We start from the raw sequence: 227436 nt of genomic DNA, 5'->3' as shown, positions 1-227436 counted from the left end.
TCCATTCTAGAATAAGGCTGTAACGTAACAAAATGTGGAAAAAGTCAAGGGGTCTGAAAACTTTCCGAATGCACTGTAGCTAGGTCAGGTTTTGGTTGATGTGAAGACATTGTATTACTAACAAATTGTATTAGCTGCCATGAAACAGATTAGTTTTGTTTTTGTTCTCTTAAGCCATATCTTATGGAATGAGAGCCTTTCTTGTTTGACAAATAGCTCTTATTTCCTTGTTTGCAGGCTTGACAGTAGCAGGAAAATGCAGTCCCCTTTTACGAATGCTTCAATTATTTCGCTAGTTTATATTTCAAAGCATTTTTATGCAAATCTCAAAGAGGATATTTCTTCCAATCTAATTGACCATAGAAATTAAAGCCAGGGTTAGTTTTGAAACCTGTTGATTATATTGAACAATATTTTGTCATAACCTCATCATTATGTTCGTTCATCCCGACCTCGTCCACTTCTGGGTTTCCTGGTTCCTCTGTACTGATTCTCATGGACAACAGGGTTTATACCACTCGGTTTTGCTAAAATCATGGTAGACTTTAATCAGTTTAACATTGGTGTAGCATGGCAATTTGAGCTTGCTGTCAATGCTTGTACTACTAAAGCATGGAACTTTAATCCTATCAAATGCTGTTACCTCATCTCTGTCACAGAGGCAATTGTTGACAGGATATTGTTTGGATAAGTCACAGATAGTTTTGCTCTCAAACCTGTTTTAGGCTACATCCTAGAATACAGCTGTCCAGGTGACACCACCAAGCTAAAGATAAACAGTTTAAGCTTTCACAGGATCCGCTTGCATATTTATTATCCTCGATACAGCCTTTGACCTTATCTACATATTATATTCACATTTAAGCATAATGACTGGTGTGCATGTGGAAATGTCCATGCGTAAGAAACCCATTCCTATTTCATCTTCTTCTGTGTGTTGATGTTTACATTGGGGTAAAGTGCACTAAGGAAAATTATATTTTAACATGAATTTTCTAAACGATATAAGGAATAGGAAACAATGGAGGAGCACCCCATACCTTCAGTCAGAACCCAGGGCTTAGATATTAGGAACAGATGATAGTTTTATGTATTTGTACTTTACATGTATTTATGTATGTATTTTGATATCGGAGTCTGTTAATGCCATATGCATTATTATTATACTTAATATTATTATATTTTGGAGTACACCAACATACCAGTTGCACAAGCGATGTGAACAACAATAGCTGTAAAAATGTGCCTCTGATGACGCAAGGATGAAGCTTGTTGGGGAATCACATCAGTATTGCAATGCATATTGTACAATTAGTTATGCTGTGTTGAACACCGTCATTTTGGGCCTTTTTATACACTACAGTAGTTCTGAAGGTTGATATTGTGTCATTTTACTTGTTGTTCTGTAACCGTCTGTGTATATCAAAAGTGTGGGGGGGGATTATTTCGATGTCTCAACAAATCCTCGAAAGAGGACTATTTTCAGTTTTGATTAACTACTCAGAAGTCAGTAGTAGTGAAATGAAATTATAACCAAGATATGCTATCTCACAAAGCTGGTCAGAATTGTTTACAATGAATATGCTATTACAATTTCAACATGGTATTTTGTAATCCTGTATTTCTATGTACTGTGTAGGTATTGTATTGTAAGGTACTTGTATTACACAAGTACCTTTTGGAACTGTAAAACTTCCCAACTGTTCTATATGAATACTGTATGATGCATTTTCTCTTGTTTACGCCTCTGCTGGATGCATGCTGCATGAGACAAGGACACATAATACTTGATTGCGTGGTACTCTGGGATTATTTAGCCCATGCTGTGGTTTCTACTGTGTGTCTAATAGCATTGTGTGCACAAAGTCAACTTTGCACTTTCCTCTGACTCCTACTCATCATGCCCTGAACCACAAATAGACAAGTAGTCTGTTTTCCTAATAGTTTTAGCTATTTTTGTTTATCGACGCCTGTGTGTACTGGGATGAAATCTTCCGCTCTCGGGATGTGTATGTCTAATGCTTTTCACTTTCTCACCACTGCGCGGTGAATAATCTCTTTAGTCATCTGTCATAAGGGATGCATGTGGTTCATCAAGGGCTGGGAGTGAGCTTAGAAGGTTAGGCTGCACATAGTTAATTAGTCTACAATGATTTGTCTCTCTTGCATTTAACCCTAATTTTAACACATTTTCCATTTTGTCTGCTATCGAACACCTCTGCTGACTTAGTTCTGTACACATTGTCACACACTTACAGGGTCAAATGGACACATGCAAGAACATGTCCACATTCATTCTTTCCCTTTTGTTTAATTCTGTGATTTGGTTAGAAATACTGGAGGTACAGTGCTAATGTCCATTTTATGTGAATATGGATATACTGTATGGTGGTGTTCATATTTGTTTTATTTAAAGCCAGTTTTGTCTGACTAGTTTTTCTTTTTGTGGTTCTAACTGTATGGCCTAGCTCCCTATTCAAACAAAAGTCAATGTTGAGTAAATAGATGGCTAGGATGTGAATATGCCTATGGTTGGGTTGGACTATTGAATGTATTTGCCAATAAGTGCTTGTGTACATCTTTCATAATAGAGAAATTATGATAGCAGGTTTTAGATGGGAATCCTAACAATTTTGCAGGCTCATATCACTGCCTTGTTTGAACATCTGTCTGCTTTTGTTTGAGTAGGGATGCTTGCCGTCCTTGGTACAAGTTTCAAGATGTATCTATTTTGTGTTTTTACTTGCTGTTTCCAAACGGTTTTATAATAAATTGTTTCCGTATGGCATTTGATATTGAAGGCACACATTGTCCAATCTTTTGTTCAAGAAGATCTTTTGAACTAGTGCATGTTCAGCAAGCTTCATATAACACAAGTTTCGCTGGTATGACCAATAGTATCCAGCTGTGCCCCGCAGTAGCCTGTGACTAAACTAGCCTGTCACTAAAACTAGCTTGTCACTAAAACCAATACTATTGCCATCTACTGGCCGTGTTTAATCCCTACCACACGTGAACTCCTCCTTTTCTTTCCTAGATTCCTTTCCACCATTCCTTGCTTCCTTTTCTCCTTTCCTAGCTCCCTTTCTTACCTCATTTTCTCACTGGCCGTGGTTAATCCCTACCACATATGTGAACTCCTCCTTTTTGTGCCTAGATTCCTTTCCTTTCCTCATTTCCTAGCTCCCTTTTCCTCCTTTCCTAGCTTCCTTTCCTCCTTTTGTTAACTTCCTTTTTCCCTACCTCCTTTTCCTCTCCTCCTTCCCGATCTCTGTTTCCTTAATTCCTTTCCTATACCCTTTCCTCATTTCCTAGCTCCCTTTCCTAGCTTCCTTTCCTTTATTCATTTTCTTTCCTAGATTCCTTTCCTTATTTACTTTACGCCTTTTCTTTCCTCGCGCCCTTTCCTTTCCTCGCTTCCTTTCCTCCTTTCCTAGCTCATTTTCCTTTCCTCTCTACTGGCCATGGTTACATTTCACATTTGTGGAAGCTAAGAATTTATCCTACCATTTCTACGTGCCAGTTATGATTTTCATAGTTACAGTTTCATTTCAATAATAACGTTTTCGTTTCTCAATCATTGTCACATGGTTACAAAAATGACTGAGCAGCTTAGCTTGTTAGTAGTGGTGGTCAGAAATCAGACATCCCCAAATGGGGACTTTCCTACCGCACTCCATTACAGTTTTTTACAATCACTTTGGCACTAATTTCAGAACTTTGACGTCATTTTTCAAAACTCTAGACACAAAACTCAAAACGGTCATCACGCGTAACACAGGCTGTCCAATGTTCAAAACATTGCATTATGCATTCATATTTTAAAGAAATCTTGCACAATCATTGGTTCAAAAAACAAATGTATTGTGAAATACCAATGAAATTTAGATCACCCACACACAAGCAACCGATAGTTTCACTGTGTCATTGTTCGTACAATCATTAAATATTGTAGTACAAAAAAGGTGATACATGCATTATGCCATGAAATTCCGACCTCTCCTCCTTGTCTTGGCCAGGTTAAAGCCTGCCTCATCCAAATATATGAATTTGTGAAGGTTGTCATCAGCATCCAGATCCATCACCCTCTAAAAATACATTTTGGAAAGAGATTTACTGATTACTGTACAATGTAGAATTATTAGGGAATGTTATTACAACAACCATCTTGAAACTGAACATACAGTGGGGGAAAAAAAGTATTTAGTCAGCCACCAATTGTGCAAGTTCTCCCACTTAAAAAGATGAGAGAGGCCTGTAATTTTCATCATAGGTACACGCCAACTATGACAGACAAAATGAGAAAAAAAAATCCAGAAAATCACATTGTAGGATTTTTAATGAATTTATTTGCAAATTATGGTGGAAAATAAGTATTTGGTCAATAACAAAAGTATCTCAATACTTTGTTATATACCCTTTGTTGGCAATGACACAGGTCAAACGTTTTCTGTAAGTCACATACAAGTCATGCTCCAACAGCCTACCCGACGCACCAGGGACACATGCTCGGCTCGTGTAGCGGAGTATATTAGAATGTCATCAATATACGCAGTGATGTTTTGGGGCTGTCGCTGGGCAACACGGACTTTCAACTCCCTCCAAAGATTTTCTATGGGGTTGAGATCTGGAGACTGGCTACTCCAGGACCTTGAAATGCTTCTTACGAAGCCACTCCTTCGTTGCCCGGGCGGTGTGTTTGGGATCATTGTCATGCTGAAAGACCCAGCCACGTTTCATCTTCAATGCCCTTGCTGATGGAAGGAGGTTTTCACTCAAAATCTCACGATACATGGCCCCATTCATTCTTTCCTTTACACGGATCAGTCGTCCTGGTCCCTTTGCAGAAAAACAGCCCCAAAGCATGATGTTTCCACCCCCATGCTTCACAGTAGGTATGGTGTTCTTTGGATGCAACTCAGCATTCTTTGTCCTCCAAACACGACGAGTTGAGTTTTTACCAAAAAGTTATATTTTGGTTTCATCTGACCATATGACATTCTCCCAATCCTCTTCTGGATCATCCAAATGCACTCTAGCAAACTTCAGACGGGCCTGGACATGTACTGGCTTAAGCAGGGGTACACGTCTGGCACTGCAGGATTTGAGTCCCTGGCGGCGTAGTGTGTTACTGATGGTAGGCTCTGTCGTAGCCAGCCGCGACCGGGAGACCCATGCGACAGAGCACAATTGGCCCAGCGTCGTCCAGGGTAGGGGAGGGAATGGCCGGCAGGGATGTAGCTCAGTTGGTAGAGCATGGCGTTTGCAACGCCAGGGTTGTGGGTTCGATTCCCACGGGGGGCCAGTATGAAAAAAATATATTTTAAAAATAATGAATGCACTCACTAACTGTAAGTCGCTCTGGATAAGAGCGTCTGCTAAATGACTAAAATGTAAAATGTAAATGTTACTTTGGTCCCAGCTCTCTGCAGGTCATTCACTAGGTCCCCCCGTGTGCTTCTGGGATTTTTGCTCACTGTTCTTGTGATCATTTTGACCCCACGGGGTGAGATCTTGCGTGGAGCCCCAGATCGAGGGAGATTATCAGTGGTCTTGTATGTCTTCCATTTCCTAATAATTGCTCCCACAGTTGATTTCTTCAAACCAAGCTGCTTACCTATTGCAGATTCAGTCTTCCCAGCCTGGTGCAGCTCTACAATTGTGTTTCTGGTGTCCTTTGACAGCTCTTTGGTCTTGGCCATAGTGGAGTTTGGAGTGTGACTGTTTGAGGTTGTGGACAGGTGTCTTTTATACTGATAACAAGTTCAAACAGGTGCCATTAATACAGGTAACGAGTGGAGGACAGAGGAGCCTCTTAAAGAAGAAGTTACAGGTCTGTGAGAGCCAGAAATCTTGCTTGTTTGTAGGTGACCAAATACTTATTTTCCACCATAATTTGCAAATAAATTCATAAAAAATCCTAAAATGTGATCTTCTGGATTTTTTTTCTCATTTTGTCTGTCATAGTTGACGTGTACCTATGATGAAAATTACAGGCCTCTCATCTTTTTAAGTGGGAAAACTTGCACAATTGGTGGCTGACTAAATACTTTTTTTCACCACTGTACCTGAACATACTCAGTCCTCATTTGCTTCACTCTGTCTGCATTTCTTTGAAAAGGCACACGGTATAGTTGTTTTAAAGACACCTGGTGCCTTTTCAGCATGCGTGCAATAGTCGGCAAACTTATGGATTCCACATTGTTAAACATGTCTTCATTGTCCAAGATATGCTGGCGAATTTCTGTAAGGCGAATATCATTTCTGGCCCGAACCAAATCGACCACAGCCTGCTCTTGTTGGTCAGTGAGAATTTTGCCGCTGCCTCCCCTATTTGGCCTAGTCTCAATTCTACAGGGAACATTACAGTAAGAAGACAATTGGTCACATCACCTACTCTGTGATACACATTGGTATGCAGTCATTTGACAATTGAGAGTAGCATAATGTTTAGTGCATGCTGACGACTTACCAGTTCTCATTGCGGAAAGTTCTGATTATTGAGGCCACGGTTGACCTTTTGTGGTTTGGTTGTATCATTGTAGCCGCCTCAGTCATTGTCATGCCATGATTTATGACATGGTCTACAACTATTGCTCGGATTTCATTGGACACTCTTTGCTGTTGCTGCCGCTGTGTTGGTCCGTGGCCTTGTCCTCTACCACGTTCCCCCACACCTCTCAAACGAGGCCCACAGCCACCTCTCAGAAGGGGTGCTTGTCCCCTGCCATTCCTTTGACCAACATGTCTTCCTCCCACCACTGCTTGACCTCTATTGTGACCTGGATCACCTGCCAGCTCCATGTTACAGTACGTATCGCTATGTTGTTGCAAGTGGATCCCAATCAATTCTTTATATACTCATTCCACATTGTGAACTCAATCATCAGTAACGAGTTGGCAGAATTGAACAAGCAATTACAAGGGCCTGCATCCATACAGTGCAGTACTGTCAATACTGTAAATAGTCTGAAAAGGTGGTACATGGGACCATAGAAACAGTGTCTGATAAAGAATGATGATTAAATATTACATCCATAGATAATGTAGTCTAATTCGTTCATGCTCCACGCTAATTGGTGACAATGAATCTCGTTATCTTGAAACTTTCATGATCTAAACATGGAATATTGTTTGTCTGTTTCCATACAACTATGCATTAAGAGTAATGCAACAGTTACTTATCATTTTGAGCAGTTGTATCAATTGATAGTTGCATAATTGTAATGAAATGAACAGACACTCATCTGAAATGTAATGTGTGAATTGCCTTTTGAAATAGTACTACTTTGATGTTAAGTTGTGTCATATTGAACAGGTGATTTTTGTTAAATGAACAAATGATCTTAGTTTTATGTGTATTGTATCCAAGCAATTGAAAAAAGTGTTAAGAGTTTAGAAAAATGTGCATTTTGATCATTGGTTGTGAGTTTTGTGTCTAGAGTTTTGAAAAATGACGTCAAGGTTCTGAAATTAGTGCCAAAGGGATTGTAAAAAACTGTAACAGGACAGAGAAACGAACCAGACACATGCTCATTGCTCACATGGGGTGTGATTCTGGACAGAGTTAAGCATGTGTAAATGGAACGCAATTCCCTTTTTATGCACTTTTCTCTCAATATGCTTATTCTGACCTTGAACTTAAGCATGAGAATAGCATGCTGTTCACCTGCTATTTGTTTTGGGTGGAGATTGAATAAATGAAGGTGTGGCGGAGGTGAGTCTACAGATACGCCGCATTCTGACCTTGACTTAATTCCCTAATAATTCCACCACCTTTTCACTGAAAAGCAACTCAATAATCGGCCAGGCCTATTGCCAGACGTGCTGCCCAAATTGTGGACATCCCAACTAGGCATAGGCCTACAGCAATTTTTTTAAAGAAGCTAATGATCCTCTGTGGCTATGTCATGCTCTCTGGTGAAGTATTTTGAAGTATTTTATTTATTTCAGTAAAGAGGAGTAATTATATAATTTTGTCTAATTTATTTCAATTTACTTTAGGACTCGCTGCCTATGGTAGCTGATATTCTGAGCTTGAATTGCCAAAATGATTAGTCTTTGTCAGATATCAGGACTATAAATGCCTGTTTTACAAACGGTAGGCTACCACATGGATAGGCATTCATTAAAGTGCATTGTGGGCGGACACGGTATAGCCTAGGCTACAATTCTACTTTGCGGGGATAGGAGGAGTGCTGCAATTTTTTGGTCTCGCCTAGGGTGGCATATCGACCAGGACTGGGCCTGAGTTCACATGTATGTGGTAGGGATTAACCATGGCCAGTCGCGCGGTAAGGAAAGGAAGAAGGAAATTAAGTTAGGAAAGGAGGAAAGAAAAGGGAGAGCAGAAAGGAATCTAGGAAAGAAAAGGGTGAGTTCACATGTATGTGGTAAGGATTAACCATAGCCAGTAGAAGGCGATAGTATTGGTTTTAGTGACAGGCTAGTTTTAGTCACAGACTCACAGGCTGCTGCGCGGCTGCAGCTGGACGCATCTTGGTCTGACTACCTATCGATATCGTCTTCATGAACATGGCTGGGATCTTCGGTTTGTGATAGTTAAATAAGCTAATGAAACAAGCTGTAGTGTCGAGTCAATGTTGCTAATTATGCTGTTAAACAAAGGAGTCCGCTTATACTGAACTTTGATCATAAGTTTTATTCATATCACAAGATTTCAGCATAAGTTTACAGATGTCATGATCACCCGGAGAGCAGTGTCCGAAAAGAATATGTCTGCTGCTCTAATGTTCTTTGTTCAAACCCAGTACTTATAATCTTTCCCAAAATATGGGTGGCTCCCTCTACTGTCCAATCCCCTGTCTACAACACACAGACTCCCATCTGTTCTATGGGGCGTCACTCTAAAACAACTCCCTCTGAAACTGAATAAACATCCTCTCAGGTTCCACTTGAAAACATTAGCAAAGTCATAATCTCCATACACTACAAAGCAAAATATATTTTATGTGGAGAAAATTAGCCTCCGAGTCAGTGTAAATAGTTACCCAATCAAGGACATTTTACAGTTAGTATTTTTTATGTTTTAAAGCTTTTCGCTAAACTGGAAAATGGGGAAGGTGGCTCGAGCCCCAGTCATTGCTCGAGCCATAAGTGTACAACTCGCTTGTTTTCTGTAGCTAGCTATGTGACATAGTAATCCCTGCTAGTAACCTGCTATAACCAGTGTTGGGGAAGTTCATTCGAGTTTTACCAGCTACCAATTACCTCACACTGGAAGAAGTTAAACTACACTAAAGCTAGCTACCCTTAAGAAAAATATAGTTTACTTAACAAAAGTTACTTTGAAAAGGGAGTTCACTACATCCAAACTTCATCGTGATAAATTACTATATCTAAATCTGAAATGTGATAGACTACAAATTGCAAGACAGATCAGGTTGGGGTCATATGTTAACAGAATGTGTAATTTAGCCCATTAAACGTTTTCAGTCAGACATTCACGCTTGCCATACAGAGTTTAAATATCTAGCCAAGATTTTGAATTGAATAACATTGCTTGTGAACATCAGAGCTGTAACGATTTGACACTTTGGCTTTGGTTAAAGGCAAGTACAAACGCATATAGTAGTAATGGTGCCAGCTCGAGTCTACACATTCTGGGTGACGTAAAACAACATCATCTCACTGGATTCTTCTTTGGAGAGCTCTCACTGGCTATTGCTGTTCACCGTTGTGAAATGCTGGGGTTGCACATCTCACACTATAAGAGCATTGCAGATTTTGTGGCGATAAAATACAACATGTTTGAAAATTCAGGAAGTCTGGGACCAGTGGTGGTCGGTTCCGTTCAAGATGAGGGAGGACGATTTTATTTTAAATGAGAATGGCCTTATTTCTATTACAGCATATTGGATGACTGTCATTCATATTCCATTCACCCAGCTCAATTTAACATGGATAGGTTTAGGCTACTTACTACATGATACTCGAATTTTCCCTATATCCATCATGAGGTTGCTACAACCTAGCCTATGAATGAAAGTTTTCAACGTAGGTGCACAGGTGGAGAGAAATTTGAGTAATCAAGGTGACAGACATTGACATATTCAATACCGCCTTGCACAATCTTGCCTGCATTTAGCTGATCTAGGGTGTAATTGTTAGTCCAACAGTTGCAAACAAGAGTTTCTATTGGACAAATGACAGATATGTTTAGCCCCGTTTCATTACATTTGCTTCCGTTTAAGAAACGTTTTTCAACAGAATCGACAGAATGAATACACCACTGATCACACGCAAACAGAATTCACTTTCATAGCAGCCAGATCGTTGTATAATTCCTTCTTGCATCTGTAGCCGGCACGGTCTGCTCGTTGCCGACTACTGCGCTGTGTTCCGGTGCACTGAAGACAAGACACTGGCGTACTTGAAGGCACTTTATTGTGTACAACTCTCTCAATCTGTTCAACATCAAGGAGAGAAAATGTTCAAAACTCTACCCTCGACCAGAATCCGCCTCTCTCAGTCGAGTAGAATGCAGACTGCGTATAATCACATTCAAAATCCAAGAATAAAATACAACATAATTGGAAAATAAACATCGCATCTGGTGTATATCTTATGTATGTGTCATATTGCATGTTATCTCTGCCAAAAACTCTGAGCTTTTAGCCTTTACATTAATACTGTGCAACATGACATAAACCATCTTTCAAATAGGTAATACATACAGTAATATACACGAAGCAACATGTAATCCTTCACATTTGAGCTTTTCAGTGCCATTAAACACTAATCAATACATGAAAACATTTTAAATGAACACATATTTTTAACCTAATATAGGGAATACATACCTGTTCAACATCAAGGAGAGAAAATGTTCAAAACTCTACCCTCGACCAGAATCCGCCTAACATAAAAAAAACAACTGAAACGTGGGCTTCAACACAAGAGGATAGAATGACGATTGCTAACTTACAGCTAAACAAAACACGAGGTTAGCTAAGTTAGCAATTTCCCAAACTCTCAAAAATAGCTAAATTCACGACACAGCTTGATTAAATGTACGTACACTCATCATATAATATACATACAAGTTACTATGTGCACTGAAACGTTTTAGTTTTAACAGGTATATCAAGTTTATGTCACGCCGAAGTGAACACATACCTCTCTCAGTCGAGTAGAATGCAGACTGAGAAAAGCATGAGACAAATCCGCATATAACCAAACCAACACTCTAGAGGGCGCACTTACACAACTAACTCTCCCAATATCTGTAAACTACACGATATGCTGAACAATACAATATTTTGGTGAAATCAACTCACAAAATAAAATAAAAAATAGAAAATGAACGGTTGCAAAAATCTGTAATTCTTTGACCTGTTACATTCACCCCTCTTTAATTTCACCAAAATCCTTCGCACGTCGAGGGTGGAAAATAACCAAAAACATATAGAATAAAACTCTTGTCCACTTGGTCCAAGATAGCCCTGGGACTCCATTTCCCATATACAGCGCATAAAGCTACTTACAAAGTTAGTTAAAAGAAAACAGCAGTTGATCAGGCTACTGCCCCTTCTAGTGAATATGATGCCTTATACACCATATGAAATCTTGGAACACTTTCCCTCCAATATGAACATCTCATAACCCAGGTCATACTACTGGTAATAAAGAAAAATATCTTAATCTCAAAAATGTATCTAAAATAAAGAACGGAAAGACAGTGACCTTCTGACTCCTGTAACAAAACCCTTGGTGAGTGGTTTTTGCACCATGTTCTCTATCAAGCGATCGACTGCCTTAACAACCCTGCCAGTACGTGTTCTGACAACCTGACTTTCAAACCCTTGTACTTGGGAGGGTATCTGACTATCAATCAGTGTAACAGGTGAATTGACGTCCGAAGACCCTGTCTCATCTAAGTCAGGAACATCAATTGGGGCAACAGAGTCAGTGTCAGTCATGTGCAAATCAGGGGGTCACTGGAATCCGACAAGTCTCTCACAGGTGAGTATTCATTTTCCCCTTGGCCTCTGACCTCTTTAGACTGGGCTCTCGTGGGTGTCAGTTGAACAGACTTCCTGGACAGAGAGTGGGGCATCTCATTCTCCATCTCAGACTCATCAGCTTCTCCAATAGACTCAGAGTCAGAGGATGCGTTTAACCACGAACATGTACGGTCCTGAGAAGCATCTACTGCTAGGCCACTCAAAGCATCAACAGAAGGAGGCTGAAACTCACTGGCCACATCCGAGGCAGCTCCATTAATCTCTTCATCGCTTAGTTCTGGCATGGGCAAGAAGCTCACGTCCAACATCAAATTCCGATGAACAACTTTTGTTTTCCCACTTTCGTCTCTGACTTTGTAAACGTGAGTCTGAGGGTTCCGGTCTATGATGGTATACATAGTGGCTTCCCACTTATCCGCTAACTTCCTCTTCCCTCTCTCTGCTTTATTAGCTAACAAAACTCGGTCGCCAACGTTCAAGTGGGTTCCACGAACTCTCTTGTTGTAGCCATCAGCTTGATGTTGCTGTCCTTTCCTCGCATGCTGCTGAGCTATGTCGGCAGCCACATGGAGGTTCGCCATCAGTTTCTCTGCATAGGTCTTATAATTCACCACGACTGGATCCCTCAAGACTTGTTTGAAGACCATGTCTACTGGGAGTCTGGGGACTCGACCATACATCAAATAGAATGGAGGATATCCAGTTGTTTCATGAGTGGTGGCATTATACGCAAAAGTCAAAGTCTGTATCTGTTGGACCCAGTGTTGCTTAGCTGTCAGGGGTAGGGCACGCAACATACTGCCAAGTGTCCTATTGAACCTTTCGGTTTGCCCATTTCCCATGGGATGGTACGCTGTTGTGTGTGTTTTCATAATCCCTGTGAGGCTGAGGAGTTCAGCTATGAGTTTGCTTTCAAAATTGGCCCCTTGATCAGAATGTATTCGCTCTGGGAAACCGTAGATGCAGAATACGTTATCCCATAACTTCTTTGCTATTTGCTTTGCAGTTTGGTTTATGCAGGGAAAGGCATGAGCCAATTTTGTAAAGTGGTCTGTTATGACTAACACATCGACAGATCTTTGCTTACAGTCCTCAGCACTCCAAAATCAATGCACACCAGCTCCATGGGTGCCGAAGTGCGAATGCTCTCCAAGGGAGCTCGGGCAGCTGGTTCAGGGGTCTTTGCAAGGATACAGCGTTGGCAGCATTTCACATATTCCTTGATGTCTCTTCCCATTTGCGGCCAGAAGAAACGCTGTCGGGCGAGGTGTGCTGTTCTAGCCTGCCCTTGATGCCCAGCGAAATCATGCACACCAGCGAGAGCTTTGGCCTTCAAGCTAGCAGGCAGCACAAACTGATACCTCTTCTCTCTGCTTAATGGGTCTTTGGTTACCCTATATAGGACTCCGTCCTGGACTTTTAGATGATGCCACTGCTTGCACAGTGTCTGGGTCGTAAGAGCTAACCTCCTCCTCCCTCGCCTAGGTGGTGGCTCACCCCTCTGAATGAGTGGCAGGACTTCCCTGATAACTGGATCTATTTCCTGGCTGTGCCTCAGCTCGCCGATGGAGAGGGCTGGAAGTGTGTCTTGTTCTGAGGGCACCGCCTGGGGAAGAACATTGAGAAACTGTGTTGCTCTTATCTCTGCTCCCCTTTCCCACTCTACATGAGCTTCACAAGTAGATTTCACATGAGAGGGTTATTGACTGCCGGCCAGCCTGTCTTGAGTGGCATCCATAGTTACACAGCACCCTGCATCATGTGCCTGGAGACACTGGGTCTTACTCCGGAAGAGATCTTGGACTTTCTCCTCTTTGGTTCCCTCCGCCTCGGCCAAAAGACTTTCATAGGGCTCACTGATCAACCTTTGGCTCACTGATTTAGCAAACAGATCTCTACTCAGGGCATCTGCCACAATGTTCTTTACCCCAGGAATGTGTTTGATACTGAAGGTGTATGGGGAAAGCTTTGCCACCCACCTCTGTTCGCAAGCGTCAAGTTTTGGTTTGGTCATTATATAGGTCAAAGGATTATTGTCGGTCCACACTGTAAAAGTGTGGCCTTTCAACCAGTGGCTGAACTTTTCACAAACACTCCATTTGAGCGCCAAGAACTCCAGTCGGTGAGCAGGATACCTCTTTTGTGAGCCAGTGAGGGTCTTGCTGGCAAAGGCGATCGGGCGTGCCTTCGTTTCTCCTTCTGGTATCTGGGACAGAACTGCCCCAAGGCCATCAAGAGACGCATCAATGGACAGAACCAAGGGCTTAGAAAAGTCTGGATGGCTAAGGACCACACAATTCAGGAGCTTCCCCTTAAGGCCGGCGAAAGCGGAATCGCAGTCAAGGGTCCAATCCGCAGGTTTGAGCTTTCTGTAGACTCCCGCATTCTGACTGTACTTCCCGGCCTTTCCTCTCCGTTTCTGGCCAGCTGTGAGAGCAAACAGGGGTTTTGCGATGGAGGAGCAATTTGGTATGTAGTGTTGGTAATAAAATACCATCCCCAGGAACGACTTCACTCTGCGAACTGAAGGAGTGCAGCCATCATCTTCCATCAAGTCCCTCTTTGACATTTTGGTGATGACCTCAACCTTCTCTGGGTCAACAGCAACACCGTCACTGTCAACGATGTGTCCGAGAAACTTCACAGATCTCCGCAACAGATGGCATTTTTTTGGACTCAACTTTAGATTGTGCTCCCATAGCCTCTGGAAAACAACCTCTAATCTGCTGAGGGCCTGCTGTTCATTGGGGGCAAATATCAAGAGATCATCTAGGTAGCACAAGAGACTGCTGAAGTTAAGATCGCCAAAGATACTCAGCATCATCCTCATGAAGGACGCTGGACTGTTGCAAAGCCCCTGTGGCATTCTGTTATACTCGTGCAGGCCTAATGGTGTTGTGAAGGCGGTATACTTTTTGTCCTCCTCATGCATGGGCAAGTTATAAAATCCAGACGTGAGGTCCATGGTGCTGAAGACAGCATTACCGCCAAGGGCAGCCAAGCAGTCCGATTGATGGGGCAAAGGATGAGCATCCTTGATAGTTCTTGCATTCAGCCATCGAAAGTCTGTGCATATCCGGAGGTCGCCATTTTTCTTCCAAACCATCACGAGTGGAGAAGCATATTCACTCATTGATTTCCGTATGATTTCCTGTTCCTCCATCTCGGTGAGAACTTGGCGCAGCTTTTGATAGTGGGCTGGCGGCACTCTGCGATATGGAAGACGGAAGGGACGGTCGTCAGTGAGGCGGATCCTATGGGCAAAGCCCTTGGCTTCTCCACAGTCAAGATGATGCTTTGAAAATATATCCTGATATTTCTCCAGCAATGTCACAAGTTGGAGCTTGGTGGAAGGGCTCGCTTCACAATGATCAATGTCGACATTTCCTAGACCAGACTTCTGCAGTCTGTCTTTCAGGTCACCGTTGTCATCCTGTTTCACATGAGTCACTCTAACAGAGCCAGCATCACTCTGACAGGAACCCTGGAACAGTGTGAGATCTTCAGCTGCAACACAAGTAGAGACGTCCGCAAGCTTGCTGTTCCTTTTCAGTGTGAGTGGTTTGTCTGAGATATTAGTGATTTTCATGGGAGTCCAGCCGTCTCCCCATAGCGGTGTTACCACTCTCCCCACCATAATGCCCCGAGGCACACACCTGGAGGTTGTAGGCTCCACCATAACTGTACTCCCAGGTGACTTGGGCATATTACTTGGCAGTCTTCCCCACAGCAGGTACTCTTGTTTGGGAAGGAGAGTCACCGCCTGAGTTAGCTTCACTGTCCCTACTTTTCCTGGGACATCTTCACCCCTCCATCTTGTGAGACTGGTCATCATTTCTAGAAACTGTTCGCCATCTGGAGACCCTTTTGTGTTGCTCGAGATAAGTGTCCAATAACTGTTCTCGTTTTTCAGCTGATGCAGTACACGTTTCAACATGTTGGTGCCTACTATTATGTCGTCTTTCTGACCAGTGATCACCAGAACTGGGACCATGCACTTTACCCCATACAGACTTAGTTCCATGTCATACATGCACTCGGGGCGCACTTGTACTCCTCCACAGCCAACAAGGATGATATGCTGTGAGAGTTCTTGATGTGGGGTCAAGACGCTATCCGATAGTAGTCTCTGCTCTGCCTCTTCACTTATCGTGCAGGCCATTGAGCCTGTATCGAGGAGCCCTTGCAACTGAGCACAGCCATTAACTGTCACCGGTGCGTGAAATAACTCACTGAACCTCTCAACTCTGTGAATATTCTGAACAATTACCGTGCAATTATCAGACATTGCTTTACAGACATTGACATACATCTCCTTCAATTCTTCACTTTCTTCAAGGGTTGAATCTTCAACGCCACACATCCCCTTTCCGTATGTGAGCTATCTAGTTTAAACTGGCTCCACCTTGCTCAGAGTTAGGTGGTGTGTGCGCTAACTGTGGCTGAGCGTTAATTCTTGGCCGGGCGCTGTTGGCATTCTCTCTTCCAGTGGCCGGGCTTGTAACAGCCCATACAGAGGTTCGCCTGTCTACAGTGTGCAGTAGTTGAATGTTCGGCAGACTGACAGACTTTACATCTACTCTGAACAATGGCTGCTGGCCCCCTGCTTGGTGGCACGACTGCTGTTGTGTGTGCCGTCTGCTCTAGCACACGGTTCAGCAAGCCAATGAGAGACTGCATGCAGATGCTCTCTGTCTGAGGAGAGGATGGAAGCCCCATTGCCTTTGGGTAACCAGTAAGGTCTGTTGGGTTTTCAGCAGCGACTGTCTCTGTGGTTAATGCCTGAGCATGTGCACCAATGTTCTTTGGCCGATAAGATTTGGCTTGACACATTGTTCTAGCCTCTCTCTGATGTTCAACGAGGTGTTCCTGAATCTCATTTGCTGTCCACTTTTCAGCTGTTTTGCACTTTAGGACACTTGCAAGAGCGGGGACGGGACAGTGTTTCACCAGCATCATTGTGACTTCGTGAGAGGGGTCCTCAATGTTTCGCCCCTGCCTTCTCAGACACTCATCTGCGACATCCACAGCCTTGTTCAAGCGTATCCAATAGTCCATGGGACTTTCTCCGGCCAGAGGAAGTGTGTTATAGAAATCTGCTAAAGGCATAGAGGAGTAGGTTAACTCACTGAAATGTTGTTTCAGAATATCAAAGACGAGCTTGGAGTTCTCAGCTGGCTGCAGCGATGGCATACTGCGCAGGGTAACTTTAACAATGTCTCTAGCCTTTCCCATTAGTCTTGACATTATCTCCTGGGAGTGCTCTTGCGGGTGTACACCCTCTTATTCAGGTAAACGCTCATAATCTCTTCCCACTCATGCACTGTGTGTTTGTCTGTTCCATCACCCCTGAAGTACGGCGGCTCTTTGACATCTGTCTTCATGACTAACTTTACTCCTGTCATGTTCAAATCAGACTGTCCATATCCTAAGTTCAGGCTAGGCGTAGGAGTGGTTTGGTTATCTGCACTACCAACAAATCTCTGTAATTGGCTAGCAATGTTCTCTCCTATTTCATGAGCTAACTGTGTGATGAGACTCCCTAGGTCTGCAGAACTCACATGTGAACTAGACACTGGCTGACGTGGAGAATGTTCATCTGTTTGGGTGTGAGTGTATGAAAATGCAGGACGGGCCCACTGAACTAACGCTGCTTGCAATGTCTGGAGCATCTCTTAAGCTACGCATGTGTGGTGCGGGGGAATATTCATCAGTGCGTAAGCGTGTGGACGGAGTACAGGTCTGCCTAGTATACCAGCACCCCTAACCGGCGTGCTCTCCACCCTACTCATAAACCTGCCCCTCCCCAGGCTTACCCCTGCAGTATCTCCAACACTAAATGGTGTCTGCGCATCCTTACCATCAGTCTTTTTTTTTTTTAAATAGAAAGTTGTAATAGACTATGGTAATGATATGTGAATCACCAGAACATGTGAATATGAAAAAAAATTGTAAAATGATAGAAGTAGCTGAGGTAAGCAATTAAGAGCTACAATTTACACATTAATGTTTGCCCTTATACTTGTCAACGTTCCGAAGAGGTTCCTACTCGTCACAGCAACCACCGGCGATCACCCTGGCGATGATCTGAAGCGAAGATATCCGGGTCACGGCACCAATGTAGCCGGCGCGGTCTGCTCGTTGCCGACTACTGCGTTGTGTTCCGGTGCACTGAAGACAAGACACTGGCGTACTTGAAGGCACTTTATTGTGTACAACTCTCTCAATCTGTTCAACATCAAGGAGAGAAAATGTTCAAAACTCTACCCTCGACCAGAATCCGCCTCTCTCAGTCGAGTAGAATGCAGACTGCGTATAATCACATTCAAAAATCCAAGGAATAAAATACAACATAATTGGAAAATAAACATCGCATCTGGTGTATATCTTATGTATGTGTCATATTGCATGTTATCTCTGCCAAAAACTCTGAGCTTTTAGCCTTTACATTAATACTGTGCAACATGACATAAACCATCTTTCAAATAGGTAATACATACAGTAATATACACGAAGCAACATGTAATCCTTCACATTTGAGCTTTTCAGTGCCATTAAACACTAATCAATACATGAAAACATTTTAAATGAACACATATTTTTAACCTGATATAGGGAATACATACCTGTTCAACATCAAGGAGAGAAAATGTTCAAAACTCTACCCTCGACCAGAATCCGCCTAACATAAAAAAAAAAACTGAAACGTGGGCTTCAACACAAGAGGATAGAATGACGATTGCTAACTTACAGCTAAACAAAACACGAGGTTAGCTAAGTTAGCAATTTCTCAAACTCTCAAAAATAGCTAAATTCACGACACAGCTTGATTAAATGTACGTACACTCATCATATAATATACATACAAGTTACTATGTGCACTGAAACGTTTTAGTTTTAACAGGTATATCAAGTTTATGTCACGCCGAAGTGAACACATACCTCTCTCAGTCGAGTAGAATGCAGACTGAGAAAAGCATGAGACAAATCCGCATATAACCAAACCAACACTCTAGAGGGCGCACTTACACAACTAACTCTCCCAATATCTGTAAACTACACGATATGCTGAACAATACAATATTTTGGTGAAATCAACTCACAAAATAAAATAAAAAATAGAAAATGAACGGTTGCAAAAATCTGTAATTCTTTGACCTGTTACACATCTACGCGCTCCCCTCCTCTCACCTTTTCCCTTCGCTTGTGGACTTCAGTGCACAACACATCCGCTGTCTGTGACCAGGCGAAAAAACCTTTCCAAGCCAAACTTTCATTTCATAATTGCTAACCGCTACACACAGTTTACATCGTTGTCACCATATTAGCTAACGTCAAGTCAACAACATAGCTACTAGAACTAACGCGTTAGTAAAGCCGCTACAATCATGTAGTACAGTGTACAGTTAGCAAGCAGTTTAGCAGTTATACCAGTGGACCCCGGTGGCAATAAATTAATAAAACCAAAAGCTTACCTTGACTTGGAAGAGTTCCAGTGTTGGATAGCCATAGCCAGCTAGGTAAAATAGCATCCCTCTCTGTTTGAGCTGGGTGTTTGAAGTGAAAGTAAAAAAAAAATATATATATATATAGCTAACTCTCTCTTGCTCTCTCTCTTGCTTCTCCTTCATTTTTGAAGAAATTAATTTGTTCAAAACTGTTCAACTATTGTCTTTCTCTCTGACTCAGCTACTTACCACATTTGATGCACTGCAGTTGCTAGCTAGCTGTAGCTTATGCTTTCAGTACTAAATTCATTCTCTGATCCTTTGATTGGGTGGACAACATGTCAGTTCATGCTGCAAGAGCTCTGATAGGTTGGAGGATGTCCTCCGGAGGTTGTTATAATTACTGTGTAAGTGTATGGAAGGGGGTGAGAACCACAAGCCTCCTAGGTTTTGTATTGAAGTCAATGTACCCAGACGGGGGCGGAAACTATCTGTCCTCTGGCTACATCATGGTACTATCCTACAGAGTGCTGTTGAGGCTACTGTAGACCTACATTGAAAAACAGTGTTTTAATCAATTATTTGGTGGCGTGAATATATTTAGTATAGTTTTATCTAAAAAGGATCACTTTTTTAAATGTTTCACTATTTGATTTTTTTTTTTATTCACTGAGGGTGGGTCCAAAATAGGGGATGGTTGTCAAACTTTATTTTTTCTTTGGGTAAGGTTGTGTTTATTTGGCACAGGAGGGGAGTGCATTTTTTCCTTGGTTTACATTCGCTCGATCTATTTAATACCATCAAAAACCAAGTTAGGCATACCTATTTCAGAATAGGCCATCATCACTGTCAATCGTGAATGATAATTCTTCACGTTTTACCGGTGAAATGTCCAAACTGCATTTGCATGCCAATCAATTGTCCTCAATCAGTTTCATGGGAATATGCATTTAGATTTTCTTGAATTACTTTTTTTGTTAGCGAATTGGAGCTGTTGGTGTTAACAAACTATTAGCCTTTCTTGTATTTTGTTCCATCGAAGCATAAGTTATATCCTGCCTATTGGCGCTCGCTGTTGAGTTTTGGCCGCATTAGCTTTTTTGGGGGGGACTATTCAGCTTTAGTGAGCAGCCTAAAAGCTCATAAGAAATGACTGAGTCTATAAAAAACAGTTTTGAGGACAGCCGTTTTAGCAACCCCTCATATAGTTTTTTTTGTCTCTGGCTGTTCTTGTTAAGTCGGATTTGGCCTGCACAAAGTGAGGACAGAGCTTGTTGGACCAGGAAAGAGCTCTCCACTCAGCGCGTTCCCAATACGCACCCTACTTTTGCCGTTCCCAACAGCAGCGCACTCAGTGAGTTGGTTACCGCTAAGCTGCTATACATATTGATTTGGTTTGTCTATCGATTTTCATTTAATTTTAGTGGTAATTAAATATAATGTATTTAGAATTTATAAAAATTAATTTTCCAGAAATATTTTTTTACCAGCTCCGTATATTCTCAAATTGAAAAAAGTGAGGGAGCGCCTCTCCCTCTTGCTCCGGCAGCACTACAACCCTGACTACAGGTCAATATAGTCTACCAGTCTAACTGTATATCCTGCTGTCTATCCACCATTCATAGAGATAATAGTGGTAGGTAGATCGTTTGTCCAGATCTGTGATAGGCTAACTAGCAATCATACCACACATAAAAAGCATTCAAAGCTGCATCAATTTTCAATATGAATCCACAAGCACAAATAGGAATAGCTGATAGGCAGCGGAGAGGCCAGGAGCATCATTGCGCATGACAGAACAGTGAAGACAAGAGACGCGCAGCTCAAAAAACTCCATATTGATCTAGGGACAATACAATTATCCTACCTAGAATAGCCTACAACACCACAATGCATTGAATAATTGCATTATTGTTTTCAAGTGAGTACACAATTCTACACTAGGCTGGAGTGAAAATGTCATTTGAATAACGGCGCAAAAGCCCTGTGATTTTAATGTTTCATTCCATTTGGATCAATTGTGGGTCTACTCTAGACAGTTTATATGGTCTTGAAAGGCACAGTAGCAGGCCAGTGTGGCTGTATTTTTACTGATACTGAGATGCGCTGTCTGTTGCAGATCATCATTCTCCGAAGTCGTCCTATAATAATGTGGCCACATATGCTCCCCGCAGGCCCAGTTATTCAGGAAAGTTTAACACGCGCTCTGCCTCCCCTCCAATCCGAGCGGCTATTCCTATAGCCTACATATTTATCACTATTAAATGTATTATCTTTTATATGTGGCATAAACATAACCAGTCACAATGTTTTAATCTAATTAGGCTACTTCAAAAGTATCCTGTAGGCATGCGCACGTTCATCCAAAATATAATTCCAGCATCCTCAAAATGGCTTGACATTAACCAGGTTTCCACCCAACATTTTTATGCAAGTAAAGTACATGTCGGATATAAAATGTCACGATATCATGGGAAAGTATGCAGTTTATTAGGCTACAGATTAAATAAATTATGATGAACTTCACAGGGTGGTGAAAGTGCACAGTGATGAGCTTGATGCCCCTTTAAAAAATTATCTAGGATCTTCTTCTGGTGACATGATGATCGATGCTTGCTTGGCTGCCGTTTTGCAAAAAATAGGCTTGCACTTTAGTCCATAATAATCTCATCATGTAGGCCAGGGTTCTTCAATTCCGGTCCTGGAGGGCCGAAACACTTCTGTTTTTTATTTCTACCTGGTAGTTAATTGCACTCATCTGGTGTCCCAGGTCTGAATTAGCCCCTGATTAGAAAGAGAGGATGAAAAACAGAGGTGTTTCGGCCCTCCAGGACCGGAATTGAAGAACCCTGATGTAGGCTATACCCGCACTGTATTTGCGAGCTGTTGGCTGGAGCGCACGTGCCAATACCAGAGTGGGCACATTCGCTATACCTACGCAACATTTTTTTGTGACAAAACCAGTAGACCTAGAGTTCTGCAAAGTCCTGCCAGCTGGCACGAGTTTGCTTGATTACAATCATCATGCTTGCAACTGTAGCCACTAATGTCAAATGGCATCCCTTGCAATGATACTGTGTTTGTTTGTTCTTGAATTAGTTTGCTATATAACTAAATACATTTCTCCTATCATCAATGTCTCACCATTTTCCCCGACAAATCAGACCGTGGTCAAATAGCAAAATAGCTACATAAAATGGCCAAAACAGGTGTAACTAGGGATAAGGTGTAAGCAAATTAGCTACAGTATCTAGCTAAGCAAATACCAAGCACTGGAAATATATGTACACTAACCAAGTATTTCTAGTGAATAGGCCTTGCCCTGCGATGGTTGCAGTTGACTGTACTGCATTTATTTGTACTGATTAAAATTAAGGTAGGTCTAATACATAGGCTTAGGCCTACCTTGTATTGCAAATAGCTTCAATCAGGCATTACTAAAAGTATTATGGCTGGCTAACATAGGATAGGTTAATGGTTTTGGCCCATTTGATTTACTAACACCTACAAATCGTTTTTCAAATACAAATAGGCCTACTTACATGTTCATGTAAATCAGGTCTGGTCTCATTAGTCATTCTCAACGTTAATCCTGGGCACCCACTGCACTGTTTATAATAGTTTTGAGTCCAGCTGAGCATCAGTCAGCTATATCTGTTTGGTTAAAGGCTATTTATTAACAGTTGTTTTAGATACATTGTGTCAGAAATAAACATATGTGCCATTTTAAATAGTCAGTTACCTATAATACTGCACAGTACTGTGAATTTAGGCATATGCCTGAATCTTGACATATCTAGGCCAAGGCTATGTGACAAAAAAATGTAATATATAGTTTAATTGAAATATCAAAATTGCAAACATTTAACAATTAATCCCATTGGACTATGTGGGCTGAAATATAACATTTCTGCCTTCCGACCAATTTCAATTATTGCCTAATGAAGCTATGTGCACCTTTCTCAAAATTAAATGTTCAAGAATTTCCAAATGTAACATCTTTTTTACTCAAATGTTTGACTTGATAGGCTAATTCATTACATTAAGCTATAGAATGGTCTTTGTCTAGAAGATGATATTATAGACATTTTCCTCATTAAATATGCAATAAATGTAAATTATCTGATACTATACACCGCGTGGCCAAAAGTATGTGGACACCCATTCAAATTAGTGGATTCGGCTATTTGTATAAAATAGAGCACACAGCCATGCAATCTCTATAGACAAACATTGGCAGTAGAATGGCCTTACTGAAGAGCTCAGTGACATTCGGCGTGGCACCGTCATAGGATGCGACCTTTCCAACAAGTCAGTTCATCAAATTTCTGCCCTGCTAGAGCTGCCCCGGTCAACCGTAAGTGCTGTTATTGTGAAGTGGAAACGTCTAGAAGCAACAACGGCTCAGCCGTGAAGTGGTAGGCCACACAAGCTCACAGAACGGGACCGCCAAGTAATGAAGCACGTAAAAATCGTCTGTCCTTGGTTGCAACACTCACTACCGAGTTCCAAACTGCCTCTGGAAGCAACGTCAGCACAATAACTGTTTGTCGAGAGCTTTGTGAAATGGGTTTCCATGCCAGGAGAACGCTACCTGCCCGAATGCATACTGCCAACTGTAAAGTTTGGTGGAGGAGGAATAATGGTCTGGGGCTGTTTTTCATGGCTCGGGCTAGGCCCCTTAGTTCCAGTGAAGGGAAATATTAACACTACAGCATACAATGACTTTCTAGACGTTTCTGTGCTTCCAACTTTGTTGCAACAGTTTGGGGAAAGCCCTTTCCTGTTTCATGACAATGGCCCCGTGCACAAAGCGAGGTCCACATAGAAATGGTTTGTCGAGATCGGTGTGGAAGAACTTGACTGGCCTGCACAGAGCCCTGACCTCAACCCCATCGAACACCTTTGAGATGAATTGCAACGCCGACTGCGAACCAGGCCTAATCGGCCAACATCAGTGCCCGACCTCACTAATGCTCTTTTGGCTGAATGGAAGCAAGTCCTCGCAGCAATGTTCCAACATCTAGTGGGAAGCCTTCCCAGAAGAGTGGAGTCTGTTATAGCTGCAAAAGGGGGACCAACTCCATACCGGTACCAGGTTGAGTATCACGGTACTCAATAGCAAAACAATACCACAGCAAAAAAAGATAGCGGGCGGAAGGACTGTGAGGTCAGTTCTGGTGACTTTTTTGAAGGTTTTCGCTGTGAAAATCACACTTAAAAAAAAAAAAAAAAAAAAACTATATTGGATGTTCTAAGTCCACAACAATGTTTAAACCACATCAGGAGACCAGTTTTGAGGTCTCAGATTTTTTTGTGATTAGTTACCCTTTAATTCAATTGCTCATTCACCTAGAACTGTTGTTGGTTAGCAGTGTTTCTGTAGCTCACATGTGATGGAGTTTGCAAAACAAATGCACACTGGATTGATGCCAAATAAATCTTGATTCTGCCAGGTAGGCATAGGCTTCTTTGTAATTCACTTTTGATTGAGAAGGTTTTCGGAAAATCCTTTCCATCTACCTGAAGACGGTTATTATTAGCATCGCTAACAGCTACACAAAGTGTTAGACATAAGGGCACCGCGTACACACAGACAGGGGCATTCCTGTGCAGTTGCCTCTTCAGAAAGTTGCAGGGATACGAATCACTGATGCATTCTGTTCATGCCATGATATTCTTGGGTTTGTCATGTTATAGTATCATAAAAAGTACAGAAGTTCCACATGGAAGATGACCATATCCTCAGTTTTCTCTCAATGTGTTTGGATGTTAACAAATAGAATGAAAATAATGAGTGAGTTTTGAATGGCTACTCAGGCAGCACAAGGTATACACTAGACCTAATATATGTTAAATAACTTAACTGAGCTGTGTCCAGTATCGAATTGCAGGCTTTTTTACTGGCTTTTGAGTACATCTGCTGAGTTGCCAAGTAGCTTGTTGGCCTTAAAACCTTCTTGCTATAGATGTGCATTGTGGATGCACCACTGTAACATTTTGTGGGGAGAACATTGGCTGCTTTTACACAGGCAGCCCATTCTGGTCTTTTTTTTACTAATTGTTTTTTTGACCAATCAAATCAGCTCTGAAAAAGATCTGAAGTAGAAAGATCTGATGTGATTGGTCAAAGACCAATTAGTCGAAAAAAGACATTGGGCTGCCTGTGTAAACACAGCCTTATAGTTATCATATCCATAGGTAATTACTGCGATGTTTCCACATCATTTAAAGTCAGGGTAATATTTTGCAGATCAGGCAAAATTAACATGCAATTAAAGGCCCAGTGCAGTCAAAAACGTGATATTCCTGTGTTTTATATATATTTCCACACTATGAGGTTGGAATAGTACTGTGCAAATGATGATAATGCCCTTTTAGTGTAGGAGCTGTTTGAAAAGTACTCCTGAGTGGCGCAGTGGTCTAAGGCACTGCATCGCAGTGCTAACTGTGCCACTAGAGATCCTGGTTCGAATCCAGGCTCTGTCGCAGCCGGCCGCGACCGGGAGACTCATGGGCGGCGCACAGTCGTCCAGGGTAGGGGAGGGAATGGCCGGCAGGGATGTAGCTCAGTTGATAGAGCATGGCGTTTGCAACGCCAGGGTTGTGGGTATTCACTAACTGTAAGTCGCTCTGGATAAGAGCGTCTGCTAAATGACTAAAATGTAAATGTAAAAGACCACCTGAAACTACAGCCTGTTTTGGTGGGATGGAGTTTTGGCCTGCCTGGTGACATCACCAAGCGGTAAATTCGTTAATAGACCAATAAGCAAGAGCGTTCCAAACCTCTCTGCCAATAACAGCTAGTTTTTCATTTTCCCCTCCCTACTCAGACCACTCCCAGACAGACCTAGCAAAATTCTTGCTTGAGAAATTGTTCTTTGCTAAGCTATTTTTGTTTATTTTTGACACTTTAAATTGAAAACAATCACTCTAAGGTATTTAATTGTTACCCAGACATGATTTGATATTGAGATAAAAACACATGCATTGGACCTTTAAGATATTGTACTTTACTCAATGCAATAGTTCAAGTGCATCAGTCTATGAAGCATGATCGAAAATAGATGGCCTAACCTAAAATGGATTATGCCTTGATTTATTGACTATATCCTAATTAATTTCATTTAATCAGTGGCGTCATAAGATTTTAATTTGTTGCGTGTCAGTGATAATGGACTGAGATTAAGAACACTTGGTGCTTATTATTCGAGGGGAATGTAGGCTTAGGCTAGCCCCTTTAAATTTAAGTTGACAGTTTCATAGATTTATATCCATGGTATCCTTGGGCAAAACAAATGATGGGATAACGTTTGTTGGGTTTTAAGGTTTCTACTTTGGATGGAAGATACTCATTGATTTGGCCACATCTGCTTAATGTTATGCATTTTATTTTCTAAATCTGTCTTTTGTCTTCTGTAGATCTTTCCTCAAGAAAACTTGGAAGATTCATTACGAAGTGGTCAGAGTCACTGAAGAGGCAGCCCTACACCACTCATTCATACATTCTTACCAGGGCAAATCAGAACACTACTTTGGTTCAGCTCTGACCTGCAAGTCTCTGGTCTTTCCAAAGAGCATGTTGCCAATGCCGTTTCTCTGCTCCATTGTCTGGTTAAACTGGGGGATCAAGCTGAGGAAAGTGCTTTATTTCTCAAACACAGGCCAGCTCTGAGTTCTAACCATTAACACTAACACTCAGAGTTCAGCCATGCTTCTTAGTTTTAGGTGATAGTGCCTGAATAGTGTTGCCATCACAATAAACATCCTCAACACTCTGGCACGTCACTGCCCTGGTCAGTGTGTATCATAGTTGGACATCTTTGCACATGGCTGTAGAGGGCTTCCAATTCCGCACGCTTTATGTCTACAACAAAGACTGGGAGGAGGACCTTGACCTCCAGTCAGGGGACATACTGACCGTCAGCAAGACGTCACTGATGTCCCTTGCACTCAAGGATGGGGACGAGGAGCACCCGGAGCGCCTGGGATGGATCATTGGAGTCAACGAGCGCACCAAGCAGAGGGGAGACTTCCCTGGGACATATGTCCAGTATGTGGGGCCTGTGAAAATGTACGTGGCTTCCGACTAGCCTCGGCAGCAGAGACCCCTCCCAGCAGCCCCCAGGCCTCAGACTCCCCCAGCACAGCGAGGTAGGACTGCAGCTCTGCACTGTCTAGTACTACTTACAGTATACACTCCAAGCAAGGTCATAGATTCATTCAAAATAGTTTAATAACAAAAATTCAAATGATTAACTTCTGCATACAAGAGTACAGTAGTATAAAAAGGGCTACAAATCCTGTCTACTTTTTTAACGGTCCATATTATCCCCCTTTTTTTGCTCTTTAATATGTCACGTCCTCTTCTTATTTACTTTTCCCATTTACCCATGATTCTTGTCTTCACAGTATCTGCCCACCTTCCATTTCCCATTGTACCTCCATTTTCTGCCTGTTAGTCCTCTCCCCTTCCTTTCAGTCCTCCGTTCTGTAGGCAGTAAATTGTTTTGCTTGCTTTGGGAGCTTGGACAAAGCACCAGGCCAGTGTGAAAAGGGCACTTGTAGAACAGGTAGGGGAGCTTTCTACTGAAGCAGCACATTTCTCTGGGTTTGCCTTATATTCATTCCCTGTAGGGGGGCAGGTCAGCTCAGTTCCTCTCTAAATGGAGATGGTTCCCACAGCTGCCTTAGCTATTCCAACCTGTTAACCTGTTGGATACATTTAATCTTGCTCTCATAGAGTCACACATACCCTCTCTTTGCTGGATCCTAAAATCCTAACCCATGTAACTCTTCTATCTCTAAAATGCCACTGGTTGTAGTGTCGTTTTTCCTTTTCATTACTGACAATTTGCACTCAAGTGCATGTGAAAAAATGAATGACACAATTTGAGTTGGAGTTAAACCTAATTTATACCCAAAGTATGTATGCGACACAATTAGTTACGCAAAATGGCTTCCCTGCGTAGCTGCATCAATTTACAACTTTTGGGCTGTACACTTTTGGGTATTTTTGCGACGAATCTACACAGGACAGCTATTTTGCGTAGCTAAATTTGTTCTTGCATTGCATAATGTACGTTGGGTATAATAAATTAGGCTTTAGGCAAACCCTTGTCATCAGCGGTGCATATTGAATGAGAGATTGAGGAAAAGAGTTCATCAATGAGCTTGACGCCTTGATAAGTTCCTTTCCTGAGGATGGCTCACCCCTCACAGTTTTGGGGGATTTCAACCTCCCTATGTCCACATTTGACTCATTTCTCTCTGCCTCCTTCTTTCCACTCCTCTCCTCTTTTGACCTCACCCTCTCACCGTCCCCCCCTACTCACAAGGCAGGCAATACGCTTGACCTCATCTTCACTAGATGCTGCTCCTCTACTAATCTCACTGCAACTCCCCTCCATGTCTCCGACCACTACTTTGTTTCCTTTTTTCTCTCGCTCTCCTCCCACACTACTCACTCTGCCCCTACACAGATGGTAATGCGCCGCCGCAACCTTCGCTCTCTCTCTCTCCCACTACTCTCTCCTCTTCCATCCTATCATCTCTTCCCTCTGCTCAATCCTTCTCCCTCCAATCTCCTGATTCTGCCTCCTCAACCCTCCTCTCCTCCCTTTCTGCATCCTTTGACTCTCTGTGTCCCCTATCCTCCCGGCCGGCTCGGTCCTCCCCTCCAGCTCCGTGGCTTGATGACTCATTGCGAGCTCACAGAACAGAGCTCCTGGCAGCGGAGCGGAAATGGAAGAAAACTAAACTCCCTGCCGACCTGGCATCTTTTCACTCCCTCCTCTCTACATTTTCTTCATCTGTTTCTGCTGCTAAGGCCACCTTCTACCACTCTAAATTCCAAGCATCTGCCTCTAACCCTAGGAAGCTCTTTGCCACATTCCCCCCCCCCCTCCTCTCTCTCTGTGGATGACTTCGTCAACCACTTTGAAAAGAAGGTTGACGACATCCGAACCTCGTTTGTTAAGTCTAATGACACTGCTGGTCCTGCTCACACTGCCCTACCCTATGCTTTGACTTCTTTCTCCCTCTCTCTCCAGATAAAATCCTGCGACTTGTGACTGCAGGCCGCCCAACAACCTGCCCGCTTGACCCCATCCCCTCCTCTCTTCTCCAGACCATCTCCGGTGACCTTCTCCCCTACCTCACCTCGCTGATCAACTCATCCTTGACCGCTGGCCATGTCCCTTCCGTCTTCAAGAGAGCGAGAGTTGCTCCCCTTCTCAAAAAACCAACACTCGACCCCACTGATGTCAACAACTACAGACCAGTATCCCTTCTTTCTTTTCTTTCCAAAACTATTGAGCGTGCCGTCTTTAGCCAACTCTCTTGCTATCTCTCTCAGAATGACCTTCTTGATCCAAACCAATCAGGTTTCAGGACTGGTCATTCAACTGAGACTGCTCTTCTCTGTGTCACGGAGGCTCTCCGCACTGCTAAAGCTAACTCTCTCTCCTCTGCTCTTGTCCTTCTAGACCTGTCTGCTGCCTTTGATACTGTGAACCATCAGATCCTCCTCTCCACCCTCTCCGAGCTGGGCATCTCCGGCGCGGCTCACTCCTGGATTGCGTCCTACCTGACCGGTCGCTCCTACCAAGTGGCGTGGCGAGAAGCTGTCTCCGCACCACGTGCTCTCACCACTGGTGTCCCCCAGGGCTCAGTTCTAGGCCCTCTCCTTTTCTCCCTATACACCAAGTCACTTGGCTCTGTCATATCCTCACACGGCCTCTCCTATCATTGCTACGCTGACGATACACAACTAATCTTCTCCTTTCCCCCTTCTGATAACCAGGTGGCGAATCGCATCTCTGCATGTCTGGCAGACATATCAGTATGGATGACGGATCACCACCTCAAGCTGAACCCTGGCAAGACGGAGCTGCTCTTCCTCCCGGGAAGGACTGCCCGTTCCATGATCTCGCCATCACGGTTGACAACTCCGTTGTGTCCTCCTCCCAGAGTGCGAAGAGCCTTGGCGTGACCCTGGACAACACCCTGTCGTTCTCCGCTAACATCAAGGCGGTGACCCGCTCCTGCAGGTTCATGCTCTACAACATTCGGAGAGTACGACCCTGCCTTACACAGGAAGCGGCACAGGTCCTAATCCAGGCACTTGTCATCTCCCGTCTGGATTACTGCAACTCGCTGTTGGCTGGCCTCCCTGCATGTGCCATTAAACCCCTACAACTCATCCAGAATGCCGCAGCCCGTCTGGTGTTCAACCTTCCCAAGTTCTCTCACGTCACCCCCCTCCTCCGCACACTCCACTGGCTTCCAGTTGAAGCTCGCATCCGTTACAAGACCATGGTGCTTGCCTTTGGAGCAGCGAGGGGAACGGCACCTCTGTACCTTCGGGCTCTGATCAGTCCCTACACCCAAACGAGGGCATTGCGTTCATCCACCTCTGGCCTGCTGGCTCCCCTTCCTCTGCGGAAGCATAGTTCCCGCTCAGCCCAGTCAAAACTGTTCGCTGCTCTGGAACCCCAATGGTGGAACAAGCTCCCTCACGACGCCAGGACAGCGGAGTCACTCACCACCTTCCGGAGACATTTGAAACCCCACCTCTTTAAGGAATACCTGGGATAGGATAAAGTAATCCTTCTACCCCCCCCCCCACACACACAGCGGAGTCGCTCACCACCTTCCGGAGACATTTGAAACCCCACCTCTTTAAGGAATACCTGGGATAGGATAAAGTAATCCTTCTACCCCCCCACACACACAGCGGAGTCGCTCACCACCTTCCGGAGACATTTGAAACCCCACCTCTTTAAGGAATACCTGGGATAGGATAAAGTAATCCTTCTACCCCCCACACACACAGCGGAGTCGCTCACCACCTTCCGGAGACATTTGAAACCCCACCTCTTTAAGGAATACCTGGGATAGGATAAAGTAATCCTTCTACCCCCCAAAAAAATTGTAAAGTGGTTATCCCACTGGCTATAGGGTGAATGCATCAATTTGTGAGTCGCTCTGGACTAGAGCGTCTGCTAAATGACGTAAATGTGCCCTTGAGCAAGGCACTTAACCCTAATTGCTCCTGTAAGTCGCTCTGGATAAGAGCGTCTGCTAAATGACTAAAATGTAAATGTAATGTAAATGAAAAGTAAGGATAGTGGGTGATATTGTACAGGTGGATTGAGTGCAATATGAACTTGACATGCAATTTAGACTTTTTTATGTATTTATTTTTACAAACTACCTTCGTCCTTGGAGAAAAAGACTCTCCCATACTGTACGTTTTTTCAAGACATGCTCTACATTCTCATTATTTTAATTGGTGAACGTTAGGGGCTTATTTTAATGGTGGGACCTATGTTAGTTATATTTAGTCTGTCTGCACGAGGCACATGATTTAGTGTAGCCAATGGACTAGGAATGATACCCAGCCTTGGGACAGGGAGTGACCATGGTTCTACGATCTGGGTTGAGCAGGCAGTGTGTACAGGTTTTTTATTGATTTTCTCCACATTACTTCCATCAAACCAAACAGCTGGAGAAGAATGAAACTGCTTAGAAATGCCACCGTGAGGCCTGCAGAGACTTTGAAAGAGTTAAATTGCTGAAATGGGGAAAAAGCTGTTGCTTGCTCAACATCCCAGGAACTCCCAGGGTGGTATAGTCGTAGGCTTACTGCTTCGCAGGGCATTTTCAGAGGAAGGCTTTGCCAAGATTTCCTAGGCAAGCAATGATTAGTTGGTTCCTTTCCTTAAAACCCAGGGTTACAGCTGCTTTTCCAAAAAAAGCTATATTATTTTGCACGAAGCCCAAAACTCTGGGCAACTTTGCTTGTGTCTGTGTGTAGACACGTATGTGAGAGTTGAGGAAAAGAAATAGAACCTATTGGCTTTGAAAGACAGATGTACAGGATATGTATGTCATTACTGGGCTGAATAATTAATGTTCTGTACACACCATAATGCTGCTAAGTTTTTAAATCTAGGAAATCGTTCCTTTCCGATAATGTGTTGAATAGGGGGGCCAGTATGAAGAAAAAAATAAAATAATGTATGCACTCTGGATAAGAGCGTCTGCTAAATGACTAAAATGTAATAGGTGGCCTAATCTTGACTGTTTAGCTTGGCTCCATTCTGCCCTCTTGGGTTGAATTCTGGCAATATTTTGTGTAGTGGCCAACAGGTGTATTTTCAGATCGTAAATGCAGTCCCTAGGGTACTTCTTGAGTGGTGTTTTTTATTGAGTCCTCTTGTCTTTGATATTATTCTGTGAGTGATTTATATTATATTATTTGGCTTAGAAGTCCTCTGCTCACTTCTCGTTCCTGAGCTTTTCTCTCTCTCTCAACACACACACACACACACACACACACACACACACACACACACACACACACACACACACACACACACACACACAGTTCTTGAAAGCCATTTTGTATGCCAACACTATTTGCAACATAGCTTTATGTAGTCTAATGCACTGTTTATTGTACAGGGCAATATGCTTTCTTTATACATTTATTTTGATGTTAGGTAATTTCTACTTTATTGTACAGTAACAACTTGACAAGACCGAATCAAACATAGTTCACAGCAGTTAGGTTCCAGGGCATTTGAGAGAGGCGACCCTCGAAGAGTGAAGGCAGAAGAGAAGCAGGGGGATGGGGCGGACTTTATGCGGGAGGGAAAACGAGAGCCAGGGAGTTTCCATGTTTAACGTGCAACAGAGAGGGGGAATGTGCTGAGTTTTTTTTCTTCATTTTTTTGTTACTTTGTGTGAACTCCAGAATTATTAATCAGACCCCTGGTTTACTGTAGGCTTGCGCTGCCAGGAGGCAAAGGGTGCGAAGCGCCAAGCTTTTTGCGGTGGGCCCGAAAATGAGGCTCTGGTGCGCTGCCAACCGAGGTTTTGCCTGTTCAGGGTTTTTTATGAAATCCTTAATTGTACTGCACTGAGACGTTTGCATAACCCTTCTCGTGCAAAGGGCCATGGTGAAACAGGGCCTGCCATGGAGTGAAGGAGGCGAGAGTGAAATGCCTGAAAGAAAATTCAACTGGGTTTTGTTGTTGTGAATAGATGTAGTTATTTGACGGGCTGTTGTAGTTTTCATTGATTTGAAACATTATCAAGGCCTATCCTATTTGTCTTCCAGGGACTTCAGCTCATGAGTTTGTCCAGCCGTTTCCTCCCCCAGAAAATGTCCCCCCCCCACTTTGGTGAAGTTGGTAGAGGCCATTGAGAAAAAAGGTAAGATGGCTGTGTGATATCAGAACACTTTTGAATCTGAGGTGTTTAGTACAAGTAATTTGCCAAGATAGCCAGCAGCATTGACCTGAAAATATGCCACATAGTACTTTTGATTTGGCATGAATGTATCAGTTACCATACTTACATGTAAACCAATGCTTTGGTAGGGGATATTTTATGCATGACATGACATATGAATACATATATTTGGAAAATACCATAGAAATAAGAATGAATAGAACGGGCTTCAAACCTCTAACCCTGGCAATTAATTAACTGGTTAACTCATGGGTACACTCGCAATGGCTGCCATATATTGTGATGCAATAATTTCCATGGTATTTTGGAATGTTCATTCAAATGATGCTAACTGATGTGACTCATGGAATGTATTTTTTGTCATGTCAATTGAGTTGACTCAACAAATCACAGCACAGATTGAAGGTACACTTCCTGTTTTTACTTCCTGGCATGTGGTCCTCTGTAGCTCAATTGGTAGAGCATGGCGCTTGTAACGCCAGGGTAGTGGGTTCGATCCCCGGGACCACCCATACGTAAAAATGAATGCACACATGACTGTAAGTCGCCTTGGATAAAAGCGTCTGCTAAATGGCATATTATATTATAATATATTATATTTATTTAGATTTTTATCATGGTCCATTTCGATCCCTATGGTCTAGAAACAGTGACATTTGAAAGTGTTTATCGGCTAGGGGAGACGCATGGGATTTGATAGGAATTCACCTTTCCTCTCACACCTCTACTCCCGATCACCAATCAGACAACCTTTCCTCCCGCCATCTGGTCTTAGACCCTTCAGACTTAGCACTCCTAAAAGGGGCTCCTTGGCCTCTGGGTAGCATGTGAAAGGCCAGGTTAACGTTGAAACACGCCGTGTTCCAGTTAGCGTCTTGGCCATGTATTTTAAACTCTGGGTGCTGTATTTTGGATGTTTATATGTGTTACTGACCCACTAATCCAGGCATGCCATGAGAGAAGAGACTATTTCAGAAGGGTGAGTTAACTTGTGTGTGTGTGGGAAACTCTTGCAGGTTTGGCGTGTGAGACCCTTTATAGGCTACATGGCTCCTTGGCTGCTGGCGGTCAGAGACAGAGTCTCTTCCTCTCTTACACCTTATGTTTGTGCATGCATGCATTGTTCTTACATTCATCTCTTGCTGAGCTATACAAGTTGATATAGTTTGTTGCCATGGTCGGCTAGAGGCATCCATTCTAATGGGATAAAAAGGGATTTACTCCCAACCCTGTGACTTCAGTGATCTGTGGTGCTGTTCAGACTATAGCCTTGCCTATTGAGTTCAGTTAAATAGGTTAAATTCCATCTTAACTCGGGGGGTTATTAACATGCTGCGCTTGTGATTCCCACTCCTGGAGGATCCACTGCATGCTCTATTTGTCTTTGCTCTATTTCAACAGTGTGCCAATAACACAGCCTTTGTTTGTGTAGAGAAATAGGCCAGCCTGTTCAAACGGATCAAAGAAACCCGGCTCTGCTGTTCTCCCCCCTAAAGACAATCCAGGGATTTTTCTGCCATTGAAATACTTGGGTACTGCCATTTAAATACTTTCCAAACAGTGTAAAGAATTGTTGATATATACTGAACAAAACTATAAACGCAACATGTAAAGTGTTGGTCCCATGTTTCATGAGCTGAAATAAAAGATCCAGAAATATTCCATACGCACAAAAACCTTATTTCTCTAAAGAAAACCTGTTAGTGAGCATTTCTACTTTGCCAAGATAATCCCTCCACCTGACAGGTGTGGCATATCAAGAAGCTGATTAAACAGCATGATCATTACACAGGTGCACCTTGGGTTGGTGACAATAAAAGGCCACTCTAAAACGTGCAGTTTTGTCACACAACACAATGCCACAGATGTCTCAGGTTTTGAGGGAGCGTGCAATTGGCATTCTGACTGCAGGAATGTCCACCAGAGCTGTTGCCAGATCATTTTATATAAATGTTGCTACCATAAGCCACCTCCAACGTCGTTTTAGAAAATTTGGTAGTACATCCAACCGGCCCCACAACCGCAGACCAGGTGTAACCTTGCCAGCCCAGGACCTCCACATCTGGCTTCTTCACCTGCGGGATCGTCTTAAGACCAGCCACCCGGACAGCTGATGAAACTGTGGGTTTACACAACCAAATAATTTCTGCACAAACGGTCAGAAAGCTCATCTGCGTGCTCGTCGTCCTCACCAGGGTCTTGACCTGACTACAGTTCAGCGTCATAACCGGCCTCAGTGGGCAAATGCTCACCTTCGATGGCCACTGGCATACTGGAGAAGTGTGCTCTTCACGGATGAATCCCGGTTTCAACTGTACTGGACAGATGGCAGACAGCGTGTATGGCATCGTGTGGGCGAGCGGTTTGCTGATGTTAACGTTGTGAATAGAGTGCCCCATGGTGGTGGTGGGGTTATGGTATGGGCAGGCATAAGCTACGGACAACGAACACAATTGCATTTTATCGATGGCAATTTAAATGCACAGAGATACCTTCATGAGATCCTGAGGCCCATTGTCATGCCATTCATCTACCTCAATCAATTCATGTTTCAGCATGATAATGCACGGCTCCATGTCGCAAGGATCTGTACACAATTCCAGGAAGCTGAAAATGTCCCATGGCCTGCATGCTCACCAGACATGTCACCCATTGAGCATGTTTGGGATGCTCTGGATCGACGTGTACAACAGCGTGTTCCATTTCACGCCAATATCCAGCAACTTCACACAGCCAGTGAAGAGGAGTGGGACAACATTCCACAGGCCACAATCAACAGCCTGATCAACTCTATGCGAAGGAGATGTGTCGTGCTACATGAGGCAAATGGTGGTTAAACCAGATACTGATTGATTTTCTGATCTACCTTTAAAAAATAAGTAATCTGTGACCAACAGATGCATATCTGTATTCCCAGTCGTGAAATCCATAGATTAGGGTCTAATTCATTTATTTAAATTGACTGATTTCCTTATATGAACTGTAACTCAGTAAAATTGGTACGATTACATTAAATGCAATAGAATTGGCTCTACAAGTTAATGTTCCGCTTGTTATATGTGCATATCTATAATGTGACTGACCATATCCATGACACTGTTTGTTTCAACTGGAGAAAGTGAACACTGTGTGTTTTGTAGGATGTGTTTACTTGGAGAGGCTGTTCCTAGGGTTCATGTGACCTGGGACTTGCTGCATGTGGAGACGGAACGATGTAGGCTAGATCCCCCCCCACCCACACATACCTTTCACATGCCACAGACAGACAGAACAACCCAGATTCTCCCCTCCCTGTGCTCACACATGCCAGACACTCTCCCCACAGTCTATCTGCTCAGATAGAGAGCTGGGCCGAGCCAGGCAGGCCTTTTCAGACAGCTGTTGTTTGCTAGCTGAGGCGTGACGGAGCAGTAAGCAGCTCCCAGCCAGTCTGGCCTGCCTGCCTGTCGCAGCGGTGGAAGAGGAGTAGGACGTTATTTTAGGCACTCAGACACCGTCACCTGTCGTAGGACTATTCTGGACACTGTTTCCCAGACAGCACACTTAGCCACACCAGTAACGCTGGCCACACCACAACAACACTGTCTGGAGTCCTTACCACAGAACAGGAGAACCAGCGATGTACACAAATGGACTCTGCAGTGTCTGACTTAGCAACTAAAGTGATCCTGTGGTCTTTTACAGAGCTCTCTGGGCCTGAGATGCGCCAGTACGACACCCAGGCTCTCTCAGAAGCCCTGATGGGATTCCTGCAGGACCTGCCCTCCCCCGTCATCCCAGAGTCTATCTATCCCAGCCTGAAGACTGCCCTGCAAGAGGAAGCAGGTAACAGCGCCTTTAGCACTCACATGCTTCTTCATGTATCTCATTAAGAACTGATGCAAGGGATTCCAGGAGCATATTCTACTTGGTGGCGAACAAAGCTAAGGAAAATAATTTAAAGGCCGTCATTGAAGCACACTATCAGGACTGTCGAAAGAATTGTGTATATTTTGGAATCGCTTAGAAATGCAAAGCAAAATATGTTAATTTGGCATCGGATAGAAAATAATGTTGCCTACTTACCATTGTGTCTCACACCCAAGGCACTAAGATTGTCAACTTGCTCGCGCTTATATCCCAGAGCTGTCCATCGAGGAGACAGGCAGGCGTTTGCTGAAGGCACTGGAGCCCCCGGCCTTGACCCTGCCGAGCCTGCTCACCCTGCAGTACCTGCTCAGACACCTGGGCCGAGTGGGCCAGAGCTCGGCTTACAACGGCCTGGATCCCCACACCCTCGCATTCCACTTCAGCCCTCTTCTGCTCACCGCTGGGTCAGTCTCACATTTAAACAAATACTGTACCTATGTTGGTCATGAAACTTTCATCCAAAATATTAGTTTTTACCTAAACTCAAATTTAGACTAATCTTAAAGGGGGGATAAAAACCTCCCATCTTCATAAGTGCCACTTTTATAAGGGCTATGTTATGCCAGTGAGAGAGGGAGAGAGACACACTGGCCAGCCTACAGACACAGAGAGGAAGAGAATGCATTAACAGTGCCAGCATCCTCTTGAGCACATGCTGTTGTTAGTCTACAGAGTGTCTGGCTGTAGGACTGGACCCCAGGTTGAGCCAGATAGAGATTGAAGCCATAACACCTGTCTGTTTTCCTGGAAGGACACTATTCTTTGTAGTCAGCAGAATATACGTCCCCTCAGCACCTCTCCAATGTCCCACGTGTTAGTAACTGAGGTGTTATTATGGCACCCATCCATCTGGTACTATTGTAAAATATGACCCCGCCTCCTTATCCCATTGAACCACTCTCTCTACCTTATTTACTTGTAATAGCAAAGCTTTCCACCGTACTCTGAATGACTGACGTATGAGTGTATTTATTTGTGTCCAGGTCAGAAGAAGGTCATCAGGTTTCTGCCCAGTTGCTGGAGAGACTGCTGGTGGCGAGGGCCTGGGAGCTGGACCAAATGTCACCAGGTAAACACACAAGCTCACAACAATGTAGCACTAAAAACCCGTCTTTGCCTCCTGGGTAAATTTTGAATGGAAGTCCCACTGTATTGTAACACCACCACCAATTGGTTCCTTTGACAGCCCTACCTCCCAAGCCTTCCAAAACCAAAGCCATGGCATCTTCTGTCATCAATGGAGATGGCAGCAAGATGGCTGACGCAGAGTGGTACTGGGGAGACATTTCCAGGTAAAATGGATAAATAATGGATATCCACACTTGGTTATTTACAGTTGAAACCAAGATCTTCTGTTTCAATAAGAAAATATTGTCACTTGTCTTACTCACCCATCTTTAATTACATAATCATGATATATATTTGTATATATTTTTCCAGAGAGGAGGTGAATGAGAAGATGAGAGACACACCGGATGGCACTTTCTTGGTCCGAGATGCCTCAAGCAAGGTGCAAGGAGAATACACATTGACTCTCAGGTAAGGGTATTAATAATGAAGTCTGTCTAAAAGTGACTATTTTGTCCCTCTTAAAATACACTCCAAGTTCGCGCTCGCCTAGTAACTCATTTCAAATGCAATGGCATTTTACCACTTTGGATAGGTTCCAGAGTCTTTCACAGAACCTCAGTAACGTTGCACAACGTCTCCGGACTCTTCTAGGAAAGGAGGAAACAACAAGCTGATCAAGATCTTCCACCAAGGAGGCAAGTACGGCTTCTCTGAGCCGCTGACCTTTGCTTCTGTGGTAGAGCTCATCCTGTATTATCACCACGAGTCGCTGGCCCAGTACAACCCCAAGCTGGACTCACGGCTACTGTACCCCATCTCCAAATATCAGCAGGTAGGCTCATTCTGTTATTATTATTATAGTGTTCTGTATCCTGTTCTGAAGGGCCTCAATATTGGTTTGGCTTCTGGGCCTTATCTCAATGGGACTACTTGGTTTTTAAATAGAGATGATATAAGAGAAAAGGAATGCAGCCTTCGAACCCGATGCTTTCTGGAAGGCCCTACATTTCTTATGGCACATGCGTTAAGGAAAATAACCCATGGCATTCCCAAAGAGCACTTAAGCTTGTCTGAAATGTTAGCAAACAATTCTGTTTAGGCGAGAACAGTTTGCTTGCTGCCCTTCTCTATTTGAAATACACTGAGCCCACATTGAATGTACTGTATCTCAACATTGTGCTGTGGTCAGTTAATGACTTGTGCTCTTTGTTATTTCCAGGACCAGGTGGTGAAAGAGGACAATGTGGAAGCAGTAGGAGAGCAACTGAAGGTGTACCACGAACAATGCCAGGAGAAGAGCTGGGAATATGATGTATTGTATGAAGAGTATACTCGCACCTCTCAGGTACATATGTTTTCACTGTCACATTTTGGTCTGGGCTCCATAGCACTTGAAATTAGCACAATCTCGTCTGTTTTCCATGTACTTCAGGAGTTACAGATGAAGCACACGGCCATCGAGGCCTTCAACGAGACCATCAAGATCTTCGAGGAGCAGTGCGAGACCCAAGAGAGCTACAGCAAGGAGTACATTGACCAGTTCCACAGGGAGGGCAACAGGAAAGAGATTGAGAGGTATCCACAGTACATTGCTTGCTCTAGGATTTTCCTGATTGACTATGAAGCCGGTAGTGATCATGATTATAAAGTGGGGGAACTCCCAATGTTGTCGCTCCATCTTCCAGAATCCAAAGTAATTCAGATAAGCTGAAGTCGCGGGTGACTGAGATCCATGACAACAAGAGGAAGCTAGAGCAGGATCTGAAGGAGCATGCGGCGGACAACCGAGAGATCGATAAGAAGATGAACAGCCTAAAACCGGACCTCATGCAGCTGAGGAAGATCCGAGACCAGTCTCTGGTGTAAGTTTTACCCTTCTACCACACACACTGCACAATGCGAAACGACAATATTTAGGAACATGGCAGTCTAACAGCTTGCTTGTGTTAACGTCCCAGGTGGCTCAATCAGAAGGGCACCAGACAGAAGAAGATTAACGAGTGGCTGGGGATCAAGAACGACGTGGAAGAGTGAGTGAAACCAATGTAGCCATTTGCCAGTTGCAATGTATTACCATGTATTATCATGTCTTATGATGTATCGTATCGACAATGGTTTCATCCCCATGTCTGTCGTTCTTCCCCTCCTCTACCTCCCAGCCTGTATTCTCTGGTGGATGAGGAGGAAGACCTGCCGCACCACGACGAGCGCACCTGGTACGTGGGCGACATCAAGCGCGGCCAGGCCGAGGAGCTGCTGAGGGGCAAGGGTGATGGCACTTTCCTGATTCGAGACAGCCAGTCCCAGAAGGGCTCCTATGCCTGCTCTGTAGTGTGAGTCCCATTAGCCTGATCTGGGGTCTGTAAAGCCTTGTTCACACTGGCGGTTTGAAGTGACTCAAATCAAATGTATTTGCATATTAGGGCAGGGAATTTCCAGGGACCTCGCGATATGATATTATCATGATACCTAGGTGCCGATACAATATGTATTGCGATTCTCACAATTCTATTTGTATTGCGATTCGATACTGTGATTTTATTGCGATTCGATGTTCCAAAATATTGCTGCTGCAGAGTGGCAAGAGAGAGCCATGAGAAAACGAGTTTTGATCAGTCATGGAAATAAAAGTGCTGAAAACATATTTAAAAAGAAGATGGAGAACAAGCTATGAAGGAAAAATACTGGCATTTTGGTGCAGGTACAGAACTAGCGCAAACATAAAATTGCGATATTGTCAAAACGATACGATACGATATATCGTCAAAAATTATATCCGATATGTTAACTGTATCGAGTTTTTTCCGCCATCAGTATTGCATATCCGATTCTAATCTGTTTTTTTCCTGCAGTCTGAACAGCCAAAAATCACATGGAATATGATATTTCAAACCACATTTCAAACCACCTTTGTAGGTGGCATGGGAGGCATTGTTGTCACCTTAGCTTGCTACATAACTTCTGAGTGATAGGAAGCACGAGCACCACCACCAATCAGCCTACACCACCGCGCACACACCCCTCATTACTATGACAACTAGCGTAGCCATGTCAGCAAATGACTGCTGTCTGAACACACACAAATCCAGTTTGGTCATTTGTAACTTGCTGTTTGACAGTCAGTATTCCGAAACAGATTTGAAAAACAAAACTGATTTGAGCGTTAAGGCCTGCCGTGTGAACAAGGCTTTAGACAACACAGAATGATTTGGGGTGGAATATGGCTAGACAGTTTAGCCAGGTTTATCAGATGTTTTTCGGCCTCACCTGCCGAGATGCCCGAAAATCTCAAATGCATAGGAAATGTAGGGACCGTCTAAAAACATGGTTGGCCAATCTTATCTGCAAAGGGCCGTTATGGGTGCAGACTTTTGTTCCAGTAAGTAGTAACACAACTGATTCAGCTCGTCCAAACCTATGGGATTGAGGAACATTTAGGATTGAGGCATAAAGAATGTCGGTATTTATTTATTTTGATCCAAAGCCATGAATGAGTGAGTCACTCAGCTTTATGCTGACAAATATAGCTTTATGCTGCAAAATAGCCTACAAAATATGCCTAGCCTAAACTAATAAATTAAATTGCCTTAATAAACTAGTACAGTTCATAAATAAAACAAATAAATTAAATAGCTCAGGTCTTGAAAATATGGTTCAGAAACTCACTTTATATAGAGGGGCTCTCACTCTTTCCACACTGTGGTAAATAAAGTTTTTTTTTTTTTTTTTTCAGGGAGAGAAACCAAAAGCATAACCAGCGTTCTAACTCCCCCTTGCGATAGCAATGACGGAATGAGGCAATTTACCATAATCTGCCACCATCTACCACAAACGTGTCACGGCATAAGCTCTACACTTTTAATTGAGGAACCACTGTAGCAGGATCTTCAACATTTATGGTGTGTAGATCTTGATAGTAGTTCACTTTTGAGGTCTGAGGAAAACATTTGACAAACTGTGATTTTGGGGGTGAAATATCACCTCTACTGCTGGGTTTCGGCTAACCAAAGGTTCTGTTCTTGACTTCACATGTCTATACATGCAGTGTGGACGGGGACATCAAGCACTGTGTTATATTCAAGACCTCCACGGGCTATGGCTTCGCCGAGCCCTACAACCTGTACAGCTCACTGAGAGAGCTGGTGCTCCACCATAGACACACCTCCCTGGTCCAGCACAATGATTCGCTGAATGTAACTCTGGCATGTCCTGTCCTAACCCAGCAGCAACCCAGATGAGATGCAAGGTAACCCGGACAGGGCCTGGCACAGGGTGGAAAGGAAACACACAGAACTCATAGACCACTAACACTCATTATTCCCAACAAGAAAACAAAAAAGCAAAGCTCTTTCTGAGCGTTGGGTTTGAAAGGAGGGGAAGCAGCAGATATAATGGCGGAGTGGGTTTTGACATGGAAGAGCCCATTTACATGTTATATTTTTGTTAAATCTCTACAACACTACATAGTATTTGGAGAAACATATATACATCTCTCAAAGTAATTGCTGTAGATACTTTTGAAATCTGCCATTTTTCTTTATTTTTCTGTTGTTACTTTTTTTCTAGTTAAAGAGGGGCTTTTTGCAAGAGGGTTTGATATTCAAGACATAGAGAACAAAAATACTTAACAGGCCTTTTCTGTTTAGGTTAAGCCTTACACACATTGTCCACTGTGGTAAAAGGCTTAAAGAGATTCTCCATTACTCCATTGTTTTTAGCCAGTAGTTCTAAAAGTAGCGCTCACGAGCCAAAATTGCGTACTACGTCACATATGTGCACCATGTCATTGCTCTCTGTCTCGCTCTGCTGTGGGTGCAACGTGCATCTTTCTAGCTGTCACTGATATGGCGAGGAGCTGAAGCTCATTGGTTGAACTCGAATTACTAGGCGGCTGGCACAGGTGGGGGATAATGTAGTGAAAATGGCGCAGCACAGCTTCCAGAAACACAGTTGCTTTCAAACTAGGGATTTTGTGGCTAATTGAGGTAAAACACTAATTATGCTCATAGATGATGTATGTGTGAACTACACATTGACACACACATGCAGCCAAAGCACGAGGTTTAAAAAATACTTAGTAGTCGCCAAAGTCCTGGAGCATGTCTTTAACTGTCGGGTGTTTTATTCCTTTACTTCAAGTTCATATTAATACAAATAAATAATACACAGCACTGTGGGACATACAGCATTCTATCTGCTCTCTGTGTAACCTTTCATGCTATGTGCCCTTTCACATACAGTAGAGCATGGTGGAACACTTGGTGGTGAAAGTGCCTTCTGTTCTAATCCTCTGTCTTCCATTATTTCTCTGTAAATCAGATTCAGTGTGGATGCCTTGCCCAAATCAGATGCCAAGTGTTTTGTACAGCACTGTGTGTGAAACTGGAAATCCGAAATGGACCTCACTATTGATTGCCTTAGAGCAGGGATGGACAACTCCCTCAAGAGTTATGCCTGGCACTACTGCTACTGACTGCTCAGAGTGCACACATCTGGTTTCCCAGGTCTCAATCAGTTGCTGATTTAAAGGAAAGACACCATGAAGACCAAAGTTGCCCACCCCTGCATTAGTGTGTGTATGATGGTGGTGTTGGAATTGTCCATGTTGAAAATGGATTTACGTTCACATTTTCTACTTGAGTCGATCATTGGTAAATCTTGTGGGGGTTTAGTTGCTTGAGAAACTTGATTTAAGAAACATTGTCTTTTCACTTCATTTTGACATTGGGTTATGTATGCTATATGCACTGAGGTATTTGTCAGTCTGGGTATAAGTAGCCTAATTCAATAATTCAAAATGCATTTTCCTTCATTGGACCTTACCTGCCACACTTTATGAATGCACTTATTTCCCAGGACACAAGCTTCACAAGTTGTACTGTAATGCTAACATATGCACAAGATATTCTTGTTAGACTTAAAACAAACTACTTTGACAAACTGATTAGTACTATGCAGCGAGTTAGTAGACAACTTGATGACGGCTCATTATCGAAATTGATAACCATTACATTTGTCATGTATGAATCAGACATTTTTACAGTACTTGTAGTATCTGAGTAAAGACTAGAGGAGGTAGAAATCAAATGTCAGGGACATAGAAGGTCATAAATCATTAGCTTTTGCACACAATAATCTCACTTGATTTAGAGATCTTGTATAGTATTATTATCATGTTCTTAACCTTTAGCAGAAGCTGGGGTGGAGGGGTTTTTGGTGCTAGAGGTGGACGATTTGTGATATATTATGATGCCATTGCATTGGTGCATTTTATTGCTCACTATAAGGAGTGATTAGATTACCCAGCATGTTGGGATTGGTGAAAAGCTACGTTTTATAACTGTCAACATTGTTTGTTTTGTTAGTTATGTTAATCTAGTAAACCCGTTTCTTATGTTTGTATGGTAGTTAAGAGAAAAGGTATCCTTGGAGAGAGATGACACTTTAATAGTCTGTGGACTATTTACTGAACATAGCTTTCAGCTAGAGTCCTGCTCAGTTAGGCTGCCTTTCAGTTCAAAGGATCTTGGAAAACTGTGACAATCAGTTTTTTGGCATGTGAGAGAGTACCGTATGTAAAAAGAGAAAGCAATCAATAAAGGTTTATCAGTTTTATTTTGAAATTTCACTTGCAGTGTAAGACTATGCTTGTCCTCCACCAACATGACCAAAACCAGGTGTACACAAAAAAAATATGTATGCACGCATGACTGTAAGTCGCTTTGGATAAAAGCGTCTGCTAAATGGCATATTATTATTATTATATTTTAGACTGTCTTTCACAGTGCGCCAGGCTCAGATGAATTTATATCTTTCCCCTCAGCTTTTCTGTGGGTTTGGGCCTAAATTGGAGATTATGACAAAAGCTATGCTTGATTCCTGTCTCACAGACTGTTATGACGGTGCAACATAAAACAGCAAACGCTTCCTCAGCTTGTGAGAGAAAGTGTGTGTGGGTAAACATTTTAGGCTTGAGTAGGGATGTTGCCTTGCCAATGTTTAAATCTGCTACTGTAAATGCACTACAAAGACATGAATGGGGAGCTCATGTTTCAGGAGTTCTATTACAATTGGACTTGAACATGCTCATTTATTTACAATAACCGGCTATGATAGGTCAGAAACACTCCTCATAGTGGACATCTCACTGTAAGACAAGGATTGCATCATTAAAGTTTTTAAGGGTCTGTTTGAAATGGGTTTTTATGAAAGGCCGTTAAACCTGTCTGTGTTTCAGTGTTTTGTTACTTGTTCATCATAACCTGAACAGATTTAATTGAATAAGCTAATGTGAATTTTTTGGATCTACATTTATATTTAATTTACAATCTCTAAATAACCAAATCGATTAAAAAGACTGTTAGAAAACAAAATCTGTCTGCTCAAAAGCTTATCTAGAATGAAACTCTGTCGTAGTGTTTGTTGTGTCTTGACTTTCAATAGTTTTTAAGACTGCTTGGTTTTTAACTTTTGTATTTGTGAAACCGTAATTTATACAACCTTGACATAGGTTGGAGTTAAGTATTTTGAAACATGGAAACCCCCCCAAAACATTGCAAAGTGCACTTTCAAATTGACAGTAAGCAATTAGTCCAACTCTGTAAAATTGTTATTGCATTACTTTCTGGCTGCACATAAACAATGTTATATTTTCATGTTGTATTTGTTTGACTGGTAGTTTTATATAGCACTAAATAAAAAATAATTGTTTTATTAAAAAGAGTAAAGTTGTCAAAATACCTTTTTGTTGACGTTTTTCCAACAGTTTTCTGAGAAAAGTAACCCCTTGCTCAGAAGGCAATTGAGTGTAAACGTTGGGAGAATTGTGACATCTACTGTCAAAACATGGTCATACAGTCTATGACGTTCCTCACTGTTGTCTTGGCAACTTTCTGTGTAGTTAATCACTACGGATGATGGACTGCTTTATTTAGGTATTGCTTTGATGTTGTGACTGTATATATGTTATTAATTATCTATTAGATGTGAATTCAGTCAATTAATCAATCAATTAAGAAGGCTTCTACTCTGGCCTAAGTTTAAGTTTGTTCTTATACCTGTTTTGCCAACCAATTTGTCCTTATGTAAAGAAAAGTGGTTGAAGAGACGATATGGTTCTTGTAATTGTTGTGGGATGTCCAATGAGAGAGTTTGGCTTCCCAGGTGGTCACAAGAATCCAGCTCATTATCACAGCTGAGGATGATTGTAATCATTAGTGGGAGGAGCTCCAACCCACTGGCTTTTCAAATTGGTCACGGTGTTGTCCGAGATAAGTGTCAAGGAAGGCTTGAGTACCTGTAAGCAACATGAAGTTTGCATCTGTATTTGTCCTTTTCTTCTGCTCTACTTTCAAGAAATCCCAAGGAAAGTCGAAGCCCAAACCGGCCTGTGAATACCCCCCGTTGCAGTGGTGTAGGAGTTTGGAAATTGCAATACAATGTAGGGTACGTTTGGATCATCAACATTGAATAACTGCGCTGAGACATTATAATGACAATTGCTGGGCTCTGTTTTGGTTTCTTTTATCAAATCTATTTTCATGTTTTTTTATTCTGCCCTGTAGTAGTTTTTAATCTGTCGCATGCAAGCTATTGCAGGAGTTGTTCAGTTGAATTATTAAATTACTTGTCATTTTCTACAAATCAAATGTCCTATTTGTGTAATATCACCAAACATTAAGACATTCTCCTGCTATTTCCATGTTATAGGGCAATATGTAAATGTGAGTATATTCCCAAACATTGTTCTACAGGATTGTGGGTTCAGTCTAAATTGATGTTCAAAGAGTTCCTTGTCCATGATTGAATGAGTCATGCTTTTGAAATTGTGCACCAGAGGTCCTACATTTCGTGAGGGCATGTGACTGAAGCCAAACCTTGATGAGAATGTGACGCCGACAAGCTGTTTAGTTTCGGTTCAAGTTAAGACCTTAAATTTGTCTTGATGAATTAAAGCCCTCCATTTTACTATGATTTCTAAACATTCAAACTGTAACTGGGGGCTGCAAGTGGTGTGGTTCCCACAATATCCATGTACTCCGATGAATTCCAGGCAAGTAATTATTTGTCTAATTGAAACAAAGTAAGCCTGCGCGCTTTCTCTGAACATGTATCCTGTCTAGGTTCAGAAGCAGTGTCTAGAGCTCAATGCTACCAGGCCCAACTTGCCGGTACCCCGAGTGGAGGTGACCCTGTACTATGAGAGCCTGTGTCCAGACTGCAGGGCCTTCCTCACCCAGCAGCTCTTCCCCACCTGGGCCATGCTCCACGACATCATGGACGTCAAACTGGTGCCCTACGGCAATGCACAGGTAGGCCTCTTCTCGAAGTGAGGAGCACTGGGTCATGTTCAGTAGGGCACATTGTAAAAGTAGAGAAGTTCAGGTTGTACCTCAGTACAGACATTTTAATAGATCCATTCTCACTTCCAGACTATTGAATAAGAACATTAGAGAAATCAACAGTAATTACATAAGTAAATATTGTGTTGTGTTAATGCTGCAGCCTTTTTCCTGGTGTTCTTTCACAGGAGCTTCCCTCAGGGAATTCTCCGTTCACCTGTCAACATGGAGAACCAGAGTGTCATGGTAACATGATTGAGGTGCGCCTGCCAATAAAATGGCAAATGTCGGAACTGCTTGTAACATGAAATATCGTTGATTCATGAGTTCATACCTTCCGCTTAGGCATGTGTTCTACATTCAGTGGGTCTGTACTCAGCATTCCCGGTCATTTACTGCATGGAATCTGCAGCTAATGTTCTTGATGCTGCCCAACCTGTGAGTATTGTACTGGTTTTAACCTGTCTTTGCTGTTGCTATTCTCTTCATTCAAAATGCATTTGTGCACCTATGTTTACATCAAGGGCTCTGGTTGTATTGGTTCTAACAAGCATTCTGTTCTCCTCTAGTGCTTACAGCTGCACGTCCCTTCCATGATGTGGGACAGTGTCACATCCTGTGTGAAGGGAGAGCTTGGCTTCAAACTGATGCATGAGAACGCCCTGAAGACCAAAGCTCTCAGTCCGGCCAAAACACACGTCCCCTGGGTGACTATTAATGGGGTAAGAAGACCCTGCCGGGACTGAAACTAGGTGCACAATGTGGCTATAGTACAGCCAGTGGTGAGCATTTACTGATTATCCACAATGGGGGTAATGCTTTTTGAAAGGATACCCTGCTACTTAAAACACTTCAGTGTATAGTAGGTCATGCAATCAAACACTATGTGCCAGTGTCAAAATCCTCTACATGACATTCCAATTCCTCCTCCTTTGCAGGAATACACAGATGACTTTCAGGACAAAGCAATGTCATCGCTTTTCAACTTGGTCTGCAGAATGTACAAGGTGAGTTGAAGGGGACTGGTCCTTGTTTGAGGTTCAATATTAATTACATTTAAATTCTTAAACTGTGATCAACATGTACTTGGTCATGGGCTGAGCTAAAATGTAATCATCACCCATATTTGTCCACAGGGAGGCAAACCCCCTGCCTGTACTGGCGCGCAGAAGAAACTAGACAGGCGTTTGTTCTGAAACCAACAGTCATTCTGCATGCCATTCATGTTTTTGAAATATATTTTATGATATATGTACCAGTTTCCCCTCATGATCTGTGATGAACTTGCATGGTCTTTCAAAAACATCAGTTGCTAATTTGTTGCTGAACTGTATTTCATGAATTGTAAGACTATATTTTGTCAGTGTGATTCTACGATGTGTTAAATAACTCCCTATGTATTGATAATTAAACCTAATGCTAACCAGTTGAGGATCATTGTTTTGTATGAACAGTTTGTAAATATCTTTCAAGCCTTACGTGGCATCTTTCATCCACAAAGCGTAAACCTCAAGCTACCAACATATTTGACATGCATCGATTAACAACTGGGGTCATTTTGACCCCAAGAAGAAGCTATTGGGAAAAAGCAACAATCATGGAAGAACATCATCATTAGACATGTTACCTGGGGAAAAACTTTGACTTATTTTAGTACAGTTGCATATTCTGGAGAACGATGTTCCTTTGTGTAGCTTTTTTCAAAAGTACAGTTAACTGCTAACATAAAGGAAATGGCAACAGTGTCTAAATATGGCATTGGGCCGCCAGAACAGCTTCAATATGCCATGGCATAGATTCCACAAGTGTCTTGAACTCTTGGAGGGATGCGACACCATTCTTCCACAAGAACTGGAAAATGTTATCTCGGTGCTGCTCCAGAATCTCCAATAAGTGTTCAATTGCGTTGATCAGATGACTGACACGCACCCTTTAAACCCCCTATGGTCCTTTTGAGATCCCTCTTTCAAAGTCATTGTAATCTCTTTTTCTAGCCATGGTAACCAAAATAATGGGCAACAGGGCAATTTTTGACCCTAAGCGTCATGGAATGTTTTAATTGCTTAATTAACTCAGGAACCATACCTATGTGGAAGCACCTGCTTTCAATATACACAAATATAAACGCAACATGTAAATTGTTGGGCCAATGTTTCATGAGATGAAATAAAAGATCCCAGAAATGTTCCATATGCATAAAAACCTCTCATTCTTTTCATTTCTCCTTTGCCAAGATAATCCAACTACCTGACAGGTGTGGCATATTAAACAGCATGATCATTACACAGGTGGACCTTGTGCTGGGGACAAAAAAAGGCCACTCTAAAATGTGCAGTTTTGTCACAAAACACAATGCCACAGATGTCTCAAGTTTTGAGGAAGCATGCAATTGGCATGCTGACTGCACGAATGTCTACCAGAGCTGTTACCAGAGAATTTAATGTTAATTTCTCTACCATAAACCGCTTCCAAATTTGGCAGTACATCCAACCGGCCTCACAACTGCTGACCACCACATCTGTCTTCTTCACCTGCGGAATCGTGTGAGACCAGCCCCCCAGACAGCTAATAAAGTATTTCTGTCAAATAAAGCCCTTTTGTGGGGAATAACTCGTTCTGATTGGCTGGGCCTTGCTCCCCAGTGGGTGGGCCTATGCCTTTCCAGGCCCACCTATGGCTGCGCCCCTGCCCAGTCATGTGAAATCCATTGATTAGGGCCTAATGAATTTGTTTCAATTGACTGATTTCCTTATTTGAAATCTAACTCAGTAAAATCGTTAATTGTTTCGTTTATATTTTTGTTCAGTATAAGTGTTTCTAAAATCTCCTATGGGAAAAATGAATGGTGGAAGAACAATTGGAAACATTTCCTTGTTTGACTGCTAGGTTTTATGGGTATTATGACTCATACTGTTGTACTCTATAGCAGGGTTTCCTACACAGCTGATTCAATAAAATCAAAGCTTGATGATGAGTTGGTTATTTGAAACAGCTGTTTAGTGCTTGGGAAAACACCAAAACGTGCCCCATGATAGAGTTTGGGAAACCCTTCTCTATAGAGCCCTAAATCTAGGCCCAACCAAGATTTTCTATTATATTCACAAGATAGTCGAGTGACGGCTCTGACAATGTTAATGTATGTCCTCAAAGATGGAAGGCAGGCAGGAGGAGGCGAAATCAGGTGGGACCGTTCTAGCCAATGAGAGAGCAGGCACAACTCAGAGATAAAGTAGTTTTTTCAAAGTTGACGAAATGCCATGCGCGTCCACTTATATCAGTGCATTCGTAACAACCTAACCATTCCGAATCGTCTTTTCGATCAAAAAAGCCTCACGTAGCAAATTAGCAATTACATTTTTTGTAAACCAAATTCAACACTATCGTTGACCTCCATGCACAAATTCTTCACTTCGTGGTCTTATTTTCGTGGACAGATTTTAGGCAGAGTAAACCCTCTCGCTTCGCCTCTTCCTCTCCGTTTTTACTAATGCGACTTGGTGCATCTAATGGCAACGTCTGCGCTAGCTATAACGCCGAGAGACGCTTTTGGATTTGACAGCTCTGACATGGCTTAATTAAAAACAATGATCTGCTATGCAGTTGTTGGTTATCGCGGGTTAACGCTGAGCCGACACATGCAACGTTTATCGAGAATGATCTCTGCACACGCAGGAAAAGCTGCATTGCCTATAATAACCCGCGATCAAATTGACATGTAATATATTAACATGTAGAGTCATGCATGAATCAGAGATTAGGCTGTATTCAATCCAACACAGATTAATGATTTGCATAGAGACAGATTTAAGAATATGCACTAAAATGATAAATTTTTTATGGATACAGGTTTCCATATAATTTATTGGCATTTTCACTTTGAACAACTTGAACTCCAGAAACTTTGGCCTTTAAAAATGATAAACAAAATTAAGCAAATTCTCTAAACAAATATTGGAGCGGTAGATGTATACATTTTGAAAGGTATACTTGATTTTTTAGGCTCCAGAAAAATGTATTGAAAGCTAGAATCCTTAATTGAAACCACAAAGCGGTCACCCCTCTGTTTTGGTTAAAAACAAACTGAGGAATGGGCCTGGAGAAATTTACCCACTCTCTAATTCATAGACAGAGCTATGGATGCAAGGACAGACCAGCCATGATATCAAAATTATAGTTTGAACCATGTTTTGAGGCTATACAGTGTTTGTTTACATTTACATTGTTTACAAACAGAGTGAAACAAGCTAATATTTGGGTTCTGATGGGTATATATAATTAATTAGTAAGTCCAAAAATGTATGTCACAACTACGGATTCTATCGTTAAGATCTCTTTTTACAGTACTTACATTTTGACAGACACAAATATACTTCGAATAAATATCCGACATGGAACAACATTGAGGATGAAAAGACCTACATAGAACAAAAGTACAACAGTAATGGTATACTATTGTGTGTCACTGTTTCAGAGCAAAGCGATAAAGGGACCAGGGGAACAAATAGTCACCATTATAACTTCTCACAGTCAACACTGAATGGCACTGATTTATGTACGTTTTACCCTCAATACAGTTCAGCTACTCCCCATCACAATTTAAGGCTCTGTTATTTCAGCTGTTTGCTTATTCATGACCAAACAGCTTAGTGAATGGAATACTGTCAATATACAGTATACATGTATGTATGAATACTAATGTACTCTTCTCCTGCCTTACCAGGAAAAGAGTAAGAGGGAAATACTTTTTAGTGTTAGTTCCCAGGCAAGTTTATCATGCTGGAGCTGTTGTTGAACTTTGTTGGAAGTGCTGTTATTTTCAAAAATTGAATGTAGCATTTAAGTCAAAGCATTACATCCGTATTAAGGTGCGACATTTCCCTTTAAAGAATTAGCATAATTCTAACATTATAACTGATAATTGATAAAACAACACTTTTTAAAGTAAAGTTAACATGAATACAATCAACAGTTCAGAGAGAACATTGTGTTCAACATTTCATAACGACTTAGGCTGGCAGATGCTTTTGTCCAAATTCCAAACACTTGTGGCACAATTTTCCCTATAAACTGGTTTCCCTCAAGAACAAATTAAAGAAGACATTAGGGGCTTATTCAGGCGAATGGGAAGTTATCAAATGTCAGTACAGAATGTATTGTGTAAACCGGATATGATTTTCTGTTGTGTATTACAGGGAATCATATCAACTCTGTTCATTACATTTCTATCTGCAACTTTCAAAGCATCGCACCCTACTGAAAAAAAACGTATTAATTTACTCTATGGCCCTGTCCAGAAACAACCCATAGCCCCTAACCCCTTGACACTTGTGGAGATCTGACAGGATTTTATAGTTTTAAGCTACAGTACATGACAATGTAACCATCTCACCCTCTGATAGGTTAGGTGGAATTTTTACCATTTTGACTACACCTATCCATCCCTTTCAGATCTACACGTGTCTAGGTGTTAGGCCTAGGGTTGTTTCTGGACAGGAACTACAACTTTCAGTAAGCTGTCCAGTAGAATCATGGTTTGGCTCAAGCTCTTTAGAAATGAATGTACTTAATCTACAACAGAGATTGTAAAATGCTACTGTATGGTGGAGGCACCCTGATAACGATGCTTACAAAGCACAGAGACAACCAGACATAGTGAGGACATCCCAAATATAGAAAAGAAAACAGAACCATTTCAAATCATATTTAAAAAACGTGACACAAACGTAAAACATGATCACATAGAAACAAATACAATTTTACAAATATGAGTGTAAGTGGTGTTTGTCTAGATTTAAAACAACTTGTATTGGGTACCCCAATCAACCACAGTACTTCAGGAAATGTTTAAATACAAGAAAACAGAACCATTTCAAATCATATTTAAAAAACATGACACAAACGTAAAACATGATCACATAGAAACAAATACAATTTTACAAATATGAGTGTAAGTGGTGTTTGTCTAGATTTAAAACAACTTGTATTGGGTACCCCAATCAACCACAGTACTTCAGGAAATGTTTAAATACTTGACTTATATACAGTGGGGTCTGAAATTATTGACACCCCTGATAAAGAATAGCAATAATGACTGTATCAAATAAATAATTTCAAATACTGATCTATATTGTGTGCTACAAAAAATGTCAATTTTTTCTCAAAAAAATTATTGACACCCCTAAAGATTCCTATAAATTAGTATTTACCAAGGGTGTCAATAATTTCAGACCCCACTGTATATAATTATACTGGTACTGTTTGTTTCATACTCCATACTTAACTTGCTTTAGTTCTCAAACTCATTAACTTTTTAATTTAGATCAATAGATGGTGCCAGAGAAAAATAAATATGTCAAATCAGTTATGTATTTTTGCATAACTTGAACCTCTTGAGGTTCTAAGAGCTGTTTGTCGTTAGCAACACAACTCGAAACAGGCAGTCTAGGTTAAGGGGTACCCAAGAAGTCTGTGCTACATTAAAATCCTTTCTCTCTTCATACCCTGAGGTTTAATTCACAATTCTCTCACTATTCAGGTACATACTGGATTTGGTAAAACTTATCATTCACAGAATTCTCAAAGAGACTAAATAAAATAAATGAGTTTATGCTTACTGAATTCAAACAAATATAATCCCCTAATTGTATGGTGCAAAAGTTCCAAGACCCTGTCAACTGATCACAATCCTTACAATATTCCATTGAAAATATCTAGATTCCATCATTTTGAGGAAGACATTGTTTTGTCAGTAGAATTCCTTGCTTCATCAGGAGACATTGGTGAGACTGGTTAGCATGTAGTTAGTTCTCTACCTTTGATCAGCTAGACATATACAGCAGTCTGTGTCTGACACTTTACCCCCAGAATCAACTACAGAAAGCAGGACTAAAAAGTCCCATCTGGCACACAGAAACTTCTTGTTCTACAAGATTAAAAGGTGGGGAAGTGGCCAGTGTAAAGGTGTCTCCAGTGTAATGGGACTGTTGTCATTACAGACTGTTGTCAAAAAGCCCACCCTGCGCGTCCAATTGCTGCTGGGACCCACGAACCAAGGCAGGGACTGAACAAGGTCCCGGGTGGGCCAGGGTTGGTGTTACGTGCCAAGCCGTAGGTACGCTACACTACTCCCTTCCTGGCCCAGTTCTCTGTCCCTATCGTCTCTGTCGTCCCCGTCCAGCCCGGGGCTCAACGTCCTGAGATGGCCAGGGCTCCTGACCGACATGGTGGTCAGACTGAGGGCCCGGCCAGGGTGAGGGGAGGGGGGCCGGTATCTGGTGCTGCTGCTGGGCTCTGGGGATAGAGACAGGGCCGGGGTCTTCCTAGAGGTCTCTCCCCCCTGTGACCTCTCCTCCTCGGGGGGGCTCTCCAGGTCTGACTCGACGTCGCCCTCCTCCTCCTCCTCCTCCAGGGTGAGTTCAAACTGGAACTTGTCCCCTGTGGAGGTGCAGCAGCCCCCCGCCATGGCCTCCAGGGCCTCTGGCCCCCCGTCAAGGTCCCTGTCCTCGAGGGTGGGTGAGGGGCTGCGCTGGATCATACTCTGGTACCACTCCCGGTTGTCCTCCAGCGTGTCCAGGATGTCCTGGGCGTCAGGGTGGACCAGGTCAGCCCACGTCTCCCACAGAGGGTGGACAATGTAGTCTATGAATCCTACCTGCAGGGGGGAGTAAATAAACGCACAAAGACCCATACTTGTGAACTTTTGCTAAATCCATTGGTTTAAACCATTGGTCTCAAACGGCTAGTTGCTAGCTTTTCTCATAGACCATGCTGGGAAAATTAGCCACGATGCTATATCCAGTAACTACATTCTTATCAGCCAATTAAAATCGTCAACGTAGTTGGATCTGATCCCAACACGTTCTCACTAAAGCATCCATTGAACTTCGAGCCAACTGTCTTAGCAGACTGCGCCCCCAATCAGTCATAATGGTTTGGAAAAAATACAACCAGTTCACAAGACCACCGTAGCTACGAATATAAACATATAATCCTCCGACATGTTTTCTTCCCTGTAAAAGCACATGGATGTGTATGAAACGGTAAGCAAAAACATGGAATTTGGTCATATATGCGGAAATGTGCCTTACTGCCTTTTGAATTTTGTGTAACGTCAGTAGCCTAGTCATGGAAGCATCATGCAAAATATATTGGAGCACTCCACTTACCAAGACCATTGGTAAGAAACTAAACCAAGCAGTTGGATGGTTTAACAATCTCCCTCTGGTGGCGAAGTTGACCTGTTTAACAAATACGATTGCTTGGTGGCTATAACGTTTAATGTCTCTGATAAGTTGATTTGTTATTTAGTTACCGGATCGAATTATCTGCTCAGCTGGCCGTCCCCAGCATCGTGGCTAATTTTGCCAGGTTGGCCTATGAGAAAAGCTAGCAGCTAGCCATTTAAGACCAATGATTTAAAATAATGGTCTTAGCAAAAGTTAACGAGTATGGCCCCACACTGTTTTGAGTTGATGGGTTTCAACAGACAGTATGACAATAATTTGCAAGCAACTGGGTCTGTTAAGCAGTGCCAAAGATCTGCGGGTGGGTTTGCAGATTTGCATGCGTGAGAGAGCCTGTGTGCCTGTGCCTGCGTGCTTGTATGCATTGCACATGCGCTGTACAGTACCTGGGTCTTCTCAACGGAGGCGTTGTGTTTATCACACATAGGGCTGATCTCCATGCCCTTGTCCCTCTCCCTGTCCCCCTGGGTGAAGAACTCCACCATGATGCGGTCCGTCCATTTGCGGTAGACCTCCAGGGGCTTGGTGGGATTACTCAGGTCAGCACAGTGAACCATGTTCTGCAGGACCTTGAGACACGCACGGAGGACCCATGTTAGTTCTCAGTTTATCTATTGCTTTGATATTTTCAGAAGATTCTTTATTACATATATATTTTGTCATTTCTATTTCAGGCATTTACGTAGAAACCTACATTTACACACTATGAAGTCTTGAGCTACACTATATATACAAAAGTATGTGGACACCCTTTCAAATTAGTGGATTCGGCTATTTCAGCCACACCCGCTGCTGACAGGTGTATAAAATTGATCACAGCCATGCAATCTCCATAGACAAACATTGGCAGTAGAATGGCCTTACTGAAGAGCTCAGTGACCTTCAACGTGGCACCATCATAGGATGCCACCTTTCCAACAAGTCAGTTCATCAACTTTCTGCCCTGCTAGAGCTGCCCCAGTCAACTGTAAGTGCTGTTATTGTGAAGTGGAGACGTCTAGGAGCAGCAATGTCTCAGCCACAAAGTGGTAGGCCACACAAGCTCACAGAACGGGACCGCCGAGTGCTGAAGCGCATAGAGCGTAAAAATAATCTGTCCTCGGTTGCAATACTCACTACCGAGTTCCAAACTGCCTCTGGAAGCAAGGTCAGCACAATAACTGTTCGTCGGGAGCTTCATGAAATGGGTTTCCATGGTCGAGCAGCCGCACACAAGCCAAAGATCACCATGCGCAATGCCAAGCATCTGCTGGAGTGGTGAAAGGTTGCCGCCATTGGACTCTGGAGCAGTGGAAACGCGTTCTCTGGAATGATGAATTACGCTTCACCTTCTGGCAGTCCGACGGACAAATCTGGGTTTGGATGATGCCAGGAGAACACTACCTGCCCCAATGCTTAGTGCAACTGTAAAGTTTGGTGGAGGAGGAATAATGGTCTGGGGCTGTTTTTCATGGTTCGCACTAGAGCATACAATGACATTCTAGACAATTCAGTGCTTCCAACTTTGTGGCAACAGTTTGGGGAAGGCCTGACAATGCCCCAGTGCACAAAGCCAGGTCCATACAGAAATGGTTTGTTGAGATCGGTGTGGAAGAACTTGTCTGGCCTGCACAGAGCCCTGACCTCAACCCCATCCAACACCGTTGGGATGAATTGGAACACCGACTGCGAGCCAGGCCTATTTGCCCCAACATCGGTGCCCGACCTCACTAATGCTTTGTGGCTGAATGGAAGTAAGTCTCCATTCACTTTCACAGATCACTTTCGCAGTCAAAAAGCAATAATTAACATTAGTTGGTATTCAGCAGTCATAAAAGTATGCCTTATTTACTTTGAAGAACTGCTAAAATAGTGATTTTGTCAGACAGCATAGGCAGCAGCTCTATAGAGATGAGTTGATGACTTGGAAATATTAAATAAATATTTTATTCATCAAATAAAACAAATGTAATATACGCAACAACTGAAATATTTCATTAAAGTAATGTGAATAAATATTGGTTAATAAATGATAAGCAGCAATGGGCAGTCACTACCATCATGGGGCTTGTATTAGGCCTAATTGTTTTATTCTGTGTTACAGCATTCAACCAACATAATGCATAGCGCAATACATAAAAAAATAAATTTAAAAAAATCGAAAAACCGTAATTATTTTTTTATAATCTAACCAAAACCGAACCCACCTCAAAAAGCGAAAATTGCTCAGCACTAGTCAGGGGCGGACTTAGTGATTTGGAGGCCCCATGCGGAGGCCAGTCTGAGGCACCCCCATGTCTACTTAACAAAATCATGGCTACTGAGCGAAGAGCTGTTCGGAGCCGGCTCTTTTAGGTGAGTGGGGCAGAATGAAAAGGCTAACTGAAAACACTTGAAATGCCCTTCACTAGGAAAGGTTTTTGTATCACCACATACTCTAGAACAGGGGTGGGCAATAATTTTGTCTCAAAAGCCACATTGGGTTTTCAGAATTCAACGGTGGGCCGCACAGATGTCTTTCCAGACCGATTTGTTAGTCAAAAGCAAATTTGCGGGGCCAGAAAAAGGGCAGTTCTTTTAAAACATAGGCTTATAGGGCCATTATCCTTTCAACATACTTTCTATCTGGTTTTAGTTAGTTAGGGATGCACTGATGTGGAAATGATTTGGAATCTCGACCAATAACTAACCAATATATATATATTTTAATTTTATGGCCTTTTTAACCATTCTAGCACATATACAAACTGCAACCAAGTTTCTATGTTCATAAGGCTAATAAGAAAATAGGTAAAATGGCTTGAATATGGGAAAGGTGTAACAATTTTAATTTGCATAATAAATGAGTGAAATGCATCAGAAAGGTAGGCTAATCGAATGTTCAGGAAAACATAATCAGGTAATAATGTGTGTAGAAAAAAATATATGCATTGTTTTCAATCGTGGTTTGCTCACAGTCCCTTCTAACGTGTCCTGCGCAGCTTGTGAGTTTCGTAGAGGGAAATAGAAAGAGTTTTAGCTTTCAGGAATGGGGTCATAATAGCTAATAGACCCAAGTGTTCAAAAGTTAGCGCCAAATTTGGAGAAAGAAAAGCGAATCCACTCCATTTGTCACAACCAGAGACGGTCACAACCGCTAAATAGCACACATCGGAGGAGGGCCTCGGGCGGAGGAGGAATGCAAGATAACTGAAAAATTATGTATTATTAAACGAAATGATGGCAAGTTCGCAAGGCCCCTGATGATGTGACGCCCCAGGCAATTGCCTGAGTTGCCTAATGGTAAGTCCGCCACTGCCCGTGGTGTCTACTAATCTAGGAATGACCTCTGACCTGGATGCGGTCTGAGTAGTTGTCCAGCAGCAGCACTCCCAGACTGGTCACCTTCTTGGTCTCCACCATGGTCTTCAGGTCAGCCAGGAAGTTCATGTGCTTGGACATGTCAGTGGCCAACACCTGCAGAGGACAATACTCATTCATCACACTTACTTCAGTCACTAAGTCCAATGGCTCAGTGGGTTAGAGCATGGTGCTGCCCACATCCAGGGTTGTGTTGTGGGTTTGATTCCCACATGGGCCACATACTGAATATACACTGAGTGTACAAAACATTAGGAACACCTTCCTAATATTGAGTTGCACCCCTTTTAGCCTCAGAACAGCCTCAATTTGTCTGGGCATGGACTCTACAAGGCGTCGAAAGCATTTCCAAAGTGTTGACTCCAATACTTCCCACAGTTGTGCCAAGTTGGCTGGATGTCCTTTGGGTGGTGGACCATTCTTGATGCACACGGCAAACTGTTGAGTGTGAAAAACCCAGCAGTGTTGCAGTTCTTGACACACTCAAACCGGTGCGCCTGGCACCTACTACCATACCCCGTTCAAAGGCACTTAAATATTTTGTCTTGCCCATTCACTCTCTGACTGGCATACATACACAATCCATGTCTCAAGGCTTAAAAATCCTTCTTTAACCTGTCTCCTCCCCTTCATCTACACTGACTGAAGTGGAAATAACAGGTGACATCAATAAGGGATCATAGCTTTCACCTTGATTCACCTGGTCAGTCGATATCATGGAAAGAGTAAGTTCCTAATGTTTTGTACACTCAGTATGTGTTAAATGTACCGTTAAGTGACTTTGGGAAAAAGGTTTTGCTAAATGGCCATATTATTATGATGTTAGCTAATTCCTTATCATGTTTAACTATGATAACAGGGAGGTGTGTAGCTAAAATGTTATTTCTATTAAATTCCAATTAATTCAGTCAGTGTCTCACCATGTCGATGACCATCTTCCTGAGGGACTGTCCCTGTTTCTTGCTGAGGCTCTGGAAGATGTCACAGTTGTCCTCCTGCAGCAGCTTGAAGCCCACGGCCAGGTGGTGGTTCTCCAGGACCGAGGCGTCATTGTACATCAGAGCCAGCTCAGAGTCTACAGTAGGAGCACACACACTGTGAGTAATGCAACAAGAATTCCAAGGCACTCCTGTATTCAGTGATGTAACGCCTTACAGATGCTATAATGTAGTCTTCACAGAAGTAGATCCGAAACACATTTAGCTCCAAAAGGACATATCCTTTATATCTAATCAGTGAGATTGCTAATGAGGGATGGGACTGACTTGTGTTGATGAGGAACTGGTTGGACACTCCGGGGTGATCCACGTCGTGTATGGCACTGGCAAACAGAGCAGCCATGATCTCCAGGTCAGTGAAGACAGCCTGAAAACAATCAACAGACACTTTTGTGTTACTACTACTGTTAAGTGTTACTAAGTATTAACACTTACCGTGGGATTTTTTTTTGTAACCTTATCTTTACTATTATAACCATGAACAAATGCCTTCTCCCTCAATATTCATTGATAAAGTTGATGAAATCCAAAGCCATGCACAGGGCAAGTCTACTAACTAGATTAGAATATAGAATATGGCTGGACATCATCCTTTAATCGTCCTTATAATGGAGCGTCCCATACCTCCAGGGCAGGGGTGGAGAGGAGGACATGAGTGGACTGTACCACGTCGGCAGCGTGGATGTTGTTGTGGTAGGCCACGTCGGTGTGGTAGTGGTCCTCCAGGGTCATCATGAAGGTGACGAAGGTGTCGGCTGGGATCTTAAAGTTCTTCAGCAGCTCTCGCTCCTGAGTTTGGGGAGCAACAGAAACCAGGCTCACAGAAGAGTAGACCAAATACGTAAGAAACATAGGGGTAAAGTATTGCAGCGAATTCGGGGTAGCCCAAACCGGGACTCAAACCCCTGGCCAATACACTAAGAGATGAAAATGCCTTGGCGAGAATGCTAGAAAATGCTACAATTGGGAAAGTAATGGAAGACTCATACCTGGAAAATGGAGTACATGACCACCGTCAAAGGCCGATTCCCGGAGTATTCAGCTATCTTGAAAATATCTAGACCCCATCTGTTGATGTCTTCAAATTCCTAGAACGACAACACAACATTCAATGAGAAAAAGTCTGATATGGCAATTAAGCAGATAAAAAAAAAAAGTTATTTTATTTATTTATTAGACTTTTTTAACACGCATAACAAAAGACATGAACATGGCACAAAAAAGTCAGACTTTTTCAATTGCAATCCTCCAGAGGGCAGATGATGTGACAACTTATAATAATTAATAATACGTCACTGATGGCAGCAGATAAAAACTGAATGACATAAATAACATTAAAGGCCAAGCAATAAGCATTCAATAAGTATCTTATCCATTCTTCAGTGTAAAATGGGGTAAACAAACTCTGTTAGTAGCTACGCAATAGCACTCCTACATTACAATAATGAGAGATCATAAAACAGTGCCTTTATGTACCACAATCCTATGGTCATAATGAGAGGTGTGAACATCTAAATTAGCCCATTGTACAAATAATTTATTCATTTTCTTCTGAATAAAGGCCCTGGGGCCAGTGGCTTTTATAGCACCATGTTTACGACTATTGTAAGCCCTCCAGTCATAAAAACACTAAAATCTTTTAGGAATGGAGTGAAGAGATTCATAGAGTATTTGTAGTATGTCTGACGTGTGAAAGGCAAGTAATGGTCTCTACCACTCAGCTACACACACCCATACTGACACTCTTCACATTCACACATACTGACATACACACCCATGCTCTCACACTCACTACTGACACCTCACCCATGCTCTCACTCTCACTACTGACACCTCACCCATGCTCACACACTCACTACTGACACCTCACCCATGCTCACACACTCACTACTGACACCTCACCCATGCTCACACACTCACTACTGACACCTCACCCATGCTCACACACTCACTACTGACACCTCACCCATGCTCACACACTCACTACTGACATACACACCCATGCTCTCACACCCACTACTGACACCTCACCCATGCTCTCACACCCACTACTGACACCTCACCCATGCTCACACTCTCACTACTGACACCTCACCCATGCTCACACACTCACTACTGACACCTCACCCATGCTCACACACTCACTACTGACACCTCACCCATGCTCACACACTCACTACTGACACCTCACCCATGCTCACACACTCACTACTGACACCTCACCCATGCTCACACACTCACTACTGACACCTCACCCATGCTCACACACTCACTACTGACACCTCACCCATGCTCACACACTCACTACTGACACCTCACCCATGCTCACACACTCACTAGTGACACCTCACCCATGCTCACACACTCACTACTTACACCTCACCCATGCTCACACACTCACTACTGACACCTCACCCATGCTCACACACTCACTACTGACACCTCACCCATGCTCACACACTCACTAGTGACACCTCACACATGCACTCACACTCACTCATTACCATGCACACACCACATACGCTGCTGCCACAACTGATTGATTGATTATAGAGATTCATATTACCATTCGATGCTGCTATATTGTTTATTACTATTATTATTACCATTAGTATTTATCCTGCTACTAGCCACTTTACATATACATTCCTTCCTCAATCACTCCAGTACCCCTGCACATTGTAATAACGCTACTGGCACTGCACTGACCTGTATACAAGACCTGTACAGTATATAACTGCATTCTCGTGTTTCTTTATTATTATACTTTTTTTCCATTTCACATGTTTTATTTCTTATCTATTTTAGCTACTACCGTTATTGTGCATTGTTTTACACCTGATGTATCCTGTGCATGTGACAATAAAACTTGAGACGTAATGTGTTTTTCTTCACATATAATAATACGGTGATTAAGCAGACGCTTTAGATCTGTCATCCATGTGGGAAACAAACCATTAAGCTGCCAACACCATGCTCTAACCCACTGAGTGTGTTTGTGCCCGTCTGTGTGTGTGTGTGTGTGTGTGTACTTGGCACCCACCGTGGCCAGTAGACCCTCATGGAGGGTGCTGACCCCAAAGCGGGGGATCTGGGTAGGGGCGAGGCTGGGGCTGAGGGCAGGTTTCTTCACCGCAACGATCTGGGACATGGGCTTGTTCTTCTTGTCCTTGTCTTTAGGAGGCCCAGACATAATCTCAACATCATGCTGCTTTTCTACAAATACAGAGACAGAGCGAGAGAGAGAGACAGAGCGAGAGAGAGAGACAGAGCGAGAGCGAGAGACAGAGCGAGAGAGAGAGACAGAGCGAGAGAGAGAGAAAGAGAGAGAGAGAGATGCCCATTGGACTATTACTATGTATTGGTGGTAGGAGGAGAGCCCTGAGCATATGCCAGCCAGTAAAGCAGGTATATTATTTATTTTTTATTTCAACCAATATAGGGGGACACAGTTGATTGTTAATCTTACTAACTATAGCTAATCTAATCTTTATCCATCACAAATCAGGTGAGAAATGAATTAGACTAGTAGTAGGAATACTACTTCAACCGATAACTCTCCAGCAAATGTAATCTCTCAACCAATAATGATTCCTGGTAGTCAGACAGTGACAAATATGACAAGCTCTATTTTCATGTCATCCGACCATAGCACCGCCTGGAGTTTGATAAATGGCATTGGCACTTGGATTGGAACCGGTGCTATGGTCAGACAACATTAAAATAGAGCTCTTTGACCACGCACAAAAACCTGGATGCCTCTGCCAGGAGGCTGTCACTTGGCCGGAAGTGGATCTTTCACCAAGACAATAACCCCAAGCACTAATCAAAATCCACAAAGAAATGGTTAACTGACCACAAAATCAACATTTTGCAATGGCCATCTCAGTCTCCAGACTTTAACCCCAATGAAAACCTGTGGTTTGAATTGAAGAGGGCAGTCCATAAGAGCAGATGAAAGATATCAAGGATCTGGAAAAATTCTGTATGGAGGAATGGTCTAAGATCCCTCCCAACATGTTCTCCAATCTCATAAAACATTTCAGAAAAAGGCTCAGTGTCGTTATCCTTGAAAAGCGTTTTGGTGAAGCTCCATTCCAATGACTGAATATAGGAATGGACAAAGCCATTGATCACGTGACACCATTCATTCCTATGTGAAGACTCAATAGCACATTGAAGCCAAATGGAGTCGGTTAAGATGGCGTCTCATGGAGGCATAACATGAGTAGTTTGAGCTACTCCAGGAAGTGACATTGCAGGGTAGCTTAGTGCTGCCCCCTCTCATTGAGTACACAAATAACTATAACGATAACTACAGTGACTTCAGAAAGTATTCACACCCCTGGACTTTTTCCACATTTTGTTGTGTTGAAGCCTGAATTTAAAATGAATTAAATTGAGATTTTGTGTCACTGACCTACACACAATACCCCATAATGTCAACGTGGAATTATGTTTTTTGAAATGTTTACAAATTAATTAAAAAGGAAAAGCTGAAATGTCTTGAGTCAATAAGTACTCAATCGCTTTGTTATGGCAAGCGTAAATAAGTTCAGTAGTAAATTTGCTTAATAAATCACATAATAATGTCACGATCGTTCATGAACGAGAAGGACCAAGGCGCAGCGTGATATGCATTCATATTTATTAACGAATAAACACACGACAAAAACAACAAACGAAACATGAAGTCCAAGGTAGACAAATAACATACCTTTCACGGAACAAGATCCCACACCCCACTAGTGCCAACAGGCTACCTAAGTATGGTCCCCAATCAGAGACAACGAGCTACAGCTGCCTCTGATTGGGAACCACCCTGGCCAACATAGATCTAAACGATCTAGAAACTAACATAGACAAACCCAACACAGAAAATACACACCCTGACTCAACAAATACAAGTCCCTAGAGTCAGGGCGTGACAGTACCCGCCCCCCAAAGGTGCGGACTCCGACTGCGCCACATAAACCTAACAGGGTAGGGGCCGGGTGGGCATTCCGCCTCGGAGGCGGATCCGGCTCCGGGTGTGACCACCACTTACTCTCCACCTCCCCGTTGCGCCCCTGGTCTGGTCTGGACCTTGGCGCGCTGCTTCCTCTCTCCTTCCTCCCACGAAGTACCACGCCCTGTCTGGACCCTGGTGTGGGAGACCCCGAACCTGGAGAGGGGCTGACGTCTGGGTCTGGGGTGGAGCCGCTAACCGGAACTGGATCAGGCACCGGTGGAGCGGACTGCTCTGGCTCTGGAGTGGAGCCGCTGACCGGAACTGGACTGGACCCCGGTGGAGCGGATTGCTCTGGCTCCGGAGTGGAGCAGCTGACCGGTGCCGTACCAGGCACCGGTGGAACAGGCACGGGCCGTGCCGGACTGGACACATGCACCCCTGGCTTGGTGCGGGGAGCAGGAACGGGCCGTACCGGACTGGCGACGCGCACCACTGGCCTGGTGCGGGGAGCAGGAACAGGCCGGGCCGGGCTGGCGACGCGCACCACTGGCTTGGTGCGAGGGACAGGAACAGGTCGGACCGGGCTGGCGACGCGCACCACTGACTTGGTGCGAGGGACAGGAACAGGCCGGACCGGGCTGGCGATGCGCACCACTGGCTTGATGCGAGGAGCAGGAACGGGCCGAACCATACTGGGAACACCCACCACTTGCTTAGTGCGGGAATCAGGAACGGGCCGGACCAGACTGGCGACACGCACCACTTGATTGGTGCGAGGAGCGGGACTGGGTTCCTTCATTAACCCCCGCTCCTTCTGCTGCCTAACCAGCTCCTCTCGCCGTGCCTCTACACTTTCCTTCTGTTCCCTCTGAACCAATGACCCCCTTAATCTGGCGGCCTCCTCTGCAAAACAGCTGAACCGCTCTATCGCGGCCTCCTGCTGCCTCGTCGTCCACGGCGTGAGCCCCCCCCTAAAAAATTGTTTGGGCTTGTCTCTCCCCCGTGATCATGGCCTCCATCCCTCTTGCCAGACTCTCGCTCATCTCCTCCCAAGTCCATCCTCTCTCCTCGTCACGCTGCTTGATCCAGGATTGGTGGGATCTTCTGTCACGATCGTTCATGAACGAGAAGGACCAAGGCGCAGCGTGATATGCATTCATATTTATTAACGAATAAACACACGACAAAAACAACAAACGAAATGTGAAGTCCAGGGTAGACAAATAACATACCTTTCACGGAACAAGATCCCACACCCCACTAGTGCCAACAGGCTACCTAAGTATGGTCCCCAATCAGAGACAACGAGCTACAGCTGCCTCTGATTGGGAACCACCCTGGCCAACATAGATCTAAACGATCTAGAAACTAACATAGACAAACCCAACACAGAAAATACACACTCTGACTCAACAAATACAAGTCCCTAGAGTCAGGGCGTGACAAATAAGTTGCATGGACTCACTCTGTGTGCAATAATAGTGTTTAATATGCTTTTTGAATGACTACCTCCTCCTTGTACCCCACACATACAATTATCTGTAAGGTCCCTCAGTCAAGCAGTGAATTTCAAACACAGATTCAACCACAAAGACCAGGGAGGTTTTCCAATGCCTCACAAAGAAGGGCACTTTGGATGGTGTATCAATACACCCAGTCACTATGAAGATACAGGCGTCCTTCCGAACTCAGTTTCCGGAGAGGAAGGAAACCGCTCAGTGATTTCACCATGAGGCCAATGGTGATTTAAAACAGTTACAGAGTTTAATGGCTGTGATAGGAGAAAACTGAGGATGGAACAACAACATTGTAGTTACTCCACAATACTAACCTGAATGACAGAGTGAAAAGAAGAAGGCTGTACATAATAAAAAATATTCCAAAACATGCATCCTGTTTGCAATAAGGCACTAAAGTAAAACTGTAAAAAAAAAAATTCAAAGAAATGACCTTTATGTCTCGAATACAAAGCGTTATGTTTGAGGCAAATCCAACACAACAGATCACTGAGTACCATTCTTCATATTTTCAAGCATGGTGGTGGCAGCATTATGTTATGGGTATGCTGGTCATTGGCAAGGACTAGGGAGTTTTTTGGGATAAAAATAAATGGAAAAAGCACAAGAAAAATCCTAGAGGAAAACCTGGTTCAGTGTGCTTTCCAACAGACACTGGGAGACAAATGCACCTTTTAGCAGGACAATAACCTAAAACACAAGGCCAAATCTACACTGGAGTTGCTTACCAAGACTACATTGAATGTTCCTGAGTGGCCTAATTACAGTTACAGTTTTAAATCGGCTTGAAAATCTATGGCAAGACTTGAAAATGGCTGTCTAGCAATGATCAACAGCCAACTTGACAGAGCTTGAAGAATTTTTTACAATCCAGGTGTGCAAAGCTCTTAGAGACTTACCTAGAACGACTCACAGCTGTAATCGCTGCCAAAGGAGATTCTAACATGTATTGACTCAGAGGTGTGAATACTTATGTAAACTGTTTTCATTTGCAAACATTTCTAAAAACATGTTTTCACTTTGTCATTATTAGGTATTGTGTGTAGATGGGTGAGAAAAAAATATATTTAATCAATTTTGAATTCAGGCTGTAACACAACAAAATGTGGAATAAGTGAAGGGGTATGAATACTTTATGTAGGCTCTGTATAGCGATAAATTATACAGAACAATAAACGTTGGCGAGCATCCACACCAGCGAAATGTTTATCATTTATTGTTCTGCAGTAGCCTACACCTGTCAATCAACTAATCAACGCATCCTACTGCAGGCTGTAGGCCTATTAATAAGGTGTAACACAGACGATTCAGTGCTTCAGGGTATGTTCATTGTCATAGTGACAACTCCAAATTGTACATGTAATGAAAAATAATATAGAAACTCGTATCTAAATGTAGGAATTCCACAACACTGTTTAGCCTATGTATCTTTTACAGCATGCCATTGCTTGCCTCGTTGCTTAAGTGGTTGGAAGTTTTTTCTAATGGATGTCAATTCCTTTGGGTCTTCTTTTTCACTGTGCTCATCTCTGTCTGTCCTGTGCAACTATTTGCAATGTATCAGTGTAACAATGTTATCAGAACTGGCCAAAGATCACACCAACGCACTCTCCTAAACTTTCCACAACAGTTAATTTGGCCTAGACCTATTTTACATTCAGCAATCAGCAAGAGCAGCCCTGCTTCTCTCCACAAAAAGGCTATTAGGCCTAGTATATATATATATATAATTTTTTTTTTTTATATATATTTTTTTTATGAATATCTTATAGCTTTTATAGCTTTTGTAGCCTATAGCTTTTCCTGGGATTTCAAGAGAAGAGGAATAGCGGAGAAGCTTGCATCCATATAGCCTATTGCGCACGCGAACAGCTGGAAGAGAGAGAGGCTAGAGTTGTGTAGCCGAAGTAAGAAGCTAAATATTAGCTAGATATGCCATTCATTAGCTAAATACTAGGGCTTTAAATATTTACCTGTCAAAGTGAAAGAAAAAAAGTTTACAGATTATGAAATGGCAGATCAGTGCATTCATCCAGGCTACACTCTGCAGTCCCCGGGCACGCAAAGCTCCACTATTGATTAGGCCTACGTTTTTAGACAATTCCATTTTCTACCTAGGCTACAACACAGTGCAATGTGGAATTTATTATTGTTATCAATTGAGTACACACTTATTGTCTAGGGCAGTAAACTGCAGCTATGTAGGCTAATTTGAATAACCGCTCAAACGTCCTGTTTTAAAAGCTTCATGACGAAATAACTGCATACAGCCTAGGACTGATTATGCAACCATTTGGATCAGTTATGGGTCTATTCTCAACAGTCTACAAGGTCCAGAAAGGTACATTAGCAGGCTACTCATTCAAGCTAATGTAGTCTAGCTTTTCCTGGGACTCCAAGAGCTAAAGAGGAATAGCTGCCTGTAGCTGAAAGCCAGCGGAGGCCGGGTGCTTAATTGCGCAAAGAGACCCTTGAAGACAGACTACAGAAGTGTAGCCTAAATTTATTTGCAAAATATTAGGCCTAATACTACAGTAAATAGCCTATACCCAATGAATTTACACAGTGAAAGTTTTTTTAAATCAGATAATGAAATGACAAGCTACTGTGAGCTCCCCGAAAATCTCCCCAATTGATTAATCTTTTTAGGGACAAGACAATTATCATACGTAGGCTATATCAACACAATGCAATAATTAATGTTATTTTTTCTAGTGAGTAAATCATTCTAGTATAGGCTGTTAAACTGCATTGAATATGTCATTTCAATAACAGCTAAAAAGCATTTTGAGTGCATGTTTCATTCCGAAATAATAATAATCTAGCCTAGTTTTTTTGACGGTTTACAAGGTCCAGAAAAGCACATTAGCAGGCCAGTCATAGTGTGTATTTTGTCAGGATGTATCGGGCATTAACAGACACTATCTGAAAATATGGCCTTCTCATACTGATATGCATGTTTGTTGTGGATCATCATTCTCCCAAGTCGTCCTATATCAGGCAAGTTTACTGTGCTGTGCTGTGCGCTCCTGTTCACTTGAATTAGAATTGTCTTCTTATTTGTATTTGTATTATTTATTATTTTGTATAATATATATTGTAATTTATTAGTTTTTTTGTATTTTACCCCCCTTTTTCGATCTTGTCTCATCGCTGCAACTCCCCAACGGGCTCGGGAGAGGTGAAGGTGGAGTCATGCGTCCTCCGAAACATGACCCGCCTAACCACACTCCTTAACACCCGCCAGCTTAACCCGGAAGCCAGCCGCACCAATGTGTCGGAGGAAACACTGTTCAACTGGCGACCGGGGTCAACCCGCAGGCACCCGGCCCACCACAAGGAGTCACTAGGGCGCAATGAGCCAAGTAAAGCCCCCCCGGCCAAACCCTCCCCTAACCCGGACAACGCTGGGCCAATTGTGCACCGTCCTATGGGACTCCCAGCCACGGCCGGTTGTGTCACAGCCCGGGAATGAACCCGGGTCTGTAGTAACGCCTCTAGCACTGCGATGCAGTACCTTAGAGCGCTGTGCCACTCGGGAGGCCCTATTTTGTATAATTTTTTATTACACAAAAAGATTGAAATTTTTCTATTCACTATAATGAGATTCTGCTAACAATGCCTGCAGTACCGCGGTCGGTCTTCAACTTCCGTGGCTGCAATGAGAGGGGGCAGTCGTTCTGCCACAATATTAGTTAAAGTGTGCGTTTGTAAATTCACTCTGGCTATCTACTCCGATTTCAGAGCAGCAAAAAAACATAATTAAATTGTTGCCAGCAGCACAGTTACAGTCACCAACTCTCTATACAACATGAAAACAGCCTAACCCCCTCTGGTAGGGCAAGTAAAATGGTCAGAGTGGGGTGTTTTCTCATTTGTGTCTAGAAGTAGCTAGCAAGCTAGCCAACTTTAGCCAGTTAGCTTAGGTGCTTGACTGCCGTTGTAAGGTCAGAACGCTAAGATCAATCGGACAAAGCTCTTAATTTACGAACGCCCAGAGCGCACTCCTGAGCGCCCTCTGGCACTCCAGAGGGAATTTACGAACACACCCAGACTGGGGTCTTGATGCAAAAAGCAGTCTAATAATATTATGGTCTCCATGGCAATACCAGACAATGTTTCCAGGAATGCCATGCTGACATGGTAATAGGCTAGCAGACATGCATGACTAAATATGCATATTTGTGTACTCCTATGCAGGGGCACAACTTTTATTATAAATATTATATATAATATGTTTCTAAACACTTCTACATTAATCTGGATTCTACCATGATTACGGATTATCCTGAATGAATCGTGAATAATGATGAATGAGAAAGTTACAGAGGGTCAAAGATCATACCCCCAAGACATGCTAACCTCTCACTATTACCATAACAGGGGAGGTTAGCATTTTTGTGGGGGTATGATATTTGTGCATCTATAACTTTCTCACTCATCATTATTCACAATTAACTCAGGATTATCCATAATCATGGTGGAATCCACATTCATGTAGACGTATTATATTCTTATTTACAATAAGTGACCCCAAAATGACCCCAAAAGGGTCATACAGTATTAGATTGTGTAGAAATGCAGGAAATGAGCTTTAGATGCCCCAAAAAAATCTGAGGGAGGACCCCCAGACCCCACGCCAGGTTATGTCCTTCTAAAACCAAAGTTGCGCCCCTGCTCCTATGCAACCAAATACTGCAGGTTGTGCAACCTATGTTCATCCTCTGAATATGTTGGCATGTTCAGTACTCCAACACATTATATACATAAAATGCTGTAATAATTTGGTAATATTTCTGTGAAGGGAGGCCTTCACAGGGTGCCTGCTATCTCTATCTTGAAGGGGGCACTGAGTATGAGAGTGGATGTATGAATGTTTATGTTTATCCTTTATTTCACTGATCAGTATCATAAACCATATTTAATCAACGTACAGTTATATGCATACTTTCATCATTTCACCCTGATATGTTATTCTTAAGTATTTGTATGAATGGGAGATGTAATGTCATTATGTTGTGCTATCATTTGTTCTCTCTCTGTTCCGTCTCTCTCCTCCCTCTATCCCTGATCACAGGTGACGAGCTGCACCTGTGACCAGTGGGAATGGTATATAGTGGAGTGCTATGGGGTGGGGCTTCAAGTCTCCTGGTTCAAGACCTGGGAGAACATGAGTCTGTGAGGAGGCCTTCCTCTTGCCACCTGTACCATGTGTTTGTTATTTTCAGCCTGAAGGCCATGTATTTGTAATAAATATGCCTCCATTTTTGCATCAGACAACGTGGTCCTGCGATTCCTTTCATAGATACGGCCTGTCTGTGACAATCTCCTACGAATACCCTCTTAATAATGCATTCTAAGTGCATTTATAATAATAATGATGCACAACATAGGCACTGATAACTACTCACGAACATCTTTGACTACATTTATAGAGCATTATGACCAAGGCTGTATAACGCCTTATAAAGCAAATAAATATTGTATTATGTACCAGCATTTGAGCAGGATGAATGCTTTACATCAATTCCTACTTGGCAGTAGGGTCAAAATAAATACCTTGCGTGGCCATTGTAGTGCCAGGAGCCATACTTGGAGCGCTGTTGTCACTCACCTAGGAAAGTGTTGGCGATAAACTCTGAGACTTGGTTTCCTGACCGGCTGGTTTCTGACAATTGGGTGAGCTCTCTGTTCAGCATCCTTTTGAACTGGGGGACAAGATCAGACACCAGGCATCAGTGACACAAGTTCACACATGGATATACTGTACAGTGTGGAAAGTAGAAAATGCCTCAGTAGAACATGTGTACCAGCATTAGAGTTCTTCTCACACTTTAATGTGGATGACTGACTTATCTCTTTGTGTATAAACAATTTGGAAAATTATAAATTAATCAAACAAAATGAGAGTTCAAAATGGCAAAAAAAAATGACATTATGTTTGGTGTGATTTTTCACATCACACATTTAAGCGTCGGGAGTAACTAACAAGTAAATCATATGACAGTAGTGATTTATTTGATCACGTCATACTTAATAACATGTCTGGTAAGACCAGAAAATGAATTTAAAAAACATGTATTTAAAACAAAACAATCAAACTTCTACCATGACACAACCTCATACAAACCCCAAGTCTATTCAGTGCATCACACATTTTGTTGTTGTTGTTATTTATTTCATACTAAACACATGCACAACAAATATTGCACCATATTTAGCTGAATTAGCTCTGTGGGTATTTTCCATCTGCAGGGACATACATTCCCCATTGCACAGTCGTTCCATGAATGGGGATAAATGACAAACCAGGGAAATATAGCAATATCACTAGCAGACAGTGTAGCACACACCCCAGACAGAAAGAAGGAGGGACATTCTTTTAAAAACAGAGCAGTGTGGTTCCCATGGCGAATCATGGTACACAGAGGCAGCCGTGCTCAGTGAGTGGTTCATTGAGAGTGAGCGCGGGGCATTGGGAAGGGAGGGGAGGGCACGATGTCTTCAGCCCATTATGTAATCACACACGTGGGTACAAGACGGGGGAGCGCACCACGCCAGCCATACAAACCACCGTATACGGTCTTAAAGGAGACGGTGCATGTGCACACACGCTGAGACATTCAGTATGGAACGTGTAGTGTACTCAAAGGGAAACAGGAATGTGTGTACACACAGAGGTGTACACACACACACACACACACACACACACACACACACAATATGTGATAACTTGTCTAGACACACAATAATAGGCAGTTTTATACACTACATGGCCAAAAGTATGTGGACACCCCTTCAAATGAGTGGATTCGGCTATTTCAGCCACATCCGTTGCTGACAGGTGTATAAAATCGAGCACACAGCCATGCAATCTCAACAGACAAACATTGGCAGTAGAATGGCCCGTACTGAAGAGCTCAGTGACTTTCAACGTGGCACCATCATAAGATGCCACCTTTCCAACAAGTCAGTTCGTCAAATTTCTGCCCTGCTAGAGCTGCCCCGGTCAACTGTAAGTGTTGTTATTGTGAAGTTAAACATCTAGGAGCAACAACAGCTCAGCTGCTAAGTGGTAGGCCACACAAGCTCACAGAACGGGACCGCCGAGTGCTGAAGCGCGTAGCGTGTAAAAATCGTCTGTCCTCGGTTGCAACACTCACTACCGAGTTCCAAACCGCCTCTGGAAGCAACGTCAGCACCAGAACGATTCATCGGGAGCTTCATGAAATGAGTTTCCATGGCCGAGCAGCCGCACACAAGCCTAAAATCACCATGCGCAATGCCAAGCGTCGGCTGGAGTGGTGTAAAGCTTGCCGCCATTGGACTCTTGAGCAGTGGAAACTTGTTCTCTGGAGTGATGAATCACGCTTCACCATCTGGCAGTCCGACGGTCGAATCTGGGTTTGACGGATGCTAGGAGAACGCTACCTGTCCCAATGTATAGTGCCAACTGTAAAGTTTGCTGCCCTTTTTCTGGCCCGCAAATTTGCTTTTGGCTAACAAATCGGCCTGGAAAAACGTTATGTGAGGCCCGCCGTTGAATTCTGAAAATGCCCATTATTTTGGAATGAGATGTTTGACGAGCAGGTGGCCACATACTTTTGGCTATGTAGTGTACCATCTCACTGACATAACATGCAAAAACACAGATACATCCTAAAACATACTGTGTCCTACAGTACACCTACAGTACACCAAAGCACACTTATCGTCATGCAGACAACCCTTTAAGAAGTTTGCACTGCAATAACAGAAAATTACATTCTGACACCCTTGAGCACACACACATTCCCGCGCACTCACCTGTATGAGTGTCCAAGACATAGAAAACAAAGTAACTTCGGGCAACCCAGTGGACACATGTTGAATCAAAAACAAAGACGAGCGAGCAGTACAAACCAACTCTGGTGAATAAAATCCAGTAGCAGATTCTACAGGTCTATCCAATGAGTTTTGTCACAAACTGACAGTCCGTACATCCGAGATTGAAAGAGGGGGAAGAGATCAAACAGTCGTTAGCCGAAGACGAGGTGTTCCCGTAGCCCTGAGCTGAGTAAGGAGGACAGAGGGCACAGAGGGGACATGGGGGACGGGCAGTGGATGGCAAGGGGACAGACAGTCCAGCTAGGTGCAGGGCACCAGAGCGCATGGCTGACTGCTGCTCCTTCCTCCACCATCACACTCTCAATGTAAACACAGAGACTGTGGGGAAGGAGTGCGAGCTAGAGGGAGGGAGGGAGGGAGTACAAGAGAGGAAAGTCTCCCCCTCCCTGTGTGTATCTCCCCTTCAACTGCCTACATGCGGGATACCCCCTAGCCAATCAGCTACAGAGGCTGGAGGGATGCAAGGGGTATTATTGGTTGTGGGTGTAAAGGGGGGGGGGGAGTGAGAGAGGTGGGGGCTGAGAGAGAGAGAGGGGGATACATAATGCTTCAGGGAGGAGTGGAGTGGAAAGAAGGGATGTGAATCGATGCGACTGGTTAACTCTTTCAATGGGAAGGATGGGCTCCTTTCATATGTTGGAGTGTGTTTGTGTCTGAATGGGAGGAGGGCGTGTGCATCAGCTCAATGATCACTGTATACCCAAATATTAAGTAGAGGGAGAATGCAGCAGCAGAAGTCAACTGCCTACATCTGTAAAAATGTAAATACTGCAATGCAACAAGAACCAAACTACTTGGTGGAGGGTCCAAATAATAAGTGGTCATATCTGTGAATCCGTGGTTGCCATGGCGCCGTGAGGTCGCCTAGGCAGAAAGCTCTGTAAATATTGTACATATTTCAATAGTTTTAGGTGTTTTTGGACAGATTTTTTAAAATCTTTTTTAATCAACTTTTTATTTTGTTAGCTAATTAAGTTTTGATTGTATCTACACTGAACCAGAATATAAATGCAACATGTAAAGTGTTGGTCCCATGTTTCATGAGCTGAAATAAAAGATCCCAGAAATGTTCCATACACACAAAAGCCTTATTTCTCTCAAATTTTGTGCACAAATTTGTTTACATCCCTGTTAGTGAGCATTTCTCCTTTGCCAAGATAGTCCATCCACCTGACAGATGTGGCATATCAAGAAGCTGATTAAACAGCATGATCATTACACAGGTGCACCTTTTGCTGGGGACAATAAAAGGCCACTCTAAAATGTGCAGTTTGGTCACACAACACAATGCCACAGATGTCTCAAGTTTCGAGGGAGCGTGCAATTGGCATGCTGACTGCCAGTGAATGTCATGTTAATTTCTCTTCCATAAGCTGCCTCCAACGTTGTTTTAGAGAATTCGGCAGTACGTACAAACGGACTCACAACCGCAGACCACGTGTATGGCGTTGTGTGAGCGAGCGGATTGCTGATGTCAACGTTGTGAACAGAGTGACCCATGGTGGCGGTGGGGTTATGGTATGGGCAAGCATAAGCTATGGATAACGAATACAATTGCAGTTTATCAATGGCAATTTTAATGCACTGAGATACTGTGACGAGATCCTGAGGCCCATTGTCGTGCCATTCATCCACTGCCATCACCTCATGTTTCAGCATGATAACGCACAGCCCCATGTCGCAAGGATTTGTACACAATTCCTGGAAGATGGACATTTCCCAGTTCTTCCATGGCCTGCATACTCACCAGACATGTCACCCTTTTGTTTGGGATACTCTGGATCGACTTGTACGATGGCGTGTTCCAGTTCCCGCCAATATCTAGCAACTTCGCACAGTCATTGAAGAGGAGTGGGACAACATTCCACAGGCCACAATCAACAGCCTGATCAACTCTATGCAAAGGAGATGTGTCGCTGTGCATGAGGCAAATGGTGGTCACACCAGATACTGACTGGTTTTCTGATCCACGCCCCTACCTTTTTTTAAGGTATCTGTGACCAACAGATGCATATCTGTATTCCCAAATTGTTGCATATTGCGTTTATATTTTTGTTCAGTATATATTGATCCACAGCAGTGTAAGTCAGTTATTTTACCAACTGAACTGAGAAGCTAGCTATTTAGCTAGCTACATTTACATTTTAGTCATTTAGCAGACGCTCTTATCCAGAGCGACTTACAGGAGCATTTAGGGTTAAGTGCCTTGCTTAAGGGCACATCGACAGATTTTTCACCTAGTCGGCTCGGGGATTAGAACCAGCGACCTTTCGGTTACTGGCACAACGCTCTTACCCACTAAGCTACCTGCCGCCCTAGCCATCTAACAGTTTTTATATGAAACAACAAGATGGTAGAGGCTTGGAGACTGTTGAATATGGCAGAGGATCACTAAAGTCTTGGCACAATGGTTTATTTCAAGGTGGACTATCCCTGTTGACTGTATTGAGCTTCATGCACCCTAAGCTTTGTGGATGCATGGCTTCACGCAGGTGGGTGCTACATGTTTTTCAGAGGAGTTTACCTAGGAGTCTACAACTGGGGATGGCAAGAGGTATCCTGGCTTCTGACTTGTTTCCCCCATGGATCTGACCATCATTTCCCCCCAGCTCAACCCTTCATCTGGGCCTCAGTTGCAAGAGACATGGACGGCGCAGGTGAGGAAGATGCACATGGAGTGTGGATCGGACACAGGATGTGACCCGTTGGACTTCCACCTCCCTCTGTGGATGACCGTGGAAGATCTTCCACCCAGAACAGAAAAGCGCTATACAAATTAAATCTAATATTATTATCTATTAGACATTTCCTTGATCTTGAAAATTACTTTTATTGAGTAAATGTATTTATTGCTTTCTTTTCATTTTGATAAGAGATGAAAATGCAATGAATTGAAGGTTATTTGTTGATGTAAAAAACCTAATTTACCGATTGTATTGTTGTGTCATCAGATTTGGGGTGGGGTCGCGAGAAATTATTGGGGAAAAAATGCGGTCCCTGCTGAAGAAGTTTGAATGCCACTGCTTTAAGCAATAATTCCCAGGTTTTTACTGAAGATGAGGCTCAGTTCAAATGCAACACAGCTCACCTTGTTGGAAGCCATCTCGCTGACTGAGTGACGGGTCTGCAGGGTCTCCAGCTGGTCCAGACACCAGTCCAGCTCCTCCAGTGTCTCCATGGCCAGCTTCTGGTAGGGCTCCTCTGAGGGGGTCAAAGGTCAGTCTACTGTTAAAGCCCTGAGAGAGACCACCAGAGACCATCCCATCCAGGCCCTAGTCTAGAAGTTCTAGACTGAGCCCCAGATCCTTAAGTTAATGTCCAAGATGCAGAAGAAAACAAATGGCACATCTAGCCACTGGGACATCTACAGTGGCTTGCGAAAGTATTCACCCTCCTTGGCATTTTTCCTATTTTGTTGCCTTACAACCTGGAATTAAAATGGATTTTTTGGGGGGGTTTGTATCATTTGATTTACACAACATGCCTACCACTTTGAAGATGAAAAAATTTTTTTTTGGTGAAACAAACAAGAAATAAGACAAACAGAAAACATGAGCGTGCATAACTATTTACCCCCTCCAAAGTCAATACTTTGTAGAGCCACCTTTTGCAGCAATTACAGCTGCAAGTCTCTTGGGGTATGTCACTATAAGCTTGGCACATCTAGCCACTGGGATTTTTGCCCATTCTTCAAGGCAAAACTGCTCCAGCCCCTTCAAGTTGGATGGGTTCCACTGGTGTACAGCAATCTTTAAGTCATACCACAGATTCTCAATTGGATTGAGGTCTGGGCTTTGACTAGGCCATTCCAAGACATTTAAATGTTTCCCCTTAAACCACTCAAGTGTTGCATTAGCAGTATGCTTAGGGTCATTGTCCTGCTGGAAGGTGAACCTCCATCCCAGTCTCAAATCTCTGGAAGACTGAAACAGGTTTCCCTCAGGAATTTCCCTGTATTTAGCGCCATCCATCATTCCTTGAATTCTGACCAGTTTCCCAGTTCCTGCCAATGAAAACCATCCCCACAGCATGATGCTGCCACCACCATGCTTCACTGTGGGGATGGTGTTCTCGTGGTGATGAGAGGTGTTGGGTTTGCGCCAGACATTTTCCTTGATGGCCAAAAAGCTCAATTTTAGTCTCATCTGACCAGAGTACCTTCTTCCATATGTTTGGGGAGTCTCCGACATGCCTTTTGGCGAACACCAAATGTGTTTGCTTATTTTTTTCTTGAAGCAATGGCTTTTTTCTGGCCACTCTTCCATAAAGCCCAGCTCTGTGGAGTGTACGGCTTAAAGTGGTCCTATGGAAAGATACTCCAATCTCCATTGTGGAGCTTTGCAGCTCCTTCAGGGTTATCTTTGGTCTCTTTGTTGCCTCTCTGATTAATGCCCTCTTCGCCTGGTCCGTGAGTTTTGGTGGGCGGCCCTCTCTTGGCAGGTTTGTTGTGGTGCCATATTCCTTCCATTGTTTAATAATGGATTTAATGGTGCTCCGTGGGATGTTCAAAGTTTCTGATATTTTTTTATAACCCAACCCTGATCTGTACTTCTCCACAACATTGTCCCTGACCTGTTTGGAGAGCTTCATGGTCTTCATGGTGCCGCTTGCTTGGTGGTGCCCCTTGCTTAGTGGTGTTGCAGACTCTGGGGCCTTTCAGAACAGGTGTATATATACTGAGATCATGTGACACTTAGATTGCACACAGGTGGACTTTATTTAACTAATTATGTGACTTCTGAAGGTAATTGGTTGCACCAGATCTTATTTAGGGGCTTCATATCAAAGGGGGTGAATACATATGCACGCACCACTTTTCCGTTATTTATTCTTTTGAATTTTTTTAAACAAGTAGTTTTTTTCATTTCACTTCACAAAATTGGACTATTTTGTGTATGTCCATTACATGAAATCCAAATAAAAATCAATTTAAATTACAGGTTGTAATGCAACAAAATAGGAAAAACGCCAAGGGGGAAGAATACTTTTGCATTGTCCGCTAATACAGGACTAGTAAAGGCCCAGTGCACTACTTTTGTGATTTTTTAAAAACTAAATGTATTTGTATTTCAGTGTTTACCAGCATTTGTAACTTGAGTCTGATAATTATCTGTACAAAACAGTTAATCTGATAGTTTGGGGAATTTAAAATACTTGCTTGATATACAGTGCATTCGGAAAGTATTCAGACCCCTTGACTTTTTCCACATTTTGTTACGTTACAGCCTTACTCTAAAATGGATTAAATTGTTTTTCCCCCCCATCAATCTACACACAATACACCATAATGACAAAGCAAAAACTGGTTTTTAGAAATGTTAGCAAATGTATAACAAATTTAAAACTGAAATATTACATTTACATAAGTATTCAGACCCTTTACTCAGTACTTTGTTGAAGCACCTTTAGCAGCGATTACAGCCTTAAGTCTTCTTGGGTATGACGCTACAAGCTTGGCACACCTGTATTTGGGGAGTTTCTCCCATTCTTCTCTGCAGATCCTCTCTGTAATCCATTAATCTTTCCCTCGATCCTGACTAGTCTCCCAAGTCCCTGCCGCTGAAAAACATCCCCACAGCATGATGCTGCCACCATCATGCTTCACCGTAGGGATGGTGCCAGGTTTCCTCCAGATGTGACGCTTGGCATTCAGGCCAAAGAGTTCCATCTTGGTTTCATCAGGCCAGAGAATCTTGTTTCTCATGGTCTGAGAGTCCTTTAGGTGCCTTTTGGCAAACTTCAACAGGCTGTCATGTGCCTTTTACTGAGGAGTGGCTTCCGTCTGGCCACTCTACCATTAAAGCCTGATTGGTGTGCTGCAGAGATGGTTGTCCTTCTGGAAGGTTCTCCCATCTCCACAGAGGAACTCTGGAGCTCTGTCAGAGTGATCATCGGGTTCTTGGTCACCTCCGTGACCAAGGCCCTTCTCCCCCGATTGCTCAGTTTGGCCGGGCGGCCAGCTCTAGGAAGAGTCTTGGTGGTTCCAAACTTCTTCCATTTAAGAATAATAGAGGCCACTGTGTTCTTGGGGAACTTCAATGCTGCAGAAATGTTTTGGTACCCTTCCTCAGATCTGTGCCTCGACAAAATCCTGTCTCAGAGCTCTACGGACAATTTCTTAGACCTCGTGGCTTGGTTTTTGCTCTGACATGCACTGTCAACTGTGTGTGCCTTTCTAAATCATGTCCAATCAATTGAATTTACCACAGGTGGACTCCAATCAAGTTGTAGAAACATCTCAAGGATGATCAATGGAAACAGGATGCATCTGAGCTCAATTTCGAGTCTCACAGCAAAGGGTCTGAATACTTATGTAAATAAGGTATTTCTGTTTTAATTTTTTATAAATTTGCTAAAATTTCTACAGACCTGTTTCCGCATTATGTGGTATTGTGTGTATATTTGAATAAGGCTGTAACGTAACAAAATGTGGAAAAAGTCAAGGGGTCTGAATACTTTCCGAATGCACTGTATGTTTTCCAGTTTCTTGAAATACAGTACTTTGCAAATGCAACTTATTTCTATATGGAAACTGAAATGGTCTATTCATTGCTTTTACATTTTAGTAGACACTCTTATCCAGAGCAACATTTTCACATTGGTCCCCCGTGGGAATCGAACCCAAAACCACATCATCACAAACCACTTGATGTCTCAATGTACTCAATTACTGTATTGTGCATAGTATTTTTCATGGTGGTGGAAAGTCTACAGGTACAAACCTAGTTGACCAGCCTATGTACAATACAGTAATGTACATTTACATTAGGTGGTTTGTAAGGATGGTAAATTAATACTGCACAAAAAGTTGTTGTTTTCCATGTTTTTGAACAAGACAAATATTTAATTTGATGTGGATGTTTTGGGTCTTTTCCCATAACTTTGCACCTTTTGAAATTTATGTTTGAGGACAGGATGTTTTCTTTTTGGATTCCATTAGAATGATTATCGCAGAGAAAGGGACAGAGCAACAACTCTTACAATTCCAAATGTTGAATCCTGCAAGATACTGTTCTTAATTATACAACTACCTTTTTTGCCAAAGCTGGAAAGAAATGTGCCCGCAACAGACGTCTTTATTGGTCTGCTAATACAGGACTTGTAAAGGCCCAGTGCAATACTTTTGTGAAAAAAATTTATAAAAAAAATATACATATTTTTATTTTATTTTGTATTATTATGATTTTAAAGTGGGTGCTGCAGGAACCTCAGCGCCCCTACTTCCTGCGGCTATGCATGGGTGATCACTTTCTTTTTATTTTACAATAGTCCCACAGGCTATGGTCCTGACTCCTGTATTCAGTTATCAATCAAATTCAATCAAATGTATTTATAAAGCCCTTTTTACATCAGCAGATGTCACAAAGTGCTATACAGCAAACCCGGCCTCAAGTTATCAGGCATTAGACTGTACGGCTCCATTTCAAACCAGAGACTATACAAGTAATTGTCTAGACATTTATTGCATCTTTTCTCTGGTTTGTTATCAGTGAAAACTAATTCTCAAACCATGGCAGCTTCAAATACTACAAATGTCCTCCTGAGTTCTTGTGTCGAGCTATGCCATTTTGGATTGCCATAGAAACTAGGACCAGTGTCTACATTTGTCTATAGCACCCCCCCCCAAAAAAGGATGGACATAGAAACAGATATTTTTCTGTATATCTCTTTACATCTTTGCATTCTCACTGCACTGCCGTTATCAATGTAAAGCTGACAGATAAACAATACTTGCAATTGTGGCAGTAGCATCAAACAAATCAAACTGAATTTTCAGTTCTTGTGAACTTATTATTTTCACAGAGTGCAGCAGACACCAGGGAACAAGAAAACCAATTGTTGTGAAGTCATGTAAGAGGTATGATCAGATGCGTAACCTACTGACCTGGTATGCTTGGCTTGGTATGAGTAGGCATTGAGGGAGGGTTGCTGCCTGACGGCCACCTGTTGGGCCGATCCTGCAGATGAGTTATGACGGTAAAGTTGCTTCTGACTGTTCGGAGACTGGCGAGCACCTTAAGAGAGAGGGTGGAAGGGACTTTGGTGCCAACATAGAGGGTAGTTGACCAAACTCTGCCTATGGCTCTGTAGCCTGGTGCCAGATCTGTTTGGGTTGTATAGCCTACTCCTATCGTGACAATGACCAGTTGGCTATCCTGCACAAAAAGAACTGGGACCAGGCTAATTTCTCTATCTATAGCACGTGCAGGTCGTACATAATTGTTCATTTTAGTCATTTAGCAGACGCTCTTATCCAAAGCGACTTACAGGAGAAATTAGGGTTAAGTGCCTTCCTCAAGGGCACATCGACAGATTTTTCAACTAGTCAGCTCAGGGATTCAACCAGCGACCTTTCGGTTACTGGCACAACGCTCTTTACCGCTAGGCTACCTGCTGCCACTCAGGTATTATCCACCTATAACACTTGTGAGCTCTAGTGAGACACTGAAATGCACAGGGGTACAAAACGTCACTAAACACCTGTCTCAGGTACTTCGTGTGCCTTCATGTTGCAACTCAAGACTGCTCCGAGTTCAAAATGTCACCCTGGTGAAAAATCGTGGGGGCAGTCTGCCCATAAAAGCTCTCTCCTTTCAAAACCCTTGAAGATTTCACATCTGTCCAGCTCTGCTTTGACGCACGTCAGTTTTGGATTCCTCACTTGTTTTGTAGCCCTAGTCGAGTCGTGACACAATGACACACACTCCGTGCAGACGGGCTATTGCAGCAAAAGCCGGTGGTCATTTAATGTGTGTGTGTTTGTGTGTAATGAATGGTGTCCTACCTCTTAAAACCCCACCAAGACAGCACTGTGCATCATATGATTTATCACGCAAGAAGTACAGAAGGCTGGCTCACTGTACTGTACACAATAATACAGCGTATTACTATGTATTTAAAGAACGAACGCATGAACATAGCACTGACCTGTGCAAATGGTGTCACAATCATGTCTTCTCCATGTCTGAAATGACAGAAGAAAACAAAAACACTGGGTTAGATACTACATCTTCAACAAATAGGTGAAGAACTGAATATCACCATCTTACAAGGGCAATATTGATATAATATATACTGTGGTTCTATGGTACGCCCTGAGTGTAAAGCAATGGGCGTCCTAAATGCAGCCTGAACATCCATATATCCTGCATCAGTTAACACATTGGACACATGGAGAAGAAACAAGTGACATGCACACAACTGACTGTGAGAACTGTGGGAAAAACAAACAAAATCCTTTGAAACTGTGCTCTGGGGGCATCATCATGCACATAATGTGTCGTCTTGTGGTCGAGCCTTTCTGTTAAGATAATAGGCCTCAGGCTCTCCATGCAGCACACAAACAGTAACAGACCCAACTCAGATGCAAGTCCTGTGGGGTTTTTCTTTTTGGGATGGTTTGGGAGGAAAGGGGGGTGAGGGTTGTGTACGTGTGTGTGTGTGTGTGTGTGTGTATGGGCAGGGGGGTTAAAGGTTATGTGTTGGGGCAGGAGGTGAGTGGGGGTGTGTGGAGGGGTTAAGGGGTTTGTGAGGACAGGAAGTGTCTGAAACCTGCAAACGCAGTGGGTCCTTAAAGGGGAAGTAAAATAGAAAAAATGTGTCACACGCATCTCTCACCACGGCAGCCAACCGACTTCCCAGTGCTTCAAGCCCTCTTCCCATTAAAGACATAGAGCGAGAGTCCAGTGACTAAGCTAGACTTAACATGGGTAAACTGACCGTGACACGGCCTCCGACCTCCAGAAACAAACATCAACAATACGAGACAGGAAGGTTATGTTTTTAGGGACCTCTGCAGGAATCATAGTTGAAGGGTTAGCTATGACAGTATAAATATGGAGAGAGTAGACATGTATTGGTTAGTAAAACATCAAGGGTGGGGGAAGAGCAACAACGGCAAAAAGAGAGACAGAAGGACAGAAAGAGTAAAACAGAGAGGGAGAGACAGAGAGAGAGAGAGAGTGAGAGAGAGAGATAGAGAGAGAGATAGTGGAAAAAGGAAAGGGCCTGGAGAAGAGGTTAGGAGGGTCATGCATCACATTGGTCCAATGGTACTTACTGCTCACTGGCCGTGGAGGAGTTGCGGGACATGGCTTTTGGTGAGAGGTCGAAGTCGGAGTCGGTGCGGTAGAGGAAGGACTCGCGGCGCTGGCTGTGGGGGTAGTTGGCCTGCAGGACCAGGCCGGAGCTGGGGCTGGCCTGGGGGTCCACAGGGCTGTGTCCCACCGGCAGCCCATTCTCCACATCAAAACTTAGGGGGAGAGAAGGGAAGAGACAGGGGTTAGGATTCATGTCATGTCTTTCAGTATTTTCAGCAGAGACATACTGGCATTGTCATCACAGGAAACATATTGGGGAGAGAAGAGAGAGAGAAGGGAAGATTCATGTGAAAAGGTGTCTGGAGCAGCAGAACAGGAAGACAAGATGTCACTGTCCATTCCTTTATTCTGTACAGTATGATGACAGAGGTATGGAAGTCTGACAAAATGTGTGAATCTTCAATCCGAAATCATCCCTGTAGTTATCGTCATCAGAAAACACCATTGAACATTCTCTGCCTGCCTCATAGCTAATACACAGTATATTCAGAATAAAAAAGAGCTGACCTAGTGATAGCAGGCCTAGAGTAGCAGCCATTCCCAACACACCCACACCGTTTATTTTAACGCAATCACACTAGTGTCAGCACTGACTTCACTACATACGTCAGCAGTGCAAAAGTGCTCCCCCTCTGTCAGGGCCCTGGGCAGCACTAAAACAAATTGTGCTGCTGGCACCTGTCCACCTCTGCAGCCAGACCCTGACGCCAAAATATGAGGGTAATCAGTCCATAGCCATCCAATCTCATAATAGGGCTGACTGGGGGGGAACCTGTTTCCAGGGGTACGTCAGGCCCAGGAGGCTGCCAAAAAAAGCTGCAAGGATTCCTGCTAGTGTCGTGGTGCGGTGTCTAGTTTCTGTGCATAGCACAGAAACATACGAGTATGAACAGCTAGGAAAGACATTGAAGTCTGTTTGATGGGAGAGTGGAATTCCACTCTCCTTTTCATATTTTGAGAATGTATTTAGACATTCAGATAGGAGATCAGAGGGGGAGAAAGGTGTGTGGGAGATGCAACGGGAAGGCTGGACGCGGGGATTCAACCCCAGTCTATAGAAGGAAGTAATCTACGCTACAGTATGTGTCAAGAGCCGGAAGTGTTACCAATCAACCACAGGTGAAGTATATCCAATACAGCAGTGACTTTACACATACTGCAGTCGGCAGGTGAATGCTTACGGAGTTATAATACTACAATATCCTCCTCCTTTAGTCTCTTTGGTAGGAATATGTGTCTGATCTGTGTGACTCTCCTTTGTCCAATCTAACTCCAGAAGCAGAGTTGTTCCAGAGCGGTGCTACAGTATTCAGGCAGCAGCTGCAAGGTCAGGCTGAGGTGGAGTTGGACAGAGTGGTTCTAAGATTAACCCTCTATCATTGATGGGGGTACATGTGAGAGGGCTATACATAGCCCCCCTGGTTGGCGTATCATATAATTACATTAGGCTGAAACCCTCACCCCATACAGTACATACCCTTTCACTTAACTTCAAGTTCAACACATAATGAATAGAAAGTGTTGCACATTTTTGTCATACTTTTGACAAACAAGTGATTATTTGCCAGCACTGTGTCGTGTGCGAGTTTCTTTTGAGTTAAACTATTGCTGTATGTCTCCGAGGCACCTGCAACAACAACCTCTGGATGTGCGAGTGCATTTCACTCCCAGACTCCTCTCACAACAACATTCTAACCTGCATGCCTTTGCATTTACAGATATGGGACTGTATGGGGTGTATTGTGTTGTGTCGTATGCATCCTAAATACAGGACAATGGTGCTCAGTATTTTGCTTAAATTAACATTTAAAAACAAACCTGCACCATACTTGGGCAGTGATTGACATCATTAATCAGAAACAATTATTGAATGAATTGTTTAACCAAGGTTCATTCACCTTCTTCTTCTATGCCATGTTGGCTTTTGACACCTGCATAGCCTACTGTACTGTACTGAAATCAGCTGTGCAGTGTCTATTTTTAGCTGGCTTTGGTAGTCCAGCAATAGCAGTAGCTGATAAATGAAGCATGAATGTTATGTAATCAATTCTCAATTAAGCCCCCCGATTCATGTGAGGACCTGAGAGGGAGAGAGCAAGAGAGAGCGAGAGAGAGCGAGGGCGAGTGAAAGATATGTTTGCATTTGGACGGCTCAATGCAGCGTTTTAACAAGCTCCACCTGATTGGTGGGGAGGGCCCCGGGGGGAGGGGCTTGCCTTATTACCCCACCTCTCCTCCTCTCTCTTGCCCTTTTTCTCACCCCTTCCTTCATCTCATTTTCAATGATGCGTCCGTCCCCTCGGAGCGATTTGGGCCGGCTCTGACCATTGGATGGCATCGATCACGGGGCCAATGGCGTCAGCAGCTATAAATAGCTCTATCCAAAAGAACTGAAATAGCCCCAGAAACCGCTCACACGTGAAACAAAACTCGCCCATTAAAACGGAAATCCACGTCATTCACATTAAATGTTAATGTTTGAGTAAACTATCAGAGCCTGAGGCTTGTGGATATCAGAGTACACTAATGGACTGTGGATAACTCCTTCCCAGCTGCATGAGGCTTCTCTTCTCTGGCATCAGACAACAACACTCCCACTCACTTCCACTTTCATAAACAATACAGTGCGGTGGATGAAGACGCATATTTTCCCAAGAAAACCACCTGAAAATAAACCTGGGCAAAGTTCAAGAAATGCCACCAGGAAATACCTGGGATTATCAGACTGAGTGGGAGGACAAGTGTCCATAAACAGTGCTATTCATACATTTAGTTCCTTCTACTGGAAACAGAATGGGCTTCTGAGTGTCAGCTAGCACCATCTACTGGAGACAAAAATATAACTCATCACTGTGCCAGTCAGTGCATGTTACCCAGCACACCAGTGTCTCTATACAAGAGCACAGAGCAATGTGACCACTGTTTAAAGTACATGCATCTTAAAATGTCAGCTAGAGAACAGGTAAGATGAATCTGTGCCTCAATTTCAGATGTTACACAGACGCTACCCTCTTATAATTCATCATGGAGGATCATGTAGTTACTTGACACACAAGCATTAAACCAATTGTGCCATTCTGCTGAATAAACCTTTTTAATCAATCATCTCTTATTATGGTGGTGTTCTAAGATGTTCTATGAGATGCTCTGTGTCTGTACCACAAAGGTCGCAGGCAGGTCAAAACTGGTGACGGTATTGTCATTGTTCTCAGGCTCTGACGTCAGTCACTGTCTCCTCTCCCTTCTCTTTGTGTCTGGATTACCGTCAGAACTCGTGGGAGACAAGCCTCCCTGTATTCCACTGTGGCAAAGGCAATCCTCCATGTTTCATTTCCTCCTCAATTGTGGGAAAAATAGCAAATCCATTAGTTCCTAGATAAAAGGATAAGCCTCCCTCAGGATACAGAGGACATTTAAAGAAGCCTTCAGGTCTGTGTCATTCAGACAAAGGAAGAATGGACATTAAGGTCATTCCCCAAATACCGCTCTTAGCTAATAAAAAGCAGTCAGAACCCCTGTGCAGATGAAACTTCTCAGTCAGTATGGATCAATCCTCAGCCACTGAATATGTGGGTTGGGCGACCCTGTTAGTTCTTGCCCCAGCCAGAGCGTGGCCTATCTCATTTTACATTTTAGTCATTTAGTAGACGCTCTTATCCAGAGCGACTTACAGGAGCAATTAGGGTTAAGTGCCTTGCTCAAGGACACGTCGACAGATTTTTCACCAAGTCGGCTCAGGGATTAGAACCTGCGACCTTTCGGTTACTGGCACAACGCTCTTAACCACTAAGCTACCTGCCGCCCCAATCCTGTGATTGACACCAGCTGGGCAGCGCTGTGGTGCCCATGGGAACCGCAGAGATCTGAAGGGACTTTTACTTCTGTTCCGAGCCAGATGTTATCGGCAATAGAGTGGGCTTCCAGAGGATGACACAGCGCCTGGAGTCAAAAGTCAAATCCCCCTTCTGTTTTCTTTCCGCGTGGCGTGAGAACCAGCTCTGGGGGCCTCGCCGAACTATGACAATCAAAGTGTGTGTGTGTGTGTGTGTTTGTCTCCGGGAAGTTCCCGCGGCCCTTACACACCAGGAAAGAAGGGAGTGGAGGCAGAGAATGTTGGAAAACAGAGGAGTGGACCTTTTTTTGGTGTATGTGTTCCTGGTGTTGCATAAGCTTTGTAGTGGAAGGAAAGGGGGCACCTGGTTTGGGAAAGGGTGATGTTAGTGTTGCACCCCTCACCCCATTGTACGCGACCTGACACCGGCAGCAAAACAATGTGGTGCACCACCAAAAACAAGAAAAAATCATGTCTAAACACAGTTTACATATGACGACAGAGCATTAGAGCAAACATGCCTTTTATTTGAGGTCCCATGTGCCAGTCTAGAGTAAACTATTGCAACACTTCCTATTAAACCTATGTCAAACACTCAACTTTTGAACACAAACTCCATGGTTAACATTTGCTGTCCTTTGTAAATTAGGCTATATAAACCTCTTTGCCCTGTGTACTTTTGTACCGGGTCTAGCCGAAGGTGTTTTAGATAGACTATTTACTATTATTTTCTTATCTGGTCTAGCTTCTGGTGTATAATCTATAAGTCATTTCTGGATACTGATAAACATGTTATACAAGTTATTTATCTCAACAGCCGAACAAAATGTAACCCCAAAACATAATACATTCACTGTGTATCAATTCATACAAGTTGACCAAAAGGGGAAAACGTTCTGAGTACAACAATATAAGACACAGCCATGAGCATATGCTTTCTAAATATATCCCTTGAGGAGAAGTCCTTGCACGAGAACAGACAAGGAGTCAACAGAGCCCAGTCTGTTGATTATTTTTCTCTTTGAGCGACTCTCCAAACACCACAATTTGACTCGCTGTCAACAGGGTAAGAGAGACCCAACTTTACTGGTAATGTACACAGAGCTCGCCACATGCAGTTCTGAAGTTCTGAACATATACATGTTCCACCCTCCATATACATGCACGCACGCACACACACAAACAAACATCCCTGGTACCAGAGCAACAATACTTTGGGACTTTAACTGGCTTGACCAACTGGATTAAGAATAAAATGTGAAACGAAATAATCATTTTATAAACATTATAATCCAGATAAGCAGTTTAAACTAATATGACCAATATGTGAGCCTTTGAAATGTAGCTGTTTAAAAAAGGGCATGTTTGGCCTAGTAAGTTGGTTGTTGAATGTACCACTTGAGCTAATAAGATAATAGAACCCATATTTTATCACATGAATCATAAACAAACAGACATTTAAAGAACTAAAGGAACTGAGAAACCTTTGGAAAGATCTCCAAAGCAAAGCCAAAAGATGGCTTTCTTTGCTTTTGTTCACTGCCCAACTGACTACTGTTCCACACTGTGGCTGAACTCTTACCGGAACAAGCCTCTGTACCAGCCAACAAGAATCTGAAGTCAAAAACTTCAGCTATTAAAACCTCTTAAAAAATATACAGGATGTATACATGAAGAGTCACAGTGTAGAAGTAACAGGTATAACAGATACAAATAAATACACACACACACCACCCATACCTATACAGTATCACCCACCCCACCTCCCACAAACACACACACGCTTTGGCTTCACTTACTCCAGGGGGAACTGGAGGATCCTATCCTATCCAGCAGTGGTCCTACAGTAATACACAGGAAGCCATGTATCAGATGAGCACCAAAACGGCTCCAGAATACCACCGTATACCCATCAACCCTGGCCGGGGCCATGACGTCAGAGGGGCTTGTGACAGACGACTGGGAGAGGTAGATAAGCTACTGTGGTGGGCCATGCTCAGGCCTGTCAACAGTGTGCTACAACCCAATGGCTACACAGTTCAATCCTCTCACATCTAGAGTGGAACCTGCCTCTCATGGCCTCACTTTCACCCCTTTCCCTCGTGGCCTCACTTTTCACCCCTGCCTCTCGTGGCCTCAACTTTTGGAGAGGAAATAACCCCCCTCAAATAGGACCCATGTTGACAGTGGAAAGAAACTTATGTGAAAATAGAAGTCCAGGCTCTTTAAAAGACTTGCATTTACCTGAAGTGCTTTTCCCTTGGTTTTAAAGTGCTCTTCTATGGCAGTAACTCACCCAATCCACCACCCATCTGTAGTACCATCTGCTTTCATTTGCTGTGACACAAACATTACCCACTGGGATATTGCCAACCTGCAACTCATGACTACTTACAGTGAGGGAAAAAAGTATTTGATCCCCTGCTGATTTTGTACGTTTGCCCACTGACAAAGAAATGATCAGTCTATAATTTTAATGGTAGGTTTATTTGAACAGTGAGAGACAGAATAACAACAACAAAAAAAAGAAAAACGCATGTCAAAAAAGTTATAAATTGATTTGCATTTTAATGAGGGAAATGAGTCTTTGACCCCCTCTCAATCAGAAAGGATTCTGGCTACCAGGTGTCTTTTATACAGGTAACGAGCTGAGATTAGGAGCACACTCTTAAAGGGAGTGCTCCTAATCTCAGCTTGTTACCTGTATAAAAGACACCTGTCCACAGAAGCAATCAATCAATCAGATTCCAAACTCTCCACCATGGCCAAGACCAAAGAGCTCTCCAAGGATGTCAGGGACAAGATTGTAGACCTACACAAGGCTGGAATGGGCTACAAGACCATCGCCAAGCAGCTTGGTGAGAAGGTGACAACAGTTGGTGCGATTATTCGCAAATGGAAGAAACACAAAATAACTGTCAATCTCCCTCGGCCTGGGGCTCCATGCAAGATCTCACCTCGTGGAGTTGCAATGATCATGAGAACGGTGAGGAATCAGCCCAGAACTACACGGGATGATCTTGTCAATGATCTCAAGGAAGCTGGGACCATAGTCACCATGAAAACAATTGGAGAACTGGGTGAAAGTGTTGTGGTCAGATGAGACCAAAATCGAGCTCTTTGGCATCAACTCAACTCGCTGTGTTTGGAGGAGGAGGAATGCTGCCTATGACCCCAAGAACACCATCCCCACCGTCAAACATGGAGGTGGAAACATTATGCTTTGGGGGTGTTTTTCTGCTAAGGGGACAGGACAACTTCACCACATCAAAGGGACGATGGACGGGGCCATGTACCGTCAAATCTTGGGTGAGAACCTCCTTCCCTCAGCCAGGGCATTGAAAATGGGTCGCGTGGATGGGTATTCCAGCACGGCCAAGGCAACAAAGGAGTAGCTCAAGAAGAAGCATATTAAGGTCCTGGAGTGGCCTAGCCAGTCTCCAGACCTTAATCCCATAGAAAATCTGTGGCGGGAGCTGAAGGTTCGAGTTGCCAAACGTCAGCCTCAAAACCTTAATGACTTGGAGAATATCTGCAAAGAGGAGTGGGACAAAATCCCTCTTGAGATTTGTGCAAACCTGGTGGCCAACTACAAGAAACGTCTGACCTCTGTGATTGCCAACAAGGGTTTTGCCACCAAGTACTAAGTCATGTTTTGCAGAGGGGTCAAATACTTATTTCCCTCATTAAAATGCAAATCAATTTATAACATTTTTGACATGCATTTTTCTGGATTATGTTGTTGTTATTCTGTCTCTCACTGTTCAAATAAACCTACCATTAAAATTATAGACTGATCATTTCTTTGTCAGTGGGCAAACGTACAAAATCAGCAGGGGATCAAATACTTTTTTCCCCTTACTGTACAATGATACCATCAGCTCTGCTCAATTCCACGACCTAGGCGTGGAGGCAAGAAGGCATAAAATGAATGAAGTGTCATGAAATGAAAAATGTGGTATCCCAGCATGAGCCCTTTCCCCTCTCTCTCCAGGTGGGTATTACAGTAGGGAACTTTAGCCGGTAGGACTCTGCCTGTGCTCTAGGTATCTGTTAGCAATTAGCTAGTGCTAGTCCTCTCAAATCTCTCAGTCAGAAGAGACTGGCTTGACCTCTGTGGTATGAGCCTCTTCTTTCTCTCCCACGTTTCATTGTTGTCCTCTTAGAATGGGATCAACATGCTCTTTCCCAATGGAATAGGGAAAAATCACACTGTTGATACCTCACAGTCCAACCAAATCAAATCAAATGTTATGTCACATGCGCCGAATACAACAGGTGTAGTAGACCTTACGGTGAAATGCTTACTTCCAAGCCCTTAACCAACAATGCAGTTCAATAAAGAGTTAATCAAATATTTACTAAATAAACTAAGGTAAAAAATAATAAAAGGTAACACAATAAAATAACAATAACGAGGCTATATACAGGGGGTACTGGTACCGAGTCAATGTGCAGGGATACAGGTTAGTCGAGGTCATTTGTACATGTAGGTAGGGGTAAAGTGACTATGCATAGATAATAATCAGCGAGTAGCAGCAGTGTAAAAACAAATGGAGGAGGGGGGGGTGTCAATGTAAATAGTCCGGGTGGCCATTTGATTAATTGTTCAGCAGTCTTATGGTTTGGGGGTAGAAGCTGTTAAGGAGCCTTTTGGTCCTAGACTTGGCGCTCCGGTACTGCTTGCCATGCGGTAGCAGAGAGAACAGTCTATGACTTGGGTGACTGGAGTCTTTGACAATTTTTTGGGCCTTCGAAGGTGCATGAAATCAAGAACAAACTGGATCGGCGACAGATATTCAGCCATTCTTGGAGGAAAATGGAAGTTAAATAAAAGCTCATGAGGCAAAAGACAAGTATTTCTCTGTCAAGCACTCTCAGTGTGAATGACACAATGATTGACAGACTGTGACGTCATCAGTGGAAGTGAAAGCGCTGGCCTTGAGAGAAAATGCAAATAGCTGTTTCCTGAATAAGGGGTATTTCCAGTGGTTTCCCTGTCTTTGAAGTCTATGGGAGGAATGTCTATAATATGTTGTGTGGAAAAAACACTCCCTTGTAAAAAATAATAATAATCATGAGAGAAAAAAAAGGCCATTGGCTGCATGGTGGCATATGAGGGAAAAAAACAGGAGCAGTGAACATTTGGTTAAAGGAGGAAGGGAGGGAGGGGTGGGGTGAAGGGAACGACGGAGGGGTAGAGAGCCAAGGCAGGGAGGCTCTGATCTCTGCTCCCACATCAAAGGGAGAGTGTGTGTGTGTCCTGTCTGTAAGGACTCCCGTTTGAAGGTGGCTTCTATGTCGTGAGACTGACGTCAATCACATCTGGACGAGTCGTCATGTAAAGCCACAGACGCAAGCCAGAGAGCAGGCCAGCTGCTTCATAGGCACATTTAGAGACCCACTAAGATACAGCACACACACTTCGGGGGTAGTACGAGTTGACGATGTAGTCAGACGCAAACTTTGAGGTTTGTTCAATTCAATACCTTTTCCAATTGGAAATAGGATATTTCAATGTTCTGTGTTGAAATGGACCTGAACCGAGTGCTTATGGTCTTGGTCAATCTGAACGGGTTTCAGCTATAGCGATAGGACTTTGGTGACTACATACACAATATATACAGAAGTATGTGGACACCCCTTCAAATTAGTTGATTCGGCTATTTCAGCCACACCCGTTGCTGACAGGTGTATAAAATCGAGCCCACAGCCATGCAATCTCCATAGACAAACATTGGCAGTAGAATGGCCTTACTGAAGAGTTCAGTGACTTTCAACATGACACCGTCATAGGATGCCACCTTCCCAACAAGTCAGTTTGTAAAATGTCTGCCCTGCTAGAGCTGCCCCGGTCAAATGTAAGTGCTGTTAATGTGAAATGGAAACGTCTAGGAGCAACAACGGCTCAGCCACGAAGTGGTAGGCCACACAAGCTCACAGAACGGGACTGCCGAGTGCTGAAGCGTGTAGCATGTAAAAATCGTCTGTCCTTGGTTGCCATACTCACTACCCAATAGCAGCACACAAGCTGAAGATCACCATGCGCAATGCCAAGCGTCGGCTGGAGTGGTGTAAAGCTCACCGCCATTGCACTCTGGAGCACTGGAAACGTGTTCTCTGGAGTGATGAATCACGCTTCAACATCTGGCAGTCCGACGGACTAATCTGGATTTGGCGGATGCCAGGAGAACGTTACTTGCCCGAATGCATAGTGCCAACGGTAAAGTTTGCTGGAGGAGGAATAATGGTCATGGGCTGTTTTACATGGTTCGGGCTAGGCCCGAATCTTAACACTACAGCATACAATAACATTCTAGACAATTCTGTGCTTCCAACTTTGTGGCAACAGTTTGGGGAAGGCCCTTTCCTGTTTCAGCACGACAATGCCCCCGTGCACAAAGCGAGGTCCATACAGAAATGGTTTGTCGAGATCGGTGTGGAAGAACTTGAGTGGCCTGCACAGAGCCCTGACCTCAACCCCATTGAACACCTTTTGGATTAATTGGAACGCCGACTGCGAGCCAGGCCTAATCGCCCAACATCAGTGCCCAGCCACACTAATGCTCTTGTGGCTGAATGGAAGCAAGTTCCAGCAGCAATGTTCCAACATCTAGTGGAAAGCCTTCCCAGAAGAGTGGAGGCTGTTAAAGCAGCAAGGTGGGGACCAACTCCATATTAATGCCCATGATTTTGGAATGAGATGTTTGACAAGCAGGTGTCCATATTCTTTTGGTCATGTAGTGTAAGTAGGCCTGACTCATCTTATTGATTATGTTGGGTACGGTACGTGGGGAACTGATTAACAGTAACATGGGAACTCTTAATCTAAATGGCACACCGTGTAAGGATGTGCTGAATGGTTAAGGGCTGATACATGGGTTAGACTGCTCAGGTAATAAACTAATCAAGCCCTGTCAGAAACCTGCAGCCCTCTTCCCACAAGTTATATTGATGAGTAAGCCCCCCAACCCTGTCAACACACACACACACACACACACACGCACACACTCCACAAACACACACTCTCTGCATCCTGCCAGCTGAGTCTGACTAGGGCCCCAGCGGGCCAGGTCTTTATTTGGCCCTTTGCATCGACCCCCCTTTACATCGACCCCCGAGCGACCACAATTAGGCAGGCGGGCCATGGAGCATGGAGGCTCAACGGGCAGAGCAGGACTCAGAGCAGGACTCACCGTGGAACAAACAAGCTCAGGGGAGCAGGAGTGCTGCTCTCTTCTAACAAGACTCATATGGCTTTAATAGGTGACCTTCAATTAACAAGTGATTGAGCCCTGTTGTGAGGCAGTTCCCTCCACTTCCTTTTCACATTAAGCCAAGAAGAGGAAGACTGAGGCACACCGGGCATGATGTCCTCTTGTCACATGTGCCTGGTGTCTCTTACGAAGGAAACATAAAAGTGTCTGTCCCCTTTCTGTGAGAATGTTTGTTAGAGGAGACAGATATACTTTTTTGATATATTGCTGACCAATGTTCCATCAAAATTTTGGGGGCACTGAACACATTTTAGGTCTTGTGAGCGGAAACTTGAACATTGTGAGAATTTTGTGCAACTTCAGGCGCACGTTTACAGTGAACACTGAGGCTGTCCCCTTACAGTTTTAGACAGTAGCCAATAGGCTATTGTGGCTATTTACGCATAATGTAGGCCTACCAACAAAACCAATGGCGCAAATCCCATAAAATGTTCACACGGAAATAACTTTTGATCTCTATGATATAGCCTACAGTAGCCTATATGTAGTGTTCAATGCAGGTCTACATTGCATGAGACTTTTAGAAACGTTTTTACATTATGAAGGGTTTGACATTAATGATTTTTTACTTTGTCTGTAACACCATGGGCCAAATAGTTCTGTAAATGGCATTGTATTGTGTTGTATGATGCAAGAAACCACTTTACAAAATAAAAGTAATTATTATTACCATACAGCGATTAGACAATGTAGACTACCGCTCTGCTTATTGGCTTATTTGCATATTCAAGCCTGTCTCAAAATACAACGCTTTAATTAAGACAAAAGCTTTTTACCTGACTGGCTTTTCAAAGACAGCTTGAAATGTAGCCTACACGTTTTGTGCTCTTGTAAGAAGCAGTAACTCTCCATTGCTGACCTATAATCATCTATAACTGGGCTAATAACTCCCTAACAAGCAAAGAATATCAACAAATGTGCACACGCGCCGCTCTGCGCTCTGATATGAACTGATCTGAAAAGGGCATTCCACTCGCAGGTCATTGAAAGACCGCTGGTGGGCTACCCCGCCAATATAATTCTACTCCGTTGCGCTCTGGCTCTGCCTACAACAACATCACAGACTAAATCTTGCATTTGTTTTGGTTTGTTGCATTGAAAAGAGGTTCAGATATAATGTTGATTCGATCACTGAAAAAACGTTGATCTATATATTGCAAACTAATGGGGCGAACTCAGTGAAGTTCGATCTCTTGCGTCTCTGCGCGGCATGGCATTTCTTCTGGGCGGCAGTCCTGGAGGAGGTGCGCGTCCGAGCACACGCGCAGTTTAGAGAGAACATTGATTGTGACAATGATGATGGTTTGGGGAGGAAGGGTAGACAGAGAAGGCTAGGCTGCGGTGGCTTCTGTGTTTTTTTATTTATTTTTTATTTTATTTAACCTTTATTTAACCAGATAAGCCAGTTGAGAACAAGTTCTCATTTACAACTGCGACCTGGCCAAGATGAAGCAAAGCAGTGCGATAAAAACAACAACAACACAGAGTTACATATGGAATAAACAAAAACGTACAGTCAATAACACAATAGAAAATCTATATACAGTGTGTGCAAATGTAGTAAGTTATGGAGGTAAGGCAATAAATAGGCCATAGTGAAAATAATTACAATTTAGTATTAACACTGGAGTGATAGATTTGCAGAAGATGATGTGCAAATAGAGATACTGGGGTGCAAATGAGCAAAATAAATAACAATGTATATAACAATATGGGGATGAGGTAGTTGGGTGAGCTAATTACAGATGGGCTGTGTACAGGTACAGTGATTGGTAAGCTGCTCTGACAACTGATGCTTAAAGTTAATGAGGGAGATAAATGTATCCAGCTTCAGAGATTATTGTAGTTCGTTCCAGTCATTGGCAGCAGAGAACTGGAAGGAATGGCGGCCAAAGGAGGTGTTGGCTTTGGGGATGACCAGTGAGATATACCTGCTGGAGCGCATACTACAGGTGGGTGTTGCTATGGTGACCAATGAGCTAAGCTACGGCAGGGATTTGCCTAGAAGTGATTTATAGATGACCTGGAGCCAGTGGGTTTGGCGACGAATATGTAGTGAGGGCCAGCCAACGAGAGTGTACAGGTCACAATGGTGGGTAGTATATGGGGCTTTGGTGACAAAACGGATGGCACTGTGATAGACTACATCCAATTTGCTGAGTTGAGTGTTGGAAGCTATTTTGTAAATGACATCGCCGAAGTCAAGGATCGGTAGGATAGTCAGTTTTACGAGGGCATGTTTAGCAGCATGAGTGAAGGAGGCTTTGTTGCGAAACAGGAAGCCGATTCTAGATTTAACTTTGGATTGGAGATGCTTAATGTGAGTCTGGAAGGAGAGTTTACGGTCTAACCAGACACCTAGGTATTTGTAATTGTCCACATATTCTAAGTCAGACCCGCCGAGAGTAGTGATTTAAGAGCAGTTGGAGGCCACGGAAGGAGTGTTGTATGGCATTGAAGCTCGTTTGGAGGTTTGTTAACACAGTGTCCAACGAAGGGCCAGATGTATACAAAATGGTGTCGTCTGCGTAGAGGTGGATCTGAGAGTCACCAGCAGCAAGAGCTACATCATTGAAATACACAGAGAATAGAGTCGGCCCGAGAATTGAACCCTGTGGCACCCCCATAGAGACTGCCAGAGGTCCAGACAACAAGCCCTCCGATTTAACACATTGAACTCTATCTGAAAAGTAGTTGGTGAACCAGGCGAGGCAGTCAGTTGAGGAACCAAGGCTATTTAGTCTGCCAATAAGAATGTGGTGATTGACAGCGTCAAAAGCCTTGGCCAGGTCGATGAAGACGGCTGCACAGTACTGTCTTTTATCAATCGCGGTTATTATATCATTTAGGACCTTAAGCGTGGCTGAGGTGCACCCATGACCAGCTCGGAAACCAGATTGCATAGCGTAGAAGGTACGTTGGGATTCGAAGTGGTCGGTGATCTGTTTGTTAACTTGGCTTTCAAATACTTTCGAAAGGCAAGGTAGGATGGATATAGGTCTGTAACAGTTTGGATCTAGAGTGTCACCCCCTTTGAAGAGGGAGATGACCGCGGCAGCTTTCCAATCTCTGGGGATCTCAGACGATACGAAAAAGAGGTTGAACAGGCTAGTAATAGGGGTTGTGACAATTTCAGCAGCACATTTTAGAAAGAAAGGGTCCAGATTGTCTAGCCCAGCTGATTTGTAGGGGTCCAGATTTTGCAGCCCTTTCAGGACATCAGCTATCTGAATTTGGGTGAAGGAGAAGCGGTGGGGGGGGCACGGGCAAGTTGCAGCGGAGGGTGCAGAGCTGGTGGCCGGGGTAGGGGTAGTCAGGTGGAAAGCATGGCCAGCCGTAGCAAAATGCTTATTGAAATTCTCGATTATCGTAGATTTATCGGTGGTGACAGTGTTTCCTAACCTCAGTGCAGTGGGTAGCTGGGAGGAAGTGCTTTTATTCTCCATGGACTTTACAGTGTCCCAAAACCTTTTTGAGTTAGTGCTACAGGATGCAAATTTCTGTTTGAAAAAGCTAGCCTTTGCTTTCCTAACTGATTGTGTATATTGGTTCCTGACTTCCCTGAAAAGTTGCATATCGCGGGAGCTGTTCGATGCTAATGCAGTACGCCACAGTGTGTGTGTTTTTATATTCTCACACAAGCACATCAGCACACACACAACAACACACAAGCATACACACAAGTGCGCGCGTGCACACACACTTTCTCACACTCCTACTCCTACTCTCCCTATCTGTGACAGAGGCCCCATGTTATCGACCACAGAGGTTGAGGCGTCTGAGAGTGGGTGTGCTTTGACGTCACCAGTGGTTTCTGAGTCGTTGGAGCAAGGCGGTGCATGATAAACTAGCACAGTGGGGCTTGATGGACACCAGATAAGACCACTCCACAGGCTTTAACCCAGTCAGCAGGGGGCATTGGTTGCTACCCAATTTGTTCTTGTTATGCAAAAAGAAAATGGGGGGCCCTATTCTGTCCAAACCAGTAAGCAGGTAGCTTGGATGAGTCAAATGTACTCAACAAAATAATGATTGTATAGGGGAACAAAAGAAAACTCAATATCTTCTTGGAAATTCAGACTTTGATGCAAGTTTTTGGCTTATTCTAAAAGCTAAGGTATTGGTTTTGACTGCCTTCACTCAAGAAGATATAGAGGGAATGGCATTGAAACAATGGATTAAAGTATTTTACTTCTCTCCTAAATGTATTATAATAAGTTTACTATCTTCCGGTCTATCTCTTCTTTGTTTGGGGGATTTACAACATGTCTGTTCATACAGCATATTCTGCCTCTATTTTAAAAACACTTCAAACAGACAACAAAAATAACCAGGAATATGAGATCAATATCGGACCTTTGGGGGCAGGGCTTTGTGAAACGTCTCTAACTATGTCAAAATAGGTTGGGCCCCAGCATCGAATTTGGCAAGCTACTGTAAAACCACAGGGTCAGAGGCCAAACTCGTATTATTGTCTGTCTGAGAGCTTTCTAGGAGAGGCGGTCCCACTGGGTCGCATACAGTGCCTTCAGAAAGTATTAATACCCCTTGACTTATTCCATATTTTGTTGTGTTACAGCCTGATTTTTGAATGACTACCTCATCTCTGTACCCCACACATACAATTATCTGTAAGGTCCCTCAGTCAAGCAGTACATTTCAAACACAGATTCACCCACAAAGACCAAGGAGGTTTTCAAATGCCTCGCAAAGAAGGGCAACTATTGGTAGTTGGGTAAAACAATTTAAAAGAAGACAATGAATATCCCTTTGAGCATGGTGTAGTTATTAATTACACTTTGGATGGTGTATCAATACACCCAGTCACTACAAAGATACAGGAGTCCTTTCAGGGATTTCACCATGAGGTCAATGGTGACTTTAAAACAGTTACAGAGTTTAATGGCTGCAATAGAAGAAAGCTGAGGATGGATCAACAACATTGTAGTTACTACACAATACTAACCCAATTGACAGAGTGAAAAGAAGGAAGCCTGTACAGAATAACAATTATTCCAAAACATGCATCCCGTTTGTACCACTTCCTGAGTGGCATAGTTACAGTTTTGACTTAAATCAGCTTGAAAATCTATGGGAAGACTTGAAAATGGCTGTCTAGCAATGATCAACAACCAACTTGACAGAGCTTGAAGAAATTTAAAAATAATAATGTGCAAATATTGTACAATCCAGGTGTGCAAAGCTCTTAGACACTTACACAGAAAGACTTGCAACTGTAATCGCTGCCAAAGGTGATTATAACATGTATTAAATCAGGGGGTTGAATACTTATGTAATCAAGTTATTTTAGTGTTTTATTTTTCATAAATGTTGTACAAATGTTATAATTTTTCTTCCACTTTGACATGACAGAGTATTTTGTGTAGATCATTGACAAAAATAACAATTAAATCCATTTTAATCCCACTTTCTAACACAACAAAATGTGAATAATTTTTTTTCTAGTTGGAGACAAATGTAAAACCAGTCATATGGCAGCAAACGGAAGCATGTCAACATATCAACTTTCCCACAGTAAAGTTCATGAAATGCTGTGCCATTATGCATAATTTAAATTGTACAGACTTTTAACTTGCAGGGATGGGCACTCTCAAATGTCTTAATTATAGGCTACCCCGGCTTTCTCTGTTTCCTATTTTTATCATGTGAAATATTATTTACTGTTAGTTCCCTTCAGCCTACATTATCATTACATTTAATTACATTGTTTCATTTACCTTCAATAACTTCCTCTGTAAACAACGTCGTGGCCATGTGGTTGTTGCTGAGAATCATTAGTAACAGTTGATTAAAAAAAAGACTAGGCTAATTAAATCATTATGGAGCAGAGCGCAGACCAAGCCGTAACAGTTTGAACCAGACACATGGCGCAATACTTGGCTGTCATCACACAGTTCCATGGCTTGTGCAGGTAACAGACCTACTATTGTACACTATCCTCCCTATTATAATTCTATGTACACTAATCTTCCAACTTTGCCATGGGTTGAAGAACTGACTGTGCCAATTTTCAGAATTCATCAAACCACTGTTTTCTTTCATTCGTGCGTAAAGGCTCTTCAAACCTGTTTTTTATTATTCATAAATACTGTCCTAACCCTAAATAATTTACAAGATCAGAGTATTTTTAAATCTACCAATTGGTGCTGAAACGGAGACGAATATGCATATATTTAGATGGCTTTCTTTCATTGATCCCTAATATTCTGAACCCGTTTGTCACGATCGCTGAATGAAGCAGACCAAGGCGCAGCGTGATAAGCGTACATTCTTTATTAGTGTACACACAAACCAAAACAATAAACCAAACGATACGTGAAGTCCTAGGTTATACACAAAACCTTATGGAACAAGATCCCACAACCTAACATGCCAAAGGGCTGCCTAAGTATGGTCCCCAATCAGAGACAACGAGCTACAGCCGTCTCTGATTGGGAACCACCCTGGCCAAACATAGATATAAACGATCTAGAACAAAAACCAAAGAAAACTAAACATAGAAAATCCACACCCTGGCTCAACAATTAAGAGTCCCCAGAGCCAGGGCGTGACACCGTTCTCTCGATATACACTACCAGTCAAAAGTTTGGACACACCTACTGATTCAAAGGGTTTTTATTTATTTTTACATTGTAGAATAATAGTGAAGACATAAAAACTATGAAATAACACATATGGAATCATGTAGTAACCAAAAAAGTGTTAAACAAATCAAAATATATTTTATATTCGAGATTCTTCAAATAGCCACCCTCTGCCTTGATGACAGCTTTAAACACTATTGGCATTCTCTCAACCAGCTTCATGAGGTAGTCACCTGGAATGCATTTCAATTAACAGGTGTGCATTCCTAAAAGTTAATTTGTGGAATTTCTTTCCGTCTTAATGCATTTGAGCCAATCAGTTGTGTTGTGACAATGGGGGTATGCAGAAGACAGCCCTATTTGGTAAAAGACCAAGTCCATATTATGGCAAGAACAGCTCAAATAAGCAAAGAGAAACGAAAGTCCATCATTACTTTAAGACATGAAGGTCAGTCAATACGGAACATTTCAATAACATTGAAAGTTTCTTCAAGTGCAGTCGCAAAAACCATCAAGCGCTATGATGAAACTGGCTCTCATGAGGACCGCCACAGGAAAGGAAGACCAAGAATTACCTCTGCTGCAGAGGATAAGTTCATTAGAGTTACCAGCCTCAGAAATTGCAGCCCAAATAAATGCTTCAAAGAGTTCAAGTCACAGACACATCTCAACATCAACTGTTCAGAGGGGACTGTGTGAATCAGGCCTTCATGGTCGAATTTAAGTCTTCTTGGGTATGTCTGTATCAACTTTGCACATCTGGATTTGGGGATTTTCTCCCATTCTTCCTTGCAGATTTTCTCAAGCTCTGTTACGTTAGATGGGGAGCGGCGGTGAACAGCAATCTTCAAGTCTTTCCACAGATTTCCAATGGGATTCAAGTCTGGGCTTTGGCTGGCCACTCAAGATCTTTCACATTCTTGTTCTTATGCTATTCCAGCATTGCTTTGGCTGTATGCTTGGGGTCATTGTCCTGTTGGAACATAAATCATCGCCCCCATTCTAAGGTCGTTTGCACTCTGAAGCAGGTTCTCGTCAAGGATTTGCCTGTATTTGGCTCCATTCATTGCTCCCTCTATCCTTACCAGTCTCCCAGTCCCTGCTGTTGAAAAGCATCCCCATAGCATGATGCTGCCACCAACATGCGTCACAGTAGGGATGGTGTTAGATAGGGGATGAGCTGTGCCTGGTTTTCTACAGACATAGCGCTTTGCATTCAGGCCAAAGAGTTCAAAACGCAAACCAGATGGGATGGCGTATCGCTGCAGAATGCTGTGGTAGTCATGCTGGCTAATTGTGACTTGAATTCTAAATAAATCACAGACAGTGTCACCAGCAAAGCACCCCCACACCATCACACCTCCTCCTCCCTGCTTCACGGTGGGAACCACACATGCGGAGATCATCCATTTATCTACTCTGCGTCTCAAAAAGACACGGCGGTTGGAACCAAAAATCTCAAATTTGGACCCCTCAGACCAAAGGACAGATTTCCACCGGTCTAATGTCCATTGGTCGTGTTTCTTGGTCCAAGCAAATCGCTCCTTCTTATTGGTGTCCTTTAGTAGTGGTTTCTTTGCAGCAATTCGACCATGAAGGCCTGATTCATGCAGTCTCCTCTGAACAGTTGATGTGGAGATGTGTCTGTTACTTGAACTCTGTGAAGCATTTATTTGGGCTGCAATCTGAGGTGCAGTTAATTGCCGATTTCTGAGGCTGGTAACTAATTAACTTATCCTCTGCAGCAGAGATAACTCTGGGTCTTCCTTTCCTGTGGCGGTCCTCATGAGAGCCAGTTTCATCATAGCGCTTGATGGTTTTTGCGACTGCACTTGAAGAAACTTTCAAAGTTCTTAAAATGTTCCGTATTGACTGACCTTCATGTCTTAAAGTAATGATGGACTGTCGTTTCTCTTTGCTTATTGGACTTGGTCTTTTACCAAATAGGACTATCTTCTGTATACCACCCCTACCTTGTCACAGCACAACTGATTGTCTCAAACGCATTAACAATGAAAGAAATTCCACAAATTAACTTTTAACAAGGCACACCTGTTAATTGAAATGGATTCCAGGTGACTACCGCATGAAGCTGTTTGAGAGAATGCCAAGAGTGTGCAAAGCTGTCATCAAGGCAAAGGGTGGCTACTTTGAAGAATCTTTGGTTTAACACTTTTTTGGTTAGTACATGATTCCATATCAAGTTGTAATTATATCTCAAGGATGATCAAAAGAAATTGGATGCACCTGAGCTCATATTGGAGTGTTATAGCAAAGGGGTGTGAACACTTATGTCAATTAGATATTTCTGTATTTCATTTTCAATACATTTGCAAACAGGTTTTCACTTTGTCATTATGGGGTATGGTGCGGAGATGGGAGAGATTTGTTTTTTGTTTTTATCCATTTTGAATTCAGGCTGTAACACAACAAAATGTGGAATAAGTCAAGGGGTATGAATAATTTCTGAAGGTACTGTATACTCTCTGTGACTCAGACTGCCGTTGGAATAAGCTGCTGCATGTACATGGGATATTTCACAGGAGTCACAAACAGACGTGGACACGCAACCAACACAACACCTCACTTCTAATCTCAGTTACCAATGCCTGCCTGCTAATATCCAGCCTTGTTTATGCTTATCGTGTCCTATGGTTTTCAGTTTATAATTACCATCATGCGTCTGCTCACCACATTCACGTCATTGAGCGGGAAGCAGCACCTTATGAAAGGGTTGTCAAATGGTTTTCATCTGAATCATATGTGAGCTGGCTGCTCATTATGGGATGTATCCAATATCACCACACATTACTCATCACACCGGGTTATTCTACTAAAGAACTCTGTATTGTTCATAGTCTAAGCAAAACTTACTCATACAGTCATGCAATAGTATTATACTTAATAGTACTATCAGTAATATTATACTATTATAAGAGATTAAAACAGACTAATAGGATCAGGAGAATGTCTGAGCAAAGATAGAGAAGGTCCAGTGTGGAGCTGGACATGAGACAAGACAAAAAAAGATGAGACAAGACTGGACAAGATGAGACGAGACGAGGGATGCTTGACAAAGCCTGAACCCAACTAGGAGAGAGAAGGCGGCCTTCTGACACTCCATTCTCGCCAGCAGTCACAAACCTCAAGAGCTGCTTTTCCTGTGCGTGTAAATCATATCCACAGCATTAACTATAAATCATCTACTCCTACTCATGGCTTAATCAAGTTGTGCCCAAAGCATTAATATTGTAAAGCACAGCATTGGAAGGAGGGCTGCTTGTTGGCATTAGTGGAAACTAAAATGATGAGAGGCTAGTTAGAGGATTTGGAAGATTATACAGTATACATAGTTTTCATCTAAACAGATTTTTACTGTGTTATTAGTCGCATATGTTCAATTCATCGGGCCGCAACGCCGGCCTTTAAATACGCCTGACTCAACGTTCATTAGACATTGCCTTTGAAGTGTTTTAAACATTTGGGTCTGACATTGTAAACAGACTTTGTTTCCGCGGTGAAGGGGATTGTCGTCATGCATTTTCAAATGTCAGATACAGAATTAGTCATATTTCCATTTTGGTTTTTAAACTGGAGCACTGAGACTAACGTGGACCCGAGTCCCCGGGGTACAAACTATATAGCTAACATAATGGTCCCTTTCACATATTGCCATCTGTTGAGTCTAGTGTGGTGTGGTGTGAGCCGCGCGTGAGTGTGTGTGTGTGTGTGTGTGTGTGTGGTGTGAATGCCAGTAGTGGTAATAAGTCTGTCACAAACCAGAAGACCCCTGACTTCACCTGTGCTGAGAAGCCATGTGTTCTTCATTAAAATAAACCCTCTGGCCACATCATTCTAGCCTGAGAGTCATATTCCAGTCACAGTAATGGCTATACACACAGCTACATCACTGAGAAACATCCTAACACCAAACCGTTATAAAAACTTCAAAAAAAGCTCCCACGACTTCTAAGACTCAGCACAGCTTGTGGTAACAAGGGTGACACAAAACCAGCACCAAGACAGGAAGAAAGAGCTGTATTAAAGTGAAACTGGCCTAAAAGCACACAGATCTGTGTGCGTGCTGAAAATGACACATGGACAATTCCAGGGTAAAGGAATTGCGCTCACTTTCAATTTATGCCAAACAAAATCCATTGATTTCAAAGTTTAACCAACCATACAACTCTACACATAAGGACTAGTTTTAACAATTTGCACAGAACATTTTACAAAAACACATTTATTGGAAGAACTGTGCCAATCAAAGTTTGGTAACAGAATTTACGTTTTTTGTGTTACCACGATTTCCAAAAACTCGGTTAAATATCTGCTCCGAATTAAGATTCAAAGATGTCTGCAGACAAAATCGGGTGTCAGCTATGACATTACACCTTTTCTCTTTTGGTTATTGAACAACAGTATTAAACTACAGTAAGTGAAATGGATTTACACCCGGTAATGGAATTGCGGTAACGGAATTTCATAATGGGTCCCTAATCTGTACTACACAGAAATGCATAATTATTGATATGAACATAACTCTCTTCATGGTGATGTATCTTAAATACAGTGGGGAGAACAAGTATTTGATACACTGCCGATTTTGCAGGTTTTCCTACTTACAAAGCATGTAGAGGTCTGTAATTTTTATCATAGGTACACTTCAACTGTGAGAGACGGAATCTAAAACAAAAATCCAGAAAATCACTTTGTATGATTTTTAAGTAATTCATTTGCATTTTTTTGCATGACATAAGTATTTGATCACCTACCAACCAGTACGAATTCCGGCTCTCACAGACCTGTTAGTTTTTCTTTAAGAAGCCCTCCTGTTCTCCACTCATTACCTGTATTAACTGCACCTGTTTGAACTCGTTACCTGTATAAAAGACACCTGTCCACACACTCAATCAAACAGACTCCAACCTCTCCATAATGGCCAAGACCAGAGAGCTGTGTAAGGACATCAGGGATAACATTGTAGACCTGCACAAGGCTGGGATGGGCTACAGGACAATAGGCAAGCAAAAAAAAAATCGACAGTGTATCAAATACTTGTTCTCCCCACTGTAGGTAAAAAAGGTATAAATATGCAATATCCTCCTTTGCCTATTTGGGTATTATTATACGCAATGCAATGGCTGTTATTTTAATGAGCTTTGCCCCCAAACAAGACCAAATGTGGGACTGGACCAAATCTGAACCAATCATAGACATCTATGTTTTACAAGTTTGGACATCAAAGTACAACACAGTAGAGTACAGTAGAGTAGAGTAAAGTAGAGTACAGCTCAGTACAATACAGTACATTAGTGTTCTCAACTCTAGTGTGCTCTACTGTGTACTGTACTGAACTATGCTCAACATTATTTTTCTTACTTTACTTTACTCTACTGTACTATACTGTACAGTGCTCTCCACACTTGTGAAACACAGACATCTATGATTGGTTCAGATTTGGTCCAACTGGGCCAAATCTGAACCAATCATGGATGTCTATGTTCGGGCCAAATCAAGGCCGGTCCGGACCGGACCAAAAATCAACATCTGTGGACGTTGAAATTAAAGCTGGTCCGGTCCGGACCATACCAAAAAACCCAAAATGACATCTGTGTACATTGGAATCAAGGCCAGGGTGAACTGACCAAATTTCAACTACTTTTCAATGTTCATGGAAGTCCAGTGTCGGTCGGTAAGGATGCTGGTTATAGTAAATGGAAAGAGAGGGTGCTCATGGGTAGGTGTCAGTAAGAGCCGGGAGAGGTGACATTAACTGGAGAGAGAGAAGAGAGAGAGAAGAGAGAGAGGCAGAGAGTGAGAGAGAGGCAGAGAGAGAGAGTGAGAGAGAGAAGGAGAGAGAGAGGCAGGGGTTGTCCAGACTTCTTTCACACTTGCTTTGAACACCAGACGACAGAAAGACAAAGAAAACAATTATGAGTTGAACGTAACACTATGCCAGTGGAAGGGAGGACTGTGACCCAAATGTGGTTTGTGACTACTATAATTTCCCATTGTAGCCAATTCAATTGCAGTAATTCCGTTACAGATATTTCGGGAAATTCCGTTACCAGTTTAGTAACGGAATTTCAAGTTTTAATTTAATAATTCATAATTTAATTTAACTGAATAATTCATAAACCAAGTAGATATCACTAAAAACACAATAACTCATTGTTAGGTCAACCTTTACTTGTTACTTATGTGAACTTTCAATATCCTCCCTCCTAATGAAGGAGAGAAATTAGAAAATATCTTAAAGATATGTGGGATTTTGGTAACGGCATTTCAAGGCAATGTTTCTTAAACTTAAACAAGGAAAGTAATCTCTCCAAAACTAAATATAAGTGTTGATATTAGTTGGCAGGGGTCTTTACTTTAACATTATTGTGTTTTGATGTATTTCTAATAACTTTTAAGACTTTTTCTGGTAGATGTTTTGTAAAACCCCTTTTCTATCTATTTCTATAAATCAAAGCCTTTGCTTATTCCTAATATTTAGGATAGAAAATGGTTGAAACATTTATATATATGTCTTAATAAAAAATAAAAAGACTCTTAGCTTTCACTTGACAGCAGACTTGACATGCTCCTATGAATTTCACAGGTTGGTGCTCATGGGTCCTTTTACATGGAAATGATCACATGCAGCATCTGGGAGAATAGGTGAGAGGGAATAATAATGTGGTGTATTTACCGCCTGCGCTTCTGGACAATGTCAATGGGCCGGTTGACTGCACACAGGGATCCACAGATATTCCCATTCCGCACTTTGAATGACCGGTCCGAGGAGGGGGCCATGAATACACAGTTTGTTGGTAAACTCATATTTCTCTCCTCCTCTCACTCCCTCTTTCTCCCCTTTTCAACTTTTTCCTCTGCTTTTCTTGGTTTCCTTCTCCTTTTGAAAGCTACGGTGGGAACATTAGAGTGCTCTTGTCCGTCTCCTTTCGCGCGACCCTGCTTCTTTCCTCACGCCGCACCTGGTTCCCATTGCCGCTCAAATGAATGATATGTCAAACAGACAGGACCGAAGACGCTGCAACAACAAGAAAATACAAAACAGCAAGAGAATCCCTGCGAGAATCTGGGAGAAAGTCTGAGGCTTCGAGGAAAATCCTCCTTGGTATTTCCCACCAACATTCCTCCTGTCAAAAACATTGAAAAATCTGCCTCTTGAAAAGCTGCTGTGTGTTTCAAAAAGTCAAATATTTTCTCCCGGGTAACATCCTTAGATGTGGTTGTGGGAGAGAATTTTTTTTTTTTTTCTGTGATGAGTTTGTCACCAAGCGCATGTTCAACAGTCGTAGAAGCAAGAGTGAAGCTCCCTTAAACCTCCAATTTGGAATTCCTTTTCTATCCAGATGAAGGTCAAAATAAACAAAATGCAGATTAACTAGCTTGATTTGGTCCTTTCCATTCCTATGTCTGGCTCTCACTGTCTTTTTGAACAATCTCTGCATGAAGGCTTGATCAGAAAGCTCTCACACACTCCCCCCTCCCCTCTGTCTCCCCCCTCCCCTCTGTCAATTCAATTTTACATTTACATTTACATTTTAGTCATTTAGCAGACGCTCAATTCAATTTTCAATTTAAGGGCTTTATTGGCATGGGAAACATATGTTAACATTGCCAAAGCAAGTGAAGTAGATAGTAAACAAAAGTGAAATAAACAATAAATATTAACAGTAAATATTACACTCAGAAGTTCCAAAAGAATAAAGACATTTCAGTGTTGTAACAATGTGCAAATAGTTAAAGTACAAATGGGAAAATAAATAAACCTAAGTATGGGTTGTATTTACAATGGTGTTTGTTCTTCACTGGTTGCCCTTTTCTTGTGGCAACAAGTCACAAATATTGCTGCTGTGATGGCACACTGTGGTATTTCTCCCAGTAGATAAGGGAGTTTATCAAAATTGGGTTTGTTTTCAAATTCTTTGTGGATCTCTGTAATCTGAGGGAAATGTGTGTCTCTAATATGGTCATACATTTGGCAGGAGCTCCGCCGACCCCTCTGTCTCCCCCCTCCCCTCTGTCTCCCCCTCCCCCTCTGTCTCCTCCTCCCCTCTGTCCCCCCTCCCCCTCTGTCTCCTCCTCCCCTCTGTCCCCTCTGTCCCCCCCCTCCCCTGTCTCCCCCCTCACCTCTGTCCCCCCTCCCCTGTCTCCCCCCTCACCTCTGTCTTCCCCCTCACCTCTGTCTTCCCCCTCACCTCTGTCTCCCCCCCTCACCTCTGTCCCCCTCACCTCTGTCTCCCCCCTCCCCTATGTCTCCCCCCTCCCCTCTGTCTCCCCTCTCCCCTCTGTCTCCCCCCTCCCCTCTGTCTCCCCCCTCCCCTATGTCTCCCCCCTCCCCTCTGTCTCCCCTCTCCCCTCTGTCTCCCTCCTCGTCAGCGTCTTCCTCTCCTCTGCATTTTTCTGAAACCCAGTTTTCCTCCTCCAAGTCCCAACTCCCTCTGACAGCTGAAGACATGGACCCTCTTGAAACTCAATAAGTGTCTGTGTGTCTGTGTGTTTGTGTGCAAGTCTTGCTATATCATGTGTCTGTGTGGCTGTGCGAGCGTTCCCTTCCTGAGCATGTGTATATGTGTGTGCCAGTTGAACTGTGAGGTCAGAGAAAACAGGGGCGGTCTCAGAGGCAGCATGGCTCCTGCCCGCTCAGTGTCTCCAGGTTTAACTCTTTAAATGCTCTATATACTGTATACTATGCATCTAAATACCTGAAATATGTGCATACAGACTTATATTAAATTATCAACTCTCAACATTGCTTAGACTTCTCTCTTTTTTTCTCAAGAGAAAAAGAGACTATGACAGTAACACATTGTAGCGTGTCACAATAAAACTGAGAACAGGGTCTACTAACAAAAGCCTGAATGGAAGACAATGATTAGTGGAGATTAGTAGTATGGGGTGTGTTACTACTTGGCTGGAACAAAAGCCTGCACCCATATCAGCCCTCACAGGGTGAGATCACCCACTCCTGTTTTCGCATGTTTGCTACATGACAGCCCACACAGCGACAGGTATTCACATGATCCCAGACAAGAAAATCCCAAAAGTCATCAGCCCAGACCTAGAGCCAGAGCCCCAGATCAATAAGGTCAGAGAAAGCAGTGGACTGAAATGGCCCATGAGCTCACAAAGAATCACTAATGAAATCAGGGGTAAATATTTGTCCACTGGGGAAGAGGGCACAGAGCCCGGGGCAGCATGTTGGCAGACATGTTGGAGGGGAAGGGAAAAGGGAAGCCTTTTGAACGACAGCAAGTGTGAAAACACAGTGTTAAAAGAAACGCTAATTTTCCTTTTCCATTAAAATCTGTTTTATAATATTTTCCATTCAGTGCCTAATGAACACAACCCAGGTCTATGACCTCTGACCCTCTCTCTCTGCTGAGGAGATGGGAACGATGACGACACAAATCTGTCACACACACCAATGACAGGCACAGTGCTGAACGATTAAAATATAATTTTCCTGTCTGCAATCTCGCTGGTACTGCCAGCCATCTGGGGAAAACCGGGAGAGAACGCTTATCATAAAACAAAAAAACTTAAATCCAAAGCTAATACCATAAAGCCCTACAGGGTTCAATTCAATTTAATCAAATCTAGTCAGGGTTCAATTCAATTCAATCAACTCCGAATTTAAATGGAATTGGTCCAAACATGAAGCCTTGAACTACAGTAAGAGACATTCCTAAAACGTCAACGAAAGCTAAAGCCATCAGCAGCAGTTGAGAACTGAGGGTAATAACATTCCAGTTAGCATGACTGTTGAAAGCATCTTAAAGATCTGGACAATCTATGACAGACAGGGACATACATACGTAAGCTGCATTCATCGGACCCTCGGATCATTGCGCAACGTGCCTGACAAACGTGCTGGGTCTTGAAAAAGACACTGGGCTGGGTGGCTTTCAAAGAATGTGCCTCCGTGCCATGCTACGTTCCCTCCCCTGTGAGGAACCATATCTAGAGCAGAGTGCTCCCTGCTATGCTTTGTCACCCTCTGGGGCCTGGCTGGAGTGCTGTTGGGTAGGCGCAGGATCACCATGTGCCTGCCTAGTGGAGTGGAGTCGAGTGAACCGTATGAGTCAGAGCCTTATGAGAGGTAAACGATTCCTTTCATCCAAAAATCTGAGCCTATTATTTTGTTCAATTTCTTGACAATGGAAAGTTTTATTTCTGTTGTTTTAATGACAAAGGCTAATTATTAAAGGCTTATCATTTGCACTTATCTTCTCCCACTGATGGTGATGACAGGTCTCTCGGTACTGATGTTCTAGCACCCTCTTATGGAGATCAATTCATAACTAACAGTTCACCTACAGTTGAAGTCGGAAGTTTACATACACTTAGGTTGGAGTCATTAAAACTAGTTTTTCAACCACTCCACAAATGTCTTGTTAACAAACTATAGTTTTGGCAAGTCGGTTAGGACATCTACTTTGTGCATGACACAAGTAATTTTTCCAACAATTGTTTACAGACAGATCATTTCACTTATAATTCACTGTCTCACAATTCCAGTGGGTCAGAAGTTTACATACACTATGTTGACTGTGCCTTTAAACAGCTTGGACAATTCCAGAAAATGATGTCATGGCTTTAGAAGCTTCTGATAGGCTAATTTACATCATTTGAGTCAATTGGAGGTGTACCTGTGGATGTGTTTCAAGGCCTACCTTCAAACTCTCAGAAAGAAAATTGTAGCCCTCCACAAGTCTGGTTCATCCTTGGGAGCAATTTCCAAACGCCTGAAGGTACCACGTTCATTTGTACAAACAATAGTATGCAAGTATAAACACCATGGGACCACGCAGCCGACCTACCGCTCAGGAAGGAGACGCGTTCTGTCTCCTAGAGATTAACGTACTTTGGTGCAATTCAATCCCAGAACAACAGCAAAGGACCTTGTGAAGATGCTGGAAGAAACAGATACAAAAGTATCTATATCCACAGTAAAACGAGTCCTATATCGACATAACCTGAAAGGCCGCTCAGCAAGGAAGAAGCCACTGCTCCAAAACCGCCATAGAAAATCCAGACTATGGTTTGCAACTGCACATGGGGACAAAGATCGTACTTTTTGGAGAAATGTCCTCTGGTCTGATGAAACAAAAATAGAACTGTTTGGCCTTAATGACCATCGTTATGTTTGGAGGAAAAAGGAGGTGCCTTGCAAACCGAAGAACACCACCCCAACCGTGAAGCACGGGGGTGGCAGCATCATGCTGTGGGGGTGCTTTGCTGCAGGAGGGACTGGTGCACTTCACAAAATAGATGGCATCATGAGGAAGGAAAATTATGTGGATATATTGAAGCAACATCTCAAGACATCAGTCAGGAAGTTAAAGCTTGGTCGCAAATGGGTCTTCCAAATGGACAATGACCCCAAGCATACGTCCAAAGTTGTGGCAAAATGGCTTAAGGACAACAAAGTCAAGGTATTGGAGTGGCCATCACAAAGCCCTGTCCTCAATCCTATAGAAAATGTGTGGGCAGAACTGAAAAAGCATGTGCGAGCAAGGAGGCCTACAAACCTGACTCAGTTACACCAGCTCTGTCAGGAGGAATGTGCCAAAATTCACCCAACTTATTGTGAGAAGCTTGTGGTAGGCTACCCGAAACGTTTGACCCAAGTTAAACAATTTAAAGGCAATGCTACCAAATACTACTTGAGTGTATGTAAACTTCTGACCCACTGGGAATGTGATGAAAGAAATAAAAGCTGAAATAAATCATTCTCTCTACTATTATTCAGACATTTCACATTCTTAAAATAAAGTGGTGATCCTAACTGACCTAAGACAGGGCATTTTTACTAGGATTAAATGTCAGGAATTGTGAAAAACTGAGTTTAAATGTATTTGGCTAAGGTGTATGTAAACTTCCGACTTCAACTGTACATAGGAAATGTGTAAACGTTTTACATTATGTTTTTGGAAAAGCATATTATTATTCTCAGAAATGTGGTTCATTTTAGAAAGTAAAGATGGACAGTTGACTAAGATCGCAAAGAGTCTTCTAAAAGTTACAAATCAAAACACTCACTGGAATTGATGGTATTCCCCTGAAATTCCTGTGAGTCTGCCTTTCAAAACATCTCACATTTCGAAACTTCTCAAAACCTCTTTGGAATTGACCAATTCGTCCATGTGAAACGTGAACCAAGAGGCTTTATCCAGTAGATGTCACTCGATGCCAAAATACCAACTAATAACCTCCTCCTGACACAGTATTCATTCCCCATCTGAAACATCAAAACCGTGGAATAATATAACATACATCTCCTAGAGCTGGGCATGGAGGAATCAATAGGTTTTTGGGATTAAAGGGAGGGGGAGGAGGGTGATGGGGAAGGGGAGTCATGCTGAATACATAGAGCTGGAGTAGTGACTCACATGAACCACTGTTGCAGCTGCCCTAGCGGGGTCTAGGAACTATTCCAGGCTCAGGGCTTTATTTTGGGGGGGACAGACCGGGGCTGTCGTGTTATCGTTGCCTTGATTAGTATTCCAGTTCTCTTTGGGCTGCGTGGCTGCCTGGGAGAGCATGGGTCGTGTTCAGAACGCACGAACACGAACTTGTCCAATAAGAACATGTTCTGTTTCAAAGCGTTTTGCTATATTATGCATGCAACCACTCTCTCCCTTTGTGGAAAACTAGACTTGAAGGGGCTGTTTGAAACGTGAATGGCTGATTGAGATAAGACATGGACGAACTCTCTGGTCTAACAGTAATCCGAGGGGGGCTCAGAGGAATAGCGTGATGATCTGAACGTCTCCAAACGTCTGATCATATAATGTTATAAGGGCTCCCTATATTGTCTGGACCATTGCTTAGCATTACACATACAGTAAAACATCTAAGCATATTGCACTATAGAGACACAGTATTAACAAGGCAAGATATTGAACTCTAAGGCAGCCCGGAATAAAGAAAACAGAACAGGCGAAAATGCAAACAAACAAATCACGAACATAATCCCAGAATACTGCCCATCTGAACCCGAGGGCACTTTCAGACTACTCTGCCCAGGCCTCTGTCTGTGGTGGTGGTGGTGTTAGAATCTATGATCAGTGGGTGAGCTACTGATCATAGATCAGCCAACTGTTGACCTGGAGAGACTAATACCACATTCTACCACCTATCCCAGCGGTGCCTCCCTCCTATTAGGAGACGTGTAGGTGAAACAACATTCAGTATACGAATACAAACCAGTGTGGAGGATGGCTCCATAGGAGTATGGTGTGGCTAATCACACACCCACTCGGACACACACACAAATCACACACACACACACACAGTGAGCAAAGTGTGTTCCACCAGCGTGACTCACTGCACCCCCTCCCTGTTGTGAAATCAGCAGACAGGGTTGCTGCTATCGATCCTATTCTCCCCCAGGCTGTTACAGTACAGTACACAGAGCAGTCAGAGTACACACGTACACCCCTGTACACCCATACACACACGTAAACATACACACACACACACACACTAGAGCTGTGATGGTCACAGAATTTTGGATGACGGTTACTGGTAAGCCAAAAGACCACAGTCACCGTTATAAACGTTTAAATAGCAAAAACAGTAATATGTACATTTCCTTGCAAAAGTATTCTTCCCCCTTGGCGTTTTTCCTATTTTCTTGCATTACAAACTGTAATTTAAATGGATTTTTATTTGGATTTCATGTAATGGACATACACAAAATAGTCCAAATTGGTGAAGTGGAATTTAAAAAATAACTTGTTTCAAAAAATTATAAGAAAAACATAACTGAAAAGTGGTGCATGCATATATATTCACCCCCTTTGCTATGAAGCCCCTAAATAAGATCTGGTGCAACCAATTACCTTCAGAAGTCACATATTTAGTTAAATAAAGTCCACCTGTGTGCAATCTAAGTGTCACATGATCTGTCACATGATCTCAGTATATATACACCTGTTCTGAAAGGCCCCAGAGTCTGCAACACTACTAAGCAAGGGGCACCAACAATCAAGCTGCACCATGAAGACCAAGGAGCTCTCCAAACAGGTCAGGGACAAAGTTGTCGAGAAGTACAGATCAGGGTTGGGTTATAAAAAAATACCCAAAACTTTGAACATCCCACGGAGCACCATTAAATCCATTTTTTAAAAATTGAAAGAATATGGCACCACAACAAACCTGCCAAGAGAGGGCCGCCCACCAAAACTCACGGACCAGGCAAGGAGGGCATTACTCAGAGAGGCAACAAAGAGACCAAAGATAACCCCGAAGGAGCTGCAAAGCTCCACAGCGGAGATTGGAGTATCTGTCCATAGGACCACTTTAAGCTGTACACTCCACAGAGCTGGGCTTTACAGAAGAGTGGCCAGAAAAAAGCCATTGCTTAAAGAAAAAAATAAGCAAACACGTTTGGTGTTCGCCAAAAGGCATGGGGGAGACTCCCCAAACATATGGAAGAAGGTACTCTGGTCAGATGAGACTAAAATTGAGCTTTCTGGCCATCAAGGAAAACGCTATGTCTGGCGCAAACTCAACACCTCTCATGGTGGCAGCATCATGCTGTGGGGATGTTTTTCATCGGCAGGGACTGGGAAACTGGTCAGAATTGAAGGAATGATGGATGGCGCTAAATACAGGGGAAGTCTTGAGGGAAACCTGTTTCAGTCTTCCAGATATTTGAGACTGGGACGGAGTTTCACCTTCCAGCAGGACAATGACCCTAAGCATACTGCTAAAGCAACACTCGAGTGGTTTAAGGGGAAACATTTATATGTCTTGGAATGGCCTAGTCAAAGCCCAGACCTCAATCCAATTGAGAATCTGTGGTATGACTTAAAGATTGCTGTACACCAGCGGAACCCATCCAACTTGAAGGAGTTGAATAGTTACGCACCCTCAAATTTTCTGTTTTTTTGTCTTATTTCTTGTTTGTTTCACAATAAAAAATATTTTGCATCTTCAAAATTGTAGGCATGTTGTGTAAATCAAATGATACAAACCCCCAAAAAATCAATTTTAATTCCAGGTTGTAAAATAGGAAAAATGCCAAGGGGGTTGAATACTTTCGCAAGCCACTGTATATACATATATATATACAGTGGCTTGTGTGTATATACACTGCTCAAAAAAATAAAGGGAACACTTAAACAACACAATGTAACTCCAAGTCAATCACACTTCTGTGAAATCAAACTGTCCACTTAGGAAGCAACACTGATTGACAATACATTTCACATGCTGTTTTGCAAATGGAATAGACAACAGGTGGAAATTATAGGCAATTAGCAAGAGACCCCCAATAAAGAAGTGGTTCTGCAGGTGGTGACCACAGACCACTTCTCAGTTCCTATGCTTCCTGGCTGATGTTTTGGTCACTTTTGAATGCTGGCGGTGCTTTCACTCTAGTGGTAGCATGAGACGGAGTCTACAACCCGCACAAGTGGCTCAGGTAGTGCAGCTCATCCAGGATGGCACATCAATGCGAGCTGCGGCAAGAAGGTTTGCTGTGTCTGTCAGCGTAGTGTCCAGAGCATGGAGGCGCTACCAGGAGACAGGCCAGTACATCAGGAGACGTGGAGGAGGCCGTAGGAGGGCAACAACCCAGCAGCAGGACCGCTACCTCCGCCTTTGTGCAAGGAGGAGCAGGAGGAGCACTGCCAGAGCCCTGCAAAATGACCTCCAGCAGGCCACAAATGTGCATGTGTCTGCTCAAACGGTCAGAAACAGACTCCATGAGGGTGGTATGAGGGCCCGACGTCCACAGGTGGGGGTTATGCTTACAGCCCAACACCGTGCAGGACGTTTGGCATTTGCCAGAGAACACCAAGATTGGCAAATTCGCCACTGGCGCCCTGTGCTCTTCACAGACGAAAGCAGGTTCACACTGAGCACATGTGACAGACATGACAGAGTCTGGAGACGCCGTGGAGAACGTTCTGCTGCCTGCAACATCCTCCAGCATGACCGGTTTGGCGGTGGGTCAGTCGTGGTGTGGGGTGGCATTTCTTTGGGAGGCCGCACAGCCCTCCATGTGCTCGCCAAAAGTAGCCTGACTGCCATTAGGTACCGAGATGAGATCCTCAGACCCCTTGTGAGACCATATGCTGGTGCGGTTGGCCCTGGGTTCCTCCTAATGCAAGACAATGCTAGACCTCATGTGGCTGGAGTGTGTCAGCAGTTCCTGCAAGAGGAAGGCATTGATGCTATGGACTGGCCCGCCCGTTCCCCAGACCTGAATCCAACTGAGCACATCTGGGACATCATGTCTCGCTCCATCCACCAACGCCACGTTGCACCACAGACTGTCCAGGAGTTGGCGGATGCTTTAGTCCAGGTTTGGGAGGAGATCCCTCAGGAGACCTTCTGCCACCTCATCAGGAGCATGTCCAGGTGTTGTAGGGAGGTCATACAGGCACGTGGAGGCCACACACACTACTGAGCCTCATTTTGACTTGTTTTAAGGACATTACATCAAAGTTGGATCAGCCTGTAGTGTGGTTTTCCACTTTAATTTTGAGGGTGACTCCAAATCCAGACCTCCATGGGTTGATACATTTGATTTCCATTGATACTTTTTGTGTGATTTTGTTGTCAGCACATTCAACTATGTAAAGAAAAAAGTATTTAATAAGATTATTTCCTTCATTCAGATCTAGGATGTGTTGTTTAAGTGTTCCCTTTATTTTTTTGAGCAGTGTATATACAGTGGGGAAAAAAAGTATTTAGTCAGCCACCAATTGTGCAAGTTCTCCCGCTTAAAAAGATGAGAGAGGCCTGTAATTTTCATCATAGGTACACATCAACTATGACAGACAAAATGATGATGATGATGATGATGACATGCCAAAATGAGAAAAAATAATCCAGAAAATCACATTGTAGGATTTTTAATGAATTTATTTGCAAATTATGGTGGAAAATAAGTATTTGGTCAATAACAAAAGTTTCTCAATACTTTGTTATATACCCTTTGTTGGCAATGACACAGGTCAAACGTTTTCTGTAAGTCTTCACAAGGTTTTCACACACTGTTGCTGGTATTTTGGCCCATTCCTCCATGCAGATCTCCTCTAGAGCAGTGATGTTTTGGGGCTGTCGCTGGGCAACACGGACTTTCAACTCCCTCCAAAGATTTTCTATGGGGTTGAGTTCTGGAGACTGGCTAGGCCACTCCAGGACCTTGAAATGCTTCTTACGAAGCCACTCCTTCGTTGCCCGGGCGGTGTGTTTGGGATCATTGTCATGCTGAAGGACCCAGCCACGTTTCATCTTCAATGCCCTTGCTGATGGAAGGAGGTTTTCACTCAAAATCTCACAATACATGGCCCCATTCATTCTTTCCTTTACACGGATCAGTCGTCCTGGTCCCTTTGCAGAAAAACAGCCCCAAAGCATGATGTTCCACCCCCATGCTTCACAGTAGGTATGGTGTTCTTTGGATGCAACTCAGCATTCTTTGTCCACCAAACACGACGAGTTGAGTTTTTACCAAAAAGTTATATTTTGGTTTCATCTGACCATATGACATTCTCCCAATCCTCTTCTGGATCATCCAAATGCACTCTAGCAAACTTCAGACGGGCCTGGACATGTACTGTCTTAAGCAGGGGCACACGTCTGGCACTGCAGGATTTGAGTCCCTGGCGGCGTAGTGTGTTACTGATGGTAGGCTTTGTTACTTTGGTCCCAGCTCTCTGCAGGTCATTCACTAGGTCCCCCCGTGTGGTTCTGGGATTTTTGCTCATCGTTCTTGTGATCATTTTGACCCCACAGGGTGAGATCTTGCGTGGAGCCCCAGATCGAGGGAGATTATCAGTGGTCTTGTATGTCTTCTATTTCCTAATAATCGCTCCCACAGTTGATTTCTTCAAACCAAGCTGCTTACCTATTGCAGATTCAGTCTTCCCAGCCTGGTGCAGGTCTACAATTTTGTTTCTGGTGTCCTTTGACAGCTCTTTGGTCTTGGCCATAGTGGAATTTGGAGTGTGACTGTTTGAGGTTGTGGACAGGTGTCTTTTATACTGATAACAAGTTCAAACAGGTGCCATTAATACAGGTAACGAGTGGAGGACAGAGGAGCCTCTTAAAGAAGAAGCTACAGGTCTGTGAGAGCCAGAATTCTTGCTTGTTTGTAGGTGACCAAATACATATTTTCCACCATAATTTGCAAATAAATTCATTAAAAATCCTACAATGTGATTTTCTGGAGAAAAAAAATCTCAATTTGTCTGTCATAGTTGACGTGTACCTATGATGAAAATTACAGGCCTCTCTCATCTTTTTAAGTGGGAGAACTTGCACAATTGGTGGCTGACTAAATACTTTTTTCCCCCACTGTTATATATATATATATATATATATATATATATATATATATATATATATATATATATATATATATATATATATACATACATACATACAGTGGGGAGAACAAGTATTTGATACACTGCCGATTTTGCAGGTTTTCCTACTTACAAAGCATGTAGAGGTCTGTAATTTTTATCATAGGTACACTTCAACTGTGAGAGACGGAATCTAAAACAAAAATCCAGAAAATCACATTCTATGATTTTTAAGTAATTAATTTGCATTTTATTGCATGACATAAGTATTTCATCAGAAAAGCAGAACTTAATATTTGGTACAGAAACCTTTGTTTGCAATTACAGAGATCATACGTTTCCTGTAGGTCTTGACCAGGTTTGCACACACTGCAGCAGGGATTTTGGCCCATTTCTCCATACAGCCCTTCTCCAGATCCTTCAGTTTTCGGGGCTTTCGCTGGGCAATACGGACTTTCAGCTCCCTCCAAAGATTTTCTATTGGGTTCAGGTCTGGAGACTGGCTAGGCCACTCCAGGACCTTGAGATGCTTCTTACGGAGCCACTCCTTAGTTGCCCTGGCTGTGTGTTTCGGGTCGTTGTCATGTTGGAAGACCCAGCCACGACCCATCTTCAATGCTCTTACTGAGGGAAGGAGGTTGTTGGCCAAGATCTCGCGATACATGGCCCCATCCATCCTCCCCTCAATACGGTGCAGTCGTCCTGTCCCCTTTGCAGAAAAGCATACCCAAAGAATGATGTTTCCACCTCCATGCTTCACGGTTGGGATGGGGTTCTTGGGATTGTACTCATCCTTCTTCTTCCTCCAAACACGGCGAGTGGAGTTTAGACCAAAAATCTCTATTTTTGTCTCATCAGACCACATGACCTTCTCCCATTCCTCCTCTGGATCATCCAGATGGTCATTGGCAAACTTCAGACGGGCCTGGACATGCGCTGGCTTGAGCAGGGGGACCTTGCGTGCGCTGCAGGATTTTAATCCATGACGGCGTAGTGTGTTACTAATGGTTTTCTTTGAGACTGTGGTCCCAGCTCTCTTCAGGTCATTGACCAGGTCCTGCCGTGTAGTTCTGGGCTGATCCCTCACCTTCCTCATGATCATTGATGCCCCACGAGGTGAGATCTTGCATGGAGCCCCAGACCGAGGATGATTGACCGTCATCTTGAACTTCTTCAATTTTCTAATAATTGCGCAAACAGTTGTTGCCTTCTCACCAAGCTGCTTGCCTATTGTCCTGTAGCCCATCCCAGCCTTGTGCAGGTCTACAATTTTATCCCTGATGTCCTTACACAGCTCTCTGGTCTTGGCCATTGTGGAGAGGTTGGAGTCTGTTTGATTGAGTGTGTGGACAGGTGTATTTTATACAGGTAACAAGTTCAAACAGGTGCAGTTAATACAGGTAATGAGTGGAGAACAGGAGGGCTTCTTAAAGAAAAACTAACAGGTCTGTGAGAGCCGGAATTCTTACTGGTTGGTAGGTGATCAAATACTTATGCATGCAATAAAATGCAAATGTATTACTTAAAAATCATACAATGTGATTTTCTGGATTTTTGTTTTAGATTCCGTCTCTCACAGTTGAAGTGTACCCATGATAAAAATTACAGACCTCTACATGCTTTGTAAGTAGGAAAACCTGCAAAATCAGCAGTGTATCAAATACTTGTTCTCCCCTCTGTATATATACACACACACACACACAAAAATATGTGGACACCCCTTCAAAGTTGGCTATGTCTGCCACACCCATTGCTGACAGGTGTATAAAATCGAGCGCACAGCCATGCAATCTCCATAGACAAACATTGGCAGTAGAATGGCCTTACTGAAGAGCTCAGTGACTTTCAACGTGGCACTGTCATAGGATGCCACCGTTCCAACAAGTCAGTTTTTCAAATTTCTGCCCTGCTAGAGCTGCCCCGCTCAACTGTAAGTGTTGTTATTGTGAAGTGGAAATGTCTAGGAGCAACAACGGCTCTGCCACGAAGTGTTAGGCCACACAAGGTCACAGAATGGGACCGCCGAGTGCTGAAGCGTGTAGCGCGTAAAAATGTTCTGTCCTCGGAAGCAACATCAGCACAAAAACTGTTCGTCGGGAGCTTCATGAAATGGGTTTCCATGGTCGAGCAGCCGCACACAAGCCTAAGATCACCATGCGCAATGCCAAGCGTCGCCATTGAACTCTGATTCAGTGGAAACGTGTTCTCTGCAGTGATGAATCATGCTTCACCATCTGGCAGTCCGATGGACGAATCTGGCTTTGGCGGATGCCAGGAGAACGCTACCTGTCCCAATGCAAAGTGCCAACTGTTAAGTTTGGTGGAGGAGGAATAATGGTCTGGGGCTGTTTTTTATGGTTCGGGCAATGCCCCATCGTTCCAGTGAAGGGAAATATTAACACTACAGCATACAATGACTTTATAGAGTCTAAATGTGTGGCAACAGTTTGGGGAAGGCCCTTTCCTGTTTCAGCATGACAATGCCCCCGTGCACAAAGCGAGGTCCATACAGAAATTATTTGTCAAGATCGGTGTGGAAGAACTTGAGTGGCCTGCACAGAGCCCTGACCTCAACCCCATCGAACACCTTTGGGATGAATTTGAACGCCGACTGCAAGCCAGGACTAATCGCCCAACATCAGTGCCCGACCTCACTAATGCTCTTGTGGCTGAATAGAAGCATGTCCCTGCAGCAATGTTCCAACATCTAGTGGAAAGCCTTCCCAGAAGAGTGGGGGGACCAAAAGGGGGACCAACTCCATATTAATGCCCATGATTTTGGAATGAGATGTTCGACGAGCAAGTGCCCAAAAACCTTTGGTCATGAAAGCACAGAATCGTCTAGAATGTCATTGTATGCTGTAGCGTTATGATATCCCTTCACTGGAACTAAGGGGCCTAGCCCCAACCATGAAAAACAGCCCCAGATCATTATTCCTCCTCCACCAAACTTTACAGTGGGTTTTCCCTCGATCCCGACTAGTCTCACAGTCCCTGCCACTGAAAACCACCATGCTTCACCGTAGGGATGGTGCCAGGTTTCCTCCAGACGTGACGCTTGGCATTCAGGCCAAAGAGTTCAATCTTGGTTTCATCAGACCAGAGAATCTTGTTTTTCATGGTCTGAGAGTCCTTTAGGTGCCTTTTGGCAAACTTCAAGCGGGCTCTCATGTGCCTTGTACTGAGAAGTGGCTTCCGTCTGGCCACTCTACCATAAAAGGCCTGATTGGTGGAGTGCTGCAGAGATGGTTGTCCTTCTAGAAGGTTCTCCCATCTCCACAGAGGAACTCTGGAGCTCTGTCAGTGTGACCATCGGGTTCTTGGTCACCTCCCTGACCAAGACCCTTCTCCCCCGATTGCTAAGTTTGGCCGGGTGGCCAGATCTAGGAAGAGTCTTGGTGATCCCAAACTTCTTCCATTTAAGAATGATGGAGGCCACTGTGTTCTTGGGGACCTTCAATGCTGCAGACATTTTTTGGTACCCTTCCCCAGATCTGTGCCTCGACACAATCCTGTCTCGGAGTTCTACGGACAATTCCTTCGACCTCATGGCTTAGTTTTTGTTCTGACATGCACTGTCAACTGTGGGACCTTATTTAGACAGGTGTGTACCTTTCCAAATCATGTCCAATCAATTGAATTTACCAGAGGTGGACTCCAATCAAGTTGTAGAAACATTTCAAGGATGATCAATGGAAACAGGATGCACCTGAGTTCAATTTCGAGTCTCACAGCAAAGTTTCTGAATACTTACAGTACCAGTCAAAAGTTTGGACATACCTACTCATTCAAGGGTTTTTCTTTATTTTTAGTCTTTTTTACATTGAGAGCTGATTGAGAGAATGCCAAGAGTGTGAAAAGCTGTCATCAAGGCAAAGGGTGGCTATTTGAAGAATCTCAAATATAAAATATATTTGTTTAACACTTTTTTGGTTACTACATGATTCCATATGTGTTATTTCATAGTGTTGATGTCTTCACTATTATTCTACAATGTAAAAAAGAGTAAAAATACAGAAAACCCCTTAAATGAGTAGGTGTGTCCAAACTTTTGACTGGTAGTGTATGTAAATAAGGTATTTCTGTATTTTGCTCTTTTTAAAACCTGTTTTCGCTTTGTCATTATGGGGTATTGTGTGTAGATTGATGAGGAAAACAATTGTATTTAATCCATTTTAGAGTAAGGCTGTAACGTAACAAAATGTGGAAAAAGGGAAGGGGTCTGAATACTTTCCGAATGCATTGATACAGTATATATTTTTAAAGAAGCACATTTTCTCCTCTCCTCTGCTCCTGACTGCATGTGCTGCTGCTGTTGCCTAGGCAACCAAAGACTCGTTTTCTACAACACCTTGCTTGTTTTAGCAAGGAGCAAGAATGTTTCATTATGTTGTAAAGATTCCATGTTACCGCGGAAACTGATTCAATGCTCAGCTGTCCCATCTTCAGTCAGCTGTTCGTTCCACACGATATTTATTTTAACACTTTTTTTTAACGGTTATTTTATTTTCATGACGGTCTTCATCCATAATCGTCGGTTACACGATTATACACACACACTTATGCCAAGACATTTAAACATAAACGTGACATACACCATTCATTCACAGACAAACTCACACAGACAGACACATCTGATCTCCAGTCCACACAGCCCAGCCCGTACACACTGTGACACCCAACCACCCAACCCTTTTCTGTGTATTAAAACATACACTGCGACACCACATACAACATAAGACAACACAAAACCAATAATTTCTCAAGCTGAACATGTTACAACAAATGATACAGTGTTGCTCCAGTTAACCACAAAAGAACAGGAAGTAACTTGGCGAAAGTGCGATTTTGTGTTTGGAAAATTCACTTGCTTCCTCTTAACCTTTTACACTTGTGGAAATTGACCTATATGGACAGGGCTACATTGATTTTTTTCTTACAGAAAAAATATGAATAGCATATGCATAACCATGGTAGCAATTAAAAGGGAACAGCTTGGAGATTATGGGAAAATTATTAGACCAAAGGTGAGGACACAACAGTTCACCTGACAGAAGACTGAATCCACTGTTGATTTTATGTGCATTTTACATTTACTGTACTTTTTGCTGCATTTGTTGTTAACGAACTCTGAAAATACTCTGGATACATTTAGTAACATGATAAGAATATCCCTGGAAAATATGGGTTAGGTGCAACATAAGACAAAAAAAATTACAGTTTGAGTGAGAGGCCTAACTGGTGTCTCCAAGAGGCCACACACCTCTCCAAAGTGTGCACAGTTCCTAAGTAATTTCAATGCACTTTCAAAGAAGAGTGTTCAACTATAAGGTGCTTTTTTGAGCTCCACTAGTACCTTATACCTTATAGTTGAACACTCTTCTTTGAAAGTGCATTGAAATTACTTAGGAATTGTGCATAGGAACTAGAGCAAGCACACTTTTTTTGGAACACAACCCTGCATCCCTCATCACACAATTACTGTTGTTGTTTACGCAATCCAAAAACAGTCCATTATTTATCGCAATCTGGGTCAGGTGGGTATAATTTGAAAGCCTGTTCTATTGCCAACATGACTAGCTAAGTTATAAAATACAATATTACAGTGTTAGGCTTTCACAGTGCCATTCAGGGAAACAGATTATACATTTTGGTGCACATAGAAAGGAGTCATGAGTGCATTCAGGTGCGTGTGCCGTGGCAAATTTTCTTCACAATAGACAAACATTCAGAACAACCCAGGGTATGACGCCATGTAATCTTGTAACTGTACGTCGAACAGTGATCATAAACGTTGACACTGTATATGACATGAGTTTTATGACATTGAAAACTGCACATTTGGATTGCTTGTACGACATCAAAGCGGTATTTATTATAATCCTCAACGTCTCATCTTTCAAAATATATAATATATAGAATCCTCTTAAAGATGCACTATGCATAAATCGCTCCGCCATTTCCTGGTTGCAAAAATTCTAAAAGTTTGCCAAATTTCAGTTTATGTGACAAAACAAGCAAGTATAGCGTAGAGAATCACCTTACCATCTAAATCGCTGTGAAATATATTTTCCATAACCAGAAATATTGTATTTTTCAGCTGGTTGAAGCTGGTGTACAAACCCGAAAGTAAAAGACGCAAAAACGAAACATAAGAACGGGAAGCATAGAAATAGCGCACATAGAACAGATCTACCGCTTCTTAGACTTGCTTTCAATGAGAATGACAGATCTACAACACACATTTCTATGTGAATTTGGTCAGGCCACCCAAAAAATTACATATTGCAGCTTTAATTTACAGTATTTCTCTCACTCAAACAACAAAACATTTGCAAAAGTTGCCCAATTAACTGGAGGAATGGTGGCAACCTCGTGTCACGCGAGGTGCTCAAGTTCAGAACGGCTGTCAGTCAAAACCCATACAGAGCTCTGAGCTCTGACGTCATGTATAGCATGTTACTGTACAGCCACTGCGTTGTACATGAACCAGAAGGATACAACACTTGAAATACAGTCTGAAACCACAACTGCTTGGATTGAGGTTGAACTGACTGCAAAAAACAAAGACTGAATAAAAGAGTCAAGATACTCACATACCCCACACAAGATCCAGTTCTACATACATACCCTAAGCAGGAGTGTCTCCGACCGTGGCTGCTGGGGCCATAGCTTAACTGGCTTCCCTTCCTGGGGAATTGGTGATCTTTGTTCATCGTGGGTCAAAGCTTTTGGCTGCTATAGTGTATGACTTGCTGGGCTAACAACAAAAAAGAGGCTACACACACCCACAACAACAGCTGGGAGACGAGCTGGAGCTCAGATGGAGCTCATCCTCTCCGAAGGGCTCTCCTGCCTGGGCTGTACCCACCACATGCTGCTACCGCCTGGGGAGACCCAGGGAGCGGTGGGTGGGTAGGTGGGTGTCCCCCAACCAGCCCCCCGATCACAGGTATTCTGGGGATACTGGGGTAACTGTAGATCAGGAGAAGGGGAGAGGCAGAAAATGTAGGAGTCCCAAGTGCTGTAGGCTACGCAGGTCTCAACAAGACCAGTGGTATTCAGTGCTCCAGATAGCTTTCTTGAATTGCTGTATTAGGATTCCATCTCTTTTGTCGTCCAAAATTCAGAGACCGGTTCTTAAACACAAAGTCTCTCACTGTCTATCTTAAACACAAAGTTTCTCACAGTCTCTCTCTCAGCCTCTCTGTCTGTCTCTACAGAAAGGGGAAATCCTGCGTGATACAGTAACCAATGAGAGAGAGAAGGGAATGAGGTTCGAGCGAGGAGGGCAGAGCGAGCGTTGACATCTCTCTGCAGTGTGGGAGAGCTTGCGCCGTCCCCAGAGGTTATGGCTGTGGGGGCTGCACCCAGGGCCCATCCTAGTCCCCACAACTGTTTTGAGATTTTTCAGGATATCTACAGTAAAAGTGAAACAGCCTGCAAACACAAGCTTTCAGTTAAGGAGGAAGTTGATTCCAAGAAATTGCGGAAGCGTTGGCCTCTTCCGAGGAAAGGAGAATCCAAGACTTCAGATAAGTATGCCAGAAGCAGATAGTAAAGTTAGAAAGGTATAACTCCCATACCTACCATATTCCCAGGTGCATAGAGAAAATGTTAATACTGAATAGAAAAAATAATAGTTTAAATGTTTTCTGATGCATTCTGATCTTGTTGCCGTAGACTAGCTTTGTACGTCTGGACTTGTCTGTGGGTTTCTTCTGCTACTGGGTCTCTCTCTCTGGTGCCTGGCAGCCCTAGCCTAGCGCAGGCCGACACGTGGGATCGACATGCCTCCCAATGTGGCACGCCCTTCGTTCCCCCTAAAGCTAAATAATGACATGGTGTATTGTTAGCTTCCACAAATAAGGGGTAGCCAGGGGTGAGGGTGCACTCAGATGTAGTTCCTGGGGTCTGGGATCTAGCACAGCACAGCACAGCACACACACACACACACACACACACACACACACACACACAGGCACACAGGAAAAGCACACACAGTCTGCAGTCAGTGATAAAAACAGAGATAAAAACATCACTGGACGGCAGTTAGCCTAGCTGTTAAAGCGTTGGGCAAGTAAACGAAAGGTGAATGGTTTCGAATCCCGAGTCGACTAGGTGAAAAATCTGTTGCTGTGCCCTTGAGCAAGGCATTTAACCCTTATTACTATTGTAAGTCGCTCTTGATATGCGTGTCGAATAAATTACAAAAATGTACATTACAAAAAAGTTTTCAAGCCCTGCAGTTGAGAACCTCCAGGAAACTGCTACCCACAACATACAGTATGCAATGTCACTCTTGCACAAAGTGAGTCCACCAATATAAATTCATAACATATTTGATGTACTGTAGATGAGACTGTAATTGAGAGCCTTTTTTGCACTGCGCCACAGACATGCCAGGGCTGGAATAAAAGCATGCACACCCAGTAGCGCTGCAGGTTTTATAGAACAGGCAATCTCAGGAAAACTCGTAATCACAATACCTGCAGACACTCATTAAAATACCACAGTAATAATCATCCACCCTGGACGCATTGCACCAGCAGCGGGACGACACCAGCCTCGGGGACAACCACAGGGACGCGGTGCGGGTCGACCAGGGCACCAACGGTGAAAATCCCTGGTCAGCAAAGCGTCCAGGATGTCCACCGCAGGAACCCAGCACCACTCCTCTGGGCCGTACCCCTCCCAGTCGATGAGGTACTGGAGACGCCCCGCCTGACGCCTCGAATCCAGGACTTCACGGACAGAGTGCGCCGGACCTCCCTCGATGTCCAGAGGAGGAGGCGGGGCGTCACTGGGTCCAGCCTCAGTGAGGGTACCAGGCACCACTGGCCTGAGGAGAGACACATGAAAAGTCGGGTTAATGCGGTAATCAACAGGGAGTTGCAAACGGTACGTTACCTCATTAACCCTCCTCCGGACTTTAAACGGCTCCACAAACCACGGGTTCAGCTTCCGGCAGGGCAAGCGGAGGGGCAGGTTCCGGGTGGAGAGCCAGAACCGGTCGCCTGGAGAGAAAACAGGCGCCTCACTGCGGTGGAGGTCGGCCTGTTCCTTGTGCGGACGCATGGCCCGCTGGAGACAAGTGTGCGCAGTGTTCCAGATCTCCTCAGCGCGCCGAAACCACTGGTCCACCGCAGGGGCCTCGGTCTGGCTTGGATGTCAAGGTGCCAGGGCCGGTTGATACCCCAACACACACTGGAAAGGAGTGAGGTTAGTGGAGGAGTGGTGGAGGGAATTCTGCACGTACTCAGCCCAAGGTAGAAAATCCGTCCACTCCCCCGGCCGGTCCTGACAGTAACACCTCAGGAACCTGCTCACTTCCTGATTGACCCTCTCCACCTGCCCATTAGCTTGAGGACGGTACCCGGAGGTGAGACTGACCGTGACCCCCAGGCGTTCCATGAACGCTTTCCATACGCGTGAGGTGAACTGAGGACCACGGTCTGACACAATGTCCTCTGGGATCCCGTAGTGCCAGAAGATGTATGTAAAGAGAGCCTCCGCAGTTTGCATGGCCGACGGGAGCCCAGGCAGAGGAAGGAGGAGACAAGCTTTGGAAAACCGGTCCACAACGAGGGGGGAAGGTCCCCTGGGAGGGGGGAAGGTCAGTGACAAAATCCACCAAGAGGTGGGACCAGGGTCATTGTGGAACCGGCAGGGGAAGGAGCTTTCCATAAGGGAGGTGTCTGGGTGTCTTAGACTGGGCACAGATGGAGCAGGAAGAGACGTAAACCCAGACATCCCTAGCCAAGGTGGGCCACCAGTACTTCTCAGTCAGGCAGGCGATGGTACGGCCTATCCCAGCATGACCCGACACAGGCACCGTGTGCGCCTAGGAAAGGAGGCGGTCCCGCACACCCATGGGCACATAGGCGCGGATCTCCGAGCACTGTGCAGGTGCAGGTTCCGTATGCAGGGCCTGCTGTATGTCTGCGTCCACGTCCCACACCACTGGTGCGATGATACGGAACGGAGGGACGATGGGGGTCTCCTCTCACTGCCTCTCCTCTGCGTCATAGAGGCGAGACAGGGCGTCCGCCTTCACGTTCTTCGAGCCTGGCCTATAGGAAAGCGTAAATTGGAACCTGGCGAAGAATAGAGCCTACCTGGCCTGTCTCCGTTTAGCCTCTTCGCTGCCCTGATGTACTCCAGGTTGCGGCGGTCCGTCCACACCAGGAAAGGGTGTTTGGACCCCTCCAGCCAGTGCCTCCACGCCTTCAGAGCCTTTTTGACCGCCAAGAGTTCCCGGTCCCCTACGTCGTAGTTCCTCTGGGTGGGGCTCACCTGCTTGGAGTAGAAGATGCAGGGCCGCAGTTTTGGAGGGGTTCCGTTGCGCTGGGGCAGCACTGCCCCGACTCCTACTTTGGAGGCATCCACCTCGACGATGAAGGGGAGTGAGGGGTCGGGATGTGCCAGCACGGGAGCAGTGGTGAAGCGTGGCTTCAGCGTCTCGAACGCCCTCTCCGCCTCCGCCGTCTAACGAAGCCACTGGGGACCTCCTCTCAGCAGGGAGGTAAGAGGTGCGACCACCGTGCTAAAGCCCCGGATGAACCTCTGGAAATAGTTGGCGAACCCCAGGAATCGCTGGACTGCTTTCACAGAGTTGGGGATGGGCCATGACCTGACTGTTCTGACGCGTTGCTCATCTCCACTCCCTCCGTGGATATGAGATAGCCCAAAAAGGACACGGACCGCTAAAAACATTTATCTTGTTTAATATAGAGATTATGCTCCAACAGTCTTCCCAGCACACACCTGACTAACAAGACATGCTGGGCTCGGTCAGCAGAATAGACCAAAATGTTGTCTATATAAAACACTACACACCGTCCCAGCATGTCCCAAAACACTTTGTTAATAAAGGCCTGGAAGACTGAAGGAGCATTAGACAGGGAAAAGGCAGTTTTCCATTCATCGCCTGCACGAATGCGCACCAGATTGTAGGCGCTCCTCAAGTACAGTTTCGTGAAGTACTGCGCCACGTGCATTTGTTCGATGATGGTTGGAATGAGGGGTAAAGGATAGCTGAACTGAAAGGTGACTTTGTTCAGTGTTCGATAATCAATGCAGGGGCGCAGTCCCCCATCTTTCTTCTTAACAAAAAATAAGTTTAAGGAGGCTGGTGACGTAGAGGTGGTGGATACAACCCTGCTGGAGGCTCTCCTGTACGTAGGTCTCCATGGCCTCAGTCTCCGCGTCGGAGAGGGGATAGACGTGTCCTCTCGGGAGGACTGCGTCAGACAGCAGGTCAATGGCACAGTCCCAGGGGTGATGAGCAGGCAGGAAAATGGGGAACAGAGGGCACATATATACACATACTAATCAGGGGGAATGGGAACCAGGTGTGCGTAATGAGACAAGACAGTCCGGGGTTGGTGGTAATGATCCATGTCAGTGACGCCTAGAAAGCCGGTGACGTAGACCTCCGGAACTGGTGAACGGAATGAGCAGCAGTACCGGGGGGATCCGTGACAATAGCCATATTTGGTAAAAGACCAAGTCCATATTATGGCAAGAACAGCTCAAATAAGCAAAGAGAAACGACAATCCATCATTACTTTAAGACATGAAGGTCAGTCAATACGGAAAATGTCAAGAACATTGAATGTTTCTTGAAGTGCAGTTGCAAAAACCATCAAGCGCTATGATGAAACTGGCTCTCATGAGGACCGCCACAGGAATGAAAGACCCAGAGTTACCTCTGCTGCAGAGGATAAGTTCATTAGAGTTACCAGCCTCAGAAATTGCAGCCCAAATAGAGTTCAAGTCACAGACACATCTCAACATCAACTGTTCAGAGGGGACTGTGTGAATCAGGCCTTCATTACATTTACATTTTAGTCATTTAGCAGACGCTCTTATCCAGAGTGACTTACAGTTAGTGAGTGCATACATTTTTCATACTTCATGGTCGAATTGCTGCAAAGAAACCACTACTAAAGGACACCAATAAGAAGAAGAGACCTGCTTGGGCCAAGAAACACGAACAATGGACATTAGACCGGTGGAAATGTATCCTTTGGTCTGGAGTCCAGATTAGAGATTTCTGGTTCTTTGTGAGACGCGGTTTGGGTGAACGGTTGATCTCCGCATGTGTAGTTCCCACCGTAAAGCATGGAGGAGGTGGTGTTATGGTGTGGGGGTGCTTTGCTGGTGACACTGTCTGTGATTTATTTAGAATTCAAGGCACACTTAACCAGCATGACTACCACAGCATTCTGCAGCAATACGTCATCCCAGCTGGTTTGGGCTTATTGGGACTATCATTTCTTTTTCAACAGGACAATGACCCAACACACCTCCAGGCTGTGTAAGTGCTATTTTACCAAGAAGGAGAGTGATGGAGTGCTACATCAGATGACCTGGCCTCCACAATCCCCTGACCTCAAACAAATTGAGATGGTTTGGGATGAGTCGGACCGCAGAGTGAAGGAAAAGCAGCCAACATGTGCTCAGCATGTGTGGGAACTACTTCAAGACTGTTGGAAAAGCATTCCAGGTGAAGTTGGTTGAGAGAATGCCAAGAGTGTGCAAAGCTGTCATCAAGGCAAAGGGTGGCGATTTTGGGGTTACTACATGATTCCATATGTGTTATTTCATAGTTTTGATGTCTTCACTATTATTCTACAATGTAGAACATAGTACAAATAAAGAAAAACGCTTGAATGAATGGGTGTGTCCAAACTTTTGACTGGTACTGTATGTAGCCTAAAACGTTTGATATAAATATTAGTTTAGAACAGTGGGTTTAATTGTTATAGCTACAATGCTTCCACTGGTAATGAATGAGTGAAGGAAATGTGACTGTTACATTTCAAACTGCTATGGAATGAAAGTACTGCTTCAGTACCTCTTCACACTGAACCACAGCCAGAAGATGGGTATATTGTGGGTACATTGTTGTTCTGATGGTCTCATTTGTTGCTCATATGGTACTTATTTGTTGCATGAGAAATACAGTGTTTCCCCTATGATTCTTTTCAGCAGCAGTGGCCAATGGTAGGCCATCATCTAGGCCACAGAGACCACATTTAGCTGTTTTAAAGCTAATTTCCTGCAATTCTACACCTTTTGCCATGTGGCTGAGAGAAAAAGTGCAGTTTTAAAGCAAATTTCCTACAATTCTACACATTTTGCCATGGCTTATCCTGTGTTCTTATGCTATCTCAGTTTTGAATTTTAGATTCTCACCGACTGTCTAGTTTTTATTTTGGTGATTGTTAGTTCTCAAAGATCTTATAAAAAAAAAATAGCTCCATTATCGTTTCTACATACTATATATCTGGTTTTAGTCATTTATGTTTACACTGAAAACATTTTACCATCCCATTGTTTTGGAGGATGTTTTTGGAGAATGTTTTTTACTTGGTTGGAACGAATAGGGTCCTCACTGAGTTCCCTGAATTCCTATCAGACCTTGTAGTCATGGCAGATAATATTCTAATTTTTGGTGACTTTAATATTCACATGGAAAAGTCCACAGACCCACTCCAAAATGCTTTCGGAGCCATCATCGACTCAGTGGGTTTTGTCCAACATGTCTCCGGACCTACTCATTGCCATAGTCATACCCTGGATCTAGTTTTGTCCTGTGGTATAAATATTGTGGATCTAAACGTTTTTCCTCATAATCCTGGACTATCGGACCACCATTTTATTAAATTTGCAATCGCAACAAATAATCTGCTCAGACCCCAACCAAGGATCATCAAAAGCCGTGCTATAAATTCTCGGACAACCCAAAGATTCCTAGATGCCCTTCCAGACTCCCTCCACCTAACCAAGGATGTCGGAGTACAAAAATCAGTTAACCACCTAACTGAGGATGTAAATTTAACCTTTCATAATACCCTAGATGCAGTCGCACCCCTAAAAACAAAAAAACATTTGTCACAAGAAATTTGCTCCCTGGTATACAGAAAATACCCGAGCCATGAAGCAAGCTTCCAGAAAATTGGACCGGAAATGGCGCTCCACCAAACTGTAAGTCTTCTGTCTAGCTTGGAAAGACAGTACCGTGCAATATCGAAGAGCCCTCACTGCTGCTCGATCATCCAATATTTCCAACCTAATTGACGAGAATAAGAACAATCCAACATTTATTTTGATACTGTTGCAAAGTAGGATAGCTTTCACTTCAGCAGTGATAAATTCATTAACTTCTTCGATAAAAAGATCATGATCATTAGAAAGCAAATTACGGACTTCTCTTTGAATCTGCGTATTTCTCCAAAGCTCAGTTGTCCTGAGTCTGTACAGAACTGCCAAGACCTAGGATCAATGAAGACACCCAAGTTTTCTTTATCCTGTATCTCTTGACACATTCATGAAAATAGTCATGGCCTCTAAACCGTCAAGCTGCATACTGGACCTTATTCAAACTAAACTACTGAAAGAGCTACTTCCTGTTCTTGGCCCTCCTATGTTGAACATAATAAATGGCTACCTATCCACCGGATGTGTACCAAACTCACTAAAAGTGGCATTAATAAAGCCTCTCTTGAAAAAGCCAAACCTTGACCCGGAAAATGTAAAAAACTTTTGGCCTATATCAAATCTCCCATTCCTCTCTCTCTCAAAAAAAGCTGTTGCGCAGCAACTCACTGCCTTCGTGAAGACAAATAATGAATACGAAATGCTTCAGTCTGGTTTTAGACCCCATCATAGCAGTGAGACTGCACTCGTGAAGGTGGTAAATTACCTTTTAATGGCGTCAGACCAAGGCTCTGCATCTGTCCTCGTGCTCCTAGACCTTAGTGCTGCTTTTGACACCATCGATCACCACATTACTTTGGAGAGATTAGAAACCCTAATTGGTCTACACTGACAAGTTCTTGCCTGGTTTGGACTTATCTGTCGGAAAGATATCAGTTTGTCTCTGTGGATGGTTTGTCCTCTGACAAATCAATTGTAAGTTTCATCATTCCTCAAGGTTCCGTTTGAGGACCACTATTGTTTTCACTATATATTCTACCTCTTGGTGATGTCATTCGGAAACACAATGTCAACTTTCACTGCTATGCGGATGACACACAGCTGTAAATATCATTGAAACATGGTGAAGCCCCAAAATTGCCTACCCTGGAAGCCTGTGATTCAGACATAAGGAAGTGGATGGCAGCAAATGTTTTACTTTTAAACTCGGACAAAACAGAGATGCTAGTTCTAGGTCCCAAGAAATAATGAGATCTGCTGTTGGATCTGACAATTAATCTTGATGGTTGTACAGTCGTCTCAAATAAAACTGTGAGGGACCTTGGCGTTATTCTGGACCCTGATCTCTCTTTTGACAAACATATCAATAATATTTAAAGGACAGCTTTTTTCCATCTTCGTAACATTGCAAAAATCACAAACCTTTTGTCCAAAAATGATGCAGAAAAGCTAATCAATGCTTTTGTCACTTCTAGATTACACTACTGCAATGCTCTACTCTCCAGCTACCCGGATAAAGCACTAAATAAACTTCAGTTAGTGCTAAACACGGCTGCTAGAATCCTGACTAGAACAAATGGCCCCGTGTAGCTCAGTTGGTAGAGCATGGCACTTGCAATGCCAGGGTTGTGGGTTCGATTCCCACGGGGGCCAGTATAAAAAAATATATAAAAAATAAAAAAAGCGTCTGCTAAAATGACTAAAATGTAAACAAAAAATTTGATCATATTACTTCCTGTTAAGGCTAGGGCTGATTTCAAGGTTGTACTGCTAACCTACAAAGCATTACATGGGCTTGCTCCTACCTATCTCTCCGATTTGGTCCTGCCGTACATACAGTTGAAGTCGGAAGTTTACATACACTTAGGTTGGAGTCATTAAAACTCGTTCTTCAACCACTCCACAAATTTCTGGTTAACAAACTATAGTTTTGGCAAGTCGGTTAGGATATCTACTTCATGCATGAAACAAGTAATTTTTCCAGCAATTGTTTACAGACAGATTATTTCACTTATAATTCATTGTATCACAATTCCAGTGGGTCAGAATATTACATTGTTGACTGTGCCTTTAAACAGCTTGGAAAACTCCAGAAAATGATGTCATGGCTTTAGAAGCTTCTGATAGGCTAATTGACATCATTTGTGGATGTATTTCAAGGCCTACCTTCAAACTCAGTGCCTCTTTGCTTGACATCATGGGAAAATCAAAAGAAATCAGCCAAGACCTCATAAAAAAAATTGTAGACCTTACTCAGTTACACTAGCTCTGTCTCTGAGGAATGGGTCAAAATTCACCCAAGTTAAACAATTTAAAGGCAATGCTACCAAATACTAATTGAGTGTATGTAAACTTCTGACCCACTAGGAATGTGATGAAAGAAATAAAAACTGAAATAAATCACTCTCTACTATTATTCTGACATTTCACATTCTTAAAATAAAGTGGTGATCCTAACTGACATAAGACAGGGCATTTTTACTAGGATTAAATGTCAGGAATTGTGAAAAACTGAGTTTAAATGTATTTGGCTAAGGTGTATGTAAATGTCCAACTTCAACTGTACCTACACTCAATTTCTATGGTGATTCTTATGAAACCAGTGTTAAACATGTCTGGAGCAAATTGAGTTGTAAAACCATGATGCATCTGCAATCCTAAAAAGACACTTTCGTTATCAACTTTGTGCCGAAAATATCCAGTTTTTTAATTTTTTTATCACTCACAGCCGAAGATATTAACATTTATATCAATCCAATGTCTGTCATGTTTCTGGATGACGTGATGACGTCGTTGCTGCTCGCGCTGCTTCCAGTGTGCACTGAGTGCTAGTGCAAAGCCATTATCGGCTCTGTAAAGCAGATGACAACCGTCATGAAACAGCGTATGCGAACGTGAGTAGATTATGTTGAAAACAATGGTCGGCCATCTTGGACACTGTTTCCAGTTCATATATACACTGAACAAATATATAAATACAACATGTAAAGTGTTGGTCCCATGTTTCATGAGCTGAAATAAAAGATCACAGAAATGTTCCATACGCACAAGAAGATGATTTATCTCAAAGTTTTGCACAAATTCAGCATTTTATCCTTTATCCAGATGTGGCATATCAAGAAGCTGATTAAACAGCATGATCATTACACAGGTGCACCTTGTGCTGGGGACAATAAAAGGCCACTCTAAAATGTGCAGTTTTGTCACACAACACAATGCCACAGATGTCTGAGGTTTTGAGGGAGCCTGCAATTGGCATGCTGACTGCAGGAATGTCCACCAGAGCTGTTGCCAGAGAATTTAGTGTTAATTTCTCTACCATAAGCCACCTCAACCTCGTTTTAGAGAATTTGGCAGTGTGTCCAACCTGCCTCACAACCACAGACCACGTGTAACCACGCCAGCCCAGGATCTCCACATCCGGCTTCTTCCCTGCGGGATCGTCAGAGGGGGGAGGGGGGGTGTTGAGGAGTATTTCTGTCTGTAATAAAGCCCTTTTGTGGGGAAAAACTCATTCTGATTGGCTGGGCTCCCCAGTGGGTCAGCCTGGCTCCCAATTGGGTAGGCCTATGCCCTACCAAGCCCACGCATGGCTGTGTCCCTGCCCAGTCATGTGAACTCCATAGATTAGGGCCTAATTAATGTATTTAAATTGACTGATTTCCTTATATGAACTGTAATTGTTGCATGTTGTGTTTATATTTTTGTTCAGTATACTTCAGTGTAAAAAGCTCTGATCCTAAACCCTGATCCTAAACCCTGACTTAATACTCACATCAGCCGTTAGGGGGGTAAACCCTAAAACTGTCTTTGGATCAGCTCTTATCAGCAACTTAAACCAGCCTGATAGAGAAAACAAACTTGTTCAAATAGATTCCCATATCTCTACCCCGAGTCCTACGTGTTCATCTGGTCAGCAGATAAACACGGGTGATACACCACAAATAGGTCAATCCAAGCCCAGGACTCACTGCCATTTTCTGATTTACAGGGATTTCCCCAAAGCTGTGCAGTAACATGTTGACAGAGACATAACCAGACACTATAGGCCTACACACACACAGACAGCGCTTCCCATTCTGGCAAATGCATTAGTAGATAGAGCTGAAGACTTTTCCAAAGGGCATGTGCTTCAACCCATTTCAAAACGTTTGTGGGTGACTCTAAATTCTGAAATTCAACAGAAATCTATGATACATACTGCACAAAAAAATGCTATTTGCCAACAGTGATTGTGAAGACATACAGTAATTGAATGCCAAAAAAGTAGACAGTTCAAGACACACAAAGTTCCAGACATCAGTGATGAATCACTATAAAGAAACTCAATAACTAGATAAGAGTTTCTCAATCCATTTGTACAGGAAAAAAGAAAAGTCACAGAAGGCAAATCATTAGTAGAGAGAAATTGGTCTAGCATGTTGTGTAAAGAGGGTTTGGGTCACGCTATTGGCTTCCTCAAGTTTACCCTGCAGGTTATGACCCGGGCCATGGAAAATTAATCTTTGATGCCAGAAAAGACTGCTAACTGTTTTGGGAAGGCTTGTTTTGGATCACTGTGGCCATCCATAGCTCTTGGAAATCTATGAAGTTCTACCTGAGTTACTTTGATCTGTATAGCTCTTGTAGAGTTAGTATGATTTGGCCGGTGACATTCCACCTGTGTTGACATCACAGAGGAATCATGGGTAACATTAAAGTAGACCCATAACAGAAACCGATTAAAAAACACCCTCAGGTGAAGAGAGGTGTCTCTGCTTTTGTTTAGCCAGGTTGCTAAGTGTGAAGGCATCTGTACATCAGATACAGAGCATTGTGTTGACCTATGGCTGGCCTGCTGAACAGTACTGAACACCTGAGGCAGAAGACGAGAGGCTTGTCTGCCGCACTGTGAACAAAAGGCTTCATTAAGATGCCGACACAAGAGACATTAACCCATGATTTTGACTCAGGAGTTACCTTCAGACTAGGCCAGGAGGCTGTGTTAGCAAGCAGACCCCATGACAACTACATGACGCGGAACAGCAAGTGCTAGCAGTGTGACGGCTCCAAAGCAAAGCCCTATTACATTAACTATTAGTCTCCTCAATCGACTTCCTTGGCATCACATAGGGAATTCAAAGGGGTAACTATCTGGCATCTTAATGCCTTCAAGGGGTAATTATCAGGCATCATACAAAGAAGTGCAGGTAAACAATAGGCTGCATGGTTTGCGCTGTGACCCATCTAAAAACTTTTCTTGTGGCATCATCCAACAAAACAAATCTTTCAGGCAACAATCAAGTCTTCACCCAGCACCCATAAGGAATCAACCCACCATTTGGGAAAGACAGCTCTGACAAATGGACAACTATTGTATCATAAAGCATTGCATCAAAGTTTCTCATTGTCAAGTATCGTAACATAAAACGTATTGTATCGTAACCTGGGTGTGTGAGACAGGGTGAAGCGCCTCTGCAGGGTGATGCTGCGGTTCATGAGGAGCTTGCGGAAGAGGAGCGGAGAGTTGCAGGGTGAGTCCCGGGGGGACATCCTGGGGGAGCCGCAGGGCGAATCCTGAGCAGAGCGTGGCTTCAGTTTGATGGGCTGGGTCCGGACAGCGCGGCCGAAACCGCTGGCGGAGGAGGGCCCCTCCAACAGCGACGTGCTAATCCAGAGTGCCTCACTCATACTGGCATGGGCATACGGGTGATTCTTATGGAGCAAATTAAGTTGTAAAACCATGATGCATCTGCAAAAATGAACTATCATTTGATGACTAAGATGTCTAGTTTTTGGCAAAGTGTCTTATTTTAAAGACATTTTTTTAAAGCCTGAATCTTGTACATTTCACCCCAAATTCTCATTTTTTTAATGAGTCAGGATTAAATTCTCTGGACTTTTACTTTAGAAAACCTAACTTATTTGAATAAAACACAAAATATGTTGCTGTAGTTTGTCCATAAATCATACAAATTGTATACTAGTTGAAGTTTACATTAAAGTATAATATTGTGGACATGTGTCTCATAACGTAATACTTTTTAAAGTTCCTGAAAAAACTCTGTTTTTAAATAAAGTTGTATTCACCCATGATGCATCATCTAGAGGAGTCTTAGAAGTTAGGTTAATTTATTCACTTATTAGCCTTCAGAATTACGTTCTTATTCTCAAAACATCCCCTTTACCCCACTTGGCCTTCTCATTACCGAAATGGCAAAAAAGCTGAAATTGGGAAAACGTCTTATTAAAATGTTTGGGAAATTGTGGTAAAATGCATCATATCTGATCAAAAAACATAATAATCATTATGAAATATATCCTAATCTTAGTGATCAAATAGGACATTTGGTTCAAAAAATAAAAAAAATTAATAAAAAAAATTAATACTTTCGTGAGAATAATGCACCATCCCCTCCACTCCACTGCTGCTGCTGGGGATGCTCCGATGTTCTGGCCTTTTAGCTGCCGATCTCCACCCAGAAAAGTCCACCAGGATGCGCTCTCAAATAGTTACTTTACGTAATGCTCTTCACATAAGGTGTCCACAGGCATCTCAAAAGAGTTGTCAAAGGTTTGAAACTTGAAAAACTTTAATCTTCAGAGAATGTACCAATGTACCGTCACAGAATGTTCTACTTTCCTTTTGGGATTGAGAATCTCTCCCACCTTGCTCAGTATAGTGGTCTACTGGTCTTGCATGATAGACACAGACACAAGTGTGGTGCGAGCCCTCCCATCCAGGATAAGCTCTGTTTACATGGTGCTGAGAACTTTCCCTCCCCCTGCCTAAATATGGCCGGCTTGAGTTAAAAAGGGGGGGTTTACTTTACAATCATTTCCTTTCTCAGTCAATCGGCCTGTAAACATTAACCAGTCAGAGCCACATTTTCACTCTCCCTCAACAAACACATGCCTGAGCTGCTGTGTTCAGGCTTGGGAACAGGTCTTAGCTGACAAGGCCTGTTTGGTTCTTCATTATGCTCAACCACTGACAGAATGATCAGGTGAATCCAGGGGAAACATTTCTATAGGCTATGCAATTGCGTGAGTAAACAGAGTGATGGCCTCTATTAAAAAGAGGAGGATCCCATCAGCTTTTTATAGGCCACACCTACTATATTTATTTCTCAACTTTCCTAATATTAAGCATATTGCTTCTCTTTACAACAGGATGGCATGAAAATTAACCATGTGAATAGCGTCCTCCATTCGCTGTTTTGAGACAGGTGCATGATAATGGTCCATTATAAATCAAAACAAATGTCATACATACATTACTTGGTATATGTAAAGACAAGATTAAATCAAGAATAGTCTGATGGGTGACAATATCAGCCTATCACTTGTGAATTATATATTTGCTGCCGGGAAATTTGAGGCATTATCAAGTGCTTGTCAAATTGTGAATGAGAGACTGATGAAGTGTGTCCAGCCTCCGCAAAAAACAAAGCAGAGCTCATGCCTTTCATGCAACTTTTTTCAAATCATCATTAGAGTCGCATCATGCAGCCTTAGAATGTATTAAAAATCAAAACATATAGCCCAACATTTGTATCACAACTAAAGTTACATAAATAACTCTAAATTAAGCATATAGGAGTCCCTGTTTCTTTGTTAACCTCTCAACACAGAATAGCCGCATGTGCGCACTCCCTCAAATCCTTTCTATTTTATTCAGCTATGTTCAATTGTATTCTTCATACTATAAAATAATATAAAATAATGCAACAGAATTCTAAGCAAATCTTGTCTGCTAAATGAACTAGCGTAGCACACAGCTATATGGCATAGCCAGATCAGGGCCTAACATAAGGACAACTCAGAGTATGCTATTCTGTTCTTCTAAAATAGACTACATTTTCTTCATATCATGCTTCTTTAGACCTGTCTAAAATAAATAATGGATTTATTGTGATGGTGTAGGCTATATTACATGGATTTATTATACTTTTTAAAATGTAGATGTTCCAAAGGTCTGCATCAGTGGCTTGTAGGCTATGTGTGGAAGCCAGGAGATGCTAAATGTGTTTGTTAATTAACGGTCAATTACCGTAAGACCAGCGGTTATTTGTGACAATCACTGGCTGACAAAATTTAATGACTGCCACAGCCCTAGCCAGGCGCACCGGTTTGTGTCAAGAACTGCAACACTGCTGATTTTTTTACGCTCAACAGTTTCCCGTGTGTATCAAGAATGGTCCACCACACAAAGGAAATCCAGCCAACTTGACACAACTGTGGGAAGCATTGGAGTCAACATGGGCCAGCATCCCTGTGGAACGCTTTATAGTACAAAGTAAAAAGAACACATTATGTGCTACCTAGAATGAATAACATGCTTTTATAAAGAGGGCCAGGAAAATGCAGGCTATAATTGGTAAGGGCAAACTGAAAAAGTCTACAATTAAAGTTTGTCCTGATGCTTATCTACAACTCATAAGCCAGCATCAGACCTATCCAAATATGACCCTTAGACTAAAATGTTCCTGAAAGCTCAGTCTGAAAAGGAATGTAGAAGGCTGAATTTGCTTCTCCTTCTTTAGCCAAACAAATTGTGATCCTATTTTATAAAATGTATTAAATTAAAGGTTAAATGTAAACTGTCTCCAAAGTATTTTTATACTATATTTGGAAAGTAGCCTAAATCTGAATTACTGGAATGTAGGAGATTTAAGATTTAGTAGTACAGTAAATAATTATTTGAGCCTATCAACAATGTTCGTCTGTATTGCTAATGCTATGACAACATCTGGTAAAATCAAAAACCAACAAGCTACAACTCTCATTGTCATAAGCAGTGGCGGCTCCTGAAAAAATTCTCAGGGGGGGCAATTTTTCTGATGATTTAGGTGACCTACACACATTTTAAAAAAGATATGTCCAGCAACAACATGAAGACAGGGGCAGCATATAAGTCAATACCAGAAGCATTTATTGACTGATCTCAAAAGTGTTGGCTTACCAGGGTTGGTGGAGCCCTCAGTTTCATCTTTGCCTCGCAAAGCTAACTCAAACACTCCGCAAAACTTCACACACTGGATTAGCCGGCTGAGGATGTGGCGGTTCTTGCTAATGTCGTAGTAAATATATTTGTTATAGTGAATATGGAATATGATATGTTGAGTAAAATGTTGTGCTAAGATCTATTTAGGTCAGGAGCTGGTTATAAGTTCTGTTCCTATCCAATAACAATGGACAAAAGGGTCCTATCTTGTCAGCCTTGTCAGTTTCAGTTCTCCAGTAAACTTGTGATTATCAACACTAACCTCATCGTTGTGGCGGCGGACAGCTAGCCTGTATCCCTCATCCAGTTGAGTGGGAATGTTCACTCTCCCCAAAGCAGACAATCTCAAACAGCTATCCATGTGGGTCTTTGACAGCTCATGTTTCTTCATCTTTCCTGAAAGATGGTGCATGTCCGTTACACACCAGTCGCTGTCCAAGCGGTGCTGTCTGCCGTGCCGCCTTCAGGGTGAAAGAGTAAGCAGGGGGTAGCAGAAGACTGCATTAGCTACATCGCAGCCTGCTAGCCAGGTTTTTCGTTCGTACCAATTTTTGGAAAATCCTCGGGTGTAGGACTTCCCCCTTTAGTAGAAACCTGTTGAATTATTAAATTTGGTCTGGGAGGTCCTAATTGTTTCGTTGCCAATTTATCTTCATTTGTTCGCCGACAAAAGGAACTTCTTTCAAAGACACAATCGAGTTGCACTGAAGCCTAGCCATTTTGATAGTAGTAGTGAATTGATTGACGAGGCTACCCGCTCTTTTCTTAGTTACGTTCATGGTTATGTTACGTATGACGAAAGCGCGTAAGTGCAAGCCCTCAGAAACCCATAGAGATTGTATTGAAAGCTCTGATATTTGAAAAAATAGATTTTACATGGGAGTCTATGACAGACTTCTGGGCGATTTTCAACCTGACTGAAATCGCCCCCAAAAGAGGGGGCATTTGAAGCACGACTTTAGCCTGATTGGACATTTAGTGGCACTGTGGCAGATCAGACGTCTAGATTACAACACTGATAACTACTGTTGCCGTGATATAATTGATTAGAAAAAAAATCCCTTCCTTTTCCCATTTGGCAGTGCGTCGCCCATATCGCCCTATTGAACACACCGCCCCTGGTCATAAGCTCTCTCAATCACCTACTCATTTGTGGACAGGGTTGTAGTGAAAAGATATTGCAGTCATTCACAACTCTGAATGCTCTTCTCTTCATTGTCAATATCTATGAAACATGAAAGCAATGCTGTGGCCTTACTACAGTTTTGTGGTCTGTCTCAGACAGGCCCCCTACACAGGGCTGATCTAATGCACGCGGGTCAGAGGGTGAACGTACTGGAATGAGCTCACTTATCCAAACACAGCTGCTGTGTGAACCTTTGCCAAATGCAACCAGCAGATGGTGCACTACGTTTTCCCAGCCCTGCTACAGGGCTCCCACTCCTCCACGCACATGCACACAGGGCCACTACAGGGCTCCCACTCCTCCACGCACATGCACACAGGGCCGTTACGGCCAGCACACTCCGGCCCGGAACACTCACAAGGCAGGATTGAGTGTTCTATGATCACAACTAGACAAATACTGTGCATGCAGAGGGACTTCCAATAACCTGGTCCCAGATCTGTATGGGTTTTTAGCTTAGGGTTTTAACTCCTCTGATGGTAGTTGGCTAAAGCCCTAGGACCAGGCTAACTTCAAATACTGGAGCACAAATGTTTTATACTATATCACAATGGCATAACATCACTGTAATAGTTTTTTTCCCCTATTTCTTTAAAGGAGTTACTATGGACGAGGTAATCCATTCAATTGTGATGAGTACTGTAAACATGAAGGCAAGAGTCAATAATGCTAGCGGCCATCATGGTGTGTTGTGTATCCAATATGCATGAATAGAATGTAGCAAATGCGATTGGATTGACTAAGTTATTTTACAGCTTAAAGGGATACTTCAGGATTTTGGCAATTAATCTGTCCCAGTATCTACTTCCCCAGAGTCAGATGAACTCGTGGATACCATTTTTCTGTCTCTGTGTGCAGTTTGAAGGAAGTTTCTAACTAGTGTTAGCGCAATGAATGGAAGTCTATGGTAACTGCTAGTAGATACCATAGACTTCCAGTCATTGTGCTAACACTAGTTAGTAATGGCTCGTGAAACTACCTCTAACTTCCTTCATACTGGATGCAGAGACATACAAATGGTATCCATGAGTTCATCTGACTCTGGGGAAGAAGATAAAGCTCTTCATTGCCAAAATCCCAAAGTATCCCTTTAAGATTAGATCGACTTTCTCTATTGCCCTTTGAGGACAGTACATAGTGCCCTATTTGGTTGTGAGTGCTGTATATCCTTCTAGGCATGATTCCCAATAGGATAATAAGGATTTATCAGCTGTTTGGTTATTTTGAGAAAGCAGGAATGAAGAGGACTGTACCATATCTCATGTCCGCTAAATTACTGACCTAAATTACTGACCCTACACTGTTGCAAACACAACACACACACAGTTTCAAATCCACACACCCATGCTGACATATACATAGCAGCTCACACAGTTCTAAACACACACGTACATATACCATTACACACACATACACTGTTTCACACAAACTCACAGTCCTACACACATACATGGTTTCAATAAAGACTCCAAGGGGAGGATAACCTTCAGAGTGATTTGATTTTTGAAAGTCCAATTACAGTATGTTAGCTACCTAAAGAGTAACTTAGAAAGAACAAGGAGTGGAAGAAATGTGTCTCCAAGTGGAAGAAAACCATCCAAGCCTTTAGAAACTATTCATACCCCTTGACTTACTCCATATTTTGTTGTGTTAGAGCCTGGATTCAAAATGGATTCAATTGATTTTTGTTCTACACACAATAACCCATAATGACAAAGTGAAAACATGTTTTTAGAAATGCTTGCACTTTTTTAAAAAATTAAATACAGTAATATCTCATTTACATAAGTATTCACACCCCTGAGTCAATACTTTGTAGAAGCACCTTTGGCAGCGATTACAGCTGTGAGTATTTCTGGGTAAGTCTCTAAGAGCTTTCCACACCAGGATTGTGCAACATTTGCTCAATATTCTTTTCAAAATTCTTCAAGCTCTGTCAAATTGGTTGTTGATCATTTTCAGGCCTTGCCATTGATTTTCAAGTAGATTTAAGTCAAAACTGTAACTCGGCCACTCAGGAACATTCATTGTCTTCTTGGTAAGCAACTCCAGTGTAGATTTGGCCTTGTGTTTTAGGGTTTTGTCCTGCTGAAAGGTGAATTAATCTCCCAGTGTCTGGTGGAAAGCAGACTGAACCAGGGTTTCCTCTAGGATTTTGCCTGTGCTTAGTTCCATTACGTTTATTTTTTATCCTGAAAAAATCCCCAGTCCTTAACGATGGCAAGCATACCCATAACATGATGCAACCACTGCTATGCTTGAAAATATGGAGAGTGGTACTCAGTAATGTGTTGTATTGGATTTTGCCCCAAACATAACACTTTGTATTCAGGACAAGAAGTGAATTTCTTTGCCACATTTTTCGCAGTACTACTAAAGTAGTGCCTAGTTGATATTTTTTTTACCCATCTACCAATAGGTGCCCTTCTTTGCGAGGCATTGGAAAACCTCCCTGGTCTTTGTGGTTGACTGAAGGACCTTACAGATCATTGTGTGTGTGGGGTACAGAGATGAGGTAGTCATTTAAAAAATCACGTTAAACACTATTATTGCACACAAAGTGAGTCCATGCAACTTATTATGTGACTTGTTAAGTACATTTTTACTCCTGAACATACACTACATGGCCAAAAGTATGTGGATTCAGCTATTTCAGCCAAAATGACAGGTGTATAAAATCGAGCACACAGCCATGCAATCTCCATAGACAAACATTGGCAGTATAATGGCCTTACTGAAGAGCTCAGTGACTTTCAACGTGGCACCGTCATAGGATGCCACCTTTCCAACAAGTCAGTTTGTCAAATTTCTGCCCTGCTAGAGCTGTCCCGGTCAACGGTAAGTGCTGTTATTGTGAAGTGGAAACGCCTAAATGGGTTTCCATGGCCGAGCAGCCGCGCACAAGCCTAAGATCACCATGCGCAATGCCAATCGTCGGCTGGAGTGGTGTAAAGCTTGCCGACATTAGACCCTGGAGCAGTGGAAACGCGTTCTCTGGAGTGATGAATCACGCTTCACCATCTGGCAGTCTGAAGGACGAATCTGGGTTTTGCCAGATGATAGTAGAACGCTACCTGCCCGAATGCATTGGAGGAGAAATGATGGTCTGGGGCTGTTTTTCATGGTTCGGGCTAGGCCCCTTAGTTCCAGTGAAATCTTAACGCTACAGCATACAATTACATTCTAGACTATTCTATGCTTCTAACTTTGTGGCAACAGTTTGGGGAAGGCCCTTTCCTGTTTCAGCATGACAATGCCCTCATGCACAAAGCAAGGTCCATATAGAAATGGTTTGTCAAGATTGGTATGGAAGAACTTGACTGGCCTGCACAGATCCCTGACCTCAACCCCCTCGAACACCTTTGGGATGAATTGGAACATGTAGTGTATTTAAGCTTGCCATAACAAAGGGGTGAATACTTATTGACTGAAGACATTTCAGCTTTTCATTTTAAATTAATTTGTAAAAATGTCTACAAACATAATTCCACTTTGACATTATGAGGTATTGTGTGTAGGCCAATGACAATAAAAATCTAAATTTACTTCATTTAAAATTCAGTCTAACACAACAAAATGTGGAATAAGTCAAGGGATGTGAATACTTTCTGAAGTCACTGTATGTTAGCTAAAGAGTAACTTAGAAAGATCAAGGAGTGGAAGAGATTGGTCTCAGAATGTAGTGCAGCAAATGTAAACAAGTACAGAACACAGAACTTTCAAGGTAAAAGCCCAGATGGAACAATCAAATAATAGTAAAATCCTCTCTTGGAACCAAGGGTATAGGCGTGGGTGCAATACGGAGATCTCCTTTGGAAAATACAAGAACTTGGGCAGAACTGTCTGTGTGTCACTGCCTGTCAGTCAGAGACGGCAAAGAGAAGCCTCTATGGACTAGAGCTGCCATGCCCTGGCACGGCTGTCCCTGGCATGGGTATATGCTCACAAGAGGAAGAGTCAGTGGGCCATATTGTGGATACAAAATGTGCACCTGTTATGTTAGGTGGGGATTTTATTTAAACCCAATGCTTCATCACGAAGAAATGGTTATCCATCAAATATGGGCCAGATTAACCTACTCCTGGACTAAAAAGCATGCTCATTGGAGAATCTTGAATCAGGACAAGTAAGGTATTCACTTAATATTCACCTTTTTTGATGAAGGTTTTAATTTCTCTCTGTTATCAATGAGCACAAACATAGCACCAGTGCATATGTTTGGTAAAGTATGGTTATTGAGTTCAGTAGGTGGTGTGTTACAAGACACTGTTGAGCATTGGATGTCATCACCACACCACAGGCATGCACCACCATAGCAGCCTTCAACATGCTGCATAATCACATCCTCCTGATTGTCTGTTACACTCTGCAACATCTCCTAGGCAACCAACAGCTCCTCAAAGCAAAAAGTGTGTATTTATTCAAAAAGACAGCTAGAGCTAAGGATACAGTGGGGGAAAAAAGTATTTAGTCAGCCACCAATTGTGCATGTTCTCCCACTTAAAAAGATGAGAGAGGCCTGTAATTTTCATCATAGGTACACGTCAACTATGACAGACAAAATGAGATATTTTTTTTCCTGAAAATCACATTGTAGGATTTTTTGCAAATTATGGTGGAAAATAAGTATTTGGTCAATAACAAAAGTTTCTCAATACTTTGTTATATACCCTTTGTTGGCAATGACACAGGTCAAACGTTTTCTGTAAGTCTTCACAAGGTTTTCACACACTGTTGCTGGTATTTTGGCCCATTCCTCCATGCAGATCTCCTCTAGAGCAGTGATGTTTTGGGGCTGTCGCTGGGCAACACGGACTTTCAACTCCCTCCAAAGATTTTCTATGGGGTTGAGATCTGGAGACTGGCTAGGCCACTCCAGGACCTTGAAATGCTTATTACGAAGCCACTCCTTCGTTGCCCGGGCGGTGTGTTTGGGATCATTGTCATGCTGAAAGACCCAGCCACGTTTCATCTTCAATGCCCTTGCTGATAGAAGGAGGTTTTCACTCAAAATCTCACGATACATGGCCCCATTCATTCTTTCCTTTACACGGATCAGTCGTCCTGGTCCCTTTGCAGAAAAACAGCCCCAAAGCATGATGTTTCCACCCCCATGCTTCACAGTAGGTATGGTGTTCTTTGGATGCAACTCAGCATTCTTTGTCCTCCAAACACGATGAGTTGAGTTTTTACCAAAAAGTTCTATTTTGGTTTCATCTGACCATATGACATTCTCCCAATCCTCTTCTGGATCATCCAAATGCACTCTAGCAAACTTCAGACGAGCCTGGACATGTACTTGCTTAAGCAAGAGGACACGTCTGGCACTGCAGGATTTGAGTCCCTGGTGGCGTAGTGTGTTACTGATGGTAAGCTTTGTTACTTTGGTCCCAGCTCTCTGCAGGTCATTCACTAGGTCCCCCCGTGTGGTTCTGGGATTTTTGCTCACCGTTCTTGTGATCATTTTGACCCCAAGGGGTGAGATCTTGCGTGGAGCCCCAGATCGAGGGAGATTATCAGTGGTCTTGTATGTCTTCCATTTCCTAATAATTGCTCCCACAGTTGATTTCTTCAAACCAAGCTGCTTACCTATTGCAGATTCAGTCTTCCCAGCCTGGTGCAGGTCTACAATTTTGTTTCTGGTGTCCTTTGACAGCTCTTTGGTCTTGGCCATAGTGGAGTTTGGAGTGTGACTGTTTGAGGTTGTGGACAGGTGTCTTTTATACTGATAACAAGTTCAAACTGGTGCCATTAATACAGGTAACGAGTGGAGGACAGAGGAGCCTCTTAAAGAAGAAGTTACAGGTCTGTGAGAGCCAGAACTCTTGCTTGTTTGTAGGTGACCAAATACTTATTTTCCACCATAATTTGCAAATAAATTCATAAAAAATCCTACAATGTGATTTTCTGGATTTTTTTTCTCATTTTGTCTGTCATAGTTGACGTGTACCTATGATGAAAATTACAGGCCTCTCTCATCTTTTTAAGTGGGAGAACTTGCACAATTGGTGGCTGACTAAATACTTTTTTCCCCCACTGTAATATTCATTACATTTGGATTCCATGATGCCACTAAGGCATTTTAAAAACCCTGATGATAAATGAGTTCACCGAGGTGTGCAATTGTTTTGATTGATTGACTTTAAAAACGTGTTTATGATGGCTGTGATGTTTGTGATGTTCTAATGTAATGTACTTGTTATTTTATCTTGTTATTCTATCTTGTATCTTGTAGTTTTATCTTATCTTTTCTTTTATGTCCCCAGGACACCATTGAAAATTGGGCTCCCTTGAAAAAATAAAGTCAATAAAAATTACTCCACTCCCTCTGGGGAGGAACATGTTTGAGGCAAGCACAGCAAGGGGATATTAAAGAGACTTGTCATTCTGTGGAGGTGGTCCTCCATGCATCTTCTGTGAGAAAGCTATCTTTTGAAGGTGCTGCTACAGGGGGATAAATGTCTATATGTATACTTTAGAGGAGGTAAAATGCTATCATAATTTGAGCCAACTCTGGAAAACAAACTAGAGAAAATACATTACCTTCCTCAACGACAATGAAGCAAAACAAGTTTCTCAAGTGTGAAAAACTGTATGTCTCAATATGGCGCTAAAATATGTTTAGAGTTCATCTTTCATGCAAAACAATATTCATCTTGGCCTCTGCCAAGATAATTTCCTGACTAGAATCAAAGGCTGGCACATTATATTGGAGCAAATTGGAAAATGGCATTTAGCCCGCAAACCCTTAAAATCAAGGTCCCAGGAATATAATCATAATGAAATTGATATTTTGGCACTATTCGTTTTGTACAACAGAGACAAGAGACAGGGGTTGTAGAAAACAAAGCTGATGCATCGATCGCTATATGACCTTTCTCAAGACATCCAGTGAAAAAAGTTAAGAAGTCAACACACAAAAACACACAGAGATAAATGTGTACGTAATTTCATCAACTGTGAACTTGCTGTCAAAAGCATTTTCCTTAGATACATTTAAAAAGACAATATAAGTTATCAATTGAAAATAAACCAAAATATTTTCTTTATAACAACCTCTTATTTGAGGTTATTACAGAATGTTAAGCGCAAATATGCATGTGAGAAAGTGAGAAATGATATCAACACTGGGTAATGGGGAATATCAAATCAAATCAAGCTTTATTTATATAGCACATTTCAGACATGAATGCAAGGGCAATGCGCTTCACAGGAAAAAAAACATTTAAAAAACAATGAAAATAAAAACATAAATAGACTACACAAACATAAGAGGATAAAAACAATTGATTCAAAAATGATTGATTGATTGATTGATTGATTGATTGATTGATTGATTGATTGATTGAAAAACAAAAGAATAACAATAAAAACTGAAAGACTAAAAAAGCACCCAAAGGAAAATAATAGCTAAAAAGGTGTGTTTTAAGATCTCTTTCAAATATGTCCACAGTTTCGGCCCCCCTCAGGTTCTCTGGCAGGCTATTCCAGAGGCTGGGGGCATAGTAACTAAAGGCTGCTTCTCCATGCCTCTTGGTCCTAGGCTTTGGGATAGTTAAAAGGCCAGTGCCAGAGGACCTGAGGGACCTACTGGGTACATAACTCAAAAGCATGTCAAATATGTTTTGGAGTGCACAATCGTGGATTGATTTAAAAACCAATAGAAGAATCTTAAAATTAATTATAAAACTCACAGGCAGCCAGTGCAGAGACTTTAAACCCGGTGTAATGTGTGCTCTCCATCTGGTCTTGGTCAGTACCCATGCTGCAGTATTCTGTATGTTTTGCAGTTGACCAATGGCTTTCTTGGGTAGACCAGACAGGAGAGCATTACAGTAGTCAAGCCTGCTTGTAATAAAAGCATGGATGAGTATTTCTGTATCAGCCTGAAATGGAAACGTCCCTACCTTGGCAATGTTCCTCAGGCGGTAAAAAGCTATTTTGGTACATTCCTAATGTGATTTCCTAATTCGAAATTGAGTTCAGAATCTAAAATGACACCTAGGTTTTTTACCTGGTGTTTTATCTTTATTGCCTGTGAATTAAAATGTGCGGGCATATTCTCTCTCCAATAATAAGTACCTTGGTCGTCTTGATAGTACTTTCACAGTTTGTCAGGATGAGGTGTGATCACTAGGGATAGTGGGTTTCGATTCCCAAAGCTAATTTACACATGCATGGACACTGAAAATAACATCTGCTCGTACTATATGATCCACCAACTACAGTAATTAAACCAACCTCACGGTGCAGTCAAAAACGTGACTTTCCTGTGTTTTATATACTGTATATTTCCACACTATGAGGTTGGAATATTACTGTGAAATAGTGAAAATTATGATAATGCACTTTTAGTGTAAGAGCTGTTTGAAATAAAATAAAACTGCTGCAGTGGACCTTTAAATTCATCTTAATTATGGCTTCCCTAAGCGGAGACCATTTCCACTTAATTTCATTGGTGCTTCACATAGGGTTAATAAATAGGTATTATTAAAGTGCCCAGTGCTGGTCTTTTGCATACATTAGTCCGAAGGGAACACATATGCACTGCATATGACCCAAACAGATATAAACACACAAAAGATTAGAGTGGCATGTCTCTGCAAGATTAGAGATTTGCATAAAGGTCATGTTTGAAATGATTTCTGAGACATGCCAGAACAAGCAGCTGACAATGACAGTGTCATTTAGATGCCTCCGTGAATTTCCTGCTACTTCAAGGCTCTGAGAATGAGGTTGTCGGTCTTTTCAGTGAATAGAGGTTCGACATGCTCATCTCATAGAAGCTGAATGCCACGGTGCAGGTTAAAGCAAAGAGAAATAACGATCTGTACGCTGTTTTAACTCTCACAAAGGTGGTTGCTTGATGTATCCACCATAGTCTTTGTCTGGTCTCAGGGTGAAGACAGAGGAAGAGAAAAAGGTTGCCAAATTGTCATCAATAAATAAACAAACACATTTGGAAGTGTTAACCATATCAGTCCTGAGATCCCAGCAAAAAATCGGCTTTTCATTTATCTGACTTTCATTTATGTCCAGCCCTTATATTTAGGCTCACAATGAAGTGTTTTACCATTGTATTTTCAGGACAAGGAGGGCTACAAGTAGAACATAAAACAATTTAACATAAACAATTGCATTCATGAGTTTTGAGAAATGTCAATAAAGAAATGCAGTCCACCACAGCAAAAACCTCAAAAATGTATTTATATTAATGCTGTAAGTACATAATTTTTTTCTCACTGGGAAATGAATATCCAACTAGTCAGTGACAACTGTGTGGAGTTTGTGACAGCAATTATATGAGCTTATTACAGTATTATATACACTATGCCCTGGGATTTCCAATGATCTTCTATGTTGAAGAACCCCTTACCTTCTAACGACTCTTGTGTAGATTGTGAGCAAAACATGTTACGTGTGTGTTCGTGAGAGTCTCAGCATTTCATAGATAGCTTTTAATAGTTTGTAGCTCAAACCATTTTGACTCTACAGACGTTTTTGTATAAAATACCCGGCCCCGGGCCCCTTCGGGATCCGCCCTTGTCTCATTAATCACACAGACTAAGGGTTGGTCTCTACGGATTCAGAAGAAACAGACAAATCCAATGGTATAACCCTGTAGCTCAAACACACAATTGTTAAAAGGGGTTAGAAGTCCAAAATGAGCAGGCGATACGGTGGGGCTCATTGGGTTAAAAGCAGTTTAAAAGCAGTTCCTCCTTCTGTCCTTTCTCTGGATTTTGAGCTTGTGTCAGATTGCCTTAGACTGCGGCCAAAATATACAGTAATATTGAAGGTAACTCAAATTACATCTTAAACCATGCAACTCTGGTGTGTGTGTGTGTGTGTGTATGTGTGTTGGCTACCTCTCGCAGAGAATAGACAGGGTCACTTTGAGTTAGCTGTAGCAGCAGTGTTCAAAGCAGTTAGAAGAGACCCAGTGCAGATAATGGATACCTGCCAGTAGCTCGAGTGTGTCAGTCTGTCTGGGATGACAGAGAGAGACTTGACTGAAAAAGGTAGGTTCTGAAGTGATTTACCAGGAGTCATGCTGTGCTGGAAATGGGTGAGAAAGGGAGTCTTTGTATTATTCATCCAAGTACTCTCAAGTTTTCACAGATCGTTTACAGAATGGGACTGGAAGTTAAGGTTATTTGAGGTTTGGAAGTGTGAAAGATAATCATCTATCAGTCTCTATTCGATATAGGGTCATCTCCTCGGTTCTACTCTACAGCTTGATTGGTGGAGAAAATCCTTTCTGTGCAAATTATGCAAACAAGCCACAGCCCAAACCCACTCCTGTTTCCCAGGATAAATAACCGCGAGAAAGCGGTAAATTATTTCTATGAACGGCATGACGTGAAATGGAACTGTTAAATGATATGCGTCTAAATCTGTCTTCTCTACAGCCTTCTCTGCTCTACTATCTGCATGATCAATCATCAACGCTCAGTGTTGGGACAGACAGTGCATCTCATATGGAGCGCAGTTCTCAATGCATGTATAATCTCATTAGCTCAAATCAAATAAAATTGTATTTGCCACATGCGCCAAATACAACAGGTGTAGACATTACAGTGAAATGTTAACTTACAAGCCCTTAACCAACAATGCAGTTTAAGAAAAAAAATAAGTAAAATAGCAAATAATTAAAGAGCAGCAGTAAAATAAAATAACAGCAGGGAGGTTATATACAGGGGGTACCAGTACAGAGTCAATGTGTGGGGGCACCGGTTAGTCGAGGTAATTGAGGTAATATGTACATGTGGGTAGAGTTAAAGTGACTATGCATAAATAATAAACAGAGTAGCAGCAGCGTAAAAGAGGGAGTTGGGGTGGGGTGGGGGGGCCACGGACCGTTCACTCGGCTACCGTCCGACAGACGGAGACAATACCGGTGTATCAAAGCCAAGACCGAGAAACTAAAAAACAACTTCTATTACCAGGCCATCAGACTGTTGAACAGCCATCACTAGCCGTCTACCAGGTGATGCTCACACACACAAGCTATCACACACACACCTCATTCTCACGAATGCACACACATCCACACACACTCACAGTCAATGTTGCTGTCCCATGTTATTGAAACATTGGTCACTCCCGTTTCACACTGTGTATTTAAATACTGTATCCCCGACATAGCTTATGCTAATATTTCTACTACTGTACATTGTATTTTAGTTACACTTGTTTATACACACCGTGTATTTATTTATATACTGAATTCTTGATATAGCTCACTCTAATATATCTATTGCTATACATATTCCCTCAAAGTACATTCTGTATGTATATATTGCATTTTGATACTGCTACAGTGCTATTTGGGTTGTTAATTAGATTCATTCCGCCGTTCTTGATTTCTTGACTTAATTATGTTGTATTTTTCTTTACATTTGAGCTGTTTGACATTTGACTGCATTGTTAGGAACTAGTAACATAAGCATTTTGCTGCACCGCTATAACACCTTCTAAACTGTGTACTCGACCAATAAAATAAAAATGGATTTGATGTCCTGCATCAGCATTGCGTGTTCTCTCCCAGCTTGATGGTTTGAACGAGGTGCGTAATTCCAGTTCATATACTACAGTACAATACAATAATACAAAGATTACTGGAGCTTGTTTCATTAATTTACACAAGAGAGCATACATCTATGGGCTTTTATGTTTTTCAGCCTTGCGTAATGTGCGGTAGCCTATAACGGCACAATCATTTGGGCTTTTTTGGCCTTCGGCTCATAAAATGTCAAATGTAGGGCTCATAAAATGTATTTAATGTAGGGCTCATCTGTCTCAGGTAGCATCAGGCTTGAATTTTCATGCCGATGAAAGCTCGAATCCAATCCAGACATATTTATATGCTTTTTATGCTTTAGAATGACACTTACGGTTTTGGCGGGAAATACCAGGTTACCCGGGAGAAAAGTGATTTATTCTCGGGATGGAACATATGTAAAATACTAGGAAAATATTAAACCGTAGGGTTTGTGTAATTTTGTCCTTCTGTTTGCAGGCAGATTGGATCAGCATGACCTCACGTCACAAGGTACAGGTCAAACAAATGCAATTTGTTGTTGTTGTGAAGCGTGTGTGCTGTGTGTGTGTGTGTGTGCGTGCGCACGCATGTGAACAGTAGACCTATGTGTGTAGAATATTTTCAACAAAAACATTATAGTGCTGAGTGCAGGAATATTAGCAGACATATCAATATTGTTGGGTTTGTGACCCAAAACATATTTTATCAGAGCATGGTATTGGACAGGGTCTTGTTTATACTAAAAGCTTTCTGCAATTGTCCCAAAATGTTTGTATCTGATAGAGCGGACTACACCAGCCCTAAAAACTGTCTACAAAAATCAATCTCCTCTCTTCTGGGGCAGGTCACTGCACTGCAAGGGCAGCAATAATGGGCTTGTAAAAGCACTGAAACATATGCGGCTAGAATCTTCTCAAAACTCAAAATGTAGGGATTTCTTTGTAATACATAACTACAGTGCCTTGCAAAAGTATTCATCCCCCTTGGCGTTTTTCCTATTTTGTTGCATTACAACCTGTAATTTAAATGGATTTTTATTAGAATTTCATGTAATGCACAAAATAGTCCAAATTGGTGAAGTGAAATGAAAAAAAAAAATTACGGAAAAGTGGTGCGTGAATATGTATTCAACCCCTTTGCTATGAAGTCCCTAAATAAGATCTGGTGCAACCAATTACTTTCAGAAGTCACATAATTAGTTAAATAAAGTCCACCTGTGTGCACTCTAAGTGTCACATGATCTGTCACATGATCTCAGTATATACAGTTGAAGTTGAAAGTTGACATACACTTAGGTTGGAGTCATTAAAACTCGTTTTTCAACCACTCCACAAATTTCTTGTTAACAAACTATAGTTTTGGCAAGCCGGTTAGGACATCTACTTTCTGCATGACACAAGTAATTTTTCTAACAATTGTTTACAGACAGATTATTTTCACTTATAATTCACTGTATCACAATTCCAGTGGGTCATAAGTTTACATAAACTAAGTTGACTGTGCCTTTAAACAGCTTGGAAAATTCCAGAAAATGATGTCATGGCTTTAGAAGCTTCTGATGGGCTAATTGACATCATTTGAGTCAATTGGAGGTGTACCTGTGGATGTATTTCAAGGCCTACCTTCAAACTCAGTGCCTCTTTGCTTGACATCATGGGAAAATCAAAATAAATTGTAGACCTCCACAAGTCTGGTTCATCCTTGGGAGCAATTTCCAAATGCCTGAAGGTACCACGTTCATCTGTACAAACAATAGTACGCAAGTATAAACACCATGGGACCACGCAGCCGTCATACCGCTCAGGAAGGAGACGCGTTCTGTCTCCTAGAGATAAACGTTCTTTGGTGCGAAAAGTGCAAATTAATCCCAGAACAACAGCAAAGGACCTTGTGAAGATGCTGGAGGAAACAGGTAAAAAAAAGTATCTATATCCACAGTAAAACGAGTCCTATATCGACATAACCTAAAAGGCCGCTCAGCAAGGAAGAAGCCACTGCTCCAAAACCGCCATAAAAAAGCCAGACTATGGTTTGCAACTGCACATGGGGACAAAGATTGTACTTTTTGGAGAAATGTCCTCTGGTCTGATGAAACAAAAATAGAACTGTTTGGCCATAATGACCATCGTTATGTTTGGAGGAAAAAGGGGGTGCCTTGCAAGCCGAAGAACACCATCCCAACCGTGAAGCACAGGGGTGGCAGCATCATGCTGTGGGGGTGCTTTGCTACAGGAGGGACTGGTGCACTTCACAAAATAGATGGCATCATGAGGAAGGGAAATTATGTGGATATATTGAAGCAACATCTCAAGGCATCAGTCAGGAAGTTAAAGCTTGGTCTCAAATGGGTCTTCCAAATGGACAATGACCCCAAGCATACTTCCAAAGTTGTGGCAAAATGGCTTAAGGACAACAAAGTCAAGGTATTGGAGTGGCCATCACAAAGCCCTGTCCTCAATCCTATAGAAAATGTGTGGGCAGAACTGAAAAAGCGTGTGCGAGCAAGGAGGCCTACAAACCTGACTCAGTTACACCAGCTCTGTCAGGAGGAATGGGCCAAAATTCACCCAAATTATTGTGGGAAGCTCGTGGAAGGCTACCCGAAACGTTTGACCCAAGTTAAACAAAAAAAATTAAACAAAAAATAGCCCTTCCCTAATCCATGCTTTCTGGGAATGCTATAAAGTCCAAAAGTTATGGGCGGAGCTAGAACTTGGCTGTCAGAAGTACTACAATGTAAACTTACTTTCAAATGTTTCAAGAAATGGCATGCGGGGGTGTAGTGAGATACCCAATGGGCTGGACGATTCTCTTCTCAGCACTCATTTTGAAAAAACGTATACAAAAAACTTGGAAATCAATCAATCCGCCATCATTAACACAATAGAATAATCAACATTTTTATTATTGAAATATTGAAATAGCATGGGTGCCCGAGAAAAACTAATTTGGACAATTTAAGGCCATGTGGCAAACAACAATGCAGGCACTAGAGATGGGGGTGTGAGCATGCGGGTCTGGGCAGATGTAGTCGTTGATTGTGTGCGTCTGTAAATTGTTGTTCGTATCTGTATGTTTGTATCTGGTGTAAAAAAAATTAATGAAAAAATTACATTGCCGGTGGAAGCAGTGTTTAAGAATGATATTATATTGTTTAAAAACCTTAATGGTTTGCTGTCGTTGGAGAACATCCCCTGGCTCTGAAGTGAGCTTCTAATATAGAATGTCCTCATCCCCCCCCTCCTTTCCCCAGAATCACGAGTGCTCCCTGTGGACTCCTGGCCCTACTCATCACAGCATGGTCTTTTAGCTGATGCAAGCACGACACGGTGCTCACTGATAATCCTGCCTGGTCCCCATTTCGCATTCATCACACACTCCTGGCCGGGCTGACGGCTTCGCGTTCCAAAGAAATCACCAACAGAAATACTTGGCTCAACAAGAGGAGGATGACTAGGCTTTGCTCTCATGTCCATGTCTCTGTTGCTAATGAGATAATTCAGTTAAATAAAGGTTCAATATTTTTCCCTATGGAGACACTGGTGTTGTCCAGGTGACACAAAGATAATTTCTAATCTATTACACCAGGCTGACTCACCGGCTTAGAAATTAGCATGTTTACAGCTACGGCCATGGTCATTTGGCTGGAAAGGTGGGGAAAACAAATCCTGGCCTTCGTTGAGACAATTAAGAAGGGATGTTTTAGTTTCATATTTGACAGACCCATCTTGAAGATAGGTATCCTTCTTGTGAGTCGTTCTTGGTTATCCTTGTAAGCAGAGCAATTTATATCACAGTACCAATATAAAAGTCATCTGAATACAGGTATCTATAACATATTGAGTCATAAAATAGAAACAAACAAGACCAGAGCACTATACCTACCAGGTACAGATTTTTCCATGAGCAATTGGACAACTTGGTAGGTAGTGAGTAAACACTGTAAATATTGAATGTGGATCTCTATACAGCTTCAGGGCAACTCTGCAGTCTTCTCTCGTCACAAATCTCAGGGTGAGAATGAAGAGACAGGGTTTTTTGCTATGCTATGATGCTAGGCTGCCACCCCAGGGAAACAAATAGCCCCAAACAAATCTGAATCACTAGAGGTCCATAAAGACAATTAAACTTGATCCATTAGCATTTTGATTGCACTGCTTCGTCAAAAGCCAACAGAAAGAAGATAAGAAAAATAAACAACGCATTGGGTCTCGGATCCAATAATTACCTGGAACGTTCCCATGGCCATGGGTAAAGAAGAAGACAAACGGTGCTAATGCTTAAGACAAGACGACCCTAAGCCCCTTACACAAATACTCATATAAATGCAAAAACATGTTTTAAAGTGGATGAACATAGAACCTCATCAAGCTTTGAGAAATACCATTTTAATGGGCTTAATGTGCAAGGATTAAAACCTAATTTGCACCTCATCAGAAAAAACTCCCAACCTGCCATGAGTGAGAGAATCGGAGAGCAAATGAGAAATGATCTCTCTGATGATGACCACTTCTGAGGGGGGAATAAGGTATGCATGAGACACCTAAGGCCAGTATTTGTAGAGAAACTGCTCTGGTGAGAGGGGCCATTTTGGGACCCAGCGAGAATATCAGTATGACTCTACCTCACATCGTGACCTCGCTCTCTGACAGAGCACTTGACTTCCTTTCATTCCTACTCATCTGGCTTGTGATCGAGCCGAGGCTTCCTCCTTAATCCCCTAATGCCCGGCTGGCTTCCACCCGACACAGTGCTTGATTTGTAAATTGGGAGGTGCCGGAACAAAAAGTGCTCAGAGAGGGGGGTGACCTGTGGGGTACTCTGAGGCATTTCATTAAATTCTACATAATTTTAGATGACTGGAGACTTTAGCAGAATATTTTTTTAATACCTCACAAATTATTGAAATGACAGGCTACTGACAACTGAGATCAATAAAATTGACCCTGTCTTCAATCCATCAATAGCCTAGGCCAGTCCTTCTCAAATAGTGGGGCGCGCCCCCCTGGGGGGGCTCGGAGCGATGCCAGGGGGGGCGCGTGTGACCCCGGGAAACGTTTTTTTTTTGCACCGAACAAGAGCACAGAGCACAGAGCAGGAGATATGAAGTGCAGATAACAAACCCTTAAGAGACACCATGGAAACATGTTTAACAGGGATGAAAAGAAAGGCGGAGAGAGACGGAGATAATGAGACAAACGTAAGTCTCCCGAAAGCTAAGACGAGGAAATATGACGAAGCGTATGTAGCGCTTGGCTTCACTGTGACTACGGTGGGAGAAGAGGAAAGACCGGTATGTTTACTGTGTCTAAAAATGTTGGCAGCGGACAGCATGAAGCCAAATAAATTAAGGCGTCACTTAAAGACATTACACCCCAATCACGCTGATAAGCCACTTGAGTTTTTTCAGCGAAAACGTGCCGAATATTGCCAACAATCGTCCCGCTTTGTGAATGCTACTTCAGTAAACCAGCGAGCACTGTTAGCATCATATAAGGTGGCGTACCAAATTGCTCAGTGCAACAAAAAAATAAACTCCATAGCAGAGGAGCTGATACTGCCTGCAGCATTAGACATGGTCTCTGTCATGCTGGATGACGCAAGTGCTGCAAAAATAAAAACTATCCCTCTGTCCAATGACACTGTCGCCAGACGTGTATAAATGACATTGCTAACGATCTTAAAGAACAGCTGGTAGATAAACTCAAAGACAAACGTTTTGCCTTACAGTTCGATGAAGCAACTGACAGCAACAAAGACTGTTTGTTTATCGCTTATGTACGTTTTGACATGACAAACTCCCTGTGTGAGGATCTACTTTTTTGTCAATATGTCAGAGACAGAGCCACAGCTGAAGAGCTATTCAAAATGCTGGACTGCTTCCTGACTGAGAATGGGCTAAAGTGGGAGAACTGCATTGGTGTTTGCAGTGATGGTGCACAGACCATGGCAGGGATGAGAAAATAACTTTGGGCACTCATCAAGAAGGCCTCACCTAATGCTGAGTGGACACACTGTGTTATACACAGAGAAGCACTGGCATCAAGGCACCTTTCCTCTGAATTAAGTGAGGTTATGACTGACATTGTAGGTGTAGTCAATTTTATAAAGACCAGACCACTAAAAACAAGAGTCTTCTCTGCTATCTGTGAGGAGATGGGAGCTGAACATCAAGCTGTGCTGTTTCACAGTGAAGCAAGGTGGCTGTCACGAGGAAAAGTCTTGTCCCGAGTTTTTGAGCTCAGAGAGCAGATAAGAATGTTTTCGGAGCAGGAGCACAAGTATGACCTCGCAGAAAAATTTAGTGATGAGAACTTCCTGGCAAAACTGGCCTACCTGAGTGACATATTTGGAAAGCTAAATGAACTAAATCTACAGCTTCAAGGGAAAGATAAACACCTCCCTCAGGTCACAGACAAGATCAGCTCTTTCACTCGAAAGCTTGCAATGTGGGGCAGGTGACTTGATGAAGGAAATACTGATTGATTCGAGAACCTGCATGACTTTGTTGACACTACTGACTATGATGCTACCTCAGTGATTCCATATATTAAAGAGCATATTTCATCACTGATGGGATTCTTTAAAAAGTACTTCCCTGAAAACAGTTCCCAATATGACTGGGTGAGAGATCATTTCAATGCACCAGCTCCAATTGGTTTCAGCTCTGCAGAGGAGGACCAGTTTATTGATATGACGTCTGACTCCACATTGAGACTGAGGTTCACATCACAGACTGAGTGAATTCTGGCTGAGTGTAGAGAGGCAGTATCCACTCTTAGGGCAGAGGGCCATGGGCATTCTTCTTCCTTTTGAAACATCTTATCTTTGTGAGACTGGCTTCTCTGCTGTTGCTGCACTGAAGACCATGTACAGGTCCCAGCTAAACATTGAGCAGGAGCTGAGAGTTGCAGTATCATGCTTCAAACCCCGTTTCGAAAAGCTGTGCACTGCAAAACGTGCTCATTGTAGCCATTAATCCTGACTTCCTCATTAAGTATTTTCTGTTACAGACTAAAAAACAATGTTAATAAAGTTATTCTTTGTTGTAAGTTGATCTATATTTCTTTCTTTATTCTTTTTTTGTTTTCTTTAATGTTAATAAGGATACAATGTTATGCAGAGGTGTACTTATAACAATTTTATAGGCAAATGATACTATTTACAGTCGCGGTGGAAAGTTGGGGGGCGCGAAATGTTTACTTCTTCCTAGGGGGGGGCGTAACAGAAAATAATTGAGAAGCACTGGCCTAGGCCTAGGTGTGTGGAGACACACATATTGTACAATATGAGGAAGTTATAGTCCTAAAAAAAAACTTTCCAGTTTCTCTGACTCACCCAATGATGCGCAGCTCACTCACCGGCAATGGCCGATGCGCTTGTGCCAAAAGTCTATCTCTCTCATGTTTTACTTTGTAAAACAATGCTGTTCGCTCAATAGGCCTATTTGGAAGTTGATCAAATATTTTGCAGCCTACAGACAGATTATTCTTCTCTTTTCAGCAGAATCCATTTGCTTTCCAACCTGTGTTTTCCCGTGATTGTATTTGAAATATTGCAAAAGGCCTGATTTGGCTGCATGCTGTTCACTGACAGACTTGCCGCTTGCTCCTGACTGTAGGCATGCCTTGTGATTGGGCTACACACAATCTACAGCTAGGTTACTTAAAAATAAAATAAACTATTGATCCTCTGTGGGTAAATTATAGGCCTGCTCCTGGTGTATTATTCTGAATTATTTCATTTTTTTTCTGAACAGACTTTGGCAAATGTATTTCAATTAATCAGGGGTGCTGCGGCACCTCCAGCACCCTTCTTGTGGCTATGATTGTATAAGGAAATCAATTATGAACAGCAACGCTGGAGGGATGAGAGTTGCAGGCTCATGTCTATTAGAGCAGAGAGAGGGAACGAGATCATAGAACGTGAATCTCATTCGAGATACAGGAGAGCTTATCTCTCTCACCACAGCAATGGCCACGCGTTGGTCTATAGGCTACAATGTTGAGCAAAACATAAACCCGGGCCGGCCCAACACTAATCAATTCTTAGAATATCAGGGACGTTTTCATTTTATGTTTTTTAGGGGGCAGGACAATTATAGAGGAGGCAACTTGAATTAACTCTGATTTTATTCGAATTTTTACATTGTAAACAGTGAAAATAATTTTTCATGCCACGAGAGGTACCGGATCCTGGCAAATGGGTTCCGGAACGAAACAGTCCAAAATTGAGAGGTGCCAGATATTGTTCCGGCAGGATCTGGCTCAAATTAAGCACTGCCCCGATGGCAGAGCAATGAATCACCACAGATCCCATGTGGTCCAGATGCCTGTTGAGGAAATCATCACTAAAAATCTCATCCCAACTCACCAGAGCACTGGGTTATCCACACACAATACACACTAGGGTTGGGCAGTATGCAGATTGTCATACCTTCATACCGTTCCTGTACCATACCGGGGTATACGGCATTACCGGCAGTGCACAGAAGGGGCACTATTTCTTTCCATCAAGGGTGCCAATAATTATGGTGGCAATAATATTTTTGTGGACAGTATTAAAAATCATAGCATCGGTATATTAAAACCTCTTAGATGTAAAGTCCCCTATTGTGGGGACCTGCGTGGTTCTGGTACCGGGTCCGACCTACATTTTTGCTTATACAGTGCACTGACCAAGGCTCAGTTTGCTCAGTTTGGCCGGGCGGCTAGCTCTAGGAAGAGTTCCAATCTTCTTCCATTTAAGAATGATGAAGGCCACTGTGTTCTTGGGGACCTTCAATGCTCCCCTTCCCCAGATCTGTGCCTTGACACAATCCTGTCTCGGAGCTCTACGGACAATTCCTTCGACCTCATGGCTTGGTTTTTGCTCTGACATGCACTGTCAACTGTGGGACCTTATATAGACAGGTGTGTGCCTTTCCAAATCATGTCCAATCAATTGAATTTACCACAGGTGGACTCCAATCAAGTTGTAGAAACATCTCAAGGATGATAAATGGAAACAGGATGCACCTGAGCTCAATTTCAAGTCTCATAGCAAAGGGTCTGACTACTTATGTAAAATATGTATTTATTTTCTTTATTTTTAATACATTTGCAAACATTTCTAAAAACCTGTTTTCGCTTTGTCATTATGGGGTATTGTGTGTAGATTGATGAGGGAAAAAAATGATTGTATCCATTTTAGAATAAGGCTGTAACGTAACAAAAAGAGAAGAGGTCTGAATACTATCCGAATGCACTGTAAATCGATCTGTGGACACCATAGATCAAAATGGCTTGCATTGAGCAGTAGCCGTGATTCTCACGGACACAGGAGTATGTTTATTTTGCTTGTGTGAAGCAGGATGTGAAATCTGACACCACTTGAAGCTGGGATGTCCCTCCTACCATTTAATTCGCTCTTCCGACTGTCCATCAACTCCTGGCTGAACCCTAACAACACATATGCCTGGAATCCTTACATCGTAGCGCAACAGGAGAGAATGATTTCGTCGCTGTAGCACATTCAGAGATCGATTTATAGCCAATAATCTAAAATAATTAATAGATTGTAAACAAAAACACTTTCTGTTTGCCATAGACGGACAATATTAATATGAGATGAGAGGCGAGTTCCTAACGAGTTCAGGAAGCCAAGCTAGAGCTCTGTGAGACGTTCACAGCGATGGGGGCAGACGTTTTGATCAAGCAAGACTTTTAGAAAATATGCACATTTTCTCTTCACTCTAAACATACAAATATGTACTTTACAGTTATAAGGAAGGTGAAATCTTATAGTTAGTCATTTTATCATTTGATTATGCTCTATTTAGAAAGCATACAAGTAATTTCAAGCCTTATTCATACAGTTTTGTTGAATAGAAAATACATAATATAAATTATTTCATATTTTCATATTTTGTATCATATTTGTACTGTGTACTTGAGCTTGTGTCCTTAAAAGTGACTACTACAAAACTAACTATTTTTACCAGAAAGGTGAGATTTTAACCTTTCTTGGATTATGCAGCATTACTAGTTATTGTTTATGGCCCTCTCATAATAAATAATTACTTTGGGGGTTTACATAATTACATTTTCAATTACATTTAAAATACCCGGGCATACGGTATACCGCCCAAGCCTAATACACACACACACACACACACACACAAAATGGTACTGAGACAAACAAACCCACTGATTGAACAGAACTCTCTCTGAACCCCCTGTGATTGTGTGGTAATGGACGTGCTGAGGTGGGAACTGATTGGTACGTGTTCAGTCCACCGACTCTTCAATGATTATTTTTAAGTGATAATGCCAGTGTTCGGAGGATATATTGGCACGGGTGTTGTTAGGCCCGAGACGATGTTGTTAGGCCCGAGACGAAGTCAAGGGCCGGCAAACCGTGCCAATATATCCTCCAAACACCGGCTTCGAGGGCATTATTTATCACTTTTATACAATGGGTTATCAACATATTCAAATAATGATTGCCATATTTTCATTAAAAATGTATTCATACTTTTTTCTGTTGCCAGAGACGCAACCCTTTTTCTTCTGTATCTATGGACGTGACCCAGTCGTTCGTTCTAAATGTTCTATTGCCATACTGGCTGGCAACGTTCTTATCCCTTGCTTGCTAGCTAGCCAACTACGGCAAACTTACAGTCACGTCGAACAGTGCAGCCAGAATAACAGCAAAGTAGCTGCATTTACATTTGTTTAAGCTGTTTTCTAGTGACATTTATTTGGATACATTCTAAGAATGAGCTATTAATGCGCGATTTCACCTGGCATAGAAAATGTGCTTTCTCGTCAGGACACTGTTGTTCAGAGGAGCTAGCCAACAACACAGCTACAGTAACACAATCACTTCAAACTGAAGCTGGAAAGACTGCAAACTAGCTGCATTTCGTTTAGTTTTACCTTTTTTCTATTGATATTTCTTTGTTGGTAGAGCATGGCGTTTGCAACGCCAGGGTTGTGGGTTCGATAAAATAATGTATGCGCTAACTGTAAGTCGCTCTGGATAAGAGCGTCTGCTAAATGACTAAAATGTAATGTAAATGTATACGCTGCCTGCCTGTCCGTCTCATCCCGACTCCTACACGTTCATTACTATGGGACAGCTGGAGATGGAATTTCAATATTGAAACAATGTTGCAAATGTCAGAGAGACAGACCGCAAGGTTTATACAAATCTCCACTATTGAAAACCAATTGCTAGTCTAAAAGAAATGGGAGATGATGTCTAGATGCTTTTTCCAGTGGCGATCAAGTTTATAAATTGCCTCTCTGGGCTGATGAGACAGTGGATTGCGCAGTGAGATGGAACAGAGTAGATTTAGCCGGTGGTAACTTGTGGAATAGACACCGGCTGGAATGCTGTTTTAACCAATCAGCATTCAGGATTAGACCCACCCGTTGTATAAAAATATATAATACAAGGCTCATGTCAAATACCAGTGTATGTACCAGTAGTGATGGGGGGAAAAACTGATACAGTTACATAATCGCAATTTATTTTGGGACAATATTCTATCGATATTTGTGTCAAAGTATCTATTCGTAAAAATAAATAAAAAGTCCAGAACGCCGGTATTTTTCATCCTATAGCTTGTTTTCCATCTTCTTTTTAAATAGTGAGCCAACATGTTTTAAGCACTTTTATTTCCATGACTGATCAAAACTAATTTTCTCATGCTCTCTCTTGTCTCTCTGCAGCAGACATATAGTGAGCAATATGTTTGGAATATCAAATCGTTATAAAATCGCAGTGTCGAATCACAATATATACAGAATCATGAGAATCGCAATACATATCGTGAGGTCCCTGGCAATTCCCAGCCCTATGTACCAGGACACCCAAATCAGTAATGCAACGGCTGGCATTTCCAGGTCACCTTATTAGAACATAAGCTTTTTATAAATCCTCGAATATATCACAAATCCTGCATACTGAAACCTTTTCTATGCTCAATGTTAACATTGGCTAGTTAGATCATACACCGCTAGATTTAAAGCTGAGGCTTGATATCCCCTTTCCAAAGAAGTTAACAGACCTTTAGCCATTATCCCTCAAAAACAGATGAGTGCCACATATGGGTCACTCTTCCCAGAAGCATGACCTCACACTCAAATCATCTATCAAATACTGTTCTTAGGGCCTTATCTAATCAGAACCATAAAAAAAAAAACACACAACACAGTTTTCATCAGCAAAGTCAGCAGCATCCCTCACACCTCAGCCACGGAGCAGTCCATTCATCTCTCTCTACCTTGGGCATGTGAACTGAGTCATCAGTGTGGGATAAAAATGTCATGGGACAATAGAGAAGAGCTGCATTCATTCATACATAAATACGAGGTGTCGGGGAGGCAGAATAAAGGGAGTGAGTCACGTCTCTACTCCTACCTGAAGCCTGCAGTGATTTCAATGCCATACTATCCTCAATGCCAAACAGTCAGCGGCAGTCAGTAGGCACCTTTCATGGCGGTGGGCCTCCAGAGTGGATAATCCCACTCTTTTCACTGAGGTGAACTGTGAAGTGAAAACACTGTGATGCTATTATGGTAGGCCCCGATCATGAACCATTACTGACCCCAGTACAAAATGTTGCCAGCCCAAACAGCCAGGGTCACAAAGATCACAGGAAATTACAGCTGAATGGGTTGAAGATGACACTTCAATCTGATGTCAATTGATGAAGACTTTATTTATTTTTTATTTAACCTTTATTTAACTAGGCAAGTCAGTTAAGAACAAATTCTTATTTACAATGACGGCCTACACGCAGCAGTCTAAGGCACTGCATCTCAGTGCTTGAGGCGTCACTACAGACCACCCGGTTCGTTTCCAGGCTGTATCACAACCGGTCGTGATTGGGAGTCCCATAGGGCGGCGCACAATTGGCCCAGCGTTGTCCGGGTTTGGCTGGTGTAGGCCGTCATTGTAAATAAGAATTTGTTCTTAACTGACTTGCCTAGTTAAATAAAGGTAAAATAAAAAAATTTATTAAAAAAAACACCGGCCAAACCCTGACGACGCTGGGCCAATTGTGCGCTGCTCTATGGGACTCCCAATCACGTCCGGTTGTGATACAGCCTGGAAACGAACCAGGGGGTCTGTTGTGACGCCTCAAGCACTGAGATGCAGTGACTTAGAACGCTGTGCCACTCGGGAGAAGATGATGATGATGATGGGTGATGACGTCAATGATTTTAATGATTGTCTGATCTTATCTTAAAGTGACCATGTAATTTTAGCCTACATATGGCTTGAAGAAGAAAGGGATTCAGCCACAGCACAACACCCTCTCACGCTGGTTAGTCCAATATCTAGACAGTTAATGAAAGCAACCAAACAACAATAAACATTTCCCCCAGGATCAAACTTAGACTGCAGACTGAGATGACCTCAGAGACCACAGAGAGGGGAAAGGTCCCTTCGCAATATCCTCTCACTTTAGTAGGCCAACGCTCTCCTAGCACAAACTATCCCTAGCCACACTGTCTTTCCAGGGGAAATGCTCAGCAAACCAAATCAAATCAAATTGTATTTGTCACATGCACCAAATACAACAGGTGTAGACCTTACAGTGAAATGCTTACTTACAAGCCCTTAACCAACAATGCAGTTTTAAGAAAGAATACCAAATAAAATAAAAATAGAAAAAATATAGAAAATAATAAGAAATAAAAGTAACTAATAACTAAAGAGCAGCAGTAAAATAACAATAGCGAGGCTATATACAGGGGGTACCGGTACCGAGTCAATGTGCGGGGGCACCAGATAGTCGAGGTAATTGAGGTAATATATACATGTAGGTAGAGTTATTAAAGTGACTAAAGTGGGGGGTGGGGGTACTGGATTAGATGTTCAGGAGTCTGGATTAGATGTTCAGGAGTCTTATGGCTTGGGGGTAGAAGCTGTTTAGAAGCCTCTTGGACCTAGACGTGGCACTCTGGTACCGCTTGCCGTGCGGTAGCAGAAAGAACAGTCTATGACTAGGGTGGCTGGAGTCTTTGACAATTTTTAGGGCCTTCCTCTGACACCGCCTGGTATAAAGGTCCTGGATGGCAGGAAGCTTGGCCCCAGTGAGGTACTGGGCCGTACACACTACCCTCTGTAGTGCCTTGCGGTCGGAGGCCGAGCAGTTGTCATACCAGGCAGTGATGCAACCAGTCAGGATGCGCTCGATGGTGCAGCTGTAAAACCTTTTGAGGATCTGAGGACCCATGGCAATTATTTTCCGTCTCCTTAGGGGGAATAGGTTTTGTCGTGCCCTCTTCACGACTGTCTTGGTGTGTTTGGACCATGTTAGTTTGTTGGTGATGTGGACACCAAGGAACTTGAAGCTCTCAACCTGCTCCACTACAGCCCCATCGAAGAGAATGGGGGCGTGCTCGGTCCTCTTCTTTTTCCTGTAGTCCGCAATCATCTCCTTTGTCTTGATCACGTTGAGGGAGAGGTTGTTGTCCTGGCACCACACGGCCAGGTCTCTGACCTCCTCCCTATAGGCTGTCTCGTCGTTGTCGGTGATCAGGCCAACCACTGTTGTGTCATCGGCAAACTTAATGATGGTGTTGGAGTCGTGCCTGGCCATGCAGTCATGCGTGAACAGGAGTACAGGAGTGGACTGAGCAAGCATCCCTGAGGGGCCCCCGTGTTGAAGATCAGCGTGGCGGATGTGTTGTTACCTACCCTTACCACCTGGGGGCGGCCCGTCAGGAAGTCCAGGATACAGTTGCAGAGGGAGGTGTTTAGTCCCAGGGTCCTTAGCTTAGTGATGAGCTTTGAGGGCACTATGGTGTTGAACACTGAGCCAAGGAAAAATATAAAAATATATATTTCATTTGGAGTGTGCAGCCTTCTTTATTTTTTCATTACTTAATTTTACACACACGCACACATACACCAGTGTGTGTATGTGTGCGTGTCTGTGTGTAAAATGGTCTGAACCTCACCAACATTTTTGGTGGAGTGTCTCAGCTCATCGTGACAATTTAAGCAGCCTACCATTGATCTCCAGACAGACAGACAAGAGGGATGGAGAGAACCCTTGAAAGGCAAATCAACCTGGCCTCAGGGCAATTTGTAAGATCATACATCTTGGGGGACTTATAGTATTATATATCTTTCTCTGAGACCAGGTTGCTTGTTGCGTCATAAACAACAAAAGATAATTACAGAACCTGAACCTGAACCTTTGAATTTAAGTTGGTGGTTAGGTGAACTAACGACAAAGGTTAGGAGAATATACAATAAAGGTTAGGTGAATTGGGTTAAGGTTAGAATAAGGGTTAGGGTAAGGGTTAGCTAAAATGCTACAGTTGGCCCAGATAGGACTCGAACACACAACCTTTGGATTTCTAGACTGTTGAAGTATAAGCACTGGAGGTATATATGAACTGGAGACAGCTTCCAAGATGGCAGACCGTTGTTTTTAACATAATCTACTCACGTTCACCGTTTTTTCTGGTTGCCATCTGCTTTACAGAGCAGATAACGCCTGCGCACTAGCACTCAGTGCGCACTGAAGCAGCGCAAGCAACAAGGACCTCATCATGTCAGAAACATGACAGATATTGGATGAATACAAAATGTTCATATTTTCATCTGTGAGTGACAGAAAACAAATCGGTCTCAAAGACAATCACTTGAATAAGCCAATGGATAATTATGGCACAAAAGTGAAAAATATAGTTTATTTTTGGGACTTCTCTATGGGGCTGTCTATGGGAATTGTCTTTTAGGGCTCTACTTCAGCTAAACTGCAATACCGAAAGTGTCCTCTGAGCACAGTGGAAAGCGTGCTTTATCATACTTATTGTAGGTGCAAGGATTTAAGTAAAATACCAAACGTCTGTCCAATGAGTCCAGTCTGGGCAAAGAGGTAGTTCCTTTTTTCTGGAATTATGCACACACTTCAATCAGCATGAGCTCAATACCATTCTGTGTTAAGAGCTAAATCAGTGCATCCTGATTGACTTTACTTCACACAAAATGGAGAGTGTGGGGAGGATATTAACATTCTAATTAAGTGGAGTTGCTTGTTGAGACACCGCCATTCAATTGAGCACTTTTATCCCTCTCATTTATTATCAACTTTGGAAGTGACAAAAAGGCATTTGCAAAATGAGATCTAGAGGTTAGTAAGGCTAATTAAAACACAATTAATAATGAAGCATTACAATTACCGTTTAAATGCGGATGGCCACGACATTCGTGGCTTTTTCAGCCCAGGGCGATCCTTCTCCATAGTTCTGTTGCGAGTCAGGTAACGCTCGGTGTCGGAGTGAAAACGCTGCTTGATTCGGATGTGAGTTCTTGGTTGTCGCCACAAGTGTTTGGGTGCCTTGGCGGAACCAGCACTTTCTCTACTTAGACCTGTGCAGTCCATATTTTCGGTTGTTCCCTCCAACATCAGTAGGCTACCTCTTCGACAGAAACTTATATGTGCGCTATAGGCGGTGGCACATTGCGCTGTCCACGAGCGGAGGTGCTGAGACGAGGGAACGTCAGACAGGAAAGTTATTCTGCGTCAATATCGACATAACCCCAGTGGATAGCACAGCCACTAACAAATAATATCGACTCTTCAAATATTACACCAAACTATTCATTTGATATTATTTTCTATTGCTGCCTTTCAATCCATGGAGATTCATCCATTGGCAAAAATGTTTTTGCAATCCTCGCTCTCGCAATGTAGCCTAATTGTGTGTATAACAAGGAGTAAAATAACAATTTTTTGCCCATTTCAGAAACCTCTTCAAACGGAAGGATGTCGGAGTGAGAGGAGCATTTATCGATAGGTGAACTCACGCCACTGCTTGTGTTGTTGGGCTCCCTTCTGCGCACATTATATAGCAGTTCAGCCAACCGTTGGGACTGAGAGAGCACGACTGACGCGAGGTATTCATCACATTACATCACCGAGTGAGCTGGGAATTCAGGAAATTACTAATCCTTCTGTGAAATAAAACATTGATTTATTTATGTTATCAACTTTGGACACTTTCAATTTGGCTTCTTCTGGTGTTCAAATCGTAAAAGTGAAAATTGCCCCCAAGGAAAGTTTAATAAAGTCAGTTCATTCATATTTAAATGAGTTCCTTTATAAGGCTAGTAAATTATTTCAATAAAAAAGGAACAGCATTTATTGAATTTTAATTTCCCTCCAAAATAGATAGAATACAATTGCACTTGCAGTTCCAGTTTGTTCTCTTTCATTTCCTTCACCATGATACTAACGTTGGACTGTGACATATCAACATTGTTTCTTCATCTCATTACCAGTTTATGGTCACTGCTATGAATAAGGTGGTATTCTAGTATTGATAAACTATGACTCAGAGTTGATATAGCCCTCTACAGACTTATATACCATGTGATACTCAACATTAAAAGGCAATAACACTCCCCATACACTCAACATAGCCCTGACATCCAGTAATAGTTATTTGATAGTAATAGACCTTTGAATACATTCTGTACCCAAAAGCCCTGCATAATTGCACAAAGTTTTCAAATGAATTACAGAGGACTCCCATTCATTTTCTCTCTCGTTCTCTCTAGATCTGAGCATGTCACTGTGCCCTTTTCCCAGCTTTGCAAACATGATGGGCTCTTATGGGAATTGAGAGAGAGGGAGAGCGCGAGCAATATAAAAAGAGGGAAAGACGTGAGACAACTAAAAAGCGAGAGAAAACAGAGGACAGAGGAAAAGAAAAATGTCAAATATGTAAATGATGAAAGGGAGAGCGACATGAGACATAAACAGACATGGAGAGAGAGCGAGAGAACCAGGCAAGACTCTCCCCCTCCCCATATCTTCTCTGACCTTTCTCCCACTTGCCTCTTCCCACCATTCCAGTAATTACCCGTCAATTCATAAGGAGAAAGGAGAATCATTAACACCTGTAACACAGCAACAACTAACAACAAAAGCCCATCATACAGAATCCTGCCTCCTTTCCTGTCATCTGGCCTCTGTGAGGCCTGCGATTGCCGTAAAGCAGACTGTAGAGGCGTCAGCTCAGAGAGGATACATGTAGCGCCGGGCCATAACGAAATTTGTGGTTACACAAACACAGACACAATAAAGCAGGTGACCTCCATTGACCTAAGGCTGGGAGACAGAGAGGCGGGAAGCAGCCGTCAGACAGAAGGATTTTCTTAACCCCCTATGGGCTTAGAGAGATACGGGATTCAGACAGATAACTGCCAAAATAAAGGACACACTTTAGTAAATGAGGGATACAAAGTATATTTAAAGCAGGTACTTCCACACAGGTGTGGTTCCTGAGTTAATCAAGCAATCAACATGTATAAAAATGCCCAGTTGCCCATTATTTTGGCTGCCATGGCTAGAAGATCTCAGTGACTTTGAAAGAGGGATCTCAAAGGAGCATAGTGGGTTTAAAGGGTGTGTGTGTGTGTCTCAGTCACCAGATCTCAACCCAACTGAACACTTATGGTAGATTCTGGAGCGGCGCCTGAAACAGCGTTTTCCACCACCATCAACAAAACAACAAATTATGGAATAGATATAATTCCAATATAATTCCAATAGAATCTATGCCAAGGCACATTGACGCTGTTATGGCGGCTTGTGGCGGCCCAATGCCCTATTAAGACACTTTATGTTGGCGTTTCCTTTATTTTGGAAGTTACTTGTACGTCCAAGCACACGCACACATATCCACAAAAGTTATTCAGTCTCCGCTCCCTCAGCCTTGGCTAGATTAGATGGATTTGAAAACCAAATGTCCCAGGTGCAGTTTGCGTCCCAACTAATTTGACTGCTTTGAAAGAAAGTCAGTTGACAGTCTGTCCTTCTGAGATTACATACTGTAACATTCTCCTGAAGTGTGGAGAAAATGTAAACCCCAGCAGTAGACATACATATCACACAGTAGCCTTCTCAATGAATCACACTGTGGACCTCTCATGGCTTGTTGAGCACATAGAGAGGAGAATTAGATGGAGAGAAATGAGAGGTTGGGGAGTAACGGATTACATGTTTTTTTCCACCTAAGCGAGTCTGACAAGTCAGAGACCACTATGATGACACACTAAATGTGTTTGATGGGTCGCAGGAAAAAAGCAGGAATAGGCTTTTGTAGGCTACAGTCCAAGCTATGTCTTCCAATGGTGCGACTGCTGTCGGCATCCAAAGATTATTCAACTTCAATAAATGCTTGGAGGTAAGGACGACAGCAGTGGTGTAGCCTACGGGCGATACAAATATCACTTATTATTGATATCTACATAGTGCAATGATGTGAATCACACTGCTGCTCTCTCATTTAGCTATTTGTGCCTTACGGATTGTGGTTGTTGTGGATGGCTGTTCACAAATGTATAAGTGTATTTTAACCCAATAATGGTTGAATTGAAGAAGTTTAAGCTGCCTATCAATCATTGTTTTTGCGACCAATGGACAGCCTATGGAATAGATATTTGATGGAGTTCCTATCTTCTAAACTCCTCTGTGGTATTGTGCTCCATACTGTCAAAAACAAGTTTAATGTAGGAAGACCACGAGTCGGGGCTTTTATTGCGCAAACTTATTTACAATGTCCATAGGCCTAACAGACACATGATCAAACTCGCTTACTTTTGGTAGACTTAAAGGGGCAATGCATTTTTGGACACATACATACATACATACACACACACACACACACACACACACACACACACACACACACACACACACACACACACACACATATACATATATATATATATATACATAACTAACAGTTCACCTACAGTTGAAGTCGGAAGTTTACATACATTTAGGTTGGAGTCATTAAAACTCGTTTTCAACCACTCCACAAATTTCTTGTTAACAAACTATAGTTTTGTCAAGTCTGTCTTGTTTTGTACGCTTTGTACAAAATAATAAAATGCAGGACGACAGGATAGTTATAAACGTAGCTCTTTATTAACTAGCTATAACGTGCATGTCCATGTGTCTCTGGCCATGATCATCTTCGAATGACCTCACCACCTGGGTGGTCTTACCCAATCATTGCACAGTATGATGCATCCAATTACAATTCAGTATGGTGACACATATGAATATTACATCCCCCTTCTTTTAAAAAAAAGAAAAAATATGTGGAACAATAAAGCGTTTCTTTTGAATATATGCTCTGTAGTTTGAACTCGAGGTAAGTAACCATTTAAACTGCACCAACTGCATCAACATAACAGACAAACAATGATTCAGCATATTGTTATTTTTAGAACAAATATTTCTCAGCAACTCAGCTTTTCACTGTAGCAATGACATCTCAACATATCAAACAAATACAATACCAAAGCATTTCAAGTTAACTTTCAATAACAAGTTTACAGTCTGGAAACTCTTTTAGGGCAGCGATCCGCCTACACCCTTTGACATTTCACAGGTCTAGGACAGCTCTAGGCTTGACCTCTCTTCCTGACCTTGTGTGATATGAAGCTGAGCATGCTTCTGTGTCAGTCAACAGTTCTTGTGGTGTTGCAGGTAAGTATGGTGTATGTTGTGTTGTGTCTGTGTTTAGTCCATCCCGTTCTCTTTCAGGGGAACAGTTCATCTCGTCAGTGTGTTGTTCTTTTGTGTTCAGTAGGTGACGACGATTGCGGCGGTACACCGCTCCTTCTGCGGTGCGAACGTGATATGAACGTTCAGTGTCAGCTGGTTGGATGACGACTGCTGGCTTCCAGTAGCCATGCTCCTGGATTCTAACTGACTCTCCGTCGTTCAGTGGTGGCAGTGGTCTGGCTGACCTGTCGTAGTATCGCTTTTGCTGTTGCTGTCTCTGTGCACGTTTTGCATGCACTTCCTTGTAGCTGACGACCTCAGGTTGCAGCTGCTGGTTGGTGCTGGGGAGGATTGAGCGAAGTCTGCGGCTCATCAACAGCTGGGCTGGTGATTTGAAGTTGTCAACTGGAGTGTTGCGGTATTCAAGGAGACTGAGGTAGGGGTCTCTCTTGTCTGCTTTTGCTTTGTCCATGAGTGATTTAGCGATCTGCACAGATTTTTCAGCAAGGCCATTACTTTGAGGGTAATGTGGGCTTGTGGTGACGTGTGTGAACTCCCATGCTTTTGTGAAGGATTCAAACTCATTTGATTTGTAACAGGGCCCATTGTCAGATATTAAAGTCTCTACAATGCCATGCCTGGCAAAGGCTGCTTTCAGCTTGTGTATCACAGCTGCAGATGTGGTGCTGTGAAGCTTGTCGAGTTCAAAGTATCTGCTGTAGTAGTCCACTGTTATAATGTAGTCCTCGTTGTTCCACGTGAACAGATCGGTTGCCACGACCTGCCAGGGTCGGTCTGGGATACGGTGAGGTAACATTGGCTCTTTGGTGTTCGAGGGGCGTCGTTCAAGACACGTGGGGCATTTACCAACCATGTCCTCTATTTGTTTGCACATTCCGGGCCAAAACAAAATGTCCCGTGCTCTCTGTTTGCACTTTTCCATGCCCATGTGTCCAGCATGGATCTTTGTCAAAATCTCTTCTCTGAGACTGGTAGGAATGATGATTTTCTCTCCTTTGAAAATGATTCCGTTGATCTGTGATAGTTCGTCACGATGGTTCCAGAACTCTGAGACGCTCTGAGGGCATTTTCTCCTCTCCTCAGGCCATCCTGACTGTATGACTTTCCTCAGCTGTGTGAGTTGTGTGTCTTTTTCTGTTTCTGCTCGGATCTCCTTCAGTTTTGTGTCACTAACTGGTAAGTTGCTGTACACAGTGTGCACCTGCATGTCCATGCCTTCACTGAGGCTGCTGTCCTTGTAGGTAAGAAACTTCCTGGAGAGTGTGTCTGCGACAGGGATGTCTTTGCCTGGACGGTGAGTGATTGTGAAGTCGTATTTTTGTAGTTGAAGGATCATTCTCTGTAGCCTTGGCGGGGCTGCGGCTAACGGTTTCCTCATGATTGACTCGAGGGGCTTGTGGTCTGATTCCACAATGACTTGTCGTCCATAGACATACTGATGGAAACGCTTACATCCGAACAGAATGGCGTACAGCTCCTTTTCGATTTGAGCGTAGTTGATTTCACAGTCTGTGAGAGATTTGGAAGCGTAGCCGATGGGTTTTCCTTCTTGCAGTAGCACTGCCCCTAGTCCATACTTTGACGCGTCCACCTGGAGTCTGAGCTCTTTGTTGGGGTCGTAGTAGGCAAGGATTGGTCCTGGTTCTCTCGTGATCAAGTCTTTCACTTTCTGGAAAGCGATGTCGTGTTGGTTGTCCCAGAGGAACTCACTGGACTGCTTTAGCAGCTGACGCCAGGGGTGCATTAGCATTGGAGAGGCTGGGTGCGAACTTGGCTAAGTAGTTGACCATGCCAAGCACTGTTTCCAGCTCTGCGCGGTTCTTTGGTGGCTCCATTTCCTTTATGGCTGAGATCTTCTGCGGATCTGGCTTGATTCCATTCGCTGTGAGAAGATGCCCGAAGTAGCTGACCTCTGTAGCGCCCGACTGTGCTCTTCTCGGGGTTGAGCCGGACTCCTCTCTCGCGGGACCTTTGCAGCATCGCGCTGAGGTTTCTGTCGTGTTCCTCTTTGGTTCGACCATAGACAAGGATGTCGTCCACATTGCCACGACTCCGTCGAGGCCTTCGTACACCTCGTCGATCTTTCGCTGAAACTCGTCTTGGGCTGAGATAATCCCAAAAGGCAGGCGACGGAACCTGTAGCGTCCAAACGGTGTGTTGAACGTTGTGAGCTTAGATGACTCTTCTGTGAGCTTGATAGCCCAGTAGCCTGATCTGGCGTCCATGACACTGAAGTAGCGTGCGCCCGCTAGCTTGTGTGTGATGCCATCTAGCGTCGGTAAGGGGTAATGGGGGCGTTTGATAGCCTTGTTCAAGTCTCTTGGGTCGAGACATACTCTGAGCTTGCCTGTCCGTGGTTTCTCCACCACCACTAACGCGTTGACCCAATCCGTCGGTTCTGTAACCTTGGTGACGATGTCAGATTGCTCCATGCTCTCCAACTCTTTCTTCAGACGGGCGCGGAGAGCAAGTGGAATCTTTCTCGGTGGGTAGATCACAGGGGTTGCGTCTGGGTTAAGGTGAATGGTACATTCTCCTGGGAATAGTCCTATTCCTGTAAAAACATCAGCAAACTCCTCCATGACATTCTCTATCTCTACTGGTGCTGTCACTGATAAAACTAGCTTGATAAGGTCCATGTCTAAACATGCTTTAAGACCTAGCACTGCAGGTGCTCGAGTGTCAACAACGTAAAAGTCCAACATCATGTCCCTTTCCTTGTATTTGCATTTGAGAGTGCATGTGCCTTTTACTGGGAGCTGTTCACCACCATAACCAGTCAGTCTGCGCGTGGTGGGCTGTAGCTCACACTCAGATGTCAAGCTTCTGTACTTACTCAGAGGAATAATGTTTACTTGTGCACCAGTGTCTAGTTTGAATTTTAGCTCTGTGCCTTGTCTTCCTATCTCAATGTCAGCAAAGGCTTGCTCTGTCTCTGATATCTGACTTTTCTGTGTCACTGAATCAATAAACAGTTCATCAGCATTTGACTCTTTGATTGACATTTCATCTTCACTCACTGTATGTACTGTTTTTCCACGGTAAACTCTGCACACTTTTGCAAAGTGATTCCATTTTCCACATTTAGTACACTGTTTGCCTTTAGCTGGGCAATTCCCCTGTTCGCCATGCACTTTGTATCCACAATATCCACATGTTTTGGGGCGTTTGGAGTCTGTGTCGCTCTGTTTTGGAGTTCTGTCTGTCTCCGTTCTGAAACATGCTCTCTGGGCACTGGAGGTGTGCTTTGATGTCTGCCTGACTGCGTGCACTGCTTGTTCACGTGATGCGCTCATGCTGCCGCCTGAAATGGTTTTCATCTGAACCTGTGCTAGCTCGTGAGATCTGGCTATGTCGATAGCTTTGTCCAGCGTTAACTCTGATCCAACATTCAAAAGTTTCTCTCTCACTCGCGGTGATTGTATTCCAAATACAATACGGTCCCTGACCATCTCATCCTTGTTTGCATAATCACAGTCTTTCACAAGCAGACGCAGCTCAGTGACAAACTGTTCAAACGATTCACTAGCGCCTTGTACTTTCTCATGGAATTTGTACCTAGCGAAAATTGTATTGGTCTTTGGCAAAACATATGCTTCAAAACGATCGTAGTATGTTTTCAGTACCTTTGATTCAGCCTCGGTAAGTGTCCATGTGTTGTAAATGTCTCTCCCTTTTTCACCGATCCAGAGGAGCAGGTAGCTGCACTTTTCCTCTTCTCCTCTTTCCTTCAGAGGACCCGTGAACATCAGCTCCACATGCTGTTTGAACTTACGCCATGCATCGGGTAGATTTGTAGACCCCCAATCCATTCGAGGTGAAGGAACTCCAGCAAAATCCATCTTTTAGTCCTTTTACTCTGACACCATGTCTTGTTTTGTACGCTTTGTACAAAATAATAAAATGCAGGACGACAGGATATTTATAAACGTAGCTCTTTATTAACTAGCTATAACGTGCATGTCCATGTGTCTCTGGCCATGATCATCTTCGAATGACCTCACCACCTGGGTGGTCTTACCCAATCATTGCACAGTATGATGCATCCAATTACAATTCAGTATGGTGACACATATGAATATTACAAAGTCGGTTAGGACATCTACTTTCTGCATGACACAAGTAATTTTCCTAACAATTGTTTACAGACAGATTATTTCACTTATAATTCACTGTATCACAATTCCAGTGGGTCAGAAGTTTACATAAACTAAGTTGACTGTGCCTTTAAACAGCTTGGAAAATTCCAGAAAATGATGTCATGGCTTTAGAAGCTTCTGATAGGCTAATTGACATCATTTGAGTCAATTGGAGGTGTACCTGTGGATGTATTTCAAGGCCTTCCTTCAAACGCAGTGCCTCTTTGCTTGACATCATGGGAAAATCAAAAGAAATCAGCCAAGACCTCAGAAAAAAATGGTAGACCCCCACAAGTCTGGTTCATCCTTGGGAGCAATTTCTAAATGCCTGAAGGTACCATGTTAATCTGTACAAACAATAGTACGCAAGTATAAACACCATGGGACCACGCAGCCGTCATACCGCTCAGGAAGGAGACGCGTTCTGTCTCCTAGAGATTAATGTACTTTGGTGCAAAAAGTGCAAAGGACCTTGTGAAGATACTGGAGGAAACAGGTACAAAAGTATCTATATCCACAGTAAAACGAGTCCTATATCGACATAACCTGAAAGGCCGCTCAGCAAGGAAGAAGCCACTGCTCCAAAACCGCGATAAAAAAGCCAGACTACGGTTTGCAACTGCACATGGGAACAAAGATCGTACTTTTTGGAGAAATGTCCTCTGGTCTGATGAAACAAAAATAGAACTGTTTTGCCATAATGACCATTGTTATGTTTGGAGGAAAAAGAAGGTGGCTTGCAAGCAGAAGAACAACATCCCAACCGTGAAGCGCGGGGGTGGCAGCATCATGCTGTGGGGGTGCTTTGCTGCAGGAGGGACTGGTGCACTTCACAAAATAGATTGCTCAATGCTCTTACTGAGGGAAGGAGGTTGTTGGCCAAGATCTCGCGATACATGGCCCCATCCATCATCCCCTCAATACGGTGCAGTCATCCCCAAAGAATGATGTTTCCACCTCCATGCTTCACGGTTGGGATTGTGTTCTTGGGGTTGTACTCATCCTTCTTCTTCCTCCAAACACGGCGAGTGGAGTTTAGACCAAAAAGCTCTATTTTTGTCTCATCAGACCACATGACCTTCTCCCATTCCTCCTCTGGATCATCCAGATGGTCATTGGCAAACTTCAGACGGGCCTGGACATGCGCTGGCTTGAGCAGGGGGACCTTGCGTGCGCTGCAGGATTTTAATCCATGACGGCGTAGTGTGTTACTAATGGTTTTCTTTGAGACTGTGGTCCCAGCTCTCTTCAGGTCATTGAACAGGTCCTGCCGTGTAGTTCTGGGCTGATCCCTCACCTTCCTCATGATCATTGATGCCCCACGAGGTGAGATCTTGCATGGAGCCCCAGACCGAGGGTGATTGACCGTCATCTTGAACATCTTCCATTTTCTAATAATTGCGCAAACAGTTGTTGCCTTCTCACCAAGCTGTTTGCCTATTGTCCTGTAGCCCATCCCAGCCTTGTGCAGGTCTACAATTTTATCCCTGATGTCCTTACACAGCTCTCTGGTCTTGGCCATTGTGGAGAGGTTGGAGTCTGTTTGATTGAGTGTGTGGACAGGTGTCTTTTAAACAGGTAACGAGTCCAAACAGGTGCAGTTAATACAGGTAATGAGTGGAGAACAGGAGGGCTTCTTAAAGAAAAAGTAACAGGTCTGTGAGAGCCGGAATTCTTACTGGATGGTAGGTGATCAAATACTTATGTCATGCAATAAAATGCAAATTAATTACTTAAAAATTATACAATGTGATTTTCTGGATTTTTGTTTTAGATTCCGTCTCTCACAGTTGAAGTGTACCTATGATAAAAAATTACAGACCTCTACATGCTTTGTAAGTAGGAAAACCTGCAAAATCGGCAGTGTATCAAATACTTGTTCTCCCCACTGTATACCTATTGATTCTTGAAGAAAATAACTTATAAATGCCTCTCTAATTCAACTGTCACACCACATGAGAACCCAAAATAGAAGCTTATTTTTCTCCAATGTTTGTAAACATTGTAAATGTAAACAAACACTGTATAGCCTCAAAACATGGTTAAAACAAAAATGTTGATATCATGGATGGTCAGTCCTTGCATCCATAGCTCTGTCTATTACCTTAGATACATTTCCCCAGAAACATCCCTCAGCTTTTCACCAAAACAGAGGCGGGTTGTCGCTTTGTTATTGTTTCAACTGTGGATTCGCCCTTGAAACAGCTAAAAATGATTGAGATATCAAAGTGTCACCAACAGCTTATGGCTTACATTTTTCACATGCAAATAGCACTTTTCGATAGTGCTCAAAGCATGCCATTCCATGTGAACATGAAGAATGGCACTGCAATGGATAGCAGCCATTTTACGGGCTCCTGACAAATTCTGCTATTTTGAGTGGGGTTTTTTGCGCTGATCTTAACTTTTTTTGGTAGATAATGTTTCCGCCATCGTTTCCTATCACTAACCTCGATTTGGATGAAGGTTTCTGCTTCAACGAGTCGGAGGCGCAGGATATACTGCTCAGCCCGGACTAGGCCCTAATCTGAGACTCTGAAAAGAAAAGGTAGGCGTAAGAGAGGCCGACGTGCGGGCATCTTGACGAAACTACGTCGGTGAGTACATAAACTGCCTCTACCCTCCATTCTATTGGCGAACGTATCACTGGAGAACAATCACTGGAGAACAAACTGAACGAGCTCCGTTCGAGACTATCCTATCAACAGGACCTGAAGAACTGTAATATCCTATATTTCTCAGAGTCGTGGTTGAACAAGGACATGGATGATATACATCAATCTGTTTTTTCTATGCAACGGCAGTGTCAGGTAATCTCATGGGGGAGGTGCGTGTCTCTTTGTTAACAATGGCTAGTGCGCAATCTCTAATATTAAGGAAGTCTCAAGGTTCTGCTCGCCTGAGTTGAAATACCTCATGATAAGCTGTAGACCATAGTATTTATTTTTCATACCTGTCTATTTACCACCACAAACCGATGCTGGCACTTAGATCACAATCAACGAGCTGTATAGGTATAGGTATAGCTAGAGCTGCCGCTTTTAAGGAGCAGGATACTAATCCTAACGCTAATAAGAAATACCGCTACGCCTTCCGATGAACCATCAAACAAGCAAAGCGTCAACAGGACTAAGATCTAATCCTACTAGACCGGCTCTGACGCTCGTCGGATGTGGCAGGGCTTGCAAACTACCATGGATTACAAAGGGAAAGCCAGCCGCGAGCTTCCAAGTGACGTGAGCCTACCAGATTAGCTAAATGCCTTCTATTCTCACTTCAAGGCAAGCAACACTGAACCAGGCATGAGAGCACCAGCTGTTCTGGATGACGGTATGATCACGCTCTCCATAGCTGATGTGTAAGACCTTTAAACAGGTTAACATTCCAACGGATTAACAGAACGCGAAATCAGAGCATGCGCTGACCATCTGGCAAGTGTCTTCACTGTCATATTCAACCTCTCCCTAACCCGCTCTGTAATACCTACATGTTTCAAGCATACCACCATAGTCCCTGTGCCCAAGAATGCTAAGGTAACCTGTCTAAATTAAATTCCATGGAATGCTTTGAAAGGCTGGTCATGGCTCACATCAACACCATCATCCCAGAGCCACAGATGATGCAATCTCTAAAAATCAAATCAAATCAAAATCAAATCTATTGCACTCTATACTGCCCTTTCCCACCTGGACAAGAGGAACACCTATGTGAGAATGCTGTTCATTGACTACAGCTCAGCATTCAACACCATAGTGCAGCATTTCTTTATCAACTCGAAGCAATGAGCCCAATCAGTTCTCTATGACAACATGACAACTAAATCATAAACAACAGAGTAGGCTAATAAGTCTTTAGTTTTGGGGTTATGCCCAGGTAGAACAATTTGCCTAATCTATACTTCCATATTCCCAAATCCTATTCTTGAAGATCAAGGGGTATTAAATTAATTGGAATGACTGGAAATCTGACAGACTTTGGTTTTTAATGTAAAGATATAACCTAATCGTATTATTACCTGTAGTAGAAAGCAATGGGTTAAAAGAAGCCTACATAACCAACCTATAAAGTAAAATGCAACATAACATTTATGGCTAGCCATGTAAACTCTAACATCGATTTATCCTGCAATAGATGTCATTCAATTGGTAATATACATTTTTGTCTTCTTCTAATGACTTTTAAGGGGAAAGTAATCTAAAAGTAACTGAAAGTAAGCAGATTATGATACAGAGTAAAAAATGAAAAAAAGGTTTACATTTACAAAGTACCCTACCCAACCCTGAGATTGTGAGTACTCGAGTGACAGAGTGAGAAATAACGAGAGCAGCTCTCGACAGAGCGAGTGTTTCTAATGAAATGAGAGAGAACGAAAAACTAAGAGATAGAAAGAGACAGAGCATTACAGAGAGATAGTTGAAACAGTAACAAGCTGCTCCACTGACTTGGAGTTATTGATGGTCTCCAGGCTCATGGCAGCCATGCTGGCAAGGGCGTTCCTGTAAAGGGCCTCCAGGTCCAGCAGCCTGCGGTGGTCCTGGGTGTTGGTGGAGTGGCGCCGAGACAGTGGGGGCAGCAGCAGTGTCCCCGAGAAACGCCGCCGAACTGCATAGCTGGGGTTGGCCGTGGGTAGAGAATCCTGCAGACTCTGTGGTGGAAACAAAACACTACAATCAGAGGACAGGTATTCTGATCAATTCTATAATAATTTTAGAAAGGATTTTTGACATTTATTTGACATTTCTCTATGCAAGGGATATAATCTTTGCTAAGTTTCAGGAAAAGCAATTACTTGGATAAAAATAAATAAATGGTATTGTTAAGTAAAATATCAATGGAATTTGAGAACTCTATGAACATCTACATATGAAGGGACAACTTGAGACAGAAGTAATACTTTGTCCAGGCTATCACAATGTTGTTGCATTTATGAGAAGCTAAAACTTATGAAAAGCTAAAATGTAATTCCTTTGGACCACAAAATAATACAATTCTCAATGTAAGATCCACTGCAGCTAGGTACAGCGTCCTGACAAATAGCATGACGACACTCAGACACTAAGCAATGGATTCTCATAACAGGGCAATAACTGCAAGGGTTAAATGTATCAACTCAACTGGAACCAGCTAATGTAACAGGTCTCTGTGTATACATGTGGGACAACAAGGCTCAGAGAATGAGTTGATGTGATGTGTTAGACCATTTTGAAAGTGTGAAATAAGTTCAACACAAAAAGCCTCACACATATAAACATCTTCAACCACCACCAAAAACACAATTACCAGAGTGACAAAGTGGACTCAGCTCAAGACATACATTTCCTATTTATTGAGTGCACCAACCCAAACCATGCTTGACTGGTCTTCTTGTGTTCTAAGGAGTGAGAATTCAGTGACCTGATGAGTATTGATTCCTGCCTTGTTGTTAACACCTGTGGCCTACATTGTTAACTGCCTTTAGCCTGGCATTAATCTAGTTTCCCATCAATGAAGGGTTTTAAAGTGAAGTCAAGCCATCTGTGTGAGTTTGTGGTGTACCCATTTAGGTTTGTTTTTTGTCGGGTGGTCCAAAAAGTTACATATTGCATCTTTAAAGCTACAATTAGTGTTTGATGAGTTCGATACAATTTCATGAAGTCCATTCCAGCCATTACTATGAGCCCGTCCTCCCCAATTAAGGTGCCACCAACCTCCTGTGCTAGACAGTGCCCGGGTGAATTTGGCTGAAGTGAAGTAGTCTGGCAGAATATACTATTCCATTTCTATTGCTCCATCTATATTTTTATCTGGTGTTATTTTGAGCCTGTGGTTGCAAAATGGGAACATACAGAGGGGAAATACATAGATAAGTCTAACTCAGTATATTCTTGCTTTGAAAAGTTTTGAGTTTGGTTGTAATTCAAATGAATAATAGTTGTTGTGTTAGAGAAAATAAGAGAATGTTGGGAATATAAAGTTTACTAAATATAATTTGATTAGAAGTAAAGGGTATATACCGGAGTGCATACTAAATTCTGTTAAATTGTACTGAGTGATTGGGATTCCAGTTACGTTAATCATATTTAATTCAACTAATTATTTCATGTTTGAAGTACCCTTTGAGGAGAACAAAAGCTTTTTCCTGTACAAAATCCAGATTACTGCTTTATTATAATCAGTTCTTGAGATTGAAGGTCCTATTCTTTAAACCACCAAAAATGTCTTCTACCCTCCCTACTTCTATATCTTAAATTAACATTTGTCTAGCATGCCCCTTCCTTGCTATGTATGTCCAGAGTCATATTCCTGTTAGGCTGAAAGAGGATCTAATGTCAGATGATGTAGAAGTAATATGGCTACAGGTTCATCTGCCTCACCTAACCCTTACCAAAAAAACAGGCTTCTGGCAAACAGTTGTGGCAAACCTTTGGCCAATTTGTTGCAAATTTGCAGCAAGCTCATATTTTCACATTCAAAATATTTTTGTGGCAAAGTAAATATACTAAACATGTATTCAAGGTCTTAACAGATCCAAATCAATCCAAAACAACTTGAAATCATCAGCATGGTAATTAAGAAAAGAGAAAAGACTGGATATTTCCCAAATAAATTGTTTATTTAATCTTTTTATGTAGCTACAACATTTACATGAGAGAAATGTGAACACTATGGGGATGTTGACCTTAGGATGTTTAAAGGGGCATCTACATAATTATTTACATGAGCCAAGTGATAACTGAGCAATATATTTCAACCAATGGAAGTTTAAAAGATAATTAACTAAATGTAAATAACTAAAACTAAATCAAACCCAGTTCAGAAGTGTGGAAGTCCTTCATCCAAAGCTTGTTGAATGCATGCACTGAAACAATCAGAAAACACAAAACAAAATTAGGATACTGGAAACATTTTATTTTGGCATCTTAAAAAGGTAGAAATTGAGTTATTCATAACATGGCAATTCATATTATATTTCCAAAATGAATTATTGTTACACTCTAAAAAACGTAAACATTTAGACAACCTAGCGCTGGGTAAATATTGGACAAACACATAATTGGGTTAATTCAACCCAGTGGGGTTGGGTTGTGCGTCTAACCCAGCACCCTGGGTTGAGCACTTGACCCAGCTGCTGGGTAAATTACACTATATTGCTGGGTTAAAAACAACCCAGTGGGTTGGGTTGTGAAATAAACCCAGCACATTAGGTTGGGGGATTGACCCAGCAGCTGGGTAATTTTTTATGTAATCCTTGGGTTATTTTCAGTGTAATCCTAATTTAAAATGTTGCTTGTATATTTTTGCCTTCCCCTACCATCCCATCCCATTAGTTTTTTGATAAAAACAAAGCATGCGTGCGTGTGACACTGACCTAAATGGTATTAACACAGATCAACTACCAGAAAGTGCCAGAGCACTGAACAAAAATATAGACACAACATATACAGTGGGGGAAAAAAGTATTTAGTCAGCCACCAATTGTGCAAGTTCTCCCACTTAAAAAGATGAGAGAGGCCTGTAATTTTCATCATAGGTACACGTCAACTATGACAGACAAATTTAGAGAAAAAAATCCAGAAAATCACATTTTTATGAATTTATTTGCAAATTATGGTGGAAAATAAGTATTTGGTCACCTACAAACAAGCAAGATTTCTGGCTCTCACAGACCTGTAACTTCTTCTTTAAGAGGCTCCTCTGTCCTCCACTCGTTACCTGTATTAATGGCACCTGTTTGAACTTGTTATCAGTATAAAAGACACCTGTCCACAACCTCAAACAGTCACACTCCAAACTCCACTATGGCCAAGACCAAAGAGCTGTCAAAGGACACCAGAAACAAAATTGTAGACCTGCATCAGGCTGGGAAGACTGAATCTGCAATAGGTAAGCAGCTTGGTTTGAAGAAATCAACTGTGGGAGCAATTATTAGGAAATGGAAGACATACAAGACCACTGATAATCTCCCTCGATCTGGGGCTCCACGCAAGATCTCACCCCATGGGGTCAAAATGATCACAAGAACGGTGAGCAAAAATCCCAGAACCACACGGGGGGACCTAGTGAATGACCTGCAGAGAGCTGGGACCAAAGTAACAAAGCCTACCATCAGTAACACACTACGCCGCCAGGGACTCAAATCCTGCAGTGCCAGACGTGTCCCCCTGCTTAAGCCAGTACATGTCCAGGCCCGTCTGAAGTTTGCTAGAGTACATTTGGATGATCCAGAAGAGGATTGGGAGAATGTTATATGGTCAGATGAAACCAAAATATAACTTTTTGGTAAAAACTCAACTCGTCGTGTTTGGAGGACAAAGAATGCTGAGTTGAATCCAAAGAACACCATACCTACTGTGAAGCATGGGGGTGGAAACATCATGCTTTGGGGCTGTTTTTCTGCAAAGGGACCAGGACGACTGATCCGTGTAAAGGAAAGAATGAATGGGGCCATGTATCGTGGAGATTTTGAGTGAAAACCTCCTTCCATCAGCAAGGGCATTGAAGATGAAACGTGGCTGGGTCTTTCAGCATGACAATGATCCCAAACACACCACCCGGGCAACGAAGGAGTGGCTTCGTAAGAAGCATTTCAAGGTCCTGGAGTGGCCTAGCCAGTCTCCAGATCTCAACCCCATAGAAAATCTTTGGAGGGAGTTGAAAGTCTGTGTTGCCCAGCGACAGCCCCAAAACATCATTGCTCTAGAGGAGATCTGCTTGGAGGAATGGGCCAAAATACCAGCAACAGTGTGTGAAAACCTTGTGAAGACTTACAGAAAACGTTTGACCTGTGTCATTGCCAACAAAGGGTATATAACAAAGTATTGAGAAACTTTTGTTATTGACCAAATACTTATTTTCCACCATAATTTGCAAATAAATAAATTAAAAATCCTACAATGTGATTTTCTGGAGAAAAGAAATCTCATTTTGTCTGTCATAGTTGACGTGTACCTATGATGAAAATTACAGGCCTCTCTCATCTTTTTAAGTGGGAGAACTTGCACAATTGGTGGCTGACTAAATACTTTTTTTCCCCCACTGTAAAGTGTTGGTCCCATGTTTTATGAGCTGAAATAAAAGATCCCTGAAATGTTTCATACGCACAAAAAGCGTATTTTTCTCACATTTTTTCAACAAATTTGTTTACATGCCTGTTAGTGTGCATTTCTCCTTTGCCAAGATAATCCATCCACCTACTAGGTGTGGCATATCAAGAAGCTGATTAAACAGCATGATCATTACACAGGTGTACCTTGTGCTGGGGACAATAAAAGGCCACTCTAAAATGTGAAGTTTTGTCACATAACACAATGCCACAGATGTCTCAAGTTTTGAATGAGCGTGCAATTGCTATGCTGACTGCAGGAATGTCCACCAGAGCTGTTGCCAGAGAATTGAATGTTCATTTCTCTACCATAAGAAGCCTCCAATGTCATTTTAGAGAATTTGGCAGTACGCCCAACTGGCCTCACAACCGCAGACCACGTGTAACCACGCCAGCCCAGGACCTCCACATCCAGCTTCTTCACCTGCGGGATCATCTGAGACCAGCCACCCGGATAGCTGATGAAACTGACAAGTATTTCTGTCTGTAATAAAGCCCTTTTGTGGGGAAAAACTCATTCTGATTGGCTGGGCCTGGCTCCCCAGTGAGAGGGCCTGGCTCCCAAGTGGGTGGGCCTATGCCCTCCCAGGCCCGCCCATTGCTGCGCCCCTGCCCAGTCATGTGAAATCCATAGATTAGGGCTTTATGAATTTATTTCAATTGATTGATTTTGAATTTTGAATTGAGAGCATCCTGTCGGGCTGTATCACCGCCTGGTATGGCAACTGCACCGCCCACAACCGCAGGACTCTCCAGAGGGTGGTGCAGTCTGCCGAACACATTACCGGGGGCAAACTACCCGCCTTCCAAGACACATACAACACCTGATGTCACAGGAAGGCCAAAAAAAGATCATCAAGGACATCAACCACCCGAGCCACTGCCTGTTCACCCCGCTATCATCCAGAAGGCGAGGTCAGTACAGGTGCATTAAAGCTGGGACCGAGAGAATGAAAAACAGCTTCTATCTCAAGGCCATCAGACTGTTAAATAGCCATCACTAGCACATTAAAGGCTGCTGCTGCCTATTGAAATCACTGGCCACTTTAAGAAATGGAACACTAGTCACTTTAATTATGTTTACATATCTCATATGTATATACTGCATTCTATTCTATAATATTCTACTGTATCTTAGTCCATGCCGCTCTGTCATTGCTTGTCCATATATGTATATAGTCTTAAATCCCATTCCTTACTAGTTTTGTGTGTATTGGGTATATGTTGTGAAATTGTTAGATATTACTGCACTGTCGGAGCTAGAAGCACAAGCATTTCGCTACACCCGCTATAAAATCTGCTAAACACGTGTATGTGACAAATAAAATTTGATTTGATTTGATTTGATGTTGCGTTTATATTCACATTCACTGACACACTTCAGCTATCTTAGGTGACAGCACACACACACATCATGCCATTCAATAATGTTCTACATTTGGGTCAAGTCAAAACATTGTTACACAGAAAACAAGTGTAAAATATTACGTTTGAAGGTCACTCTACTAAGGACATGGACTAATGACTGTCAATAGTTAAGTAATAATAACTGTATTTCACTCATAAAGCACTTTTCACAATTCCCAAAATGTGATAGAATGAAAGCGGAACACGCTTCAGCCCAGCTTGAACAAAATTGTTTATTATATATATTAAAATCATACAAATATATAAAGATGAATGTGCAACAGTAGTTGAACTAAAGGCAAACAAGCACATACCATACACTAGGCAAAAAGCAGGCACACATGCATTACCACAAACTAATAGTCCATTTAACAGAGCTATAAATAGTGTCTTAAGAGCATATGTGACTCGTTTCAGGAAACTAGGCATATGTCTCGCGTCACTACTTCACAGGAGTGCCATTTGAACACAAACTTTGTTTTAAAATAAAAATGTGTTTTTTGGCAGAAATGCCTTCTGGAACATGTGAACTTTCATGTGCCTTAATAACAAACTTTTATGCCATCTGTAAATATGAATAAAATTGTTAAATTACGAGCCTAGTTGGTTTAGCCACGGAAAAAGACAGCAACCTTCCCGCTAGCCATGATTGGCTGAGATAATGAGTGGGCTGGACATGCCGAGAGATGAGTTCGGATTGGTCTGCCATGTAGCGCACTTCTGTCTATAACATGAGCTGGTCAGTATGTGTAGGTAATCCTTTCTAATGCGGCTTCTAATGCTGCTCTCCACTTTCTGGAGGACCGAGTTTTGAAATCTGTGGAATTAGAGTATGATAGCTAAGGAGATGGAGAAAATTCTGGCGTTTGTTTGCAAGAGGACAAATACATTAGTGTGTCTAGTTTGAGAAACAGACGCCTCACAGGTCCTCAACTGGCAGCTTCATTAAATAGTACCCGCAAAACACCAGTCTCAACGTCAACAGTGAAGAGGCGACTCTGGGATGCTGACCTTCTAGGCAGAGTTGCAAAGAAAAAGCCATATCTCAGACTGCCCATCCTAATCTTTTCTTTTTATTGCCCAGTCTGATATATGGCTTTTTCTTTGCAACTCTGCCTAGAAGGTCAGCTTCCCGGAGTCGCCTCTTCACTGTTGACGTTGAGACTGGTGTTTTGCGGGTACTATTTAATGAAGCTGCCAGTTGAGGACCTGTGAGGCGCCTGTTTCTCAAACTAGACACTCTAATGTATTTGTCCTCTTGCTCAGTTGTGCACTGGGGCCTCCCACTCCTCTTTCTATTCTGTGAAGGGAATAGTACACAGCGTTGTACGAGATCTTCAATTTCTTGGCAATTTCGCATGGAATAGCCTTCATTTCTCAGAACAAGAATAGTTTCAGAAGAAAGCTCTTTGTTTCTGGCCATTTTGAGCCTGTAATCGAACTCACAATTGCTGATGCTCCAGATACTCAACTAGTCTCAAGAAGGCCAGTTTTATTGCTTCTTTAAATCAGCACAACAGTTTTCAGCTGTGCTAACATAATTGCAAAAGGGTTTTCTAATTATCAATTAGCCTTTTAAAATGATAAACTTGGATTAGCAAACACAACATGCCATTGGAACACAGGGCTGATGGTTGCTGATAATGGGCCTCTGTACGCCTATGTAGATATTCCATAAAAAATCTGCCATTTTCCAGCTACTATAGCCATTTACAACATTAACAATGTATTTCTGATCAATTTTATGTTATTTTTAATGGACAAAAAAATTGCTTTTCTTTCGAAAACAAGGACATTCTAAGTGACCCCAAACTTTTGAACGGTAGCGTACATGGAGGGCAAATGTCAGTAACATGCATGTCAATCTTTCCTAGCTCAAAGTTGAGGAGAGATTGACTGTATCACTATTGGTCTTTGTGTGAGGTGTTGAAGGTACCGAACTGTCTGTTCAAGCAGTTGGCACACAGTTCGGACACTCATCGGTACAACACAAGACATGCAATCAGAGGTCTCTTCACAGTCTCCAAGTCTAGAACAGAGGCTGGGAAACACACAGTATTAAATAGAGCCATGACTACCCCAGGTAACTCAAGCTGGCAATAAAACCAGATAAAAGAACACTTTACGGCACAACGGGGACTGTGAAGACACAGCCATTTTTATATATTTTGTATTGTAATTTGCACTGTATTATTTATTGTATAATGTAGGTGGGTGGTCTTGCACAAATATTTTGCTTGTGCGAGCCGGAACAGCTCATAGGCCAGGAGCAATCTCCTGTTTCTGAAGCGTGAGGCAGGAGATTATGTAGTATATTGAAGTGTTATGTAACTATATTATGTATTTTATTTGTTGTGTTTTGTTTCCTGTTTCGACCACAGGAAGAGTAGCGTAATTGGGGATCCCAATTAATACTACTACTAAATACTACTACTGTCACACCTACTCCTGCTCCCTCCCTCCGGCGCTCGACGTTGCCGGTCTACTAATCACCGGCCCTGGCAACTATGATTACGCACACCTGCTCCCCATCATTACGCTCACCTGGTCTTCATTTTCTCCGTGATTACTCCCCACCTTTATTTAGCCCTCAGTTGACACGTCATTTGGTAGTATTGTTTTCTCTCAAGTTCAATACACTTCTCATGTTTGTTCATTGGTTTCTTTTCATTATTAAACTCAGCATCTGCACCTGCTTCCTAACTCCCGGCTTATTATGTTACAACTACTAAATACTACTTGCGAGTTCAAGGCAATAATAAGTACAAATAAACCATAAATAATCTCTTGTACTGTTCCCGTTGTAAACGACAGTACAGCTGCACACTTCAACCCTTGACTCTTAACACTACTGATGAGCAGTGGCCAGATTTGATAAGATCAAGGTTGAGAGTAATAGAGGACACCAGATGCTTTACAGTATGCCATTCTGTCTGTTTTTGTTTTGGCTCTGATGGGGGAGTACAGACAGTGAGACTTCCCTTCATGCGCCAGCGCCGTGGCTTTGTGACAGCAGAGAGACTTACGACCATACGTGCCTACTGGGAAGAGCTAAGCACACAGTGCCAACGAGGACTGACTGTTCTCCCATATGCCCTGTACAAACAACACACTCATACAGTGCATTCAGAAAGTATTCAGAACCATTGACTTTTTCCACATTTTGTTACGTTACATTTCAGCCTTATTCTAAAATGGATTAAATAAATACACATCCTCATCAATCTACACACAATACCCCACAATGACTAAGTGAAAACAGGTTTTTAGAAATTTTTGCAAATATATTTGAAATAAAAAACAGAAATACCTTATTTACATAATTATTCAGACCCTTTGCTATGAGACTCGAAATTAAGCTCAGGTGCATCCTGTTTCCATTGATCATCCTTGAAATGTTTCTACAACTTGATTGGAGTCCACCTGTGGTAAATTCAATTGATTGAACATGATTTGGAAAGGCACACACCTGTCTATATAAGATCCCACAGTTGCCAGTGCATGTAAGAGCAAAAACCAAGCCATGAGGTTGAAGGAATTGTCCGAGGAGCTCCGAGACAGGATTGTGTCGAGGCACAGATCTGGGGAAGGGTTCCAAAACAATTCTGCCGCATTGAAGGTCCTCAAGAACACAGTGGCCTGCATCATTCTTAAATGGAAGAAGCTTGGATTCCCCAAGACTATTCCTAGAGCTGTCGGGGGAGAAGGGCCTTGGTCAGGGAGGTGACCAAGGACCCGATGGTCACTCTGACAGAGCTCCAGAGTTCATCTGTGGAGATGGGAGAACCTTCCAGAAGGACAACCATCTATGCAGCACTCCACCAATCAGGCCTTTATGGTAGTGGCCAGACGGAAGCCACTCCTCAGTAAAAGGCACATGACAGCCCGCTTGGAGTTTGCTAAAAGGCACCTAAAGGACTCTCAGACCATGAGAAACAAGATTCTCTGGTCTGATGAAACCAAGATAGAACTCTTTGGCCTGAATGCCAAGCGTCACGTCTGGAGGAAACCTGGCACCATCCCTATGGTGAAACATGGTGGTGGCAGCATCATGCTGTGAGGATGTTTTTCAGCGGCAGGGACTGGAAGACTAATCAGGATCGAGGGAAAGATTAACGGAGCAAAGTACATAGAGATCCTTCATGAAAATCTGCTCCAGAGCGCTCAGGACCTCAGACTGGGGCGAAGGTTCACCTTCCAACAGGACAACGACCCTAAGCACACAGCCAAGACAATGCAGGAGTGGCTTCTGGACAAGTCCCTGAATGTCCTTGAGTGGCCCAGCCAGAGCCTGGACATGAACTCGATCAAACATCTCTGCAGAGACCTGAAAATAGCTGTGCAGCGACGCTCCCCATCCAAGCTGACAGAGCTTGAGAGGATCTGCAGAGAAGAATGGGAGAAACTCCCCAAATACAGATGTGCCAAGCTTGTAGCGTCATACCCAAGAAGACTCGGCTGTAATTTCTGCCAAAGGTCCTTCAACAAGGTACTGAGTAAAGGGTCTGAATGCAAAATGTGATATTTATTTTTTATTTAAATGTTTTATTTAAATAAATAAAAAACTGTTTTTGCTTTGTCATTATGGGGTATTGTGTGTAGATTGAGAAAAAAAACAATTTAATCAATTTTAGAATAAGGCTGTAACGTAACAAAATGTGGAAAAAGTCAAGGGGTCTGAATACTTTCCGAATGCACCGTATGTACACGCACACACACACACACACACACACACACACACACTCGCATACATACACACTTAAAATAGCTATGATGATTTGAGAGAGTATAAAATAAACCACCTAATACACATTTAATATCAAAACCAAACATTGTACCCCTTAAAGCAAAGTAGTTTACTTTTTTTGTTTCCCCCAGCTGCATTGCTGATGACTTGATGACATTACCATAGGTGGCTATGGATTTAACGGCAGAATTTACATAAATCCTCATATAGCTATTTTAAGTGTGCGAGTGTGTGTGTATGTGTGTGTCTCGCGCTCTCTTACAGCACCAACTCCGGGGGAAATCAGCAGGAGGCCTCTTGACTAAATATCCAAAGAGAGTTCTGTTCAATCAGTGGGTTTGTTTGTCTCAGTACCATTGTGCATGTATGTGTGTGTGTTTGTGGTTTTACTATCCTTGTGGGGACCAGAAGTGGGACATTTTGTTGGTCCCCATAAGGAAAAAGGCTATATTAGCCTTAGGGGTTAGGGTTAGGATTAGGGGTTAGGGTTAAGGTTAGGTTAAGGGTTAGGTGACCGTATTACCGCAACACCGGTGGTCAGGAGTCATGACGGCAGTCAAATTCTATGTGACCGTTTAGTCACAGTAATTAGGCTTCTCCTAGCTCTGATGCTGCATTAGTAGCCTACCAAACTTGCTAACTGCCTGGTACTCAGCACTCTATTGTTTGTCTAATCACTGACATCAATGCAAATCTAATCAAAAATCTAATCAAACACTTCATGAGAGCCCATGAGCTCATGTTGCTTTCTATAGGCTATGCAATTGCGTGAGTAAACAGACTTTTGATGGCCGCTATTAAAAAGAGGATCCCATCAGCTTTCTATAGGCTAGACCCACTATATTTATTTATTTCCTAATATTAAGCACATCGCTTCTCTTTACAACAGGAGAATAGCCTACCTGGCTGAACCACGGGAAAAGCGTCCTCCATTCACTATTTAACTGCATAGATGACATGTATTTTTTCCCCCCGCTTCGAGACCGGTGCATGATAATGGTCCATTCTAAATCAAAACACATTTCACACATATATTATTTAGTATATGTAAGGACAAGATTAAATCAAGAAGAGTCTGATGAGTGACAATATTAGCCTATCACTTGTGAATGATGCCCAGCTTGTGTACAGTAAGGCAATAAAAATAACTTTTCCCAATCATAGTCGCACACCTCATGTAGCCTAGCCCATAGGCCTATATGTTTTGATAAGGTTTGTATCACAACTAAAGTGGCCAAATAACTTCTTAAAATTAAGCACATTAATCCGCTTTACAACGGCATACATACGCAGCACGTGAGTTTCAAATTTGGGGAAGATAATTTTCACCATAAAAATGCACCTTTATAATAAAAGCATTACATGCATAATTCACTTGTAGCCTGTGAGAAGGACCCAATCACGTGCCAGGCATTGGCTAATAAGAATGTAAATATCTGAGAGAGCCATGTGAGTGAGAGGTACTTCGGAGCACGCAGCCGGGAGAAGGGAATTATAATTATTATATTCAGCCCAAGGTCACAACGGCCACTGGCTGCAAAAAGCATGGATTTTTTTTAGGGGGCATTACGGCCACACAAAGGGAATGTCGCTGGGAAATTCTAGGCATTATCAAGTTTGTCAAATTGTAAATGAGAGACTAATGAAATGTGTACAGCCCGCGCAAAAAAAAACAAAGCAGAGCTCATGCCTTTCATGCATCCTTAGAATGTATTAAAAATCAAAACATATAGCCCAACGTTTGATCGCAACTAAAGTTGCATAAATAATTCTAAATTAAGCATATAGGAGGACCTGTTTCTTTGTTAACCGCTCAACACAAAATATCTGCATGTGCACACACCCTCAAATCGTTTGGAGAAAATATCCATTCTATTTTATTCAGCGATGTTCAATTGTATTCTTCCTAATGTAAAAAAATGCCACGGAATTCTAAGCAAATCTTATCTGCTAAATGTAGCCCACAGCCATATGGCATAGCCAGATCAGGGATAAGGACAACTCAGAGTATGCTATTCTGTTCTTCTGAAAATAGACTACATTTTCTTCATATCATATTTCTTTAGACCTGGATTTATTGTGATGGTGTAGGCTCTATGACATAGATTGAGACTTTTTTAAATGTAGATGTTCCAAAGGTCTGAATCAGTGGCTTGTATGCTATGTGTGGAAGCCTGGAGATGCTAAATGTGTTCATGTTAGGCTCTGCATATCCAGGCTCTGCTGTAGCCGGCTGCAACCGGGAGACCAATGGGGCGGCGCACAATTTGCCCAGCGTCGTCCAGGGTAGGGGAGGGAATGGCCAGCAGGGAGGTAGCTCAGTTGGTAGAGCATGGCGTTTGCAACGCCAGGGTTGTGGGTTCGATTCCCACGGGGGGCCAGTATGATTTTTTTTTTAAAAATAATGTATGCACTAACTGTAAGTCGCTCTGGATAAGAGCGTCTGCTAAATAATGTAAATGTAAATGTAATGTTAATTAATGGTCAACTACCGTGAGACGAGCAGTTATTTGCTTGACAATCACCGGCTGACAATATTTCATGACCGCCAAGGGAAAATAGGATTTTGCATGGTGTGTGTGTGCGCGCATGTGTCTTGTGCTCTCTTACAGCTCCACCGCCTGGGGAAATCAGCAGGAGAGAGTTCTGTTCAATCAGTGGGTTTGTTTGTCTCAGTACCATTGTGTGTACAGTGGGGGAAAAAAGTATTTAGTCAGCCACCAATTGTGCAAGTTCTCCCACTTAAATAGATGAGAGAGGCCTGTAATTTTTATCATAGGTACACGTCAACTATGACAGACAAAATGAGAAAAAAAATCCAGAAAATCACATTGTAGGATTTTTAATGAATTTATTTGCAAATTATGGTGGAAAATAAGTATTTGGTCAATAACAAAAGTTTCTCAATACTTTGTTGTATACCCTTTGTTGGCAATGACACAGGTCAAACGTTTTCTGTAAGTCTTCACAAGGTTTTCACACACTGTTGCTGGTATTTTGGCCCATTCCTCCATGCAGATCTCCTCTAGAGCAGTGATGTTTTGGGGCTGTCGCTGGGCAACACGGACTTTCAACTCCCTCCAAAGATTTTCTATGGGGTTGAGATCTGGAGACTGGCTAGGCCACTCCAGGACCTTGAAATGCTTCTTACGAAGCCATTCCTTCGTTGCCCGGGCGGTGTGTTTGGGATCATTGTCATGCTGAAAGACCCAGCCACGTTTCATCTTCAATGCCCTTGCTGATGGAAGGAGGTTTTCACTCAAAATCTCATGATACATGGCCCCATTCATTCTTTCCTTTACACGGATCAGTCGTCCTGGTCCCTTTGCAGAAAAACAGCCCCAAAGCATGATGTTTCCACCCCCATGCTTCACAGTAGGTATGGTGTTCTTTGGATGCATCTCAGCATTCTTTGTCCTCCAAAAACGACGAGTTGAGTTTTTACCAAAAACTTCTATTTTGGTTTCATCTGACCATATGACATTCTCCCAATCCTCTTCTGGATCATCCAAATGCACTCTAGCAAACTTCAGACGGGCCTGGACATGTACTGGCTTAAGCAGGGGGACACGTCTGGCACTGCAGGATTTGAGTCCCTGGCGGCGTAGTGTGTTACTGATGGTAGGCTTTGTTACTTTGGTCCCAGCTCTCTGCAGGTCATTCAATAGGTCCCCCCGTGTGGTTCTGGGATTTTTGCCCCATTTTGACCCCACGGGATGAGATCTTGCGTGGAGCCCCAGATCGAGGGAGATTATCAGTGGTCTTGTATGTCTTCCATTTCCTAATAATTGCTCCCACAGTTGATTTCTTCAAACCAAGCTGCTTACCTATTGCAGATTCAGTCTTCCCAGCCTGGTGCAGGTCTACAATTTTGTTTCTGGTGTCCTTTGACAGCTCTTTGGTCTTGGCCATAGTGGAGTTTGGAGTGTGACTGTTTGAGGTTGTGGACAGGTGTCTTTTATACTGATAACAAGTTCAAACAGGTGCCATTAATACAGGTAACGAGTGGAGGACAGAGGAGCCTCTTAAAGAAGAAGTTACAGGTCTGTGAGAGCCAGAAATCCTGCTTGTTTGTAGGTGACCAAATACTTATTTTCCACCATAATTTGCAAATAAATTCATAAAAAATCCTACAATGTGATTTTCTGGAAAAAAAATTCTCAATTTGTCTGTCATAGTTGACGTGTACCTATGATGAAAATTACAGGCCTCTCTCATCTTTTTAAGTGGGAGAACTTGCACAATTGGTGGCTGACTAAATACTTTTTTTCCCCCACTGTATGTATGTGTGTTTTTTTTGTGTTGGTTTTACTATCCTTGTGGGGACCAGAAGTGGGACATTTCGCTGCCCCACAAAGAAAAATGATATTTTAGGCTTAGGGCTTAGGTTTAGGGTTAGGGTTACACAATTGGGGTTAGGGTTAGAATTAGGGGTTAGGTTTAGGGGTTAGGGAAAATAGTGTTTTGATGGTGTGTGTGTGTGTGTGTCTCACTCGCTCTTACAGCTCCACCTTCTGGGGAAATCAGCATGAGGCCTCTACCTAAATGTTATAATCAATTGGCGGGAATGGAAAAACTTGACTGATAATGAGAACATGAGCTGTGGTGTCAAGTGGAGGGCACATCAGTGTTAAATGTGCAATCACCATTATTTATGGTAATTCAACTCATTAATTCACAGCTCTCATCCTCTCTAAATCTGAAATAAATAACTTTTTCCCATTTAATTATGCTTGCAAGAATAGAATAATTACATTTTTCTCGATGGAACATGGAGCTGAACATTTTCCGCTAAAGAACACAATCCTCCTCGACACCTCGAAGATGACATAAGAGCCTTTGAGTCTGGTAAAATCATTTCATCCTGGACCCCAAAGGTTCAGAGGGCTGCTTGGGCGCGTGCTTTGGGACAGCAAAGCAGAGCCCCATGTCAAGAGTGAGGAATTCCCCGGACGCGCAGATAAGACTATGACGGAGGGGCCTTCCAAGTCCACCCACAATCACACACATACTTGAGCAAAACTTTTGATGGAGATAGTAAAGCATTAACACATGGACGAATTGCAGCCAGTGACGCAATAAAGAGCAAGCAGCACAATCGTCTGCTTTTATAATAAAGCATTCCAATTGAGAATCTGTGGTATGACTTAAAGATTGCTGTACACCAGCGGAACCCATCCAACTCGAAGGAGCTGGAGCAGTTTTGCCTTGAAGAATGGACAAAAATCCCAGTGGCTAGATGTGCCAAGCTTATAGAGACATACCCCAAGAGACTTGCAGCTGTAATTGCTGCAAAAGGTGGCTCTACAAAGTATTGACTTTGGAGGGGGTAAATAGTTATGCACGCTCATGTTTTCAGTTTTTTTGTCTTATTTCTTGTTTGTTTCACAATAAAAAATATTTTGCATCTTCAAAAGTGGTAGGCATGTTGTGTAAATCAAATGATTCAAACCCCCCAAAAATCAATTTTAATTCCAGGTTGTAAGGCAACAAAATAGGAAAAATGCTAAGGGGGGTGAATACTTTCACAAGCCACTGTAATAGGGTTTAACATGATTTTTGAATGACTACCTCATCTCTGTACCCCATACATTCAATTATCTGTAAAGTCCATCAGTCGACCAGTGAATTTCAAACACAGATTCATCCACAAAGACCAGGGAGGTTTTTCAATGCCTCACAAAAAAAGCAGACATTGAATATCCCTTTGAGCATGGTGAAGTGATTACTTACACTTTGGATGGTGTATCAGTACACCCAGTCACTACAAAGATACAGATGTCCTTCCTAACTCAGTTGCCAGAGAGGAAGGAAACCACTCAGGGATTTCACCATGAGGCCAATGGTGACTTTAAAAAACAGTTAAAGTTTAATGGCTGTGATAGAAAACGTCCGGAATACAGAGTGTTATATTTGGGGCTAATCAAATACAACACATTACTCTGTACCACTGTCAATATTTTCAAGCATAGTGGTGGCTGCATCATGTTATGGATATGCTTGTAATTGTTAACGACTGGGGAGTTTTTCAGGATAAAAAAGAAACAGAAGAGAGCTAAGCACAGGCAAAATCCTAGAGGAAAACCTGGTTCAGACTGCTTTCCAACATACACTGGAAGACAAAATTCACCTTTTAGCAGGACAATAACCTAAAACACAAGGCCAAATATACACTGGAGTTGCTTACCAAGACAACATTGAATGTTCCTTTGTGGCCTAGTTACAGGTTTGACTTAAAATCGGCTTGAAAATCTATGGCAAGACTTGACAATGGCTGTCTAGCAAGGATTAACATCCAACTTGACAGAGCTTGAAGAATTTTTTAAGAATAATGTGCACATTTTGTACAATCCAGGTGTGCAAAGCTCTTAGAGACTTACCCAGAAAGAATCACAGCTGTAATCACTGCCAAAGGTGATTCTAACATGCATTGACTCAGGGGTGTGAATAGTTATGTAAATGAGATATTTCTGCATTCCATTTTCAATACGTTTGCAAACATTTCTATAAACATGTTGTTTTCACTTTGTCATTATGGGTTATTGTGTGTAGATGGGTGAAGAAAAAAAACAATTTAATCAATTTTGAATTCAGGCTGTAACAAAACAAAATGTGCAATAAGTCAAGGGGTATGAATTTTCTAAAAGCACAGTCTTCACATGTTGCTGCCTTAAAATGTAATATATATATATATATATATATATATTGTGATGTCACGAGAGGCTGTGTCCTGGAGGGACGTTACATCCCCCTGAGATGGCTGCAAACCCAGACAGCTATGGCTCCATCTGCTGGTATGGTCGGGAACTCCAACCCTCTATGGCCAATCTTCCCACGCAGCTGAAACCAATCAGGAGCTGATGAGCTGAAGGTTTGTTGAAGGGAAGAGACACGGTCTCAAAGCTGGGCTCTCTGGAGGACAAGAGTGCTGCACGTCCACTTCCATGAGGAATATAAGGATTTGGAGATACTTACCTTTGGGAAATACTCACCTTTGGATATATGCACCTGTGGAAATACGTGTGGGACATTTGGAAGGACGTTTTGCTGGGTTGGCCACTAGCTGCAACGTGGAATACAGTAAGACTGGGGAAAAGTTATTTGAGCGAGGAGAGTTATGATTTTGGATGTGGAAGAGACATCCCTGAACTGTTAACCCTTAAAGAGCCACCAGAGAACAGAATTGTGTTATACTTTCGTTAGTTTCCCAAGACCTTTAATAAAATCCTTGTTTTGGTTGAACCTGGTCTCCTTGCACTACTTGAGCAATCCCGCTGAAAGCTGTGTAGCCTCTCGTGACATCACAATATATATACAGGTAAAAGTCAGTAAATTAGAATATTTTGAAAAACTTGATTTATTTCAGTAATTGCATTCAAAAGGTGTAACTTGTACATTATATTTATTCATTGCACACAGACTGATGCATTCAAATGTTTATTTCATTTAATTTTGATGATTTGAAGTGGCAACAAATGAAAATCCAAAATTCCGTGTGTCACAAAATTAGAATATTACTTAAGGCTAATACAAAAAAGGGATTTTTTAGAAATGTTGGCCAACTGAAAAGTATGAAAATGAAAAATATGAGCATGTACAATACTCAATACTTGGTTGGAGCTCCTTTGCCTCAATTACTGCATTAATGCGGCGTGGCATGGAGTCGATGAGTTTCTGGCACTGCTCAGGTGTTATGAGAGCCCAGGTTGCTCTGATAGTGGCCTTCAACTCTTCTGCGTTGTTGGGTCTGGCATTCTGCATCTTCCTTTTCACAATACCCCACAGATTTTCTATGGGGCTAAGGTCAGGGGAGTTGGCTGGCCAATTTTGGAACAGAAATACCATGGTCCGTAAAACCAGGCACGGGTAGATTTTTGCGCTGTGTGCAGGCGCCAAGTCCTGTTGGAACCTGAAATCTCCATCTCCATAGAGCAGGTCAGCAGCAGGAAGCATGAAGTGCTCTAAAACTTGCTGGTAGACGGCTGCGTTGACCCTGGATCTCAGGAAACAGAGTGGACCGACACCAGCAGATGACATGGCACCCCAAACCATCACTGATGGTGGAAACTTTACACTAGACTTCAGGCAACGTGGATCCTGTGCCTCTCCTGTCTTCCTCCAGACTCTGGGACCTCGATTTCCAAAGGAAATGCAAAATTTGCTTTCGTCAGAAAACATGACTTTAGACCACTCAGCAGCAGTCCAGCTCTTTTTTTCCTTAGCCCAGGTGAGACGCTTTCGCGCTGTTTCTTGGTCAACAGTGGCTTGACACGAGGTATGCGGCAGTTGAAACCCATGTCTTTCAAGCGTCTCTTGGTGGTGGATCTTGAAGCCCTGACTCCAGCAGCTGTCCACTCCTTGTGAATCTCCCCCACATTTTTGAATGGGTTTTTTTCACAATCTTGACTAGGCGCGGTGATCCCTATCGCTTGTACACTTTTTCTGACCACAGTTTTTCCTTCCCTTTGCCTCTCTATTAATGTGTTTGGACACAGAGCTCTGAGAACAGCCAGCCTCTTCTGCAATAACCTTTTGTGCAATGTGTCGATGGTCGCCTTTTGGACAGCTGTCAAATCTGAAGTCTTCCCCATGTTTGTGTAGGCTTCAGAACTGGACTGAGAGACCATTTAAAGCCCTTTGCAGGTGTTTTGAGTTAATCAGCTGATTAGTTTGTGGCACCAGGTGTCTTCAAAATGTAACCCTTACACAATATTCTAATTTTGTGACACACGGAATTTTGGATTTTCATTTGTTGCCACTTCAAATCATCAAAATTAAATGAAATAAACATTTGAATGCATCAGTCTGTGTGCAATGAATAAATATAATGTACAAGTTACACCTTTTGAATGCAATTACTGAAATAAATCAAGTTTTTCAAAATATTCTAATTTACTGACTTTTACCTGTATATATATTCAGAAGACTGAGGCAGGGTTTCCTCTAACATTTTATCTGGGCTTTGCTCCTTTCATATTTATTTTGAAACCGGCCTCAGTCCTCTGAATACCTAACACTGGGATAGTTTTACTTTTCAGCTGGATTTCAATTACACACATTTTAATGACAAAGACACATCAGAATGGCTTTCCAGTAGGTGTTGAGTGATCCTGAGTGGTCCTGTCTCAGCCCTGATTTAAATTAGCTTGAAAAATCAGAGAACATTTTTGAATACTGCTGTCCATCAATGATTCCCAACCACATTTACTGCACTTCAGCAATTATGACAAAAACAATGGATAAATGTTGCCCTAAGAGTTGTGCAAAGTTTGTAGAATCTTATTCAAATTGATTCACAGCTGTAATGGCTGCAAAAGGTACTTCCAACAAGTATTAACTCCGGGGTGTGAAGACATACACAATCAAGGCTAAACTCAGCTTGTTAGAACAGACTGACCAGAAAAGATTAACACATACAGCAAATAAGGGTCCATTTGGCTGCGTTTACACAGGCAGCCCAATTGTGATCTTTTGCCCAATTATTGGCAAAAAATATGATCTTTTGCCCAAATATGGGCAAGAAAAGCTGATCTAGTTGGTCAGAAGACCAATGAGTGGAAGAAAATATTAGAATTGGGCTGCCTGTGTAAACGCAGCCATGGACCCATGTTGTAGCCTACATGGGTTTGTCCATGTCTGGCCCAAAAGGTTTCAAGCCAACTAGGTACCAGCTAAGATGACAAGATCAGTAACCTAAATACTTAATACTATTTTATTTTCACAGCTACCTATGAAAAGGCCCGGATCAAACTTCAAACGGCAGAGGAGACTTCTGATCTGCAGACGGACTCCGACATGGATGAAGAAGAATCAGGACCTGACAGTGGTAACATAGCGACAGCAGCACTACCCGAGGGGGCTGATTACCCCATGAATACTGTCCAGGATGTGGAGGTGATGGAGAAAAAGTTACTCGACACAGATTTCCTGAGTGGTAGGTGCTATGAAAACGTTCTTGTAGCATTTTGTTCAGTAGTCCACTGTTAATACAATACCAAAAATGTTGCATGTTAGCAATCAAGTTTTCAAGATGGAGCACTTTCAGTACAGAGCAAAAAGTGTGATGATGATGATGATGACGCAAATGACCAAAATGATCATTGCATATAATTTGCATCATCACACTTTTGCTTTGTACTGCAGTGTTTCCCAATCCTGGTCCTGGGGACCCAAAGGGGTGCCCATTTGTTTTTGCCCTAACACTCAAACACTTGATTCAACTAAGCAACTCATCATCAACCTTTGAATTGAATAAGGTCTGTGAGTGCTAGGGAAAAACTAAAATGTGCACCCCTTTGGGACCAGTATTGGAGAACACTGATGTACTGAAAGTCCTCTATCTTGAGAACTTCACTGCTGACATGTAAATTTTTTGGGATTGTATACACGGTGAGGAAACCCATATGTACATGTGTAATTTGATTGAACTATCCCTTTAATCAGAGTTCTTGCATTGCATTTGATCTGAGCATGTGCTATAAATAAACATGTATTTATTTTATAAAGAAATCTACTTTTGTCATCTCTTATGAAAGCTTGCTTGGGCAGCAGCAGCATCTGGGGCCTACATGGAGACTGAGAACAAACCCAGGTTGGTCCCAGGTGGGCAGCCCGATTGAAAATCACATTCACACCCTACTTATTGCCCATATAGGTCTCACTACACACCCACCCTTTACGCTGATGTAACCCATTTGGGTTAACCACTAGGGCAATTTATGAAGCCCAACATTAATCCACAGAGCCCAACATGGCAATCACATGTGGGTCCCTGTTGTGGATACTGAGGACAAAACCTTGTGGGTCCCTGTTGGGTTTCCCTCATGGGGTCCGTGGAAAAGCCCTCCATTAACCCATATGGGCCCCACATGGAACTGTTAGCTGGGTTATTACGGTGAGTTGGTCATTTGGCTGACCAATAACTGTCATCCAAAATCCCATGAATATCACAGCCATACCTCTCGGGCGATACGGTAGGGAAGTGGTGGGGGTGTATTTGTATTTATTATGGATCCCCATTAGCTGCTGCTAAGGCAAAATTAAGGCAGTTATAAAAAAATGTACATGGGAGGGAACGCAGCTTTGAATCTTAATTACCTCTGTCGACAACCGAGACATTGACACAGAAGCTCGGGGACGCCTTCACCCGGTGTGGCAAGACCGCAGCTGAGGGAGGCAAACAGAGAGTTGGGTTGAGATACCTTGTCATCACTTTTCTACCCCCATTTTTTCATATCTTACTTACACAGCTGAAGAAAATCCATATTTTACCAGTGCAGAATATATAATTATTCCACAAGAACCTCAACATACCTCAGGATGAGCTACTCTGTTCAACAAACTATCACAATGCACTCTAGGGAAGAAGTACATTAGTGAATAGTGTGCCTATTTCTCACTGGGGGCCTTTTCTCCAAGAGAAAGTGCTTAATGAACCAGAATGGACAGTTATTACATATACAGATGAAGTCGGAAGTTTACATACACTTAGGTTGGAGTCATTAAAACTAGTTTTTCAACCACTCCACAAATGTATTGTTATCAAACTATAGTTTTGGAAAGTCGGTTAGGACATCTACTTGAGGCATGACACAAGTAATTTTTCCAACAATTGTTTACAGACAGATTATTTTGCTTATAATTCACTGTATCACAATTCCAGTGGGTCAGAAGTTTACATAAGTTGACTGTGCCTTTAAACAGCTTGGAAAATTCCAGAAAATGATGTCATGGCTTTAGAAGCTTCTGATAGGCTAATTGACATCATTTGTGTCAATTGGAGGTGTACCTGTGGATGTATTTCAAGGCCTACCTTCAAACTCGGTGCCTCTTTGCTTGACATCATGGGAAAATCAAAAGAAATCAGCCAAGACCTCAGAAAAATATGTGTTGACCTCCACAAGTCTGGTTCATCCTTGGGAGCAATTTCCAAACGCCTGAAGGTACCACGTTCATCTGTACAAACAATAGTATGCAAGTATAAACACTATGGGACCACGCAGCCATCATACCGCTCAGGAAGGAAACGCGTTCTGTCTCCTAGAAATGAACGTACTTTGGTGCAAAAAGTGCAACTCAATCCCTGAACAGCAGCAAAGGACCGTGAAGATGCTGGAGGAAACAGGTACAAAAGTATCTATATCCACAGTAAAACAAGTCCTATATCGACATAACCTGAAAGGCCCCTCAGCAAGGAAGAAGCCACTGCTCCAAAACCGCCATAAAAAAGCCAGACTACGGTTTGCAACTGCACATGGGGACAAATATCGTACTTTTTGGAGAAATGTCCTCTGGTCTGATGAAACAAAAATAGAAATGTTTGGCCATAATGGCCATCGTTATGTTTGGAGGAAAAAGGGGGTAGCTTGCAAGCCGAAGAACACCATCCCAGCCGTGAAGCACGGGGGTGGCAGCATCATGCTGTGGGGGTGCTTTGCTGCAGAAGGGACTGGTGCACTTCACAAAATAGATGGCATCATGAGGAAGGAAAATTTTGTGGATATATTGAAGCAACATCTCAAGACATCAGTCAGGAAGTTAAAGCTTGGTCGCAAATGGGTATTCCAAATGGACAATGACCCCAAGCATACTTCCAAAGTTGTGGCAAAATGGCTTAAGGACAACAATGTCAAGGTATTGGAGTGGCCATCACAAAGCCCTGACCTCAATCCTATAGAACATTTGTGGGCAGAACTAAAAAAGCATGTGCAAGCAAGGATGCCTACAAACCGGACTCAGTTACACCAGCTCTGTCAGGAGGAATGGGCCAAAATTCTCCCAATTTATTGTGGGAAGCTTGTGGAAGGCTACCCGAAACGTTTGACCCAAGTTGAACAATTTAAAGGCAATGCTACCAAATACTAATTGAGTGTATGTAAACTTCTGACTGGGAATGTGATGAAAGAAATAAAAGTTGAATTAAATCATTCTCTCTACTATTATTCTGACATTTCACATTCTTAAAATAAAGTGGTGATCCTAACTGACCTAAAATAGGACATTTTTCTAGGATTAAATGTCAGGAATTGTGAAAAACTGAGTTTTAATGTATTTGGCTAAGGTGTATGTAAACTTCCGACTTCAACTGTATCTGTGCCACTTTAGTGAGGCTCATAATATAGTTATGTGCAGAGCAAATTCTCTTTAAATACGTGGTTTGTTTTTCAATGTGTTTCCATAGCAGTGAATTATAATATTGTCTATGATTTTTTAATTTTATTTTTGTCATTTAGCAGACGCTCTTATCCAGAGCAATTAGGGTTAAGTGCCTTGCTCAAGGGCACATCGACAGATCTTTCACCTAGTCGGCTCGGGGATTAGATCCAGCGACCCTTCGGTTACTGGCACAACGCTCTTAACCACTAAGCTACCTGCCGCCCAAATTCATGATATGCATTGATTTGATTGCTCCTTGGAATGTGAGTTAATACATCACACTGTGAATCCCAAACATCAAACCAACTTATCACAAAACATCTAGGCCTATCTATTTTTGAAGGTCTATCTCAGTCTATAAAATAAACAAAGTGCATAATACTGAATGTTCTCTCAATTATTAACCGTGTGTTCTCCTTAACCCTTTTAACAACTGCACAGACCCCATATTAACATCCACAATCAGGTGTCATACAAATACACACTGCATAGTGACGCACACTACGGTTTCATAGCAGTAATGCTTGTTGAATCCTAAGAGGGCTAACTTTAGCATGTAAATTATAAAACCTTTGGAAGGTGATAAGAACAGAAAAACATGCCCAACGTCTTGAATTATAAGCAGGACAAGCATACACATACTCTTTGAATACTGTCTGACTCCTAAGGATAGATTCAAATGTTTTTAAAATTAAGTTACTTAGCCAAGCCAATTCCATTATTAATAAGGTTGAAAGTAAAATAGAATTAGCTCTAAGCAAAAGACGCATTTGTATCAAAGTTTGGGCTGAGAAAGATACAGTGATAAGAAAGGATAAGCACAACACCCTAAGATTGGCACTGAAATGACCATGATCTAAACAGTGCCCTCTGTACTACCCCACCGTAAGTAACCCAAGTTATGTAAAATACAGTTTTATCATACATTGCATTTATATTGTGTGTTTTTTTCCCCACATTACATCTCTGTTTCAAATTAAAGCCAGCGGTTGTGTTTGACATCAATTGCCAAGTAGTGTATGCTAACTAAATCTGATATATCCAATGATGGTGAAACCAAAGAAATGTTTATCTTTCTTATTCAGCTTGTCACACAGGCTGCCAAACTACAAACACTGCATATTTGGGCATCAGTTCTGTAAATATTTGCTAAGCATCAGTCAAGCTCAGATTGCATCTTTTGTTCAATGGCAAGTGGAAAAATCTGTTGAAAAGCAGTAGCTCCCCATCTAGAGGACACAAAAGGTAATCTTTATCAGAAGACTACCGTACACTGTGCATTCTAGTTACTACCCCTCACGGTCATTGAGTACTGCATATAGGCTACTACTGTAAACTACTTCATAAAAATAATCAACTTTATTTGTAAAGCGCTTGTCAAAATAGTGCTCAAAGCTGCAAATAGTAAGCTGCCACCTAAGCCGTTAAACGTTTCCCCATTCAAAAGGTACTACAATAATGATTTGCTTACAGTATACAGACCAGACAAGGGGATTATGTCTATGAAACAGTAAATTGTTGTTAACTATGTATGTATGTGACCCCATGTGAAATGTTTGTACAGGATGCGAAGGGACACATTTTTGTCATACCACAGACCATGCTGTCCCACACTGCATACCCATGACTAACTGAGCAGAAGAGCTAAAATGAATGTCTGAATGGGATACAGAGTAACAAGAGGTTACAAATGTTAGCTTAGTTTCTTGGCACTGCATGCAAACTCCGGCAGAGGCTGAGGACCTCAATCAGCAGTAAGTTTGATAGCGTGTGTGTGTGTGTGAGAGAGTGTGTGTGAGAGAGAGTGAGAGAGAGAGAGGACAAGATAGAGAGAGAACGACTGAGGGAAAGTGATAAAGAAAGTGGATAGAGAGGAACAGGAAGAGGGTAAGATAAAGAGAGGAGGGCAAGATTGTATAAATATTTTCTGGGAAATTCATTCCAAATTCATATGGTAGTGTGGGACTTCAAAACAGCCAGTAAGCGCTGTTCATAAAAATGTCTGAATGTTCAGTATCAGTACACATAATCTAAACAGTCTTCAAACAAACAATATATTTTGCCAAATATAATAAATCATGCTTGCACAATCTAAAGTCTCTGAACTTCTTAACAGAATCTGTAAATTGGAATAGCCTGAACAATAATGTGGCCCAAGTTACATGGAAGGAACAGATACGAAAGGACATTCAGAAAAAGTCTCCAGAAGTTTCCTGAAGACTAGTTTCGAAATGTGTTGATTTCACTAGCTACAATTAATATATGATCCGTTACACTGATGCCGAATTCATTTATAGCTAGGGCTACACCATGTGGGCTACAGATAGAACAAGATTACCTTGAATAAAAATACAAATTAATTATTGGACCTATAGATAGGTCTATATTACAACCCTATTAAAATACCATGAGAATATTGACAAACAGGTTTTGGGAGTAATCTGATTACAAGAAAACTAACTGTAATCAGTAAAATTACCAGAAAAAATATTGTAATTACAGATACTTTTGACAAACTAGATGATTACTATTAAATTCAGAAAGGATGTTTGCTAAAAAATACATTATGACACCTTTCAGTTTTCTCAATGGCATTCAATTGAGCATTGAAAAAAGGCACACGTTTAAGTTTGTTCCACCTGAGTCAGAGACCACTATGATGACACACCAAATGTGTTTGATGGATCCTTTGTCTTCTCCTAATGTCTTTTAAGGAAAAATGTATCCACAAGCAACTGAAAGTAATCAGATTACGTTACTGAGGTTGGGTAACCCAAAAATTACGTTACTGATTACCAGTGGTGTAAAGTACTTAAGGAAAAATACTTTAAAGTACTGCTTAAGTAGTTTTGGGGTATCTGTACTTTACTATTTATATTTTTGACAACTTTTACTCCACTACATTCCTAAAGAAGATAATGTACTTTTTACTCCATACATTTTCCCTGCCACCCAAAAGTACTCGTTACAAATGTTTATGCTTAGCAGGACAGCAAATTGTCCAATTCACGCACCGGGGCGGCAGGTAGCTTAGTGGTTAAGAGCGTTGTGCCAGTAACCGAAAGGTCGCTGGTTCTAATCCCCGAGCCAACTAGGTGAAAAATCTGTCGATGTGCCCTTGAGCAAGGCACTTAACCCTAATTGCTCCTGTAAGTCGCTCTGGATAAGAGTGTCTGCTAAATGACTAAAATGTAAAATGTTATGCACTTATCAAGATGTTATCCCCACTGCCTCTGATCTGACGGACTCACTAAACACAAATGCTTCATTTGTAAATGGTGTTGGAGTGTGCCCCTGGCTATCCATAAATTTAAAAAACAGGACAATTGTGCCATCTGGTTTGCTTAATTTAAGGAATTTGAAATTATTCATACTTTTACTTTTGATACTTAAGTATATTTAAAACCAAATACTTTCAGACTTTTCTTCAAGTAGTATTTTACTGGGTGACTTTCACTTTTACTTGAGTCATTTTCTATTAAGATATCTTTACTTTTACTAAAGTATGACAATTGGGTACTTTTTCCACCACTGCTGATTACAATTATGGACAGGTAACTAGTAACTAATGGATTGTATTTAGAAAGTAACCTACCCAACCCTGTACACAACTGGATAAAGACAAGACACACAAGTGACACACCTGCCAGAATTGATTAGGGCAAGTAGACTAAACTTGAAGATTTCCACAGTTAGTGGAATACACATTTTGGAAATGAAAAGAGTTTAAGATAGCCATTATTTAGTTATTCCCCCTACACTTTAGGCTATAGCCGATTACAATCCTAACATATTTAATTTCATTCCTTGACAAATGTAATCACACATTTCACTGCCTGTTTCCGAAATGTAGTGTTACTTTTTAAAGTCTCGCGCCGTCAACATGTATTTGAAAAGTTTCACTTTCTTACCTTTGGTCGATTTGAGTATTTCAGAGAAGAAAGCCACCACAATTGTCGGTTATGAAGGAAAATGTAGTTCTGTCTTTTCATTGAAGGTCGTTGTCTTTATCACGGTACATTTTATTGCTTTTACTTAGACTTGAAACTTTGTCCATACTGCTTTCGTTGAAAATAACGTTGATTCAGTCACATGCCAAGAAATGTTTGTGGTTGTAAACAATGTACGTGTGCAACCGGCACACGCAGTTCAGCCAAATGATGGGAGGCTGAACAGTGAGCACTTCGTTATGCTTAGCTAAATAGCTTTTTCGCTCTAACTTCACTGTCTTGTCAACGACAACAAGCCTGGAGTTTATTGAGAAAGTGGTCTATTATTGTCAATTTTCCCGGTTGTTGTCATAGCTTTACTTTAGTTAACACAGGTAAACAAACAGGTCCAAAAATAGGGCTATTGACTGGCTGTTTATGTATCTTAGAATAACAATTATATAACCCTACACCTAATCATAATGAATGATAATATAATAATTAATTTACAAGCTGAATTGAAAACCATGTCTTTATGCAATATATAACACATCTGGAGAACAGAAAACATAATTAAATTATTTTTTTAATTCAACGCATACAAAAATTTGGGCTATTGGTCATTGAGTCTTTTCAAGAAGCTGAGAATTTGGAGCAGCTTTATTTCTAGTGGTACATGACACATTGGCTGCCTTTACACAGGGGTGTATTCATTACAGAAACCATTTACCATTTAAAACCAAACGGAAGCAAACAGAGCAAAAGGAACGAAACGGAATTTGTCCAATACCCGAATTTGTCCAATAGAAACTCTCGTTTGCGTTTTCCGTTTGGTGTAACGGTTTCTGTTGCGAAATGTTTTGCAACATAATGTTTACACACACCCCAGCCAGGCACCCCTTTCGCCTTGATCACACGGATAGTGTCTTTGAGCAAAATAGTACGCAGCATCATCTGGATATGTGTGCAACAAAAGTTCAACATTCACCTTCTGCTACCATTTCTGTCAAGCCGTCTACTCATACATTTTGACGCGTTCGTTCGATAAATCCAACGTATGCACCACACAGAAGGTACTGCAACTGCCTCTGCAACACAATGCTGTAAGCCAAACGCAGTGTTCCATTGGAAATGAATGTACTTCTGGCGTCCAAAACACAGTCAGTGTGTTCGAGGCGTTTGCCTGTGGAAACCCGACGTTGAATTGTATTGAATGAGCGTTTGAATCAGGAAAGTTTCCTCTCACGACCTCTACAAGCTAGACTGGTGAATAAAATGATATTTGAAGTCACTTTAGCGGTTGTCCATACGGTTGGTCCTTTTGCAGGTAGGACTGTGAGACATCTTCAAAGCGCTGGTAATGCCTTCAGATTTCTATAATCACCTGAAACATGCCACAAGATACAAATACATGCATGACACTTGCCAAGCTCATGCATGCGTCTACATGGTTTGGTGCATGCTTCAAGTGATAGAAATCGGAACGCACTACCAATGCTTTGGTAAGGTGATTGAATTATACTTTCCTGTGGATATATTGTCTCGCATTCCTACCGTCAAAAGGACCAACAGCTGTAACAACCGGTAGAGTAGGGGTTCCCAAACTTTTTGGGCCGCTAACCCCATTTTGTAAAAAAAATAATTATAATGTAATCAACAGCCAATGTTTACTTTTGTAAATGTCCTTGTTTTCGAAAGAAAAAGTCCAGTGTCTGTGTTCTTTTGACCATCTTAATCTTTTCTTTTTATTGCCCAGTCTGAGATATGGCTTTTTCATTGCAACTCTGCCTAGAAGGTCAGCATCCTGGAGTCGCCTCTTCACTGTTGACGTTGAGACTGGTGTTTTGCGGGTACTATTTAATGAAGCTGCCAGTTGAGGACCTGTGAGGTGTCTGTTTCTCAAACTAGACACTCTAATGTATTTGTCCTCTTGCTCAGTTGTGCACCGGGGCCTCCCACTCCTCTTTCTATTCTGGTTAGAGCCAGTTTGCGCTGTTCTGTGAAGGGTGTAGTACACAGCGTTGTACGAGATTTCAGTTTCTTGGCAATTTCTCGCATGGAATAGCCTTCATTTTTCAGAACAAGAATAGACTGACGAGTTTCAGAAGAAAGTTATTTGTTTCTGGCCATTTTGAGCCTGTAATCGAACCCACAATTGCTGATGCTCCAGATACTCAACTAGTCTCAAGAAGGCCAGTTGTATTGGTTCTTTAATCAGCACAACAGTTTTCAGCTGTGCTAACATAATTGCAAAAGGGTTTTCTAATGATCAATTAGCCTTTTAAAATGATAAACTGGGATTAGCAAACACAATGTCCCATTGGAACACAGGACTGATGGTTGCTGATAATGGGCCTCTGTACGCCTATGTAGATATTCCATTAAAAATCAGCAGTTTCCAGCTACAATAGCCATTTACAACATTAACAATGTTTACACTGTATTTCTGATCAATTTGCTGTTATTTTAATGGACAAAAAAATTGCTTTTCTTTCGAAAACAAGGACATTTCTAAGTGACCCCAAACTTTTCAACGGTAGTGTATATGTGAGAGTCTTATCTTTCAGTGATGGGTCATAATATTTTGTAACTTAAACGGTTCAAAAGATAGAGCCACATTTGTAGGAAGAAAACAGAAACCGCTCTGTTTATTACAACAGCATCTAGCGGCTACCAGAGGTTACTGACATAACCGCGGTTCTATGAACCAAGCACGATTATAACATTTAAAAAAACATTTTTGAGTTTCTCTCGGGACCCCGTTTTCTAATCAGGCCGTGACCCCAAGTTTGGGAAACGCTGCCGGGTAGAGTATATTTAAATGTGATTGTATTTAACATGCTGGCTTGTAGAGGTCGTGAGAGGAAACGTTCCTGATCCAAACACTAATTTCTGCCCGACGTAGAATTGCAGATATCCCCAATTCTGTACATTTGCCAATAATTGGGCTTTTGACCAATCAGATAAGATATTTTTGCAAAATATCAGAATTGGGCTGCCTGTGTAAATGCAGCCATTGTCTGTGCATCTTCTACATTCTGGTTCTTGACGCATCCATCCATCTGTGAATGAATAGTACTTTACCTTGGGCCAATGATCGACTTTAGTATGCTGCTGACCAATCTCAGAGTAGGTATTCCGTACTACATCACAGGGTTGCTTTTAGCCTTTGGCCTATACTGACTTCTTTCAAACACTCGTCACTTTCCAGCAGCCAGACAAAACAAACAAAAACAGGTGGTGGTGAGATGTCAGAAACGACACCATCTGAACCCAAACGAAAGACGGATTTATTATCTATCAGTTCTGGGTCAATGGCTTTGTCTCATGATGTGTTATCTTTCAGAATTGTTTTGTTGGATAACGGGCAAATGGAGACTCTTCGTTCATCTTGCCCTGAAAATAGGAATAAAAAGGAGTTAGAATTCATTTGGATTCAAAGATTTCTACCTTTTGAACATATTGTATTAGAGAGAAAAAGGGCTGGAGCACAGAGTGTATGCTTAAAGCACAACATATAGAAAAGGAAACCATCTTTGCATAGAATTGATTGTCAACTTAATTTATCTGATAAATTCTCCCAAATCTCATGTGTTAAAATCGATTTTGGTTTGGTTTCCTGTGCGTTACACAGCATTTCTTCTATTTCACTTCCATATCTGAATGTCCTGTACATTAAACGGGAAGCTCTTTTGCATGCAATATCTGTCGTATACTATTCTCACAGAAAACTCTACTCACCATTGGCACATCTTCGAGCCTCTCAAACTTTGAACCTCTGGAAGTAATGAGCTTTGCAATCCCAACAGCCAGTAGAAGACCCAAACAGATGCAGAATATGCATAGGACTGCTACAAGGCCCGGACTCCTTGATAAGTCATGGCTCCCATCACTTTGTAAAGCTAAAGAATAAATAACAGTGAAAAAGTATGGTTACACAAATATATGAATCAGTTCTCTTAAAAGTCAACTGAATGTATTAATCCTGTGGCATTTACAAATCATGAACATGCTGTTCTCATGAATGCTTAATCATAACAGAACCTAGGTGCCCATTGGTAACAGCTTTACCTCTAAGATGCTGACCACACTGCTCGCGCACGTGTGCCATCGCGCGCATGTTGATTTTGTCCACCCACACCAGACGGGATCAGGACACGCATGTTGAAATATCAAAACGAACTCTGAACCAATTATATTAAGTTGAGGACAGGTCAAAAAACATTAAACATGTATGGCAATTTAGCTAGCTAGCTTGCTGTTGCTAGCAAATTTGTCCTGGGATATAAACATTGGGCTGTTATTTTACCTGAAATGCACAAATTCCTCTACTCCGACAACGAATCCACAGATAAAAGGGTAAACAGAGGTTGTTTCTAGTAATCTCTCCTCCTTCAGGCTTCTTCTTCTTCTTTGGACTTTATATGGCGGTTGGCAACCAACTTTAAGGTGCATTACCACCACCAACTGGACTGGAGTGTGGACCTCAGTTCATCTTTTAATCACCCACGTGGGTATATGCTCCTGAAAACCAATGAGGAGATGGGAGAGGCTGGACTTGCAGCGCGTCAAGGGTCACAAATAGAACCAAGTTCTATTTTAGCGCCTGGCTACGCAGACGCTCGTTGACGCGTGCGAGCAGTTTGGATGAAATGATTGAATAACATGTATGTGTAAATGTATTTTGCAACTCTCGCGCACGCGACACGGGCGGTGTGGTCAGCATGTAAGACTCACTGTCTGCATGAATTAATATGATTAATTCAATAATATATTATTTTAATCTGAAACACACACCTGTGCTTGAGCTCATGTTCCCTGTGGTAAAATCAGAGTTTGGTGACAAAGTTGATGAGAAGTTGGAGGATGTGGAGTCATGAGAAGTTGTTCCAGTTAGGGTCTGATTTGTAGTAGTGTCAGCCGTAAAACCTGTAGAGGTGGTTCTGCCATCGGATGCTTGTGATGGAGTCAATGGCTGAGAGAATTGGGAAGGCTCAGTTGTCGGTGATGAAGGTGATGATTCGAATGGGAGTCCAGTGCTACCGGTATGAGCTGTATTAGTTGCTTCACTGACTATGGGACTTGTTCTACTGGCTGTTGAGGCAGGGACCACTGTGTTGGTGACAGACAATGTTGGGGTATTCTTGGTGGTAGCAGTCGTTGAAGTCAAGGTTGAGGCTCTAGTGGACCCTGCATTAAAGGAGTGTTATTATTGGATCATTTCAGATTTACAAACTAGGCATGCATACATATATTTATCATATTTAGTTATGCTCTGTAACTGGGTCTTCCCTGATAACAAATCTGTATCGGAGTCCAATGTTTTGAGACAATTTTTTTGTGGTAAAACACATTGAGCCAAAACCTGGTATGCATTTGGCTAGTCTCTCGTGATAGACTGTTACTGGCCAGTGCACAAGCAACATTTGTTTCTGTACTTGGTGCTGAGATTAGCATTTGAGTAGCACAACTGGGTCGATCTGGAGTGTTAAAAACAAATGAAATGTGGAAAAGTCTAACTCCCTTCTTTTTTTTCTAATGAAGAACAACATTTCACATGATTTGCATACAATACAAGTAATACTAAATTATGTTTTGAAATATCTAAAATGGTAGGTGTAAATAACTGATGGTACCACTATATTAAAGAGATTCTCCGGTACTTTTGTATACTTTTTAGTCAGTAGTTCTGAAAGTAGCACTCACGAGCCAAAAGTGGTACCCGAAAATTGGGGTCATTGTCCATTTGGAAGACCCATTTGCGACCAAGCTTTAACTTCCTGACTGATGTCTTGAGATGTTGCTTCAATATATCCACATAATTTTCATTCCATCTATTTTGTGAAGTGCACCAGTCCCTCCTGCAGCAAAGCACCACCACAGCATGATGCTGCCACCCCCGTGCTTCACGGTTGGGATGATGTTCTTCGGCTTGCAAGCAACCCCCTTTTTCCATTACATCATAAAAAATAAATAATCCAAGCTGTTTAAAGGCACAGTCAACTTAGTGTATGTAAACTTCTGACCCACTGGAATTGTGATACAGTGAATTATAAGTGAAATAATCTGTAAACAATTGTTGGAAAAATTACTTGTGTCATGCACAAAGTAGATGTCCTAACCGACTTGCCAAAACTATAGTTTGTTAACAAGAAATGTGTGGAGTGGTTGAAAAACGAGTTTTAATGACTCCAACCTAAGTGTATGTAAACTTCCGACTTCAACTGTATGTGCAGATTTGTGCACCACGTCATTGGTCCTCTGTAGCTCAATTGGTAGAGCATGGTGCTTGTAACGCCAGGGTAGTGGGTTCAATCCCTGGGACCACCCATATGTAAAAATGTATGCACACATGACTGTAAGTCGCTTTGGATAAAAGCGTCTGCTAAATGGCATATTATTATTATTATTATATTGCTCTTTCTCTCGCTCTGCTGTGTGTAAATTATGTGCCTCTTGCATGCCTCTTGCTAGCTGTCACTCAAATGGTGAGGGGCTGAAGCTCATTGGTTGAACTCAAATTGCTAGGGGCTGGGCTGGCCCACATGGGGGAAAATGTAGGGTAAATGGCGCAGCACATCTTCCAGAAAAACAGTCGCTTTCAAACTAGGGATTTCGTGTTAAAAAAATAATAATGTATGCACTCACTAACTGTAAGTCGCTCTGGATAAGAGCGTCTGCTAAATGACTAAAAAGTAATGTAAAAAATGTGGCTAATTGAAGTAAAAGAGTTAGTTTAAAAAATACTTAGTAGTCGCCAAAGTTCGGGAGCAGGACTTTAACAGACAACTATAGATTCAACTCATCCCAAACACATATTTGCTTGGAGACACACCCCTGGCCCTTTAGTTTTTGCTGCAACTTTCTTCATTAGTGACCTAATGTTCTATGATCGTAAGAAAACCCATGGATTAAATTCAGACCTTGTATAGAATACTTTGTAGCTGCTTGTATGTGCAATATACAAAAATAAATCTATATCACTTGACCTGAAACCACCATGTCCTGTATTGTGTGAAACACGTATTTCCTGGTCATGGTTGTTTTACGGTGTGACCATAACCTCATGTTTTGCATAATTTTGCAGGTACAATGGAGCTCTCCATACGGTTTAGGTATATTCTTCTCCAAGGGAATAGGTTTTACGAAGAAAATGTTAAATATTGACTTACCTAGAGCGACGGCTACCAAAACAAAAGATATAAATATAGTGACACGCATTGCTCCTGCCATGTTGCCCTAAAGGTAAAGAGGTGACGGTCAACTTGACAGCATGCCCACATTCATACATCCTTGAAAGCAGGATGTTGGTGAATTGCCAGGGAGGTCTGCTTCTTTTATTCAGTGCATATTCAGTACCTGGAGCTGACGAGTCACTGTTTGAACAAGTATGTTTGCTCAACAATAAAATGTGCCGCTCAAGCTAACCACCCTTAGAGCTGAGGGAGTTGAACAGTCAAGAGGCATTAAAGTGGGATGCATTTTTCCACAAAACAATTCAAATCCTTCAAACACCCATTCACAGGATAACTTTCTTAATGCATATTTAGTTCTGTCACCTATTGTTTAATATCTACTGTTTAAAATGATAAGAAAAAATATTAAGCCACTTTATTTCCTAAAAATACAAAGTAAAACATATATAAAAAAGCAGCATTGCATTGTCTGAGAAGATAACCACAGTTAAACATGAGGGCCCTTGAAACATAATTTGCTGTACCTTCTTATTGATTACATTTATTCTGCTCATCCCACAACAGTGTAAATAGATTAGTAGAACATTGACAAAAGTAAATTATTGAGTAATCAGAGAAACTACTTGCATAGGATTTCACAGGCTTCTCGGGTCCTTCCTGTTCGAAATACATTGGTTTAGTGGATAAGGAAGTTGAGTGTTGTCTGTCTGGATTCTTAGTCAACAGGCGGAGGAATTCCTTACTACACAAGGGTGTTTATGGATTAAATGTTATAATACTGAATCTATAAACCCCGGTCATACCAAAAACGTGGGTTTTTACATCTGTGCCACATCGACCCTTTGATCCCGTTCATACAAATTCATATAAGTAGAAGTGCAATGTATTATGAAGGTACAGAAAACTTCACATATATTTTTTCAATTATGTATATTCTCCCAAAAATAACATTACATGTTATTCATGTTTCAAATGTTAATAACAGCATTTAAGTAACTTTTTCCATCTACCTACGCTAATACAAGATCATCGATTGATATGTATTATGGACGGACTGTGCATAATCTATAGTTTCCATTCTTCAACACATTTGCCATAAATGACCAACTATGTAATAAATACATCACATTCTTCCTTTAACTTTTGATTCTGTAAATCCTTTCAAAGTAATAGGGCCTGTATGAAATCCTGAGACAAATATTAGGCAGTAGTGAATCACTTTTAAGGCAAGATTGGTATCTTAACCAGTAGGATACCATTATGTGAATATTACACCACAAAACTTCTGCAATACATAGAAATGCACATATAATCATACACGCATAAAATTATACACCCTGCAGTGCGCAAGAGACAACTGTTCCAAGAATGAAACATTGATCTTCAACTCTTTGGAGTTCAGTATTGAGTTCAGTACTAGGGCGAAACCTTCTCCTCAAACCGTTTCGCTGGAGCGATGGGGCCAACTGCCACCTGGGTCGCCTCTGTGACACCTCTGTCAAGGACCAGCTCTCCTCAGTGATCATCTTCCTGTCAACAGACCAATGGAATGGATTAAAATGAGAATATATACACAAAACGTTCTTGAATTCCATCTGTGTATTGTCCCTATGGGTTAGTGTATTTGACAGAGAAGTTGAGGGGGTAATGTTTCCCTATTAATCCCAATATCTCTCTGTGACTACAGTCCAACTTACTCCGTGTTTCAGGTAAGACAAGTAGGTGTCCCAACCCAGGGTTATTGTGTTCACATACAGGACCCGGTATTGGGGTGAAAGGAAATAGAAGTTCATCAGCTGGGTGGCAAGCCAGATACACCAATAAGCCTTTGGTTAGAAATAACACACTAATGGTTACAATCAGACCACACCAATCAGCCTATGGTTAGAAATAACACATAAATGGTTACAATCAGACCCCAGGATTCCAAACATCACAACCTCAGTCAAATCAACCCTCTATATTCTCTAATGTCATCATAGATACAATATAACATATAAGGTGGTATAATTAAACAACGAATACATTCTACATCATACAAGACTGTAGTACTTAGCTTGAATTCCTGCATGCCTTTGGATAGACTGTGTTCCTCCATTACTCCAATGCCTTACAAAGTAAGTATAACAATGGAACACATACAGATGACATCCTATCACCATAGTAAGGGTTTGGTACTCATTTAAGTTGTTTATGACCTTAATGCCATTTGTAATAAAGCCAAGGTAACCTTTGACCGAATCTTTAATGTCTGGTATTGACGTACACAAACTCCTTTCTTACCTCACTAGTGTCTTGATGGAATTGACCTTTGACTTCACACACAAGGCGTTTTCACATTCAGTGCCCGGTTTCCCGATGGAACTTAGGCTTATGAGTGTTTTAAGGAGTCACCTTTCCTACAATGGCCGAAGATGTAACATGCGTTTCCCAAAACACCACGCAGAGAGAGAAGTGGCTTTCTCAATTCCAATCTTACCTTAACATTATAATTATTTCACAATACTAAAATCAGCTCCTAGAGAGATCCCTTACAAAACAGTTTACCAGAAGTAGTTTCTGGTGAACACGAGTTCCAAGACCAGTAACCGTTGATGACCAATCAGGGAGATTAGAAAAATCTGTTGGAAAATGAAAACAAAGCTATCTAGCTAGCTACCTACCAAAGTTGTCCAGTGAGTGTCTAACTTATTAATTAAACTTCCTAATAAACTTTAACATTTTATTAGCTAAATGATGCCTAGTTAGCAATGCCATGTTTTATGGGATAGAGTGAAACACATTTAGTTGATACCAGTTTCAATCTGTCAGCGCCACTGACTGGCTAGCACTTAGCTAGCTAATGAATGTTGGCTATCATATTTTTGGACAACACCCTTGAAATATGTTTGTGGTGCACTCACACTTTTTGAGTGATAAATTAGTGTATCGTCGTCAAACATTGATAAGGTAAGCAAATGCATGTATTATTCTCATAAATGTAGCCCATACATTCATTCTTTGTAACAATTAGATATTTCATTGTTTTAAACTAGTAGCTAGCTCATCTTGATCATGTGTTGTTCCATCTCTCTTTCTAGAAGCAATCAGTTACAAGGCAAAAATACAGATTGAGGCCTTCAATCAAACTGAGGACAGAGAAATATGTATGCATGGCTTTGAGATTTAAGTTACACTAAAAAAACGCTGGGTTGATTGGATGACCCAATTGCTGGGTTGCAGGCATTGGGTCAATAGTTGGGTTGTTTTCTGTAAAAACAGCAAGGTTGGGTTGTTGGTGCTGGGTTATTAAGGTTGTGTTATGGATACAATTTTCCCACCACCAGCGTGTGAAGTCCACCAGAACGTGAGCAAGTGTGGAGACGTGGCAACTTGCAAGTCTTCTAGTTCTAGGCTGTTTTGGCTGACTGAAAACTGTGAAAATGGTAAGTGTTACGGATACAGGTATCCTGTGTGTGTTTTTGTGTTTTTCCTCTCCTTCTGCCCTAATCACAGGTGTCCCGTATGTTCCTGATTGGTGGTCGTTGGGGTGTCTGCTGATTGCTGAGGTGGACCAATCAGTGGACATTCCTCTGCATTGCACCACCTGTTTCTGGTTTTTCAATCACACATCCCATTGTTTAAAAGCCAGTCAGTTGTGTTTGTAGAGAGAGACTATTTTTCCGTATGTGAGTATGGATACTGTGGTGTCCTGTGTTTTTGTGTACTCACTCATTTGCTGGTTACTCTGTTTGGTAACTTTGTTGTGTGTTTCTGGGAAAAGGGGAATTTAAGCAAGTTGCCCTTGGCCATACATTACCCGTAGGAAGAAAACTGTCTAAAAACACTAGTTAGACCTGAGCGGACCACCCACTGTAATTTTTGTATGATTAGCAGTAGCTTAGCGGTTCTTGAGGCAGGCAAGATCAGTTTAGGTTTGTTTGACACTATTGTTTAATTTCTTGGGTCCTGCTCAGCCCTTTTTCCCAAACCTTTACCGTGTGTTCAAAAATAAACATTTTATGTTTGACGGTAGTTTATGGTTGTCGTGTAGTTTTTGTTCTCACTGTTCCATGTCACGATTCTAATTTGCATGAATTATGTTACGGGTCTCTTGTCCATCCACCCTAGACGTTTAAAGCCACAGGGTTCGTAACATAATGTGGGGGTTCGTCCGGGATCATTCTCATTGATACCCATGCTACTCATGCAAATTAGTTAGTGTAACTAACTGGTTTTGTGTTCAGTATTTGTCGGCTCGTGTTGCCTTTTTGGAAAACCCTACGTGGGAGGTTTTTGAGAATTGCCGTAGAGTGGATCTACAGGCTTTGGCTGACCACTTTTCTGTACCCATAAAGTGTTTTAGTGAAAGCAGAAGTTAGGAAAACAGTGTTAGAGATATTGTTGAATGAGCGAGTGCTGGAGTTACCGCTGCCTGAGTCTGCTGCTCCTGTAGGGGATGTGGCTGCTGCTCCGGTAAGCCCGTCGGTGTCTGAGGATGAGGCTCCAGCCACATTGCCCCGTTTTGACCCACTCTCCCCACTGTCCGACAGTGATGCCAGGATGGATGTCCGCTCGACATGGCTCCAAATGGAGGCGGAAGAGCGGGCACAAATCAGGCAAGACAAGCTGGAAATGCGTAAGCTAGAGGTAGAACAGGAAACGCATAAGCTAGAGGCAGAACAGGAGACGCGTAAGCTAAAGGCAGAACAGGAGATGCGTAAGCTAAAGGCAGCACAGGAGACGCGTAAGCTAGAGGCAGAACAGGAGACGCGTAAGCTAGAGGCAGAACAGGAGACGCGTAAGCTAGAGGCAGAACAGGAGACGCGTAAGCTAAAGGCAGAACAGGAGACGCGTAAGCTAGAGGCAGAACAGGAGACGCGTAAGCTAGAGGCAGAACAGGAGACGCGTAAGCTAGAGGCAGAACAGGAGACGCGTAAGCTAGAGGCAGAACAGGAGACGCGTAAGCTAGAGGCAGAACAGGAGACGCGTAAGCTAGAGGCAGAACTGGAGACGCGTAGACTTGATCAGGAACTAGAGATGCGTAAACTATATGCCTGCTAGTGAGCCATCCTCACCAGCTGTGTCGTCCGCTACTTTTGATATTAGTAGACAGATCACCTTGGTACCTGTGTTTAGGGAGTCAGAGGTTGATTCCTATTTCAGTGTTTTTGAGCGTATAGCAGTAGCATTGAAATGGCCCGAAGAGGTATGGTGCCTATTACTTCAGTGTAAATTAACAGGTAAAGCCCAAGAGGTTCTACCTCTTGAAGACAGCTTGAATTATGACGTGGTCAAAGCTACTGTTCTTCGTGCCTATGAGCTTGTTCCTGAGGCATATCGACAGAGATTTAGGTCTCATAAAATGTATTCTACTCAGACTTATGTGGAGTTTGCTAGAGACAAAGGAAATCTGTTTAACAAATGGCACAGTGCTAGTAAGGTAACTGATTTTAACTCTCTACAGGGAGTTAATCTTGTTTAAAGAGTTTTAAAATTGCTTACCCGAACAAATTGTAGTTTATCTGAATGAACAGAAAGTATCCTCACTGTCGGAAGCGTCTGTATTGGCAGACGAGTTTGTGTTGACGCATAAGAGCGTGTTTTCGGCTCGTACGGAGAGCAGGGCTGCAGAGTTGCTAACTTTTAGTCCTAGTCGACCAGCAGTACATCCAGCACGCCCAAAAGATGTGCGTCACTGTTTCTATTGTCATAAGGTGAGACATATGGTTAATGATTGCTTTCTGCTTAAACGCAAACAGGGGATGCCTCAGCACGCCGCCAACGGGTGTTGGGCTGATTCGTACGGTTGTAAGGCCGGAATCAAGACAGAGGCCTCATAGTGAATGTGGTTTGAAAGTCACAGTCCCAGATCACAGTTATGAACCGTTCATTTTTGAGGGGTTTGTTTCCATATCAGATGACGAAGCGTCTCAGCGCCCGGTTAGAATCCTCAGAGATACTGGTGCGGCGCAGTCGTTCATACTATCTGATGTGTTGCCCTTGTCCAATAATACATATTGTGGTTCCAGTGTGTTAGTACAAGGAATTGAAATGGGATTCGTCTCAGTGCCATTGCACTTTGTGAACGTACACTCTGAGTTAGTCAGTGGATTGTTCAGAGTTGGAGTACGTCCTATGTTGCCAGTAAAAGGTGTGACATTTATAATGGGCAACGATATTGCCGGAGGAAAGGTGATACCCGTATTGGAGGTATTGGATAAAAGTGACCAGTCTCTCAGAGGAGCTGGCACAGGGTTATCCAGATGTGTTCCCCGCTTGTGCTGTCACACGTGCTCAAGCACGACAAATGGGTGACGTGATAGATTTGTCGAACACGATTCTATTCAGCGAGTGTGACCCAGAGGATAGTTTGGGTGCTACCTCTGGTAAGTTGGTGCAGTCTGACCACCAGCCCAGAGAAAGGAAGAAGGATGTGGAACTTGTTGCTGAGGCAATACAGTTAC

General features: G+C 42.5%; 4 protein-coding genes and 1 non-coding gene across 12 annotated transcripts; 3 read left to right on the top strand and 2 right to left on the bottom strand.

The window, feature by feature from the left end:
* Positions 1-37233: 37233 nt before the first annotated feature.
* LOC121533661 (phosphatidylinositol 3-kinase regulatory subunit gamma-like) lies at positions 37234-46379 on the top strand. 3 transcript variants are annotated; one of them, XR_005994485.2, is made up of 13 exons: positions 37234-37522; positions 37821-38010; positions 38590-38675; positions 38793-38898; positions 39047-39145; positions 39329-39509; positions 39897-40022; positions 40110-40252; positions 40363-40539; positions 40636-40707; positions 40837-41010; positions 42411-42576; positions 42723-42810. XR_005994485.2 is itself a non-coding variant. In XM_041839790.1 (13 exons), the coding sequence occupies exons 1-12, from the start codon at positions 37327-37329 to the stop codon at positions 42913-42915; spliced, it is 1743 nt and encodes a 580-aa protein (XP_041695724.1). In that variant the 5' UTR covers positions 37234-37326; the 3' UTR covers positions 42916-42923; positions 43997-46379. The 3 variants fall into 3 exon arrangements, 2 of the variants coding, with proteins under 2 accessions (XP_041695724.1, XP_041695723.1); XM_041839790.1 differs by lacking the exon at positions 42411-42576 and adding an exon at positions 43997-46379 and having other exon boundaries at positions 42723-42923; XM_041839789.1 differs by lacking the exon at positions 42411-42576 and having other exon boundaries at positions 42723-46379.
* Positions 46380-46888: 509 nt separating this feature from the next.
* Positions 46889-49444, top strand: LOC121532746 (gamma-interferon-inducible lysosomal thiol reductase-like). Of its 2 annotated transcripts, XM_041838538.1 has the most exons (7): positions 46891-47122; positions 47800-47988; positions 48207-48278; positions 48364-48456; positions 48588-48740; positions 48957-49025; positions 49155-49444. In XM_041838538.1, exons 1-7 carry the CDS (start codon positions 46985-46987, stop codon positions 49212-49214), a joined length of 774 nt encoding a protein of 257 aa, XP_041694472.1. In that variant the 5' UTR covers positions 46891-46984; the 3' UTR covers positions 49215-49444. The 2 variants fall into 2 exon arrangements, with proteins under 2 accessions (XP_041694473.1, XP_041694472.1); XM_041838539.1 differs by lacking the exon at positions 49155-49444 and having other exon boundaries at positions 46889-47122; positions 48588-48800.
* A 4261-nt stretch (positions 49445-53705) lies between these two features.
* LOC121533662 (cAMP-specific 3',5'-cyclic phosphodiesterase 4D) lies at positions 53706-173580 on the bottom strand. 5 transcript variants are annotated; one of them, XM_045205357.1, is made up of 14 exons: positions 172972-173580; positions 85014-85205; positions 83882-83918; positions 82839-82968; positions 78042-78154; positions 72681-72774; positions 63642-63814; positions 61588-61686; positions 61223-61387; positions 60866-60965; positions 60521-60675; positions 59574-59696; positions 56648-56830; positions 53706-55669 (listed from the first exon to the last, which is right to left on the bottom strand). In XM_045205357.1, the coding sequence occupies exons 1-14, from the start codon at positions 173196-173198 to the stop codon at positions 55112-55114; spliced, it is 2349 nt and encodes a 782-aa protein (XP_045061292.1). In that variant the 5' UTR covers positions 173199-173580; the 3' UTR covers positions 53706-55111. The 5 variants fall into 5 exon arrangements, with proteins under 5 accessions (XP_045061292.1, XP_045061290.1, XP_041695726.1 ...); XM_045205355.1 differs by lacking the exon at positions 172972-173580 and adding an exon at positions 140487-141408; XM_041839792.2 differs by lacking the exon at positions 172972-173580 and adding an exon at positions 109465-110221.
* On the top strand, positions 136640-136714 carry trnaa-ugc. The gene has a single exon. It is a non-coding gene; the product is annotated as a tRNA-Ala (tRNA).
* A 42744-nt stretch (positions 173581-216324) lies between the features above and the next one.
* Positions 216325-221133, bottom strand: LOC121532747 (uncharacterized protein DKFZp434B061-like). The gene is made up of 4 exons (XM_045205785.1): positions 220967-221133; positions 218592-218984; positions 217536-217696; positions 216325-217190 (listed from the first exon to the last, which is right to left on the bottom strand). Exons 1-4 carry the CDS (start codon positions 221025-221027, stop codon positions 217137-217139), a joined length of 669 nt encoding a protein of 222 aa, XP_045061720.1. The 5' UTR covers positions 221028-221133; the 3' UTR covers positions 216325-217136.
* Between the last annotated feature and the right edge of the window lie 6303 nt (positions 221134-227436).

This window comes from Coregonus clupeaformis, chromosome 20 (genome assembly GCF_020615455.1).
Source record: "Coregonus clupeaformis isolate EN_2021a chromosome 20, ASM2061545v1, whole genome shotgun sequence".
Classification (NCBI taxonomy): Eukaryota; Metazoa; Chordata; class Actinopteri; order Salmoniformes; family Salmonidae; genus Coregonus; species Coregonus clupeaformis.
This window is presented reverse-complemented; position numbering and strand designations above follow the sequence as displayed.

What these genes read in the sequence shown, in the direction of transcription:
- LOC121533661 (XM_041839790.1), top strand. Translation starts at nt 37,327, where the DNA reads ATGGACTCTGCAGTGTCTGACTTAGCAACTAAAGTGATCCTGTGGTCT. An exon ending in GCTGGACCAAATGTCACCAG is followed by an intron (nt 38,676 to 38,792) that starts GTAAACACACAA and finishes TTCCTTTGACAG; the next exon opens with CCCTACCTCCCAAGCCTTCC. An exon ending in AACAGGAAAGAGATTGAGAG is followed by an intron (nt 40,253 to 40,362) that starts GTATCCACAGTA and finishes TCCATCTTCCAG; the next exon opens with AATCCAAAGTAATTCAGATA.
- LOC121532746 (XM_041838538.1), top strand. Translation starts at nt 46,985, where the DNA reads ATGAAGTTTGCATCTGTATTTGTCCTTTTCTTCTGCTCTACTTTCAAG. An exon ending in GTCATGGTAACATGATTGAG is followed by an intron (nt 48,279 to 48,363) that starts GTGCGCCTGCCA and finishes CCTTCCGCTTAG; the next exon opens with GCATGTGTTCTACATTCAGT. An exon ending in TTCTTGATGCTGCCCAACCT is followed by an intron (nt 48,457 to 48,587) that starts GTGAGTATTGTA and finishes GTTCTCCTCTAG; the next exon opens with TGCTTACAGCTGCACGTCCC.
- LOC121533662 (XM_045205355.1), bottom strand. Translation starts at nt 140,812, where the DNA reads ATGATAGTTCATTTTTGCAGATGCATCATGGTTTTACAACTTAATTTG. An exon ending in CCAGTTCCTCATCAACACAA is followed by an intron (nt 60,676 to 60,865) that starts GTCAGTCCCATC and finishes CTCCTACTGTAG; the next exon opens with ACTCTGAGCTGGCTCTGATG. An exon ending in CCTCCGTTGAGAAGACCCAG is followed by an intron (nt 55,670 to 56,647) that starts GTACTGTACAGC and finishes TCCCCCCTGCAG; the next exon opens with GTAGGATTCATAGACTACAT.
- LOC121532747 (XM_045205785.1), bottom strand. Translation starts at nt 221,027, where the DNA reads ATGGCAGGAGCAATGCGTGTCACTATATTTATATCTTTTGTTTTGGTA. An exon ending in TTTGGTAGCCGTCGCTCTAG is followed by an intron (nt 218,985 to 220,966) that starts GTAAGTCAATAT and finishes CCTTTAATGCAG; the next exon opens with GGTCCACTAGAGCCTCAACC. An exon ending in GAACATGAGCTCAAGCACAG is followed by an intron (nt 217,697 to 218,591) that starts GTGTGTGTTTCA and finishes TTTATTCTTTAG; the next exon opens with CTTTACAAAGTGATGGGAGC.